The sequence below is a fragment of the Bos indicus genome, chromosome 23 (assembly GCF_029378745.1).
Source record: "Bos indicus isolate NIAB-ARS_2022 breed Sahiwal x Tharparkar chromosome 23, NIAB-ARS_B.indTharparkar_mat_pri_1.0, whole genome shotgun sequence".
NCBI lineage: Eukaryota > Metazoa > Chordata > Mammalia > Artiodactyla > Bovidae > Bos > Bos indicus.
In genome coordinates this window covers 46,945,788-47,189,580 of record NC_091782.1, presented here as the reverse complement: position 1 = coordinate 47,189,580, position 243,793 = coordinate 46,945,788, and the positions used below count along the sequence as shown (strand labels likewise).

Sequence of the window (243,793 nt, the reverse complement as noted above, 5' to 3'; positions counted from 1 at the left end):
TTTAAATGCCTAGACAGAAACCTAGTAAGAAATATGCAAAAATAATAAGAAACCTGCAAAACACTAGTGAAAGATATAAAAATAACTTTGAACAAACTAAGTAGAAAAGCACCATAATCTTGAGTAGGGAAACTTAACATCATAAAGATGTTATTTCTCTCTAAATTAGTTTTATAAATTTAATGCAATCTCAATAAAAATTTCCTCAGGTTTTTTCTTCTGGAACTAGACAAGTTGATTATAAAGTTTATATGGAAGAATAAACAGCCAAGAATAGCCAGGAAATATTTGGAAAGAATATTTAATGCATAGCTAATCCTATTAGAGTTAGCAAAACATTTAACATCCTCTAAATTAAAACAGTGAGGTATTGGCTCAGGAAAAGACTTATAAACTAGTGGATCAGAATAGAACGCCAAAAAATATACATAAGGAAAATTTAGTATATGACAAAAGAGGCATTGAAATCAGAAGGAAAAACTGAATAGTATTGGGGCAAATGAACTTCAGTAAAGAAAAAGAAAAAAATTAGATCTTTTTCTCATAATGTATTCCAGGAGAAATTATAAATATATTCGAAATCTAAATGAAAATTAAGCAACAAAAAAGAAAAATACTAGAAGGAAAAATGGGTAAATCTTTTAAAGCCCAAAGTGGAAACTTCTAACTAAAAAATCTAGACAATAAAAGAAATTTGATAACTTTGCAAACAACAAAATAAGTCACAAGATAATTGTTGTTCCGTGGGTAAGTCATGTCCGACTCATGACCCCATGGACTGCAGCACACCAGGCTTCCCTGTCCTTCACTATCTCCCGGAGTTTGCTCAAATTCATTTCCATTGGGTTGGTGATGCTATCTAACCATTCTCGCTTAGAGGATTCCATGGACACAGGAGCCTGGCAGGCTACAGTCCAAGGGGTTGCAAAGAGTTAACAGTTCAGTTTAGTCGCTCAGTCGTGTCTGACTCTTTGCAACCCCATGGACTGCAGCATGCCAGGCCTCCCTGTCCATCACCAACTCCTGGAGTAATTACAAATGGGGAAAATTTTCAGCTTATATCACCAGGTACTTACTTAACCCACGTCTCCTGTGTCTCCTGCATCGCAGGTGGATTCTTTACCTGCGGAGCCATCGGGGAAGCCCTTAATATAATAAAGATTTCCTAAAAATTGAAAAGGAAAAGATCTACAACCTGACTTTTAAAAAAATTAGCAAAGGTATGAATAGAGAATTCTCAGAAAAGGTATATGAATAGCCCTCATTCACAATAAGAGCTGCTGCTGCTGCTAAGTCACTTCAGTTGTGTCCGACTCTGGGCCACCCCATAGACAGCAGCCCACCAGGCTCCCCTGTCCCTGGGATTCTCCAGGCAAGAACACTGGAATGGGTTGCCATTTCCTTCTCCAATGCATGAAAGTGAAAAGGGAAAGTGAAGTCGCTCAGTCGTGTCCGACTCTAGCAACCCCATGGACTGCAGCCTACCAAGCTCCTCCGTCCATGGGATTTTCCAGGCAAAAGTACTGGAGTGGGGTGCCATTGCCTTCTCCCACAATAAGAGCAATGCATGTCAAAACTACTGGGATTTCATCTCTCATCAATCAGATTGAAAAAAAACTCCCAAGTTTGACAATGTAAATTTTGCAAGGCTATATAAAAATGGGCACTTTCATACACTGCAAGTGCGGACCCCAAATGGTACAATTTCTATGAAATGAAATTAGCATTATCTAGCAAAATTGCATATGTATGTACTCTTTGATCCAGCAATCATATGTCTAGGAGTCTCTCTCAAATATTCAATTGCAAATATATGAAGACATATGCAGAAAGCTTTTCACATGACCTTATTTGTTACAGCAAAAGGCTGGAACAACCCAAATGTTTCTCAGTAGAGAGTCAGTTAAATAAGCTATGGTGTATCCATGAAGTGAAGTACTATGAAGTGTAAAAAGAAATGGAAAGACAACCCCCACTTCCTATGATGGAGTAGTTAGCAGAAAACTGTCTCTTCCATTGAGAACAACTGAAAAAGCTGGGAACAATTAAAATTGATCTGTTTGAAATTTTCAGAGAGTCACTACAAGAGCCTGAGTTGAAGGATCAAGACACCAGAGAGAGGAATTCCACGGCAGTCCAGTTTAGGGCTCTGTGCTTCCACCGAAAGCTGCACGGGTTCAATTCCTGGTCGGGGAACTAAGATTTCCTTTATGGTGCGCGGCAAGACACCAGAGGGAAGGGAGGCTCACTGAAGTGGGCCTCGCTTCCTGAAAGCTGCTTTTCTCGTCTTGGCATCTCGTAACTCTTGGCGCTGAGAAAGAGGCTGAGAGGTTCATGGAAGCATCACCACTCCCAGCAGCCTTATCGGTCTGAGGAAATAAAACCTGGAGCGCGGGGCTCCCACGTCAGCCAGGATTCCAGAAGCAAAGGTTCCAGAGAGAAAGGGAGGCACAGAGAAAGGAGCCTGACATTTGGTGGTTTTCCCTTTGAAGTCCTTGGTGAATCTTAGTCACATAAAGTGAAAGGCTGAGATGCCAAGAAAAGCAGCTGGAAAACAGAATGGAATTTTTGGCAGTCTTATGTTGTTGTGGAGATAAAAATTGGAAACCAGGAACTGACCAGGAGGCTGCACTCCATAAATGCTGTAGGCTCTCAGCTGGGGTCCTAAGGGGGCTGCCTGAGCATCAACCAAGCCTCACTGCAATTCAGCCTTGAATCACCTTAGTTCCTGGCTGAACTGAGAAAAGCTGCCCGCCAGACCAGAGAGTGAACCTTCTCCAAAGTAAGATAACTTCATCCAGAGCTTTCTCTCAGGCACAGGGGTAAGCATCCCACCCAGAATTGCCAGGATCCCAGGCATAGGGCCAAGGGAGAAAAGCGAAAGAGACATAAACTCACAGGTGTCCCAGATTATTGCCCTTACCAGACACAGATTTAAAAATAATTGTAATTAATGTCGTCGAGAAAATAAATGAAAAAACCAAAGACTAGAGAGCTGGAATCAATATTTTCAAAGAAGCAAATAGAAGTTCTAGAATTGAAAAATATAAAATAATCAAAATTGGAACTAAAAAGTGGTATTTAACAGCAGACTGGACACAGCTGAAGAGAGGACTAGTGAGCCAGAGAGGGTGCAGTAGAAAACAGCCCGACTAAAGGACAAAAAAACAAAAAAGATGGAAACACAGAAAAGTGTACGAGACATGTGACACGGTCTGTCATATGAGATGTTCTAGCAAGTGGAATCTGAGTCCCAAAAGGGAAGAAAGAGAGTGTAGCAGAAGCAGTATTTGAAGAGATAATAACCAAGGAAATTTCCCAAAAGGGATAAAGAAATTTGAGTCACAGGATCAAAAATTACTAAGAACCCCAAGCAGGATCAAGGCACCAAATCTTACACTTTGGCACAACATAATCGAATTAATCTGAGCAATCTCTGCGAGACAGTGGAGGGCAGAGGAGCGCTGCAGTCCATGGGGTCACAAGCAGCTGGACACGGCTGAACAACAATCGAATCTGAAGAGAAATCGTCAAAGTACGTACAGAAAAAAGACGCTTTACTTTTTAAGCCTAAAAGCTACTTCTCAGCAGAAATTATGGAAACCAAGTGATGAAATGACAGCTTTAAAAAACTAAAAGGAGATAACAGGCAGTTTAGAATTCCATATTTGGTGAAAATATCCTTCTAAAGAGGAGGCAAAATGAAGATATTTCCAGAAAAAAAAAAAGCTGAGGGTATAGATTCCTACATTTCGCAGGTAGACATATTAGAAGAAATAGTAAGTGGAGTTTTCATGTTTTGCATCATGAGTGTGGTAGATTCTCCTAATGCACTGAGGTACGTGATTCTTTTAATTTACTAATTTCTTGTGTAGACTCGTTGCATCTGTTGCATTCATTTAGACTACATTTCTTTTTTTCTTTTTGGTATTAAGATTATGTAAGATGAATTAGAAATGCATCTTTGTAGTCTGGAACATTCTAGAATAGTTTACTCACCCAAGGATTATTTATATCTTTTTTGATAAGACTCTTTAAAATCCCCCTGAATCTAGTGTCATATTTTGGGGGTTGTACTTTGTAACTTTTTCAGTTTTTTTTCCCCAAAGGATTAGTTTTCATGCAGGTTTCTACCTCTTCCTGATTTTGATGATTTAAATTTTCCAGGAACTGTCCTACTTCATCCAGATTTTCAGACACATGAACAGAATTGCATATAGTAGTCTTTCCTCTAGACCGTGCTCATTTCCCTGTTCATATCTCATATTACAGATTCATGTTTCTTTTTTTCTCTTTTCTTTCCTGTACACAGTTGCCAGGGATTTGTCTTTTTGATGGACCTTTAAAAGGAAAAATCTTGATTTTCCTTATTAATTCTACTTTTTTTGTTGTCTAATTTATTACTTTTGCTTTTATCTCTACCGATTCTTTTTTTCTGACTTCATTTTGGCTTATTTTGTATTCTTAAAATTTTTGAGTGAAGATTAGTTTAGTTCCTTAATTCAGATTACTTTTTTTTTTGAGGTTCTTTATTTAAATGTGAATTTGAAGATAGATGTCCTCTCAAGAGAACTGAAAACATCATTTCCAAATTCCAACTGGGTACTGTATGAATTGTTATCTCTTATTTAAGGAATCAGTCTGAGAGATTTCACATGAAAATATGAAGTTAGATATACAAGAGAGAAAAGAAGATTGTCGTTAGCTTTGTAAATTAGAAAGCTGTGTCTTTATGAAAACATTAAGCAATGTGAATGACCATGTTTCTCTTCTTTTATTCCTACTTGAACCAAGGATTATCCAAATTCCCATTTCCTAAAGTTGCTATTCAAAACAGGAACACCTTTTTTGTTCCTTTTTGAACAAGGAACATCTTTCCTTTAAAAATATCATCCTCTTTACCCCAAGTCTTGATTATTAATATTACTTGACAGATCTCATTCCTTTTTGACCAACCAGTTCTCCAAGTTCAACCAACTTTGTTCAGAAACATTTACAGTTTTTTACAGTGTGGAAAAGCGATTCATTTCCATTGAAGAGAGCCTTTTCACAATTCCCGAAATGAAATTTGAGCTTACACAAAGAGAGCCTCAGACAGAAAGGGTAATTTTTCATAAACTATTGAAAATGGGATGCAGAGTGGATGCTCGTCTGTGACCTTAGCCTTGTGGCCCCCACCACGGAACTGAAGGGCTATTCTTCGCTGTTCTGTGGCTCAGCCTCATGCATGAATACTTGTGTACGACAGAGGCACCCAGCAGGGCGATTCTTCACTGGTTTGAATTGTTTGTAGTCTCTTTTGTGTGTATAATTCAGAACTTAAACATCCATCTCAGTGCATTTGTTTGTACGTTACTCGAGCTTCACACTGGGGCTTTAAGACGTTCCTGTGTACTATTTCTCTGTGAAATGCCTGTTTAGCATGGATGAGAAGGCAGTAGTGGAGTGGAGAATATGACCTGAGGTCCCGAGAACATGCCCGAAGAACCCAGAACGCCCGTGAGAATCTGGGGGGGAGAATGAGACGCTGAATGAAGAGTGGGAAGTTGGGGCAGCAGCATCAGGACAATGCCCAGGACAGAGCCTGCGTGTAGGAACCGGACAGATTCATGGGTGATGGGCAACGAGGATGAATTAAGAAGGAACGTGGTGGTCGTGCCCCTGGCAGGAGAGACACAGCGTGAGAAAGCTGGGAAGGTACGGGAGGGCTGGTGCGTGCAGAGGGGCTCTTCACGAACGCCCGAAGCAAGTGTGGGCAGGATGCAGGGACTGAGGTTCCGGGCAAGGAGGGCCTTGAACGTCCCCCAGGAAGGCACTGGAGCACCCCCAGGGGTGACCCGATCACATTGGGACTGATGGAGGGAAAGGGAGCACCGGGGCGGCCCTCGCAGTGACGTCACTGGTACCATGGTAACTGATATCAAGGGACTAGCCGCAAGGATGATGGAAAGTGGACGAATTTGTGATAGAGGCAACATTCTGTTACTCTCGGTCACTGGTTGGATATGGGGCCTGAAGGAACAGAATGACTCGTGATAAGCAGGCTTCACCAACCAGGTGGCTGATGATGTCATTTGCTGAGACGGACCACAGCCACCAAGGTCGTCTGCAGAATGTGAGCAGAGCGCTGATGCATTCTGGAAGGCGTGAGAAAGGTGGAGACCGCCCGAGAACCACGCGGGACGTCTCAGAGCCCCGAGCTGAGTGCCCGGTGCTGTATCGCAGGCTTCCATGAGCTATCTGTTTCACACGTGGGAGTGTATTTATCTCAGTCCTAACCGCCTAGTTGATACCTCCCTTAAAGAAGATGTGTTCCATATTTACAATGGACTATTACTCAGTCATAGAAAGAAACGGAACTGGGTCATTTGTAGAGACGTGGACGGCCCTCGAGTCTGTCACACAGAGTGAAGTAAGCCAGAAAGAGAAAAACAATAACATTGTACATTTAGGCATATATGTGGGATCTAGAAAAACGGTACAAATGAACCTATTTGTTGGGCAGGAATAGCGACTCAGATGTAGACAACAGACGCGTGATTTTTAATAAGGGGTCCCGGCTGGTGTGGCTGAGTGGGCTCATCCTGTGATGTTCTCCCTGCCCTGCTCGCCTTGGCTGGGCCTGGGCCCCAGCCTGGGGTGAGGACTGGATTTTTCCCATTGCCCCCTCTTCCAGCACTGATTCACGGGGAGGGCTTTGCTCTCATCACCCCTGCTTGGTCCATCACCCTGGGGGCTGACCCTTCTTGTTACCTGTACAACTCTTGCTCCTAATATGTAGCAAAAGGCCACTTGGAGGATTTATTTACACACCACTGCGTGTTATTGAGTTGAAGGAAGCTTAGCAGTCCATTCAGCCCGGCTTAACTGCTTTTTAAGATGAGCAAGACAGATACTTAAAATGGATAGCCAACAAGGACCTACAAGTACAGCACAGGGAACGCTGCTCCACGTTATGAGGCAGCCTGGACGGGAGGGGAGTTTGGGGGAGAATGGGTACACGTATATGTATGACTGAGTCCCTCTGCTGTTCACTTGAAACTCTCACACTGTTGTTAATCAGCTATTCCTCAATAAAAAATAAAAAGTTTAAAAAATTACACACACATACACACACAAGATGAGTAACTCAGGGTAAGAGGAAAATCAAGAGAGAGACAAGAAAGGCCCGAGTAAAGATGCTTCCTGAGCTGAGTGCTATGAGGTCTGTTAGGGAGTCTTGCCTTTGACCCTGAAAATCCGGGGGTGGTAGCTGGGAGAGAAACACTCATGGTTGCAAAGTCTACAAAGTTCCGAAGACTCATTCAGTAAATGCTTGGTGGCTTATAGCCATGCCAGGCACTATTTTTGCCTCTGAGATCACAACAGTGGGCGAGACAGAAGAATTTCTTTTCTCACGAGATCACAGGTTAGGTGGAAGCAGGCAGACTATAAAAGGCAAAAAGTATAAGAGCTATTAATTAGGGTTCAGAGAGGATTAAGCGAAGTGAATGTGCTCGAAGGTGGCCTGGAGGTGACCTTGAGGTCGGAGTGACAATGGGGAGCCTGATCTTGACCATCTGGGAGGGGAGCCCCGGGGCAGGGGGGCAGCTGGAGCAAAGGAATGACTTCGTCTTGTTTGGGGAACAAAACAGAGGCCTCCGTGGTTGGGACGTGGGGGGATCAGGGCCAGCAGGGTCTGAGCTGAGGTCAGAGGTCAGCAGCGATCACAGTGGGCTTTGCAAGTCAAGGTTGGAGTCACAGCGCAGAGAGGAGGCCTGGAGGGCCCTGGGCAGGCGGCTTCCAGGATGTGAGTCAGGTTTTCAAAAGGTCGCCTTCTGTGTGGTCTCTGCACTGTGGATGCGCCCGTGTGAAACGGTGAGCCCGTTCAGAGAGAGACAACTGTGGCTCCGATTAGGCTGACAAGCCGGGGTGAGACCCTGAGCTGAGAAGAGACAGACGGGCAGGGAATCCGGTGTTGTCTCGGTAACGGGGTGACCGGCTTGGGGTCTCCCTCCTGGAGGTGCCCCCATCATCCTGCCGCTCCCCTGGTGGTATTGCCTGTGATCGCTCCTCTCTGTCAAGCGGCTGTCTGATTTCTTCACCGTATAATCACTGCTTTCCCCTTGCAACTCACATGCAGTCTGTGAGCAGACTCGAGGCGCTATCTCTGCCACGGGCACGCAGCAGTCACAAGGTGGAAGGAAGTTCTTCCCTCCTGTGGGAACGTGAGGAACGAGGGGTTTGAGCTCCATCCACCCGGAACTGGGACTGCCCGCCTCTGAGTTGTGAGCTTGCAGGTGTCACAGGGGGATGGGTTAGGGCTGAGGGAGAGCCCAGTCAGGGGCTTGGATGTTTCCAGGCAGGGATGACGCAACTTGCATCCGTGAAGTGATAAGGTGACCACCATGCCTATGGTTTTCCCAGTGGTCGTGTATGGTTGTGAGAGTTGGACTATAACGAAAGCTGAGCACCGAAGAATTGATGCTTTTGAACTGTGGTATTGAAGAAGACTCTTGAGAGTCCCTTGGACTGCAAGGAGAGCCAACCAATCCATCCTAAGGGAGATCAGTCCTGAATATTCATTGGAAGGACTGATGTTGAAGCTGAAACTCCAATACTCTGACCACCTGATGCGAAGAACTGACTCATTTGAAAAGACCCTGATGCTGGGAAAGATTGAGGGCAGGAGAAGGGGACAACAGAGGATGAGATGGTTGGATGGCATCACCAACTCAATGCACATGAGTTTGAGTAAACTCTGGGAGTTGGTGATGGACAGGAAGGCCTGGCGTGTTGCAGTCCATGGGGTCACAAAGAATCGGACACGACTGAGCAACTGAACTGAACTGAACTGAACTGAACTGAATGCCTCCTGCAAGAAACATGAATGGGTTCTAATCCTTAATTTTATCTTTAAGAGTTAACTATTTGATACCTGTCCGAGACCACATTTCAGGAAAGGGCTTTAGTTCCCCAAGGGGAGACTGACAGCAGGAAAAAGGGATATACACACTGGTTTCATACCCAAGCCTGGAAGAAGCTGCAACAGGAAGATTGATCTGGGGTGTGAGAAACAGCCAAGAAGAGAGCTTGCCCAGCCCAGCCCCCTAGCGTCGGGCGTCTATAGACGAAAATCAGTGATGAGCCCAGCAGGACAGGCCCCATCCATCCTACTGGGAGCATCTTGACCCCACAGAGGAAGAGGCAGTATTGATGCTTTTGTACACACCCCATAAGCATCCAAGCTACTACATGCTCAGAATATTATACGTGAACACGTGTGATCTTAAAGATATTAAGTAAAAACAAAAGACACAGGGAATCAGTTCAGTTCAGTTCAGTCGCTCAGTTGTGTCCGACTCTTTGCGACCCCATGAACTGCAGCACACCAGGCCTCCCTGTCCATCACTAACCCCCGGAGTTCACTCAAACTCACGTCCAGCGAGTCGGTGATGCCATCCAGCCATCTCATCCTCTGTTGTCCCCTTGTCCTCCTGCCCCTAATCCCTCCCAGCATCAGAGTCTTTTCCAATGAGTCAACTCTTTGCATGAGGTGGCCAAGTACTGGAATTTCAGCTTTAGCATTATTCCTTCCAAAGAATACCAAGGGCTGATCTCCTTTAGAATGGACTGGTTGGATCTCCTTGCAGTCCAAGCCTCTTGATGAAAGTGAAAGAGGAGAGTGAAAAGGTTGGCTTAAAGCTCAACATACAGAAAACAAAGATCATGGCATCTGGTCCCATCATTTCATGGGAAATAGATAGGGAAACCGTGGAGACCATGTCAGACTTTATTTTTTTGGGCTCCAAAATCACTGCAGATGGTGACTGCAGCCATGAAATTAAAATATGCTTCTCCTTGGAAGGAAAGTTATGACCAACCTAGATAGCATATTGAAAAGCAGAGACATTACTTTGCCAACAAAGGTCCATCTAGTCAAGGCAATGGTTTTTCCAGTAGTCATGTATTGATGTGAGAGTTGGACTGCGAAGAAAGCTGAGCGCCGAAGAATTGATGATTTGAACTGACAGGGAATACTTAAGGTCAAAAGGATGAGATGAAGAGAGAAGTTAGAACCCAGATATTCAAGCTTTAGATTACTAAATAGTTACTGACCCTGGTTTCTGCATTTGTCTTTGAACTCCTTGGCAGTAAAGGCAAAGTGAAAACATCAGGTAGTTACAAAAATCTCATTTCCATGAGAAAAACCTTGTCTGTTACTCAGGAGAAACAAAACACACCCCAGCGTTTAAATATGAATACGTCTGCCGATAATTCGCTTACTGGTAATAAAACTTTTATTCCATTTAGCCTCTTGTCAGTTTTTTCTGTAATTGATTTTTACTTGTAGGAGCCACGGTTAAAACATCTGTAAATACTGGGAAGTGCTCAAGATCTGCATATCAGGACAGGGAAGTAACAGGAACGTGGAGTTGTTTTGAGAGACCACATGGGGTGATGTAACATTACAGTTATCCAAAACCATAGATTCTGAGTCCAGGGACTGAGGGCTTGGTCCAGTTACACCAACTCCACATGGGAGTGCACTGGAGCTGGGCCCATGGGGCGCTATGAAACACAGATTCTAACCTCAGGAACCAGCAACAGAGAAATCACTAGACATCCAACAGCAACAAAAAAAGGCACTGCGGAAAATGATGGGAAATTACTTATACAACATGAGACAATACAAGAGTAACTTGTGGACACTCTCAATCCTGCCCTTTGGAGAGATTTCAGGTCTTACTATCTTTAAGGATTCTGCTAAGTCCTTTCGTTTCAAAGGGCTCCTCCAAATGTGGGATTAGTGGGGAGTACTTGGAGACTGGATTCATTCACTCGGTCAGTCAACACACATGACTTGAGCTCCTTGTGTGAGCCTGGTCACGAGATGGAGAAGGTGAACTCAAGACGCTCTCCAGTCTGAAATGTACAAGAGCACAGGGAGATGTGGAGGCAGAGGAGTCCCAGTACAGCGGCGTGTTTGCAGAGCACTTAGGAATTATTTTCAATGCTTATTTCCATGTTGTCGAGCAAGGTCTGCTTAGGAACCCCGGTTTTACGTGGCACAATCTGTCAGAAAAGCCGAATTGTACTCTTGGGCCATCTTTCCCCACCAGACCACAAGGGGGTGCTGTGTGAGGCCACCCTGAGGGGTTCCAAGAGAACTCTGCTTTAGAGCCACAAAATGCAGGACCCTCACGTGAGAAATTTTGCCACCATCTTAGGAGGTGCCCACATGAAGGCATTGCTCTCTGGGGTGAGGGGGTGCTGGCCAGTCGCCCTGGGGGGACATAAAGGACTCTTGAGGGACTCCTTCCAACCACAGCAGCGGCCTGGGACCCTCACTTGTACACCTGTTCTGGGGAACTTTGCTCCAGAAAACTTTTCTCCCCGTGGCAGGCCCGGACAGGCCCCCTTCTTAACGCTCCTTGCATTCCTTTTGTTTCTTGCTTATTGATTTTTCCTTTTGCAAACAGCATAGGGGTACCCGCTACTCAAGGAAAACCTTCTTTTGTCAAATCTCAGGCCCTTTCTAGTGTTGACTGGCTGTCTAGACAGAGAGGTAAAAATAATTGCCCTAGGGCAAGGACAACCTCGACTTCATCGTCCATTCACATTTCTTCATCCTCCTAAAAGTACACCTGCATCGTCTTTTGTCTTGGTGTTTTGACACTGGGCACGACCCAGGCAGCTGGCCCGTTCACAACCATCCTCTTTAGAGAATTCACCGCTTTTTAATAGGGATTTAGGGCCCTAAATCACAAAGGGTGACCCTGTCAGGCTCCCTGGGTCATAAAGGAGACTCGTAAACGGTTCTTGGACGATACGCAGGGGAGGGCTGGCTGCTCCTGGGAGTCTCACAGTATCCTGACTGCCCAGCCGGCCAGAGAAAATTACGGGTATGTTTTCACTGAACATCATTTCTTGCTGACGCTTGTCTGCCTGGAAAATTATCTGTGAGGAGACGGACTAAGGTGCCCTTTCTGTTAGCTCAGTTTTCTTAATGATAGTTGTTGGGAGGTGGCTTAGACCATGAGAGCTTTGCGTTGTTTTCCCCACTCCCCTGGCCCCCCAGCTACAAAGGAATTTTAGAGGCTGGTAATAGTCAGCTCTGAGATAAAAGTCAGTGTGTACTCGGGGTTTTTAGTTACCCCTCTTTAGAGACCTTTCCCCACCCCAAATGTTGGCCTCTACTCATTAAATCCCTTTCAAGATTGTTTTTCTTTTTTTTTTTTCAGCCACAAAATAAACCTGTGCCTACTTGTCGGGGACCTGGGAAGAAGGAAGGTGGGCCTAACATGTCCTCCTCCTGGTGCAGTTTTCGTGTGATTTTTTTTTTTTTTAATTATTTATTATTTTTGACAGTGCTGGGTCTTCATTGCTGGGCGTGGGCTTTCTGCAGTTGCTTTAGGCAGGCTTCTCATTCCCGTGGCTTCTCTTGTTGCAGAGCATGGGCTCTGGGGCTCGAGGGCTTCAGTGGTGGCGACACAGGGCTCAGTTGCTTCCTGTCATGTTGGGACCTCCCCGGACCAGGTGTGCCCTGCCCGGCAAGGCGGATTCTTAACCACTGGACCGCCAGAGGCGTCACTCTCTCGCCTTAGATTTTTCCCCAGCAGCCCCGTGTCCCATGCCCGGTGGGGACGGTGCAGTAAGCGTGGAGTTCACGCAGGCCGGTTCCATGGAGAAGCCGAGACCGTGGTGCTTCCTAGGTCAGAAAGGATCCACACCCAAGGAGATGCCACAGGAGGAACCCGCAGCCCGGCTCCCGCTCCATCAGATTCCCATCCAGCTCTTCCCGGACCGTGCGGACTCCCCTCTGGCAGACCTGGAATCTGTCCACATCTACCTCCACTCCTCCTTTTAAATCCAGGCTGCCTTTGCCTTTTGCCTGGAATGGACAAAAGAGCTTCCAAACTGAGCTGGTCAGATCCACAAGCAACAAGGCCCCTCCTCTTGTCCCGTACTTCAGAGGGCTGTTTTCAAAACAGAGCGCGTATTTGTCCGTATCATTATTGGCCCCTTTTCAAGAAGCCTTCCCATGTATTAAACACCTCTTAATCTACGACTGGATTGCTCTTCCAGTCTATGCTGTGTTTTATATTTCTTTCCCTTTCTTGTGTCCAATCTTCAAAGTCCTTTTATTTTGAAAACATCTCATATGACATATATACTATTGATACCAGGTATAAAATAGGTCCCTAAGGAGAACAGACTGTAGGGCACAGGGAACTCTACTTAATGCTCTGGGGTGACCTGAGTGGGGAGGAAGCCAAAGAGGGAGGGGGTACATGTGTGTGGATGGCTGATTCATTTTGTGATACAGTGAAACTAACACATCTCATTCGCACGCCTCTCAGCCTTTTGAGGGGGGAGTAAAACAAAGACGAACTACCTGAATATCCTTGGCCAGGTTTTCGTAAGTGTGGAGAGAAAAAAACTCATCTTAGGGTCAAAAAAGTTTAGGTTAACAGTAGACAAGACAGGTTTCTCTATTGCGAGACTCCGTTGAGGCTTTATTCTGCTCCTGAGTTTCGCTATGTGCTCAGTGGTGTTTTCCAAAACGACAAGGCCACAGCGTGTCTACTAACAATTTATTTCTCAAGCTATCTCCAGAGCCTAGACTATCAAGGAGCCTCAAATAGATTTTTAGAATACCCATTTCGTATTTGCTCTGCTGTCCCTTTGCTTTTTTTTTTTTTAAACTCAATTCTTATTCTGTATTGGGGCATAGTTGATTTACAAGGTTGTGTTAGCTTCAGGTGTATAACGAAGTGACTCAGTTATGCATATAGAGATAGCCTGTCTTATCAGGTTCTTTTCCTGCAGAGGCCATTCCAGAGCGTTGAGTGAGAGTCTTTTTTGGCTCTTGGTCTCTCCCCAGCCCTCTTTCTGCCCCCATCTCCCCTCCTCTCTCCACTCTCCTCCTTTCACGGTCTTCACTGTCTTTCTCATCTCTTTTGTCTCCTCTCCACCTCTTCTCCCGCTCGCTCCCCTTTCTCTGGTCTGAAAGGGTGTGAGCTTAGTGTGAAGCCCCGTCCCTGTGCGGTGGAGCCCCCCACGCCTCTGCCCTGCCCTCCCCTCCTGCCAGCCTCAGCCGGCTCCCCCCCACCCCCTGCCTCCGCCCTCCATCCATCCTGCCAGCCCTTCCTTTGCCCTCAGTCTCCTTCGCCCCAGTGAGGCTGTCTCCCCATCCTGGATCCCTCTGATGCTCTCTCTCCCTGAGTCCCGAGTCTTTGCCTGAAGCTTTCAGCTGAACATTGGTCCATCCCCTGCCTCGACTTGTGTAAGAGGCATATTTACTTTTTGTTCTCAAACAAAGAACAGCAGAGAGCAGGGTTCCCCTTCCCTCCTGCCCCTTGGGTGCCCAGCGTGCTGCTGAGCAGAGACCCTGGCTGTGAGACTGGGGTTGCTGCTTGGGCAGGGGCACCTGCCATGTGATTGATGGACGGGGCGGGCCTGTCTGCTCTGCTCGGCCAGGCAGGAAACGTTCAATGAATAAACCAATCCTTCTTTCTCACGTCCTCTGGTGAACGGCAGTGTTTCTTTCATCATAACTCTGCAAACACTGGGAAGAATGTAGATGTGATTTATGGGGAATCATCTGAAGACCAGACCGCCTTTCACTGACTGGGGAGGAGGAAACCACGTCTGTCCCCAGGTGGGTCATGAACTAGCCCTGATGGACTGTTTACAAAGCTGGGCTTTCCGACTGGCCCTTCTTTTGCAGGCCCTCCAGGGTTTCTGTGAGTCAGTGAACGATAATATTGATTTGAAATAATATCAATTCTATTAATATCAGCATTAATATTGATTTGAAAACAATGAAACGTTAGAGTCAGTTGGGAAATATTTTTACCTCTTTTCAAAATCAACTTTATTCCTGCATGACTCACATACAATAAAATGTACCCACTTAAGTGTATATTATGCAAATATTGGGGCTTCCCAGGTGGCGCTAGTGGTAAAGAATCTGCCTGCCAATGCAGGAGACGCAAGAGACTTGGGTACTATCCCTGGGTCAGGAAGATTCACTGGAGAAGGGACTAGCACCCCCACTCCAGTATTCTCGTCTGTAAAATCCCATGGACCGAGGAGTCTGGCAGGCTACAGTCCATGGGGTGCAAAGAGTCAGACATGACTGAGAGACTGCACACATGCAAATATTTACGTTCACATAATTACCCTAGGAATCGAGATGTAAATACAGTACTGTCCACTGTGATAGCCACTCACCACTTGTGGCTATTTAAATTAAAAGTAACTAAAATGAAAAGCAGTTCCTCGGTTCATCACATTTCAAAATCTTAATGGCAACATGTGACATTATTGGCCACTGTATTGGACAGTGAAGAGTACAAATGCACACATATCTGATATAAAACATATATATATATATATACACATATATATATATATATTATTGAGATAAAACACATCCATCACACCCAAAAGTTCCTTTGTGCTCATTTCCAGATAACTCCTAACTCCCAACTCTGATTTCAGGAAATCACAGATTTGAGCTGCTACTACACATTAGACCTGTGTTTTCTAGAGCTCCATATTTATATGTAGTCTTTATTTACCTGGCTTTTTCTCAGCATAATGATTGTAAGGTTGATCCATTCTTGCTGTAAGATCTGTAATTAGTTCTCTCCTTTTTATTTTTTAAAATTAGTTAATTAATTTTGAGGGCTACACCTTGCAGTTCGTAGAACTTCCCCAACCGGAGATCCAAACCACACCCAGTGCCGTGGAAGCATAGAGCCTTAACCCCTGCACCGCCAGGGAAGCCCTCATTCCATTCTTTTTACTGCTAAACAGGGTTCCACTGTGTGCAGAGACCACAGTTTATTTATCCACTCACCTGTCGATGCCGTCTGGATTGCTTCCATTTTGGGATTAGGCTAAATAAAGCAGTTAATTTTGTGGACATTTATTTTCTTTTTCAAAAAAAGTTTTAAATGAAGGACAGTTGATTTACAATGTTGTGTTAGTTTCAGGTGTACGGCAAAGGAATTCTTTTTTTCAGGTTCTTTTCGGGTTATTACAAGATATTAATAACCTGTGCCATACAGTAGGTCCTTGTTAATGGACATAGATTTTCATTTCACTTGCCTAAATACCTTTGGAATGGCTGGGTTATATGGTAAGTGTATACTTAACTTTGTAAGAGATTGCCAGACTGTATTCCAAAATGGCTTTACCATTTTACACTCCTACAGCAATGGAGGGGAGTTCCAGAGAGCTCCAGTGGTTACCGTTTTCTGTTTTGTTGCTGTTGTTCAGTCACTAAGTCCTGTCTGACTCTGTGACCCCATGAATTGCAGCACGCCAGGCTTTCCTGTCCTTCACTATTTTTCATTTGTTTGTTCTATTAAGTACTAAAAGAGAGTGTCTCCAGCACTGTAACTATTTTCTGTTTCTCCTTTCGGTGCTCTGTTTTTGCTTCACCATATGTTGAACCTTTGTGACTAGCTGCATTTGCATTGAGGAACATTTTGTCTTCTTTCTGAACTGATCTTCTCATGATGATGAAGCCCTGTTTGCCCAAGTTCTGAATTCTGCTTTGTCTGCTGAGAAAGCCATGCCAGCTTTTCTTTTTAAAAATTAGAATGTGCATGCTTTTAACTTATCTGTGTATTTTCACTTAAATCAGGCATCTTTTAAATAGCATATAATTTAATCTTGCAGGGGGGTGGGGTAGGAGGGAGGTGAGATATATGTATGCATAGAGCTGATTCACATTGTACAGCAGAGACTAACACAACATTGTAAAGCAATTATACTCCAATAATGAAATAAATAATATATATGTTAATAATCTTACAATAAAATAAATTAAATATAATTAATTGATAAAATAAATACAGTTAGTTTATTTAAATTAAATATAATTTAAATTTTTATTTAAAAATATAATTTAAAATTTAATTTAAAAATAATTTGAATGATTTAATTATTTAAATTGAATAATAACATTAAATAACAAATAATTTTAATAAAATAAAATATAAATTTAGTATTTCTTAAAAAAATCTAGTTTGAGAATCTCTGACTTGTAATTGGAGTGTTCAGACCATTTGTATAAAACAGATAATAACCAACAAAGAATAAACTGTGTTCATTCCAAGTGTGCAGTTTGAGGAGTTTCAACATGTGTGTACCCGTGAAGCCATCGCAACTGAGAAGATGGGCATTTTCGTCTTTCCCCGGTTTCCTTGAGCTCCTTGGTAACTCACATCTCTTCCCTGACAACTGCTGATCTGCTTTCCGCCATTGTAGTTTGCATTTTGCAGAATTCTGTATAAATGTGCGCTGGGTGTGCTCTTTCTTCTTGTGCGAGTCAACAGGACTCTGAAGTTCACTCATGTTGTTTTTTGTTTCACCTGTTTCTTTGCTCCTTTGTGTGTCTGTGTAGTATTCCACTGTGTGGATTTTTAACAGTGTTTATTCATTCACGTAGACATTTGGATTGTTTCTAGCTTTGGGCTATTACAAATAGAGCTACTATGAACATGCTTTTCGTATCAACCTATGGTTTTGTTTTTCTTGGGTAAATACCTAGGAAATTAATTCCTAGGTCCTATGGTGACATGTGGAGAAGGCAATGGCACCCTACTCCAGTACTCTTACCTGGAAAATCCAATGGATGGAGGAGCCTGCTGGGCTACAGTCCATGGGGTCGCTGAGAGTCGGACACGACTGAGAGACTTCACTTTCACTTTTCACTCTTATGCATTGGAGAAGGAAATGGCAACCCACTCCAGTGTTCTTGCCTTGAGAATCCCAGGGACAGGGGAGCCTGGTGGGCTGCCATCTATGGGGTCGCACAGAGTCGGACACGACTAAAGCAACTTAGCAGCAGCATCATGGTAAAGAATCTGCCTTCTTTACCATGTAAAGCCATGCAGGAGAACTGGGCTTGATCCCTGGGTTGGGAAGATCCCCTGAAGGAGGTCATGGCAACCCACTCCAAGATTCTTCCCTGGAGAATCCCAAGGACAGAAGGGTTCAGCGGGCTATAGTCCATGGGGTCACAAAGAGTCGGACACGACTAAGCGACTAACACTTCCACTTTTCTTTTCATGGTGTCATGGGGCTTCCCTGGAGGCTCAGTTCGATCCCCGGGTCGGGAAGCTCCTCTGGAAGAGGAAATGGCAACTCACTCCAGTATTCTTCTCACGGACAGAGGAGCCTGGCAGGCTATGGCCCATGGGCTTGGAAAGAATCAGACACATGACTGAAGTGAATGAGCATGCACACATTCATGGTTTTCATATACTAATTAAACTAAATTTAATTAATACATTTAATTTTTTTTTAAACTGCCAATCTATTTTTCAAGTGTTTGCACTCTCAGTAGCAGAGTATGAGCTCTGTTTGTTCAAATTCCTTGTCAACAGTTGGTATGGCTTATCTTTTTACTTTAATAATTCTATTTGGTGGGTTTGTATTTCACTTACTTATTGTATATTCATGTCTTTTTTCTTTTTTGGCTAGCTGCTTGGCTTGTGAGCTCTTACTTCCTGATCAGGGATTGAACCTGCGCCCCCTACAGAGGAAGCTTGGCACACTAACCACTGGACTGCTAGGCAAGTCCCTCACATGCCTTCTTTTGTGAGATTTCTGTTCAAAATTTTTGCCCAGTTAAAAAATTTAGTTATTTGTATCCTTATTCTAATACATATCTTGGGTTGAGGTGGTACAAATATTTTGTTGCTGTTTGTGGTTTGACCTTTTGTTTTCTTAATGGTCTTCTCAGAAAAGTTTTAAATTGTGATGAAGTCCAATTTACCAATTTTTATGATTTATGTTTTTTGTTCCACTTAAGGAACTCTTGTCTACCTAAGATCACAGAGATTTTTCTCCTGTCGTTTTCTTCTAGAAGTACTGAAGCTTCATGTTCAGGTCTATTATCCATCTGAGCATTTGAGTTAATTTCTGTGTAGAGTGTAAGGTAAATATTCTGCTTTTTCCATGGAGAGATATAGTTTTTCCAGCACCAATTTTTTTTTTTCAAGAAGACTTTCCATTTCCCAATAAGTGCCTTGACACTTTCTTTGGAAATGTTTATAGATGTGGGAAAAGAGTATATTAAAGGTATATTCAAATAGTTTATCTGTAACTCTCAGTAGGATAGCAGAATGAAACTGGGCCAAGCATTAAAGATAATTTATGTGGTTATGAATCTATTTTCACCAAATATAGTTTTCTTTTAAATATTTCTTGATGCCTATTCAAGAATGCATTGAGCAATTCTCTTTGATTCTAAAATGACATGAATAGTAACATTCACATTATGACAGCAGATACTATCCCACCTACCATTTAAAAATTCAGGCTTCCTGGTGAAGAGAAGCCTTTTTCCAGATATTTGGGTTTGGTAATGCTCACAAGTTCCAGAATTTCCTTCAAATGCAATACACCCTGAAGTGACACAAAATGAACAAATAGCTCTCAATTTTACTCAAAAATCCAGATCTATAGTATTAATAAACTCACCATAATTTAACTTTCTATGTTAGGAGTGCCAAAATAAGCTAACATTTAACTGTGTGACAAAGAAAGAAATGGAAAAAGAAAACCCAAGGTCTATGAAAACAGACATCCAAAATTTTAATGATTTAAAAATAGCCTCTACATACAGTATGGGAAAGAGATTAATACACATTGAACATTTTGGTCTTGAAAACATGAAATGTCACCTCTTAGCATAGAACAAGTCATCTAAGAAATACACATGATACAATGAAATCTACCAGGACACTTTTTCAAACTCATTGCTGATTTTCAGCAACCCCCTTCCTCCGCACACACTTGCTTGTCCTACAGCAATCTGACTTCTTTTGGCAGAATAGAACGTTGAGAACTACAACAGTGGTTGTTCTGAAAAGCACCTCCTGGGTAAGTTTCACTGATTTTTATTTTTTTCTTTAATCCCACTTAGATCATATATCCTTCTCTCCTAAATCCTTTCCTGTTCCAATAATTTGGTTGTCTAAAACAAGCAAGCTTAATTAAGTCAAGGCACATATTGCAAATCAAACATTTTCCAATTGACTGGAATGGGATCATTAAATAAAAACTGGGCTGATAAACCATAAATAACTTGCTTCTTGACTTGGTGACATGTGAATACATTTACCCATTGGGTTGGAAGGGTTTCATCTGCCCCCTGATGAATCCGATGGCTTGTGATGTGTTTGTGCTATGCCAACCCCAGCATGTACCGGAGGACAGACTGTGGAATGGATGCTGTGCTGAGTCGGGGGACAGTTAATGAGCTGTACATGGGGTCAATGGACAGACAGAGCTGTAAAGCCTAGATGGGCTCCAGACAGCTGCTCTGAGCGCCGGGTCTGCATGTGCACATTTTAGGGAGGGTACAGTCAAGCCACAACTTCTCTTAGGAATAAGATGCGGCCTGGTGACTCTAACCTTTAGGTGATTGAGCAACCGGTACCAGGGATTCCCTCAGGTACCAGGGACAGCAGCACCTAAGAGAATGATGAGAGTCAGAAAGGCCTCCACTTACAACTCAAGTGGAACTGTCCTCCTTTTGTGGATGATCATTGTCCAATGTGTCTTTAGGAATTCCTGCTGCAAACAATATGCTTTTTTGCAAATCTGAAAACATCCTTTGGAAAATCTCATGGCCAGATTATTAATAAATGCCGATGATCAAAAAGCCCTGGGGATGGACTTCCTGGGTGGCCCAGGGGTTAAAGACTCTGAACTCCCAATGCAGGGGGCCTGGGTTCTATCCCTGGTCTGGTAACTAAGATCCCACATGCCACCTGGTGGGGCCATAAAAGAAAATCTTTGGGGAACACATGGTCTCCTTTTATTGGGACAGCGTCCTCTCTGTGTTGAAACAACCCAGTGCTAATCAGGACACGGCCTCAAAACACACGTGTCTCTCCTCTGGCACCTAATGCGTCAGAGTTTGGGTTAAGATTTATCAATACTTTCTGAAACTTTCTAAGAGGGTTTTTTTTCAACCAGAAGTGAGGCATCTTGCAATAACGTGCCCGATACGGCCAATTTTGGAAGGGCTTTCAAAAAGGAAAACAAGGTGTTAACCCGCCTCTTTATGGAAGGTGAACACTTGCAAATACACTGTACTCTGTGTCTCAGACTTGGGAGTGACAAGCTCGGAACAATCACGAGTATATGCAGAGCAATATTACAACCAGCTGGTAGGTTTTTCTAAAAAGAAAATGCAGCATTGGGAGGTGCTTCCTAAGGTGCTTCTTAACCCATGATTCTTAATGGAATGTATCAGACAAACATCTACAAACGAACATGAACATGTAGTCATACACACGTGGATAAGATTCTGTACAGTTTGTGTCTCAGATGCTTATACGTGTACATAAGAACAACACAGGGGGGAAAAATGCTGCCTATCACCGCCCCCCCCGGAGTTCCCTGAATTTCTGAATGCCATCTAACCCATGAAATGTTAAAGTCTTTCACTTTTATACAAAATATCTACAAAAATAGATAAGATTTACAAAAACCAGAGAGTATTTTCCAGTTTTCCTCAGTAACCCAAGGCAATGCTCCCTTTCCTGCGTCTCCATTCAGAACGTGGCCATCTCCAGTAGAGAGCGCTTGAAGAGCTGTGCGTTCCTGGACAGGTCGGTCACCTGATGGACCATCTCCTGCAGGGCGGGGGTACTGGGGTAGTGGAGCGCGGCCGTCTTGGTGGCCAAAACTATAGTCTTGAGCTGCTCGCACAGCTGGTTGCTGGAGTTCATCACTTTGTTGCGAACGTCCTGGGCGGCCACCTGCCGGGTCAGCGTGTCTCCGATGAACACCAGTTTGTGGGCGCTGAGAATGACAAACTTGCTGTGGGCCACGAAGATCCTCGGGGGCTGTGCCGAGCTGAGGCAGCTGAAGAGCGCGTCGATGGCGTTGAGCAGGGAGATGTAATGGGTCTCGCACTGGTCATAGTAGAAGCACAGCAGCTGCCGGTCCTGCGCGCTCACGCCGCTGCTGGTGGTCGGGAGGCTCTGGGACGGCTTCCACTTGGAGATGTCGTTCTCCACGGGCTTTGTGATTTCTTGTTCCAGTAGCTGGAACTGACTCAGCTGCAGGGGAGAAAAAAAGCCCGACTTAGTTAAGGACAAGGCAGTGTGTGCCGAAGTGGAAACTAACCAGGGCTTGTAGCTGTAAGACAGGGATCTCACGTCAGGTGGTTTTTTAGATGCCAGGCCTTATCAGGTTGCCTGGCTTGCCTGAGCTGTAAAATGCAGAGGTTGGGAAAGAGGATGGCAATGGCACCCCACTCCAGTACTCTTGCCTGGAAAATCCCATGGACGGAGGACCGTGGTAGGCTGCAGTCCATGGGGTCGCAAAGAGTCGGACACGACTGAGCGACTTCATTTTCACTTTTCACTTTCATGCACTGGAGAAGGAAATAGCAACCCACTCCAGTGTTCTTGCCTGGAGAATCCCAGGGGTGGGGGAGCCTGGCGGGCTGCCGTCTATGGGGTCGCACAGAGTCGGACACGACTGAAGCGACTTAGCAGCAGCAGCAGCAAGGAATCCTCCAGCTCTGACTTCTGCGACTGGACACGATTGGTCTCTTCTGTCCTCAGAGGGGCAGGCAGGGTAGGGTTTCAACCCAGCTCCTTTGGACAGCAAAGAGATCAAACCAGTCAATCCTGAAGGAAATCAACCCTGACTATTCATTGGAAAGACTGATGCTGAAGTGGAAGCTCCAATACTTTGTAAACCTGATGCCAAGAGCCAACTCAATGGAAAAGACCCTGATGCTGAGAAAGATTGAAGACAGGAGGAGAAAGGGGCAACAGACAATCAGATGGTTGCAGTCAAATGTTCTACCACTGAGCTATACACCCTGATGAGATGGTTGGATGGCCTCACCGACTCAATGGACATGAGTTTGAGCAAACTCCGGGAGATAGTGAAGGATAAGGAAGCCTGGCATGCTGCAGTCCTTGGAACTGCAAAGAGTCAGACACGACTGAGCAACTGAATAACAACAGTTACCTATGTCTTTACGAAGGTTAAATGAGTTAACATTTGCAAAGTGCTTAGAATAATGTTTGGTATTATGTAGGCTCTAGGTAAATGTTTATTGAGTGGTGGCCAGGGAAAAGCAAATCCTTTTGTGAAGTCAGCCACTGATGTTGTTTGCTCCTTCTAGAGGAAAGCCTCGACTTTGTCCCTTTAATAGAAGATAGTCCATGACCCTTTTCTATTTTGCCTACTCTTTCTGTCCAGGTTTATAAATGTCATTATCCAGCAACACAGGGATGACTAATGCATATAAAAAAGGCTTCCCAGGTGACTCAGTGGTAAAGAATCTGCCTGCCAATGCAGGAGACTTGAGTTCGATCCCTGGGTCAGGAAAATTTGCTGGAGAAGGAAATGGCAACCTGCTCCGGTATTCTTGCTGGAGAATCCCATGGACAGAGGCGCCTGGTGGGCTACAGTCCATCGCGTCACAAAGAGTAGAACACGACTTAGCGACTAAACAAGAAAACAACAAATGCATACAAATACACATGCACTGTGGAAGAGATCTTCTCTAAAGGGATCTGAACACTGATTGGGCTCGTAACACCTAGACCCTCAACGCTGTCTAAAGGAAGGGACCTCACCCCGGATCAGACTCAGTGTTAACTTTCTCCCTTCTCTCCTTGCTCCTAGATGGTGTATCATTTAAAATGCAATGATAATAATTTCCAGCTATTGCACCAAGTGTCAGGAGAGACTGTCTTTGGCATGCAAGGACTATCCATCACTGGAGTTTAGGAGTCAGTCAATCTTCTGCCCTCAAATAGGGTTGAGTCTGAGCATGGCTAACCTCACCCAGCTTCTCCCTTGAGAAATGCACAGTGAGCTTTCCTTTTCCTTAGACTCTGTTTTCTTCTTAGGAATTACTATGATTTCCAACAAGTCCCCTAAAGCCCTGCAGTCTTAACTTGGCCGAATGCCAAAGCAAACATACACAGTGTGATGCTTCAGCGTAGTCAGCTTATGCTTTTCCAAGTATGTTCATAAACATATCATCTCATTAGATGGAGGGGAGGGGATTTTCTCATTTTATAGAGAAATAATTGATGTTTGGGGAGATTAAGTGACTTAACTAAGGTCACACAGTTGGTTGGTGAGGAAGCACAGATGGGAACTCTGGTTCCCTGAGTTCTGTGTGCTATTTCATGTCACTGGACACCATTTCAGTTCATCTTAAAAGGCCTAGAAATCCTCGATCCATTTCTCGCTATTTTTATGCCCTTACATTAGCAATACCCATTATTATTTGCCACACTCATGCCCAACTTTTGAATGAAAGTGCCTTGCCTGAAGCCCTTAGTAAATGGACTTGGATATATTTCAAAAACAGTGAATCCTGCCCTCCAACCCTTAGACTGGACCAAGAATAGCCAAGCCATGGGCTTGTGTGGGAGAGACAGAGAGAGAGAGGGGAGAGAAGGAGACAGACGGACAGATAGATATGGCTCAGACTTTCATTTGGGGGGAATTTTATAAACCACAGAAGGAGTTATTAGCTTAGGAAGCCGAGATGAAAACCTATCTACAGAAAAGACTTTGAGTGGCCATTTATGGGTTCTGTAAAAGTTCCAGGGAAGCCAAATGAGTGGAAAAGCAGAGGAAACTGGCAGAAAACAGAGGCAAAGGAAGTCAATATAGAGAGAAGCAAAGGAAGTACAGAAAGGAGAGGGAACGTACAGTCTTAGATCTTTCAGATGTGGCTCTATCTGTTTCATTTTCTGTTCTTGAGTTCTCCCGTTAAGGCTTTACTATAAAACCCATTTGCTTGGGCCAGTTTGAGTGGGTCTTGCTCCTTGGGACCAACTGCCTTAACCCAAACAGTCCTAGTGTGTTAGATGTACAGTCTTGGCCTGGAAAGCTGCTATTTGAACAGAGGAAAGCTGCTATTTGAACAGAGTGCAGGTACACGCAGCTGGATTAGCAAGGCCACAAAACCTTCTTTATGTTCTTATACCCTATTTATGCTAAAGTGTACTGGAAGGATCAAAATCACGATCTTTTGAAGTCACACCTTTCGTATTAAATGGGAAGTCTTTTCAACACGAAATAGTTTTTGTTCCGATTGGACGTACCTGGTGATGTTCCAGCTGCATCTTATTCTGTTTGATGATATTTTCTTTTTCCAAGAGCTCTTTCTGTTGCCTCTCGAACTCCTCCTTCCCCTATTATTTTTCAACATAAAGAAAACATTACATCACCACTATGATTCACTTATGCTAACAGCTTCATTGACAAACACGCAAATACTCTGCTCCTTTCCACAGCTTTGGAAACGTCCTGCACGCCCAGCTAGGCCCTGTGAACCCCAGCTCTCATCCGGACTTCCAGAGTCACTGTGTAGATCAGAAGTGAAAACTAAGATCCATTTCCATATGGGGCGCCACACTCTGCGCTCCACTTTACCATTTTTGTAGGATTACCCATGACCCCCACTCCCCCCAACCTCCTTAAGCAGTACTTTTTCTCAGGGTTCTTTTCTAATAGATTATTTGCAAACCCATAAACCTCCTGCTCAGTTGCTTCAGTCGTGTCTGACTCTCTGTGACCCTACGGACTGTAGCCCACCAGGCTCCTCTGTCCATGGGATTCTCAAGATGTGAATACTGGAGTGGGTTGCTACGCCCTCCTCCGTGGGATCTTCCCAACCCAGGGATCGAACCTGCGTCTCTTACGTCTCCTGCATTGCAGGCAGGTTCTTTACCACTAGCGCCACCCGGAAAGTCCCAACGTGAAAGGGTCATCTGCTCAGTTGACCCCACGGACTGTAGCCCGCCAGGCTCCTAAGTCCAGGGAATTCTCAAGGCAAGAATACTGGAGTGGGTGGCCATTCCCTTCTTCAGGGAATCTTCCCCACCCAAGGGTAGAACTCAGGTCTCTCGCATTGCAGGCAGATTCTTTACCTTCTCAGCCACCAGGGAAGCCCCTGCAGGTCTAAATGTGGCCACATTACATTTCTGGAAAGTGAAAGTGAAGTTGCTCAGACGTGTCCGACTCTTTGCGACCCCATGGACTGTAGCCTACCAGGCTCCTCTGTCCATGGGATTTTCCAGGCAATAGTACTGGAGTGGATTGCCATTTCCTTCTCCAGGGGATCTTCCCAACCCAGGGATTGAATCCCAGTCTCCCGCATTGTAGACAGACGCTTTACCCTCTGAGCCACCAGGGAAGTCCTAGTCTCTTCAAATTATCTGCAGCTCTACACCAAATTAGTATTTTCTAAAATGCAGAGTTGGTCAACCAGCCGGGTAAGTGGCTTTTGTTGTTGTTGTTTGTTTGTTATCTTTTGGCCCAGCCACATGGCATGTGGGATCTTAATTCCCTGACCAGGGGCTGGAGCTGTGCCCGCTGCATTGGAAGTGCAAAGACGTAACCCCGGGACTGCCGGGGATGTCCCTGGGGAGATGTGTAATGCCTCCATCTACTCGCCCCACACTGCTCTTCAGCACAAGGCGTGGTGGCTCTGCTCTCTCCTCCCCCTGCTGCACACGATGGAGCGGTGCTCAATAATCCTCGGGACAATCCACGGCTGTCGGTCAAATGAAAAGAATGGCGGAATGAGATAGTAAGCCCAATTCTAAATAACGGATCTTGTAGAATGTTTTAATTCCCCGAAGGGAAAGGGCAAGCTGTCATGATCCTGAGTCAATCTGGTAGAACTGTCACTTGTAGGAGGCAGACTGTGATGGCCTGATTTCCCATAAGCAGGTTAACTTCTAGATCAATTGGCAAATGCCCAGTGGTCTTCAAAGCAAGTCTACGGTGGGGTTAAGTTTCTCTGTGAGTAATTACACCCCCCCACACACACAGAGTACAGAGCTGAAGGGAACTTAGGAAATTTTCTAGTGCAGAGGTTTTTGAATCTTTTTTTCTAAAACAGTGAAGCACCCACTCCTCCTAACTTTTCTTCAAATTAAATATCCTGCAGAACCATATTGTGAAATGTGAATATAAGTGGAGCTGGCTTCAAGGGCCCACTGCCCTACTTGGGGCTTCCCTGGTGGCTCAGCAGTAAAGAATCTGCCTTCCATGCCAGAGCCACGGAAGACGGGTTCGATCTCTGGGTTGCGAAGATCCTCTGGAGGAGGGCATGGCAACCCACTCCTGTATTCTTGCCTGGAGAATCCCATGGACAGAGGAGGCTGGCAGGCGATAGTCCATAGGGTCACAGAGAGTTGGACACGACTGAAGCAACTTAGCACTATCCTACTTGGGTCAGGGGTGGCTGGTCTCTTCCTGCTTGCCTGAGGCGTATCGATCAGATCTAATTCAACTCTGTGCTTCATTCATTTTGCAAATGAGGAATTCAGGTGAGTTTACATAAGCTGGTGACACAGTGTCCTGGAAAAGTCTAGAGGACTCTGGACCCTCAGACCAGCGTTCTTCCTACTGGACAACACCACCTCCAGCTTGTGAACCACTAACCGTGCTCCTGAACCTTTAATCGTGGTCTCCACTTCAGTGGTCTAGTCTACATCTTACAGGTGTGAGCCCCAGGCCCCTGCATGTAAATATAGGTGCCTCAGGGGTCTGGAATCTTTACCTGCAGGTGAACATAGTCATAGTCATCCATCCAGCTCCTTTCAGAGCCATCGCTGCTGCTACAGTCAGGGGGCTGCTCCTTGCCCAGGCTGGGGGGCAGTGGCTTGTTGAGGGCGGGGGCCTTGTGGTCCCCGGGGGGCAGTAGCTGCCCCGGGGAGCCGGTGGGCGGGTACTCGGTGGAGTTCGTGATGCTCTCCGGCCCGCCCTTCCCGGGGCCGGGTCTGAAGAGGGCCTCGGCGTTGGTGCTGATGGTTGTGGTGAGCTGCTTGGCGTCGTCCGGCACAGTCTTGGCCACCATCACGAAGCGGTCCAGGCTGTCCCACTTGTTGTGGGGCTTGTGGACGGCCAGCACGTTCAGGGACCAGCCGCACTCACTCAGCTCGTGGCTGGTCTGGCCCAGGATCTGGTGGGAGTCCTCCAGCCTCTGGAGCTCGCGCTTCACCTTGTGGTGGGGGACGAGCTCGGGGAGGCAGGCGGCATTCGCCGCGGCGCCCTGCGCGAAGTGCAGGTAGTCCCTGAGGGCCAGCTCCACCCTGTCCACGGCGGCGCGGACCCCGTTGACGTGCCGCTCCATGTAGCCGTAGCTCCGCCAGTCGGTGGTGACCAGGGCCATCAGGCTGGAGACGGCCCCGTCCAGGGCTTGCTGCAGCCGGAGCAGCCGCTCGAGGGCCGCGTCAGGGTCCAGGAAGAGCCTTCTGTCCTGCGCCGGGGAGGTGGACAGCGAGGACTCCTTGGAGGTGGTGGAGGACGTGGACATGGTGCTCCGCGTGCTGCCCGTGCTGGAGAAGGACAGCCGGTTGATGCCGTCCACCACGTCCACCGGGCCCTTGGCTTCCGGCGGCTGGTGCAGCGGCACGTCGTACACCCCGTCCCTCTCTTCCGGGCTGGCCTTCTCGCTGGTCTCTGCTGGCGCTTCCAGAAACTGGATGCCCCGGGGGATGTCGTAGGCATCATTGTTCTGGGAGCCCACGGGTGGGCCCAGCTGGGGGGCCGGCTGGGTCAGGGACGTGCCCCCGTGTCTCCGCGGGGCCAGCTCGGCAGCTCCGGGGGCGTCGCCGTTGTACTTAGGGTGCAGGTCCGTCCCCAGGGGCTTGGCGCCCGTTGGGGGGATGTCATAGACGCCCTCGGGCCTGCCCGCTTGTCTCATGGGAGGCGGAAAGTCGTACTCTTTCTCCCGGAGCCCGGCCTCGTCTCTGTAGCCAGAGGGTGGAGTGGAGTATCCCTGGGAGGCAAGTGGACAAGGACGCTGTTATCTGCGGAGCTGGTCTAAGCGGCAGTGCAGAAACCACGCGGCACGTCCCCACGAGGGCCAGCGGTGCTCCCGAGTGCCGCCCCCTCCCCTCTCCTCCGCGCACCAGGCGTCTCCTGAGGCTGTGCAGGGCTCTCGCCCCACCCTCTGTCGAGGGCGCCCTCCCCTGGACGCCCCGCTGCCCTGTGTGGACCCTCCTGTCTCAGCTGCTCTCGGGGTTCCTGGCCCACGTGTCAGGAGACCGGAGGTCTCCTCCCGGACCTCCCAGCGAGGTGATGCTCAATCAGCTGCTGAAAGGTCCTGAGACGCAGTTCCCTCTTATGTGGAATCAGGATAACTGTACTTCCTGTGCAGGCCTAGCCCACACTGACTCCAAACCTGTATGCCTGTACACGGCCTGAGTCATCTGTGATGTCCTGTATAAACATGAGCCACGTAACATATAGGCTTCCCTCCTCACTCAGTCCCTAAAGAATCTGCTTGAGGTGCTGGAGACCTGGGTTCAATCCCTGGGTCGGAAAGATCCCCTGGAGGAGGGCATGGCAACCCACTCCAGTATTCCTGCCTGGAGAATCCCATGGACAGAGGAGCTTGGCGGGCTACAGTCCATGGGATTGAAAACAGTCAGACATGACTAGGCGACTACACCACCACCATAGGACATATATGAGTTGCTTGCCAAACAGAATCGATTGCTTTTCCTTCCTACTGGCTCACCTTATTGACTACCCATTTTCTTACGGGGAAGGGGGTTAAATATGGAATCCCCACAATTGTCTTTGTTGTCTCTTCTTCCCCCCTGGCTCCCCTTCCCTCCCTGTTCTTGCACACAAAGACAAGTTTTTCCTCTTTGGATTATCTCAGCGTGTGCACACTCACACACACACACACACACACATGCACGCGCTTGTGGCAGCTTCTGCAGTAGCTCACTTACCCCTTTGCTAGGAGGGATGTCATAGACCCCTTGAGGCTTTATCTCTCCCACAGGGACAGAAAACACGGGAACCTTCACAGAGGACGGCGGGATGTCATACACCTGGGGAGAAACACCTGAGTCAGCCATCATGGAAATACTTGTCATTTTTATGTTTTTTTTTTTTTTTCAATTTACGCATCTATTTTTGCCCGTGCTAAGTCTTTCTTGCTGTGTGGCTTTTCTCTAGTGATGGCGCAAGGAGGCTGCTCTCTGGTTGCAGTGTGGGGGCTTCGCGTTTTGGGGGCTTTTTCTGTTGCAGAGCCCCGGCTCTAGAGCACAGGCTTGGTTATGGCTCACGGGCTGAGTTGCTCTGTGGCACATGGGATCTTCTGGGACCAGGGATCGAACCCAAGTCTCCTGCACTGGGAGGTGGTTTCTTTACGACTCAGCCACCAAGAAAAGTCCTACTTGTTATTTTGTTATGTACTAAGCTTTTAATGATGGACGTGTTTACCAGGTTATGTATTCCCTTGCTCTTTGGCTGAATTCTATGTAATAAAAATTGATGGAATTTTTCAATTTTGGGTTCTTTGACTTAGATTGAGTATAAAAATGATCTTAGGTGAAAAAAATCTGCACTGTGTGTACTTTATTATTTTTTAATTTAACTTAATGGTTTGTGGCTACACTGCATAGCATGAGGGGATCTTGGTTCCCTGAGTAGGGATCCAACCTGTGCCCCCTAACCTCTGGATCTCCAGGGAATTCCCAACACTGTCTGTACTTTAAAGTGTATTTTAAACTTTACGCTCCCTGAGAAAACGATAAGCAACAAAAGCTTTGTGAGATCAAAGCCTCAGATTCCTTAATAACACAAATCCAGAAAACAAGTAATCCTGGCCCCTGAATAGACAACCTAAGTAAAGCTTCACATGAAATGTGCAGATTTTGTGAACTTCCCTTTCCTCTGGAGCCCAGAAGGAAAGCTGCCCCGAGGTGGCCCCTCCCCGGTGACGACCACGTTCTTGGTACGCACCCCGTGAGCCGTCTGGAAAGGAGGGACATCATAGACGTCCTTTTGGTATCTGGTCGGGTACTCGTACACATAGCCGTGGCTTGTCCTCACCGGCGTGATCACCTGTGGATGGGGAGACACGAGTAAACTTCCAAACCGAGTCCTGAGGGCATCGCAAAGCCTCTTGATCAGACGCTCCGCCCCCATCTCTCCCCTACTAGGAAGAAAAAAGGAAGAGGGAGGAGACCAAAGGAAGGAGACGAGGAGACACCAAGCCAGTCAACTTTCAAGTCCCTCTTGAATCCCAGTGAAGAACCAGTCCTTGAAATCTCTCTGCCTTCCTCATGGTAATAAAATCACCTTAGAGTTGGTCAGACCAAGTCCTGATTCCCAAAAGGTACTTGAAGAGAACGAGTTCATTTGCTTCAGTTGTGGCCGACTCTTTGCGACCCTGTGGACTGTGGCCCACCAGACTCCTCTGTGCATGGGATTCTCCTGGCAAGAATACTAGGGTCAGTTTCCATGTCCTCCTCCAGGGGATTTTCCTGACCCAGGAATTGAACCTGCATCTTCTGCATTGCAGGAGTATTCTTTGCCCACTGAGCCACCTCAGAAGCCCACTTGAAGGGAGAATTGTGTTTAAATTATGAAAGTCCTAGATCAACCCTCTGGAGCACAGCATAATGAAAAGAAAAGAAAAGGAAAAAAAAGGGCTCTGAAACCATTTGTAAAGTGAATAATGTAAATAGAGTTGAGCCACTTAAAATTCCTCTCATACCTTCCCCCGGAAGCCTCTTCATCTGACGTGATTATGATTATAACTAAAATTCCATAGGCATGAATTCCATAGGTTTATGAAGCTAAAGCTTGCACAGCACTGTCCTGAGAAGGCTCCAGAAGCTTTCATGCTAAAGAATGAAATGCATGAAACATTGAGTCCTGGAGCCGACCAGGAAGAGAGTTCAGGTCTAATCATTTTCCCATTTCCACCAGGGGAGCAAACGTCCAGACGGTGCCCACGACCAAGTGACGTCAGACGTCAGACATGCTCATCGCAGCCCAGCATCTGGAACAAATGTCAATGAAACAAACCTCACCAGCCAGGCTCGTATTTTCAGATCTACACGCCCCACTGTGTCCTAAGCCCGGGTAGAGAAATGACTGGAACTTAAGCTCCTTTGAAAGTATATTTAATCCCCCCCAGAGCTTCTAAATGACCAGGGTCTTGTGTCTGCCTCACCTCTGTGGGGTGACGTGCTAACAGCACCCAGCTCCATGACATTTGTGAGAACAGACATCGCAGATTAGGAAGAGCTGGTTGTTTCCTGAGAAACCATCATCTTTTATCCTTTCTCTAATGTGAAAACTCTGGCGTCAGGCTGCCTACAAAAGTATGCGAAAAATGCTCATATCCGTCTTACCCTGAAATGGGTGGAACTCAGCCAAAAGCGCCAGTGCCCTTCTCCCTGGGGGCTCTAAATGCCTGGGTTCAATTTGCTCCTTAAATCCCTGGTGCTTGTAGCTGATTATGTCTTGCAAGGAAGGTAAAAGAGATTAGTATGCAGCCACCAGCCCAGCCCATCTCTCCACTGCCTCAGCTTTAAAAAAGGAGTCTCTTGCTTTAAGGTTTGCTGGCACAAAGCATACAGAACCATTTCACAAAGTGGCTACTGTATCCTGCAGAGCAAGTCTTCCTTTTTAAAGCAGGATGCTGGTCACTCAAGAAAGATACACTGTGTTCCCCATGCCCTTAGATGATTTTTTTTTTTTTTTTCTTCACTCACTATTGTCCAGGAGAGACATGAAGTACCTTCTCTTCCTCTATCTCATCAGCTCCTCTATTTATAGCTCTCTGTTTTGGCTCTGTAATAGAACCTACTCACAACCCTGCTTTTGTTCAGTCTACAAGCTTCTAAGAGTGGATTCTATCCAAGGCTGCCAAGTTAGTAATAATGCTAATGGAAAATCAAGGCTGGTTATGCTGAAGGCCAGCCGAAGGGTTTCATCTTTAGTTTGAAAAACGGAGGGGGGCTGGGAGATAGATGGGGTGGTGCTGGTATCAAAAATAGCCCTTGGTACATGTAAACAGGAGGCGCCGTCTCAGGAAGGCGGGTCCCCGGCAAGGCTCTGCCTTGCCTGTGCGGACGGTCCCTGGCAGAGAGCATCTGAGCTCCCCAGTATTTAACGCCTCACTTCCTGACAAATGTCACTGAACTCCTGCGTGCTCCCTCTTTCTCATTTAGAGGATGCCTGTGGTCATCTATTTTTTTTAAACTTTGCATTCCAAACCAGTCATTTTCCTTGTTTATGGATTAAAAGAAACAGATGGTGAAAACCACAAGGGGGAAAAGCCAACAAAATACAGCCTCCCTCGACATGACCATCCAATTCACATCAGTTCTCAAATGGCACGGAGCGGGGACCTGGGCCGTGCATCTGGTCAGACGTGGGTGGGGCATAGCGTGAGGTCCCTTGTGCCGCCTGGAAGGACCAGGAGCTGGACGCCTTCCCCTTCTGGACTGTCTCCTCCTCGCCCCACTGCTTGGGTCACTTTGATGCCAATTGCGTGTTCTCTCCTCAGAGCAAAGTGCTGACTGTTCTGTACCTTACAAAGTATCCAGTTTTGTGGTTTAAAAGGCCAGTTTCTTTCTGCTTGACAAAGTCCACTAAAACCTTTCTCCTCTCCCAGGATCACTAAACCTCAGCCTCCGAGGTACACCAAGGTCTGGCTCAGGGGAACGTACATTTGGGGCGAAATCTCCTGGATGTTTGCACGGCAGGCAAGGCACGGATGCCACTGCTCCACACCAAGGGTGTCTTAGAAACTAATTTTCTCAATGAGATCAGGTCAGGCTTTTCATTTCCTTTCTCCCTCCGTTTGTTTTTCTTTCCTGCATTCCTTTCGTTCTGCGTACTTATTTATAGTTACAAGGGCTTAGCCTTAGGAATTACCAAAGTGACCTCTTAATTCCTTAGTGATGCCACAAAGAGGGGGCAAACTGTGGGCTTCCCAAGGCTCTGTGACCAGCTGCACCTGAAACTGTCTTCTTGGTTCCCCTGCAGAGGGTTTTCTGTCTAGGCAAGAAATCCACCCTTCCTGGGATGCTTGTATACCTGTCATTCGTGTCAACTAGCGGAAGAGTCTGGAGATGGATCTCTGAGAAGAGCTATGGAGCAAAGGGCAGATTGTAGACATGTAGAAAGGGGACAGTCCATGGAATAAATCTCTGAGGCTGCATCCCAGAAGGGGAGGATCAAAAATTTGGGAACTGGGGTTATGTTAACTCACTAATTTTTTTTTTTCAGGTTTTAAAAAATTTATTGGAAGACAATTGCTTTTCCATGTTGTGTTGCTTACCATGCTGCTGCTGCTGCTAAGTCACTTCAGTCGTGTCCAACTCTGTGCGACCCCAGAGATGGCAGCCCACCAGGCTCCCCCATCCCTGGGATTCTCCAGGCAAGAACACTGGAGTGGGTTGCCATTTCCTTCTCCAGTGCATGAAAGTGAAAATGAAAGTGAAGTCACTCAGTTGTGTCCGACTCCTAGCAACCCCATGGACTGCAGCCTACCAGGCTCCTCCATCCACGGGATTTGCCAGGCAAGAGTACTGGAGTGGGGTGCCATTGCCTTCTCCGGTTGCTTACCATATGACCCAGCAATCTCACTACTGGGGATATACTCTGAGAAGACCATAATTGAAAAAGACACATGTACCCCAATGTTCATTGCAGCACCACTGATAATAGCCAGGGCATGGAACCAACCTAGATGTCCATCAACAGGTGAATGGATAAAGAAGTCATGGTACATATATACAATGGAATATTACTGAGCCATAAAAAAGAATGCATTTGAGTCAGTTCTGGTGCGGTGGATGACTCTAGAGCCTGTTATAGAGGGAAGTAAGGCAGAAAGAGAAAAACAAATATTGTATATTATTAATGTACATATAATGAAATCTACTAATTTTGCTTGTAGAAAAAGCAAGAAAATGCTCAGGGCTTACCCTGTCCCATACTTTACTTTGTGTCATTTTGTGCTTCAGATTCTGGGCAGCATGAGCTCTTTAGAGATGCTATTAAGACTTCCACGTCTCATAATTTTGAGACCTGTGCATGCTGAAATTTGAAAGATGAGATGTCTGTGTCTAGGGTGGCAGTGAGAGCTAGGGGACACTGATTGGCCACAATCTGCCCCCTCTTTGTGGCATCACTCGCACAGCACCAGGTGTGCGAGTCACTGGCCCAGGACGGAGCCCTGGGTCTGTCACCCGGGTCTCTGCATTCCATTGGCCTGGGTTTGCACCTGGAGCAGGGCCCTGGCCTGATGCTGAGCTGCCTGTGTGCTGAGCAGGTCGGGGGAAGGGAGAGACAAGCTGAGATCCTGTGCTGGGAGCACAGAATTCCTCCCCTTCTGAGAGGTGGCAGCCAGTCCTCAGCTCCAGCCAACTGCCATCTTGAAAAAAAATATTCCCTGGGTTGCCAGATCTTTCCAATTTTCACGAGAAGCCAGAAATCTGGGTTTTTATGTGATATCTGATTTTCAAAATTGGTTCAACTATTTCAAACAGCATCTTGGCCAACGACACATGTCTCTGGCCCCCAGGTGCCAGCCTAACTTTCATCTGTGTATTTCTTCCTCGCCCACCCCCTCAGTCTGAGGGCAGAACCCAAAAGCTCTGCACCAGTTCTGTGCTTTGGCGAGGCGGACGCACTCCACTTTTTACAGGCACCCCCTGTGCCACACCTCTGTGCTTTCACCCATGCTGTGTCTGTACAAGATGCTCGACTTTCTTTCCTCCTGTGCAAATTTTATTCAATTTGGGGGGCCAACCTGAGTGCCCCTCTCCCACAAAGCCCTTCCCAGACAGATACATCTCCCTCCTTGGAACTGACTGCGTGTGTACTTACATCTCTAACAGTGCTTATCCCTGGAGGTTTGACTCTTTCAGACTATCTCATCTCTTTTCTTCTCATTGTGGACACAGAGATAGGGCCAAGAAAGTGCCTTGAACATAGTAGATCTTGGATAAACGTATGGACTGAATATAGCTTCCCTCTTAGCTGAGTTGGTAAAGAATCTGCCTGCAATGCTGGAGACCTGGGTTTGATTCCTGGGTCGGGAAGATCTCCTGGAGAAGAAAATGGCAATCCACTCCAGTATTCTTGCCTGGGAAATCCGATGGACAGAGGAGCCTGGTGGGCTACAGTCCATGGGGTTGCAAAAGTCGGACACGACTGAGCGACTAAACCACCACCACCATGGAATGAATATAGTCACGAACTAAAGAAAACTCGAGGCTTTTCTTAAGCAAAGGGATGTGGCTCTGCAGAGGGGAATTACAGAGGATGAGGCTGGTTTCCAGTTAGGTCAGCTCTAGGATGAGTGGGACCCGTGGGAGGAGGGGCATGTCTTATCAGCCATGCAGGGCAGTGCTGGGCAAGTGGGGTGGCCAACAAAGCAGGGGAGTCTTGGGTAGAGGTGAGCAATGGGAAACCACGGAGGCATTTTATCACCTGCGCCACTCTTTGGTGGTTTCCTTCTCCCCAGCCTAGAGCCTGCATGTGACCCAAACACCTGCATTCTTCTCAGCTGCAAGCCAGAAACATATAGGGGAGCTTTGCAAAAAGAAATGAAAACAAACTCTGCCTTCTGCCTTTGCATCAGAAAGAAGATACAGTAGAAAGGAACAGGGGTCATGCTTTCTCTAGTTCTGAAAACAGGGGACAGGCCCATGTCACATGAAACCTTGGACCGAAGGCCAAGGTCACAGTGGGTCTCTGGCCCATTGAAAGGATCAGGTCTGACGAGGGCAGTGATTGAGAACATAGGCTGGACGCAGGCAGAGCTGGGTGTGGACCCTGGTTATGCCGCCTAGCAGCCATGACGTGGCCAAGGCATTTGCCCGTTCTAAGCCTGTTCCCTCACTGTTGTTTAGTCGCTAAATCGTGTCTGACTCTTTTGTGACCTCACGGACTGTAGCCCGCCGGGCTCCTCTGTCCATGAGATTTCCCATGCAAGAATATTGGAGTGGGTTGCCATTTCCTTCTCCAGGGGATCTTCCTGATTCACGGATCGAACCCATGGCTCCTGAATTGCAGGCAGATTCTTTACCACCTGAGCCACCAGGGAAGCTTGCTTCCTTATTAGTAACACATAAATGATAATACTTAGAGGCTATTAGGAGTATTAAGTGACATCAAGTACATAGGATATCTGGTATAGAATAAAATTGTAAGCCTCAGCTATCTTTATCATAATTATTACCTAGGTTATACAGATTTTACTTCTGGACTTAAACTGGGCACTAGGTAATTCAGATCAACCATCCCAATGAAGACAGCTTTAAAAAAGTGAGGAGATAATATGAAAAATCCTCTTGAGGGTATCAAAAGTTAAAAGATAGTAAAGAATTACCAGGTCAAAATAGAAAAGCAGAGAAGGGGCAACTTCCCTGGTGGTCTAGTGGTTAAGAATCTGCCTCGCAATGCCAGGGGTGCAGGTTCGATCCCTGGTTGGGGAACTAAGAGCCCCCATGCTGTGGAGCCACTGAGCCTGCCTGCCACAGTGAAAAGGTCCCACATGACGTGATGAAGATCTCACGTGCCACAACTAAGTTCTGGCGCAGCCAAATACATTTTAAAAAGAAGACAAAGAAAAGGGAAATGGAGAAGAAATTCACAAAGAGAAGCCTGAATTTTGAGGTTGCTTTCTTCTGGGCATTTGCTGACCTAGAACAGGTATGAGAGGCTACAGTGTGCTTTTTCAGCTTCTATGGGTGAGCGGACTTGAGGGCTCATCAAGGTAGAAAGCACGAAAACCACCCTCCAGTTTGGGTTGGGACCTTAATGGCTGCATGGGAAAGTAAGGATTAACTGGAAGAGAACCTACTCTTGTACAGGCCTGAGCTAGGTTTTAAGTCATCACGGTGGGGAAGAACATCTCAAAGCCTGAAATTAGATTTATGTGCACTTGTGAGGCTGGCAGAGAGAAGTGAAATCCTCTCTGCAAGTACAGAACGTCTTTATAGGCCTTCAATTATTTCTACCAATATTTAAAAAAAACACAGTGTCCAACACACAATCAAAGATAACCAGGAACGCAGGAGACAAGGCAAGAGAAGCAAGAACAAAACAGCCAATTCCTGCTTCCTTCCTAATAGGATGAGGATGTCTGATCACAAATCTCAAAGCCACTTGCTTTCAAAACGTTACATGACTAAACAGGAGAAAACCAAATGTAATCGTCCTAAGATCTAAGTCCTGTAGAAAGACACTGACCTTCGCAAATGTATAAAGCGTTCTCGAAGGCGTCTATGAGGCAGTGGAAATTTCAAACTAACGAAGGACATGACAAAGGACTTTGGCCCTGGTGATCATGAGCGGATTTACTTGGATTACTGTTTTACTTTGGTCGTATCAGTGTTGCCATTGTCACAGTTATCACCACAACAGCACAAGACACGCCAGTAGGAAACCCCAGGAGAAAGCGTGCTTTGTAATCTGAGAGATACAGAGATTTATCCAAGAGAAAGACAGCAAAGAACCTAATGCAAGAGACTACTGAGTTTCTCCTCGGTGGATTTCTTTTCAGTGGGCTGGGTTTGTCAAGAGGCTCTCACGGAGAAGTGGGGGTGCATATGCATGAGGAATGTTTAGAAGCAAAACACTTCCTTTCCAGACAACTTCTGTTCACAGGGCATCACTTGTACCAAGGTCTCAGTGAGTCTCCTTGGAGGCACTGCTTCCCATGGACATCCACTGAACCTTCTTAAAGCAGAGCTGGTGGGCGTTGGAGGGGGGGTGCGCAGGGAGGTGCACAGCAGAGCAGAGGCCCTGTGGTTAGGAGAGCTTCAGCAAGACGCTGCCCATTCATGGGGCACCGAGCAAAGTGGGGAGGAAGCTGGCTGAGGTGTGAAAGAAAGCAGATCCTGCCTGCCCTCAACCCGGCGAAAGCCCGTTATTAGGGTCTCAGGCCCTCTCACGTTCTGCACTCCCTTGCCCCAGCCCTATGGCTCATGTACTTATCACAAATTCTCATCTCCCTCTGCCAACCAACTCATGCTCCTGTTTTGACTCTTTCCCTCCTTCCCCGCTCCCAGCAACCGGAAGGAAGAACAAAAACAGAAAAAAGGATGCAGAAAAGCCCTCCTTTTTGAGAGAAAGCATTGGGTGGAGTGAATGAGAGCCTAGGCCGGGATGCGGAGGAGCACAGGAACTTCAGCACCATCGGTCCTGTTCTTGTAGCTTTTATTAACTTTTCTTTTTGATGTGGACCATTTTAAAACTAATTAAAAATGTTATTTATTTTTGGCTGTGCTGGGTGTTTGCTGCTTCGTGCAGGCTTTGCTCTAGTTGGGGAGGGAAGGGGCGGCTGTCTAGTCGGGGTGCGAAGGCTTCTCATTCTAGTGGCTTCTCTCGTGCAGCGAGGGCTCACGGGTGTGCAGCGCAGGCTTTAGTAACTGCAGCACGTGGGCTCAGGAGTGGCGGCTCCCGGGCTCAAGAGCTGTGGTGCCCCGGCTTAGGTGCTCTGCAGCATGTGGGATCTTCCCCGACCAGGGATCGAACCCATGTCTCTTGCATTGGCAGGCGGATCCTTCACCACTGAGCCACCAGGAAAGCCCTGATGTGGACCATTTATAAAAAGTCTTTGTTGGTTTTGTTACAGTACTGCTTCTGTTTTATGTTTTGTGTTTTTGGCCACAAGGCATATGGGATCTTAGCTTCTCCTCCAGGGATCACACCCACACCCCCTGCACTGGAAGGAAAAGTCTTATAACCACTGGATCGGCTCCAGGGAAGTCCCCTAATGTTTTATTATTGTTATTGCTATTATTATTCATGGTTCTACAGTTGATGTATGTATTTATCAAAAATTACAAAATCGCAAAAACAGGATTTTTTAAAGTTTTAACAAAATTTTTAAAAATAATAAGAAATTCCACTTGGGGTAGGAAGGAGTCTTCTGTAACTGAATCTCTGTGTTCCATGATTTAATTCCGTGTCCCTCTCTACAATCCAAAGCAACATTAGGAATGGTCTGAATTCCATAATCCTTTGCTTCTGATACCCAGATAACGCTTCCCCAGTGGCATTAGTGGTAAAGAACACGCCTACCAATGCCGGAGAAGGCGACGGCACCCCACTCCAGTCCTCTTGCCTGGAAAATCCCATGGACGGAGGAGCCTGGTAGGCTGCAGTCCATGGGGTTGCTAAGAGTTGGGCATGACTGAGTGACTTCACTTTCACTTTTCACTTTCACTTTTCACTTTCACTTTTCACTTTCATGCACTGGAGAAGGAAATAGCATCCCACTCCAGTGTTCTTGCCTGGAGAATCCCAGGGATGGGGGAGCCTGGTGGGCTGCCGTCTCTGGGGTCACACAGAGTCGGACACGACTGAAGTGACTTAGCAGCAGCAGCAGCCAATGCAGGAGATGTAAGAGATATGGGTTTGGTCCCTGGGTTGGGAAAATCCCCTGGAGGAGGGCATGGCAACCCACTCCAGTATTTTTTCCTGGAGAATCCCATGGACAGAAGAGCTGGGGGGGCTTCAGTCCATAGGTTTGCAAAGAGTCGGACACGAATGAAACGACTTAACATGCACAGCGCCTCAGTAATGGAGCAGTGGAGCTGACCCTTGAAACCAGCAGAGCAGGAATGTGTGTGACCAGCTCCTGGTGCTCTGCCCTAAGGCCTCGTCAAGAACTGGGCAACCCAGGTGGTGCTCAGGAAATGTAACGGGTGACTGATGAGAAGCGAAAAAATGCCATAGTGGCTACACACGTATTCATCACCTTGACACTAACAGCAGCAAAGACCGTCTGAATTCAAAAGCAGGCCTCACCGATTAGCAGTCATCTTTTTGCATTTTCCTAGATATATGTAGAAAGTAAAATTAGATGGCTTCCTGTCTATCTTTGGGGTTCCTTGGTGGCTCAGAGGGTAAAGCGTCTGCCTATTATGCGGGAGACCTGGGTTCGATCCCTGGGTTGGGAAGATCCCCTGGAGAAGGAAATGACAACCCACTCCAGTACTCTTGCCTGGAGAATCCCATGGAGGGAGGAGCCTGGTAGGCTACAGTCCATGGGGTCGCAGAGTCGGACACGACTGAGCGTGTCCATCTTTAATCCCTTGACACCGTGTTTTATTTATATTGTCTCTGGGACTTGTGCATTAACAAGGGTATTTTGATTTCAAAAACTGCCTATTGGAAAGGACTTATTTCACCTAAATGCCCTTAAAAAGCATTAACAGAGCCACCACAGTATTTATTCCATCTTATAATAACCTCTTTGTCTTAAAGCCCATGGACGGTGTGACCCGTTCCCTTTAAAGAAAGCCCCAGGAAAAGCAACATCAGTATTATCAGTGCCCGCTCACGAGAGCTTGGATCCCATTTTCAGAAACTGCAAAGTTACAGGGGTTTGTCTGTTTAAAGTACAAGATGACTCCTTGCTTTTCTCCAACTGGAGGAAATGTCACAAGTTGCCGACGCTGAAATTATTAATTCTCTATAAATTCTCTCTGCTCCGCTTGGGTGTAGCAGTGAGCTCATTTATTTACTCGCATAGCAACAATATAATGAAAACTGAGTCTGGCCTTAGAAATACACCCTCCTGGGCTGTGTCCATGGTTAACCCTTCCTAATGCTTCTCCCATGTGCATCGAGAGCTCTCCCCCTGTATTTGGGGAGGTGATCGACTTTCCTTCAAGGACATTTGGATGTCTGGTTTTAGGCTAGAATGAAACCTTTTGCTAGCCACGTGACAATCACGGCCAGGTCCTTTTTCCAAATGGGAAAAAAGTCACCGAAACTCAGAGGTGGAACTGCGCTCTTGGGTCCTGCTCCTTTGACATGGCGTTTGGACGGCAAACAACTCTGTGCAAACAGTGGCCCGATTGTTAGACCCCCAGCACGTCTCCCTGCTGCTTTCAGGAAGTGCTTTGTGAGTCAAGTGCTAAAGCAGTATTTAGTTATGGAGTGACCAAGTGCCAGAGAGCAGCTAGGAGCATTGAAACGTGAAAGAACACGATGGGAAATGACGTCCGGCTTTTCCAAGTGTTTGAGGTCTTCTTCTGGACGGGGCTGAATACAGCCCATGACAGAGCTGGGCACAACAGAGCCATTTTTTTAAAAAAATATATCCCGAGGCCCGAAATGTTCTTTGAGAGAAAACTATAAAAGGCGCAAGCATGTTGGTTCTTTTCTTGTCCAAATAAATTCAACAAAACGTGAAGCACGAAATCTAGATTTTTGACTTGGATTTTTCAGAGAGGTGCTCACAGACTGCCTGAAAGGGATGTGATGATGGGAAGAGGGAAGGGCGAGAATTTCCACACGCAGATGCCTCTGGGTACCATTTCCTCCTAAATAGGATGCGGGAAGATGCTGTGACTTAACTGGGAGAAAAGGGTGATGGCAGGCAGAGGCGGCTCACATGGCAGAACCTGGAGGCGGATCTGAAAGGTGCTGACCCAGAGCTGTGGCAGGGCTGTCGCTTCGAGAGGCACCAGACCCATCAAGGGCCCCTGCCGAGCCCGGAGGATTAAACGGAAAATGGGCAGAATGTGACTCCCAGGATGACACTCCCTGAGCTCTTGATAACAAGGCAGGCATGAGATGCTCCTGGGAAGTGTGCTCTGTATGGGACTAACTCCACTGCCCGCTGGCTCCCCATTCTGCCCCCCACCCCCGTGCTGCTGTCTACTCCTTGCTCTTTAAGACACGGTTCTGCCTTTTAAGGGAGACTGGTTTCCAGATGAGAAGGTGGGTGGGATCCTAAAGGAAGGGTGTAAGAAGGACGAGCCCAAACGGAGGGGTCAACTGAAACTGACATCAACGCCCTGCTGTCTTTTCTTCTTTCTTAAGACTCTTAAGGCCAGGTTGTGTAATTAAACTTTTTAAGAGACTCTGGGAAAAGAATCAGATGAGGATATCTGGGTCATAAAATTTTAGCTAAGACCATTAAGCGACAACCCAACCCTACTCCCCATTTCACAGTCGAAGGGACTCAAGTTCAGAGGTTATTCAGCTGGGTGATGACAGGGGCGCGCCCCCACCCCCCCCACCCCACCAGGCCAGTGAACAAATTCGACATTACCTCTCTAACTTTGGGCTTCCCAGGTGGCTCAGTGGTCAAGAATCCGCCTGCCAATGCAGGAAACGTGGGTTCTATCCCTGGATCTGGAAGATCCCCTGGAGGAGGAATTGGCAACCCACTCCAGTATTCTTGTCTGGGAAATCTCCATGGACAGAGGAGCCTGGTGGGCTACAGTCCATGGGGGTCGCAAAAGAGTCGGACACGACTTAGCTATTAAACAGCAACAACATCACCTCTCTAACTTCACAAATAAATACTCCTAAAAGAAAGTTACTTCCTTATTCAAGAAGCGAAACTTGAGATCTGGGGAGCTTATGTTTGGGGGGTGCCCCTTTCACTGGCAAGCAGGTTCTGGGAGAATTGACTGCATCTGCTTAAATGAATTTATCCACTTGGAGTGATTTAAAGTCATTAGAAAAGATGGTGTTTCCAATGGCAGAGAAAGCCATCATGGCAGTGTTCTCGGCAGTACCAGGGTCTTTACAGCATCCTGATGACCTGCTCAGAGCTTCTAAGGGTCAGCCTGCCCTGGAGCAGTAGATCCTGGGTCCTTGACTCCAACTCCCTCAGCCTCCAGGCCATGCTCTGGATCCGAGGTGGCAGCCTTTGGAAGTGACTTTCATTTTTTCTGGCCAACAGGATGCTTTTTAGCACCCAGGGCTCTGGTGAGCTGGAATTGCTCAGGAGTGTTTAAATATGCCTCTCACTTTAGGGCTTGGCAGCATCAGCCATTAGCTGGGATGTGAAAGTCATTAGCTTCAGAGTCAGACAGACGTGGGCTCAAATATGAATCCAACATCTTCCTAGAACTACATCCATCAGCGAGGTCATGTCTCAGGCCTCAGAGCCCACCCCTGGAAAGTGGAGGCGGTGAGGAACGCCTTAGGAGGCCACTGGGGGGACTACATGAGATTATGTACGTAACATCCCTAACATGCAACCAAGCTCTGAGGGATCCCCGGGTTACCCCCACTTTAGATCTAAAATGATCTTTAAAACAATGAATAACTTAGTAACATGCTCAAGGTTAATTGGTGGTAAATGTGAAAACAAAAAACTGTTGTAAGAAATAGCTGGTTTAAGTGTGCCCTGCTCTAAGGAAACCGAGCACTATAAAAATGATTCAAATAAACCAGATGTGAGTATGACCTTGCTAAGGGATTCTTTGTTCCAAAAGTTAATATACTGTGGGATCCCTTTAAGGGGAGACTCCTTGTGCTCTTCACACATTGCTAGAGTCACAACTTTGAAGGAAGACATACTATCCTGAGTCACACCTGTGCAGTGAGTCACACCTGTGCAGTGAGTCACACCTGTGCAGTGAGTCACATTTAGATAGGAGCAGCCTGCCTCTCTGGATGGGGGCCTGGACCATGAGGTTTATGGCACAGCTATTCAGAACCAAGTGCATTTCTTTCTTTCTTTTTCTCCTATTTTTTGGCCACCCCTGTGCAGCATGCAGAATTTTAGCTCCCCACCAAGGATCAAACCTGTGCCCCCTGCGATGGAAGAGCAGAGTCTTAACCACTGGACTGCCAGGAAAGTCGCCCGGGGGCATTTCTGACTACACCTACCTCTGTGAGCACAATGTACTCAAACTAGTTTGCCTTTAAAGATGTGTTCAACCAATAGTGTCTCAATTTTACCATCAAATCTCCAAAATTTATATATTCTTTCCTCTCCCTCACAAATAGAGCATTGTCTACCGGCCCAGACAATACACTACCTATGATGCTGACCCGTTCTCTCCGATAAGCACAGTCACATAGCATGAAGTCATTCTAGAAGGACGGGACACTACCTCTGTTTGCTTTGGTATGAGTCTGTAAGAAGTGACTAAATCATTCCTAGAAATATGCATTATCTCTGAGCTTTGTAACCAGTTGCAACGGCGTTTGAAGGCTTTGGCACTGACCAAACAAAAGAGACCTTTGTTTGAAGGTGTTACAATTTGCTCACCCCACTGGCGTGGGTGAGCTGACAGTGAAGAAATACTTTTCATTTTTAAAGTGATGTCACAGAGTCCTTGAAATGCTCAAGGACCTCCAATTTTGTGTAAGATTTAAATTAAAAAAAAATCATTTGGTTGCATCAGATCTTAGTTGGGGCGTATGGGATGTAGTTCCCTGCTAGGGATCTAACCTGAGCCCCCTGCATTAGCAATGCAGAGCCTTAATCATTGGACCACCAGGGAAGTCCCTAAAGATTTAAATTTTATCTTGACTTTGAAGGTAGAGATTTTAGGTGAAAGTCCAATTTTCTACATACCCCAAAGAGCCACGTATTGAGGGAAAAATTCATTAAATTAGAGCTATCTAGAAATGCACAATTCTGGAACAGGGTCATATTTTATTGAATTTATAAGTGGAGAAACTGAAGGTACCCTCTACCTTGTCAAACTCTGATTCTCCCCAATATTATTCAGGGTGTGTATGTACGGTTTTGTGTGTGTGTGTGTTTCCATGTGTCTGTCTAGGAAGTGAACAAAGGAAAGTGAGGTGGAGTCAGAGTTTATATTCGCTAATTCCTTTAATCTATTTTTACTTGTTGGTAGACGAGTCATACTGCTAATAAGCAGCTAGCTGGCTGGTATCTGAGTGCTGTCCTGGACAACCAGATTTCACAATGCTTCACATCCCAGTAAGGGAAGTCCTCTGCCCCCTAACCAAAGGCTTCGGGGGTGTGTGTAATTTATGATGACTCAGCGTCTAAGAAGGCACAAACATTGTAGCTTCAACTATTTATGGTTCTTATATTACCTTTCAAGGAATGGGCCTGGAAGACCTGGCTAAAGTGTTTGAATCATTTCCTGCCAATACTGGGCTACGTCTCATTTTGTAAGGTAGGAAGCAGTCTTTATAAGGATGATGTCATGGGGTTTAGATAAATCTTAAAGGTTACTTGAGTTTTCTGTGTGCTACCCGGAAGCAGAACGTGCCCCAGCCTAGTCTATCATACACAGTATAAAGGTGGGCTGTTTCAGTGCGCCTGTGAGCTGTGGTGGTAGTGGTCAAGAACTCGCCTGCCAATACAGGAGATGTAAGAGACTTGGGTTTGATCCCTGGGTCAGGAAGATCCCCTGGAGGAGGGCATGGCAACCCACTCCAGTATTCTTGCCTGGAGAATCCCATGGACAGAGGATCCTGGCTGGGCTACAGTCCATGGGGTTGGTCTCAAAGAGTCGGACATGACTGAAGCGACTTAGCACAGAGGCATGAGCTCCCTTAAGATTAGGTGAAATTTACAACATATTTTGGGAACCTTGAGAAGGGAGAAATTGCTGGGGTGCAGAGAAAGCTTCCCAGAGGAGATGAACATTGAAATAGGTTTTAGAGTATGAACAGAAGTTCACGGGTAGCACAGAGAAGGGAAGGCGGTAAACAGTAGCATATGCAAAGGAGGCTCTGTTCCTCAGTAGGAACAGTTTGATTCTCCTCTTTCGAGACTATACGAGTGTTAACTTATCCTGTTGTCTAAATTCTCCAAAATGCATACAAGTTATGCCTTCAGAAAAGCTGAATGTGACCTCAGTCATGCTTCGGATGCTCACTGGTTGTGAACAGATAGTTATGATTACAGAAGACAGATGGTGACATTCTCCAAGACCCTCCTGGGGGAAAAGGACCGTGTATTATCTGACATGTGTTGTAACAGACTAACGCGCTGGACGCAGGATCTGACTTGTGTGTGCTGGTGAAGGGGTGATAAGATCAGAGCCACTTTTCAGCTTATTTAAAGGTCAACTTGAATTAAATGCCTCCTTCCTTGCTTCTGCCTGTGCATTCTCTCATTGGCTTTATTGACGTGCTGATGGTTTGCTAGGAGCTTGGCCTACCGCAGTACAGAGGCAACCACGCCAGCCTGGGTGGGAGGGCAGTCTGGGGGAGGATGGATACATGCATACGTATGGCTGAGTCCCATCACCGTTCACCTGAGACTATCACAGCATTGTTAATCAGTTATACCCCCATACAAAATAAAAAGTTTAAAAAATAAAAGAGAGCCAGCCGTGGCCTCTGCCTGCCTTAATGGAATTTATAATTTAGCCCAAAACTGATTTGAGAAAGATGCATAGGAAATCTAAATCCACCAGTTAGAATAAAAGCCATATGTTCAAAGGATCAGAGAAACACACATAATTCCCTGTGAAGATCAGGCACGAAATGGGTGAACTCAGGTGGCAGGTTTTGAGCTCTGAGGCAGAGAAATCTACCTCTTAGACCTTTGTTGACCTTGTGCTTTTAAAGTGTGGGTCTAAACCATCCCCTCTAAACCACAGAGCCCCAAAAAGGACAATTTTGCCTTGAAAAAATCGAGGACACTTTTAAAAAATATAATTCAGCTTTTCAAAAGCTTGGACTATGAGTAACTCATTTAATTTAGAAATGCCTGTGAGTTCTTGGCAATCACAGAGCATATTTAGAAGTCTTTGCAAAGTGAGAAGAATCTAACCTACAGATTGCTTTCACATGTAATGAAATGGTTATGACATCTAAATGTAACAATTAATGAAGTTGACACTGTGTTGTTTCTGGCACATTTGTCTAAATGTTTACTAATTTCTATTAATTTCGATTTTGCAGTTTTCGTATTTTGGAGCCAAACTTTTTTATTCAGTGCTCCAAGGTTCCCGTAGACACTGGGCATTCTGCCCACAGTGCCTAATGGATATAGCGGCCCTGCACACAAAACCCAGAGTGAAAGCGACCAGTGAAATTAAATCAAGGTGTCAATGTATATGGTTTCCAGATAATTTGGGGAGTTCTTTCCACTCTGTGCAAAATTTCTGGAGAACCAAAGAAAGAGCCACACAGTCAATGGGAACAGCATATACACTAGCAATAAAGCATTTGCATATTCAGTGCAGAGTATAAAACACAGAGATGATCTGAGAAAGGAAAGAAAAACGCCAGGGAGAGGCACTGGTTTTTTAAGGCCCTGCTCTGCAAATCCCTTGCCCTGGCCCTCTCCATGCTGTCTGTCATTTCGTTCTCACAGCAGCCCTAGCAGAGCCTTATGATTATTCCCATTTGACAGATGAGGAAACTAAAGTCTAAAGAAGTTCGGTCACTTGTCAAGAGATTTACAGCTATGGAGAAACAGAACCAGGAGTTGACCTCCCCCAGAGCCCAGGCTCTTTTCACAACGCTCATGCTGTTTTCTTTCAGGAAAGGGTGGGGATGATATGATTTTCTTTCCTTCTCTAACCACTGATTTAATAAGTGACGAATGTCATTTTCTGTGGATGGGATGCAGGAAGCAGGGTGGGGGCTGGAGTTTCCCAGAGAGCAAGGCTGAATTGATACAAGGCAGAATTCACCTTTTTTTTTTTTTTCCTGAATGATTCATTAGTAGAAAAAACTGTGGTGGATAAAACTTCTGAAGCCCACAGGCTGTAGCAGCGTCAAGGGAATCTTAACTGTGGAAAGTCCCAAATCACAGGTTGGAACACATCCAGCCTCCTTCGTGGCCCTGTCACAGCTTGTCTCTAAGTGCAGTCCTGGACCACCTTCCTCTGCTATCCCAGCAGCTTCCTAAAATTCCCAGCTTCCCTGGGGCCTGGGAACCTGCATTTCAACGCACCTTCCCTCTCTTCCTTGCTGAGAGGTAAATTTTAAACCACACTTCAGTGGTTTCAGATTTTAGAACTACACTTAGGTGGTTCAGAGCCAGATTCCACTGCCTCTTCTTTCTCTCCTTTAAGAGATTGCAAGGACTAGAGCGTAATTCACCAGGAATGGCCAGTTCTGGGTTCACCACCATTTTGCAGCCAGGAAATTAAAAGAGAAAACTGGATTTGGGGCTATTTAGTTAAGTCAGGAAATGAGAACTATCCAATGAGAACTCAAAACAAACAAACAAAACCCCTGCAGGGGGTTTATCCTTCCATGTACCCAGATAAATTCTTGGGGCCTTGGCTGACGTCATCAGTGTGATTCTCACCCAGTGAGAAGCTCCTGAGTCAGAGGAGATTTTTTTTTTTTTAACAAGCACAAAAAAACGTTTTGCTTTATTCTTCTAAATCCCAAAGTGACAAAGATACTATCAATTAGCTTCAGGGTAGCATGTAAGTATCCCAGTATTTTTCTCACACTGAAAATTTGAAGGAAGAATGAGCATTTGTTTTTTCTACTAGGTTCAAAAATTGAAGAAAAATCTGTGGCCAAAGCTCAGACCAGATGGGCGTATATGTTTTTAACAAAATAAGTTAAAGAAAGAGTTAATGTGTGTGTGCTACGGAAAAAAAAAAATTATACCTCTTTACCTCATGTGTCAGGAATTAATTCAATGTTTTTAAATTTTTCCACAAAAGATTATCTTCTCACTTTAACGTGAGAAAGCTGAGTGTAAGCAAAACTGTATTTCATGTTTCATCCTCTGAAATAATCAATCATAAAGTTACTTTTCAACTCGACACAGTAACAGACCATCACAGACAAGGATTCGGTAACTGAAGGAGATGCTGATGAAGTTTTTAAAAAATTACTTTATTATTCTTATTTATTTTTATTTTCTGTCTGTGCTACACAGCATATGGGGTCTGAGTTCCCTGACCAGGGATTGGCCCCCTGCACTGGAAGGAGCACCACTGGACTGTCAGGGAAGTCCTGATGGGAGCTTTTAAAGCAGCTGTTGGCACTCAGAAGATTAAAATGACCTGTTAGCAGTCCGCTCTCTCCACTGCAACGAAGGGAAGAAAGGAGGGAAGAAAAAAGGGGCAAGAGAGAGAGAAAGAGCAGGAGGCGTGGAGGGAGGGAGAGGAAAGGCAAGAAGAGCACAAGCCCACTTCCGTGGGGTACGAGCAAGTGGTCCGGTGGGCAGCATGGAGGTGGCAGCCCAGAGCCAGCGGCACTAAGGCGACTCGAGGTGAGGCCAGGGGTCTCACCGGGTGTATGGCAGAGACGAGCCCGGGCTATGCCTCCTGCCTCCCCACGAGAACAGCCTCAGATCTGGATGGCTCGAAGCTCCACCCTCGGGGGTCCACCTGCCCCTGCACTCTGTAAACCTCCCCCAGGTCTGCAGCATCCTCCACGAAGGGCTGGCAGAGCACGTGCCCTTCCAGAATCCTCCTACGGAATCACCTGCCTCTTGCTTAACCATTGATTTCAGAATTAAAAAAAAAAACAAGTGCCCAAGGGTAACCTCAGCACCCTGACCTCCATCCAAGGGAAAGTGCATCAAAGTCTCTCCCCTTTAAGTGGACAGAGGGTTCCGGAGTCGAGCTGCGGAACAGTTACAAAACGGGAAGAAGTCCCAAGTTTCAGACTTTTCAGGCTTGGGTTTCAGGCTAAAAAGGTTTGAGTCTGAAAATGAAAACACGTCACCTTCCTGCCAAAATAAACTGTGATGGATGCTTGGACCCCACCACCTTTCGGCCAAGCGTTTCCTGTCCTGCCACACCACCCCCACCTGCCTCACACCAGCTCCGATGAGGGAGGGCTATTTTTAAGATGCCACAGCCAGGACCAAGAATGAGAGAAGTTATTTATTTATAGTTACACCTTTCGAGCATTCTTTCTCTCCCCTATCTCCAGGAGATACAGGCCTGGCTTGACTCTCCCTTTGAATCTAAAATCTCTGGGATAAGAAGGACTATGAAAGGTCACAGATGTCATCCATGACCTCTAGACTGGGATCGTCATCCTGGACAATATACAAGTTGGAAAACTGTTCACTCCTTGAGGAATTCATCCTACACCAGGCTCAAGAACACCTGTGCTCTTGAGCAGCATTTTGTAAAACACACATTTCTTATGAAAGGTGACTTGAAAATACATTCGTGGCTTTGTAATTTAAAAGACTGCAACAGTAAATCCCCCTACTTTTTTTTTCCCCGACAGAGGATTCCATTATCATGCAAATAGATATTCCATTATCTACTTGGGATTATAAACTCAGACTCTTGCATTGGGTTTTTCGAGGCAGGGCGTATGTAATGTACACATCACGTCCTCCGTATCAACAAGCTCTTTCTGGTGTCTAGCTGCATCCTTTCATTCATGACTCAGTGATCTTTTCTCATTCTGTTAAGTGAGCCCCTTCTTAATACCAGACCTCACAGGACCCATTGCAGATCCTTGGAATTTGCCAGTAAACCAAACAGAAACGCCCTCCCTTGTAATGTGCATAGAAGTTTCATCTTCCAGTTGGCTCCTACCCCCAGCCACCTCCACACACACACACACACACAAGTTCACGGCCATTATTTTCTTCACAGCCGTTTTCCCACCTGACATTTGGTGTTGGCTGATGTCTCTCCCTACAGTTTAAGTATTGTGGGGGCCACATTCACTCTTGGTATTACATCACGGTATCACAAGCATCGAAAATATGCTTAAAATTCATTCAATGGTCTACTTATCTCAAATTCTTACAGCATTTGGAATTACAGAGAGTGCTGAAGAGGTCCTTTTTTTTTTTTTAAGATTTTTTGATGTGGACCATTTTTAAAGTCTTCATTGAATTTGCTACAATCTTGCTTCTGTTTCACTTTTTTTTTTTTTCTTATCTGAGAGGCATGTGGGAATCTTAGTTCCCTGACCAGGGACAGAACCTGCATGCAACGCTTGCATTGGAAGGTGAAGCCTTAACCACTGGACAACCAGGGAAGTCCCCTCACCTTTTTTTTTTTTTAGTATGATGCCTTCTTAAATACCCTAGCTCCACTATTTTCACCCACCACTTCAGGCATTACTATAGGAACTACTATTAGGACAGGAGGCTGGCTCTTCTCTGAATTCACTAGTCTATGTGTTAAGTGAGTCGACCTTGAGGCTGATAGCTCTCCAGAACACAGTGGTTGGCATCACCCACTTCCCCTTCCTTGCAGCCTCTATTTCTCATGGGTTCTTTGTGCAGCCAGGTGTGTGGCGTCATGGCTGGTGGGGTCATGATTCAGCTTTTAGTGAAAGGAAAGTCCTTGCTGCCTCACTGTGCTTGTGCAAAGTACGGTGCCTTGTACTACTCAAGGGAGAAAGAGAAAGACTGGAAACTGTGGAGTGCAGAGCCCACGTGTAAAAGCAGGTCTATCAGAAAGATGGAAACACTTGACGATGCGGGATAACCTGGCACAACTTGGGAACTCGTAAGGGCTATGGATCAACAGTACTTGGCATGGGGTGGGTGTTCAAGAAGGTTTTACTGACCAACGAATGGAAAAATGATGCCCCCCCCCCCCAAAAAAAATGTGCAAGCTAGAGTATTCACATGTTCTTACTTCTTGGAAGATTTACTTACTTCTTCGACGGGTTTCTTGGAAGCTCCAAGTTCTTATTTTAGGAGCACACACACACATACTTTGATTGCATTGGAAAAAATTAAGAACAGAAATCCAGCTGTTGTTCACTCACCTTTTTACTTAGGTGGGGACCGTTAGCGCCCCCAGCGCCTCTCTGCCCTGAGGGTGGCACTTGATATACATCTTGTTCCTGGGTCCCATGGCCGGTGGGGACTTGGTAAATTCCCTGATTTTGGTAGGAAGGAGGCACTTGGTAGATGGTGTCTCGAGGGGCGCCCTGTGGGTTTGGTATTTGATAGAGCTTCTGTTGGCCAAACGGCGGCGCCCCCAGTCCCGAAGTGGGCAGGTCCTGATTGGAGGAGGTCTCCTGCACCGGGCCAATCAGAAGCTTCACCCGGTTGCCGGGGACAATGCCCTGCCGGCCGTGTAAGGAGCAGAGCCACCATCCCTCCAGTCCTCCTGTGTTCTGCTCGATGACAGTCAGGATGTCTCCCTTACGGAAAGCCAGCTCCTCGGCACACTCCGGGACATTGTCGTACAAGGCTCGGGCCATAAGATTCTAGGTAGGAAAGAAAAGAGGGGGAACGCAGGTTAGTAGATGAACTGAGTCCCTGAAACACCTGGGCCCGTGCTCTTATGGAGAGGCAAACTTCCTGGAAAGAGGAGGATCTGAACAATAAGCTGTAAGGAGAAAAACAGATGGTGCAGACAAAAGACAGATCCATACGTACTGTGTCTGCCACCAATGACATCAGACCGCCTCCTCGGAAAAGCTCCGAACACCACCGAGTGCTGTGTTCCAGCAGCAGAGGCTGTGCCAAGGGAATTATAAGGAGCTCGGTGAAGGAGCTGGAGAGCAGTTCACTCTACAAAGCATTTTTCTTCCTTGCTTCAACCCAGCTGAAGGAAGAAAAATATATTCCAAGATATTCAAATGGACTACAACAGACATTTCGTTTTTGTTTTTTTTTTTAAGTATATTGGAGGTAAAGAGAGTCAAAGAACACCTCCCCCCACCCCCCACCCCAGCCAAACAGCACAAATGGCGTTTATATCCACTGTTAAAATGGAAACAGAAGTATGCTGATCTCTGCCTTGGTAGGCCTTAACAATTCTTACTCTCAGTTGATCAAGAGGTCCTTGGATACAGGGAGACTCTACAAGCGGGGGATGTTTCCACGATAATCCCGTGCGGAGTGCAGTGACGGTGGTCCACACCTCCAGACCCGAGCACGTGGAGCTCCAAAGAGGCTGCCCCACGTGGGCAGGTAGAGGCCGCCCCGTCCTCTCTGGTGCTTTATTCCCACCTTTCCTGAGGGCCCCTCCTCACCCCGCCACTTTATTTGCTCCTCCTTGAATCTCACCATTCACATCGGAAAGGCTCTGCCCTCCCCTTTCATGGGCCCCAGACACTTTCTCTCTTTGTGTGAAGGCCCGTCTGCCACAGTACTGAGCAGACAGCCAAAGTAGGCATTCGGCGGGGAGCGGGTAGGCAGTACATGCCGACGTTCTTGGAAGCCTTTCAAAGGCTCGGCGATTTCATTTCTTGGCATCAGTCACGTCTCAGGGCATGAGGGTAGCCTTCCCCACCCAGATGCCGGCTCCTTCCCAGCACACACAGAGCCCTGGAACGTTGCAAATTCATCTCCAGCCATCGGAAAACTCAAAGTGGTCTCTTCAGTGCTTCACTAGACAGTCGGGATGCCCTCGATGTTGGGGTGATGACGATCGGCTGTGGGAGAAAAGACTGCCGATTGGATGGAGTGTGCTCTGATGACACACCCGTGGAATTTGGGGCTGTTGTTGCTTGGATTTCTGCCCCTGTGTTTTCTTCTCTAAAAATGTGGATTTGCTCTTTCAGCCTCCTGCTTTTCAGCCCTTCATCACTGACATGCACTCACCATCTCCCCCTGTATTAGGCCCCATAAACACAGGTCCTGCGCCGTGGGCTGTGCTATGTGAGGGGTCTGTCCCCTGCTCAGTGGTTGGGGAGGTTCCTACTTTTATTCTGTTAACCAAGCTCCTCTGAGTACAGTGCAACGGCTTAACCTGAGGGAAGGAGATGAAGCCCTGGAACTCAGTGCCCAGGAAGCCTGGTAATGCTCTTTAAGAATAAGACTGAAGTCCTTGTTCTTGACAGTTTTTTGATCCAGGAAGCCTATGATGTAGACAGGCGGGCAGAAAAGGGAAGTTAAAGGATACTGAGGGGTTTGTGTTCAGGTGAAAGTTGTACTTGGTATTTATATTCTAGGAAGCTTTGGGTTCCTTCTAACAAAAGTTCACACACATAAAAATAAAACACGCAGCACCGTAACCTGACGTGAGGAGCCATTTTAGGATGAGTCCTAATCTTAAAATTTCTACGTTTCTCTTCTCCCATCTTGTGGGTGATCTGTCCTTGAAAGAAAACTCATTGAGTTGAAGAAGACAAGACTCTTCCTCTGTACCTAAATGATGGGAAGGAAATTCAGTCTGTTCAGTTCAGTTCAGTCTCAGTCATGTCTGACTCTTTGTGACCCCATGGACCACAGCATGCCAGGCCTCCCTGTCCATCACCAACTCCCAGAGTTTACTCAGACTCATGTCCATTGAGTCGATGATGCCATTCAACCATCTCATCCTCTGTCTTCCCCTTCTCCTCTGAACTTCAATCTTTTCCAGCATCAGGGTCTTTTCGAATGAGTCAACTCTTCGCATCAGGTGGCCAAAGCTTCAACATCAGTCCTTCCAATGAACATTCAGGACTGATTTCCTTTAGGATGGACTGGATGGATCTCCTTGCTGTCCAAGGGACTCTGAAGAGTCTTTTCCAACACCACAGTTCAAAAGCATCAATTCTTCAGCACTCAGCTTTCTTTATAGTCCAGCTCTCACATCCATACATGACTCCACCAAAACTGTCCTGAAGTGACAGAGCAGGGAGACAGCTGACCACTCTGGACTCTGTCCCCTTCTCCAGGGCCCATTCAAGGACTGGGAATGGCTGGCAAGGAGGCCCTAATGCCTCCTGACATCAGGAGTGACGGGGCTGGGACCAGATCTATGGGAGTTGAGGGTCCAGAGCTTGATACTGGTGATCAAGAAGGGAAAGAAAAGAAACAGAACAGGGACTTCCCAGTGGTCCAGTGGATAAGACTCGACCTTCCAATGCAGGCGGCCTGGTTTCCATCTCTGACTGGGCAACTAAGGTCCCCTATGTTGCTCGTGGCCAAAAACTAAAAACAAAAACAGAGAATACCAGAAGGGTGAAAGACCACAAACCTCATCAGCATACACGAGCTCCAGGCATCTGGAGTTGGGTCACAGCTGTGGAGCTCTGGGAGGCACTGAAGCGGAGCCATGGACCACAACCAGCTCGAGGCGGATAGCAATCCCTGCACGAAAGCTAGTCTTGATGTTCTGTCTCTTGCCCCCGTGACCCTCCACCACCACCAGCTAAGCAGCACGTTCAGGTTTCCAGACAGGTCGCCAGAGCCGCTTCTCGTGGAAAACCCAGGGAGCCGCTTGTGGACGCACCGTGGGTGTCTTCGGACTAGCTCCTCCTCGTGCCCACAGAGACTGGGATTCAGGGAGTCCAGTGAAGCTGCTAGAGAGGCACCCACTGCCAGCCTGGTGCCTCAACACTGAGAGTTATTCTCAGCCTCGGCGAAACGGGAATAAGTAATTTAATACCTGCACGAGCTACAGGGAGCCAGCAGTCTCCCACACAGAGGGGTTACAGCTCCTTCAGAGGACCTTCAGAGGACACCTGGACCCGGCCTCCCTGTCCCACAGGTGAGGAAACGCATCCGGGGAAGGGGACAGTCTATCATCTGCCTGAGGCCACACCGGTGGAGTCAGAGATCGGAACAGAACTGTGGTCTCTTGGCCCAGTTCTCCTTCCAGGACTCCAGGCCACCTTAGCCTAGTTCATATTGTCCTCCAAACTGGGCTCCACTCCATTTTACAGTAAAGCTCTGAAGACGACGGTTCTTTTTGTCATGTCTAGGGAATAAGTCAATTCTTGGGGTTTGGGGGTCTTGGCTGTGTGACTTGGGCAGATTATTCCCCACAGCCTCTGCACCTGTAAAATGAGAATGAGGATAACATCCCTATGTCATGGATTTGCAGTGAGGATGAAATGAGTTCATTCAAGTCAAGTACTTGAACATCGTGGGAGCCTTGGGAAGCGATGATGACTGTTTAATGCATGATGGTGCTTTGATGGTGAGCCTCCTAGTAGGTTACCTCCTCAGTTCACAATCAAGGGTTGGTCTCAGTCTAATGATGCTATTATATATACTTCTTTATACATCTGATGTTTCTCTTGCTCACAATTACACTTCAAGAGAACTGTATGTTGAAGCAGTATTTCTCTGAATTAAGAATGAGTTCTGGTCACTGCAACCTCTTGTTGAGTATTTGCCTACAAACAACAAAAGTGAAATCATTGGTTGATTCAAGAGACTTCCTGAGACAAAGTAAAATAATAATAATAAAAGTTTCCCAGGAGACTCAGTGGTAAAGAACCTGCCTGCCAATGCAGGAGACATGGGTTTAATCCCTGGGTCAGGAAGATCCCCTGGAGAAGGAAATGGTATTCCATTCCAGCATTCTTGCCTGGAAAACCCCACAGACAGAAGAGTCTGGTGGGTTACAGTCCACAGGGTCTCAAAGAGTCAGACACGACTTAGCGACTAAACAACAATGGTATTTCTGGAAAAATTTTATGAGGTTCCAGAAGAGTACCACCCATCAAAAAATGTGGAAAAACATGGGCAAAGAGGAGCTTGACTTTTGAAAACACTTGATATGTTGAGGCAAGAATTTAGTAAGAAGATAATAGCAAAATTAACTTCAACCAGAATAGGAACCATCTCATTCAAAAGTGCACAGGCAACTCACAGACAGGCAGGTAAAGAGTTAATTTCCCTGGCGAGGACAAGCTGGAGGGACCCCTTCTCTCAGTGGTTCCTTAAGGCCACAAAGTCAGAAGGTATCTCTGCATATCTCACAAAAACCCAGGCAAGACAGTTTGCCTGGTCAAGACCTACTGCTTCGCCCACTCTCCCTGGGATATTTATCTCCAGGGCAGGAAAGGTCAACACAGAAACACATCAGGGAAAGATAAGAGAGCTATGTAATTCTATATCCAGCTGGATGGTTGGCCTCCAGAGGCTGGCAGTTAGAAACGCAGCTAGAGCTTGGCAAAGCACCAACATAGTCGGGGCACAGAACTCGAAAGCCAGAAGAACATCAAACAATTACAGTCCAACTTGTTCACTTTACAAAGGAGAAAAACGAGGCCCCAGAAGTTAATGATTTGCCAAGTCACCTGGCAAGACGGTCAGAGAGCTGAGCTAAGAAGTCGGGCCTCTTGTCTCCAGCTCGAGAATTAGGATGGTATTTAATAAAGTCAGAGGCATGTGCTACAAAAGCTGTGGTTCTAATTAGGATGGGAAATCTACATTTAGAGTCATAAATCCTATTTGAAGGACTCTAATCGTCTCAGCCTGTGGCGCTGACCCCACCCTGGTCTTACTTGAAACTGTCCTGGGCTTCTGTGCTCCCCATCCTGGTTCTCCTTCTTCCCTTGAGCTCAAAACCAGTCATTTTCCTTCTCTTCCACAGGCCATTAAAAAAATTTTTTTAAGGTTTATTATTAATTTATTTAGCCACATAAATTTATTTAGCAGTGCGGCATGCAGGATCTTAGTTCCCTGACCAGGGGTTGAACCTGTACCCCGTGCAGAGGAAGTGCAGAGCCTTACCCCTCGACTGCCAGGCAAGCCCCTATTTTTTTCCGCCTATCATTTTAGTGGTCATGTTCCAAAAGGATCTCTCTTCTTTCTGAGCTCGCTCTCTACAGGACATCTCATTCATGCTGATGGCATTTAAACACCCAGGTGACACTCAGATCCACAGCTCCAGATATTCAGATCCAGCTCGATATTCCCTCTGCTCTCCAGTCCTGTACTTCCCATGGTCTAGTGAGTATCTTCACCTCACACCCAAGTGCCAAACCCCCCTTCTCCTGGTCTCTCTCAGTGAACAGCAGGCACATAGCTGCCCAAGACTGGAGCCTCAGAGGTTTGCTGAGTCACTCCACAACCCGAACCCCAATCAGCTGGGACCTGCTCGTCCTCCTCACTGCTGCTCCCCGCTCAGGCCACCAGCGACTTATTTTTGGTGGGAAGGGAAGAGAGGGCAGGTATGGCAACTGCTTCCCAACTGGTTTTCCTGCATTCAACTTCTTCCCACCTCCAAACTCATCTTCCACATCACCAGAAGAGTTCTCTTCCCAAAGTTGTTTCCCTTTCTAGTTCTTGGTGATAGCATTTCTTGAGATCAAACCAGTCAATCCTAAAGGAAACCAACCCTGAATACTTACTGGAAGGACTGGTGCTAAAGCTGAAGCTCCAATACTTTGGCCATCTGATTCAAAGAGCCAAGTCATTGGAAAAGACCCTGATGGTGGGAAAGATTGAAGGCAGGAGGAGAAGGGGACGACAGAGGATGAGATGGTTGGTTGGCATCATTGACTCAATGGACATAAGCTTGAGCAAACTCCAGGAGATAACGGAGGACAGGGGAGCCTGGCCTGCTGCAGTCCATGGGGTCAGAAAGAATCAGACATGACTCAGTGACTGAACAACAGACTTGTACCATCCCATTCAAGACCAAACTCCTTAAGTTCAGGGAGGCTGTTCTTCCTTGGGCATTTTCAGAACCAGTGTCTAAAGCAAAATACACACTCATTGTGTTTGCTAACTTGAAATGGACTCTCATTCTGGTTCTCTACAGAGAGGGTGAAATGGTTTTCTAGACATGTCTGCGAGGTATGCGGTGGAGATTTTCAAATGGACGTGGGGAGATGAACTAACAGGACCGGAAAGATAAACGGTGCGTCCAAGTCACTAAGCCTCAGGGCCAGAGAACGTGGGAGGCGGCCGGCAGGAAAGCGCCCGCCCCACCCTCTTAAAACAGGATGGGGTGCCTGCGTCTACTGCAGAAGCAAACAGGAAGGCCAAGAGGAGCCAGCCGTCCCCATCTGGTTAAGTACAATGGTCTCTGTGAGAGAGCCTTTCTCTCCCTTCAGTGCAGCAACCTACGTCTGGCGGTAGGTGACTGAGCACCATTCACGCTTGGCCAGAATGCTTGGCTTCTGTGATCCCCAGGTTCCCAGGCTGTGCCTGAGGACTGGGAAGAAGATGCCCAGCGGCGTTACAGCAAGTACATGGAGCTCCGGACCACACTGGGTTTCCAGACCCGCTCTTGCCTGCCCTGCTACCAAAACGTCAAGAGAGCGCATTACTCCTACTGCCAGGGAAGTGATCTTCCAAATATGGGGAGGTGTGACTTATAATTTCCATGACCATTTATGCCGTTCTCTGAAGAGAAGTGAGACACAATGGCTGGCGTGTCAGCCTCCCTTCCCTCCCCCTACCCTGCCTGGACGGATAGCATCATCAATGGCCCAGCTTCCTCTTATTATTTGGCTTCATTCTATATTTACCACGCAGGAGCTCCTGCCAAGGCCTCAGGCCGCCACATTCGCAACAACATGACTTTCCTGTGCCCAACCCCGCCCCCACCCCAAACTTTAGCCCTGGACTCCGGCAGGGACATGCATACAGAACAAAGGAGGAAACGGCCATGGTCAAGGAAATTGGTCCCCAAGGAAGTAGCTGGGGGATGAGCGTGAGCGAGGTCGGTCTCGGGACACACGGGAGAAGAGCAAGACGATCTGGTGTCTTTAGTCTGCCGACAAAAATCAGCTTAGGTCTTTTCCATTACAGTTTATTATGAGATTTTGAATATGGTGTCTTGTAATAACCTATAATGGAAAAGAATTTTAAAAAGAATACAGATACACACACTTATGTGTGTGTGTGTCCATGGGATTCTCCAGGCAAGAATACTGGAGTGGGTAGCCATTCCCTTCTCCAGGGGATCTTCCTGACCAACCCAGGTCTCCAGCATTGCAGGCATATTCTTTACCACCTGAGCCACCAGGGAAGCCCTGTATGATACAGCCTCCCGGTGGTGCTAGTGGTAAAGAACTTGTCTGCCAGCAGGAGACTCAGGAGTTGCCGGTTTGACCCCTGGGTTGGGAAGATCCCCTGGAGGAGGAAAGGGCAACCCACTCCAGAATCCATGCCTGGAGAATTCCATGGACAGAGGAGCCTGGCAGACTACAGTCCATAGGGTTGCAAAAAGTCGGACACGACTGAAGCAAGTTAGCATGCACACAAGCATGTATATATGTGTATGTATATATATATATCTCCAAATCACTTTGCTGTAGAGCTGAAACCTAACGCAATGTTGTAAATCAACTCTACTTCAGTCAAAAAAAAAAATCAGCTCCAGTCTGAGAGCCATCAAACCACTTTGGCTTCCTCCTGCTCTCATCTTTAGGATATAGTGGGACGTGAAATTTCCCCAAAGAAGGACACAGTCACGGTCCAAAACCCTGGATATCTGCAAGTGTCTGGGTTTTGATTCTTGGAATACTTGGTTTAGACCTGGATTCTTTCATCAGATGACATCTGGAATGTTGAATTTTTTAAAGAGCTGAATCCTCTGGAGATTAAGTAGTAGATACAAAGCTTTCAGGTTTAGGAGTCAAAAGACATGATGCAGAGCGCATCTAAGGTTTTTTTCTCAGCAATGTTTTTCCATTGCGACCTGACACACATTAGGTGCCCTGAACCAGCTGCAGAAGGGCAGTGTGACATCCCGCAAGGTGTCTAGGAATACTAGTCCCCAGTCGTGTTTCCTGACCTCTGGGGACAGTGTCCACCAAAGGTCCCTATGCACCGGGACCAAATTTCAGCCAATGATTTACATATCCTGGAAAGTGCTTCTGAAGCCCTATGATGATCACAAAGCTCACACCAGTGTCTTGGACTCTCTCTGAATATTCATGTCTCTCTGAATATTCATTGGCCCAAGTTCTCGCATCCTCTAAGATGTTAATTCCTGAATGGAAGGTGCTTTTAAAAAATGTGGCCTCGGGCACTCGTCTCCCAAAGGTGCTCTTTGACCTGCAGTGACCGGTGCGGCTGTGCCCCGGGCATGGTGGCCCGGGAGGTGCCCAGGTTTGGTTCCTTCCACGTTGGCCTGTTCCAGTTTGGTGAGGGATGGTTCAGAACCCAGCATGACTTTGTGGTTCACAGACCAGAGGGGCATTAGTTCTTGAGAGCCAGTGAGAAGACAGATCTGACACTCACTGCAAACCTGAATATTTTTAATTAATTTATTAATTTTTGGCTTCCCTGGCTCTTTGTTGCTGCACGTGGGCTTTCTCTAGTTGCGGAGAGCGGGGGCTACTCTTGGTTGCCGTGCTGGGGCTTCTCATTGTGGCGGCTTCTTTGGTTTCGGGGCACAGGTTCTGGGTGCATGGACTTCAGCAGTTGCAGCGTGCAGGCTCAGTAGCTGTAGCTCTCAGGCTTAGCTGTTCCGAGGCCTGTGGAATCTTCCCAGACCAGGGATCGAACCTGTGTTCTCTGCATTGGTGGGTGGATTCTTATCCACTGTGCCACCAGGGAAATCCCAACAAATCTGGGTGTTTGGATGTCAGAAGAATTCTTCTATGTAACTAGATTTTGTACCATGATATGGAGAACAGAGTTGAGATTAAAGAAGTGGTTCTCCAAGTGCTGGCTTTCTGCCTGCCCTAGAACGAATGCTACATATTCACCCCTGATTTTTGAGGTTGATGCAGGACAGAAATATCCACACGCTGGGACCTGTTTATCAAGAAACCAACGGTGGCTGGGAGCAAACCCTCTGCTTCAAATAAGAAAAATGGCAAACAGGTTGTTGGGTGGTGTGGGTGTGTGTGCAAGTAAGTGTGTGACTTCATAGCCAACTTCTATTACTTCTTGGCTGGCTGTAGGGGATGGATTTGATTGCTGACATTAATTGAGAAACATAAATCAGCTTTTGCTCACAAGTTTGATGATATACATGTGTCTTTATGAGCTCAATTCTCTGCTCTTTTGTGGTTTGGGGATTTTTCTCGGGCAGCTCCTGAGGGTCTGAAAGAAGGTGGGAGAACACCCAGGTTTCTGTAGGTACTCAGAACCAGTAGTCACCCATGGCTTGACCAGACCCACCAGGCTAGAATTTTAGACTAAGAAGGGATCCCAGAGATCATTCTAGCCCAAGCTTCTTGTTTTACAGCCCAGAGGGTCTCCTATTAGATAAGCAGCAGAGCAGATCTAGTGTCTGGTTCCCCTCTTAATCTCGGATTTTTTTTTCCTGCTGGACTAGGGTGTGCTTCCTGAGAACCTTCTCCACCTTAGAATTGAGTACCATTGCTGTTAAGCCTCAGAATCTGTAAGCATTTGTCCCAGGTTGCCTGGTTTTGATAGATTTAAGCATAGTGTATTGGCAAAGGATCAAAACCACGGGGCAGGCACAAATGCTTTTCAGGGTCTGTCCCTAGATAAATCTGACAGGCGCCATATAATGATGATGGCCTGACACCCACTCACCCAAAAGATAGGTTTTATTAAAAGCAAAACAACCATCTGGATTTCAGCCAACATTACAGTATTGGCACCGAATGACTTCTATTTGCCTGTCTAGACAAATCCCTCTAACATTCAGGTACTTGGGGAAGTGAAATGAAAATTAAGTCATAAAGGAGTAGGAGACTCTAGTCCACAAATATTACAATATAATTCCCCCCAACTGTATTATTTCCCAACAGTCAAAACACACAAGTTGTAACATCTAATAAAGCATATTTGAAAGAAGGGAAAGATCTTCCTATTTGCACATGCCCATCTATCTTATCTTCCTGCATCAATGTATGCTATCCCCAAGGTATGAAGTTATATCTAAATCCATGAATGCGTATATGTACACATGCTACCAACCTTTGCCTCCCAGCCAGAACACAGCTGATACAACTTGGGTGGCACCCCTCACTGGAACTCTTAGATGACTCCTGACCTAGGTTTGATGCCTGATTGTTATTCTCCTACTTAATTTCTGAAGTCCTCAAAGAGTTTAAAAAAAAATGGATTTGTATACTTGGCTGAGCGGTTATATACAATCACATACTGTCAGCACTGCATTTGCAGAGTTGTCTCAAGAAAGAATCTTTAGATGCTGGGAAGCTAATCTTAGCTTCTCAGTTAGAAGAGAAAGGAGAGATGGCAGGAGCAAACGGAGGCGAAGAAGACCTCCAAATGAAACTGATGAAGCTGTTCAGTGGCCAGGGAAACAGACAAGCTCCTACGTGTATAAAGGATGCACTGGTTTATGAAAATAAAATAGTTTTCTTCAGAGTCCATTACTCATGAAGCATGCATTTAGAATGCATGGGCCTGGAAGAAAGCTATTGTACGCATTTTAATGTTATATATTGTATCTACAATAGGAAGATTATTAGGAAAAGGAAGCCAACAGAAGACTTCAGAGAGCTCGGCTGGCCTTAGAGATGGTCTGATGGTTTTACACATGACCTTATGAGGCCCCATGCTTCTTAGTACCTTGTGGTATTCCCTTGAACAAAGCGGGGCTAAGTACGTAAGAGGAAGCTTCCTTTTGGTTACGAACTGTTACATGAAGCCCAACTTCAGTCATGATAAAATGATGGCAAACCGATCTATGCTTGTATTTTTGTGCTTCTATCACATAAAACCATTGAGGCAATTATTTTTAAGCAGAAGGAGGTCGGGGAGATTGCAGCAGTGATTTTTCACCAGTGGGGATTTTGTTCCCCAGGTGATACGTGGCCACGTTCAGAGACATTTTTGGTCATCACATTGTGTGCGCGCGTGTGTGGATGTTACTGGTAGCTAGTGGTCAGAGGCCAAGGATGCTGCAATGCACAGAACAGTCCCCACAAGAAGGAATTATCCACCCTAAATGTCAGTAGGGCTGAGGGGGGGAAACCCTGACAGAAGGATGCATGCGACATTACTAAATCGATAGAGTCTAATCTCGGTCCTCATCTTGTCAGACTAATGACAATGAATCACTGCCTTTTGTGCCTCTGTTTCCCCATTTGCAAAATGGGGATAATGAACACGTTCTTTATAATAACATCAAGAGGAGTCATGAAATTATATATGCAAAACACTCTGATTTCTTCAGAAGAAAGGGTCTCTATAAAATCAAAGCACAGTTATGATTACTGCACTATTATGAGCTCATGAAATTGCATCTTAAGAACTGTACTCCTCCTTCTCAAAAAAAAGAAAAAAATTCCTCCAGGGAAAGAAAAACCAGAATGATCTCATCGTGATTACACCTGCCACACCAAAAAACAGACACAGTTCAGAGAAGCTAAATTCTTTCCCTCCAGCAACGAAGTAAGCTGCGTCTGTAATTAAGATCTTAATAAGGGAGGGCGGGAGGCTGGATGCAGATGCCGCAGGCTCTGAAGCGCAGAGCCATCCTGCCAGGTTTCAACAAGAACAATGGAAACACAGCCCCGCTCACTGCTTCATGCTCTCTCAGGAGTCCTCTGCACGGTCCGTATTTCAAAGGGTCTTGCCTTCATTTTTTCACTTCCACAAGGAGAAAGAAAAGGACCCTCTTATTTACAAGTAAATGTGTGTGTGCTCAGTCGCCAAGTCGTGCTGACTCTTCGTGACCCCAAGGACTGCAGCACTCCAGGCTTCCCTGTCCCTCACCATCTCCTGGAGTAAAATGTGATGTTGTAGATATTATTTAGAAGTAAATTATGAAAGGTGTGCCAGAATCCACTTTAGAAAAAAAAGCCCCTAGGCAATTTTCTGATAAAAAGCTGGAAAAAGTCAGATAGAAAGCTGACCTAAGGCAAAAGGGATAATGCCCTGGACAGCCGATTGATCTTGGGAGCAGCCTGTGTTTAGTGTCCCTAACCACCACGTGTAAACTTCCCAAGATGGTCCCTGTTTCAAATAGCCTTCCCGCGGTTAGACCATCTGTCCCATGTTGGGGTCTGTGAAACATGGATACATACCCACAGAAGGGAAATATATTTTAAACTAAAAGTAAAAGATAGACATCTAAGTATGTATCTTGTTAATGGATCTGCCTTGGTTGAATTTAGGATATAGGAGAAAAAAAGACAGGTACTGATAAGAGTCTTGGATTTAGTCAACGGACATGTTCTCTCATTGGCAAGGAATCGAGATCTGTTCCAAGGGCATCCAGGCCTCTGTGGGACTGTCGAGCCGTCCAACTTCACCGTGGACGCCCTGGGCTAACTGTGTCTTTATCATCCCTTTCCCAGTGCACTTAGCAGCTCTGAGTGGGAAAGGATGGAGAATCAGAGAAGAACACGGAAGGTCTATCCCAGAGGAGCACTCAAGGGAAAAGGGACTGGTTTTCTGCCAGTGTTGTTTTGATGGCCCTGAAGCAGTGCTGCTCGTCTCAGCCACATTTCCTGCTGACTCTAAGTCACGCCATGAATGACGAGCAACAACAAGCAAACAAACAAAAAACCAGTGACAGCAACAGACTCGTTGACAGATCACTGGCACGTCCTGTGAGGAGGCTGCAGAGCCTAGAAGTCCACTTCCCTGCCTCCGCAGTGTGCTGGCTGGGCTGGCTAAGGCTACTCGGGGGCCGAGAGAGAGAAGTCCAGCTCATTCTTTCAGTAGAGTACAGAGCCTGGGAACAGAGAAGCCTGAGGCCTGAGTCAGCCCCATCTTCTGTGGGAGTGAGGTGCTGAGTTCCGGGTAACACGCCGACTACCACAAGTCAGTGAGACTATGGCTAATTCACACAAGGGACAGCACTGGGTTTCCACATAACTAGAAGTTAGGAAAAATGCTGTCTAAATACACATTGCTTTACTTAAATAGAAAGATCTGGTTCAAATCTTAGCTGTATATGCTGTTTGGTGATCACAACTTAGAGTTTCTCAAATAATCCCCTCTCCCCAACACACACAACAAAGGGTAAAGGAAGGAATTAAACTTAAATTCAGAAGATGCTATTAAGCATTTTTGTGCCGAGCTTGCACTTTTACATATTCAGGGTTGCTCAATTTTTACTTCTGGTAAGTATAAACATCAACATTCCACATAAGGAACAACTTTGTAACATCTTATAACTATTACCTTGACATATTAGAAATACCAGGAGGAATTCTCATCTGCAATGTACATACCAAGATCTACAAAGAAATAAGATGTCTCCAAATCAGTAAACCCAGCCTTTGAATAGATCATGAACCACCTACCTAAATACCATTTGAAAGTGAAGTCTCTCAGTCGTGTCCGAATCTTTGTGATCCCATGGACTGTAGCCCACCAGGCTCCTCCGTCCATGGGATTCTCCAGGCAAGAGTACTGGAGTGGGTTGCCATTTCCTTCTCCAGGGGATCTTTCCGACCCAGGGATCGAACCCAGGTCTCCCGCATTGCAGGCAGACACTTTAACCTCTGAGCCACCAGGGAAGCCCTAAATACCATTTAGCACAATTCATGTACTAAATTAATTGGGGAAGAGGCTGAGAGAAGGGACTAGTCATTTTTTTCTTTGTTTTAAAAAAGAATAAACTGGAATTTAGTGGTCCATGATGTGTGTGTGTGTGTTCTCAGCTGCTCAGTCGTGTCTGATTCTTTGTGGCCCCATGGACTGTAGTCCACCAGGCTCCTCTGTGCATGGGATTTCCCAGGCAAGAATAATGTAGTGGGTTGCCATTTCCTACCCCAGGAAATCTTCCTGACCCAGGGATCAAACCCTGGTCCCTTGTGTCTCCTGCATTGGCAGGCAAATTCTTTACCATTGAGCTACCTGGGAATCCCAGTCCATGATGAGACCTAAGCATATGTACACTCCACTGGCAGCTTTATTGGGTTGGCCCTAAAGTTCATTATATATGGAAGATATATGGAAAAACCCAAATGAACTTTTGGCCAACCCAATATTATCTCTATGACTAGTTGCCCCTCCCCAACCCCCACTTCAACCATGAAAAAATCACAGTCACATTCTATCACTGCTTATACTTCCTGGGCAATCTGTTCCACCTTCCTCAAAGTGCATGCCTGAATTCACCTAGGTCACACTGTCTGCCTTTTGAAAGAACTGCTCTTTCCAGTGCAAAGTGGAAAAGGTTACCAACGAAGCATTTATATTAAAATGAAAATTCCTCAGGAAGACAGTAATGAGTGAGAGTGAAAAAGCTGGCTTAAAACTCAACATTCAAAAACCTAAGATCAAGGCATCCGGTACCATCACTTCATGGCAAATAGAACGGGAAACAATGACAGACTTTATTTTCTTGGGTTCCAAAATCACTGCAGATGGTGACTGCAGCCATGAAATTAAAAGACACTTGCTCTTTGGAAGAAAAGCTAGGACCAACCTAGATAGCATATTACAAAGCAGAGACACTACTTCGCCGACAAAGGTCCGTCTAGTCAAAGCTATGATTCTTCCAGTAGTCATGTATGGATGTGAGAGTTGGACTACAAAGAAAGCTGAGTGCCAAAGAATTGATGCTTTTGAACTGTGGTGTTGGAGAAGACTCTTGAGAGTCCCTTGGACTGCAAGGAGATCCAACCAGTCCATCCTAGAGAAAATCAGTCCTGAATATTCATTGGAAGGACTGATGCTGAAGCTGAAACTCCAATCCTTTGGCCACCTGATGCGAAGAACTGATTCACTGAAAAAGACTCTGATGCTGGGAAAGATTGAAGGCAGGAAGAGAAGAGGGTGACAGAGGAGATGGTTGAATGGCATCACTGACTCGATGGACATGAGTTTGAGCAAGCTCTGGGAGTTGGTGATGGACAAGGAAGCCTGGCATGTTGCAGTCCATGAGGTGGTAAAGAGTCAGAAATGACTGAGTGACTGAACTGAACTGTAATGTTCCCCAGGCATGTGGAGTCCTCCTTTACTAGTAAGAAATCCCGCAGGGAGATAACTGGAATGTTCAAAGTAAATAAGATGGAGGTGGGGTTGTTGACAAAGTATAAACGGTTTTTTTTTTTTTTTTTTTTTTTAGGGGGACCCCTTTTCCATGCCCACGTTCTTTGCAATCATCCATTGCCTAGGTAACTGGTAGCTATTTTCTGCATTTTAAATTGAAAAGAGAGTATTTCTTCCCAGTGGCCCCATTTTGTTTATCTTGGCAAGGAGGCTTGGTAATTAAGTCTATACGTTACTGGAGGGCTGGGATACCAAGGGCTGGGATTTCAAACTAATTTGTTTAGGTTCCTTTCTAGCGCTAAAGTGATCTAAAAACAGATCATCAGCATCTCTAACTTTATACCTCTGTCACTCTGACCCCAGAAGGATAAGAGATGTGCTTTATCCCGGGCCCTACTCACCTCCTGTATCAAATCCACCTTTGATTCTTTAGTCATGACTTTTCTCTTTTTTTCAGTAATATTTTTGTTATGGAAAAACAATTCTAGTGAAGGTTTTCTCTTACATTTTAACCTATATAGTGCGTCTATCAATATACCTATATATGAGTGTATTCTGAATATTTTATGTATCTTATAAATGCATCATAACATAGCTGCCATTTTTAAATGCCTACTATGTGCTAGAAACTGATGATTTTCAAATATTATACCCTTACAACTATCTAATGAGACAGGTATTATTACTCCCATTTTATAAATGAGGAAATGGAGGCTTGCCTAATTTTATACTGTTAAAAAGCAACAAAAGTGAGATTTAAAACAAAATCTATCTTCTTTCCAATAGGCCATATGGGGAAAACTCTTTTAATAGCTATTTGTGTATTTCATGTAATCCAACATTCAATTCAATGTTTGCTGAGTACCTACTATGAGCAAGGGCCGATAACCACAGGAATATCAAATCTTATTAATAACAATGAAGATACCAAAGCACTAATATATTAGCAAGTGGGGACACAGGTGTGTTGGTACACCCCTATGTCTGGCATTTGCATTTCTACAAGACACAGCCAGGCCCGTGGAATATTTAATAGTACTCGATTATCTTAACATAGGAAATAGGGTTTCGACATAATCCAAGTTTTGAGTCCACGCATCCTTTCAACATCTGTTGGGCATCTACTTATATAAGGAGGGCTGGGGCCTGCTAGAATTGTCTCTTTCCAGTGGAGCCATGGTAAACACCTCCCCATGGAAAATATCTCGCTTCAGCTTTACAACAATCCACGAGGCCAGATCAACCCTAGTTTGGTGGTGGTGGTGCGCATTCCCTCAGCCTATCCGACTCTTTGCAACTCTATGCACTGTAGCCTGCCAGGCTCCTCTGTCCATGGTGATTTCCCAGGCAAGAATACTGGAGTGGGTTGCCATTTCCTCCTCCAGGGATCTTCCCGACCCAGGGATTGAACCTGAATCTCCTGCATTTCAGGCAGATTCTTTACTGCTGAGCCACCCTACAGATAAGAAAGCTGAGGCTCACAGAGCTTAACTTACCCAAGGTTACAGAGCATCGAGTCACAGGAAACAGAAATGCCTTTCAACAGAAATGCCTTTCACCAGACCCCACGCTCTACCTTGCCTCTACTGCAAGAACACCTAAGACCAAGTCCCCGTCCAGGCCACAACACACAGCAGATCCTGGATCATACTTTTTATTCAAGGACTTGCCTACCAATCTGCCTCTACACACAGATAAAGGGTGAGTCTCTCATATCAAGTGGGGCTTACCTGAAGCTGGAAAGCCCCAGTGGGCAGCCTTGGTGAGTTCCAGGTATCATTTAGATAGTAATTTTATTGAAAGGGGTTAATGAGTAAGGCAGTGCTAACAGAGTAGGGCAGAGGTGAAAAACAGAAAGCCTATTGTAGAGATGATAGGAGATAAAGGTTTAGGCTTCTGATTGTTGTATAGAGTGGATGGATGAGGAGACTTGACTTCTAGCAAGTACCGACGAACCAAGTCACACAAGCACAAAGAGACAGGAGCCAATGAATGGGAGCAGCAAGGGATCACGATTTTCACAGCAGACTCAGAAGAGGGGAGGAAGACAGGGGTACAGAGAGCGCTTTAAGTATGTCACGTCTGTGTGGGTGGGGGGAGGCCAGCCCGGAGCAGTCTGGTACTGGAGAAGTATAATGGATGCTTGAATGAAAAAAATGAGAGACGATGAGGTCATTAAGGGCACAAAAGGGGAGGGAATTGGCAAAGAGGCTTGAAAAGTAGAGAGGAAGTTTCTTTAGAAGTGGGGGGCAGGGGTGCAGACAGGAAGCCGCTGATGAGTTCTTAGAAGAGGACCCATGTACACCCCAGCAAAGAAGGGGCGCTTACGGAATCTGTTACGTGCATCTTGCACACTTGGTGCTCTCAGAACACCTTCAGTCTCGTAAAGACTTTGGTCTTCAAGTAGGTAAGTCATTTAGCTCTGAAAATGGGCTTGCTCAATCAGTGAAACAATACATAAGAAAACGGTTAATTTTTTTCAAAGCATCTTTTGTTGCTTTGAAAGCTCAGATGGGATTTAAAAAAGAGGCAGGGGCAGGGTATGCAATACACCATTCAGAAGCGTATAAAACATTTTAAATCAAAATGGCAAAGCCAGGAAAGAATCAGGAATTACATACAGACTAAGTAAATATGCTGACTAAATGGAAGACACTCGGATCACATCTTCTCCAGCCACTCTGAGAAAATAAAAACATTTCCAAAGTCCCCTGGAAAGCTCTTCTTTAGTGCGCACTTCCTGCTTTCCCTAACCTACCTGACCCATGTTCAGTCAGAACCCAAGAATCTGGACTTCAGAATGTAGTTTTCTTATTTGTAGTTTAAGCTTCATCTGTAATTTTCTTCAATCAAAACATTCAAGAATGAATTTGTTGAATGGCAGACTAGATAAATAATTTAGAGTTTCAGTGTAGGCACACAGGATACAGAAATTTGGCCAAGCCACAAAAGCTGCTCAGCTATTAGAGATCAAACAGGCCAGGCCTGTGGGGCACTTACCAGGCCTGGGCCTGCACAAAGTGGGCGGGGCCTCTGCTCAAACACAGCTGTGCATCCACCTCTCAATTACCCTCCTGGCAGAAAGTAGCAACAACCCACCCTCAGACCCTCAGGAGGGAGGCCTTCACTGAGCAGGCCACGGCCACTGAGGCATTGCCCCCTCACCCACCTCCAGTATTTCAGCACATGCTGTGTATATTCAAAGGAGCTTGGGGAAAATTCTTAATAAATGAAGCCCCCATAATTTACTGATTAGAGAACTCCAGAGGGCATCCTTTAAAGACCAATGGAACCTTGGTGCATATGAGAGTAACTGTTCCCTTCCTGTGAACAAATTAAAACACACAGAATGTAACCAAAAGAGACGATATAGGCTGGCTCCCCGCAAAATTCACCAAAGTAATAGCTTCTAATAGCTTGCATTCCACGGTGCTCAAGATGACTGTAAACGCATAGCTGGCTGACTTGGAACTGTGTGTAAGTTCAAAATGGGTGGAGGCTTGGTTGTTGTCTAGTTATGATCCCCGAAGTAGCCAAACCAGATAATCTGGTTAAAAAAAAAATCTTATAGTGACTGGATTATAAATCTCTCAGTGAGCATTTTTAAGTCTTGACTGAGCTAAATTTATTTTGTTTAGAGCAACAGAGTATCTAAAAGCTAATTCCCAATTCCAGGGTTTTACAATCTAATAATTATCTGGTTTTACTACCTAAGTGGCTTCAATGAAGTAACTGCCAGACATTCATTTCACTTTGCTTTGTAGAGGCACTGTCTTAAAAAAAAAAAAAAAAAAAACCTATTCTGCAGGGATACTTTGAATGACATAGAATCTTGAGCTACATGGGAGAGGGAAAAGCAGTCACACAGGACATTTTAGGAAGTCACAGATAGTTCTTTCTTTAATAGTTGCTTAAAGTCACAAGCTCTGGGGCCAGATCACCTTGGTTCAAATTCCAGCTCTGCTACTTTCCAGCTGCGTGGTTTGGGATAAATTACCTAGCCTCCCTGAGCCACAATTTCCATATCTGAAAATGAATATAAAGTATTAACACTACCTCATGGAGTTAATTGGGAAAGCTAAATATGACAATCCTGTATTGTCATGGTGAGTCTTAAAAACTGTTATTTATCATTCCTCTACCTTTGTGCCATCTCCTCTACTTATAATAACAAAATCTTCTCCTGAAACAGTCCATTATTAACTAGAGAGAAAATAGGCTTTATAAGAAAGGGAAAGTAGATTGCTTCAGCTATTGGTTCCGTTTATAGTCACCACAAGGTGTCAATCTGTCATTTGGTTAGCTGGGGAAGTCAGAAGTTTTGCTGGTGAAGATGCCCACAAGCTAATAAAAATCATATCTTTACAGCATTTGGCAGGGTGTTTGATGCTGGGAAGACCCAGCAGAGAGGCAGGGTTTCCCCATGAATGCCAACCACAGCTCACATCATTAGCTGCCATGATGTTTTCTTTCCACAAAATAAAACTAAACATGATGAGGTCACTGAATAAAAGAGACTTTAGACTTTTTGTCACTTTCCAGGTTGCAGTACTCTGTGTTAAAAACAGCCATTTATGCTTTCCAATAATAAATGCAGGAACACATTTTCTCTCCCACAGCACCCCCCGCCCACCGCCCTCCCCCCCCAAGGCTTTTACGAATCTAAAGACATTTAGAGTAGGAAGAGGAGGGCAAAGATTCACTGAAGGCTAAATAATATCTGGGGACTTAACATTAGTGATAGACTATCATTGTTCTAAATAAAGAAACTGCGTAAATACCAGTGAACCATATCAAGAATGAGAGCTTTCCTGCCAGGTAGAAGGATCTGCCTCCGGTTGTATCCTAACGTCAAAAATACTAAGAATCTTCAGGATTATCCAGCTCTCTGATTTTTCCTATTGAGGCAGAAAATGGAAAGCTGATAGTTGTGATAACTGATACCCCTGCCTTCAGAGGGTTCTAACCTTTTCAAGGAGAACTATAACTCATGCATCACAATAGATACTTTCAACAGTTAGATTTAGAGCTATTGAACATGATTTATAGCTTTTGAATAAAAGGCTTATCATGGAGGTTAGCCAGTGGCTATCAGCCAGGACTGAGGATTTACAGCCTCACATTTAAAAAAGGATGAGCCAGAAGCTAGATATTCAGAAAGAAGGCAAAGCAATCCTGCAGGTTAGACAGGTAATTCAAATTGCCAATCCCCAAGCATAAACACCTTGCCAAAACGCATTTCAATAGCGGAATGTTTGTTTAAATCTGCTAATGTAACAATAATGCTCAGTCTCTTTCTCAGTCCTGTGGGACTCATTGCGACCCTTTGGACTGCAGCCCTCCAGGCTCCTCTGTCCATGGGATCTTCCCAACCCAGTGATTGACCCTGCGTCTCTAGGACTTGTCTATTCCAGAACAGAAGTTAAGTGTTCATCCTCCAAGGAAAATTCACTTTCAATTCCTTGCAGTCAGCTCTGAATAGGGGTCTCTGGAAGCTGCTAGCCTGGTTAGAAGGAGGCAATTTAGATAAAATAGTATATTCTAAATAAGCTATAATCCTTTTGCCAGCAATAAACACACAAATGCATGGGAAAACAGGCTGCTGAGCGTCCCAGCACTCAAAATTTTGAGTTTCGGAGACAATAAACTGGCTGGAGCCTTCAGACCCTCTGTCCATTCAAACGCCATGAAAGTGTTTCCAAGAAATAGCATATACTCAGTTGGTTCTGAATCCAACATCCTTTATGGGTATCAAAATCCTCCATCATCAGCTGCATAATAGTACCTGGAGACTTTAACTTCTCCCACTAAAATTATATATGGCAAACTGCTTCCCAAAGCGAACGCTTTAATGCAAAGGATGAAAACTGCTTGAAAATAGCCAGCCTGAGAGACTGAGCACTTTTGATTCTTCTCTTACTACGGCTCCGGGGGGTGGGGGCAGTGGAGGCTAGGCCCCGGGAGCCGGGAGTCCTGAGCCCAGGCGAGCTCCCCTTGGAGTTAGACGCTCTCCGGTCTGCAGTGACTGCCATACCCCGGCGCCAAGACCTAGACTGACGCCGGGAACTTGCAGCGGGGGTGGATTGGGCGCGCTGCGAGCTCCCGGCGTAGGTCTCAGAGGCTGGATCTCTGCCTGCCTGCTTGTCTGGCAACCCGGTGACCCATCTCAGAACCCCTCTGGGGGCACAGCAGAGGAGTTGTCACAGTGGTGGACACACACAAATACAGAGAAACCTTCTGCAGAAGTCACTCTCTTACCTTATACTTCATCTTGGCAGCGGTAAACTGAGCCGTTTTCCTGCACTAGTGAGACTGCATTAAGCACCGGCGAGCCCGCCCCTCCATCGAGCGCTGGGCTTAAACGCAAGCGAGGACCGCCGAGCTTCGGGCCGCTTGTCCACGCCGCGCCGACCTCCGGCGCCGTTCAGCCCGCCCAGCCTCTGAGCTCACTGTTTTCGTCCGGGCCGGCAGAGCACGGAGCTCGTTTGCATACCGCCTCGCCATTGGCTCGCGGGCCAAGGTAACGCGGACGCCCCGCTCACCCCGAAATCCTGGAAACTGACAAAGAACTTGCAATGCGACCATTTATTTTTACATTGTCGGAGAGGGTGGAAAAGAAACTCCGGAACCTTACCAAACCTTATACTTCATCTACCCCGAACCTCTACCAAAACCCTGGGAAGAGGAGATGAACTATTTTGAATTTTTTTTAGTTTAATCCAAATTTTAAAGAAATGGAATTCACAAAGCAGTCTGACAGCCGTGCGTCCTGTGACCTAGCAACTCCTTCATAAATCCATTTCATTCCAAAGCCATTCACCTCACAAGCTCTACATGAAACGAACTCAGGGAACAAAAGGTTTTCTGTCTCCGGGGGCCCCTTTTTACTAACTACCCCTGCTGATATCTCTCTCTCTCCCTTTCTCTCCTCCCTCCCCTTCCTTTTGTGGCTGTTTGCTTTTTGTGTGTTTGTTCTTTTCAGTGTTCAAAGTACTTGCAGTGTCAGTCTGCAAGGCGACAGAATACAATTCTCCCTCAGTGAAAGGGAATTCTGAAGCTGGGCACCAGGGATTCCCTGGTTGGCTTCTCACCGGGGCCTCCGGGAGCTGAGGGGTCAGCCGCATTCAGAGACCTCCTCTGGCTTTGCAGAGGATAAAGCTTAGCTGTGACCTCTCGGATGGGGCTGGCCAGTGTGCCCGCCCCATACATCATCACTGTTCACCAAGTACTGCGTTCTTTGATGGCTGGCATTTCTATTTCCAGCTTTGAACACTGCAGTTTTTCCTTCTGACCTCTCTCCTGAAGATGACCCATTAACCCACCAACACTTATTATCTGGGGAACAACGACAAAAAAAATGCCTGCTGTTTGAGAAGGCTGGTTAAAAAGACCAGTCTTCTCTCACTGACGCACGGAACATTTGGTTCAGCTTCATGCTTACGCACGGAACATTTGGTTCAGCTTCATGCTTTCTATAGAGAGAAAGATCACCCAGGAGAGGACAGAAATGGCCACCTTCAGCAACTCTTCTGAGGCGGTGGATCGGTGAGGGGAAAATTCCTTTTCATGGGACCTCAGGATTGAGACTTGGTGAATACAGACAATGGCTGTCCCTGAAAGGGATGGACTCCAACCAGACTACATGACTCTGATGGAAAAACTCAACCCTTTAGTTTTTTTTTTTTTTTTCCTGACCAGGTTGGATCAGAATCAGTTTGATTTTTTTCCTCCCCAATTCCCAGTGGATTAAAATTCTACTTTTATGAGCTAAGCAAAAAAGTACAGGAGAGGAGCTGTCCTACAAAAGGGGTTTCCGGACATAGGGCTCACAGCTCAGACCACAGTTTAAATAAGGCACCTATTCCCTGGACAGGACCCACCCACCCCTGACCCGGCCCAGGTGGTCATGACAAGGTTGACTCACTGTTTTGACCTTCACTAGGCCTCTTTCCCTCATTTAGCTTTAGAGGGAAAGTGAGCCTGAGTGATTTTGCAAGGTCCTTCTGAACACACATTAAGCATGCGACATATGACGCTGCCACGGACAGAGGAGCCTGGTGGGCTATACAGCCCATGAGGTCATAACGAGTCAGACACGATTGAGAGACTAAACAACACCGTACTATCAACACACAGCAGGGACCTTCCTAACAGTCCTACAGACATGGAACAGTCGCTAGCTTGCCGGAAATGTTTCTTCTGGTGTCTGCCTGGATATGTCACAGGCCTTCTCATCTGTAAGATGACGAGTCTTTGGCCTCCAGGAGATCTAGATAACATTCCTCTGGCTTCCTCAGCAGTGAAGCTGAGTCACCTTTTTTGTTTGGTGAGCATCATTGAAGAGTGAACACGCTCTCACCTCATTTTAATGCTTTCAAACCGTTTCCCAAAGCATAGCTAGGGCTTTTTCATTCTCTGGGTAAAAAGCTTAACTCACCCCAAGTGGCTCTCCTGCTTTCCTACTTCTGTCCTATACAGAATATACCTGAAAACCTACCTGAAGTTCATTTCAAGGTGGTCTGTGTCACTGTCTTGTTAGTTACATACACATAAAAAAGCACAAAGGTGTTACAGTCCGGTAAACATGTTAGAATCTCAACAAATCTCTAACTTGCTAATTTTGGTGTTCTGAAATGTAAAATAGAGAATAATACCAACCTGCTATGGCTATAATGAGGATTAAATGATATCATGTGGATAAAAGTGAATAGTATTTGGCACATAGTAAAAACATTAGTTTTACTCTGAAATTAAAAGATGCTTGCTCCTTGGAAGAAACACTGTGACAAACCTGCTGCTGCTTCTGTTAAGTCACTTCAGTCATGTCCAACTCTGTGCGACCCCATGGACTGCAGCCCACCAGGCTCCCGCCCCTGGGATTCTCCAGGCAAGAACACTGGAGTGGGCTGCCATTTCCTTCTCCAATGAATGAAAGTGAAAAGTGAAAGGGAAGTTGCTCAGTCATGTCCAACTTTTCGCCACCCCATGGACTGCAGCCTACCAGGCTCCTCCGTCCATGGGATTTTCCAGGCAAGAGTACTGGAGTAGGGTGCCATTGCCTTCTCCGGTGACAAACCTAGAGAGCGTATTAAAAAACAGAGACATCACTTTGCCTACCAAGTTCTGTCTAGTCAAAGCTATGGTTTTTCCAGTAGTCATGTATGGATGTCAGAATTGGACCATAAAGAAGGCTGAGTGCCGAAGAACTGATACTTTCAAACTGTGGTGTTGGAGAAGACTCTTGAGAGTCCCTTGGACTGCAAGGAGATCCAACCAGTCCATCCTAAAGGAGATCAGTCCTGAATATTCATTGGAAGGACTGATGCTGAAGCTGAAACTACAATCCTTTGGCCACCTGATGCGAAGAACTGACTCATTGAAAAAGACTCTGATGCTGGGAAAGATTGAAGGCATGAGGAAAAGGGGGCGACAGAGGATGAGATGGTTGGATGGCATCACTGACTCAATGGCATGAATTTGAGCAAACTCCAGGAGACAGTGAAAAAGAGGGAAGCCTGGCATGCTGCAGTCCACAGGGTTGCAAAGAGTCAGACATGACTTAGCGACTGAACAATAACAACAAAACCTTAGGAAATGGTTGCTTTTTAGTATTATTTCCATTATTATTCTTTTAATATTAAATTTATTTTGTATTATTTTATGACTCTATCATATAACATTGTAACATCATATATCATTATAATATCACTATTCATGTTATATGATATACATACATTTAAAATGATTAATTATAACTATTATCACTGTTAGACTATTATCGATATTGTTAAGTGTGGTGGGCACTCAGAAGAAGCTGGAGGAATGTCCCCATCTCTGTGGCACCCCATCCCTGGGCAGCTTTCTAATTTAACAAACATCAATTCAGCACCTGCCGCATGCCAGGGGCTGTTCTGGGAAGGGAGGATACAGCAGTCTAGATAAAGATCTTACTCTCATAGAGCTCACAGTCTGGTAGGACTGGAGGACAATAGTTCAAAGAATATATTATACAATTTTGAAGTGGTGGATGCCATGAAGAAAAATATTGAGCAGGGAAAAACCACTAGAAGGTGGTTTCTAGCAGGTTCCACCCTCATAGACCAGGGTGGGTGAGGGGTATCTCATGTTAGAGATAATGGTCATGCAAGCCCCTCTAGGGAGTTGACATGGAAGCAGGAACCTGAATACTATACAGGATCTGCTCTGATATCTGGGGAAAGAACGTTCCGGACAGACGCTGTGACCTACAGAAAGGGTCTGAGGTACTAGTGAGCTCGGCGCGTTCAAGAGCAAGCAGGTCAGTATGCTCAGAGAGGAGGACCCACAGGAGGGATGGAGAGAGGGTGGTGGCAGGGTTTGGATTTTTTCCTGAGTGTGACAGGAAGTCACCGGAGTGTCCTGAGCCAGGAAGCAAAGGATCTAGTCCTCTCTGTTTTCACCCTTGGTTTGTGTAAATACTCATGGACAGCAGACTACTGAAATATTGAGCCTTTTCTTCATGCAACTTACATAGTGCTGAAACTGTTACTTTGTTAGCATCATCTGCTGTTTCCTTCACAACCCTTTGGAGAAACACAAATTCTCTCAACTAAAGCAGAAACAGCCCCCTCCCCATCTACTAAGAGAGCTTTTGGATGCAGAAATAACTGTTTAAACTGTGCTGTATAAACACTGGCGATTGGTTTATGCAGCCACCCTCATGCTCCCTTGGATGGCTTCCCAAAGTGGTCCAGGCCCCCGGGCCTTGGACACTAACCTGTCTCTCAGCCTGTCGGTCTTGCCACCTGCCTGCCACCTCTGCCAAGGGCTCTGCCCACCCCCCACCAACCCCCCACCCACCAGAAGCTCGTGCAGGCCGGAATGAAGGAAATGACACAGAGGCCGTCCAAACCATTTTCCAGCTGCCACTGGGCACTGGCGTGGATGCAACCAGAAGTCAGAGAGGATGCTGGAGGGAAGAGGTTCTTCCGTCTATACTTGGGAGGAGCTCATGTGGCTTCTCTCTAAGAGTGAAAGGCAAAGTCAGAGCCCGTGAGGGCAGGAAGCAAGCTAGTGAGTCACCCCGTCTAGCCTGGGGAAAGGAAGATGAAGCTGCCGCTCTGGGGGCGCCCTGCTCGAGGGGGATCCTAACCACAGTCAGTGCTTTAGGTCAGTCTTCTGTATCTCCTGTCTGATTTATTCCAGCCACAACTTTCAGTTTCCTTGCCTGAAATCTCTCTCCGCTTCGGTCTATATTCCACATAGCCACTTGCTTAATTTCTAGAATACAGAGTCGATCACGTTACTACTATATTTAAAAGCCTTTAAAAATACTCCAGTGCCTTAAAAATAGAATCCACACGCATCGGCATGGACTATGATCTGAGCCCAGCCTCCCTTTCTGGCCTCATCCCCCATTGACATCCTCCACACGTTGGGACAGAGTAGGGGAGGGGGGCAGATTCACTGAATCTGAGCCGCTTGTACTGTCCTGACTTTACACAGACAGTTCCCTCCGCCCAGAATGTCCTCCCTTGCCTCTTCTGCTCTCCAACCCAGTCCCAACACTAACTCTTTTGTCCCGCGTCGTCTACACCCCCACCCTGCCCACCTCGCCTTTTCAGATCGAATTCCTCCCTGCTTTTACTATGGCCCTATTGTGCCTGGACCATGGCCCTAGCAGAAGGCTCCTCCACGCTGTGTCCTGATGACTGGGTGATGTCTGGGTCCCCCGCTCCCAGGTGACCTGAGTTCCCTGCAGGCTCATACCTTACAGGAGCTGAAATGCCTTCTGAATGAATAAGAAGACCAAGGCTTCTTAGGAGAATGTTGCCGACTTCAGGTTCTGCCTGTTGTTTAGGAGGAAAGGGAGGGAAAGGACTGCTCTTTCCACTTATTACATGCAGAGCTTCAGACCAGCTCAAGGCCTGCTCCCTGTCCTGGCTCTTGGATGCAGAGCAGTTGGATAACTACAGCTTTTTATATGACCTATGAGCTAAGAATAGCTTTTATACTTTTAAATGATTAGAATAAAATCTAAATAAGGATGATATTTCATAAGACATGAAACAATTACATGAAATTCAAATTGCCGTGCCTATAAATAAAGTTTTATTGGAACAGACACACCTGTTTGCTTACACATTGACTTTCAGCTGCAATAGCAGACTTGAGTAAGTGTGAGCAGAGGTGGTGAAAAGGGCAAAGCTAAAAAGGGAAAAATATATTATCTGGCCCTCCAGAGAAAAAGTTTGATGACCCATGCTCTAGAACAGTGCAAGATACACTCATCCCAGAGTTCAGATTAATGTAGAGATTCTTCCACATCTCCTGAGACACAATCTAGAAATACTCACTCTAGAGCCATGTTTTATCATTTCTAGTTTGATACCAGGTTTTTTTTTTTTTTGAGAGTCTACATTATGCCAGAGTTATTTCAAAAAAATAATTGGCTGCAGCAACTTTTAAATTCCATAAGTCTCCAGAAACTTCTCATTGGGTCATTGGGAATTTTCTGCCTCAGCCCACTGACCCCAGCTCATTCAGGGGTCGGTACCTGGAAACTGTCCCAGGTTCTAGGCCCGGTCCTGGGCAAGTCACAAACATTATTTCACTTAATATTCACCTAAGAAGCCCTAATGAGGTGGGTCACAATATTCTAGGTTTACATGTAACAGAACGGAGACTTGGAGAGCTTGTTCAACTTACACAAAGGTCCAGGCAGGTAGGGGCAGGTCTGGCATGTGAACCCGGGCTTTCTGGCTCCTGGGTTTGGGTGCTACATGCTACCAGGAACCCTCTGTGCGCTTTGCTTATCTGAGTCCCATTTGTGAGTTCAGTAAATTAGCATCTCCATCCTAGTGGGACTCAGCCTAACTGAGGAACAAGTACAGTTCTCCAGTTGTGAATAGGGCTACTAGTGTGCAGGAAAACACACACATCTTACTAACTCGTACTTTAAGTCTGTGTGTGTGAGTGTGCGTGTGTGTGTGTGTGTGTATGTGGTCCCTCTTGCCCAGACTGCCTTCCTTTCATCCTCTGCTTACCTAAATCCTGTCTTCTTTCCAGTTTCCACCCCATCTTCCTCATGGAACCTTTCCTACAAAGGCTCTCCTTTGTTGATCCCCCCAATTCCCAGTGTCTCTCATCACCTAGGGTCTGGGTCAGTGCTTCTCAAATCTGACCTCCCTTAAAAGCCAGTTGCGATATTTCCGTATTTACGTCAACAAAAGAAATTTGCAAGGCGTCCTAGCATACCCTCTTGACGTTTAGTAATTGCAATAAAGCATGAAATGCCGCAATGGTTAAGTGCCATCATGCATAATGCAGGGTGTCATCTGGAAAGAAACTTGGAGAAACTGGCAGCTTAAGACCCAAATGGGAAACCCAAGGAATCGTTAGTAGTTAAAAACAAATCACAGCATCCTTTGTTTTCAAAATGACCAGTGCACCTTTGAAGCGCAAAGTCAAGTCTGTGCAGCAGCACCGAGCCCAGCCCTTTGCAGGACACTTGACTCAGCTTTCTATTCATGTGAAAGGAAAAGAAATGTGGAAACTTCATCCTTGAGGGGAAAAAAAACAGCTGTGGATGCTTTGGCTTCTCCCCTCTAAGTTGGATTCCACAGGCCTGATGGGAGACCTTGGTACCTACACGTGAACAGAGATCCTCAGAGGATTCTACACACAGCCTTGTGCGTGGGGCATATCATTTAGTGCTCAGTTACTGCCGGGTCCTGTTTCACCCTTGAGAATGCCTTCTCCACAGTGAGATTTTTAAGCAGCTTGTAGAAAAGGATGACTTTCTGCAGCTGTGTAGGTCACTGCATCACATTCTATGTCTTCTCAAGGCCCTATGTCTTGTCCGCGCACCAAGCCTTCACTGATGTCAGTCTGGAAAAAAATAAGCTACTGTTCAGCAGGCAGGGGCAAGAACACTTCCCACTCTAAGCAGTCACTGCCCCTCCCTCCCTTTTTTGTCTGGTTAGGGCTTCCCAGGTGGCTCAGTGGTCAAGGATCTGGATTATTCTGACCCAGGGGTCGAACTTGTGTCTCCTGCATTGGCAGGAGGATTCTTTACCACCGAGCCATCTTGGAAGCCCTAGGCCCCTCTGAGTCCTTGATAAATCTTCCAAGAATACATGTAGCACACTACGCTACACTACACAGTATGCTACACTACACAGTATGCTATCACTAACATGCTACAAAGACCCTTGTAAATGGGTGATGGTTAATACCTTGACTTGATTTTTGAAAAACGTGTGCAACTGCAAAATTTCTATACATACAGAATACTGCTATTATAACTTGGGAATAGTTAATTACTATCTTTCCCCTGGCAAAGAACTAAAAAAAAAAAAGTAACAGAATAAATTATATGTTAAGTAAATCCACTTAACTCTAGTGAAATATGACAAGAATTTGTGAGGCTCCATCTTAACATTTAGTGTGTTCTTTATACGAAAGGGTTTGGGGGAGTTAACTCAGGAGTGAAATGATAAGCAAAGTTAGAAACACATAATAAAGATTTAGGTTTATTTATCGTCGTAAATGTGCAAAGGCTTAGATTTCTACTATTTGTATGTATCCAGCTGGGCAGAGGAATGAAGTTCAGTGGGACAGAAGGAGTTTTTCACAGTAAAATTGTGCAGACTCCTGCCAAGGGCTCCCTCCTGTTTTCCCCAGCCTTGAGGTGTTCTGTTCGTGCACGCTTTAGTTTGTCCAAATAAACGATTTGTTATATGAAACTGTCATGGAAATCTCTTCTGCTGGTAGAAGTTTGGACTGTGGGCTTTTACGTAGGTCAAGGTGATCTGCCAAGACCAAATAAACAGACGTGCTGTGACTGGACGGAGGATGGCCGCTGCTCTTTCTGAAGGCAGGATCCAGCACTGTGATACTGCTCCATGGTGTGTATTCACCTGTTCTTGTTTAGTCACTCAGTCGTGTCCCACCCTTTGCAGACTCACGGACTGTAGCCCACCAGGCTCCTCTGTCCGTGGGATTCTCCAGGCAAGAATACTGGAGTGGGTTGCCATTCCTTCTCCAGGGGATCTTCTTGACCCCAGGATTGAACCTGAGTCTCCTACATTGACAGATTATTTACCACTGAGCCACCGGGAAAGCCTAAGAAGGGACAGAGGCCCCATGGTTCCTTCTTGGTAACTTCTGTTCTTCCTTTGTATATTCTTAAATTTGAAAAGACTTCCTGACCCCTCCTTGCATCCGTAGCATCACTGTCTCTGTGCCCGGACATGAGAACACGGCGTGTTGTGCTAGAGCTCTGGCTGGCCCTTCTTACTCTCCCCGCATTGCTCCCGTCCAGGTGCAATGGGCAGAGGCTTGTGGACGGCCTGCCCTACATTCTCGGATGGGGCTGGATGCTCTGTTTCCGGTCGACTCCTGAGCTTTACCATTCTCTGGATGCATGCACGGGTGACTAAAAGTCACCCTTCCCATCTGGCATCCAGCGAGGTTCAGGGTGGAGGTGGGCGGAGAAGAATGGAGGGAACAGGGAAATGAGGGGGTTGGCACAGTGTTTCAAGCACAGAACAGTCACTTAACTGGAGGCCCCGGATAGATCATTTCAGCAGAGGCCAGAGAATGTCCAGCAGGCCCCGTCCCCAGGCATCTGACCCATCTGAGCAGACCCTGTCGGCCGCCAGCTGGCGCTGAGGAGCGGGGCCCAAGGAATCTGAGCAATGCAGGGCCTGGGGTCGGTGGGGGGTGGGGAGGAGGAGGGTTGGGGGGGGGATGGAGGAATGCGCTGTTGAATCCAAGCTTTTGAAGAGTTTGATTCATTTTAGAGAGCAAACAAAGCGCTCCAGCTATCAGCGATCTTTTATTTTGTCTGCTGGAAGAATGCCTCTCCAGCGTGGGCTGGAGACTGGGCGGTGGTGGAGACACCGGCGTCCACCCTCGACGGGCTGGGCGAGTGTGGCCGGCACACTCTTTCCTGGCCACTGAGGCTGGAAAGAAACAGCAAGCAGCTCTCTTCTCCGTCAGGAAAGCCAGGAGGAGCCCAGTGAACTGGCATGTGCAGGACCTAAAGGTTCACTCACAGCCCTGAGGTTTACAGATGCTAAGTAGCCGTTCCCTTAGCTTAAGTCCTGGCACCCTGAGATTTAGATCAGAAGGTATAGACAAGGGAGGGGAGATTGCGAGGGTTTTCAACTTTGATGGCCTATGATTCTCACAATTCAGGCTCTAACCAGCCTGGGAAGCTCCTGGTCTTCGGAAGGGTGGAGGGTTGGGAGAAGCAGTCAGGCCGTGGCCCTCCTGTCCATAGAAGCTGGAGGCCATGTGCTCCCTACCTTTAGATTTTCCCATCTCAAGGTTGCTCTCTGTCTTCAAAAGCCAAACCCCATGCAGTCAGGTCACCAGGAAATGAAATCCTCCCACTTTACCTGACTTGAAGGCTTCCCTAGTGGCTCAGATGGTAAAGCGTCTGCCCGTAATACAGGATAGCTGGGTTTGATCCCTGGGTTGGGAAGATCCCCTGGAGAAGGCAATGGCAACCCACTCCAGCACCCTTGCCTGGAAAATCCCATGGGTGGAGGAGCCTGGTGGGCTACAGTCCATGGGGTCGAAAAGAGTCGGACACGACTGAGTGACGTCACAGTACCTGACAGCTCTGTGCTTTCCATCCTCCTCGTCAAAGAGGGGAGGACTCAGCCAGGACTCAGGTCCCCACGTCCCTGTGCTCCCATTCCCACCCCTGGTCTTTCAAATCCCCTTCTCTACAAGGATGTTCGCGCCTCACAGATCCACGGTTCCTTGTTCAAAAACCTGGAGGCCAGGCGAGCTGTGGAATTCTGAGTATTTCAGTTTTTCAGGACTGATTTCACGTCTATTCGGCATGCAACAAAACTCCCAGTGGGACCTGGCCAGCACACTGCACGCAGATTCATTCATATTCCGGCAGGTGTGTGAATGTTCGTATCGAGGTGGGTAAACGAGCAATATGTATCACGTTGAGCCAATCCAGGCAGGTTTTGCTGCCAAACAAGTCATGAAAGAATGCTGAATTTTTATACTTATAATCGTGGGTGAACAAACCTGGACCACCGACACATTCCCCAGCTTCTTAGACTCTCCTAGGCCGTCTCTCCTGCCCCCGACTCCACGCACGCGCTCTGCTCTCTCTGTCGCTTGCTGCCACCAGACACTGAACCGCCCAGTCCCGGGCCCCTCCCCCTGGCCTCTGCCTCTGACACCCTCTCCACCCATCTGCATCCAGGCCGGTGTACCCCACGCACATGCTCCCTACTGTAAAATCGCGGCCTTTTCCATTCTCAAGCCATCAGGCCACACTTAAAAATACATTACTGGAAAGACGGAAGGAAAAAGACTCAGGAAATACAAGTCTTGCTTGTTGTTACTATCACGTTGTTCAGTCTGTAAGTTGTGTCTGGCTCTTTGCAACCCCATGGGCCGCAGCACACCAGGCTTCCCTGTCCATCACTATCTCTCAGTTCCTGTCCATTGAGTCGCAGATGCCATCCAACCATCTCATCCTCTGCCACCCTCTTCTCCTTTTGCCTTCAGTCTTTCCCAACATCAGGGTCTTTTCCAATGAGTCATGTGTTTGCATCAGGTGGCCAGAGTATTGGAGCTTCAGTATCAGCCAGTTCAATGAATTTTTAGGTTGATTTCCTTAAGGATTGACCGGTTGGATCTCCTTGATGTCCAAGGGACTCTCAAGAGTCTTCTCCAGCACCACAGTTGGAAAGCATCAGTTCTTCAGCGCTCAGCCTTCTTTATGGTCCAATTCTCTTATTATTACAAATGACTCCTAATGGCTGTCAGACTGTGAAGGGCTCACTCTCAGCTTCACTCTTGCTGTGGGCCTGGGTGCTGTGTGGACTGGGTCTGCAGATGGCGTGGCATGAGGTACTCACCCTCCTTTGCCCAAGTTGGGGGCTTTCCTTGGGCATCTGCATCCCTCTGCTCCTGACCTTCTCCTCCACCAGCTGTCTTGAATGGTCCCCTCCTTCAGCCTCCACGGCAGTGGGCTCTTCCTACTCTTCTCTCACTGACGGGTACAGTTGGCAACCTGGTCCTTGGTATACAGGGTTCTGATCCATGGATTCAACCAATCGCAGATGGTGTAGATTTTTCTATCCAGCACGGGTTGAATCTGTGGATGTGGAGCCCGTGGACAGAGCATCCTCGGATTCTGGTATCCACGGGAGATTCTGGTGTCCATCCTGTTGGGGATACCAAGGGAACCTGCATTTGCATCTTCTTTTTCAAGCAGACTTTCCCCAAGGGTGCATCCTTTAGGTCTTTTTCTTCTGTATTTTCTCCTTTATCTGTCTTATCTTCTCCAATGACTTCTACTCTCGTTTCTGCGTTGATGACAATCACATGCCCTGGCCCGTGTTCTGAATTCCAAACTCTCATTTCCTCCTGCACCCAAGTATTCCAGAGGCTTCTTATCAATTCCTCTTATTCACATATTGTGACGGTTCATTTTGTTTTTTAATTTTTTTGTAAATTGGAGGATAGTTGCTTTACAATATTGTGTTGGTTTTTGCCACTGATCAACATGAAGCAGCCATAGGTGTACATTTGTCCCCTCCCTCTTGAACCCTCCTCCCACCTTCCACTCCATCCCACCCCTCTAGACTGTCACAGAGCACCGGGTTTCAGCTCCCTGAGTGTGACGATTCGTTTTCCGTGTTAACCTGGCTAGGCCACAGTATCCAGTTATTTGGTCAAATTCTAACCTAGATGTGTTGTGAAGATACGTTTTAGATGGGAATGACATTTAAATCAGTAGACTTTGAGTAAAGCAGTTAAGGCTCTATCATGTGGTTGGACCTACCTAATCAGTTGAAGGCCTTAAGAGAAAAAAGACCAGTGTCCCCTGGGAAGCAGGAATGTTCTTCCAGACGGCCTTTGGACTGAGCTGCACTGTCAGCTCTTCTCTGGGGTCTACAGCCTGCCAGCCTGCCCTGCAGAGTTTGGACTGGTCAACCTTTACAGTCATGTGAGAAATTCCTTAATCAGTCTCTCTCTGTGCACGCACGTGCGCGCGCACGCACACACACACACACACACACACACACACACATCCTGTTGGTCTACTGGTTCTGTTTCTTGGGAGAACCATGGCTATATACCCAAGAAGCAAAGATATTTGAAGTGGAGGCATGATGGGAACTCTGATCCTGTTGCCTGCGTCTCTGCGTGCAGCCACGCCTGAACTCCGATCTTAACCTGAATGCTCAAGCAATAAATACACTTTTCTGCTTAACCTAGTTGGGGCTGAGCTTTTTTCACTTGCAACTACAGTGTCCTGACTAACCCTCTGCCAGAGAGTATTCTCCTGAAGGGCACAGACGATACCTTATGCATTTGGCCCCCACGTGGCACTGCATTTACAATCTTCTCAGTCTGCGTGTTGCATTAATCCCCAACTTGCCCTTGAGCTACCAGCTACCTTTTGATATTGTGTCTGAATGAGAGAAGAGAGACAGAAATGACAGAAAGGAGCATTTTCCCTTGGTTCCTAAGAAGGCAGAAATAAAAAGGAGACTTATGTATTAGGAAAATTCCACTGGGAATTTGGTGACCCAAATGAGAAGCAGATCTACCCTTTTCTTTCAGATTCATTGATTTAGATACACAGATTCAACAGTGGAAGGAAAAGCAAGGCGGAATTTTATTGTTAAGTGCGGGGTAGCAGTGTCTTGTGTACCTGGAGATCCATATAAATGTTTATATTACATTTCCTTTGCCAATTAACTTGTACTTGTTAATCACGGCTGAGATCTTATTCATCCGTCCACCAGGACTTAACTAATTGCCCAACAGAATGCCAGGCTCGATGGAAATTACAAAGATGTATAAACACTCACACGCTGCTCTCACTTCTTAAATACCTATTACGGTAGCTGCCAAGGGGACTTCATGAAGATAAACTTGTGTAGAAAAAAAAATCACACCGTAAAGTTATGTAAGTTTCTATTTTAAAATCATCTGGTTCTAATTTACTAAATTTAATGCTTTAGAGTCAATGCCAAAGTGCTACATTTGATTTATGGAAATACTTCAGCACATTTTTCCATTGCACTCTTGTACAATATATTTACCGCCCTTTTGTTATGGTTAGAAAGATTATGGACCTTAGAAAAAGCCCTCTTTACGAGCTTGCTGATATTTTATTATAAAATGCCGTAAGACAGAGTAAGAAGTCTAGTAAACAATAATACTCACTTAGGAGCATTCCACATGGTTTAGCTCTCTCTCTTTTTTTTTTTTTTGGTATATACGTATATAAATTTAACAGAGAGGTCCATCTGGAAAATGGATGCTTAAAAACTTTCACTTTATGCCAAACCACTTCTTTTCATGGCAGACAAATACTTTGGGATGGGGGAGAGAAATTTAAATAGCAGTCATATTACGCTATGCTGCTAGCAAAATAATAACAATGTTAATACCAAAGGATAAAAAGATGCCAGAGACGCAGACTTCCATTATCCCAAAGGGGGAACCTGCAAAATATCCCAGTGAAGTGGAATATAAGAACACGGACATCTGTACCTCTGTGTGGCTTTCCAGGCCCTGGGCTCGACCGACTTACCTGGCACCGTAGTTTGGCGACTACCCTATGGCATTTTACAGAAAAACCAAGGCCTCGTGCCAAGCCTATTCATTGAAACCTCCCAGATGTGCTGTGGTTTAGCCAACAAAGTCCGCCCTGAACTTTCAAAGTGGTATTTAGGCCCGTGCATACTCATTTTGCTTCTGCTGCACCTCGGTTTTGCTCAGCTTACAAAACGAGAGGTTTTTCACTTCACACCCACATAAAATAAGATGTTGGCCTAGGAATTTCCCCTGCGCCTTGCAGCGCTGTGCTTCTTTCAAACAAAGAAACCTCATCTTCTTCAGAGTTTAGACAGCTCTTAACAATGAGCAATTGCAAAGACCAGGCCAGTTGACGTGTTTTTATTCCAACAGACCATCTTCACGGCAGGTCAGAGGAGCCAGGATACAGGTATTCAGAAAGGTATGGGAAAGAGTGCTGTGTGACCACCGGGCTCCAGGGCCCCGGATGACTACACCCTGCATCCGTCGCATCAAGACGAGGCCAGGGTATCATCAGAGCGGACTTGTCTGCTCTGCCCTGTTCTGCCTGGATTTGCTTTCCCAACTCCTCTGCCCTGGAGACCAGTCTTCCCACCTCCCTTTGAGAACACTGTAATAAGAAATGAAATTAAAAAGGCAACGACCACATAGTAAAGACAATACTATGATCTCTTACTCCTTCTAGGTTCTTCTTTGGAATGTCTCTTTTTGCATCTCTGCAAGTTCATCCAACTCCTCCCTCATCCCCACCTTCTCCCTGAAACGTCCTCCAATCTCTACGGATGAGTCCTTTTCATGAATTCATGCAGGCTCACCTCCGGGCCACCTCCTGGAACACTGGCGTCCTGGCGCCACTGTGTATGACTTGCGACCCTCTAACTGTGCCTTGTGTGTGGCGAGTGACCCTCATTTGCACAACGGCCGGTCTTGGAAGCAGGCAATCCCTTATCTGACCCAGGCAACTTACTGAGACACAATTCACATACTCACAGCTCACCATTTTAGAATGGACTATTTGGTGGCTTTTAGTATATTCGCAGAATTATACCACCATCATCACTATCCCACTCCAGAACATTTCCATCACCCTGAAAAGACGCTCCACGTCCATCAGCAGGCATTCTCCACCCCTCCTCCTCCCCACCCCAAATCCCTGACGACCATAACCACCGTTCCAGTTTCTTTGTAGCAGTAACAATTGATCCCTGACTTTATGCCTTTCTTTCTAGGTGCAATTCCAAAGGCTAACACAAAAAGAGACGAGCTATGCAGTTTTTTGTACGCATCGAGAAAGACGGTGTCAGTTGTATGAACTGAGTACTTGTGAGAGAATATAGAATGACGACAACCAATAAATGGTAATTCAATTTATAAAGGAAAAGCAAAAGTTGGGGGGTATTGGGAAGTGAAGTCTTTAGAGAGAGAGGAGAAGCAAGTTCTCCCGGAGATAGGGAGACTGTTGTTTGTATTTACCATAAAGAGGTCTTACCACGCGCCTGACACAGTTAATATGTATGTGTATTCTCAGATGCTCAGTCGTGTCTGGCTCTTTGCGACCCCATGGGCTTGTAGCCCACAAGGCTCCTCTGTCCATGGGGTTTTTTGGCAAGGATACTGTAGTGGATTGCCACCTCAGTGCATCATCTAATCTCTGTAACAACCAATCAGATAGGGGTTAGGAATCCCATACCAGATATGAGGAACCTGGTCCTCAGAGAGGTAAATGCCTTGCCCAGGGTCACACAGCAAGGGTTTCATTAAGAGTCAGCAGGTTTCAAATCTCATGGATAGGGCTGAGGACAAAGTGCTGAGTACCTACAATGACATTCATTCAGTTTTTTAAATTAATCACCCAATAAGTCAGTCAGTCACTCAACAAACATGTATTGAGTCCTATTGAAAGTTAAGTTTGACTGAAAATGATAGAAAAACCCTAGAGGGGTGGGCTTAAGAAAGGTAGAAGTTAGTTCTCTTCTTGTTTATTAGAAGTCTAGAGGAAAGCAATCCAGGGCTGTTTGAGGGCTTCATAAAGTCTGCAAAGATTTAAGTTCCTCCTATTGTGTGCTTTGCTATCCTCAATACGATGTCCAAGGCAGCTCAGATTCAAGCCATCACAGCCTCTTTCCCGCCAGCAAGAAGAGAGGGGTGAAAAAAAAGGTGCCTCTTCCCTGAAAGGTGCCCAAGGACCCTTTGCGGATATTCTATCAGCCAGAATCGGTCACATGGCCACAGTTAACTGCAAGGGAAGCTGGGAAATGTAGTCTTTATTCTGGGGAAGAGGAGAATGGGCATCAGAGGATGACAGTGTCAGCCACTAGTACCTACTAGGCAAACAGTGTAACTGTGCACAGTACCTGTGTGACAACTGCTGAATGTACACACATCAGGCTTTGTCCGCCTGTCAGGATAGCCCTCTGCTTATGGCAGGTACTCATAACGGGCCAGGAGGCTACATACGACACGACCCCCCTGCTGCGTGGAGGTTGTGCTCTGTCTGCTGGGGTGGGCTTCCTCCCAGCCTCTGCTGCTGGTCTGCCCTCCTGGTACATGCTGACACAAGTGTAGAGGCCCTTGTGAAGGGGCTCCTGCCAGGACCTGGTCTTTCCCAGTCTTCTCCAACCCACAGAGGTGTCTGGACCACGGGCCCTCCCTCTTCCCGTGACTCCGCTGGAAGAGGTGCACATATGGATGCGTATGGCCAGAGCAGAGCCAGACCCCCGCCCTTGCGTATGATTGAGAGAGTAGGAGGGAGGGAAGAGCTGCGACAGGGAGGAGAAAGGGTCCCTTCTGCTCCTTCTGCCAACTGGCCATTGTCCTTAGAGGTCAAAGACAGTGCAACATCATAACACTGGTGAGATGTTGGCTCTGGATGAGTTAGAGCCCCATGACAAGCATGGTAGCCGAAGCCTGCATTGAACTTGACACGCCATGAAGATGAGACAGTCGTGCGCTAGCCTTGCCGGAATCCCCACTTTTCACCCTCTATTAGTTCCTCCTTGGGGTGGCTTCCAGAATCTCTGCTTTTCCTCTGCATCACAGATGGGGAAGCATCCCTGGGCATCCTTAACCACCAAAGAGGACAGAGATAATGTGGTACCCAGAATCCATTCCAAATCTACAAGGAAGCTTTAGCTGACGGTCCTGCCACCCACCCACTCCCACATGCTTCATCCAGTCCTTCCTCCCCAGATCCCAGAAAGACACGTTAGCTGAGTCCAGTGACAGTCTTTGAGCCTGACTACAATTGTTCCCTTGGGATAAAGGGATAAAGGTGTTGGCGAAACACGCTGAGATTCCGAAAGTAGGCACAGCAACATCCTCCCATTCCTCCAAGCATTGAGGCTTCTTTAAACTTCACCCTCTGCCCCAGTTTCAAAGTTCTCATTTGCAAATCAATTTAACAAGGCCCCAGGTGGAACTCCCTAACAGTATTAAAATGGTTCTTCTGACTAGATTGGGGAATGAAACCACACACCTGCAAATTCCTTACTACCTTTAATTGTAATCTTTAACTGCCAGTCAGTGCACCATATTTTAATTTCTGTAGGTATTGTGCCTGGATTTTCCACCTGTGGAGACAGAATTTTGCTCCTATAACGGGGCTTAAGAAGACAATGGAGTATGGGATAAGGCACTGTTTGAGTTTTAAAGAAATATAACATTTGATGGAAAGAATAAACGTAATCCTATTAAAAAAATTAAAGCCCTATAAAAACTGGTGGCCTATTATTTCTTTCTCTGGCTCTTAAGTCTCTCAACATGGAAATGTCAGTTCAAGCATAACTAATATGGCTTATATTTCAGGGAAGATAAAGGTCTCGGGGAACAATAAGGATGTTACGTGGTGGTGGTTGCTTTGTTTAAATCACCTTCCTGGGTCTCTTGTCTTCTAGTCATGGGACACCTATGATGGGGACATCTCAGGGGGGTTGGTATTAAACGGAGAGCAGGAGGATCTTGGAGGCTGGGCAGTCAAGTAAGGAGCTCACACCCACAGGGTAGAGGAAAACACCAGCCTTGCAGTGGAGAAGTTGTGTCCGGAAGCACCAGCTCTCATGGTTCTCTCTCCCCTTTAATGTGGGCAGGGTGCATATTAGGATCCTGGTGGCTCAGACGGTAAAGAATCTGCCTGCAATGCAGGAGACCCTGGGTTTGATCCCTGGGTCGGAAAGATCCCCTGGAGAAGAAATGGCAACCCACTCCAGTATTCTTGCCCGGAGGACTCCATGGACAGAGGAGTCTGATGGACTGCAGTCCATGGGGTCGCAAAGAGTCGGGCAGACTGAGTGACTAACACTTAACACTTTGGTGGGAAAATGCTGAGCCTGCTCGTCTGCTGTGGAAGTGACCTACTCAGGCTTCCCCCATCGGATCCAGGTCCCCCACTGATGGGATTGTTTCCAGTGACCCACGGAAGTCTCAGAGACACGCTGGAGAGTTAGGAACGGAGCTAAAAGGGGAAAATAAAACGGGGGCTTGGTATGGTTTTGCTGAAGAATGTGGTTCTTTCTCGGTGTTTCTACAGAGAAGTAACTCTCATACTCAGTTGCCTCAGAGTCTGTCCAATTTTTCTGTGCGTGCATCCCAGGGTGTGTTTGCTGCAGGCTCTGTGTTGTTATACACCTCAGCCTGAGTCTGTGTGAGTGCGTGTGTGCGTGTGTGCGTGTGTGTGGAGTGGAGGGTGAAGGGCAGAATTCTCCCCTTGCTTCCCGCTTTTACCTCCCCACGAACCCGCGTGCTCTGCTCTGCCCTGGTGTGAGGCTGTGTTATCTGACCTGTGAGTCACGGGCTGAACTGTGTGAGTTACAGCCTGATTCTCAGGCCTGGGTGTGGCAGTTCCACCCCCACTAGATCCTCAGATCTGTCTTTGGACTCTTAGCTGCGGCACTGGAAGCCTCTCCAGAAACAATGGCGCTCTCACTTTCTACCAGCCTGAGTGTGTTATGAACTTCTTGGCCCTCGCGCCGCTGAGAATATAGACGAATATAAAAGTTGAAAAAGGGCTCTGGAGGGTCTAAGGAGGTGCCACTCAAGTGAGAGAGCAGCAGGTTCCCACGGAAATATCAAAACCGGCTCTGCTGTTCCCCACCTCACGGTAATTCATTTATCTCTGTTCACTTTGTAAACCGTGTGCTGACATGCCTCTCTATGAACCCGAGGGGGCCCTTCCTTCCCTTTAAATGGAGCAGAACAAATTAACACATGCACACAAGCAGCCCCCACGCCTCCGTACACACACACACACACACACAGATACACACTAAAACACGATTCAGTGCAGATGGCGCTAAAGACCCTGGAAGTTATGGTTGACCTTTCCCAGGCCTCCTGGAAGCACCCACTTCCATGGTCAAAGAAACACCCCGGCGATCAGAAAGGAGCTGCTAGGAAGTCGACATCTTTGTTCCATGTCCCTTACTCTATCTGATTCTACAGAGCCCTCTGCACAGGCAAAGCGTTGCTATCTTAATGTGCAAAGTCAGAAATGGAGAGAAGTCAGAGAGAAACGCGTTCCTGGCCTGGCGTAGTTCTATTTGCCCTGAAAAAGTTCTGCCTCTCAAGTGCATGGCTTGTTTTGTGTGTAAATTGGTTTTGTATCCTGGGGTCCAACATATCCGTTAAAACAAAAAGAAGAAATAAAAATTAAACAGAGAGCAACAATACGAATGTACCTCCCACCCCCCTCTATTTCAACACAGAAATCATTTTTTTGGAAAATTGAGCTTGAGCAAGATGTTTTTGATGCTTCCTGATGGTCGCCTAGGAACAAAACATTATTGTCTGAGGCAACTGTAGGGACAGAAGAATGTCTAAGTTTGTCTTAACAATCTAAGATTTTTGCAAACAGCCAAGCCCTAAGGAGGCCAAGACATATCTCACAAGAACCTCTAGGACAAGGATCAGATTATGGTCCAAAGAAAATGCAGAGACCTCAGTCCTAATAGGTTCTCAAGGCAGCATCCTATGTTGGTTTTGCTGCGTTCACACGTGCACTTAACTCAAAAACACTTGTCAAATCAAACGGAGTTTTAATTCTTGTTAATAATAATAATAAAGTTCCACCTTGCAGGATTGTAAGGGAAGGAAAAGACATAAGGAAATTAAACAAAGCCTCCTCAGTTGTGAGCATCTGGCCTTCTCAGTCAAGGTTACTGGGAGTAAGTGTCATGTAGCAGTCAGTATTTCTGAAGGGAAAATGTGATCAGAGCCTCTGTCTCATTCTTCACTTTTATTTCCTCCTCTTTGAAAAGCTGTATGTCTCCAGGAATGTGGCAGGAGAATTTATGCCTTTTCTTTTTCCTGCACAACCCCATTTGATTGTGAATTAAATCCTGAACTTTTCGGTTTCACATATTTAAAGTGTTCAAAATGAATTTCTGCTCTTCCATTCTTTCATGTATAATTGTATGTGTGGGAAACCATTATCTCTAAATCTGTAAGAAGATATAAAGACTATGAACAAAGTTCATTGCTTTCTTCTGAACACAGTAGGCAGCAAGACAGCTAGGCCTCTAGGGCATGTGTGACGGCAGCACCATCCAAAGGGCTTCGCACACACAGTAAACTAGACCCACACCTGCCCTCTAAGATGGTGATGATTCAGGTGGTGACGCGACAGCCACACAGACCAGCCAGTGAACACCGGAGAAAGAACTACATCCATGTGATCATCCTGTTGGGAATCGTGTGTCTGTGTGTGTTATTTGGAGCTACTGATTAATATCACAGCATCGTCAACTAGATGGCAAAAGCATGGGGTTAAGGTTGTTAGATGAAATACAGAATAAGCTCCAATTGAAGTTCAGATAAATAAGAATAATTTTTTTTTTAGTATATCTCATGAGATATTTGGGACGTTTTTCTACAAGAAAATATCTGTTGATCTGAAATTCAAATTTAGCTGGGAGTCCCCTATTTTTACTTCCTAAAGCTGACAACCTTACCTGCAGAGAAATAGTGTTACTGCCCTGACAGCCATCTGGAACAAGAGGAGAAATGCCAAAGATGATCATAGCTTATTTTGAATTAGAAGATGCTCACAATATACCTAATTTCTCTCCCTCTATGAAGAAAGCACCTCTTCCCTTCTACATTCTGGATCCTATCTTAGAGCTCAACTGGGTAGAATGTCATTGGTATGTGTTATCTAAGAGTGACTAATTGAGATTTTTCCCTGACGCTGGAGCTTTAACAAGTGGCATTTCAGTTCAACAAATATTTATTAAGCACATACAGCTTTGCAGAAGAGTATGCTAGTCTGAGTCCCTTTTCTCCAGAGTTTAGAATTCAAAGGGGGAGACTAACATGCCTAGGGTGGATGCTAATTAAACTATATATTTGATAATTCAATATATGTTTTACATATTTAATTTAATAATTAATTTAAACTTAATTTAAATTTAATAATTACATTGAAAGGTACAAATAAAGAGCTCTAGAATCACACAGAGAGACAGATAAGTTTTGTAAGCATGGGAAAATGAGAGAAGAGTTCACACAGGAAAGAGTGGGTGTGACTTCCCTGGAGGTCCAGTGGTTAAAACTCCATGCTCCCAATGCATGGGGCATGGGTTTGATTCCTGGTTAAGGAACTAAGATCTCGCATGCTGCATAGCCAGCTAACAGTTGGACAGAAAATTCTAAGAGGAACCACTAAAGAGACAGAAATAAGAATGTGTGGTCAAGGAGAGTATTCTACCAGGAGGGAATGATTTATTTGCTTGTTTGTTCAGTAGGTGTTTACTGAACACCCATGCACACGTCAATGCAGAACCGTAATTGTGTAAAGAGCTATGAAGAAGAGCCAAGTGGTGCCATGATACAGTGAGGGAGGTGGGACAGGATTTTATGAGGGAGGCAATGATTGAGCTGAGCTCTGAAGGGAGAACAGACTGAAGCAGGGACCGGGAGGAGGAGGACATTGAGGAAACTGAAATGGTATGTGCACAGGTCCTGTGGCAGAAGTAAGCAGGAAGCCTTCAAAGAACTGAAAGGAAGCCAGTGTATGTGGAGCCCAGAAAATGTGGTTGAGAGGCAGGATACAGCTGGATCCATGCAAGGCCTTTTGGGATCTGTTAACTAATTCCATCTTGATCTGCAGAGCAAAAACGAGCCATTCTACGCGTATATGTAGGAATGCAACATAATTAGCTTTGAGTTTGAAAGAATCACCCTGACTGTGCTGGTGAGAAGATTGGAGAGGAACCAGACAGCTGTGAGGAGACCAGTAAGAAGGTAACTTCAGTAATCTGAGCAAGAACCGAGGGACACCTGTATTCTCCATCTTCCCTGATGATTTTTTTTCCACTATATTTTCAGAGGGATCTGGGAAGAGCATCACTACGCCTCTGATCACACCACAGAGCATCGGGGTCTTGATGACCAGCCAAGTGAGAGGAATTTCATAACTCACTGTGTGTGGTTATTGCTGAAGGTGGTCTCAGACCTGTTCAACAGAGTGCCCAGGGCTGTCCCGAGCCTCAGGAGTGGCGGGACGCAGCGGACTGACACGCCTGCTGGCCTTGGGAGTTTGGAACCTCCTTTCTTACACCAAGCAGCTGATAAAACACAGCCCCACTGCTCTAGCAGTGTCTTCCTGTGGCGTCCTTCAGGGAGCTAACGTTTTCCCTCTCCCATCGGTCCCTTCCCTGCCAGGTGTATTGGTGGCTGAGGGCAGAATGGTTCTATAACTCTTGGCAAACTCTTGGAACCTCTCCACCTCCTCTAAAACCACAGGAGCACCTCTGCTCCTGTTGGCTGCACTCACCAAACAATTGCCAGGAAGAGTAGCTGGCATCTGTTTCAGGGTGTTCTTTGATATTTAATTTTAACATGATGTATATAATTGTTCCATGGGGTCACAAAGAGTCGGACACGACCGAGCAACTGCTGCTGCTGCTAAGTCACTTCAGTCGTGTCCGACTCTGTGCGACCCCAACTGAACAATATATAATTGCTATAAACTGTGGATTCAAAAGGGCCTTTGCAGGAGCCTTGGAGGATTAATGATTATGAGTGGATTTAGATGAATTACACGTTGTGCAGACCCGGAATGGCCCCATGTGGATGGCATATTTGCTGAATGGGGATGGCTTATTTGCTGACTGGTCCACTTGCACGCACCTTCCAACTTTGCTGCAGGCTGAACCTCCCTTTGAGTAGCAGTGGTCAACCTCTGTGTATGTGGGACAGGAGTTCATGGATGCCAGGAAACAAGGCAAAATTTCGAAGTATAATGGGTCATGTTGTCTCTTAGATGCCGGGGAAAATGCAAAGGATGGCCACTGGACTCCTGGCTCCAGACCAATCCTCTTTCAAGGGGCCATAAACCACATAGATCTTAGTAGACCCTGCAAATGAGGCAGGCCAGACTTTTTCCCCTCTACCACTGTGGACATAATAGGTGGGATGACCCTCTGTGGTGGGCTGTCCTGTGTGTTACAGGATGTTGAGTGGCATCTCTGGCCTCTACACGTTGGATGTCAGAACATCCCTCTCTCCAGTTCTGACAACCAAAAATGTCTCTAGACATTGACAAATACCCACTGAGGGGGCAGACTGACCCTGGTAGAGAACCTCTGGTGGATTCCATGTTCCTCATTTATCTAATAAAGCAGGACCTGGGCAGGGACTAATGCTTCCTGAAGGTCCACGATTCCAGGGGATGACATGGAACAGCCCTAGGGTCTCTGGACTCCTGATCTGGCTCAGTCTCCTGAACAGACCAATTTTCTCAACTGTGCTTTTTTCTGTCACTCTCCCTCCTCTAGACACTGCTCTTTACTCTTCCCTTCTGTTCTAGTTTCTCCATTTTTTGGGTCCTCTAGCTCTTGAGGTCTGCCGGGAAGCACTAAGAGATTTGCAAGGTTAAGTTCCAAGTCAACAGAAGAGCTGGTGTCAGGCACAGCTCTCAACAGGATGAGAACTGAGGCTTTTCATTTCTGCCTTCCCCCAGCGTACAGAGCGCTAGGCACAATGTAGATGCTTGGTGGGTGTGCGCTTTCATTGAGGAGCATAAAGGTTATCTTTTCAATCCCTCGTCTAGTGTTCTAGTGATTAGTCAGTCTCTGGAGGCAGGAGGAGAAGGGGATGACAGAGGATGAGATGGTTGGATGGCATCACCAACTCAATGGACATGAGTCTGAGCAAGCTCTGGGAGATAGTGAAGGATGGGGAAGCCTGGCGTGCTGCAGTCCATGAGGTTGCAAAGAGTCGGACGTGACTGAGCGACTGAACAACAACAACAGAGATATGTCCTGTGCCCATCTGTTGCTTTTAAAATGGAATCTTACAGCCTTTATTCACACTGAGATATAAATAACTGATAATAACCACAAATAAGAAGTTTCGGTAGAGCTGGCATATCCTGAAAGAGACAAAGGCCAGCTGGAAGAGGCTCTGTGGCAGCTGCGTAACTGGTAGCACTTCTGTAGCACCTAAGAATGGGCCTTTTTCTACATGAATCATCGAAAACCAAAGTCCACAGTGAGTGCAGATGAACTCAAACTTTACCCCAGCATCTTGTAGCACACACAGCAATTTCCTGGCATAACTGCATGTTTACAAGACTGGGACCATTCAGCTGTGAAATGCTCGGAGGCCAGCACGTGCCCGCCAGCAAGGCTCAGGGGCTTCGTCCAGCCCTCCACGGCCTGCACATCAGCATTTTGTCACAAGAGAACAAGATGAGAGCGGAGCTCCAGCACCCCGATGGGTTTTGCTGTAGAAGGTGTGAATGCTCTTCTCTGAACTTTGCTTACTTAAGGATTTAACGCGTTTGCTATCAAGAATTTGAAGGGAAGTGGTTTTGTGGGTTTGAATACATTTTTTACATTTAACTTTTGGGTCACTCGTTTATTGGTCTAAAGCCCCATTTTTTAATTTTTTTTTTTTTTTTTTTGCTATTTGATCAGCAGTGAAAGCCAGCTTGCCATCTACACCCTTTCCCTGGCATCTGAACCAAAGGTCGCAGGTTCTGAAACATCCAAAGCCATGCAAGTGGTGACAGCCCATGTGTGACGGTGCCCACACTCCCCCGCTAGAGAGCACGTGAAGCTGAGTGAGGCCACGACACCCTCCGAAGGGGTGACGTCGATCTGAGTGGAAGGGCACAAAGTCATCAATTGATCCGGGTTGATTGTGACTCAAAGCACAATAAGGCTGCTGAGTGTCTGGGAGAAAGGTTATTTATGACTTCATAGGCTTCTGGCATTGCAGGTGTTCCTCTGTCGTAAGAGGAGCTGCAATGTGAAGCCAGAAAATGCACCCATCATGGTTTCCTGCTGGCACCCTGGTGCTGCTGCTGTTTTTCCTGGGGGTCCCAGGAGTCTCTTTGTGCAGGACTGCAGGGGACCTGGAAACATGACCCAGCTCTGGGCAGTTCATGCGATGGACCTGGATGTGGCTTCTAGGTTAAGAGGGACACAAGCGTGACCTTTGTGCTCCTCCAAGTGGGTGTCCCTGCCTCTCTTCACCCAGTGACCCCGGGTCAGCTGAGAAGGCTTGTAAAATAAGGCCCTCTGGCAGAATGAGGGCGTCTCCCCTCGCCTGGCTCTGACAGCCTTGCAGGGAGAACTGTGTCTGTCAGCGAAGGTGTTCCCGGGCAGCACTCCCCACCTAGAACCTGGGTATTCAGAAGCATTTTCCAGTTAATCTAAGCTTAAAGGCCTTCTGCCTTCAAAGGCCACCTTGAAAGGACAAAAATGGTGAATTCCAAGTTTTTTTTAAAGGCAAGTCATTGTTTAGATTTCTATTCATTATGTGATCATATCCTTGAAAAGAGCAGGGCCCTAAGAAACTTGATGTAAAAGGTGGATTTTGAAAGTATTAGTCCTCTTCCCTAAAGTCAGGCACCAAAGGGGTGTCTCCGCAAATGATTTTATGAGCATGTATAGTCATCCAATCTTAGAGCTCTAGGCATGCGGTATTATTAACAAAGTTGACGGCTTATACAGTGGAGTTCTGTTGTGTGCTCTTATTCAAAGCAAAAAAATGACACTTTGCAAAAATAATGCACAAACTTGCGAAGTCTGAAACATACTCTCTCCCTTTCACTGGAGTTAGAAAAACAAGTCAGATCTTTAGCATATTGTTTTAAGATAGACTAACGAACTATTGGGGATTTCCAGGTGGCTCAGGGGTAAAGAATCCGCCCGTCAATGCAGGAGACGCAGGAGACACAGGTTTGATCCCTGGATCAGAAAGATCCTCTTCAGGAGGAAAAGGTAACCCACTCCAGTATCCTTGCCTGGGAAATCCCATGGAGAGAGGAGCCTGGAGGGCTACAGTCTGTGGGGTCTCAGAGAGTTGGATTATGACTGAGCAACTGAGTATGCACGATGAAATATTAATGTCAGCAACTAGCCATCTTTACATCAAGGATGAAGGCATTGAGAATCACATCAATAAGATTGGAACCACGAGGGATAAGAGCAGTTGGTGGACTGGACGGTATGGTGTTAGCAGTTCAGTGACTGCCGCTTTACAGCAAACACACACACACACACCATATTTATCTTGATTTTCATCAGCTTAGTCATTTTTCAGTTTATTCATTCGTTCAACTTACAGAGTCCTTTTTATTTGCCATGTGTCAGATAAGGCATTAGAAATCCAGGGATGAATCCACTGTAGTCATTGCCCTCAAGGAGCAGTTAAACTGCGTCCTGTCTTTTACAAACTGCACCCAGTTTATAATTTTAATTTTCCTAGTTAAAAATGGAGACATACTACCTGTCAGGTATGACTATCTTTGTGGGAACAACTGGAGAGATGACAGGAACACAAGTGATAGAAAATCCAGGATGTACGGTGGTTGTTCATAACCTACACCTTGTTTTTAACCTCATTTTCTCTGCTTCCCCCTATTCTTGCTCCACTAAAATCCCAAAGGGGTGAAGCCTGGGCAGTGAAAGATCATGCAGGCCCAGTGGTGAAGCTTGCAGACCACCACACAATTGTTGCTGGGATATGTTAGACTCTTGTCTTATCCTGAGGATGTCTTTGGAAATGATCTTCTTGGAAGAAACCTCCACCTTAACCACCTCCCAAATTTCTCAACTTCATCTGACTTTGAAACATCATCTTTTTAAAGAAATAGACAAAACAAAAGCCTCAAGTATTCTTGAATATTCCCCAGTGTGGAAGTTGGGTGCAGGACATGTGTCCAGACTAGATTTACACAGGGCTGTGGTTTGCTGAGGCCTTTTGTCTTGCAGTCCCCTGGCCTGGTTCTATTTGCTGCGAGTGACTGGTAAAGAAGTTCCTACTTTCAGACGGCCCGAAAAGGGCAAGAGGAAATTAAGAAGTAACTTTCAAACCGAAAGCGCCAAAGAGGCTTTGCTTTCAAGATTTACTTTCTTTGGCACTTTGAAAAATTCTGGCGGCTCTCTTGGTGACAGGTTTGTGGCAACATTCTCCTGGCCTGGGTAAATGTTTGCTCTTTTTTTTTCCCCTTCCAGATTGTGCAATTATGGGTCTCAATTCCCTCCCTGCCCCGAGGTGGAAATATGCCACCTGCCCTCTGAGTGTAGAAGAAGGAACACAGGGACTCTGTTTGCTTCCCGGATTCTCCGCTTGAAACAAGTTTAGGAATTTATGTGTGGTTGGAATGGGGAGTTTTGACGATTCTGGAACCTGCATACCACCTCACATTTCCAATTTGGCTTCAATTGTTATCCCAGGATAGGGCTGTTAGAGGAAAGCATTCCCATCTAGAGAGCCCAGAAAACTGAAATAGAAAACTCTTAGGTAAAAACATAATATAGATTTGCTGAAAGGCTAAAATAAGTGAATGCCCAGAAAATATGTTCGTGGAGGAGCAGGGTAGAGAGATAGTCCTGGACTCTTCAGACAGGTGTGGTTTCTTATGTCATGACATCTGCTTTTTGTGAAGGTCACAGATAAAGTCAGGTGACATTTTAACATACAGAATTATGCTACACATTATTTATTACACATAATTAATTTACACATTAATGTGCAAACTGTGGGCCTTGAGTAAAATTAGATCGAAATGGTCCTATAGTAATTAAGTTATTCCATTTTTTCCCATGGTATTTCTATGAAATCTAGGATAGCCGATGTGTTAGCAGAAAATCTAAAGGAAATGAACACTAAGTCCGTGGCTGATTTTTAATTCTCACGATTTCATGATATGCATAACAATTGCATTTTTGGTTTTGTTTGAGTCCATTTCAAACCTATTATGCATATTTTCCATGTTGGGTGTATGTGTTCTGGGTAAACTATCATTTAAAAGTTTAAAATTATCTAGATCAAATAACCAGGTGGGATTTTGTAGCTTTCTGGGGGTAAGCTGGGGTGGATGGGGGTGGTTCTGATTAAATGTAAAACAGTTCAAAGAAGTTCAAGAGTCTGGCCTGCACGATTAATAGTCTGCAGTAGATATTACAAATCCAGACAGACTAAAGGCAAAATGCCTTCCCCTCATAGACAGACTGTATTCTAACCTCCAAGGACTCTGCTTATGTAGTCACTCTCTCAGTTCAACTGTCTCTGCCAGCCCAGACTTCATTGCGTTAGAGAGCAGTGGAAAAACCCCCTCCCAGGAATGACTGTATCAAATTCACCACGTGTTTAATCTGTCTGGCATGCCGAGGGCCCTCTCGAGTCGTAGAGAATGTGGGGCGAGGAGAGCCTTCTTGGGCTGCAGCGCTTGCGCTCGGAAAGTGAAAGCAAGTTGTTATTTTCTCCTCCTCAGCTCACATTCCTGGCCTTGGATGGCATGAGGTCATCGTTTGGTTGGAATGGAAGAGTGTGTGTTAAGGTCACACATGGATAGGTGTCATTTTTGTCTGGGACACCGACCCAGGGAGTGTGTAACCTCTTGAGGGACGGAGTCCCATCGTTTATAAAAGTTCATGAGTCCTAACTAAAATTTTAATTCACAGTTCGTTAAGCCTAAACCTTTACAATCCTAAATCAAGATGGCGGACGGTTTTGTTTTCCTCACAGTTAATTCCTGTAGAGCATCTCCCAGTCTTTCTGGGCTCAGGTTCAGACTTACCCGCTTACTAGCTGTGTGACCTGAGCAAATTCCTTACCTCTTCTAGGTCTCAGTTTGGGACACTGTGAGGTTTTTTTCCCCCCAGTTTTTTATTCTTTTCTCTTTTGGTAGTCACAGTATTCAATGCATTGCTTAGAAACGCGTGCGTGCTAAGTCACTTCAGTCGTGCTGGACTCTTTGCAACCCTATTCTTAGCAACGGAAGACTCAGTTAATATTTGTGAAGTGAGTGAATAAGTATATGAATGAACAAGTCAACGAATAAACCAATTAATTGGGGAAAAAGCAGGGCCTCTAACAGTACCTTTCTTCTAGGGCTGTTATAAAGATGGAACAAGACTACTTCTGTAAACAACTTAAAGCACTGCCAAGTACACAGGAAGCACTCCTTTAATTATTATTACGATTAAATTCCATATCCTGACGTTTCACTGTTTTTGCTACTCCCTTAGGCATCCTTTTTCCCCCTGAGCCCCAGAGCCCGCTAACAGAATTCTCAAGACATCCCCTTTATCAATAGTTGTTCACTGAATACCTCTATGGGTAGGGTACCTGCTCTGAGAATCTAAAAAGATAACTATTCACACAGTCTGGACTTTCCACATGCTAAGATGAAAAATGCAGTCAAAGTTCAGCGGGGAGACCGTGAGAATAAATTGAGTGACAGTTGAAGAAGCTGAAAGACAGGGATGTACTTAACCCCAGAATGTCATCACGGAATCAAGGATAATTAATCTTTGGTTATTTCATATGTATGATTTTGGAATGAGTAGAGATATTAAGAGTATATAAGAAGACCTCTTTGGTACCCACTAGAGACTTATTTTGAAGCTGAAGCTCCAATACTTTGGCCACCTGATGTGAAGAGCTGACTCACTGGAAAAGACCCTGATGCTGGGAAAGATTAAGGGCAGGAGGAGAAGGCAGGGGTTGACAGAGGAGGAGATGGTTGGATGGCATCACTGACTCAATGGATATGAGTTTGAGCAAATTCTGGGAGATAGTAAAGGACAGGGAAGCCCGGCGTGCTTCAGTCCATGGGGTTGGAAAGAGTCTGACACGACTTAGCAACTGAAGAGCAATAACAATAAAGTACTAGAAGAACTAGAAGAACAAGTTGTGCCCAGAGGGTGGAACTCAATTGCAGATCTTAAGTGGGAAAATTAAGCAGCAAGAAGAGAGGAGGAGAGAGTGATGGTCGTTTATTCAGGGAGAGGGCAGGGAGTGACAGCTCTGTGCATTCTGGATCCAATGGGAAGAGAACCAGAAGAAGTGAGAGAGGAGCATGTGGACGGTGGACGGTGGAGACGAAGGAGGGTCTGCTCCAGGCCTTGTGATGGGGGGTGGAGGGACTCTGTGCCCAGCACAGGCTACTGAAGTGGGAAGGGACTCGCTTGGGCTGGTAGTCCACACCTCCCCCTTCTGATGGGCAGCAAAGGCCTTCAGGTGATTGGACTAGAAGGTGCGGCCTCACTAAGGGATGCTCCAGAGATGAAAAACCAGGAAGCTCCATGGAGCCACAGTGCCCAGGGTCCAGTGGGCTCAGAGGTCTCTGCTGTGGGAGCCGGCTGTCAACTCTAACAACAATCCTGGAGTGGAGTCTATGAGCTCAAGGGAAGAAATGGTCGCCTGAAAATTGAATCTCCAGCCAAGTTGTCCTTAGAGTATGAAAACAGCTGAAAGCTATCATCAAGGTTTCAAAAGCTCAAGAAATACAGTCTCAGTGGGTTCTTTTGGCAAGTAAAAACTGTCTTAAAAAACAATCCAGCCACAAATAAGTGAGATACAGACATCTCACTTATGTGTATACACACACACACAGACACACAATGGAATATTATTCAGCCATAAAAAGAATGAAATAATGCCATTTGCAGCTACATGGATAGATCTAGAGATCATACTAAGCGAAGTAAGTCAGAAAAAGCAAGACAAATGCCATATGAAAGTGAAAGTTGCTCAGTTGTGTCTGACTCTTTGCGACCCCATTAGTCCATGGAATTCTCCAAGCCAGAATACTGGAGTGAGTAGCCTTTCCCTTCTCCAGGGGATCTTCCCAACCCAGGGATTGAACCCAGGTCTCCCACATTGCAGGCAGATTCTTTACCAGCTGAGCCACAAGGGAAGCCCAAGAACACTGGAATGGGTAGCCTATCCCTTATCCAGGGGATCTTCCCAACCCAGGAATTGAAGCGGGGTCTCCTGCAATGCAGGTGGATTGTTTACCAACTGAGCTATCAGGGAAGCAAATGCCATATGATGCCGCTTACATGTGGAGTCTAAAATACGACACAAATAAACATATTTGTCAAAAACAGACTCACAGACATAGAGAACAGACTTGTGGCTGCAAAGGCAGGTACGGTGGTGGCTGGGGCGGTTAGCAGGTGCAAACCAGTATATACAGGATGGATAAACAAGGCCCTACCGCACAGCACAGGGAACCATGTTCAATATCCTGTGATAAACTATCATGGAAGAGGATATGAAAAATAACATACATGAATAGCTGAGGCACTCAGCTGTACAGCAGACATTAACACAATGCTTTAAATCAACTACACTTTGATTGAAAAAGTCAAATTTTTAAAAAACGAGTTAAAGAATTCAGGAACCGAGAGGCTGTGGATTCATTTAAAATGGAAGTGAGCAAATAACTATAGGAAGTATGGCTGAGGAAGAGAACTTAAAGGTCATATGTAAATATTACAGTTAATCAAATTGGGGATGGGAAGAACAAGGGTAGGAGAAAACTATACGTTAACCAACTTCCTCATCTTTCCTGTTAGGAAGTTAGTGCACGCCATTTAATGTTGAAAGAGACAGTTTAAAAATAACAGTAATTCCAGCTCTTAAAATTTTGCCCAAAGATTTTCTTAATTTAGGGAGATTTAAGAACCAGTCTTTCTCGTGGTGAAGAAACATTTATTTGAAATGCATCGGTTTCTTCAGGTTTCAGTGTCTTTCTCGTGAGAAAGTTAAATATAACTTTTGTCATTTAAAACTGCATAGGTGTAATCTTTTTTCTTTTGTGAATTTCAGCAGGGAATCATGGGATTCATTCATCTTGGGCTGTTTTGTTGAAGAACTTCAGTACAGAGTCAGGCTTTATACCTGGTCTGTGTTCATGAAGACTGTCTGGAAGAATACTCACCAAAGATCAGTAATAGTTATTTCTGCATGGTGAGGTTTGGGGTGATTTTTAAATGTTAGTTTTTTTCTAAATGTAAGGGCTTCCCTCGTGGCTCAGTGGTAAAGACTACACCTGCCAGTGCAGGAGACGTGGGTTTGCTTTCTGGTCTAGGAAGATCTCACATGCCATGGAGCAACTAAGCCCGCGCGCCACAACCACTGAGCCCGTGTGCCGCGCCACAGCCACTGAAGCTCGCGTCCCTAGAGCCTGTGCTCCACAACAAAAGAACCCTCTGCAATGAGAAGCCCGTGCACCAAAACTAGCGAGTAGCCCCTGCTCGCCGTACCGAGAGAAAAGCCCATGCAGCAGTGAGACCCAGCGCAGCCAACAACAGATGTAAAAACTGTTTCCAAAAAAAATTTCTCTATCACTTGAATTTTTGGAGAGTACACGTTGGGCTTTAACCTATTCTTTCCGTGAATCTACATTTGGAGTTTTCAATTTTAGTTTTCCAGAATGTGTGGATGGAAACACTTTTCTCTAAGAATTCTATCCCGGGATAACAATTGAATAGATGCATGCTTTATTCTTAACCAGTAACACTGATGGGAAAGTCCTAGAAACAAAAGTTGGTCATGTTTTACAGAACAAGAGGCAATTCTTTTGTAGCGGTTGGGAGAGAGGTGTCATGGGTACAGATGAAATATGTTTATTAAAGAATGGCCTAAACCAGCAGTTTTCAACTGGGGGTGATGGTGCACCCCTCCCACCCTCCCCACCCCCACCTCAGGGGAGATTTGATTATTTCTTCTGGGGACATTTTTGTCGCGACTAGGGTGGGGAAAGTGCTACTGGCATCTAGTGGGTGGGGGCCAAGGATGTCGCTAACATATTAAACACACAGACAGCACCGACAATAAAGAACTCTCTGGCCCCAAATGTTAACAGTGCCAGTTTGAGAAACCCTGCCCTAAAGTCTTAGAAAAGTAGCTACTATAGAGACAACTAATTCACTCACAAGAGTGAGTCTGGAGGCAGAGGATTCTATTTTGGAGATAAAAGAAGTTGAGTTTAGTCTCTCTGGCCACTAGGGCTTTTAGCCAAATACGTCTTTAAAAACAAAGTTTCTGCTTTTTATTGGTCTCTAAGCAGCAGCAACAATTAGTCTTCAGCTATGGGATTGATTCATTTGTCACTGAGAAATGAAAAACTGCCAGTGAAATCAGTGGTCTAACCAAGGGCAGATGTAATTTCCAGTAGTACCTTGACTGAGTACAGTGGTACTCTTGATGAGGATGAAACAGGAGAGTGAAAAAACCGGCTTGAAATTCAACATTAAAACCCCAGGATCATGTCATCCAGTCTTCACAGTAAATAGAAGGGAAAAAGTGAAAGCAGTGACAGATTTTATTGTCTTGGGCTCCAAAATGACTGCAGACAGTGACTGCAGCCATGAAATTAAAAGACGCTTGCTCCTTGGAAGGAAAGCTGTGACAAACATATTTAAAAGCAGAGGCATCATTTTGCCAAAAAAGGTCCATATAGTCAAAGCTATGGTTCTTCCAGTAGTCATGGGCAGATATGAGAGTTGGACCATAAAGAAGGCTGAGCGCCAAAGAATTGATGCTTTCTAACTGTGGTGCTGGAGAAAACTCTAGAGAGCTCCTTGGACCACAGGGAGATCAAACCAGTCAATCCTAAAGGAAATCACCCTGAATATTCATTGGAAGGACTGATGCTGAAATTGAAGCTCTAGTATTTTGGCCACCAGATGCAAAGAATTGACTCATTGGAAAAGACCCTGATGCTGGGAAAGACTGAAGGCAAAAATAAGGGGGCAATGGAGAATGAGGTGGTTAGAGAGCATCACTGACTTAATGGACGTGAATGTAAACAAATTCCAGGAGACAGTGGGGGACAGAGAAGCCTGGCGTGTGCAGTCCATGGGATCACAAAGAGTTGAACACAGCTTAGTGACTGAACAGCCTTGACTGAGCTGGCCTCTGATCTCATTCCTACAAGTCCAACCAGACCATCTGAAGTCTCTGAGAAGCCAGGTGATGGCCCAGATCAGTTGCATTAAGCAGGAAGTTAGTACAGGAAGATTGGACCATCTTGGTATATAAGCATGTATGGAATGAACCACCTTCCTCTCACTCACAGTAAGAACCATCCATTACTGTGGATCAAGAGCATCAGAGGTGGGAGCGGAGGTAGCTTCCATGGAGAAGCAATTTTGCTTTCAGCCTAGCAGTTTCTACAGCATTCACACCAAAGAAAATCTGCTTGTGCTGGCATTACCTGTCATAATTATAAACAGCCCTCCTATGAAAATCTCAGCATCTGTAGCCGCTGCCTGCAGCGGCTCTTTCTGAAGTCAGTATCCCTTGATGTCAATTATTTTATTTCAGGCACAGTCATTCCTCTGGCAGTGCTTCCTGAATACGTGTCTTTTCAAGAAAACTAAAGCTGGAAATAGCTTGTGACATGCCATCCGACTCTATCAGGGCAAGAACAAATGACTCTCGAGTTTATTAGATGCCAGATGAGCTGATGAGCTGAATTCTTGGGCCGAAACTTTGATAAGGTCTGACGCCTCTGCAAAAATAAGAAGCTACCACTTCCTTGGTGGCAGGGGTGTAGTTTCCCAAACATTTTATTAATAATAATGCCTTGATACTTCTCCTTTGACTTGACTCTAATGTATATATTTTTAAAATGTAGAACTGGCTTTGTGTGCGCGTGTGCTCAGTCACTTCAGTCGTGTTCTCCTCTTTGCGACCCTATGCATTGTATCCTGCCAGGCTCCTCTGTCCAACAGGATTCTCCAGGCAAGAATACTGGAGTGGGTTGCCATTCTCTTCTCCAGCAGATCTTCCCAACTCAGGGATCCAAGCTGGTTCTCCTGCATTGCGGGCAGATTCTTTACAATCTGAGCCACCAGGGAAAACCCATTATGGCTTTATGGTAGCAGAGAATCTTTTGGTACTGGAGGTCAAGTTGGGCATCGAGGGCTGTTAGAGGTACTGGCTTTCAGTGAAGTATGCTGATTGCTGCATATATTATTAATTTACAACAGAGATCTTGGGGTGGGGAGAGTATGGGGGTGTGTAGATGTAACACTAATGAGCTAGTGTGAAAAAATAAAGCTATTATAGTGTCTAATGAGATATGGATCTTATCTGGGGGAGAAGAATTGCCTTTCTTCTATATTCCATAAACTAATTATATTTGAATATTATATCTAAGGCTTATAATAAGGTTTATTTCTAAGCACATGCCATAACAATAGATTGGATTGAAGTAGAGAGGTGTAAAAAGGGAAACGATTGACCCCTGAGCTTTCTCCCAACAACGCTTTTGACCACAGCAGGCGGGTCTCAGCAGGTCTGAGGTTGGAACTTTTGCATACAATTTTTAGGAACAAGTTATATTACATGTGGGAGAATCTTAGAACTTACTTAGTTTTAAAATAAAGCCCTTCCTCCCGTGATGGTTCCTCCCATACTTGGAAAGTATGAAAACCACTAGGCTAGTGTTCTCTAGTCATATTTCAGAGAAGAAGCTTAAGAAGAATCCTAGGGCTCAGTGTAAGTCTCTTGTTCATGCGTGGACACATTCTTTAGCACTTTTATCTAGACAGACCCCATGTGGTCAACCAGTCTTTTGCAGACCAGACTTTCCTCATGCAAGCTGCAATGTAATTGCAAATTACTGCAAAATGATAATTCCTTGACAGGGACTTAGGTATTTCCTGTGTCTCTCAGCACACATTTCAAAAGCACTTCAAAGATTGTTATTTCTGGCTGTGGATAAATCTGTGCATTTTGTGTTGCTTTTCACTAGATTTTCTAAGGGATCAATGTTCCTGATTTTATCCTTAATTTGGATTCATTTATCATCATCTTCCGGAGAATGCAATGGCAACCCACTTCAGTACTCTTGCCTGGAAAATCCCATGGGTGGAGGAGCCTGGTAGGCTGCAGTCCATGGGGTCGCTAAGAGTCGGACATGACTGAGCAACTTCACTTTCACTTTTCACTTTCATGCATTGGAGAAGAAAATGTCAACCCACTCCAGTGTTCCTGCCTGGAGAATCCCATGGATGGAGGAGCCTGGTAGGCTGCAGTCCATGGGGTCGCTAAGAGTTGGACATGACTGAGCAACTTCACTTTCACTTTTCACTTTCATGCATTGGAGAAGGAAATGGCAACCCACTCCAGTGTTCTTGCCTGGAGAATCCCAGGAACGGGGGAGCCTGGTGGGCTGCCGTCTATGGGGTCGCACAGAGTGGGACACAACTGAAGCGACTTAGCAGCAGCAGCAGCAGCAGCGGCATCTTCTATGGCCTGACTCTCCAAGAAGTGTTAATTTAACACTAAAGGTCAAACCAGTCTATCTTAAAGGAAACCAGCCCTGAATAACCATTAGAAGGGCTGATGTTGAAGCTGAAGCTCCAATCCTTTGGAGCATTTGTAATGTTTGGAACCTTAGGTATTTTATATTACCAATAATAGAGATTTCAGTTATCACATTATTGGGTTGGCTATAAATACTCATTATGGAAAAACCCAAATGAAATTTTTTGCCAACCCAAAACATTTGAATAGCACCACACTGTGCATGGATCATTTTCACAGGCAGGCTATTTTGCCATTTGATTTTCTATTGGGTACAAGGAATCAGGGGAGGAGGTAGAATAATACTCATTGTCTCCATCAGCCCTGGTGTGTGTACTCAGCTCACACACCTGCCCTGGGATGAGGCAGTCAGATCCTCACCTCTATTCGAGTCCCTTTCCCTGGCCACTGGGGAGAAAGGCAGTCTTAACACGACATCTTTGAACCATTCTTGTGAGCCTTTGGAGGATGCAGAAGTAAGCATATTTTGAAGTATTCTATATATTGATCTTACAATTTAACTCTCAACTGAAAAGCTTATTTTTCCAATTTCTCAATTATTCTAGGGCAGCTTTCAGAAGCTCCCACATACTCATGACATGAGCGGATATGTCAGTCTCCTAATGCCAATTACGGTGCATTTATTCTTTCTCTGTGACTTGTCTGCTGGCTGGGACACCCCCTTTTCAGAGCAGAACATGTGTGTATCAGGAATAAGTGAGGTATTAGAGAAAATGAACTTGAATTCATGTTTGGAGAGATATTTGGCTTCAGCCTTTGAAAAATTTGATGCAAAACTCCTGAGTTGACAATATACCCTTCCTTCTGGTTATTATTTGGCTTTCTCCACAAGTTTTCTGGTAGGGATGGCATGAAATGCCAGCATTCTGTTTCTTATGAGAATAGTTCCTCAAGATGAACCAACAGAGTGGCTCCAGACTAGGACAGAGTTTCCCTCAAGGCCTGAGAACTAGGTGGGTATCACACCCACATAACTGCTTAGTCTGGTCCATTGCATTTTGAATAGATTAGGTATTCTAGGGGATACCCTAAGCACACCAGCATTTTGGTTGATGGACACAGATCAACCCTGGACACCCCTGGACACAGATAAGAGTAAGTTTCTGGGATCCCAAAGCAGAGCATGAAGCTCCTAGAAGGACCAGCCTGTGTGATGCCGCCTAGCCCTGGCTCCATTGCCTTTCCCACATCGTCTTCATCTGATCGCTACAGGTTGTACATCAGTCTCTTCCGTGTGATCGAGCTGAATCAGTTCCTGAAAGTCTGATTAGCTCTGGCACAAAGAGAAAATTTATTTTTTTATTTATTTTGACTTCTAGGAGCAAATCTTGGAATGTGGTGATACGAGGCAAGTGGTTTAACTGCCTGGCTGGTTTCCCCTTATTAGCAGCTCTGTTTCCTTGACCTCTAGCTGAAACAGACTTCTAATGAAAAAATACAAAAGAAGGTATTAATATTTTCTGGAAAATTCATAACAGTGTAATTAGTTGCTATTCTGTTTGCTGTAACAAGATAGAAAATGAAAACTGATCTTCAATTAATTTACATCAAATTAATTTCTGATTTGGAAACTACAAGGTTGTGATTTTAATATTGGATGTCTATCAATCAAGGTAAACAATAAAGTCAGTAGACTTATAAAAGGCATCCATTTGTTAACACAAGAGGACTAAAAGAGCAGCTATATAAAATAAGACTGAATTAGAGTTGTTGACTTTTAATGACAATAAAGGATATTCCAGTGTTTGGCAAAAAAAGGATTACGTTTATTTTTATTTCATCTTAGTTCCTTACCTAGTTTCAGAGGTATTTAAATCTGACTGAAATTAAGAGGAGGAATTTTACTTATTTATAAGAAAGTTCAATAAGGTTGAACATTGAAATCAGAGTTTGTGAACTTAAAGAAAGGGCCCAAATTCTTAAGATTCCTTATCGTGCAAAAGTGCTGTTCTCTTTTAGTTTGAAACTGTTTAATGCGAGCCCAGGAGTCTGGATTTAACTGTATTCAGTGAATCTAACCCATACTGGGCAGATTCACAAACTGGTATCTGATGAGGCTTTTGGGCTTGGGGAGAAGTTTGGTGATAGCGTTGCAGGATATGCGTTCTGGAAGCCCTGCCCCCAGAGTTCTGCTCTGTGCTCCGTCTGGTTAGGCCATGGGGCATTCTCGTTGCTGGGAACAACCTGAACAACTGATTTCTGACCTTCTCTGAAGCCTTAGGCTATTTAGAGAGCTGGGGAGAGCTTTGGGAAGAAGACTGAGAGACCGTCCTGCTTGTTTCGGTTTGTTGTTATTCCCAGGGATACATTCGTATTATGACGACATATTATCATGATCGCTTATCACTGGTGTGTGCCAGGCCAAATATGGAGGTGACACTCAGGACAAATAAGTAGACTTTCCCCGCCAAGGATGTTCCTGAGAATAACCTCTTTACTTCCTCAGCTGCAAGCCTGGAGTAAGCCGTAAAAAATAAACAAACACACCCTATTCATAAACAAGGAGAAAATGAGGTAAGAGGTAAGAGGTGTGCCACGAGGCTCCTTCTTGCCTTCTGTCAACTTCAATTAACAAGCAAAGCTCCAGTGCTCATTACCCTGAGGTTACAACCTAGTAGATAGTTATTTCGCTGCTCTTAAGGGGAAGCCATAATTACAGCGTCACCAAATGCAGAGTACGGGCTTTCTCTCCCTCCCCCTTCAAAAGTGCCAGGGAGGCCAACATATCTTCACGCTGTTCTAATTAAAAACTCTCCAGTGATCTTTCCATCCCCCGGAATTTCCTACCCTCCCAAGAATAATAGCAACAAGTTTTCTCCCTAAAATAAGCAAGCAGACACTTTCAGGACAGTTGGAGACCTTGAACTGTCTTAGCCAGTTTATCAGCCTCCAGGAAAGTCTTGAGCACTTCACTTCGTTCTGAGCTGCAGCAGCCCTTGCAGTGTCAAGCCTATGTTTCACAAGCTGAAACGCCTGGAGGTTAAGTGGCTACAGATATATATTAGCGCTACTCATTTATTCATAAGCTGAGTGCCTACCATGGTGACTGGGCTTTCCTGGTGGCTAAGACAGTAAAGAATCCACCAGCAATTCGAGAGACCTAGGTTCAATTCCTGGGTGGGGAAGATCCCTTGGAGAAGGGAGTGGCAACCCGTATTCTTGCCTGGAGAATTCCATGGACAGAGGAGCCTGGCGGGCGACAGTCCATGGGGTCGCAAAGAGTCAGACACGATTGAGAGACTGACACACACATATCATGATGATTGGTTTTGGAAACATGAAGATGAAAAGAACATTGCTCTTGCCTCCGAAAGGTTTTCCATCTAGCTGGACAGACAAACCTAAAGAGATACTTAGGAATCCAAAAAAGGCAGTAGATTTAAGAGAATCGTTTGAGGATTTCAGGGAAGGCTTCTAGGAGTAGGTAATACCTTGGCTGAATATTGGTGAAAAGAGAAAATATGAATTAGATGACAGAAGGGAATTGGGGCTAGGGGGGTGGGAGAGAGCCTTCTGAGCCAGGTGATGGCAGAGGCCAAGACAAGCTGTTGAGCAAACAGCAACTGAGCAGTGCTCATGGCTGACACATTCCTAAGACGGCGGAATCCTTGACTGACACCTTTTATGCACTGTGGAGTCACCGGCAGGGCAGGAAGGCCGGCGTGGGCCATGCGGGCCCGTCTGGGGTTGCGGTGTGATCTGGTGGCAGAGCTGGATCTGAATCTTAACAATTAGCAGATGAAATCCAAGCTCTTGGGCTTCTGGGGGGAAAGCTAGTCCCCCAAGAGAAGGGCCCATAGGTGGCTGCAGAAAAAGGGGCCCAGTGCGGAGAGAGGGTCAACACACCCTAGACCAGTAAGAAGTCACGGTAGAAAGTCATCTGATTTCTTTCCAGCCCTGTTTTATGTCCACCCTTACTTCTGTGTTTGGAAGGAAAAAGGCAGAGTCAGGACACTTTGACACCGGTCACGTTATGACTGGATCTGGAGCTTCATTCATCAGGGAAGTTGTAGGTCATCTGTTCCAGTGCTTTAATTTTCCCTCCATCTTCCTTCCCTCCTCCCCAACCTCACTGAGCCAGTCTTTCCAGCTGTCCTTGGAAGGAAATAATAAACACGCATATAGTTCAAGTATGACAATACCATACAGAGCTGCGTCTGAGCCACTGCTGCTCTGTAAACCAGGCTCGTGTATCGTAAAACCACAACGAGCATCCCTGCCCTTAAAGCCTGTTTCCGTCTGGTTCTCATATTGAGACACTTCGCCACTCTCATCTTAGGTGGCCCCACCGCAGAAGGCAGCTGTCTTAGCAAAGGGCGGCCCAGGGAAGACCTGGAGAGCCGGGTCAGGACCCGCTCCCCACCTGCTTTGTCCATCGGCCCTGAGCTGGGCACTCAGCTCACCTCCCGCTCTCCAAGCTGAAGACACAGCCTCCCCACATCACCCCTTCTGAGAATGCAAAGAGCCAGATCTGGACACGCCCTCCATTCTCACCTCTGTCTACACTGGTCACAATCTGTGACTCCTCCCACCTGCCCAAGCCCCGTGGAAGGAAGTAGGGAGGGGGATGGTGGGTAGGGGGCGGGAGAGTGGGGAGCAGTGGGGTAGAAGGATCTCAGGGGTGGCTGATGTGACATGACCTTTTAACACTCAGCACTTCCCAAAGCTATGAGTATTTTCTCAACATGTGCTCAGTCGCTCAGTTGTGTCTGACTCTGCGACCCCACGAGCTGTGGCCATCCAGGATCCTCTGTCCCCGGGATTCTCCAGGCAAGCATACTAGGGCGGTTTGTCATTTCCTCCTCCAAGGAATCTTCCTGACCCAGGGATCAAACACACATCCACCCACATCTCCTGCACCACAGGCAGATTCTTTACCCCTGAACCACAGGGGAAGTCCCATGGAAGGAATTGGGGGCAGGGGTGATGATACGACGTGACCTTTTAACATTCAGCACTTCCCAAAGCTTTTTCAATAAATGAAACAAAATGATCACCTCCTACTTTTCAGATTTCTTGCTACAGTTGAACTCAGGTTGACCTAGATGTGTCTCTGTAGTTCGTAATTTTTTATGTTTATTTTTAATGGATGCACTGTACACCATGTGGGATCTTAGTTCCCCCACCAGGAATCAAACCCATGCCTCCTGCATTAGAAGCACGAAGTCTTAACCAGGGGACCACCAGGGAAATCCCTGCAATGTTTTAAATTAAGGTAGGATGTGTGATGAAGCTGAGGCTCCAGTATTTTGGCCACCTGATGCAAACGGCCGACTCGCTGGAAAAGTCCCTGATCCTGGGAAAGATTGATGGCAGAAGGAAAAGAGGGCGTCGAAGGATGAGACGGCTGGATGACATCATTGATGCAATGGACGTGAACCTGGGCAAACTTTGGGAGATGGTGCGGGTCAGGGAGGCCTGGCATGTTGCAGTCCATGGGGTCACAAAGAGTCGGATAAGACTAGAAGACCGAACATCAACAACAAGGATGTGTGAGCACCAGGTGGAAAACGAGGTGGAAACCGTCTGATGAGGTGGTGTTTACCTCAAGCTCATGAACTGGGGAAATTCTGCTTTTCACCAATGGCAGAAGGTATGTTTCCTTCCTCCCTCCCAACCCCGGGCTGGATCTTTGCCTCCTCCTTGCACTGGCCTTGGCTCCCACAGACCCTCGAGATGTGTGATATAGGTGTAAGAGCCCCAGGAAAGAGGCCTTGGGGAGGGTTCTCCAAGTGAAGGAGAGAAAAGCTGTGCCTGGGAGCTGCAGTTGGGAGCGCTGTTTCTTTCTTCCTGGCCTCAGCCTATTCGCGCTTCATTTCACATTCTGCAGCATGCAAAGGAGACCACTGTTGATCCACACAGATACTGGATTGCTATGCTGCTTATCTGGTCTTCATAACTGTCTGCTTCATTTTCATTTCTCTTCCCTCCCGGTTTGCTTAATCGCTTCTCTCTTGACCCTGAAGTTGTTGGTCTGTCCAAGCCAGCAGGCTGACTCCCACAGCCGTGGGGCCTGGGGAATGAATGGATCAGTCACACAGGGCTCTTTGTTTTCCAGTCTTCCTTATTAACAGATCATCAAAAGGACGATTGGCCTTGTGCTGGGGTATGGAAAGATAGCCCTGTTGCTTAATTGGTGCCTAATTTAACTCAGTCAAGGATGTGGTTTCTTGACAAGGTGAAGTTTTGTTGAAAGGGGTATCTGAGACGATAATGTTGTACGTCAAAGAGCCATATGATTACCTATTTACCTTTCCTTACATGAGTGTATTTTATAATAGCTATACTCTTGAAAATAGGTATTGATGTTAAAATTTTATTTTATTTTTATTTATTAAAATTTTTTATCAGAGTTTAGTTGCTTTGTAATGTTGTGTTAGTTTCTATGGTGATATATGTATTATACAGCAAAGTGCATCAGCTCTCTGTTTACATATATGCCCTCTTTTTTGGATTTCCTTCCCATTTGCTGCTGCTAAGTCGCGTCAGTCGTGTCCAACTCTGTGCGACCCCATAGACGGCAGCCCACCATGCTCCCCGGTCCCTGGGATTCTCCAGGCAAGAACACTGGAGTGGGTTGCCATTTCCTTCTCCAATGCAGGAAAGTGAAAAAAGTGAAGTCGCTCAGTCGTGTCCGACTCTTCGCGACCCCATGGACTGCAGCCCACCAGGCTCTCCACCCATGGGATTTTCCAGGCAAGAGTGCTGGAGTCGGGTGCCAGTGCCTTCTCCGTCCTTCCCATTTAGGTCACCACAAGCAGCTGAGTAGGGCTCCCTGAGCTATACAGTAGGTTCTCCCTGGTTCTCTGTTTTGTACGCACTATCAACAGTGGACACGTATCAGTAGTCTGCATAGTGTCAGCAGTGTATATATGAAGCTGAAATTTAAAAAAAATTATGGTAACTACTGGTGCAGAGGTGTTATTTAAGACTCTGGTGAAATGAAAAAGTTGTTCGTAAGTGAATATTCTCCTTTCATTTAGTTTCTATAAAGATAAGTGCACCAAAGGTGAAAGTTAGTCACACAGTCCTATCAGACTCTTTGTGACCCCATGGCTGCAGTCCGCCAGGCTCCTCTGTCCATGGGATTCTTCAGGCGTGAATACTAGAGTGGGTTGCCACTTCCTTCTCCAGGGGCTCTTCCTGAACCAGGGATCTAACCTGAGTCTCCTGCACTGCAGGCAGATTCGCTACCAGCTGAGCTAGTTGGGAAGCCCAGTACACCAAAGGTTGAATTAAAGCAGGGGCAGGCTGCACAGTGCCACGTGTCACACAGAGCCCCCGAGGCTGAGGCGTGCATACTCATCTCTGTCTGCTCACTTGGACTGCCCTTGACGTGTGGTCCCCGCTGGGTGCCAACCCGAGGCTCCTTTTCCTGCTGGCAAGTTCCATTCTGCCAGTGACTCAGTATGACGTCACTGGCATCAACGTTATCAAGGCGGGAAGGGTTCTAGGGCTTGTTGGTACAACTGCAGGCAGGATCAACACCCCGTGATCGATAGAGTACGTGTCAGCAGTTCTCAGCACGTAGTTCAGTATGGAGTTGTTCCCTGGAAAACAACTGTCCCTCTTGGACACACTGACCCCCCCACGGATGTGACTCCCACGTCCAATTAGAAATCTGCATCCAACAGCTCTGACCCCTTGTGCTGGGTCTGTTCCTTCTTTAGTAGCATTTTCTCAAGTGGGGCCCAGAGAGCACTTGCCTGCACTAATGGCCAATGACACTTCCATATCCAAATGTGCTTCCTCTCTGCGTAATAATTACTTTCACTTTAAAGTGCCCTTATCTTGACATCATCTCGGGAAGATCCCCTAGAGAAGGAAATGGCAACCCACTCCAGTATTTCTGCCTGGAGAATCCCATGGACAGAGGAACCTTGCGGGTTATAGTTCATGGGGTCGCAAAGAGTCGGACACGACTGAAGCTACTTAGCACAGCACATTCTTATCTTGACATCACTTCAAGACAAGTCTTCAGATACTGATGGATACATCTTGAATATATTCGTGGATGTGACATGAATTCAAAATTTTAATCAATGAACTAGGTTTGGAAATGGGAGACATCTTTCGGCCATGAGAGTTAAGTGTATAAACAAAGAAATGAATTATAAGTATAATAATAATAAAAAAACAACCCTGCCGATAACAAAGAAATGGAAATTACCTGGAGAGAAAACCAGCCTTGACTAAGGGAAATGTCTAAATTATAGACTTTTAAAGTGCATTTCAGTTATTATTATTTATATGCTAATTGAAATTCATTCTATTCTGGCCTGCGTTATTAGGAGTGTGTGTGTGTGTGTGTGTGTGTGTGCTGGGTCCTCCCTCCTTCTCTAAAATGTAAGTTCCTTGTTGTTTAGGCTTTGCAACCACTTGGACTGTGGCCTGCCAGGCTTCTCTGTCCATGGATTTTTCAGGCAAGAAAACCACTGGAATGGGTCTGCCATTCCTTTCCCCAGGGGATCTTCCTGACTCAGGGATGGAACCCATGTCTCCTCCCTTGCAGGCAGATTCTTTACAGCTGAGCCACCAGGGAAGCCCTGAAAGCTCCTTCGGGTAAGGATTTGTTCAGCCCCCGGGACCTCTCTGTCCATGACCGCTGCTATTTCTGCTACTATTGCTTCTGGCCCACTTACCCCAAATCAGTGCTCAAAATCCTGCCAACTCACACCTCACCAGGCATCTTTTAACTTCAAGCTCCTTTTAGAGGCATTGGCACCACCGCTGTGATACTTTTGCTTTAGGGCACCTACGGTCTGAGAGAGGAACAGGAGGGTTTTGTCTTCTCTCTCTCTCTTTACTCAGAAGAACAGAGTAGTAACATCTGCCAGGGTCTTGAGGGGGAGCGGAGCCAAACAGTGGTATATGCAGTATAATAACACAGGGTGTACGCTCAGTGTGCGTGTGACAGGCTCCCGAGGGGGAACGGAGCCAAACAGTGGTATACGCAGTATAGTAACTCAGTGTGTGCATGCAGCGTGTATGTGATGGAAAGCATGAATCCAAAGGAATTTGAAATGAACATAATGGAGTAATGAGGATGAATAGTTCCATTAAGTCTAGTCGAGGAATATCTAGTTATAGGATCCGGAAAAAAAAAACAAAACACCCCGATGATGATGGGAAATGAGGCCAGGGTCATGGCAGGGTCTCCAGTGCAGCTGAGCCTGTGTATCAGCACCCTAAGAGAACAGCCAGACGCGCCCGGGCGTGAAGCTACAAGTTAATCATTTTCATTTGCAATGTGGGGCGGTGGCAAAACGTGGGGAGGAAATGTCACGCCACGTGGATGTCTATGGGGAAAGCCACTGTCGCCCTGAGCACCTGCTCTCACCCCTTACACACGGGGGCTTCTGCTTAAGCAGCTCAGAACTCACAGGGAGTGAGACTCCAGGGCAGTCTTGTAGGTCAAATGTAAACACACCCCAGAAGGGCCGCTTAAGTAGAAAGTGGGCGATGGGGAAGAGTACAGTCTTTATTGGATGAAAGGTCAGCATTCACGGGTAAGAAGAAAGAGACGGTGTCTGGGGGTGGGGAAGTGATGGAAGAAGACATTCCAAAGTATGCTGCCCGGCCAGGCTCAGGAACGGGTTTCAATTAGCAAAGAAAAGAAGCCAGCACCTCTTGCTTTCTGAAGCCCAGGGGCAGGGGCTGGGAAAGAGGCCCAGGTGAGCGCGTGAGAGATGGGCTTGGCCAGGAGCATGAAGTAGTCCACGGGGGCGAGGGGCTTTTTGCTGAGCCCTGAAAGACCCAAGGAGCTTAGGACATTCCAAAAAAAAATCCAACTGGACTTTTGCTCACTTTTGCTTAAGGCTTCCCTGGTGGCTCAGACGGTAAAGCGTCTGCCTGCATGGCGGGAGACCTGCATTTGATCCCTGGGTCAGGAAGATGCCCTGGGGAAGGAAATGGCAACCCACTTCAGCACTCTTGCCTGGAAAATTTCATGGATGGAGGAGTCTGGTGGGCTACAGTCTATGGGGCCAGAAAGAGTCAGACATGACTGAGCGACGTCACTTTGTTTCTCTCTTTTGCTCACAGCCATTCATAATCATCTTAGTTTGCTGCGAAAGGTCTGTGGGGATTGGCACCTTTCTCCCAGAATGAGAGTGGTTTGAGGGGCAATTCTGATTCTACAGCTGATGCTAAATCCACGCCAGGGCAACAGGGACTTTCTCCAGCGACCTGCAGTAATCATGAATAACAGCTACGTGGGCTGGTTCTCCTCTGTTGGCTTCCCCACCCATTCAGGTTCCCTCTCCTCCCCTTTCGGCCCAGCTTCGCACCCTGGGAGGCTGACCGCGAGGGCTGCCTCCCCTCCGCTGGCTGGCTCCTCAGCAGGTTCAGAGGTTGGAAGGAGAGAGAGAGACCCCAGCGTTTCTGCCCCGCCCCCTCCTCATTCTGTATCTTTGGCAGCCGCCCCACGTCTCTCTCCAGCCTGAGCTTTCACTGGATCCTGGTATCACCTCTGCTGCCCTTGCCCTTCCAGACTAGACTGGGAATGCCTTCCCACCGTTGCCAGTCTCTGGGAGCCACGACTCTGGTTTGCTCGCTTAGCCCTGCCCACACCTCCGGCTCAACACCTTGACCAAACCCTGAACTGCGAACACTAACTCTGCTGAGTGCTATCGTGTGCCAGGCTCCATTCTCAGTCCTCTGTGCACACTGACCCACTTCAGCCTTCCCAACTTTATTCACGAGGCCAAGGCACAGAAAGGTTAAGACGTTTGCCCAAGGCTGCCCAGTAAGTGGCAGAGTCAAGTCCGGACCCAGGTATCTGAACTCTAGGCTCCCGAGTACTTAACCACTGATTCATCCTAGCTCTTTCCCCAGCTTGAGTCACTTCCTTGGAGCACAGCTAAAAAAATGAGAGCATTAGACTCAAAGAACTCTAAAAATACATGCCTCAGAGATTCATATACTAGAGCTTACTCATAGGAAAATCTCTCAGATCACAATTCACTCTTGTTTTATGCCTAATTATGACTGGCTATCAAATTTCCCATCACACTGGTTCTCAGCCTTGGTCATACAAGAGCATCATCTGGGGGGTTTTAATCCGTCCCTATGCCCAGGCCATGCCCTAGGCCAAATGCTTCCACAACGCTGCAGATGGAGCCCAGGCATGGATAATTTCTTAAGCTCCCAGGAGATTTCAGCATGCCGCCAAAATCTGAGAACCACTGTCCTAAGCCACAGCAGCAGTTACTGGAAGGCAGGGCTATGAGTGGGCAGGTCCTATGACACAAACAAGGAGTAGCCGCTGGCAGCGGTCCAAGTGGAGGATGGAGAGGAGCCACGGAGGGTTTGCAAAGGAACCAACGACAAATAAAAAATAAAGGAAGATCTGGGTTCATTTAGTGCAAACTGCTCCTAGGTCTGAAGACATTGTTTTCTTGCTATTACATTCTAGTCATGGTCCGGAGTCACTTTAGAAGGTAGAGTTATCGTCCACATACTTTGTATAATGAAGCAAAGGGACAGGTATACCTTTCAGAAAACTTTTAACCCCAAAGATTACATCAGTGAAGTTATTCCTAAACAAAGTATCTGGAAGATATACTTAAAATACAATATTTTGGATTGATCTGTAGATGCCAAATAAAGAACGAATTGCTATTTGACAACAAACATTTATCAAAATACACTTGCTGACCTTCAGCAGAAGCTTAGCTCACCTGCTCTTGATTTGTGGTCACGGTTGACAGTTTGACATTTTTTGGTCCTAACGTGGTGTTTGGCCTTGGTGGAAACAGAGGCTGCTGCCAGCGGCCCGTCCTCCTGGAGATGGTCGGCACAGGGAAAATGCAGGCTTCGTGGGTCTAAATGTTGGATGCGGTCTCCTAGTTGTTATTGTTGGTTGTTCCTTTTGGACTGGGGTTGGAATATTCCACCAGTCTATTCCTGACGGCAGACCAAACAACGTTTATTCCTTTCTTATGTTTCTCGTGGCTGGTCTTCTTGTTTGCATGCTTGCCTACACAAAACTGATGTGGGATGTGGTGATGGTTTGCACGCTGCCGAGCGGCTGGCTCTGGTCCACTTGCTGCGCCCCGATGGCTTGCTTCTCCCCGCCTCCCCAAGCCGCCCGCCCCGAGCTCAGAAGCAGGGCCACTGACCCAGGGGAGATTCGACAGTGGCCATTCCACGTGCAAAGAGGACGCTCTTCTCCCTTCACTGCCTCACCCCTGTATCTCTGCTCCCACTAATGCCTCCCTGGCACCCCCTTGCTCTCAAAGGGCCCTGGTGCTCTTTTTTTTTTTTAAATTAGATCACTATGAAAAAACAGATCCAGCCCAGTACACTAGGGGAACTTTGGGGTGTGGCTCCTGGGGACTGTCTTACAGGGACAGCCTTGCACAGACAGGCCCTGCTGAAGGTCTCATCCTGGGCGCTGGTGACGTTTGGGGCCATGTCGTCCTGGGGGGCGGTCCTGTGCATTGTAGGATGGTTCCCAACATCCCTGGCCTCTTCCCACTGGTACCAGTGGTATCTCTTCCTCCAAGCTGTGACAGTGAAAAATGTCTCCAGACATTGCCTGGGGTAGGGGTGGGGGACTAACATCCCTGGTTGAGAACCACATATGTAGACCCCAAACATCAACTTCCACTGGATGCTGGGGTCAAGGACTGCAGTCTGGACAAGTTTTGCGCCAGCACTTGGCTGTGAGGTGTGCAGGCTGCCGTCCTCTATCAAAAGCCTCGTCGTGGGGATGAGCAGTGACTCCTGCTGCTTATGGACCCCCCGGCTGATGGGCAACTTTCCAGCAGTCAGAGGTGTCCCAAGGTGAAATGAGTGGCTTCCGGCTGGCTTCCAGGAAGACCCTGGTCTTCCCTTCCAGAATAGGCTGGTATCTTCTCTTTGCTCTTCCAGAAGCATCTTCACTCTTCTCCCCCTTTCTCTGTGGCCCAGACTCTCACTTGCAGGGACTCCAGGGATAGGCTTCCTTGCCCTCTGGCTTTTAGTTGGAGGGAAGAAGCAGGTGAGGTCAGGCTGTTGATTCCTCATGTTCCCTCATCCTGCAGGGTCACTGAGGGCTGGCTGTGCCCCCTTCAGCATGCTCGGCCTCCTTGGGCCCATGGATGGTGGGGGGGGGCCTCTCTGCACCAGCTCCAGCGGCTGCACCAACCTGTGGTTTTGCTCTGCCCAGCCCCCGATCATAGCATCAAATCCTCTGAGTTCCTGTTAAAGTAGGACAATCCAGGTATATCGTATATTTCTTGCTGGGACCTTGTGTAGTACACAAAGTTGTGGGGATTTTATATATGTATATATTTAAATTATATTTTTAACTGGAATATAATTACTTTATAATATTACAATGGCTTCTGCCATACACCAACAGGGACTTTATATTGAGGGTCCATGGATCTTCAAGGCCTCTTCTGAGCCCCAGATCTAGGAGGCTATGGTAGGCACAGGTGAGTATTTCAGTAGTCGCTTGAACACTACTTTGAGGAGAATAACTCTTTTATCTTGGTTGAGAGATAATGCATATTTATTTGTAAGTGTCTATATTTGTGTCATCATCATGGAGGAAAGACAGGCATATTCAGAATGCCAAGCACTAGCATTGCAGACAGTATCGGTCGTTGGATCAAGAACCACTCCAACAAGCCCTTCTTTCTCTCTTAGAATCCTGGCTGTTATCACCCTCCTTGGAGTGGCCATGTCCTTCAAGAGACCCTGGGCTGTTTCTCAGCCCTGGGTTGTGAGTACTGATTTACTTCACTCTTCCTGCTAAGATGAGCTTTGGCATGGGTGTGTGATGCACTCGGGATTAGTAGAAAAGGGAGTTCTTCAGAGTGGCTACTAGTGAAGTTTCCTCAATCATAAAAAGACACACAAGTAAAGGATCTTCCCTTTATCCCACCTCTGGACACTGTGAGGGCTGTGATATCCAGAGCTGCAGCAGCCTTCTTGCCACCAGGAGGAAAGTGGAGCTCAAAGATGAAGGGATCTTGGTCCTTGATGCCATCTTCAAGTCAATGAATTGACCAAACTTAAATCTACTCTTCTTCCAGAGTTATACCATGAGACATGGTAGACGTTCTTATTGTTTCAGCTACTTCTACCTGTCATTTCTGGTACTTGGCCAGGAGCCCAAAGTACTCTCATAGGCTGCTGTCCGGTGTGCACCTCATTTAATCCAGTAATGAACTGCAGGGATTAAAAATGTCATGCTAAGCCTCGAAGCAGCATTTGCTCACTCTCTCCTTGAAAATCTTAAATTCTGGCTTCTGTGTTTGCGTGCTCTCCAGGGTTTTCCTTGGCCCCACTGGCTGCCCCATTTCCCTCTTTCTGGGATTCTACTCTTCTTGTGGGGACTCTCTTTTTTCCAGCGATAGTCACCTATCTCATCACCACGCAGGCACAGATGGCTCCATAAGTAAATCTCCTGACTGCCCCCCTGTCGTTCAGTCCTGTGTATACAACTGCCTGCTCGACCTGCCCCTTGGCTAGCTGATAGACCACCCCAACTTCACACATCCCAAACAAGTCCTTGGGGTGTCCCCCCACCCCCTCAAACTTCCCCCGGCTTCTATATCTCAGTCAATGGCATCCTCTTTTCGCACAGGCCAAAATATCGGAGTCATCCTTTCCTCCTTTCTCACCCCACAACATGGAAGCCGAGCATGCTCAGTAGCTCAGTTGTGCCCCTTTACGATCCCATGGACTGTGGCCCTCCAGACTCCTCTGTCCATGGGATTTCCCAGGTAAAAATACTGGAGTGGGTTGCCATTTCCTCCTCCAGGGGATCCTCCCGACCTAGGGATCAAACCCACATCTCCTGCATTGGTAGGCAGATTCCTCGCCACTGAGCCACCTGGGAAGCCCACGGAAACCATACCCTACATCTACTTGTTTAACAAATGTTCTATTTATTTCTTATCTCTTTCACCACTGCTAGTCTGAGCCACAATCTCTCTGTCCTGCACCACAGCGACAGCTTCTGGTTCTTCCTGCTTCTCTGGCCATCCTACCATCAGCCGTCAGCACATGAGCCTCAGGGATTTTTCCTAAAATAAGTCAGATCTCGTTATTTCCCTGCTCAAACACCCCCTAGTTTCCCATCTCACTTAGAATACACTCAAAAGTCACTATGCTGGCCTACAGGGCCCCAGTGGGTTTGGTCTCTAGAAGCCCCTCCCGCCATCTCTTTACTGCAACCCTTCCAGCCTCATGCAATTTCCTTGAACGTGTTTTCTTTCCCTCAAGCACAAGTCTACCTTATGACCTTTGCACTGACCACTCCCCACGTCTGGAATGTTCTACCAACAAGCCTCATGCCACATCACTATATATATTTTTTTATTGAAGTAGAGATGATTTACAATATTATATTGGTTTCAGGTATACACCATAGTGATTCAACAATTTTTACAGATTATGCTCATATACAAAATATGGGCTGTCTTCCCTGCTAAAAAGATATCCTTTTAGCTTATTTATTTTATCCTTTAGCTTACTTATATTTATTTATGTTTTAGAAGTTTGTGCCTCTGAGTCCCCCGCTCCTATCTCGCCTCTCCCCACTCCCCTCTGCCATTTGTAACCACCACTGTATTCTCTATAACAGACACTTTTCACTTTCTTCAGGTCTCCACTGAACTACCAGCCGTCTCAGAAAGAACTTCCTTTAATCCTCTACCAAACTAGCATTTCTTTTCATTCTGTCTCTTTACCCTGCTTTATTTTTTATCCTTATAAAGCCCCACTCCTTGATAATCGATTGCATATGTGTTTCTTTGCATTATTACCTGTCTCTCTGACTTGAATATAATCTCTGTGGGACCAGGATTTTGTTTTGTTTGCTGCTGTGTTCCTGCATTTTAAACAATACCTGGCCGTGTAGATTTGCTGAATGAATGAGTGACTCCGCTCCAGTATTCCTTGGTTGTATAGCGGGGAGCTTACATGGGATCTCAGGTTACAGAGAGGGAAAAAAGGCAGCTAGGATTCGGACCCAAACCTGTACTCTTTTGGTCCAGGGCTCTTTCTATTACTTTATACTGTCACCTACCTGCATAAGTTAATGATTATTTTCCTTCAAAGGTAATTTGTGATTTTATAGGGAGCAAAGTCACCTAGCACAGAAATGGGTTTCCAATCGGGCAGTTTGCGTCAACAAGCCAGGACGGAGACCGTGTGTGTGTGGGTGTTTGCTGGGTGACAAGGGGTGCCAAGAGTCTTCCTGGACTTGGATATCGTATCACACCACAAAACCAATCCAGCATGTAGCCTGGACTGTTGTTTACCCTATAGCCAGTAGATGCCTTTTAATGAAGGAGTCAGCTTTCTAAGGATTTTAATGAGCAATGAGAGAAAATGAAATGCAACATCCAAATTGCAGGATGGGGAGTCTGTGTTCAGGATTAAGGTCGGGTCTTTAAAGACCAAACCTCCTTCCAGAAAATTCAGTTCAGTCTGAGACATTCAAATCATATGAGAAACATACCTGAAGGTGTTGACCAAGTAGCCTAGTTTAAGTTGGATCAGCTGATAATAAAATCTACCCTTTATTGAGTGCCTACTATGTTCCAGATGCTGTTTATTTATGATAAAATCAACACCCGTTGTTAACATTTATTTGTGGCTTATTACGTGACGAGACTACATAGTTTTAAGTGTTTAACAAGTTCACCTGACCCTCGTGAGAACACTTTTAAGGAAGGTGCTAGTATTTTCTGCATTTTGCTAATTAGAAAACTGAATTCTAGAGGACTGCTCAGCAGTAAGTGGTCAAACTGGGATTTGAACACAGGCAGTTTGACCTAGAGGCTGTGCTATACTAAACGGCATAGATGCGCTCTCTCATTTAATGATCACAACTCTAGGAAATAGATACTATCACCTCCTCTTAATAGTTCCTGTCTTGAATTGCTGTAAAAGGATACAGGGGCTTAAGCCTTTAGTGAGTGCCTTTAAGATATCCGTCTTGAAGAAATTGGTCAAGACTAACTCCCTTACGGTTTGTGATTGAGAAATCACAATACAGTTCTCTAAACACTGAGAAACATTAAAACATTGCTGAGAAAATGAAAGAAGACCTAAAGAAGAGGAGACATATAATGCGTTCATGGATCAAAACATTCAATAGTGGTAAGATGTCAATTCTCCCTAAATTGATTTATACATTCAGCATCATATCCATCAAAAGAGCTGTTTGGTTTTTTTTTTTTAGAAATTGAAAAACTGATTATAAACCTCATACAGAAGTACAAAGGACCTAGAACAGCAAAAACAAAATAAAACAAACAGTAGTTTAAAAATGAAAAAATGATAAACGAACAAAGTTGAAGAACTAATGCAACTTGACTTCAAAACTTATAAGCTACACTAATCAAGACAGTGGGTTTTGGCTTAAAGGTAGACAAATAGATTAATGGAAAAAATTCATATACAAACAACTGATTTTTGATAAAAGTGCAAAAAAAATTGAGTGGGGAAACAGTCTTTCCAACAAATGGTACTGGTACAATTGGATAGCCATATAAAAGAATGAAATTCAATCCATAACTTCTATCATATAAATATTAACTCAAAATGGATCAAAGAAAAATGTAAAACCAAAAACATAAACTTCTGGAAGGTATTGTAGGATAAACTGTTTGTGGCCTTGGGCTAGGTAAAGATTCCTTAGATATCGCATCAAAAGCACAATCCATAAGAGAACAAACTAATAAATATGATTTCATCAAAATTTAAAATGTCTGCTCTTCCAAAGACAATGTTAACAGAATGGAAAGACAAATCAGAGACTGGAAGAAAATGTTCACTCCAGAAAACAATCATTTCCAGAATTGACAAGAAACTCTCAAAACTCAATAATAAGAAAACCTTAAAAATTGACAAACTATATGAATGGACATTTGATTAAAGAAGACGCATTGATGACAAGTAAACACAAGAACAGACATTCAGCATTATTAGTGATTAGGGAAATGCTAAGTAAAACCATGGTAAGATACCACTACAACTATCTGAATGGCTAAAATTAAAAGCAGAGTACATCATGAGAAACGCTGGGTTGGATGAATTGCAAGCTGGAATCAAGATTGCCAGGAGAAATATCAGTAACCTCAGATATGCAGATGACACCACCCTTATGGCAGAAAGTGAAGAAAAATTAAAGAGCCTTCTGATGAAAGTGAAACAGGAGAGTGAAAAAGTTGGCTCAAAGCTCAAAATTCAGAAAACTAAGATCATGGCATCTGGTCCCATCACTTCATGGCAAATAGATGGGGAAACAGCGGAAATAGTTGCTGACTTTATTTTGGGGGGCTCCAAAATCACTACAGATGGTGATTGCAGCCATGAAATTAAAAGACGCTTACTCCTTAGAAGGAAAGTTATGACCAATCTAGAAAGCATATTCAAAAGCAGAGACATTACTTTGCCAACAAAGGTTCGTCTAGTCAAGGCTATGGTTTTTCCTGTGGTCATGTATGGATGTGAGAGTTGGACAATAAAGAAAGCTGAGCACCAAAGAATTGATGCTTTTGAACTGTGGGTGTTGGAGAAGACTCTTGAGAGTCCCTTGGACTGCAAGGAGATCCAACCAGTCCATCCTAAAGGAGATCAGTCCTGGGTGTTCATTGGAAGGACTGATGTTGAAGCTGAAACTCCAGTACTTTGGCCACCTGATGCGAAGAGCTGACTCATTTGAAAAGACCCTGATGCTGGGAAAAATTGAAGGTGGGAGAAGGGGACGACACAGGATGAGATGGTTGGATGGCATCACTGACTCAATGGACATGAGTTTGGGTAAACTCCAAGAGTTGGTGATAGACAGGAAGGCCTGGCGTGCTGCAGGCCATGGGGTTGCAAAGAGTTGGACACGACTGAGCAACTGAACTGAACCGAACTGAAAATTAAAAGAGAAATCTGACCATACCAAGTGTCAGCAAGCATATGGAGGAACTGGAACTCTCGTATACTGTTGACGGGAATGTAAAATGGTACAACTGCTTTGGAACCAGTTTGTCAGTTTCTTAGAAAGCTGGGCATTAGACCTACCACATGACCTATTCATTCATTCCTAGGCATTTATTTAACCAAAAGAAAAGAGAACATCTATCCATGCAGAGACTTTTCATTTTCCTCAGTAGAAGGATTCAGAAAGAAGGTATGTACTATAGGCTTCATTTATTAATATATTAATTTCTAGGAATTGAAAATGCAGTGGCAGAAAGGAGATCAATGGTTTCCTGGGACAGGCGTAGAAAGGGGCAGAAGGTGGGATTAAAAAGAAACAAGAAAAAATTAGGGAGCAGGTGATGAATATGTTCATTATCTTGGTCGTAGTAATGGTTTTACAGGTGTACATGTATGTCAACACTACGAAAATTTACAGTTTAAATATGTGCAATTTATTGTATTCCAAGTATACTTCAATAAAGCTACTTAAATAAACCCAAGTAGTTAAATCTGTAGACATAGGTTTATATGTGTGTGACAAGCTGGCATGACGTCACAGAGTATACAAACCCTCTCCCTAGACACACAAGGAGATGGGCAGATAGACACAAACGTGCACATATCAATAAGAACACCTAGAGACTAGAAACAATACCCTTGAGTCCTCAGGCTGTGTTCTTTATCCCCTCTGTCTCTGCCCTTCATTGTTGTTCATCACTCAGTCGTGTCTGACTCTTTGTGACCCCATGGATTGCAGCACACCAGGCTTCCCTGTCCTTCACTATCTCCCAGAGTTTGTTCAAACTCATGTCCATTGAATTGGTGAGGCCATCCGACCACCTCATCCTCTGTCGCCCCCTTCTCCTGCTTTCAATCTTTCCCAGCATCAGGGTCTTTTCCAACGAGTCGGTTCTTTGCATCAGGTGGCCAAAGTCTTGGAGCTTCAGCTTCAGCATTAGTCCTTCCAATGAATATTCAGAGTTGACTGTCCTTTATGTACTGTCCTATAAACTCCTGAGGTTCTGTGGTAGAGCTTTCTGAGCTTATTTTCACTTAAAAAGGATTGTGTGAACACTGAAGCCTTCAGTGTACAAGATTTCAGACAAAGTTGTTGGAAGGAGAGTGGAGAAGGACCTACCTGTATAGCAGAAGGGAGAAGGGACAGGGCTAACTAGGATGCTAACCCATCACCTGGCAGGTTAGAGGTGGCACTTACCCTTTCAGCTTCTGGAAGCTGAATTTTATAATGAGCTGTCATTGTATTTATCACCTAACAATTGCTGCAATTGAATAAGGTGTGAAGAAAAGCTGGAAAACATTAGTTGTCAATGACCATGGTATCTTTGATGAAGCTGTCTATGGTAGGGTCCCAGATGTAATTGAAAATCAGCCCACAGCCTGTTAAAATGGTTTAGGTTCTTTATGTCCCTTCATTCTATGTACTGCTTCTGGCTTATAATATGGCAATTGTTTTGTCAGATCACGAAAAGCAGTCATATTATTAAAACATCTTGATCTTGACTTTATATATATGATTCAGTCAAAACTGAATAAGGCTGGTCAGCTGCAGTTTGAGAAGAGCATAGAACAAGCCTGAGCTGTTGCTGAGTAATATTACTTCCTGCCCAGGTGCACCCCATAAAGCGATGTTTACCTCGAAGTATATACCATGGTCTAAGGTCTGTTAGCTTCATAAAACTGACTTTGTTGGCATGCTTAAGGTGGAACCGGCTCACAGCATCAGTTAGAGTAGTTTAAAGTAAATGCAACTGGCAAGTCGACCAGAAAGGTGTGAGACAGCTCTGCCAGGAGGCTTGCTACATGAAGAACCACATTATGACAAGGTTGAGTGGTGTCCAAAGAGTCATAAATGTTACTGACAAAGGTTTGAGGCACTTTGGCCAAAGTAGGGATGGTCTCATTAAGAGAGCCATACTGCCATGTTCAACACTCCCATGACTGTGTCTTCCCTAGATGGTTTCACGTTGTCGGGCTCTGCCATCTGGAGGGCTTCTGTGACCCCCTGACTCTTTTAACTGCTTCCTTGGCCACCCAGCTCCTGTTTACACAGCCTTCATCCAAACAACCACTCCGTTTTCTACCCATGAACCTACAATCAAATATATACCCTCCTTGTTACTGTACCCCTAGATCTGTGGGGCTGAAGTCTGCGACACTCCCATATACTTCTATTTGGCTTACTTCCACAGTGGGCTATTTATATCCATCCTGCTTTTGCCATTTTGTATGCATTTGATCTATGCATTTTAATAGTTCCACTCTGAAAGCAACCTTATTTCCAAGTTCTCTAAAGACTCTTAACCAGCCAGCCTCCATCTCTCCTACTTCCCCGACTGACCCTTGTTTTGAGTTCAAGCTTTGCCATAGATTAACCTGAGTTCAATGAATCCATTCATCTTGCTGTCTTAATAAGATGTCACTCTATTTCCCCAACTTACAAGAAAAAACTTTTTTTGAAGAAGGGGGGGGGTTTTCCTGGTGGTTAAGATTCTGAGCTCCCTGTTCCCACTGCAGGGGGGCAGGGTTCCATCCCTGGTCAGGGAACTAAGATCTCCTATGCCTGTGCGGTGCAGCTGAAAAAAGAAAAGAAGAAAGAAGGGGTGCAGTGGGCATGGAAAGAAGAGAATGAGGTAGAAAGGTGGGATAAAGGCACATGTAATTAAATTCTGTACTATTTTTAATATCTAATCTGTAAACATGAAAATGTGATTGTCCTTTGGCTAAAAATATAATTTGCCACTGCTATACGTCTATTCTATTATTACTGTTACTTGATTTTATGTGATAATGTTTGGATTAGATCAGCACCTTAATTTCCAGCCAAGTGGCAGTTATTCTTTTTATTTCTTTTCCCTGTCTTGTTGTTATGGTGGTGGAGGGGAGACCTCAGAATGTTAACTAGTTTGACAAAGATTCTTAAACCTAAGAGAACTAACGTTCAGCCTGTCCTCAATGTCATATCTCCAGATGAAAAAGTTAAAATCCAGGCAAAAAAAATCCAGATGTAGAACCTTCATGATGATCAAGTCAGGGTGTAAAAAAATAGATACATAACTGAATGTTCAGTAGACATTGATGGAGACAGTCAGAGATGTGGCCAAGGTTTCTCCAGGCAACTTTCAGAACCTGACAAGGAGACCAGCCTTCCCTGGCCCACTTTCTCATTCTTTATCAGGTATTTTTGGGAAACCTCTGTTTTTTTCTCACATTCGATTTCAACTGTGAGGAGGACGTCCGGGAGTCTTTTTCGCAGGACAGTGTGATGGTTGGGACTGGGGCTGACACCATCCAGACTTTCTCTCTATATAATCTCTGTCTCCACCCTTTAAGCTCTCTTGGTAGAATCGAGCACAAAACACAAGCCCTAATAGGTGACTCTGGCCTCTGAATAAAGCATTACAGGGTATTCTGTTTCTATTTTTCTTGACTTTCCGCAAAGTAATTTCATATCCCTTGGGAGCCAAGAGGCATTTCCTGTAATTAGGGTTTGCTACTGGCACTTGCTCCCTGAAACACTCATCTGTCCAGCTCCCAGGCTGAGAACTGTGCCGGAATTGTGGGTTCAGAGCAGGGGTGGTCATAGTCCTTCTCACCCTGGAGTTCTGGATAGAAAGTTCTAGAAACAATGCTCCAACTGTATCTTGAGATTTTTATGAGCCCTTTTATACACTAATTGAAAGCAACAGGAATGGGCAGGAGCCTCTTGGCCAGACTGAACTGCTGCTGATTAGCTGTGTGATGAGCTGTGTGTAACTTATGCTCTTTGGGTCTCTGTTGCCTCAACTGAAAAAAAACCAAGTAACAAAAAACTTGAAGGGATGGGAAGCAAGGGGCATTTGAGGACTCTCTGAGGCAAACACTATTATCATCTTCGAGCTTCTTAGTTCTCAGCTAGTAGCCTGCTGGCGGAAGTGATTACTCCATGTTCCTGGCCTGCTCCCTAGAAAGTCCCCCACCCTCTCTCTCTTAGCCATACTGCTGGAAGGGGAGGACCCTGAGATGGTGGGGCCACATAATGGAAAGCCAGATTCCTGAGGACAGCTGCCCAAGAGAGTCATGGACTCTCACAGGAGTGAGGACTGAACTGTACTGGGCTGGCCCCCCAAGATGACAGGATGTACTTGTTACTGCAGCTCACAGCAGGACTACTCTGACTAGCATGACCTTCCAGCTCTAAAATGCTACATCTAATAAACAGCAGTCATGTATGGATGTGAGAGTCGGACCATAAAGAAGGCTGAGTGCCGAAGAATTGATGCTTTGAACTGTGGTGTTGGAGAAGACTCTCTTGAGAGGTCCTTAGACTGCAAGGAGATCAAACCAGTCAATCCTAAAGGAAATCAGTCCTGAATATTCACTGGAAGGACTGATGCTGAAGATGAAGCTCAAATACTTTGGCCACCTGATGCGAAGAACTAACTCATTGGAAAAGACCCTGATGCTGGGAGGCAGGAGGAGAAGGGGGCGACAGAGGATGAGATGGTTGGATGGCATCACCAACTCGATGGACATGAATTTCAGCAGGCTTTGGGAGCTGGTGATGGACAAGGAAGCCTGGCGTGCTGCAGTCCACGGGTTCACAGAGAGTCGGACATGACTGAGTAACTGAACTGAACTGAATAAATGGCAAGTACAGATCAGAGATAGAGATTTGAACAGAGGAAGGAAGCTGGATATAAGTCTGCTGTTTACTTGGATGTCTTTCTCAAAGATGTTTCTCTCAAAGAGATGGTAAAAAGTCAGAAGGATCTGTGGGTAATGCTTAAAGGGCGGCATATGTGTGATTCTTTATGGTGTAATTGTGACTCTGTGTGTGTTACCGAGCCCTGGTCAAACCCAGAGAAATACTTTTAAAAAGAGAATATAGGACAATTGTGGGAAAATTATAACAGAAACCTCCATCAATAAGAGAACTCAGAATAGGCCTAAGGACGAAAAGCTCGCTGATTCCCACACTCGTCATGTTTGTGGGGAGATGGTGAGTGTAGAGTCACCTCTGACTTCTCAGTGGCTGTGATGTTTTTCTTGTGCTGCTTCTAGAATTTTTTTTTTTTGTCACGTGGAAAGTGATCAGGTCTAGGTGGCTACTGATCATTTTGAGGGGAAGAGCTGCTCTTTCCATGTTTTTAGTTTAATCCTTTTCCAGAACAGATTCCCACTAGAAACCGTTTTCATCCCAACTTAATTTTACTGAGTGAAAGTACCATTTTCAAGAAACCCCCAAGGCTTCATACTTTAGAATAAATGAGGCCTCTCCATGGGAAAAGAAAGCCAGAAGATGCTGGGAAAGCACGTGGCCCCATGTCAAACTGGACCTAGGTCTGATGTCTCTTTGACAGTGTCGCTTCTTTGGGGCTTTGTGATCCACAATCGAACATAGTCAGCCCTCAGCGTTCCCACCAAGGGGAGCTCAACCTGACTTGATTTAGATGAGACAGTTCAACCTCTGTCCAGGTGTGTTTCTTTGCAGGCTCAGCAACCCTTACCCATGCACGACACTTCATCCTGGAATACGCTTCCCATTTTCCAGACAAGCTCAGGGGATCTGAGTCTCCTGATACAATCTCTGTCTGCACTAAATTGCCCCGTAGTAGTGATTTATACCCCAATAAAACTACGTATTGAAATGGAGAGTTGGTTTGATTGTACACCAACATAATTTATGCATGTTTTACTTTTGGAATAAACTTGGTATTTATGCAAGGGGGCGAGGTCTTTGTGACGGGAGGTGTATTTCCACATCGACAGAGCTGGTGACAGTGAAGAACAGCAGAAAGAAACGTCCCCAGACATCTTTAGATCACCCCAGAATCTAAGAGATGTCCTCCTTCAAGTTAGGAGAGGAATCGTCTCTTTTCCATTTGCTGAAAGAAAGGGAAGGCAGCTAATTCTTTTCGGAGGCCTTCTTTGCATGAAACATAGTGCTAGCCGCTCTGAGTACATATTTTTTATTTAAATCTTTCAACAGTCTGACGTAAGTTGGCATTATTCTCCTCACTTTGCAGAGGAGGAATCGGAGGTGGAGAGGGGGTAAGAAATGTTAGTAAAGAGTGGGGTAGAGATTTGAATCCTATCTTTTTGGCTCCAGAGAGCATCCTTTCCCCACTAAGCCACTCTGTCACCATCCTGCTGGGCTTTCTCTATGTGTGCAGAATTGGGTTCCATGTTTTAGGGTTCAGAATTAGTCACCTTTTAACCTACTGAAGACAATTAACCTTCAGTTAAACCTCCTTTTAACCAGGAGAAGGCAATGGAAACCCACTCCAGTACACTTGCCTGGAAAATCCCATGGACGGAAGAGCCTGGTAGGCTGCAGTCCATGGGGTCGCAGAGTCGGACACGACTGAAGCGACTTAGCAGCAACCTACTGAGAGCTATGATGAGAAATTTCTTAAGAAGATGACGGTGAATCCTTCCATCCGCTTAGGGGACATCCATTTATGTGTGTCGCTGTGGACACTGCAGAGCACTAACCGGGGGCCCCACTTGAGACCGAGCAATCATCCTGTCAGCACCTGGAAACTCGGCCACTGGCAGCTCCCGGATGAGTCCCCCTTAGACCGTCCTCAACAGAAGACAGCATCTCAGGCTGGTCTCAGGGACATCATGCCTCCTACCTGGGGCAGTCCACTCCCTGCAGCTGGTCCACCCATTGGCTTCGGTTTCGGACCCTCGGAAGGGCCACCCCAGAGGGTCTGTGCGCTTAGCCGGGGCCTTTACTGTGACTGCGCTGAGGTCAGTCCTCTCTCCACCTAATCCTGCTTCCTTCACTGCTTGTACATATTCCTGAGACGGCTCCCCATCACCCCCTGCATGCCATTCTCCGTCTTTCCAGAGTTTGCTTCTCTGGGAACTCAACCTGTGAGGCTGTCAAACCAAATTTTCCCTGTGGATTCGTGTTCCGTGTGTTTAGTCAGTGTTCTGGGCTTGCGTCCCTTTCCAAATTTGTATGTTGAGGTCCCCTCCCACGTCTCAGAATGTGACTTGGCCTGGAGATAAGTCTCTGAAGAGGTGATGAAGGGTCAGTCAGGTCACCAGAGCGGATGCTGCTCCAGCAGGACTGGTGTCCTTGTGAGAAGAGATGAGCACACAGGCATGCGGAGAGGAGGCCACGTAGGACTCAGAGAAAAGACGGCCGCCTACAGGCCAAGGAGAGAGGCCTCAGGAGAAACCAGACTGTTGCCAGCTTGAATTTGGGCTTCCTGCCTCCAGAATCGCCAGAACATACATTTCTGTGAAGTCACCGGGGCTGGAGGGCTCCATAGTGACAGCCCCTGTGGACTGATAAAGGCAGATTTCGAGGTACTTCATTTCTGTCCCTCTTCTTTCATCTTTCCTCTCAAGGAACAACTCAGAAATCTGAACAACTTAAAGTGTCTTTTTAGATGGGAGGAGGTAAGGTAATAATTCCCAGTAGACAGCTTTCGTATTCTCTAAAATATATCAAAAAAATCATATTTTTAAAGAGGTGAAAAAATAGTATGTGAACTACCCCAACCTCAACGTATTTTCCTTTTTAGGACACTTATCACAAGCCTGTAAATCCACCGTCTGACAACTAGTTTGGACCGGGGGTGAACTTATATTTAATGGGAAAAAAGGACACCATTTTCAAGTTCTGTCAGTCAGCGCTTTTCTGGCCTCTGTGAAGCACAGACTCAGTCTGGCTTTCTTCTTTAGAGAAACCCTAACAGACCTTGTCCAACTTCCAGCTTCCTGCCTTCATACAAAGGGGAAGAGTCAGGGACACCAGAGAAAAAGCTTTGCAGTTTAAAGGGTTTTTTCCTTCAGTTTTTTCCAAGCCAGCCTTTCACTCTCCCCCAGCAGTGTGTTGGGGAATATTTAACTCCCGGCTTTCTAAATGCAAAACAACATGAAGCAGTTTCTGCCGACTTCTGTGCTGTAAATACCCCCACCATGGCTGACATCAAGAGATTAGGGAAGAGTGTGAAGTAGGTCTGGGGGCTTGACCAGCTGCCCCCACACACACTGACTCCAGCTGGATGCAGAAGAAGGCTGCTTGCTGGCCTCTCTGCAGCCCTCAGCTGGCCCTCCAGGTGGGAGTTGCATTCTCCACTTTCTTTTTTTTTGTTGTTTTAATAAATATATATTGATTTATTTGAAAACGCCGGGTCTTAGTTGCGGCAGGCAGGAGCTGGTTCCCTGACTGGGGATAGAACCCGGGCCCCTGCACTGGGAGCGCAGAGTCTTAGCCACTGGACTACCAGGGAAGTCCCTCCACTTTCTCCTCACACTGATATCTGTACTGATGTTTGCCTCAGGGCCTGCCGGTGTTTGCTGAGCTCTTTGGTAAGTGCTTCCTTTCAGGAGTGTTTATGGATTTAGCACAGGTCTCCCCAAACAAACTTTTTTGGGCCACGCGCTCATGGGTTCTCCACCGTCACTCTTGGAGCCAGAAAACCGCAGCCTGAGGGGTCTCAGGAGATCAGCCACGTCAGCATAAGCCTGATTCCCAAAGGTTCGTCATCTCTCCAGCCTTTCCTGACACTCTGCTTCTCCCATCTTCCCCCTTTGGTGGTTTAGTTTAGCTGCATAGACTTTATTTCATCTGTGCTACAGGACTCCAGGTCTCACTGATTGTTGGGTGTGCTCAGTAGCTCAGTCGTGTCCAACTCGTTGCCACCCTGTGGACTGTAGCCCACCAGGCTCCTCTATGCATGGGGATTCTCCAGGCAGAAAGACTGGAGGGGGTTGCCATTTCCTACTCCAGGGGATCTCCCAACTCAGGGATCGAACCTGTGTCTCTCGTGTTTCCCATATTGGCAGGTGAGTTCTTTACCACTAGCGCCACCTGGGAAGCGGCCCCCACCCCCTCGCCAGGTCTGATTGGAGGGCTTGCCAAATGCAACTCTAAGCAACTTACATACATAATCGTCAAGAGAACCCCTTGAGGTAGATACTATTCTCACCCCCATTTTATAGATGAATAAACTGAGGCAAAGACAGGTTAAATAACTTGATCAAAGTCCCACTTCCCATCAGTGGCGGTGCTGGGATTCAAATCGGGCAGTCTGATTTCACGGCCGTTTGTGCAGCCGGCACACTGTCTCGCCTTCTCCCCGAAGAGCAGCAGGAATATATCCTTAGGAAGCCCTGACAGCCGGGAATAAATGTTCCTTTTTAATAGGTGACACTGAGAGCTGCCAAATATTTACATCCTACATAGTCTTCTGTCATGTAAGTGTGTGTGTGTGTGTGTGTGTGTGTATGGAATATTTTAAATAAATTTCAGTGATGAGAAAAAAAAATCACTCCAAAGTTGTGAAATTAATGATCTCAAAGGACTCTTGGACTCTGAATGTAGATAAGCAAATTGAGGATTCCGGGTGGTAGGAATGTCTGGTTTTCAAGGTGAGGGTACCAAAAGTTGAGAAGCAACCTGTATTTGAAATACCCCAGAGCTAATATTCACTGCAGGGACTGAAATGAAGTGAAATACGCCTTGCTTTGGAGAAGGCTATCTTCCTTTCTTCCCTCCTCTTCTTTCTCCCTTTCTTTCTTATTTCCTTCCTCTGCTTTTGTCTTACTTTAGGAAAACTGCCTGAGCAGGTAGAAAAAAATGAGAGGAGGTGATGTTTATTTCACTCTTCATTAAGAAATTAATTCACATTGAATGCCTCGAGGAATCACAAACGTAATTTGCTCCAGTTTGAATTCAGACTTGGGTGGAGGCCTCCAAGTGTCCAATTCTGTCACAGATTTTTGTCATAGAACCCTAGGACTAGGGAAGATTTTTAATAGGCCTTTAACTTTCAAACAGTACAGTGATATGACAGCCTAGCTGGTCGAATAAAAGAAATCCTTTTGTTACTTAAAATATTTTAAGAAGGTATTTGTCATTTTGTTTAACTGACAGCCATTTACGTGTATATGGACTCCCATGGCTACCTGGAGTTTTCTTGTGTTGATGGTTAGTTGTTACGTGATAGAGACAACAGATTACTGATCCTAACCCATAGAGGAATTAACTTTTTTCCCATTGAGCACAAGTTACTTTATGTACACTTTCTCATTTCATCCTCAAGACAGTCCTTCTATCACCATTTTATAAACTTGAAAACAGATTCAAAAGTCTCAAGTTAGTGGAGTGAGGCTTAAATCCAGGTCTGCCTCCAAGGGTACCACGCAAGAGCACGCTGCCTGCCTCCACTAGAAGTCAATTAATAGGCGAAATTACACGTCGATTCTTTTGCTTAGTTTCCATAAGACCTTAGCAAGCCTTGGTTCAAAAGAAGGATGGACTCTTTTAACCCTAACCTCCACCCTAGGCCAACATGTTTTCTTATGGAACAGCTGAATGAAAAAGGATTGGTTTAGGACTAGCAGACAGAGAGAGGAGACACCAGAGGACTGGCTAATTGGTAACCCAGGTCAGGGGTCCCCCACCTTCAGGATCTAATGCCTGATGATCTGAGGTGGAGCTGATTTAAAGATAATAGAAATAAAGTGCACAATAAATAAATAATGTCCTTGAATCACCCTGACGCCGTCCCCATCCCCCACCTCCAGTCCATGGAAAAATTGTTTTCCATGAGACCGGTGCCCGGTGCCAAAAACGTTGGGGGCCAACGACCCAGGTGATCAGCTTCTGATCAGTTCAGAAGTGTAAGCTCCAGACTTGCTAGGGCACTACTACACAAGGTGGAATATTCGACCTCTGTCCCAAGAGATTCTTCCCCTGAGATTTCTGAATGGAAGAGGAGTTTCCGTGGGTATCAGCACATCCGTGTAAAAAGATTCACCTAACAGAGCAAAATCTGGGGGCCTAACATAAACCTTCCATTTCAAGCGTTAGTTGCAATCCTGGGTGGGAAATGGAATACCATTTCTATTACTGTTTCAAATGCATTTGTCTGAGTCGGACCACACATAATACGTGGTTTTTTCAATAGTACTCACCCTTGCCCACATTTTCCCAGGTGCCTCTCTGTCTCTTACGCCAAAGAATGCTGGAGCTCTGGGTCTTGAAAAGGATGATCCCAGTGTTTTAGTTGGCTGATCAGATTCTTCGTTTTCATAGCTCTACTTAGAGAACACACTGTGTTCTCATGCTGGTATATGATATTAGGGAGCTCACAGCTTCCTGGGCCTGAAAAGAGAAGTTAAAAAAAGAGTGGGTAAACTCTGGCAGAGGCCAAGATGCTTTTCATCACTTATGGGTGGCATCACAGGAGCTGGAAATCTTGTTAATAGAATCCAAAGTCTCAGCAATAGAGTTGTCTCATTAATGGAACCCATCGTTCATTCATGCAGCCAAGGGTAATATTTATGGAAAATATGGTAAATATATTTTTTATTATGCATGAGCTGAAACCTTAGAGATGCACAAAGTATGGTCCTGTTCTCAAAGAGCTCACAGTCTAGGAGGGCAAACAGAATAATCCGGCCCTATAAAATGTTACAGCAATTCTGGCAGAATGCAAAGCGGGTGTGGTAAGGGCACCAAGGAGGGAAAAAGTAAACGTTGGCTGGAGTCTTGTGCGATGGGTAGATGTTAGCCAGGTGTTTCTTACTGGGGTAAAATGGTAGAATGAGTGATCCTTCATTGTCTGTAACCTACAGCTTTCTCTGCCATTGATTTCCCTTGTTTCTCGGCACCTCGACCTCCCTGCTTCACTTACTGCTGCTGCTGCTGTTCAGTTGCTCAGTCGTGTCCGACCCTTTGTGACCTTGTGGACTGCAGCCCGCCAGGCTCCTCTGTCCATGGAATTCTCCAGGCAAGAATACTGGACTGGGTTGCCATTTCCTTCTCCAGGGGATCTCCCGACCCAGGGTTTGAACCTGTGTCTTCTGCTTGGCAGGCGGATTCTTTACCACTGAGCCACCTGAGACGCCCCCATTCCCCTTTAAACTAATCCAACCTGCTGTTCCTTTGATGATCTTGAAATGTGCCTGGCTTCACTTTTTGGCATCAACTTATGAAGGTCCCTGAAGCCATATGCTTTTCTTGTTTCTCCAAAATGAGGAGAACTGGTACTTTGGCGATGAGCCTTTTAAACAGCTCAGATACAAAGCCCGGAATTTGATTTTTTGCAAAAAAAAAAAAAAATTGCCTGGGCTTTTGGTTGGTTAGTACTGGCCAGTTTTTCACTTCCCGTTCATCATGTCTCAGCCATAAGGTTCAGTTTTGGTATGAGATATGTGTGTATCTTTATAGACTGTAGTTGAAATATATATTTTTAGAAAAACTCTGGATACTTAAACCATGTGGGGCATTTGGAAGTCTTTTAGAGAATCAGGAATCTGAATCTTTGTAAAAGGAAAGTGTTTTTCCCATCAAGAATGAAAAATCAAAACTAAATGGATGTTTTAAACTGTGGAGCATAAAAATAAGGATTGTGTCTAAGACATTGTAGAAGCTTGGTGAACTGTGTAACGAACCTATCAGCGGCCTCAAGGCAGAGAAGTCTTCCTAGCAGTCTTCCTAGTCTTCCTTCCTTACCCTCCCTTTCCAACTGGAGGGAAACAGGGAGCTGGGCGCCTCTCACTTCTCTTAGGATGGGAACGTCATCCTGTAGTTTGTTTGATAAACACAGTATTTGTAATTTCGGTTAAGAGGAAGAAGACTTCCCTCTGGGGCACTCGCAGTGGCCAGGCAGGAGGACACAGGCCCGTAACTCGCAGACTCTGCCTGCACCATCCATGTTGCTCAAGGATCTCAGTCTGGACAGTGGAGAGAATCAGCTGTGAAAGGGTCCACGTCTCACTGAGGTCTTCGCCCCCAGAGGCATTTCAACTGCCTGAGGTGTCTGAGCTTAAAGGTGACCATTCAGAGCTGATCTGTCTATGGGGATCCTATAAACTGCAGCACCATGGATAGAATGTATATAGAGAGATTCCAATAATTCTTTATTGTGAAATATGACACATGCGGAAAACTGTACAAAACAATGTAGAGCTTAATAAATTATCATAAATGTAACCACACCCGGGTCAAGATATAGAACACTGCCAGGACCCCAGAAAGGACTGTCCAGTGCCTTTGCTAATGCAACTTTCTTTTCCTTTAAAGGCAGGACATATCACACAGTATGTGTTTATGTTGGTTTCTTCCACTAGGCATTACGGATGTGAAATTCATTGATGCTGCGGCCTACAGCTGTAGCCTGTAGATTTCATTGCTGTATAGTATTCCACCTTGTGGGTATCCTTCCATTTTAATGCTGATGGACAACTGAGTTGTTGCTGGTGTTAGACCATTATCAAGAATTTATGCTAGGTAGATCTTTATCTATTTCTTCTGTGCATATACCCAGGAATGGAACTGCTGGATGATGGATATGCATATCTTCAATTTTAATGGAAAATATCAACGTTTTTTTAATGGAAAATATCAACCAAATTGGTACAACCACTTTGTTTTCCAAAGTGGTTGTACCAATTTACATTCTTACTGGCAGGGTATGAGAGTCTCCATTGCTTCTAACAAAGTTTGGTACTTGTTTTTTAGTTTTAATCATGCTGTATTAGGAGTATTTTTCATATGATACTAAAAAGTTTCTCCACCCCTGCCCGTCACCCTGATTATTTTGCATCTGAAGATACTAAAGTGATTCTAGTAACTTGGAGTTCTGAGTTGACTACTAATAATATCAGTAGATGCACATTAAGAGAAGATATGTGGCCGTGGAAGATTCACAGTAATAAAAATCCCAATAAACAGAATTGACCCATACAGCATTTAAAAATAACACCCAGATTAGAAAACTGACATAGGGATTGAATCAATACACCAGCTGGTGTTGACCTCTCATCCTTTCATAGGGGTATGTGTGTCCCAAGGGCACGCCTACCCCTTGTGGCTGGGTGCAAGTCGCTGACTTACCCAGCTGGGGCCAGTCAGGACCACCTTAGAGGAGGAAGGTCAGCTGAGGAGCCTGTCAGCTTACAGCTCGTTAGGGGTCACATCTGGCAGTGTCTGCTCCTCCAGCAGGCAGTAGAGACCACATGCTCTGGTCAACAGAGAGCAAGGGGCACGTGCAATGCTCTTCTGCAGAAATAGCACAGCCCGCTCACTGCCCACTGGCTTCTCTACCGACCTGGCCTCTGAGCTTCCCCCCGACTTCACCCTCCTCATGCAGATCTCCTCAGTCTCCTTGCCCCTTTGTCCTGCTATTGCAGCCTCCTGGGCAAAGCCTAGGTCTGGATCAACGCAGTTGTTTACTTTCTCTACATCAATCTCCCGGCTGTTGAAGCATGGCTGGAAAAACCTCACACCCTGCAGATGGTGCCTCTATAAACTTTGGTCACCGATGCCATCTGGACCCTGGTTACTGTCAGGCAGCCCTTCTCTCTTCCCCTGCTCAGCTCGCCGCCCTGTGTACCATTTTCCTAAAGCAATGATACTGGACCTTCCTTAATGATGTGCTGGGCCGCTACTCAGGACAGAGCTGACTACTGTCCGTCATGCACAAGGCTCTTTCGAACTGTCTCTACCTTCCTCAAATCTCCGGTTCCACTTCCTGTCTGTCTCCTGAGCCCCAACCCCAGCCTCCACTGTCGGTCTCCCCAGGCAGTCTCTCCTCCTGCTTCGTGAAGAAAGCTGGGCCGTCTGAAGCCACTCCCTTGACTTCCATCCTTCATATTTGTGTATCATTCTGCATGCACAATCATCCCTTCTCCCCTCTACCTCCTTGCGACAATACAGGAAGTGTCTCCCCTCCCGCTAAGGCTAATCCCTCTCCCTGGCCATGGAGCCACCCTCTCTAACCTCCCCATTTCTCTGTGCACTGACTGTCCCCAGACTTCTTCCCAGCAGGGGTCAAACAGGTTCACGACTGTCCCTTAAGGATCTGGTATCAGGGACTTCCTTGGCTTGACCGGGACCTTCATCTGAAGAGGGCAGGAAGCAGCGCTGTGGGTTGAATTGCATTCCCTCTGCCCCGATTCCCCAATTCATATGTTGAAGTCCTACCTCCTAGTATCTCAGAACGTGACCTTATTGGGGAACAGGCCTCTTTCATTAGATAAGACTCTTTCATAGAGATAATTCATCAGAAGGAGGTCATATTCTCTTTGGAGCTCAGTGTCCCCATTTTGGGACATAATGGGTGGTTGGACAGTCCTTTTTGTGGGGTGAAGTTCCAAAATCTGTGGGAACAGAGGTGGTGGGAGGGGTGAGGGAGTTTAGAAGAGAAGACTCTACTGAGCTCTCCATCTCTCCTCTGACCAAAGCAGGTCCAGTTTTAACTGTTTTGTATTTGGGAACTTTGGGTGGTATTTGGCTTGAAACGTGTTTCATTGTTTAAAACATAAAATTAAAAAATTCAAAGCTACTGGCTTAGGTGTTATTTCAGATCCTTTCCAACTGCAATAGCCTATGATTATAAGGTTTTACAAGTTAACACATATGGGTTTGATGAACATATAATGCAGATTTTTCTCAAAAAAGCCTGATTTAATATATTTTATTTCTTTTCAGTAAAGGAAACTTGTTAAAAGGACTTATGAAAGCAATTTAACTTTCAAGCCTTTTAAAGATGTTCATATAGAACAGTTTCAAACTAGAAAAGCAATTTTTTTGGGACCATATGTTGGGATTTGGGGTTTAAAAATATGCCCATTGTCCACATGAGGCTATCAGACCCATGAGCAAGCAGTTGCACATAAATAGGGCCTTCAGATGATGAGCTCTTGAGAAGAATACCTGTGTCTGCTCCATCTGTATTTCCCCAGGACCTAGCTTAGTATCTAGTACACTGCATGCTACGCGCATGCGTGCTCAGTCACGTCCAACTCTTTGCGACCCTGTGGACTGTAGCCTACCAGGCTCCTCTAACCATGGAATTTTCTAGGGAAGAATATGAAGTGGGTTGCCATTTCCTACTCCAGAGGATCTTCCCGACCCACATCTCTTGCATCTCCTGCATTGGCAGTCAGGTTCTTTACCACTGTGCCACCTGGGAAGCCCCATCTGGTACCCAGTAGATGCTTAATAAATGCTTGTTGAATGAAAACATATGATGACGTAGACGCTTTCCCTGGAGCTTGGTGACAGGAAAGAAGAACTTTCTAAAGGAAGGGGTGGGTGGATTGGAAGCCAGAGGAGGGGCAGTGTTCCCGGCCCGGGCCTAGGTGAACATGCAGGACTTCTGCATGCAGGATGGCTATTCCTGTGGGCTGGGATATCCGCAGTTAAGGAAGGCAGCCTTCACAGCGTGCCTCGGACAGTCTAAGTTCCTGGTTTCCTGGCAACTTATTTCATTTCCCACACTGAGGCCAGTGGACCACGGAGTCTATATCTTCCCCGTTTCTTCTTGGATGTGTCTTTAGTCAGGTATCTGACCCTTATATTTAAGATCCTTGATGGGAAGGGGCCTGGGTAGCTGCTAAGATAAGCCAGGTTCTCCAGCTTTCCTCCTCTTCTATTTGGCCATCCACGACTGGGAATGCGGTAGGAAGACAAGTGGCCTGAAATCAGGAGACCCAGCCTCTGGTCCCAGGTGTGTGACTGTGGGCAGCTCAGTCATTTCTAGGCCCTGGTTTCCTAATGTGTGAGCTGAAGGGCTCAGACAAAACGGTGTCCTCAATTCTACATCTTGTTAGATGTAGGACTGAATACATGTCACTTGGATATGTAATTGGTGAGATACCAGAAAAGGTGCTATTAACCAAAGACAGTCTCTTCCTGTCTCTTTCTGTTTCTGACTCCCTGTCTGTCTCTGACCCTGTCACACTGCGCGATGTTTCCACTTTGCTTGAGCCTTTGATGTAAGACCTTGAAGGTGATAGTGAAAATGCGGTGCTATTTAATGAAAAGGCACAGAAGCCGGACATTTATCAGTTGTTGTTATTGTTGAGTTGCTAAGTCATGTCCAACTCTTTTGCAACCCCATGGACTATAGCCTGCCAGGCTCCTCTGTCCATGGAATTCTCCAGGCAAGAATCTTGGAGTGGGTTGCCATTTCCTCCTCCAGGGGATCTTCCTGACCTAGGGATTGAACTGGTGTCTCCTGCATTGGCAGGCGGATTCTTTACCACTGAGCCACCTGGGAAGCCCCAAGCAGCCATCAGTAGAGACATCATAAGTTGAATGCATTTATCTGGTCCCCCTTTCATCACCTGGGCAGTGTCCTGATGGCTCAAGGCTTGGCCTGAGTCAGATGTATGGGCAAAGGTGTCAGAAAGACCCTCGTCAGGGGGCCAGGTAATGCTCCCTAGAGGAGGACACCAAGAGGGGGAGGAGCAGAGCCCAAGGGCTGAAACCAGCTGCGTCCCCCTTATGGCTTGAGGACAGCTCTAGGCCCTGACTGGTCAGCCAGCTGAGCACGCTGGCTCTTCACTGTCCGGCCACTGCCAGTATCTGAAGCAGAGGCCTCTTGAAATTGCACACTTCCCGACTTGTCTTCCTTAGTAATTTCATGTCCCTAGGCTGCAGAGCCTTGTCAGCTGATGATAGAGTCCTTCTATCATGTTCAGATTTACACAGTTTATTTTGGTAACTAAGACGGAAAGACAGAATTAATTATACCTTACATGAAACAGTCCATCAGCCACACCTGCTTGTGGAGCAAAAAGTCAGATGTTTTGTTGCTCTTTGCCAGAAAGATCAGTCTTCTCTTGATTCCCATTTGGGATTCTAAGCAGGTTATCTATAAAAAATTTTTCTTAAGTATGGTGTATATATATATATAGAGAGAGAGAGAGAGAGAGAGTATACACACAATGGCACCCCACTCCAGTACTCTTGCCTGGAAAATCCCATGGATGGAGGAGCCTGGTGGGCTACAGTTCATGGGGTGGCTAAGAGTCGGACACGACTGAGCGACTTCACTTTCCCTTTTCACTTTCATGCATTGGAGAAGGAAATGGCAACCCACTCCAGGGTTCTTGCCTGGAGAATCCCAGAGACGGGGGAGCCTGGTGGGCTGCCGTCTATGGGGTCGCACAGAGTTGTACACGACTGAAGTGACTTAGCAGCAGCAGCAGCATACACACACGTATATATTTCCATTTGTGTAAAAACAATAAATAAGTACCACCAGTCTCTTTCTGCCTGTGCCAAAGAAGAATTTGCTGAGGATTGAATATCCTAATGCACTGGACGTACTTGAATTTGACAAAACAGTCAAATTGGTGATTTGGCTCAATTTAGCCAGTTTAAATATAGTTAGTATATAGACTTGCAGATGACTTTGGTTCTTTCAGAGTCATCCCTGGAGGGGACTGATTATTACGTGAATTGGAAATGCTCAGGTATGTTTCAAAGGTGTATGAGACAAGCCTTTCCTTTGTTTTCACTCGGGAAGACTCAGTGAAGAGGGTGAGATGAGAAAAGCTGTTAGTTCATCTGTGTGCACATCTAAATGTGGAGGCATAGCAACTAAACAATTCATGTTTAAAAATTTTCTGTAAACAGCAAGATGCTCCAAACTACAGCCAAAACCCCAACCAAGAAAGAAGGGAACGACAATGCTCAGGAAATAAATGAGGATGGAAGTCAGAGTTCTAAGTCCTTTAAGCCTTTTTGCACTTAGGTAATGTCTTGCTGAGCACATGGCCCTGGTTCTTTTCCTGGCCTTTGCCAGCAAACTTTTAGGAACCTCCTGGCAGAAGAGAAGACACAATTCGCTGCACCTTCCACTCCCGTAGAGTTCTCAGTTGCTGACTATTTATAGGGACTTTCAACTGCCTCCTTCTCCCATCTGGTATTAATTTTTATTTCTTCTTCTTTTCTAGGTTCTGACTCATCTCCGCCCAGACCGACAGGTTTCCTGGAGGCCTTGCTTCCCCAGACGTGGGGCTCCACCCAGGTAACTCCACTGGCTACTGTCCACCAGCAAAGGAAGGGCTGGGTCCCCAGTCTCAGAGAACCAGGCCATGATCGCTTAGTTATCCAAGTCAGAAGTAGAAAGCTTTCCTTAGCACTTCCTTGATTTCCACTCCCCACATCTAATCACTAAGGGATCCTCCTCACTCCCGAGGCCCTCTGGCTTCCTCTCCTCCAACTCTCCATCTCAGCTGCCACTATCTTAGCTCATAGTGTCTCTCCTGGACTGTTGAACAGTCTTCACATTGCAACCTCAAAACAATGGGGAAGACTTCGAAAAGTTTTAGCTGGAAAGTAACTTGATCACATTCTGTTGTCATGGAAAATCACACTGAATCTAATGGATGAACTGGAAAGGCAGCTGGAATGGTGACAGAGAGAAATCCAATGCAGAGCTCTGCTGGGGTCTAGACGAGAAATTAGGAGGGCCTGGGTTAAGCCCAAGGAGAGGCAAGGAGGTGGGTGTTCAGCATGTAAAATGGATAGAGCATGGTGATGGATTGGAATTAGAAGGTGAAGGATAGGGGGTGTTTATCATGGTCTCCCACGGTACTGCTAGGAGCTTAGGAGATTGGGTGGATGACAGTGTCATTATGGAAAGAAGCAATTAAGTCTGTGAGAAAACGATGAATTTAAGGTAATGTGTTAAGTTCCAGTTTCATGTGGGGAATGTCATGTGGAGAAGGAATCCATGAGCAGTAACATACAAGTCTGGGATTCAGAGAGCGGTTAATGTTGAAGATAGGCTTTGAGTCTGGGCTTAGAGCTGATAAAGTCATGGAATGTGTAACACTAATGAACAGAGATTGTAAAGTCAAAAAGGAAGACGATGTGTCCCCTGGGGAACACCACTGAGGGGAAGGGGCTGGAGAGGTAGGAGGAAATTCAGAGAGCAAGAGAGCAAAGAATTTTACATTAGATTATTGGCATTCTTGGTGGTGGTGGCTTAGCCGCTAGGTCATGCCCAACTCTTGCGACCCATGGACTGTAGCCCTCCAGGCTCCTCTGTCCATGGGATTTCCCAGGCAAGAATACTGGAGTGGGTTGCCATTTCCCTCTCCAGGGGATCTTCTCGACCCAGGGATTGAATCAGTGCCTCCTGCATTACAGGTGGATTCTTTACCAACTATAAAGCCCCGTGGATGTTCTTAAGAAAACACAGTGATAGGGACAGAAGACAAATGACATCTGCGTTGAACAGTGAGTGAGAGTTGAGACACTTCAGACGGTGAATCTAGATTTCTCTTTCTAGAAACTTTACCATAGAAACAAGAGGAGAAGTGGGACACAGAACCTGACCACATGCAGGGTCACTGTTGGGGGAGCATGTAGCAGTGGCCTGTACACAAGAGAACCGAAAGGCACGCCTGCGATGCTGAATTTCATGTGTCACCTTGACTGGGCCACAGAGTGTCCATATATTCAGCTAAACACTATTCTAGGTGTTCCCACATGAATATTTGTGGATGAGATTAACATTTAAATAATTTATTTTGATAAAGGGAATATTTCAGGTTGAAACAAAGAGACAGAACACTAGCTCAAAGCCATATGAAGCACACACTTCTGTAGCTAAGGTCAATACAAAAAAAAATCTAAAAACCAGTATCACTATGATTTTGGTTCATAACTCTACTCTTGATTCTTTTACAGTGTCTAAAAGACAAAAACTGAAAAAGTAATTATAAATCTACACTAGTGGATATATAACATCAGTTCAGTTCAGGCATTCAGTCATGTCCAACTCTTTGTGACCCCATGGACTGCAGCACGCCAGGCTTCCCTGTCCATCACCAACTCCCAGAGCTTGCTCAAACTCATGTCCCTTGAGTCAGTGATGCCATCCAACCATCTCATCCTCTGTCATCCCCTTCTCCTCCTGCCTTCAATCTTTCCCAGCATTAGGGTCTTTTCCAATGAGTCAGTTCTTCTGTGGCCAAAGTACTGGAGTTTCAGCTTCAGCATAATTTGTAACACAAATAACATACATCGGGGAATGTATTTAAAGTAAACTAAAAGATTTAAATAAGTAGACAGAGTAAAGCAGATTGCTCTCCCTAATGTAGGTGCTCCCTATCCAATCAGATGAAGGTCTGAGCAGAGCAAAAAGACTGACTCTTCCCGAGGATGAGAGAATCCCTCCTTCCTGAATGTCTTTGAACTGGGATATTGGTGTTTTCCTGCTTTTTGACTGAAGACACTGGCTCTTCCTGGGCCTCTCAGCTTTTGGAAAACTTCAGACTCCACCCTCAGTCTTTCTCATTCTCAGGCCATCAGACTTGGACTGGAACTAAATCGCTGGCTCTCCTGGGTCTCCAGCTTGCCTACCCACCCTGCAGATTCTTAGGACCTGCCCATCTCTATAATCACATGAGCTACTTCCTTATAATAAAACATATATATGTGTGTGTGTGTGTGTGTGTGTGTTCATGTTACTGTGTCTGTTTCTATGGAGAACCCTGACTAACACAACATACAATGGAAAATAAAAGGGGGACAAAAGGAAAATAAAGGAAGGGAGAGTGAAGGTCAGGTGTGGAGTGGATGAGGTCCGTGAGAGCCTACGTGCTTCAAAACTGCAGGGAGAGGGCGGGTGACCGCTTAGCTGTCTGTAATCTCTGATGGCATTGATGACTCACTCCTGTTATGTAATTAGAATTCGCCTTCAGACGTTGCTGTCTTGGAGGCTCTTGTCTCATAGAAGCGAGACTTCCTCGATCAGCTTGTTTTCTTGTTCCTTAGGAGCTGTTGCTAGCATAAGGTCATACTTAGAAAATTGAACCCTCAATAAGATTACTCAGAGTCTTGGCTGCTTTCTCCCTGGCCATTTGGTCTTTAGGTTGAAAAAAAGAAACAGCTCACTTTCCTAAAGTGACATCACACGTCACTTTGAAATAAATATGCTCTATAGGCCAGGCTGAAATCTATGGTCTTCTTTTTTTTTTAACTCATGAAAGAGAAATTTTTGTTTTTAAAAATGTTAGAAAAATTTTTTTATTCTAAAAGTCTTCTCTGATAACCCAGTTATTAGGAAACTACCTGCTGAGCAGAAACAGTAGCAGAGGTGAGGATCTGGCCTCTTTATACCTGACTCATTTTTGCCACAGTGATAGGATAACCTCAGAAACCGCTAGTGTGATTTAAATGAGAGATTTATTGGGCATTCAGAACCCGTTTCATGTCTGTTCTACTTTTGTAAATTCTTTTGTTATACGATTCAAGTGACTAAGATAAATCATGTCATTTGTGGCTGTAGCCAATGCCATTTGGAATATCTGCTCAGTCGCTCTGCTCACTCAGAGTGGTAGGTTCCAGATTTCGGTTTGGACAACAACATGCTTTATTGTTCACAGCTGCCTGGACCTGGGGTGGGTGGCTGACCCAAGTTCAACGTCCTTCACGCGCCCACTGAGTCACTCATGCAGTCCCTCTCCAAGTGCGAGCTTGGGAGCAGGGCTGCCTGTCTGCTTTGGGGTCCTCGTCCTTACGATGATGACCACCTCCCTTCCTTTCTCACTGCCCCACCCGCCACGGGGCTGAGTTGAACTGTATTTTATTACTTGCAGCCAAAGGAGTCTTAATTTATTTAGTTAAACTATAAAAATATTCCCTACTTGAGTTGAAATAAGAATTTCAACAGTTACAGCTGGGAACGCTGCAATGGGGGAGCCCAGTTCTCCAGTTAAATAACCACCCATACTCTCTAACCCCTTTCTCATCCCCAGAAAGCCTCAGGGACGAGCCACAGCCAGCACTGCCGCACCCTTGGAGGGAGCGTGGCCACTGCAGTGTGTGTGACAGCATTACACGTGCACATCCCTGTTGACCCAGCAGGAGCATGTGCAGGAATTTGTGAGACAGATAAACTTGTATAGTGCAGGGAAAATGGCATGCAGATAAAACTGTTGTTCAGTTGCTAAACTGTGTCTGACTCTTTGTGATCCCATGCATTCTTGCCTTGAGAACCCCATGAACAGAATGAAAAGGCAAAAAGACAAAATTGCACAGGTTCAAAAAAGACATAGTAGAAAGTCACTTGGTAAGGCACTGTTGGTAAGAGCAAAATATCAGAAACAATCTACATTTCTATTAATATGCTGTTGCTGCTGCTAAGTCGCTTCAGTCGTGTCCGACTCTGTGAGACCCCATAGATGGCAGCCCACCAGGCTCCAATAAATTATACACATGCACCCAACTGGAGTACTACGGTGCTATAAAAAGGAGTGAATGCAGTGCTTCTGTATGGAAAGGCTGCTAAGTGAAGAGAGCACGGGGCAGGACAGCAGGTTTTGTAGGCCATCACTGGGGCATAAGGACAGCCATTCAAATTTCCTTACACATACATTGAAAAAAATTCTGGCAAGTGAAACAGATAAATTAATACCAGCAGTTTACTTGTGTCTATGAATGTGTAGGTGGCAGGGAGTTGTGGGTGGGAAGCCTAGATCTTAATAGGAAGGAGACTATGCCTCTTATGAGACTTTTAAACAATGTTATACTGGGCTTCCCTGGTGGCTCAGATGGTAAAGAATCTGCCTGTCATGCAGGAGACCTGGGTTTGATCCCTGGGTTGGGAAGATCCCCTGGAGAAGGGCATGGCAACCTACTTGGTATTCTTGCCTGGAAAATCCTCTTGGACAGAGGAGCTTGGTGGGCTACAGTCCTTGGAGTTTCAAAGAGTCGGACATGACTGAGCAAATTTATATATATATATATTGAGACTTTATATATATATATATATGTATATATAGACAGAGAGAGAAAGAAAGAGACTTCTCTGGTGGCTCAGACGGTAAAGCATCTGCCTACAATTTGGGAGACTGGGATTCAATCCCTGGGTTGGGAAAATCTCCTGGAGAAGGAAATGGTAACCCACTCCAGTATTTGTCCGTGGAGAATCCCATGGATGGAGGAGCCTGGTGGGCTACAGTCCATGGGGTTGGAAAGAGTCAAACACGACTGAGTGACTTCACTTTCTTTGTATATATATATATATACACACACAGTGTGTTGTCAACTATTTTAAAAAAAGAGAGTGAGAAAAGGGAAGGAAGGAAGGAAGAGAGGAAGGAAGGAAGGGAAGGAGGGAGGGAAGGAGGAAATCTACAGCCTGTCTTCTGAACTGTCCATCGCATTGGTGGCACCACCACGAATAAGGTTTGTCTTTCTGAAAAAGGTGGGTGCACAGAAGAGCAATGAGAGACAGTAGCTATGCTGGATCGGGGCCACAGGAGAGGACTGGATCTTTCTTGAAGCTGCAGCTCACTGAATGAAAGCCAGAGCCACCAGCAGCCACAGTTTGATCAGAGAAGGGCAACCACCGCACTCATGAGATGCCGAACCCTGCAGGCAGTGCGGGCAGACAGCCGGGCGTGTTACATCACAGAGGCTGATTTCAGAGTGTGGTGAACCCAGTGGGGCTTTTAGGGCAGACACACAATTGCTTGCAAACAAGTAGCAGGTACAGTGAGCAGCGTTTTGTGTTTCTCTGCAGGTTTTCTCTTTGGTGTCTCGAGGGAGCTGGGAGAAACCCAGGTCTGAAATTCAAACCTGCCTCGGCCAAGATGCTCCCTTAAAGTAGACCTGAACCTAGGGGCTCTTCTGGCTTTATTTGCCGATTTCTAATGGGAACCCAGCCCTCCAGATATTATTCTTATTCGGGTGTGCTAATATTTTTTGCTGGAAACACTTCATACCAAGGTGGCTTGGACTCCTTCCCTTTGCCAGACTGTTTGAAAGCTCAAGTGAGCAGACATCCAACTTCCGGGCTGATCCAGGTTTTTAATGATCAAGCCAGGGCAGGCAAAGATTCCAGGAAAACTCTCCCGGGAAGGCCAAAGATTTCTGAAAGTATCTGTGGACAAACAGATGCAATATTATTGGGCTAATTCCCATAATTCAGCTAAAGTGATGGAAGCACTTTGCGGACGACTGGCAGGTAGCCTGACCGTGGCCTGGGTCCCGGCACCTAAGACCTGAATTGGGGGAACCTACCAGCCCTTCAGATGCTCTCTCACTGCAGAGGAGCAGGTAAAGTCAATGGGCATCCAGTGGGGACTAGATTTTTGGACACAGTATTGCCAGGTAGGGGCTTCCTGGGTGGCTCAATAGTAAAGAATCTGCCTGCCAATGCAGGAGACACGGGTTCGATCCCTGGGTGGGGTAGATCATCTGGAGGAGGAGCAGGCAACCCACTCCAGTATTCTTTCCTGGGAAATCCCATGGACAGAGGAGACTGGTGGGCTACATGGGGTTGTAAAAGAATCGGACGTGGGTTAATTAAACAGCAACAGACACCTGGTTGAGCCTCCAGGGATGTGAGAGGGACCCCAGAGGCTTTTACTCTCTCTCAACCCTTTTCCTCTCTTTTCCTCTTTCCTCTTCACCCCTCCCCAACAGCTCACCAGAAATCATGGCCTAAAGCAGCAAGATGGCCACTCATCATCTCTTCCCTTTCAATCCCTCCTTACTCATCAGTAAGCAGAAGGTAGAGACACTGCTGGTACAATGAGCACGTGTCAAGACATGAAATAAAAGCAGGTGACTTAGTTGGGTGCAGTCTTTCCACCATTAGGGTAAGAATGGAATATGCAAATTGTGTAATTTTGTTGATTAGCATACATGTTAAATGCTCTTCTATTTGCATTTAAAACAGGCACTGCACAATATTGAAATGAAAGGGGTAGAATTTATGCTAACAATTTAAAATTTAAATTCTCCTTGACTCAGAGTGGCATTCAAAAGCGGCATTTTAAAAATAAAAACATGACAAGTGGAGAGAGACTGTGGAAGAAAGGAGAAGCTTTTCTTTTAGTGCCTCTAATGACACCTCTTCCCCTGCTTTTTAAAAAAGGGCTCCCACATTTTCATTTCGCCCAGGCCCTACCTGTACACTTTTCTTCCTACAGTGACGGTGGACGGCCTTCTGGCTGTAGAATCCATCCGTCTGTGCGCACAGGCAGTGCCCAGAGTCTGAAGTCCCCCAGCAGCAGCACTGAACCAGTGACGATGGAGGAGGAGATAGAATCATCCCAGCTCCTGTGTTCCCCACCAGCCCTGGCCTGGAGCAGCCCCCCATGGGTTTGATCCCCGTCACCCTCTATCTGGCTTGGCTCCTGACAGTGTATCTTTCCTTGCCCTTCACCTCCAAGGTCCCACTTCCTCACTCCTTCTAGTTTTCCTGGGGAGATTTCTGCAATGATCACTTCCATTCAACCTGAAACATCCTGTCCATATCTGAAAATCTGGGCCCCAGCCAGCTGAAGCTTCTGAGGGTCTGTGATCTGTCTCTTACAAGGCCAGTGTTTTTGGCAATTAGGATGTGGGGTAGGAACCCCAACACTACTGTTGTTCAGTCGTGAAGTTTTGTCTACCTCTTTGCGACCCCAACACTGCGGACCTTCCCACAGCGCTCTTCCGGAAACACTGAGTATTAAGGTTTACACTGAAATTTTTTTTTTTTTACACTGAAATTTTTTAAGCAGCAATCTTTCCGTGCAGGTCAGAGGGAACCTGGAGAGTCCTTTGGAGAGTGGGCTCCATTGGGAGTCGCTCTATTGTAAGCAGTGCTGTTCTTGGCAGGTCTGGGCCAAGCCCCCAGGCAGAGAAGACCCAATGAATGACCTGGACCTCAGGGAAATGTGTTCTGTTTACCTAACGAGACTTGATATCACAGTGTCCCCAGCTCTGCTTGCTTGGCTGAGGGAAAGGAGAAAAAGAACTTACAAACAGCGGGCTTTGTCTTTTTAAATTAGTCATAGTTGGGGCTTCCCTGGTGGCGCAGAGGTTAAGAATCTACCTGCCATTCCAGGAGACTCGGGTTCCATCCCTGGTCTGGGAAGCAGCTAGTTCTCCCAGTTGTGAAACAAGGATACTAGTGCCTGCCTTAGAGATACCAATGTGCTAGGCCTCAGCGCAGCTAGCTCCCATTCTGGAGCCCAGGAGCCGTGACTGCGGAAGTGCTTGTGCTCTTAAGCCTGTGCTCTGCAGCAAGAGAAGCCGTGGCAGTGAGAAGCCTGCACCCCGCAACCGGAGAGGAGCCCCGCTGGCCGCAACCAGAGAAAAGCCCGCCCAGCAACGAAGACCCAGCACGACCCAAAATAATATATACATACATACATACATACATAAATTTAAATAAATAAATAAAGCTGTAGCTTTGTTTATTTTAAATAAATAAATATATTTAAAAAAAATTAGTCATAATGTATTCTGTAAAAATCAGGCCAGTGCCAAAGCAAACATTTGTATCATCTTTTTCCATTCATCCAGGTATGTGGTTACCTATCCTGAGCAATCTTGGGAAGTCTTTTCACCTTCTCTGCCGGGAAAATTTTTCTCCATGCTTCAAAACACAACACAATATCTACAGACTGTTTCACAGTCCATGTCAGTACTTGTCTGTATTTATAGTTGAGGGCTTCCCAGGTGGCTCAGTGGTAAAGAACCCACCTGCTTATGCCGGAGACGTGGGTTTGATCCCTGGATAGGGAAAGATCCTCTGGAGGAGGGCATGGCAACCCACTCCAGTACTCTTACCTGGAAAATCCCATGGACGGAGGAGCCCGGCGGGCTACAGTCCATGGGTGGCAAAAAGCAGGACACGACTGTGTGAACGACTGACTAAGCACGATGCTGAGCACTCCACACGCAGTATGGCCTTCCCGCTTCACGACAGCCACTGGTACCTATAAGGCGGGCACTAGTGCCCTTGTTTCACAACTGGGGAAACTGAGGCCAAGGAAGGTTAGGTAAGATCTTGCCTAAGATCGCACAGCTGCCCAAGCTGTACAACAGAGCCCGTGTTGTTTGCCACAGAGTAAACGAAGTTGGTGAGTAGGTATTTTCCAAGGTTGTCAGGAAAAGAGCTTGTTAGAAGGCAGACTTGTCTGTGCAATGGCCTCTTAATTAAATAGAAGAGCAAAATTCCTTACATTAAAAAAGAAGCCTTTTTCATCTCCCAACTCTCCTTGGAACCAGCTTTCATTTTAACCAGTGTTTCCCAAGTCTGTTGAGCTCTGGTATGGGAAGGTCTTGTTGCACAGGTATTTAGTTCTGCTGCAGATTTAACAGCAATAGGGAAAGCAAGCACAGCTGCAGAGCCAGGCTCCCCACAGCTCACGATTACAGCTTGCTGGGGGCCTCCACCAAAACTGCATTGTGGGTTTATGACATTTAAGAAATTCTTGAGGGTGGTACTGATATATCAATTACGGGCACTGGTATTTTGGCCCCGTGGGGCAGACAAGGAAAGGGGATTTTATTTTGTTATGAGAAACACTTTCTTGCTTATATTTAACTTTTATTATTCACAAAGGATTTCAAAGCATTACCACGGAGTATGAACACTATGCTTGAGTCATCTGGACATACTGGACTTTCACAACCGAATGGGTGGTGTTTCACAGTGTATTTCTTTTCAGTTCATCTTGGATTCATTAAAAAAAAAATATCACGGATGTTCACCAGACTTCCTGCCCCCCATCTACCTCCAGCCTTGCTTACTGTGGATGTCGGAGCTTTCCGACACGGGGGGCTTTCCAAGGCTTTGGTCAAGGCCGAGGACTTGCCTGGGACCCACTGATCCTTCTCCTGGGGTGTCTGGCTTCCTCGCCCACTCAGGAGCCAAAGGCCCCATAGTGCAGGCAGTCCGGACCTGGAGTTGTCATTTATAGCCACCCAAACTTCGAGGATGACCAAGTTATGAAAGCATGTGAAATGGACTCAGAGAGGAGGAAAAGTTTTGAGAATCATTAAAAAGAGAAAGGGGGAGGGTTGTGGAGTGGTAAAAGTGATAAACTGATGGTTAGAGGGACTTGGGTATGAAGTAGGATGATCACATTATTTATTATCCAAATTGGGACTCTCTTTGGGGTGAGGACTTCCCTTGTGGCTCACATGGTAAACATCCACCTGCAATGTAAGAGACCTGGGTTTGATCCCTGGGTTGGGTAGATTCCCTTCTCCAGAGGAATCTACCCACCTCAGTATTCTTGCCTGGAGAATCCCACGGACAGAGGAGTCTGGTGGGCTACAGTCCATGGGGTCGCAAAGATATTACTGCTGAAAACTTTACTGGGACAGTAGGCATTCCTGGTGAGACATGGGCACCAGAGTGCCAGGACACTAACTAGCTGTCTAAACTTCAGTGGAAGGTAGACACCACTAGCATTTTGTGCCAAGAAGTTGGGGGTGCTAAAGGCCCTGCAATGAGCCAGAGACATTTGCGTAATGAAGAGTCATCCTATCCCACAAGTTAGAAGCACCCCCACGGAGGAACACTGCATAAAAGAATGGGCTTTTAATTATGACCTGTAAAGAACTGTTGCCTTCCTTCTACAAGTGTATTAGAGAACCACTGGAGAGAGACAACTATGAAGTGTTGTTTTTTAGAAATGACTATGAAAGCTTTTATCACTGCTATACACTTAAGAGCCTCAGCTCTACGCTTTCTGAAATTTTAGGGAGAGTGAGCCTATAATTTCAAGATACCTTAAATAGCAAAATTTGAACCTTCCAAGTGCCATTCTTCATAAATCTATTTAGAATCAAGCTTAAAAATCACCACCAGCAAATCATTTTAGTAGCCTATATGGCAACTGAACTTTCTTCTATTTAATTCTTCAGCACTGCTTTATTATAAGACATAGATGGCAAAAAATAATAATCTATTTGTATTGTAAGCTGAAAAGAATGAGAATCATAGAGTAGATCTGCAGCAATCTCTTCTGAGGATGGCAAGAAAAATAGACATTTCAACTGTGCTTTTAGATTTGCAATCAGGTTGATGGAAACAAATATCCCCAGGTCATTCACCTTAAAACCTAAATAAAGAAACAAACAGTCAGCCAACCAGAGGTATAGAATTGGTATAGAATTTAAAGACTCAAGAGACAGTTTTCTATAACAGGTTAACCTGGGGTATCCTCTAATGCACATTAATGAAGTCTCCTTTAGGTACAGTTAGGAAGGTTCCCTGGTGGAGGAAATGGTGACCCACTCCAGTATTTTTGCTTAGAGAATCCCATGGACAGAGGAGCCTGGTGGGCTACAGTCCCTGGGGTCGCAAAAAGTCAGACACGACTGAGCGACTGATACTAATACTATTAACAGGGTTCGAGGTCTTCCCCGGAGAAGGCAATGGCACCCTACTCCAGTACTTTTGCCTAGAAAATCCCATGGACGGAGGAGCCTGGTAGGCTGCAGTCCATGGGGTCGCTACGAGTCGGACACAACTGAGAGACTTCACTTTCACTTTTTACTTTCATGCATTGGAGAAGGCAATGGCAACCCACTCCAGTGTTCTTGCCTGGAGAATCCCAGGGATGGGGAAGCCTGGTTGGCTGCCGTCTGTGGGGTCACACAGAGTCGGACACGACTGAAGCGACTTAGCAGCAGCAGAGGTCTTCCCAGGTGGCGCTAGTGATAAAGAACCCAGCGGCCAATGCAGGAGACGTAAGAGACACAGGTTTCATCCCTTGGTAGGAAAGACCCCCCCTAGAGGAGGAAATGGCAACCCACTCCAGTATTCTTGCCTGGGAAGTTCCATGGACAGAGGAGCCTGGCAGGCTACAGTCCATGGGGCCGCAATGGCACCCTACTCCAGTACTTTTGCCTGGAAAATCCCATGGATGGAGGAGCCTGGTAGGCTGCAGTCCATGGGGTCGCTAAGAGTCGGACATGACTGAGCGACTTCACTTTCACTTTTCACTTTCATGCATTGGAGGAGGAAATGGCAACCCACTCCAGTGTTCTTGCCTGGAGAATCCCAGGGACGGCGGGGCCTGGTGGGCTGCGGTCTATGGGGTTGCACAGAGTCGGACACGACTGAAGCGACTTAGCAGCAGCAGCAGCAGGGCACACACAAGGGGGCTCAGACCATGCTGCAGTGCTTCCCATGGTGCCAGAGCATCAGGCAGAACTTCTGCATGGAGCCACTTAGGTCTGATAGACCCTGAAAAAAAGGCAGGAGGAGAGGCGACACCAGAAGTCCCCGAGTAACCATCCCTACCCCTGTCTAAAGCACACAAAGTATTTTGTGGGGCGGTTTCCTTTTTCTCTCAATGTTTACAGAATTGTTGAATGATGGTGTTCATTTACTTATGAGATGATTGACATCGTCCCTCAAGACAGGAAAACAACTTGGGCTAACTCTAGAATGCAGGTATGCAGCCCACAGGGCGGTCCTGGGTCTCTGCTTTGCCTTCTATGGTAAACTTGGACTTCTCCTGGGTTTGGTTTTGGTCATCTCAGCTAGGCGTGTGTGGCGAATACACTTTTCACCAGTCTTCCCATGGAATGGTTGACTCAGCTCTGCAGTCTCAGTGGCCTCGGGGGGAGCTGGCCAGGGCGCCCCCTCTGTAAGATGCCTCCTGAAAGGGAAGAGGTCACTGACGACCCACAGAGGAGGCTGTGGCCGTAAATATTTCAGAATTTGGTTTCCTTAACATCTTCAATAATGGAAAACATTTGCTTGTTTAAGACTCTTAAGTCCTCTCCGGCCTTTGGATTCAGTCTCCAATGGCGAGGTACAAGCATGATGTCATGGTCAGGAGGAATGCAGAGCCCAGAAAGCCTCGCCTGGGTCACAGAGAGGTGCTAAGCTCTTGAGAGGGCCCTAAGACAAATAAACAGATGCGGCCTAGCACATGTCAAAGGCCTGTGCAAGGGCAAACATCTTTATGCCTTTGGTCCTGGGAAGAGAGACCCGGGCTGGGATTAGAATTTACAGCTGACAAGCTGCTGATGAGGCAGTTACGGCCGTTTAGTGCATGAATGGCCACTCTGGGGACAGAGGGCTTAGCACGCCAGGCTGCAAATCTCAGAGCGAAGTGGGGGCGAACCCCGTTTCCTGGGATAACGGTACTCACCCCACAACCTGCCCCCCAGGGCCTTTTCTTTGCTTTCCTTTGATTTACAGCCCTCCCTGCAGCTCTGTAGAGCTCTGACACATGTGGCAACTCAGCATCAGTGGAATTCCTAAGACCAGGGGAAGAATCTCCTTCTCAGCTATAAACATCACTCTGAAATTCTTCTCCTCTGTAATGTTTCAAGAGCGCATGGAACATGCATGGCTTGCCCCCTGCAGCGTCCCCGTCCTCCAAGCACTCCAAGTGTGCTGATAGCTGGCCTCTCTGATCCCCACACGCCAGCCAGCTTTCCTGCAGTGCTTCTCAGATGGAGCAGTTTTGTCCCATGGGGGATGTTTGGTAAGGTCTAGAGACTTTTTGTTTGTTTTTTTGGCTACACCAAGCAGCATATAGGAGATAGAACCCATGACTCCTGCAATGGAAGCTCGGAGTTGTAACCATATGACCACTGGGCAAGTCCCTAGAGATATTTTTGATGATGACAACTGGATGAGAAGGGTTACCAGCATGCAGCCATGAAATTAAAAGATGCTTGCTCCTTGGAAGGAAAACTATGACAAACCTAGACAGCATGTTAAAAAGCAGAGACATCACTTTGCTGACAAAGGTCTGTATAGTCAAAGCTATGGTCTTTCCAGTAGTCACATATAGATGTGAGAGTTGGTCGATAAAGAAGGCCAAGTGCCCAAGAATTGATACTTTTGAATAGTGATGCTGGAGAAGACTCTTGAGAGTTCCTTGAACGGTAAGGGGATCAAACCAGTCAATCCTAAAGGAAATCAACCCTGAATATTCATTTGAAGGACCGATGCAGAAGCTGAAGCTCCAGTATTTTGGCCGCCTGATGCAAAGAGCCAACTCACTGGAAAAGACTGAGGGCAGGAGGAGAAGGGGCCAACAAAGGATGAGATGGTTGGATGGCATCATGGACTCAATGGACATGAGTTTGAGCAGACTCAGGGAGATGGTAGAGGACAGAAGGGCCTGGTGTGCAGTCCATGGGGTTGCAAAGAGGTGGACACAAGTGAGCACTGAACAACAATGACAGAGGATAGATGCCGGAGACGCTTCTGAACACCCTACAATGCACAGGACAACCCCTCCACCCATCCGAAAACAAAGAAAGGTCCAGTCCAAAATGTCAGTGGTGCCAAGGCTGAGAAATCCAGTGCTGGGGTAAGGGTAGATCACGTCTGCGAAGGTCAAGAAAGTCGTTCTCTAAACTTGCCCTGTCTGATGGAGCTTTCTGAGATAATGCAAATGTTTGGTGCTTGTGCTGTCCAGCACTTGAAATGTGGTCAGTGTGACTAAGGAACTGAATTTTTACTTACAATTTTTTAAAATTAATTAAGTTTTGGCTGTGCTGGGTCTTCGTTGCTGCATGGGCTTTTCTCTGGTTGTGACCGGTGGGGACTACTCTCTCGTCGTGGCCTCAGGCTTCTCCCTGCAGTGGCTTCTCTTGTTGCAGAGCATAGGCTCTAGGGTGGGCGGGCTTCGGTAGTTGGGACACAGGAGCTCGGTAGTTGCAGCTTGTGGGCTCTAGAGCACAGGCTCAGTAGCTTAGTTGCTTCGAGGGAAGTGGGATCTTCCTGGATCAGGGACTGGACTGCATTAGCTGGTGGACTCTCCACCACTGAACTACCAGGGAAGCCCTTTAGAAATTTTTAAAATTTTTATTTATATTTACTTTTAATTAATTAAATATTAGTCATCCCATGCAGCGAGTGACTTCTATTTTAGACAGTGCCGGTCTACATCATGGGAGTTTAGAAGCCCTGGAATAGCCTGCCCTGGCTGGTTCTCTACTCTACCGGATTATAATTAAACTTCCACAGTTAGACACTCCTTCTTTTGCTAAGACTTTGACCCCTATTGATATGATATTATCCTGGGACGGAGATGACCTTTAGCTTATCAAACACTGATGCTAATATGACTAATGGATCTGAAAGATGTCTGGGGGTGGGGCCCTGAAATGAAGGAGAGGGCACCAGGAGATGGGGGACTTTGTAGAGGAAATGGGAGGGGTTGGTGACAGGCTAGAGGTAGCAGAGGCCACCTGTGCCTGCTTTACTCAAACTCTGCTGAGAACAGAAGTCAAATACAGTCATCTGTTAATATCTGGAGGGGATTGTGGTTCTAGGATCCTCCACAGATACCGAAATTCACGGATGCTCAAGGCCCTTATATGAAATGATGTACTACAGCTGGCCTGTAGAAAGGTGGAGGAGGATGCCAGGGAAACTGGAACTGGGTTGTGGAGGGGGCGGAACCCGCAGAAGCAGAGCCCATGGAAGCAAAAACCAGAGATGGAACCACTGTACTCACAATTTCCATTCAGATATATTTACCGTCTGCAAAAACGAGAGCCAAAGGCAAGCGGAAAAGACCAAGTATGTCACAGAGCCGAGCCCGTTTCCTGTTCTTTCTCTGCCTTTGGCTCTTAGGCCAAGTCTCCAAACCACTGAGATGTTAGGGTGCCCTCTCTCTGATGTGGCCCAAATGGTGGTGGTGATTTAGTCACTAAGCGGTCACTCTTTGTGAACCCATGGTGGGTAGCCCGCCAGGCTCCTCTGTCCATGGGATTCCCCAGGCAAGAATACTGGAGTGGCTTGCAATTTTCTTCTCTGGGGGAATCTTCCTGACCCAGGGATTGAACCCGCATCTCCTACATTGGCAGGTGGATTCTTTACCACTGAGCCACAGGGAAGCCCCATGTAGCCCAAATAGAAGCAGTAATAAACCACAGAACATAAAATGGTTTTTCCCTTTGATCTGACTATGAAATTTGGAGTTCAGTTCAGTCACTCTACCTCTTCCGACTGCATGGACTGCAGTACGCCAGGCCTCCCTATCCATCACCAACTCCCAGAGTTTGCTCAAACTCATGTCCATCAAGTTGGTGATGCCATCCAACCATCTCATCCTCTGTCGTCCCCTTCTCCTCCCACCTTTAATCCTTCCCAGCATCAGGGTCTTTTCCAATGAGTCACCTCTTCGTATCATGTGGCCAAAATTTTGGAGTTTCAGCTTCAGCATCAGTCCTTCCAACGAATATTCAGGGCTGATTTCCTTTAGGATGGACTGGTTGGATCTCCTTGCTGTCCAAGGGACTCTCAAGAGTCTTCTCCAACACCACAGTTCAAAAGCTTCAATTCTTCGGTGCTCAGCTTTCTTTATAGTCCAACTCTCACATCCATACATGACCACTGGAAAAACCATAGCCTTGACTAGACGAACCTTTGTTGGCAAAGTAATGTCTTTGCTTTTTAAATGCTGTCTAGGTTGGTCATAACTTTTCTTCCAAGGAGCAATCGTCTTTTAATTTCATGGCTCCAGTCACCATCTGCAGTGATTTTGGAGCCAAAACATAGAGTCTGTCACTGTTTCCACTGTTTCCACTCTTTCCCCATTTATTTCCCATGAAGTGATGGGACCGGATGCCATGATCTTCGTTTTCTGAATGTTGAGCTTTAAGCCAACTTTTCCACTCTCCTCTTTCACTTTCATCAAGAGGCTCTTTAGTTCCTCTTCACTTTCTGCCATAAGGGTGGTGTCATCTGTGTATCTAAGGTTATTGATATTCCCCCCAGCAATCTTGATTCCAGCTTGTGCTTCATCTAGCCTGGCATTTTGCATGATGTACTCTGTATATAAGTTAAATAAGCAGGGTGACAATATGCAACTGTGACGTACTCCTTTCCTGATCTGGAGACAGTCTGTTGTTCCATGTCCAGTTCTAACTGTTGCTTCCTGACCTGCATATAGGTTTCTCAAGAGGTAGGTCAGGTGGTCTGGTATTCCCATCTCTTTTAGAATTTTCCACAGTTTGTTGTGATCAACACACTCAAAGGCTTTGGCATAGTCAATAAAGCAGAAGCAGATATTTTTCTGGAACTCTCTTGCTTTTTCAATGATCCAACAAATGTTGGCAATTGGATCTCTGGTTCCTCTGCCTTTTCTAAATCCAGCTTGAACATCTGGAAGTTTATGGTTCACATACTGTTGAAGCCTGGCTTGGAGAATTTTGAGCATTACTTTACTAGCATGTGAGATGAGTGCAATTGTGCAGTAGTTTGAACATTCTTTGGCATTGCCTTCCTTTGGGATCGGAATGAAAACTGACCTTTTCCAGGCCTGTGTTCACTGCTGCTCATCAAACTGTATTGTTGTGATTTCTGCTGGTTCCCCAAGCCAGTGAGTGCCTCCTCCTTAACACAGATCTGCTTTCGGGTCTGAGTTGTAGGGACTGTAGTCTATGTAATCCATTGAAAAGCCAGCTTACTGTATAAGCTTTCCTTGATGAAATATTGTGTACTCAACTTTCAAGACCTCTAGTGATGGAAGTCACCAGCCTCATTGGTAAACTATATCTACCCATGTTTCTTGAGATGGGAAAAGACTGAAAACGAAATCAAACCAAACACAAATCCTCTCTTCTTAAATATCCTATAGGCTCACACTGGAGCAGCAGGTAGCATAGACTCTGGTCATTCCCAAGGGGCACAACGGAGATTGAACAGAAATAGCAAGTCCATCAAAATTATCGCAGGAACTGGCAACTGTGATATAAGCATAGCAAAAATGATGAGAATTCTTCTGCCTAGAAAGATGCAACAGAGAAATACAGGAGAGAAGACAGAATTTTGAACTTTTTCACAAATCACTAGTTTGTCTGAACATGACACAGGTGAGGAAGTGCCCAGGGGAAGGTAGGTAAATTTAGCACAGTGTAAAGAACTATTTCTGTCTCAGTCCATCGAGATTCAGTTCAGTTCAGTTCAGTTGCTCAGTCATGTCCGACTCTTTGCGACCCCGTGAATCACAGCACACCAGGCTTCCCTGTCCATCACCAACTCCCGGAGTTCACTCAGACTCACGTCCATCGAGTTGGTGATGCCATCCAGCCATCTCATCCTCTGTCGTCCCCTTCTCCTACTGCCCCCAATCCCTCCCAGCATCAGAGTCTTTTCCAATGAGTCAACTCTTCACGTGAGGTGGCCAAAGTACTGGAGTTTCAGCTTCAGCATCATTGCCTCCAAAGAAACCCCAGGGCTGATCTCCTTCAGAATGGACTGGTTGGATCTCTTTATAACCCAATACTATGGACTGGGGGCTACACAGCAGAAATTTATTTTTCCACAGTTCTGCAGGCTGGGAAGTCCAAAATCAAGGCACCAGCAGATGCGGTGTCTGCTGAGGGCTTGCTTTCTGGTTTACAGACATTCTATCCCCATGTCCTCCTGTAGAGGAAGGGACAAGAGAGCTTCGGGGTCTCTTTTCTACGGGTGTTAATCCCATCCTCGAAGACTCATGACATAACAGCCTTCCGAAGGCCTCACCTCCAAACATCAGCACACTGGGGATTAGGTTTTAATATATGAACTTTGCGGGGGACATAGACCTGCAGTCTATAGCATTCTGCCCCTGACCCTCTGAAATCCGTATCCATCCTGCATACAAAATTTCTTCATTCCATCCCAGATACCTCTCAAAGTCTTATTTCAGCAACAGTTCAAAAGTCTACAGTCCCAGGTCTCATCTTAATATCATCTAAATCAGAAATGGGCAAGACTCAAGGCATGAGTCATCCTGTGGCGAATTCCTCCCCAGTTGTGAATCTCTGAAACCAGACAAGCTGTGTTGCTTCTCAGACACACAGGTAGGACAGGCAGAGGCTCGACCTCCCATCCTGATGGAGAAACAGGAAAGAAGAAAGGGATGTCAGGTCCCAGCTCCGTCTAAAACCGAACAAGGCAAACAGCGTTGAAACTTAAGACTTGAGCACACTCTGGTTCAACGCTCCCCCTTCCAGGCCAGCTAGGGTGGCAGTGTCGCCCCCTGCCATGTGTCTGTGGGACAGCGCCTTGGTGGCTCTCTGCTAGGGCTCCATCTGTGTCCGGACTACAGTTCTCTGCCAGGCTCTGCCCCATGACGGCTCTGTGCGGGGACCTTCTGTCTCTCCCAGCAGGCCCTGTCCATGCCACGGTTCCCCTGGATGCAGCCCAAACCAAGGGAATCTCTCTGCAGGGATCCCACACCTGGAGGCACTCCACGGGCATTTTGCCTCACCTGACCCAGAAAGGTGCCCTCCCCTCCTCCTCACCCCTGCCGCTTTGAAATCACTCTGCTCCCTAGGCCCTTGCACTCTGGGCCTGTGATAGGAGTGGTATGTTTGATGACTTCTAAGTTGCCTTCAGGGTCATCCTTCCGTAGTCTTGAGGAATAGCGATTGGCCTCAGATGGCTGATCCACACTCATTTCCTAGTAAACAGTCGCCTGGCGATCGTCTTCATTTTTTTGCCATATGGACAGGCTGAGAATCTTCCAAATCTTGAAATTCTGCTTTCCTTTTGCTTAACAATTCCATCTTTAAGTTTTTTCTCTCCTCTCAAATTTTACTATATGCAGTAGGGAGTGGACAAGCTGTACCTTCTACACTTTGCTTAGAATAGCTTCAGCTATGCATCTGATTTCATCACTCACTAGTTTCACTTTCTGCAAAACACTAAAACACAAACACAGTTCAGCCAAGTTCTTTGGCACTTTATAACAGGGATGGCCTTTTCTCTAGTTTTCAGTAACACATTCCTCATTTTCATCTAAGACCGCTCAGAATGACCTTTTCTGTCCATATTTCTACCAACATTCTGCTCATGATTAGTTAGGTATTATTTAAGAAGACTAAGGCTGTCTCTACAGTTCTCCTTTCTTTCAGAACTCTCACCAGAATCACTCTTATTATTGTTTTAATTGCTAAGTCACGTCCAACTCTTTGGGACCCCATGGACCTGGTCCATTTATCGCCATGTAGGATTTTTCTAGCATGTACCTCAAAATTCTCCCAGCCCCTGTCCATTATCCTCATTACGCAATGCCTCCACATCTTAAGCTCTAGTATTCTTGGGCTTCCCTGGTGGCTCATATGGTAATCTGCCTGCAATATAGGAGACCTGGGTTCAGTCCCTGGGTTGGGAAGATCCCTTGGAAAAGGGAATGGATACCCACTCCAGTATTCTGGCCTGGAGAATTCCACAGACAGAGGAGCCTGGCAGGCTATGGTTCATGGGGTCGCAAAGGGTCGGACATGACTGAGCAACTTTCACACGTACACACACAACATTTTAAAATATTTGCTACAGCAGCATCCGACTTCTCAGTAGCACTTTCTGTCTTAGTCTGTACAGGTTGCTATAACAAAAATACCATAGGCTGGGTGGCTTATAAGCAAATATCTATTTCAAATGGCTCCGCATGCATGCTGAGTCACTTCAGTCGTGTTCGACTCTGCAATCCCATGGACTGTAGCCCGCCAGGCTCCTCTGTCTGTAGGATTTTCCAGACAAGAATACTGGAGTGGGTTGCCATGCCCTCTTCCAAAGTATCTCCCTGACCCGGGAATCGAACCCATGTTTCACATCTCCTGCATTGGCAGGCGGCTTCGTTACCTCTAGTGCCACCATGGAAGAACTTCATATAGCCCTGGAGGCTGGTAATTCCAAGGTCAGGGCATCAGCAGATTTGTTGTCTAGTGGGAACCCTCTTCCTGGTTCATAGACAGCATCCTTTTGCTGTGTCCTCACAAGGCATAAGGCACAACCTTATGCTGTCCTTAAAGGAGCACTAACCCCATTCCTGAGGGCCCCACCTTCACGACCCAATCACCTCTCAAAGGTTCCACTTCCTAAACCATCAAGCTGAGGGTTAAGTTTCAACATATGAATGGCGGAGCCACAAAGCATTCATTCTATGGCGATTATTTAATACAGTGTAGCAGTGAGGCAGGATGATTTAAGAGCCTTTTATCTCCATGCTGAAGGCTGCAGAAATAAAGAGCTCAACGATGTTTAAATGGAAAATGACGGTTCCATAATGAATGCTTGACTGGAGGAAACGAGGGTGTTTAAAGCTGATCTCCTGAGATAAGCAGAGAGGGGCTCCACCTCCTTCCCATAAGGACCCCTGAGCCGTTCTCTGAAAAGGGACACTAGACCAGTCTCACCACAAATCTTTGGGTTTATCTCATTCAGCCACTCTTGCTGTGGAACAGAGGTGAGCTAATCTCCTAAGTGAGTTTGCCATTTACCCACATTTGACACAAGTAGTTTATCCACATTAGTGTTAAAACAGGCTAAGAAACACAGACCTCCCTGGGAAGAAGTGGTAGCGGCCCCGTGGCAGCAGCAAGCCCAGGCCTATGGGGTGGGGGCTGGAGTTCAGATGCACTAAGAGCTGTTTTTACACTGATCCACTCTAAGTCTTTGAGTGCAATGGCTGATTATTGGGTCAACAAACATGAAAAGCTTTGTCACTGGCCCAAGTTTGAACCAGAAGCAACATGTCTTTCACGAGCATTTAAGGATGAAAGATCTAAGATTAAAACAGAAAATCTTGGTCACCGTGAGCACCATTTGAGGGTCTTTGTTCACATGGGTTTTGCCCTGACAGAAAAAGTAAAGCAAGAAGATCTATGAAATGTCCTTGATCTTTTTCTCAGCCCAGGGTTGTAAACCCTGAGCTACCTTCATGCTTCCAATACAGGAGCTGTAGGGTAGGGTTTCCAATGGGACTTTCAGCTTTTAGCTTAGTAAAATGATGACACTCATATATGGCGGTGCAGTGAACAAAGGTTCAGGGAACATTTGACTGAGTGCACATTTGACCATATCATCCTTATTCTTAGACCCTTAAGACTCATCAGAGGCTCTCTATTACCTGCAGGATGGGGGCGGGGGTCTCCTGGTTAGTACCTATGACTCTCGCCTTTGCTTCCACCCCCCTGAGGTTCTTCCAGTTCTTCAAACACTTCATGCTTTCTTGTAATCCCACCCCTTAGCATGCACTGTTAGCTCACAGTCATATGCACCTTCCCTGCGAAACCAACCTCGACAGCCCTTGAATTAGCTTCTCCTTTGTAGATGGTGACTGCAGCCATGAAATTAAAAGATGCTTACTCCTTGGAAGGAAAGTTATGACCAACCTAGATAGCATATTCAAAAGCAGAGACATTACTTTGCCAACAAAGTTCTGTCTAGTCAAGGCTATGGTTTTTCCTGTGGTCATGTATGGATGTGAGATTTGGACTGTGAAGAAGGCTGAGCGCTGAAGAATTGATGCTTTTGAACTGTGGTGTTGGAGAAGACTCTTGAGAGTCCCTTGGACAGCAAGGAGATCCAACCAGTCCATTCTGAAGGAGATCAGCCCTGGGATTTCTTTGGAAGGAATGATGCTAAAGCTGAAACTCCAGTACTTTGGCCACCTCATGCAAAGAGTTGACTCACTGGAAAAGACTCTGATGATGGGAAGGATTGGGGGCAAGAGGAGAAGGGGACGACAGGATGAGATGGCTGGATGGCATCACTGACTGGATGGACATGAGTCTGAGTGAACTCTGGGAGTTGGTGATGGACAGGGAGGCCTGGTGTCCTGTGATTCATGGGGTCGCAAAGAGTCGGACACGACTGAGCGACTTATCTGATCTGATCTTGCACTCTGTGCTACATTTCATTATATCATCCATCGAGTCCTATTGAAATTACTTCCCGAGTCAACTGTGAGCTTCCTGAAGCCAGGGCTGGGGGCTAGGTTGCAGTGGTCCCTACACTTTCCCAACACCTAATCCAATGCCAGGCACGAAAGGAGTAGCAGGTCCATAAATGCTCAATGAGGGAACAAGTGATTTCAATTAACTGTGCATGATGGAGAGCATTTTGATAAAGGTGCATCCCACATTTTCTCTTTGGCAGAATACTATGAGACTGCCTTGCTATCAGCTCCACATAAGGAATAGTCCTAAACCCCATGGTTTCCCTTAAGACAAAAAGAAAGTAAGAAGAGAAATCGTTCATACACTTTGGGAAAAGAACAAGGAAGAAGGGAAGGAAGGAAGGTAGGAAGGTCCTTGGCTTCTGAAAGTCTACCTCAGGTGCAAGAGAAGAGATTATTTATATTCTGCTCGGAGACTTGACCCATGAACATAAAGAAGAAAGTGACTGAAATTTATTACTTTACATTCATAAGATGAAAAGGAGTCTTTCAGCTCCTCATTGGTCAATAGCCACAAGTTATATTTCAACCATAAACCTTTTCTAAAGAGGCCCAGAAGTGTAGGTAGGAGCTGCATTAGACAATGGAAACCAAGTCGCACCTATCGTGAGGTGCCTGATTAATTAGTCTGTTGCCAAATAGCTCCGCTTTTCATTTTTTGGAAATGAATAAGCTGCATTATTCACCTCCGCTGGACTTATTGTGCCTCAGGGGGACTGAGGCGCCTCTTGAAAAGGGCCACTCCTTGTCCTCCCCACCTCGCTGTGCAAAAACAAAGCCTCTCGGAGAAGGAGGAGCCAGGACAAGCCGCCCTCCCAGGACGCGGGGACGACATCAGGGGAGTGACCGGTGCAGAGGCGGGGAGGGCCGCACCGCCCGGGGAGGCTTGCCCGCGTGGTGGAGAAGGCTGTCTCTGCTTGCATGTCTCTGAGACGGCTCATCAGGTGTGGCTGGATTTGGGACTGCCAGCAGCTGTGTTTAGGGGTGCATTTGTCTTATCTACCCACATCCTTTGAGGATTTCAGGGCAGGCCATTTTTATCTCTCTTAATGAATGCTCTGGCGGTTTCTGAACACGGGGCTGTGTCTGCATGCCCCGAGGAGTGTTTATTTTCACCGCTGTTGAGATTGACTAGGACACGTATTCACGAACTCCTTTTGGATGTCTTTTTTTCTCTGACCATCCCTCCAGTTCAGACCTGAACAGGAAGACAACTGCAGAGAGAAAAGTTTCTGCCCGGAAGTTGGGGTTTCCTGGTTTTCTCCTTTTTTTTTTTTCACGCCTTAACAGCTCATCAGTCACCTCAGCACACTATTTGTAGTCCTTAAACAGTTTGCAAATCTGTCCCCTAGGTTGGCTAAATAAATATGTCATATCAGTTAAAAATCAGGTTATACAAATTCACTTAGTGGAATAGGGAAATAAGATATATAGAGTGGAAAAATCAGGTTACAAAAAACAGTTTGAGTAAATGATTACATATGTTCACATATATGATCTTGAAAAAAAAAATCTAATAGTATACACACAAAAACAGTCATGCTTATTCCTGAACTGGAATTAAGGAGTTTCAGAATTCTGGCAGTTTGTTTTATTTCATACACATTTAAAGTTTTTTCCAATGAGCTTGCATTAACTTGCATAATCTGGAAAATAATAGAAAAATTTAAGGAAATGAAATGTATGCATGCTAATAGGGGAAAACAAGGCTTCCTTCTCCCCTCTCTTCCTGTCATCATGACCATGGTTCATTGCTCATTGTTTCCCTTATCTACAAAAATTTCTTTGCATGTTACCCTCTCTTTAATCTTCCACCTTTATTCACTTTCTTTCAGAAAGGTCTTTCTGTAAAGGAAATCTGACCAAGTAACTCCTCTAAATGCTCCAGGGTTTCCTGTAGGATGAGTGAGTGAGTGAAAGTCGCTCAATCGTGTCCAACTCTTTGCAACCCCAGGGCCTATACAGTCCATGGAATTCTCCAGGCCAGAATACTGGAGTGGGTAGTCTTTGCCTTCTGTGGGAGATCTTCCCAACCCAGGGATTGAACCCTGCTCTCCCACACTGCAGGCAGATTCTTTACCAGCTGAGCCACAAGGGAAGCCCAAGAATACTGAAGTGGGTATCCTATCCCTTCTCCAGGGGATCTTCCAGGCCCAGGAATTGAACTGGGGTCTCCTGCACTGCAGGTGGGTTTTTTTTTTTTTTTTTTACCAACTGAGCTATTAGGGAAGCCCTCCTATAGAATAAGGAAGTTCAAAACCCTCAGGCTGATGGCTGAAATGCTTCAGAACCTCAGCAGCATCTGAGGTTCAATGCCAACTCCTGGGTTTCCAATCCTGGTCAGCAGTCACCGGAAGGGAGGCTGAATCTCTCCTGCTTTGAACGCAGCATCCCCTTCTCCTTCTCGCCTCTCCCTGCCCTCACCCACCTCCTTTATCTCTGAGCCAACCCTCAAGAGTCAACCCCAGCATCACCTCTCACAGGAAGGCTTTCTCGCCTGGAGTTAGGGGTCTTTTTTTGTTCATATCTCTATACAAGCACTTACATCTCATAATTATTACTTTGGGTGTCTGTTTTCCACACCTGAAGGGAAGGAGGATCCTCTGTCCAACTCTACTCAGCTCTCAGAGCAGTGTCAGGCACCAGTAGGTGCTTAATAGACATTAAAGATAGACTATACCCTTGGCTGGTGTGGACAGGATATGAGCGTGTGAGGGAATCAGTTCTACCGATTTACTGCTGTGACTGTAGAAACTATTAATTCTTCATTAACCAAGTTTAGCCTTTCTCTTTCCTCAGAGGATAGTAATGTCCTCGAAAATGGTAAGGTAATCAACTGTGCCAGCATTTATCCACTTTATACACTTGGGGTGTGAGGAGATGTGCTTTATAGACACATTTCAATACACTTCCCCTCTGCAGCAAGGTAAGTCTGGATAAGTGAAGGTTACCTGGGGCTATGGGTTGAATTGTGTCCCTCTTGACCACCTGACCTGCCTCTTGAGAAACCTGTATGCAGGTCAGGAAGCAACAGTTAGAACTGGACATGGCACAACAGACTGGTTCCAAATAGGAAAAGGAGTATGTCAAGGCTGTATATTGTCACCCTGCTTATTTAACTTATGTGCAGAGTACATCATGAGAAATGCTGGGCTGGAAGAAGCACAAGCTGGAATCAAGATTTCCAGGAGAAATATCAATAACCTCAGATATGCAGATGACACCACCCTTATGGCAGAAAGTGAAGAGGAACTAAAAAGCCTCTTGATGAAAGTGAAAGAGGAGAGTGAAAAAGTTGGCTTAAAGCTCAACATTCAGAAAACTAAGATCATGGCATCTGGTCCCATCACTTCATGGCAAATAGATGGGGAAACAGTGGAAACAGTGTCAGACTTTATTTTGGGGGGCTCCAAAATCACTGCAGATGGTGACTGCAGCCATGAAATTAAAAGACACTTACTCCTTGGAAGAAAAGTTATGACCCACCTAGATAGCATATTCAAAAGCAGAGACATTACTTTGCCAACGAAGGTCCATCTAGTCAAGGCTATGGTTTTTCCAGTGGTCATGTATGGTGGTGAGAGTTGGACTATAAAGAAAGCTGAGTGCAGAAGAATTGATGCTTTTGAACTGTAGTGTTGGAGAAGACTCTTGAGAGTCCCTTGGACAGCAAGGAGATCCAACCAGTCCATCCTAAAGGAGATCAGTCCTGGGTGTTCACTGGAAGGACTGATGTTGAAGCTGAAACTCCAATACTTTGGCCACCTGATGCGAAGAGCTGACTCATTGGAAAAGACCCCGATGATGGGAAAGATTGAGGGCAGGAGGAGAAGGGGATGACAGAGGATGAGATGGTTGGATGGCATCACCAACTCGATGGACAAGGGTTTGGGTGGACTCCAGAAGTTGGTGATGGACGGGGAAGCCTGGTGTGCTGCGGTTCATAGGGTCGCAAAGAGTCGGACATGACTGAGCGACTGAACTGAACTGAACTGAATTTATATGTTGAAGTCCTAGCTCCCCGTGCCTCAGAGTGTGACCTTATTTGGAAATAAGCTTTTTGCTGATGTAATTAGGTAAGTTAAAATGAAGTCATTAGTCATTCCCAATCCAATATGACTGATGTCCTTACAGAAGGGGGAATTTGGACACACACAGAGGGAGAACACCATGAGAAGATGAGGGTGGGGCTGGGGGTGGTGCTTCTACAAACCAAGAAACGCTAAGAATTACCGGAAAACCACCAGAAGTTAGAGGAGAGGCACAGATTTTGTGGCTCAGATGGTAAAGAAGCTGCATGAAATGCAGGAGACCTGGGTTCAATCCCTGGATTGGGAAGATCCCCTGGAGAAGGAAATGGCAATCTACTCCAGTATTCTTGCCTGGAGAGCCCCATGGACAGAGGAGCCTGGCGGGGTACAGTCAGCAGAGTCAGACACCACTGAGCAACTTTTACTCACTCTCACAGATTTTCTTCAGAGCTCTCAGAAAGAACCAACCCGTTGACACCTTGATGTCAGACTTTAAGCCTCCAGAATTGTGAGATAATAAATTGCTGTTGTTTAAGCAACTCAGTTTGTGGTACTTTTTTACAGCAATCCTAGCAAATGAATACACTCAGGGACCCTTGAGTGCACTGTCAGAAAGAAGCACTGTATCCTAAACCTCATCTATTGAATGAATGCTCATTTAGGTCCCAGCGTCCGGCGTGATTATGGCTTGTTTTGCAAATGGAAAAGGGAAGGACCCATTCCAGCTCTTTTGAAAATTTCATTATGGATGTTATTTCTTCTCTCCTAAACTTTTCAATATTTTCAACTGAGAAAACCAACCTATCTGAATTTAAGTACATGTAGAAATAAATTCAAGAGTTGAAGGATAGACTGAAAAATAAGTTCCCTGCTTACTCTCAGCTACTCAACTCCCTTCCCCAGAGCCTGCCTCTTTTATGTCTGTGCATACTTATATTTCATTTTTTACACTAATGATCTTATACTATAAACATCATTCTGGCTGTACCTTGATTTGATGGCTGAGTTTTCTTTGCTGGAGAGGATTCTTTATTAGAATATACACACATCCCTCATTCTTTTTGTGGACTGCATTTTGTTTCCTGGATGGATATTTTCTGCCTGTTCTAATATAAGAAGAACAGAAACTTCTCAGCCAGCTTTTCTTAATCAAAACAAGAAGAAAACATTTCCAAAGTTCTCTTTGCAGCCTGGACTGAGCCTGCCCACAGCTCTTATCCTATTAAAGAGATGGATCCTTTGTCACAAGGGGTTGTTAGACGTGCTTTAAAGCCTATGGTTTAAAGCTGGCTTTCCTTATGTTTTACACAGGTATCTCCAAAGCACAGCAGCTTATGTTTGGGGTAGGACTGACCCGTCTTGGCTCACTAGAGCTTGTTTCAACAAGTTTTTCTTCTCCAGTGGGCTCTGATAGAAATGACCAATTAGTTACACGTTGGGCCAGATGAAATGTGAGACCACATGCATTAGTCAAAACCTTTGAGTAATGTATCCATTACCTTCCTGGGGCTCAAGGGCCATCATTCACTTCCCAGATGCTACTGCCCTGGGATTTCAGGACTCACCTGACTTCTCTCTGCCTGTATTTCTCGACTCTTTCCTACATTTTCACAGAGACAATGGTAAATGCTTCTGGTTCAACAAGATTCTGTTTGCATTCATCATCTAATTTCCTAAAGTAAGTTAATAAAACCATTCAGCTGTACTATAACTACATGATACTTTATATGTTAGATAATTAGGAAATTGGATAAGATAATGATGTTAAGATATTTTGGGGGCTTCCCTGGTGGCTCAGTGGTAAAGAATCTGCCTACCAATGCAGAAGACACGGGTTCAATCCTGGGTGGGGAAGGTCCCCTGGAGTAGGAAATGGCAACCCCTCCTAATATTCTTGCCTAGAAAAGCCCGGGGACCAGGACCAGGACCTCGTAGCCGCTGGCAGGCTAGTCCATGGGGTCACAAAGAGTCGGATACAACTTAGCAACTGAACAGCAACAAGAGATTTTTCAGGCAATGGAAAATAACCAGCACACGAGTTTAATGCTTGGGAGAAGGGAACTTGAGGGGAGCCCCGCTGTTGGAAACAAAGCCCTAGAAGTCTATGCAGGTGTGTGGGATGCTTGCTCATGATTTCATGGCCGAGAGCTGGACTGTACACGTGTCAGGCAGAACCATCCAAGCCTTACCAAACCTCTGCTGCCATGAGGGTGAAACCGAAACAAATATAATAAAGGTTGAGCAGTTCTGGGAGGTAAATATGTGAATATTTAAACTTAAATTAACAAAAATTAAATGAAATTTAAAATTCAGTTCCTCAGTCATGTTCAAGTGTTTAACAGCTGCTACTATATTGCGTGGTGCAGACATAGAGTATTTTCCTCGAAGCAGGATGTTTTATTGCTGATCCCAAGTCTCTATGATGCAAAATTCACAATGTCCAGTAGTCAATCATAGATCAGTAGATGTGCAAACACACAAACTAAGATTGTGTAATCCACAGTAGACAATAAAAGAAGTAAGAAAAAAACCCACCTGATTTTAAAGTGGACCAAGTGTTGAACTTAGAAGGTAAAAAATCCAAAACATATGTGTTTTACAATATATACTCAAAAAATTAAAATTAAAAATATACTTATTAATTTAAAAAAATGTCCTAATGAATGAATATGTAAGGATCTTAGTAGAGAAATATGTATCAGAAAAAGAGTCATGTGGAAATTCTAAAACTGTGGTATACCTGAAATGAGTCCCTCACTGGACAGCCTTAAAGTGAAGATGGAAGAAGACTCAGTGAAGCTGGGAACAGGTCAGTAGAAATCATCAAAGAGAGAAAAAAGATTAAGGAAGAATGAACAGAGGGTCAGGGACCTGTAGAAGAGTATCAGACAAACAGTGTAACACATGTGTGATTCGTGTCCCAGAAAAAATAGAGAGCGAGAATGGAAAAAAAAAATATCTGAAGTAACAGCGGTCAAGCATTCCAGATTTTTAAAAAATTACTTACAAATCCAAGAAGCTCAAGAATAAAGATAAAGAAAATCCTACATTGGAACATCAAAGTTGAACTACTCAACACGGAACAGAAAGACAAAAATTTTGAAAGCAGGTAGAAAAAAAAAGACAAATTATATACAGGGGAGCTAAGTTTAAAATGACTGCTAATTTTTCATCAGAAACAATAGAGGCTAGAAGACCATAAAGCAACATTCTTTAGGTATCGGATGAAAAATCCTGCCCATCCAGAGTCCTATATGAAACAAAAATATTCTTCAAAATATAAAGACATTCTTAAATAAACAACATCTGAGAAAATTCATTACCAGCAGACTATGGTAAAGGATGTCCTTCAGTCCAAAGGGAAATAATACTAGATGGAAACCACAGAAAGAATGAAAGAAGAGAAATGAAAAATAATTGAATACATAAATTATGGTATATTCATACAGTGGATTAATACTTAGTAATAAAGAGCAGAACTATTGATAAATACAGTAACACGGATTAAGTTGACAAAAAGAAGCCATGGACAAAAGACTTTATGCTATATGATTGCATGTACATGACATTCTAACAGGAAACACTAATCTATAGAGATACAAGTAAAATCTATGGTGTCTTGGGGGTGGGGCGTAGGAGAATGACATGAAACAGTGGGGCAGCCCTTTCTGGGGAGGGAGATGGGACTTCTCCATGGCTTGATTAGGGTCGTGGGTGTGTACACTGGTCAAAATCATCCATCTCTTCACTGAAATATGTGAATTTTACAGCAGATAAATGAACAAGGTGGGTTAAAGTTTTAAGCTACCTTCTCAGCAAGGTTTTCCCCTCTGTTTAAAGCTGCGGCCCACTAATACTTATTTTTAGTTTTCTCCCACATATATATATGGGGACATATATGATATCGGAGAAGGCAGTGGCACCCCACTCCAGCACTCTTGCCTGGAAAATCCCATGGACGGAGGAGCCTGGTGGGCTGCAGTCCATGGGTTCGCTAAGAGTCAGACACGACTGAACGACTTCACTTTCACTTTTCACTTCATGCATTGGAGAAGGAAATGGCAACCCACTCCAATGTTCTTGCCTGGAGAATCCCAGGGATGGGGGAGCCTGGTGGGCTGCCGTCTATGGGGTTGCACAGAGTCGGACACAACTGAAGTGACTTAGCATAGCATATATATGATATATATGATAAATATGGGACCATATATATATCATGGTCCCATATTTATCAGGACTCTTGCCTGGAAAATCCCATGGATGGAGGAGCCTGGTGGGCTACAGTCCATGGGGTCGCTAAGAGTCAGACACGACTGGAGCGACTTAGCAGCAGCAGCGGCAGCACACTGTATATTCTGTTTGTGTTGTTTTATCCTCCCTTCTAGAACGTAACTTCCATGTGGGCACAGACGTCTGTCCACTTACTTCTTTTCTGTCAACAGTGCTGAGAACACCACTTGGCACATTTGCTGTTGTTCAGTCGCCCTGTCGTGTCTGACTCTTTGTGACCCCTCGGACTGCAGAGCCAGCCCTCTCTTCTCTCACCCTCTCCCAAAGTTTGCCCAGGTTCATGTCCACTGCATTGGTGATGCCATCCAGCCTTCTCACATTATACACAATGTAATAAATGTTGAATGAATGGATGGATGGATGGATAAATGAGTGAATGAATTGACTTCCTTTACTGTTATCAAATGTAAAATTGAGTAGATGGGCTAAAATAAAGATACACTGAAATATTATGAAGCTCAGGACACTATATTTTAGTCTAACTCCAAGTTAAAAGGCAAGACACCTGAGTAAAACAGTAACCTGGACTAAACATGTGAACAGTTGGCACAGCACATGAGACACTTCACCCAGGCTCTCAGGTGAACTATGGATGCTTACAGTAAATATTTCCTCGGCTTTTTTTTTTTTTTTTTTTTTGTACTTTACCCACTAGAAAATAGAGGTATAACTTGGGAGTTAGGAAAATAACAGGGGGAAGTGGAGCTGCAGTTGGCAAGCGATAGATACAGATGAGTGGGCTGCTATTGATCTTCCTGAGATCTACCACCCGAAGCCCCTTTTTGTTCTTTTAGAAAATCAGTAAGAATAAACTCTCTTAAAACTGTGGACTTTGTGCCACCTGGGCCTGACATATCTCTGGCTATAAAAAGTACTGATAAGTACTTGTGGGGGGCATAATACTAGAATATGAGAGTGGCCTCAGTTCTCAAGAGGTAGGCGCCTCATTTAGCGTCAAAGTCCAGACAACTGAGAAAAACCCACCAGGTCCACCATATGGGAAGCTCCGCCCTACTGAAGACATTCAAGGTAGACTCATTCAAGGAAGAAGAACATTTGGAAGGGGCCTGGGGTGAAATATCCAACAGCATCGTTCACACTCCTGTCCTAAGAGTCACGCCTGTTCAACGTGAAGAGCGAACTGGATTCCAAGCTTCAACTAAGGGCATGTTTATTCCAGGTCACAGCTGATAAAATGAGATTCCAACACCCAGAACCATCTGGATGGTTCTGAAGTATGCGCCCTCATCGGTACCTCCTCCAAGGCAAACGGCCACCTCACGGTGACTTGTCCCACAGGGACTGAATTCTAAGGGTTACTGTCCCCTGAGGTCCCCTCCCACCTGCCATCCTGGTTATAGCTTCTCCAGCTCCAAAGTTCAGAAAGCAGGTACCTTTGTGTATTTTTGAGTCTTCTCTTCCTTTTCATCCTTCTTTCTTCTCTGACACCAGTCCCCCACCCCCATTAGAGAATATTTAAAGAAACAAGATTAAGACTCAGGGATGGGGGAGAGGAGGGGAGAACTCATACTTCTCATTCCATGACCTTCTGACTGTCAGAGTTACAAATGCTAGGAGTCAGCTCTTCCAACGGAAACAAAAGGAATCTGGGAGGTTCTTGTGAAAGTACTTGCTGTTCAGTCACTTGGTCATGTCTGACTCTTTGCGGCCCCATGGTCTGCAGCACGCCAGGCTTCCCTGTCCTTCACCATCTCCTGGAGTTTGCTCAAACTCGTGTCCATTGAGTAAAAGTAGAGAAGACATCAGAAAAGAAAGGCACAGTGTGAAAGATCTTGTGTGGGACAGGGTGGTTGGAAAGGGGGCCTGGAAAGAGGGACCAGAAATCCGCCCTCCCCCACGTAGGGAATATCTAAGATTTACCAGGGAGTTGCTGGGAGTCGGGGATGGGAGATGCGGAAGATGTGCTGATCAGTGCTTTGAACCAAATGGAGAAAAGTTGGTTGGGGTAACAAGACACCACGACATTTATGACTTATTTCAACAGTATATCGTCTGGGACACTGTGTGAGGGGATTTTGGGGTTTCAGCTTATACTTGTGATGTTACCTTGCTTATCTCCATGTATAGGACAGAGGTGGAGGAGATGGAAAAGTGAACCCTGAGGTAGCAGGTGTGAGTGTGTGTGTGTGTGTGCACTGCACTTGAACCAACTTTAGCTCTGCATGAGGAATCAGAGCTGCCTCTCCCCGCCATCACGGCTTCATTTCCAGGGAACCTCAGACTGCCCAACCACACTAAGAGCGCCCTGAGTCCCGTGCCCTGCCCCAAGTCTCCCAGCAGCCTTTCTGGAGGAGAGAGGATCTTCTTTTCAACCCCAAGAACACTTGTAGAGTGTTCAAAGTACACAACATCACGAGCTGGTTGTAAATACCAGTATCTAGAAGTCAGCAAAGCGGTGCTGGTGAAAGGTATCTTAGGCCGAGATCAAAAGGCCGGGTCAGTGTGACAGAAGAGGGTGTTAACAACTCTCAAGCCTGCCTGCTGCTCAAGCCCTGCAGCCCACCGGCCTTCTGCTGTTCCTTAAACACCACTCTGCTCCTCATTCTCTTTGCCCCAAGGCTCCGACTCCTGGACCCCCTAGGTCCCAGCTCCTGAGACCTCTCTATCTGAAGGGTCTCTTATGCCACACTACCCACTTTCGCTTCTTGATGGCACTTGGCACTCTCTGGTTACAGCCTAGTGTCTCTATTTGCTTTCTGGGCTTCCTTGTGTCCCCACCACTGGGACACAAGCTCCACGAGAACAGAGAGCTTGTCCATCCTCTTCCGTACCAAGGACAGTCTGGCTCATAGAAGTTCTCAGTAAGCACTCGTCGAATGAATAAACACGCCCCTGGATGTAGGGTCTGTATCTTGTATGTTACATAGAAGGCAATTTTCTGCAGTAGGTGCTGATTCAGCAGTCTCTTACACAGTGATGAGAAGAAAGTGAAAGTGTTAGTCGCTCAATAGTGTCCAACTCTTTGGGACCCCATGGACTGTAGCCCACCAAGTTCCTCTGTCCATGGAATTCTCCAGGCAAGAGAATGGAATGGGTTGCCATTTCCTTCTCCGGAGGATCTTCCCTATCCCAGGGATCAAATCAGTGTCTCCTGCCTTGCAGGCAGATTCTTTACCATCTGAGCCACCCGGGGAAGCCAAATACAATGAAGAGGATGGTCCTTACCAGATCAGAGAACAGTGATAGGTGTTAGAGACCCACCCCAAAGAGCAATGCTCTTTAAGGAGGAAGCAGATATCTGTGGTTCACTTTTGCTGTGTGGTCAGGAGAAGGCTCAGAGGCCCCCAGGTGAGTTCAAAGGCCCCCTCTGTTTGCTGGGTGGAAAAATTCTTATTATGAGGCACACACTAGAATTCGCAGGTACGGAGGGCTTGGCTCTGTCTTGGATTTATCTCCAGACTTTCCCTCCAAGACTGGCATGGACTCTTCCTGGGGAGGAGGGGAGGTTAGGGCTGGGGAGGGGAGGTTAGCGCTGGGGAGCGGATCCAGGCTGGTTGTTGACTGAGCAGTCCCACTGCCCCCCACCCCTACCCCCGCACCCAGCCCGCTCAGCTTTTCAAGGCTCCCTGACTGCCTTTGATCACTCAACCAGTAACTGCTGCGGGCAGCAGCCTGAGTCTGTGTTCAGAGCCTCACGCAGAGAGGCTGTGAAAACCTTTTCTCTCTGTGGAGCCCGGACAGCCAGCTTCAGTCCAGGGCTACTGAGTCAGGGCTGACAGGAAGCTGAGTTATGCAGGGTCAGCCAAACTTCCCTGTTGCCTCCACTCACATCAGCCTTTCCAGGCCCCAGCCCCTTCCCCTCTGCCCTTCATGACTCCACATTTAGGAAAAGGGGAGCCAGCCCGCGCTGCCCAGCCCCCAACCCATCTCTCCACCGATACAGCAGTACCAGGAGGTGAAGTGGGGTGAAGAGGGGCAGTAGTGGGGGTGTGTGCTGTGGGAGGTGGGGGCGGTGAAGACTGGAGGCCCAACCATGTCTTTCCCTCTTTATGAGCTACAACTTGGGGCAAGTCACTTCTCTCCCAGCTCAATTTCTTTCCTTGCAAATCTGTGCTAAAAATCCTCAATCTCTACAGCTCAGAGTATCTCTACATTCAAAAGAGCTGATGGGCAGTGTACAGAGTCTGACCCAACCTTCTAAACTGAGATGTTCATCATTCACAGTTCTTCAGGAGCTAGTCTGGGCAATGAAAAACTAATTTACAATTGGCTCTTAATGGCCAATTAAGGGCATCCCGGCAGCTCGGCCAGTAAAGAATTTGCCTGCAAAGCAAGAGACCTGGGTTTGATCCCTGGGTCGGGAAGACTCCCCTGGAGAAGGGAATGGCAACCCACTCCAGTATTCTTGCCTGGAGAATCCCATGGACAGAGGGGCCTGGCAGGCTACAATCCATGGGGGTCACAAGGAGTCGGACATGACTGAGCAACTAACACACACATTTAATGGCCAAACGTGACTTCAAGGGTTACACCATCTGGGTAACATATTTCTTTTCTGTCTGGTCTCTTCCGGTACATCCAACCTCAAGAAGAAAGCATTTAAGGTGAGGATTTCAGGTGTCAGGCTGACCTCTAGAGGCAATGCCTTGAGGGAGAAGAGGCTTTGAAACACTCAGATCAGTTTTGACAGTTGTCCTTTTGACTCCTACACAAAGCCGCCTGCCCCCATCCACCCTTCCCAATCCCACAGCCACCAGAGGCTCCATATAATCTGGACACGCCACAGCTGGTTGAGACGCCATGTCACTGTTACACTGCTAGCTCTTTTGCAGCTCTTGCCTCATCAAAACTATGTTTTTTCCTCTTGGTTCAGTTTTTCTTTTAAATACCCGGATTACAAGTTGCGAAGACCAGGCCGACGTGGGCAGCCCCAAACAGAAGAAGTCTTATCATCTGGCTTTGGCAACTTCCTGTCCTCTGTGCCTCACTGCTGGAGCAGAAATAGAGACTCACAGACTCTCAGAGGAGATGGGAAGTCAGAAGGCCGCAGGCCCACCCGTCCTCAATGTCACCAGCCAGCGAACAGGCTTACTGAGCACCCGCTCTGTACAAGAGGCTGTAGTCGGGGCTGGGGGGCCTATGAACAAGATGCTGAGCAAGACCTCTCCATCACTCGCCCTGAGGGAGGGAGGTGGGCAAGGAGACAGCGGGTTGGGCTGCTTGGGTAAACAGAATGGAGGTGTATGCTTGGGGGCTTATGGAGAGGAAGGGATGTCGGCCAGGCCTGGGAGAATCAGAAGAGGTTTTGGGGGAGAGGAGGAGTCCTGAAGGAAGATGAGAGGGAGCCGGCAGATGATCACAGAGCTGAGTGAAAAGACGTTCTGGGGGGAGCTGACGGCACGTGCAGAGCAGAGAGGCCAGGAAGGAAAAGAGGTGGGAAGGGAGCGGGGGAAACCGAGGGGGCAGACTGAAGGGCTGAGGAGGCCCAGGGCCGGGGCATGTGGCTGAGCTCCAGGTCAGGGGGACGGGAGACTGGGAGCTGGAAGCCCAAGCTGGGTCGGGAGGGGCCTCCGCCTTGAGAGGAGTCAGGGCTTCCCCCCGCATACAACAAGGCGGGACTCCGAAGGCTTTTAACAGCGCAGTGGTTAGGGAACGATAGATAAACTGTTCGGTGGGCCCCTGGCAGACAGCAGAGGCAGGCCAGCTTGTTGGCACCGCGTCCACAGCTGCCGTCTACAAGCACACGGCCCGGCCGGCCCTCCACGGCTCGCACTCCACCTGCAGTGCTCGCCACAGGGCTCCCCTTATCCCGCCGTGTCCCGGGTTTCCTCTCCTGCAGTGTTAACACGCCCGGGCCCTTCTGCTCCCTCTCACTGGACACAGGACAGCTTATCCCCAGAAGTCTGGGGCTTGGGGACCCCAGCCTTCCCCCCTCTTATCTCTTCTCCAGAGAAGTGAGTCGTCTACACCGCAGCCATCCAAGGGCAGATAGAGCAGAGGAAGCCTCTCCAGGTAGGCAGCACAGACGTTTACACCGAGCCCAGCCTGCTGTGCCTTAGAACAATCAGAGTTTGGCCTCTGTTTCATGGATCCGAGCTCGCCTCTTCACTCTCGCCTGTTCCCCAGGAACACGCTCTTGTTTATATTGCTTTGTTTCATTCTGCTCAGCTTCTTCTGGCAGCTTCCTTCTCTGAAGCTAGGTCAGTGTTAATTTGGGTGTCTTAATGCCACCCCTCCTCCCAGGCGACATGGCGCAATGGTTGGAGTTTGAATGCTCGCTCAGTTCATTATTAACTGTCTTCAGGTAAGTGACTTAACCTGTCTGAGCTTCAGTTTCCCATCTGTGTAAGGCTGACACTGTCTATTCCTCAGAACTGTGGGGAGTTTAACTAATTTATTAACAGGTAATGTCCTTGGTGGGCTTCCCTGGTAGCTCAGTTGGTAAAGAATCCACCTGCCATGCAGGAGACCCAGGTTCGATCCCTGGATTGGGAAGATCCCCCAGTAGGCACGTGAGAACTGAGAGCTATTAATCATAAAAATAATGGTAATATTAATGATGACGATCCCGTTCTTCTACCCACAGCCCTGGCTCTCCTGACTTAGAATCTCTATTTTCCCATCTGTTAAGTGAGGATGAGTGTAGTTACTTAGTAGAGTGATTGGGGGATCCGAGGTGATAAAAATGGGTGGAACACATGGTAGGCTCTTGGAACGCGGGTGTTTCTCTGCCTTCTCGCCCTCCAGGGGGTCCCTTCCACTTTTAGCTGTCACATTCATTACTAGGCCCTTTCCCCCCATCTTGAGATGCTCCTGGCAGGGGTCTCAAGCACCTTCTTGGCAAACAGCCTCTGAGATGAGGTTCCACGTTTGGGTTGCCCAAGATCAAAGAGTCATTTTTTCCATCCCTTGTTTCTCTCTTGTTCTCTCTTATGTGCCTGTTATTGGTTAAATTGTGTCCTTTACTCTCTCCTCTAAAAAAGATACCTTGTGGTCCTAATGCCCAGCACCTGTGAATGTGGCATTATTTGGAAATAGGTTCTTTGCAGGCTTAAGTTATGATGAGGTCTCCAGGGTGAGCTCTAGTCCAATATGGCTGTGGGCCGGATGAGCAGAGAAGAGAAGTTGTGTGCAGCCTGAGACCCGTGGGGAGGAGGCAACAGTGTGAAGATGGAAGGAGACTGGAGTCTTGTCACCAGAGCCAAGGAACATCTGGGAACATGCCAGAAACTGGGAGAGGCAAGCAGGGCTCCTCCCCTAGAGGCTCTGGAGACCACATGACCTCACCACCTTGACTTGAGACTTGCAGTCTCCAGGACTGTGGGACTGGTGACTCAGATGGTAAAGAATCTGCCTGCCATGCAGGAGTCCTGGGTTCGATCCCGGGTTGGGAGGACCCCCTGGAGAAGGAGATGGCAACCCACTCCAGTATTCTTGTCTGAAGAATTCCATAGGCAGAGGAGCCTGGTGGGCTACAGACCACGGGGTCTCAAAGAGTTGGACCTGACTGAACAACTTTCACTCACTCACTCACTCCGGGACGGTGAGAGAACACGTTTCGTCATTTTAAGCCAACCGGTTTGGTACTGTGTTATGCAGCTCTAGAAAAGTAACACCCTGGCTCCATTACTAGTTTGGGTCCACGTGACTGAGATTCTTTTATTTGTGAAAGAAATGCTTGTACAGCCTTCAGTTCAGTTCAGTCGCTCAGTTGTGTCTGACTCTTTGAGACCCCATGGACCACAGCACGCCAGGCCTCCCTGTCCATCACCAACTCCCAGAGTTTACCAAACTCATGTCCATTGAGTCCGTGATGCCATTCAACCATCTCATCCTCTGTCGTCCCCTCCTCCTCCTGCCTTCAATCCTTCCCAGCATCAGGGTCTTTTCAAATGAGTCAGCGCTTCGCATCAGGTGGCCAAAGGATTGGAGTTTCAACTCCAACATCAGTCCTTAAACTATATCCTCCAAATGAAGGATATATTATGCAATTATGTATAAATAAAATGGATCAAATGGAGTGAGATTAGGCTGATCAAGAAGAGGAAAGAAAAAACTGCTTAAGACCCCAAACACTGCCTTGTTGTTCAGTTGCTAAGTCGTGTCAGACTCTTTGTGACCCCCTGGACTGCAGCACACTAGGCTTCCCTGTCTTTCACTATCTCCCGGAGTTTGCTCAGATTCACGTCCAAAAAAGACTACCTTACTGATGGGTAGAAGAAAGCAACTTCCTGTAAGAGTTGGAAAGGTCTTAGGTGTGTGTCCGGGTGGGAAGAGGTCTAGGAGGTCATGATTCGGATGTCTCTGGGGAGCTGGCATTTTTGTGCTGATTTGATTTAAGAGTTCAGCTTACAAAGGGATCAGGTGTACAGATTAAAAATTAGCCACAAGGTACAACTTTACTCCTGGCTTAAGAGAAGACTAAAACAATCAGCTGTGTCTGAACTTGCAGGCCAGCCTGAGAGGCTGTGGTTTGAACAAAACCGAGTTGGCCTGAGTATGAATTACAGGAAGAAAGGAAGGAAGAAAATGAGCTCTAAGGCTATTTATGCCTTTCCTATGGAACACACTGAAGAAAAGATCGAGTCGCATGTCACAGACCCAGCTGGAAAATGTGGGGCCAGATGGGGCCGAAGGGGTGTGAGTCACCAGCTCCTGACTTTCAGGAGCTCTGTATTTCAGACCTCTCAACCCAGCAAAAGCTCTTCATGATTCCAGTGGACCACACCACCCACCCCGCTGCCTCCGTCCTTGGTTCTCAGATTGCTTCAAGCTTCAGCCAAATACGTGTAGGTCTTAAACATTAGAATGGATGATCATGGCCTTGGACTCACACAGCCTGGTGTTTCAGGGCAAAATAGTACTTAGAGCTCAGCTGCGTGGGGGTGGAGGAGGAAAACGGGGTGCACGCTGTTGAAGGCATGATCAGATGTGATGGGGGCAGGTAAATGCCTACCACTGGCCAATCAGAACTCTCCATTGTCCTGGCTACAGTCCTGGCTTAGGAATGGGCACAAGACACACGTCAACCCGAGGAGGGTCAATCCAGGGACTCTTACACAAGCTATCGGCAATGAGATGCAGTCAGCCGGGTTGTTGAGAGAAGGCAGTGTGTGTCTGAAACTGCTAGGCGCATCCTGTTACCATGTTGGAAGAGCCAGCTTGAGTGAGTTCAGGGAGAGAGAGAGAGACTCAGTCCTGACGAGACTGAGCTTCTTGTATCCAGCTGCCACCAAAGCTCTTTTCTGTGGCAAGAGCCAATACCTGAATCCATCCTTTTATTTTCCTCAGCTGTGAGCGGTTAGGTTTCCTTTACTGGCAACCTCAAGAATTCTGGCTAATACACAGACCTCAGCAAGACACAACAGGTCCACAGCAAATACCAGGAAGCTACACAGAAGCCAGACCAAAGGTTCTGTCTGTCAGCCTGCAGCATATTGCACCTGAGGGCTTGTAAAACAGAGCAGATGTATACAAAGGCGTGGTTACAAGAGTATTTTAAAGTATCTTAACACACAAAATGAGGGTAGTGTTTCTTTACATCCGTCTGGAATTAGGGAATAAAGAGAAAGTTAAAAAACAAAAACACGGTAGTCTGGATCCTGCAGTAAGATGGCATCATCACCACCGACACCAACACCATCATCCCATCCCAAAGCCAAGAAGGGACAGTCCCGCTGGCCAGACCTGGAAAGTAGCATAGATCAGAGCCTAGACAAAACAGGGACTGTCCCCGTTTTAAAACTGGAAGTCCTACATTCTCAGGACTTCCTTAGCCCTTGGACAGTCAGTCACACCAAGGGGAGTACTAGATTTTTATAGTCATAGCAGCTCCTGCGGGGGTGGGAGGGTGTCAAGTGATCTCTTCTGCTTCAGGCATCAGAGTTCCTCTGCTGTTAGTTTTAAAAGTTGGAGATTCATGGGGGGTAGGGAAACCTGTTCTCTGAGGGACCTCCTTCAAGAATTCCATGATTTTATTTAATTTTTGTTAATTGGCTCTTATAGACCAGTGGTCGCCACAACGGGCTGATCATAAGAGTCACCTGGGGGAACTTGCAATCCGTGTTCTTGGCTACGACACCCAAAGCCACACCCAAAGGTTCCAACTCAGATGGAGTTGGGTGGATTGGAGGTCTGTAGTTTAAAAAAATCTTTGCAACTGACATGTAAATTATTCACAAATGTTGACATGTAAAATGTCATTAATAATCACTTTCCACACACCTCACCAAGGGCTAAGGGGTACAAACTTTCCAGGCATCAGGGGGGCTTGTGAAAACACAGCTTGCTGGGCCTCACACTCATGGTTTCTTCTGCAGGGCTGGGCTGACAGGGAATCTTCATTTGCCTTCAGCTACCTTCCATAGCATCTTTGCAGACTGTAAGCTCAGTTGAGGGTTTAGTCCGATCTCCTTAATCTTTGTCATCATTATAACTCTCTCATCTCCCCCTAGGACAGCACCCTTGGATCAATGTCTTATTGGCCTCAACAACAGTGACTTTTCTACCAACTTTCTAAAGCATATCGTGCCCTGCACCCCTTCGCGTGTCAGAGAGGTCTCGGCTGGCTAGCTCAGGAATACTGATGGTATCTGGGGACCTCAGCTGAGGACACAGGCGGGAACAACAGGATTTCCTGCTCTCAGCTTTAGGGGCTTTGTGCTGAATACAATAAAGTGTGCTGCCTCTCCCAGGGCCTCCAGTCACACTCACTGGACTCTCAAAGACTCCATTCTATAATGCTGGTTGATTTACTTTTCACCCATTACTCCTTCTCCTCATATTTAAGTTTTTAAATTGACTTGCTGAGACATTGTTTGGTCGCCCAGTCGTGTCCGACTCTTTGCGACCCCATGGACTGTAGCCCACCAGGCTCCTCTGCCCATGGGATTTCCCAGGCAAGAATGCTGGAGTGGGTTGCTATTGCCTTCTCCAAGGGAGTCTTCCCAACCCAGGGATTGGAACCCATGTCTCCTGCACTGGCAAGCGGATTCTATAGCTTTTCATTTCTGTGGGTAAACTTGTCATTACCCGCCCTGGAAGCCTCAGAATGAATGATTCCAGTGCCTGCTCGGGCCGTGCAGGGCTCCTAATCATCCTGCATCCGCTGGCCTGTTGGTTCTCTGTTGGTGCCTGTGTGCTGGTGAGCACCTTGGCACTGTCTTCCCACACATCTTCATTGGTGCAAGAACTGTTTCGTGGACTACAAAGATCTATGCGTGGCTGCAACCCGACCTAGACCCAGACACGCCCCCAAACAAAGAGAGAAGAGAAAGACTCTCCATTTGGAGAATCAAGTTACTTTAGGAGGAAAACGGGTATTTCTCCTGTAGATGTGTGTGTGTGTGTGCGTGTATAAAATCTAAATGTGACCCTGGTACACGGCAGGAAGAAGTTAGTCTGAACAACAGCAGAGGACCTATTAAAGGAATACTTAAAGGAGACTGCGTAGGAAAAAAATAAAGTGCGAATGAATGGTGCTATGCGGCCTTTCTTCCCCTTTCGTCTTTCTCTTTTTCTGTCTCCCTCTTTTGCGTGTTCTGCCTCGTGCTCCTCTTCTGCAAGTCAAGCCTTTCACTAGCACGCTTGGGCCCAGCTACAAGCAACCAGAGCCACAGTCAATACTTTGACCTCCATATTCTATGAGTTTCACTTATTTTTTCCAGGTTCCATTATTTATTCCTCAAATTATAATATTAAACAATCCCAGTCACATTGTTCTTTCACTTTAGTTCCCTTCTCAGCTTGCTTTTCTCACTGGAGGATAGGATTTGTGTAGGTGTAAAAATCTGGCCCTGGGTTGACTATAGTCATCCAGGAAATACCCACCTACACGTGTGGGATAAGTCATAAGCCACCATGCCCAGAGGTGAATCTCTTATTAGGTGGCAATATATTAGGAATTGAATGTTAAAGAATGAAAAAAAAATACAAAAAGGTAAAATGATTGTCTGAGGAGGCCTTACAAATAGCTGAAAAAAGAAGAGAAGTGAAAAGCAAAGGAGAAAAGGAAAGGTATACCCATTTGAAGGTAGAGTTCCAAAGAATAGCAAGGAGAGATAAGAAAGCCTTCCTCAGTGATCAATGCAAAGAAATAGCGAAAACAATAGAATAGGAAAGACTAGAGATCTCTTCAAGAAAATTAGAGATACCAAGGGAATATTTCATGCAAAAATTGGCAAAATAAATGACAGAAATGGTATGGACCTAACAGAAGCAGAAGATATCAAGAAGAGATGGCAAGAATACACAGAAGAACTATACAAAAAAGATCTTCAGGACCCAGATAACCACAATGGTGTGATCACTCACCTAGAGCCAGACATCCTGGAATGTGAAGTCAAGTGGGCCTTAGGAAGCATCACTATGAACAAAGTTAGTAGAGGTGATGGAATTCCAGTTGAGCTATTTCAAATCCTAAAAGATGATGCTATGAAAGTGATTCACTCAATATGCCAGCAAATTTGGAAAACTTAGCAGTGGCCACAATACTGGAAAAGGTCAATTTTCATTCCAGTTCCAAAGAAAGGCAATGCCAAAGAATATTCAAACTATCGCATAATTGCACTCATCTCACACACTAGCAAAGTAATGCTCAAAATTCTCCAAGCCAGATTTCAATAGTACGTGAAATGTGAACTTCCGGATGTTCAAGCTGGATTTAGAAAAGGCACAAGAACCAGAAATCAAATTGCCAACATCCATTGAAAAAGCAAGAGATCATTGAAAAAGCAAGAGAATTATAGAAAAACATCTACTTCTGCTTTATTGACTACGCCAAAGACTTTGACTGTGTAGATCACAACAAACTGGGAAATTCTTCAAGAGATGGGAATACCAGACCAGCTGACCTGCCTCTTGAGAAATCTGTATGCAGGTTAAGAAGCAACAGTTAGAAGCAGGTCAAGAAGCAAGCACAGACTGGTTCTAAATTGGGAAAGGAGTACGTCAAGGCTGTATATTCTCACCCTGCTTATTTAACTTATATGCAGAGTACATGGGCTGGATGCAGCACAAGCTGGAATCAGGATTGCCTAGAGAAATATCAATAACCTCAGTCACGCAGATGACACCACACTTACGGCAGAAAGCGAAGAAGAACTAAAGAGCCTCTTGATGAAAGTGAAAGAGGAGAGTGAAAAAGCTGGCTTAAAACTCAACGTTCAAAAAACGTGTTTGAGCAAGCTCCGGGAGTTGGTGATGGACAGGGAAGCCTGGCATGCTGCAGTCCACGGGGTCGCAAAGAGTTCGACACTACTGAGCGACTGAACTGAACTGATATTAGGAATTGAATGTTAAAGGAATAGATCTTTATTGACCATTTGCCATGTGGAAATTTTACATGCGGCTCTGTGGGGGACAAAATGGCCAGGAAGTTTACAAAAATTTCATTTATTGGAAGAGGCACATGTGTAACAATGAACTATGCTATATGTCAAAATAAATTATTGCTCCTAGGCTCTTCATTTCATCATACTGTACGGCCATACTGCAATCCCCAGAGATAACGCATACTTTTAACTTAAATTTCTTTCCTTGTAAAGTTTCTCTTTTAGAATTGAACTATTGAGGCAATATTCAAAGTACTCTGTTAGCCGTGTCCCATTTCTAAATCTTTTTTTTTTTTAAATTAAAGGATCCCTCTCGATGGGATTCCCTCTCAATTGCAGTCAAGGGCTACAATTCGATACAAGGATTTATTTGATTCAGCTTAATAAGACTGGGCCACAGTTGTCTAAAGCACCTTCGCATCTGGCCAACGAATGCATCTACTACCCACTCCATGGACATAGCCAAAGACATGAAAACCTGGTGAAAGCTGAGCTGGAGTTGGAGTTGTTTAGTTTCTAAGTCATGTCTGACTCTTTTTCGACCCCATGGACTGTGGCCCAACATACTCTTTTGTCCATGGCAGGAATACTGGAGTGGGTTGCCATTCCTTTTCCAGGGGATCATCCCAATCCAGGGATCGAACCCATGTCTCCTGCATTGGCAGGCAGATTCTTTACCAAAGTTCCCTGACCAGGGATAGAACCCACGTCACCTGCATTGGAAGTGCAATTTTAACCAATGGACCACCAGGGTAGTCCCACCAGCATTCTAAACCTAATAATATTTTTTTTTTTCCACTTAATAATTATGGCTAAAAACTTTTTCAGGGCTTCCTAAGTATAAAGCACTGTTGTAAGCAGTACTACTTACTATATACTTACTTACTGCTTCAGTTCAGTTCAGTCGTTCAGTTGTGTCCGACTCTCTGTGACCCCATGAATTGCAGCACACCATCATCAACACCTGGAGTCCATCCAGACTCACGTCCATCGAGTCATTGATGCCATCCAGCCATGTCATCCTCTGTCGTCCCTTCTCCTCCCACCTTCAATCTTTCCCAGCATCAGGGTCTTTTCCAATGAGTCAACTCTTTGCATGAGGTGGCCAAAGTATTGGAGTTTCAGCTTTAGCATCATTCCTTCCAATGAACACCCAGGACTGATCTCCTTTAGGATGGACTGGTTGGATCTCCTTGCAGTCCAAGGGACTCTCAAGAGTCTTCTCCAACACCACAGTTCAAAAGCATCAATTCTTTGGTGCTCAGCTTTCTTCGCAGTCCAACTCTCATATCCATACATGACCACAGGAAAAACCATAGCCTTGACTAGACAGACCTTTGTCGGCAAAGTAATGTCTCTGCTTTTGAATATGCTATCTAGGTTGGTCATAACTTTCCTTCCAAGGAGTAAGCGTCTTTTAATTTCATGGCTGCAGTCACCATTTGCAGTGATTTTGGAGCCCCCAAAAATAAAGTCTGACACTGTTTCCACTGTTTCCCCATCTATTTGCCATGAAGTGATGGGACCAGATGCCATGATCTTAGTTTTCTGAATGTTGAGCTTTAAGCCAACTTTTTCACTCTCCTCTTTCACTTTCATCAAGAGGCTTTTTAGTTCCTCTTCACTTTCTGCCATAAGGGTGGTGTCATCTGCATACCTGATGTTATTGATATTTTTCCTGGCAATCTTGATTCCAGCTTGTGCTTCTTCCAGTCAAGCATTTCTCATGATGTACTCTGCATGTAAGTTAAATGAGCAGGGTGACAATATACAGCTTTGACGTACTCCTTTTCCTATTTGGAACCAGTCTGTTGTTCCATGTACAGTTCTAATTGTTGCTTCCTGACCTGCATACAGGTTTCTCAAGAGGCAGGTCAGGTGGTCTGGTATTCCCATCTCTTTCAGAATTTTCCACAGTTTATTGTGATCCACACAATCAAAGGCTTTGGCATAGTCAATAAAGCAGAAATAGATGTTTTTCTGGAACTCTCTTGCTTTTTCTATGATGCAGCAGATGTTGGCAATTTGATCTCTGGTTCCTCTGTCTTTTCTAAAACCAGCTTGAACATCTGGAAGTTCATGGGCCATGTATTGCTGAAGCCTACCTTACTATAATTCTGGAGCCTCCACAGGGGTTAGAAGCAAGGGCTCTGGAACCAGCCTGCCTGGGTCCAAATCCCAGCTGTGTCGTGTGCCCGCTATGTGACCAGTAGGTAAATATACAGTAAGCAGTAGGTATATGTTGTGCTAACTCAGTGGTGTCCAAGTCTTTGCAACCTTATGGATGGTAGCCCACCGGACTCCTCTGTCCATGGGATTCTCCAGGCAAGAATACTGAAATGGATATATGTTACTTCATCTAATTTCACAATAATCCAACAAGATGACGTACAAAAAAGAGTTAACATAGCAGGCCTGAGGTTGCTATCCTTAAAAAGACTTGCTTGCAAGGCTGACCATTAGCAGCATCTTAGAACTTGGATTTCAAGAGGGTTCCTATCATTCCGAGGAGAATTATTCCCTGCCCCTAACTGTATAAACATGGGGTTTATGCTGCTGCCTCCTGGGAATCTTGACTTTTGATATGTCACACAGAGGGTGCCCAAGCAACCAGTGCTCAGTCAACACTCTGGCCCTGAGTCTCCAATGAGCTTCCCAGTAGACAGCACTTCACACCTCCCATTACTCGTTGCAGGAAGATTTAAGCATGTCCTATGTGACTCCGCTGAGAGATGAACCTTGGCAGTTTTTGCCTGGTTTCCTCTGGGCTTTGCCCTATTTGTTTTCCTTTTGCTGAGGTTGATTTGTATGCATTTGATGCAATAGCTGGGCTTCCTAGGTGGTGCTAGTGATAAAGAATCTGCCTGCCAATGCAGGAGACTCGGGTTGGATCTTTGGGTCAGGCAGATCCCCTGGAAGAGGGCACGGCAACCCATTCCAGTATTGGTGCCCGGAGAATCCCATGGATAGGTGTAACAGATCTTAGTATGGTTATATGCTGAGTCCTATAAGTCCTCCTAGTGAGACATCAAACCCACGGGTGGGCTTGGGGGCCCTGACACAGGTGTGTGATTATCACTACTTGAATTTTGAAGGCGACGAAGCTGGTTCATGGAGAGCTTACGTAACCACCCTAAGGTCACACAGCGGGCACATGACCCAGCTGGGATTTGGACCCAGGCAGGCTGGTTTCAGAGCCCCTGCTTCTAACCCCTGTGGAGGCTCCAGAATTACAATAATAATGCCTCCTTCCCTGGGAGATTGTGAGTTAAAGGGGGGAGTGTTTGCTCAGAATATACTAAATGCTCAATAAAACTACTGTTGTTTTATTACGCATCAGCCACCCATCCTTTCCACGTGCTCATCAGGAAATCTACCATACATTTCCTGCAGCTCAGTGACAAGTGGAACGTCTTCAAGAAGCCGAAACATCTAGGAGGAAGGAAAAGGGAGGGGAATGATATGGAACTCATCCCACTATCTTTAACATTGTTAAGGCAATGGCACCCCACTCCAGTACTCTTGCCTGGAAAATCCCATGGACGGAGGAGCCTGGTAGGCTGCAGTCCATGGGGTCGCTAAGAGTTGGACACGACTGAGCGACTTCACTTTCACTTTTCACTTTCATGCATTGGAGAAGGAAATGGCAACCCACTCCAGGGCTCTTGCCTGGAGAATCCCAGGGACGGGGGAGCCTGGTGGGCTGCCGTCTATGGGGTCGCACAGAGTCGAACACGACTGAAGCGACTTAGCAGCAGCAGCATTATAACATTTTTTCCTGACAGCTAACTGGAACCTCGACTCTTTCCTTTTTCTTCACCTCTTCCGTGGTCTCCTCATGGCCACTGGAGACTGGTCACTGTGGTATCGGTGATGGAGTCAGTACAGCAGGCTGAGTGTTCAGAAGAACTGGGGTAGAAGCTGGACAGGAAGGGGTGATTTCATCCCCTTTCATTATGGTGACCACAGTTTCTATTACTTGTTCTCTAAACGGAACACATTGTCTAAAAACAGAATACTTAACATTCTGTTTGCTGAAATGATTTCCCAATCACCTTTACTCCTTCCTACTTTTCAAACCTTTTAATGAATGCAGAAACATCCTGTTTCTTTTCACTGAGGAAACTAGATGATCCCAGCATTCCACAAACACTCTTGCACTTCTTTCAAAGGAAAACAACCTGCATGTTTTTCTGGCCATGCCACACAGAACTTCCCATCCCAGGGATCGAACCCGTGCCCCTTGCACTGGAAGTGTGAAGTCTTAACCATGGGACCACCAGGGAAGTCCAAAGAAAAGCAACTTTCTTCTAAATGCCTGTTTTCTATGTGTCAAAACAAACGTGTGGCAAGTTGCTATGATGCTTCAGTTGATGGGTCAAGATGCTCTAGTTAGAGATGGGGCTGGGTAAGCAGAGTACATATAGATACAGTAGAATTTAGAGGGTAAAGGAAGCTGTCCTTGTTTTAAAACCTCATCTCCATCTACTCCCTCAAACCCCTCTTCCTAGAGAAGCAAGTTTCTCATTTCATAGCAAGGAATATGACTTAAAATGGAGCTAGCAGGAGAGTAACGGCTTGACATCCCACCAGTTAAAATCAATGAGATCAAATCTTTCCCAACAAGCACACTTTGATAAAAGTCAAATTGGAAGGAGCCCATGGATATTAGGCATATGGAAAGAGGACTTGGTCAAAACAAGCGCCAGAAAAAGGAAATGGAATTTAAGAAGAAAAACTGGTGGTACTCAAGGATCACTTCATAAATACGGTAGATTTTTCTACAGGAAAGCTTGGCTCTTCAAGGCTAGCACTTTATAAGCAATAAGGGAAAGATGGGAATAAAATGAAAAGCCTCCCATCTTTAAATAAATGCATTTTCCTCTAAGAAAAATCAGTGTCTTCACACCAAAGGCATCTATGCTGTAAGGATCCACTGCAAGGAGCTGCTTAGTCATTAGATGAACGTCTTTATGCAAATACCTTATTTGAAAGACTGGGGTTTCAGTTTTAGCAGTTGTCAAATGATCACTTGCCTGACTTCACATAAGTCACTCATATCACCTTGGTCTCCTCAGTTTCATTTTCTGTAGAGTGGAGGATATAATAACACTCCCCAGGACTGCTGTGAACATTAAATAAGTTGATGCGGGTCAATGTTCTGATGGGATTGTAAGTTAGCGCCTTAATGCTGGCTTCCCCGGTGGCTCAGTGGTAAAGAATCCGCCTGCCAGTGCAGGAGGAACAGGTTTAATCCCTGGGTAGGGGAGATCCCTTGGAGAAGGAAAAGGCAACCTGCTTTAGTATTCTTGCCTGGAGAATCCCATGAACAGCAGAGCTTGGTGGGCTACAGTCCATGGGATTGCAAAGGGTCAGCCATGATGGCACACATCTAAATGTTTGTTCGCTATTAACGTTTTGATCCAGTGGTGTTAACTAGCACCAAGATTAAAGAGGAAAATCAAAAACATGAAACAGAACCCTAGTTTTCACCATGTTGGATGTCAAGACAGGAGGGTTACTTCAAGAGGAGAAACTTACAGAGCTAAAGGTAAGGGGTGTTGCAATAAACTCACGGCGTGACTGGTCAGAATGTCAGCCGTTCTCTACTGCAGCCACCTTAATTCTTCCTCCTGGGTTTGTCTGGCTGAAATCACACACACAGTGGTCTAAACAGGCGATGGCATCAATTAAGATTTAGGTCAGAGCCTCTGAAGTAACCAGTGATTTAGGTTCTGGGATTAAGGAAGACAAAGTCTTACCAATGGCTGGATAAGAATAACATTCCTCTCTACTGTGATCATCCTACAGCAAGGAAATGTTTGACATTCAGGCAGTATGATGTGCCTGCTAAAGGTATTAGATGGTTGAACTTTTGAAAAACACAGCGGAGCAAATATGTTTTATCAATCTCTCCCATTGGTAAGAATCTTGGCGAAAGCAGATTGGACTCATTCCCCTGTGTAGTTCACTCTAAAATGGATCCTTATTCTAAAGGACTCACCCTGCCCTGCTATATTCCCATCTGTCTGCCTGGAGTCCCCTCTCCCACCACCATCATTCAAACACCCTGTGTTTTCTTCCCAAATGCTGAGGACCATCCTTAGGCTCAGAGAAAGCTACACATTAGCAAATCTCTCAGCTTTTCTTCTAAGGAACTTAGTTTTCAGTGGAAATTTTTGTAATGTTTCTGTCTGATTTTTTTTTTTTAACTCTTTCCTGAAGACCAAGCTCCTCAGCTCTGTCCTTGGCAATGTGATTCTAAGGGTGAATAATAATACCCTTTGGGACCAACTAATTGCCATAGGTACTTCAATTTAGCTACGAGCTGTTTTGGCACCTTCCAAACAGCATCCCTTGCAAATTAATCCTGCCGAACTATGAAATGTCTGGCTTTCCTGTCTGAACAATCAGAGATATACATGACAGGATCTTGGCTCTCACAGGGCTGTGTGATCAGGGGTAACAAGCACAAGTCTCAGTGTTTCAGGGCTGCTGCGGCTTAGTCATGTCAGTCGTGTCTGACTCTTTGCGACCCCACGAACCGTAGCCCTCAGGCTACTCTGTGCATGGGATTCTCCAGGCAAGAATACTAGAGTGGGTTGCCATGCCCCCCTCCAGGGGATCTTCTCAACCCAGGGATCGAACCTGGGTCTCCTGCATAGCAGGCAGATTCTTTACCACTAAGCCACCAGGGAAGCCCCAGTGTTTCAGGGACACATTGCATTTCTTTTTTGGGAGACGGTGATAAGGTGTTTGCCAAGGTCACTTTGTTCAGTGACCAAGAGGCTGCTTAGAACTTACTGGGGAGAATAAGACAGCTGCTTCTCCTATCTCCCCTGGGCCCGGGTGGCCGTTTGCAAATTGAGAATGAGAGAGAAGGAAAGAAGGATAACCAGAAATCCAAACAGATGGGGGAAGGCATTGAACTTAAGAGGCAAACGATGATGATTTAACTTACAGATAAAAATATTTAATCTATCAACTATATTTATTCCTGTGAGTCCTCATTAACACAGAAAATCAAGAGTTGTCTATGCTTTAAAGGTAATACAGGGACTTGGCTGGTGGACCAGTTGTTAGGACTCTGAGCTTTCACTGCTGAGGGTGCAGGTTCAATCCCTGGTCAGGGAGCTAAGATCTTGCAAGCTCTAATGTATGACCAAAAATAAAATACAAGTTTTTTTTCTGTTTATTAATGATGAGGAAACTATTCTAATACTTGGGTACCTTACAAACCAACACAAATGAAACAAATGATCCCAATAATTTTCTGACTTTCAACTCACTTGAAAAAAAGATCCATGCTGGTGGGGACCATTGTAGGGACTCCGTTAATATTTGCTGATACGCAGGTTGGTCAACATGATCACAAAGGAAAGCTAACTTAAAAAAATCCTTCCTAAATTTCCTTTTGATACTTGTGCCTCTGTAATCCGGATTATCACCTAGGTAATGAGATGTATACCATTTTGACTTTCTTTACAGAGATTGAGCTGAATTTAATTGGATTGACTCATTCACCCTAGAAGACTTCTCTCTCTAAATATATATCTCCATACTCTCCTCTTATGGAACGCTCTTTTCTTGTCAAATCCCACTCATTCTTTAGATTCCTTCTTTGAAAAAGCTTATTCTGTCTCCCCCTCTTCCTCTTATCAGCTAATAAATATCGAGCATTAAATGTGTCAAATAACTGCTTTAGGGATTTGGTGTATGTTGATTTATGGAACACTCAAAACCGAGTATTGACTCATAACTTTCAAAACCACCCAGTGAGGTAGGACTGTTATTACCTCCTTGCTGCAGATAAGAAATTGAGAAACAGAAAGATAAAGTAACTTGCTCAGGAGCACACAGCGGCTGGCTGGTGGAGGAGGGCTTCCCACCCAGGTGGCTGGCTCCAGAGCTGCCCTCTTAAGCACTCTACCAGTTGCTCCGGCCAGCCCAGTAACACTAACCCTGACACTAGCTATTGACCTCAACATCTCTGCTCTGCGGACGGACAGAGCGCACTGCCGCCCAGCGTTCCGTTTCTGCTGCACGTTTCCCTCTAGAGACACAGGTGCTGAGAGAACACTGCACTTGCAAGAGCCGTGCTGTGATGGTACAGGCCCACCACCGTGCTTTTAGGGGAAAATGCTTCCCATGGTGATGCTCAGCCGCTGATAGTATCACTTCCTCTAAATGTTTCCACTCCTTATGGGCGAAGCTGTGGGTGGGGAATTTCAGAGCCATGGAAACAGCCAAAAGGTTATGAGAGGTTCACGGACACGGTACCATTCGATGACTATGTGATGAACAGTCCCATATACTCTAAGGAAAAGATGAATCTAAAAATACACTAGTGGGAAGGCTCCGGGGGAGTTTTGTATGAAAAGTGGACTCTTTAGGATCTAGCACAGTGGTTAGAACTCATCATGGCCGTTTGCTGATTTTGGCAAAGGGTGCTTTTGAAAACTAAGTATCACACAGATCCTTGCACTAAGGGTTTCTGCGGTAGGGGAAGTGGACAGTGAGAGTGAAAGCTTCCCTGAACGTGCCCACAATCAGGACAGTTCTCCTTCCAGGAGTCAGTTCTATTTCCTCTTTCCCTCTGTGAATGTGTGCTCAGTCGTTCAGTCGTGTCCGACTCCTTGTGATGCCATGGCCAGTCATTTTTATTTATCCTTTCCTTTCATTTAAGGACCCTTTCCTCCTTTGATTTTTTTTTTCCTTCTGGCTTTTAGGTGCCTAGTTCGTTCACCTGTTACCCCCAGTTAAAACCAGTTTCTAACATAAGGCAAAGCTGCTTCACACCTCTGCTGGTAGGGTTTTGTACATGAGAGAGGGAGAAATTTGGGAGGCATTATGCCTTCCTGCAATCATTCTTGAAACTTCATCTTTGGCAATGACCTAGGACTGTCATTGATAGAGATAATAAGTAGAGATAGAGATGGTAGAGATGATAAGTAGACTGTCACTTGTTTACACAACAGAATGCTCTACAGCCGTGAAAATGAGTCATGAGCATCTATCCACATCCATATGGATAACCCTCCAAAATGACACAGAGTCAGTCTGGAGTCACAGAGTCAGTTACGGAGGAATGTATATGGTATGATTACCTGTGTTTAAGTTCCCAAACAGGCAAAAATAAACTGCATATACACATAAACTGCATATAAATTAATTACATATAAATTGCTTATACATGTGTATATATAGGCACATGAGGCCAGTCTAAAAAGAAAAATAATGGAGTGTAATTAACACAAAACTTAAGACAGCATTTCCCTTCACGTGTTGGGAAGGTGGGCAGTGGGTACACATGTATTTGTTTTCTTACTTCTACTATTATTTAGAACGTACGTGCACATCACATATAGTTCTTTGCAGCATGAGATGTTTCACGTATTTTAAAATTTTTCTCAAGTGAAATGGATCTGGATTAGCAGCCCCCATTTACCATCTTCCTTGGAAAGTGGAGGGAGAGGCTTGGGGAAGAACAGCCGCCAATAGAAATTAAGTAGAAGGGCTGCCCGGGTGGCTCAGTGGTAAAGAATCTGCCTGCCCATGCAGGAGGCATGGGTTCGATCCCTGGTCAGGGAAGATCCCACGTGCCTCGGAGTAGCTAAGCCCACGAGTCACAACTACTGGGCCTGGGCCCTAGGGCCCGGGAGCCACAACTACTGAACCTACGTGCCCTAAGAGCCCGACTCCGAAACAAGAGCAGCCACCACAGTGAGAAACCTGCGCACAGCAACTAGAGAGGAGCCCCCTGCTCTCCGCGACTAGAGAAAAGCCTGCACAGCTATGAAGACTCAGTACAGCCAAATAAAAAAACTTAAAAAAAATTAAATACAGTTGAATTATAGACCTCCTTCCACCACAACTTCTAATCTGAAGTGAACGTGCAAAGGAAAGTGGGCGCGTCGGCACCTCTGCTGAGTTACTCCTGAACGGCCAGCCTCAGTCCTCAGGGCAGGACTCCGCGACCAGGAGCCTGGGGCTGTGCCCATCTCAGGCAGTCTTTCCCCTCACGGCCTGGACATGTGGGAGCCATGGCGGGCACAGTCAAGTTGCTTATTTTAATGACCAAAAAAGCCTGGTGCACACACGAGGCTGACTCAGCCAGCCCCTGCCCAGGACGTCCACCCCTCCTGGCCCTGCAGCTGGGTGGACGGGACACAGCCATGCCGTTGGGGAGCACCTGCTCTCGCAGACCTCTCTCCAAGTCTTCCCTCCATCAGGCCCCACCTGTCGGGGTTTCCTCATCAAGTGTGCTGCCAGTACCAGGAGGGACACGGTCCTTTACTTTAAACTGACCCACTTTTAGGGTGGTGGAGGACGGCCAATTGGATGAAGGTGGTCAAAAAGTACAAATTTCCAGTTATAAATACTTGGGATGTAATGTGGTGTAGTCGCTCAGTCGTGTCCGACTCTGTGACCCCACGGACTGTAGCCTGCCGGGTTCCTCTGTCCATGGGATTCTCCAGGCAAGAGTACTGGAGTGGGGCGCCAGTTCCTTCTCCAGGGGATCTTCCTGAGCCAGGCACTGAACCCTCGTCTCCTGCATTGGCAGGTGGATTCTTTACCGCTGAACCACCAGATAACATACCACATGACAAATATAATTACCATTGTTCTATGTTATACATGGAAGTTTTTAAGGGTATAAACCCTAAGAATTCTTTCTCATCACGAGGAAAAAATATTTTTTTCAATTTCTTTAATGTTGTGTCTATATGAGATGATGGATGTTCTACTATGACAATCACTTCATGATGTATCTAAGTCAAATCATTATGTTGTACACCTTAAATTATTTGTTGCTGTATGTCAACTATATCTCAAAAAAAAACTGGAAGAATACAAAAACAAAAAAAGGAAAATAAATAAAGACGCCTTCTTTTAAAGATATGTAAATTAAAAAATAAAAACCTTTCATGCCACTTCTGCAAATAAAAAGCCAGTGCCACTGTGGTTACTAGAAGACAGAATTGTGCCATTAAATTTTAGCTAGCTACCACTGCCTGCTGATGGCTCACAGCCTGAGGTCTTTGTGGAAAAGGTAAATGGCCACAGTTAGATGGGTCTTCAGATCAGGCCTACATCAAAGGATGAAAAGAGTGAAATGGAAGATCTCTCTCCATGACACAGTGACTAAGTCGAGTGACTCAGTGTGATTAAATGCCACGTCTGATGTCGCCTACCATACCCACTTATTGTGTCCCACACTTTGGAAATTTTGATCAAATGAGTTATGGGAAGGCCAGGAAGCAGAGGGGGAGTGGAGGCGATTCGAGGTGGGAGGTGTCTTCACGTGGTGCGGTTTTGTACAGGAGGTGCTGAGGATAATGGACCCTCCCCGGTTCTGGGGCCTGGGTCTTTTGCCGTGTGAAATCTCACAAGGGGATGAGAAAGGCCCTCCCACACAGGGCCCTTGAATGGGTAGGAAGAGTGCTGGGGGGAGGGAAGAGTGAAAAGAGAAGAGAGGAAAGCCAGAAAGGGCACATGACCAAGTCAGTTGCCACTGTGGGCAATGGGGGCATAAGTCCAGGAGGAAACTTTGAGAAAAGGTAAGATGGTCTTCCTCAGTGATCAATGCAAAGAAATAGATGAAAACAATAGAATGGGAAAGATAGGGATCTCTTCAAGAAAATTAGAGATACCAAGGGAACTAAAGAGCCTCTTGATGAAAGTGAAAGAGGAGAGTGAAAAAGTTGGCTTAAAGCTCAACATTCAGAAAACTGAGATCATGGCATCCGGTCCCATCACTTCATGGCAAATAGATGGGGAAACAGTGGAAACAGTGGCTGACTTTATTTTTGGGGGCTCCAAAATCACTGCAGATGGTGACTGCAGCCATGAAATTAAAAGACGCTTACTCCTTGGAAGGAAAGTTATGACCAACCTAGACAGCATTTTAAAAAGCAGAGACATTATTTTGCCAACAAAGGTCTGTCTAGTCAAGGCTATGGTTTTTCCAGTGGTCATGTATGGATGTGAGAGTTGGACTGTGAAGAGAGCTGAGTGCCAAAGAATTGATGCTTTTGAACTGTGGTGTTGGAGAAGACTCTTGAGAGTCCTTTGGACTGCAAGGAGATCCAACCAGCCTATCCTAAAGGAAATCAATCCTGAATATTCATTGGGAGGACTGATGCTGAAGCTGAAACTCCAATACTTTGGCCACCTGATGTGAAGAAATGACTCACTAGAAAAGACCGTGATGCTAGGAAAGATTGAAGGCTGGAGGAGAAGGGTACGACAGAGGATGAAAAGGTTGGATGGCATCACTGACTCGATGGACATGAGTTTGAGTAACCTCCAGGAGTTGGTGATGGACAGGGAAGCCTGGCGTGCTGCAGTCCATGGGGTCGCAAAGAGTCGGACGCAACTGAGTGACTGAAGTGAAGACAGTCTTAGAGTATTCCACTCTAATGGAGCTGGGTATCTAAAAAGCCTCTTGATGAAAGTGAAAGAGGAGAGTGAAAAAATTGGCTTAAAGCTCAACATTCAGAAAACTAAAATCATGGCATCTGGTCCCATCACTTCATGGCAAATAGATGGGGAAACAGTGGAAACAGTGTCAGACTATTTTTGGGGGCTCCAAAATCACTGCAGATGGTGACTGCAGCCATGAAATTAAAAGACGCTTACTCCTTGGAAGGAAAGTTATGACCCACCTAGATAGCATATTTCAAAAGCAGAGACATTACTTTGCCAACAAAGGTCCGTCTAGTCAAGACTATGGTTTTTCCAGTAGTCATGTATGGATGTGAGAGCTGGACTGTGAAGAAAGCTGAGCACCAAAGAATTGATGCTTTTGAACTATGGTGTCAGAGAAGACTCTTGAGAGTCCCTTGGACTGCAAGGAGATCCAACCAGTACATTCTAAAGATCAGTCCTGGGTGTTCTTTGGAAGGACTGATGCTAAAGCTGAAACTCCAATACTTTGGCCACCTCATGTGAAGAGTTGACTCATTGGAAAAGACTCTGATGCTGGGAGGGATTGGGGGCAGGAGAAGGGGACGACAGAGGATGAGATGGCTGGATGGCATCACTGACTGGATGGACGTGAGTCTGAGTGAACTCCGGGAGTTGGTGATGGACAGGGAGGCCTGGCATGCTGCAATTCATGGGGTTGCAGAGTTGGACATGACTGAGCAACTGAACTGAACTGAACTGTACTAATCTATAGCCCATGAGAGAGTTAATCCCTGGGGCTTTTCATTTGCCTTTGGGCAATGGAAATGGCTCTACTTGGCCTGGAGAGAGCCCTCAGGTCATGAGATAAAGATTCAGGCTGTTAGAAGTCAGCTCAAAGTTGTGCTGAGGCCTGAAGAATGTAGGCAGGACTCTGACTGCTTCTACTACACCCTTTCTCTGCTAGATAGTTAAAAAAAAAATCACATGTAATCCTTACCGCAGCCCTTCACAATAGTGACTAATTTCCCCTTATTTACATATAAAGGAAGAGGCACCAGAAGTTACATAATTTGACCAAAGTCAGTCTGTAATCCTGCACCTCTGCTTATACTTTTCTAGTCTTTTTCCTACCCCCGCCCCCCACCAACTTTTTAAAATATTGAACTAAAACTCACACAACATAAATTAGCCAGTTTAAAGAGAACAATTCAGTGACATTCCATATAGCCACAGTGTGGGGCAGCCACCACCTCTATCTAGTTCCAAACAACTGGATCACCCCGAAAGGAGACCCTGTACCCATGAAGCAGTGGTTCCCCATATTTCCCTGCTCCCAGCCCCCAATCTCCATTCTGTTTCTATTGATTTCCCCATTCTCGGTATTTCCTTTAAATGGAATCATACATTTTGGGATCTAGTTTTCTTTTACTTCAGTTCAGTTGCTTAGTTGTGTCTGACTCTTTGAGACCCCATGGATTGCAGCATGGCATTCTTCCCTGTCCATCACCAACTCCTGGAGCTTGATCAAACTTGTGTCCAGCGACTTGGTGATGCCATCCAACCGTCTCATCCTCTGTCATCCCCTTCTCCTCCAGCCTTCAATCTTTCCCAGCATCAGGTTCTTTTCCAATGAGTCAGTTCTTCACATCAGGTGGCCAAAGTATTGGAGTTTCAGCTTCAGCATCAGTCCTTCCAATGAATATTCAGGACTGATTTCCTTTAGGATTGACTGGTTTGATCTCCTTGCTGTGTTCTTTTACTTAGAACAATGTTTTTGAGGTTCACATATGTTGTAGCATGTATCAGGCCTTCATTCCTTATTGTGGCTGAATAATATTCTATCAAGACTTCCCCGATGGCTCAGCAGTAAATAATCCACATGCAATGCAGGAGACACAGGAGTCACAGGTTCAATTCCTGGGTCAGGAAGATCCCCTGAGGAAGGAAATGTAACCCACTCCAGTATTCCTGCCTGAAAAATCCTATGGACAGAGGAGCCTGGTGGGTTATAGTCCATAGGGTTACAAAGAGTTGGACATGACTGAGCGTGCAGGCCCACACAATATTCTATCCTGTGACTGAATAATATTCTATCTTACGGTTATATAAGAATTTATTTATCCATTCATCTGTTGATGGACTTTTAAGCTATTTCTACTTTTTGGCAATTGTGAATATTGCTGTTATGAACACATGTGCATGTACTGATTTGAGCCCCTGTTTTTAGTTCTTTGGAGTGGAATGTAGGTAGGCGTGGAATTGCTAGGGTATGTCATCATTCTGTGTCTAACTTTTCAAGAAAGTACCTAGTCTTCTTAGAGAGCTCATGCTCCTCTCGCTGTTTAAATGTTAGGATTTCTTGAGGTTCCATCCCAAGCCACCCCCTCTTTTCTCATTTGATGTTCTGTCTCAAAAATATTTCATCCAAACCCACGGCACCAATTAGCATGTATATACTAAGGATCCCCAGACCTTTGCTCTGGGCTCTAGACCAGCATGTCAACGGCCTGGCTGACATCTGCCCATGGATGTGTACAGGGCCCTCCAAAATCCAAGAGAACTCATCCCAGGCCTGGATGTTCATTAACCCTTCTAGTCCCAGCGAGCAGCATCAACATCCATTCGGAAGCCCCAACCAGGACAGCGGGGATCACCTTCAACCTTGCCCCTGGGATCTCCTTTCCTGTCTGCCCCCAAGTCCTGCTGATTGTCCTTCTCGATGCCTCTCTGTCTATTTTGTCTATCTTCTCTCTATTTTGTCTCCACCGTGAATACTCACTAGACACCCTTGTCTTGTCTGGACTCCCACTGATGTTCTTGCTTGGCTGACTTCATCAGCCTTCTAACCGGTCTCCCTCTCTGTGGGTGTGGCCCCTCCCATCCAGTCTCCACACAGCAGCAAAAGGGATTCCTTAAAAACGCACATCAGACGACAACGCTCCAAGTTTCTCCACCAATTTTAGAATGACCAGCATCTTCAGTGCTGCCTCTTTGTCCGGACTCCTGTTGAGCCACTCTACTCTTTCCTCTGGCCACACCTTAATTCAGCCAGACAATTCGGGTCTCCTGCCTGGCACTACCCAATGCTTTGCCTTGTGCAAGCGTTTTCCAGTTCTCCTGGTTCCCGGGTATGGAAACCTCGCTGACTCCCAGACAGATCAGGCTTCCCTGCTATGTGCTCTGGTCCTTATCACACTTGCGTCATGATTAGTCAACATCTGCCTCTCCCCTAGATTGCAAGCTTTTGCTGGGGGGAGGGCAGGGCAATGTCAGTTTTGTTCCATCTTACTGAAGTTTTGACTTAAATGTGGCTTCCACACTGTGAACGCTCACTAGACAGTTGTTCAATAATTTAGTGAACTAGTTCATGAGAAACAGTGGAGCTCTCACATGAAGTGGCTCTCACCCTGCCCTGTCCACCGCTCCCCTCTGCCCCATTCTTAGAACAGGAATATCCAAAAAATAAGCAAACCTGGGAGGAGACAGAAAATTGGAGGAAGACCACTTGGCTGGTTCCCAGGGCTCTGTTGTGGATGATCCTACCTCACACTCACTTCTGGATGGGAAACCAGCTTCTGGGGGGAAGGGAGGGGCTCTCCAAGCAGGAGCTGAAAGGACTGGAGCCCCCCGCCCTCACTTCTGGTCACTAACATGGGGACCAGCCTGCTCACCAACCCTCTGGCAGCTTTAGACAGTGCCTGACCTGTTTAGAAGGGCTTTCCCTCTTTCACGTTGCGTGTGTTCTCATTTCGAAGTATTCATAGATTCAGCAAGATAAAAAGGTGGCCTCCAGTTCTTTAAGAAAGGCAACTGAACGAATGAATTCGTTAAATGAATTAATGTAAACAGAGAAATGCAAGGATGGACCTGTTGGGGTGGCTCAGTGTGGACACGAAGAATACTGTCCTTTGTCTCCAACCCCCTCAGAGAGGATGCTAACAGCCAGTTCGTGGCAGAGTCTAGACACTCACTGAGTGATTCTCAGTCACCACTTCCTGTCCCTCAGTCATTCCCGCAGAGGCTGAACACCACCAGTTATAAGGGACTCAGATCCACCATCAGTTGTAAGTGACAGCCCACACTTAGAGGGTCTGAAATAATTTCAGAAAAGTAAAAGCTCAGGGTCATCGCAGGGGAAACTCTCTGACAGCAGGAAGGGGGAGGAGCCATGACCTTTACACGCAGGAAGCACCCACCCAGGAAGGTTTGAAATGCAGAACCACATCGATTTGAAGCTGCCTGTAAGCCAGTGTCTCCAGGTCAACCTGCAGGAGACCAGGAGCCACTCATTGCCCCTCGGCGGCATGTGGTATCCCTCCCAGCAGCTGCAGAGGGGGGGGTGCCCACGGTGGGGAGCCCCACCAGCTGTCTGACATCAGCTCAGGAAGTCAGAGTCTGAGCGAGCCTGCTGCCCGCCCCTCCCCTTAGGCCACAGCAAGAGTTGGGGAACTCACCCAGGGCGGAACCGCGGTGGTGGGGCCCTCGGGGCTCCCTGGTGTCCTCACCCTCCCTTTGGATGGGCGGGCTAGAGGTGGCAGCTCAATCTTGTCTCATGGCTGTGCTTCTTTCTAGCTGCGGCCACCAGACCGGCTTTTGAAGGCAGCTGTGAGCACGGCCCCACGGAGCGACCCCATGTGTAGACAGCAAGTGGCGAGCCTCTGTGTGTTTTTCCTTCCGGTTGCTGAGAAGTGATGTTGTCTCAGTTCATTTCCTTTCTGTGCGCCTTTTTTTTTTTTTTCTCTCTCTTCTCTGTCAGACCTCCTGATTCACTGAGTTGGCTGTATAGCGACAGGTGAACCATCTAGTTCTGATCTACACTGTTCGCTGTTTTGAGAAAGAGAGGTGGTCTTTAGGTTATTGGTGCCATGAAATTCTGTGGAATATCCTTTCTAAGTGGCACAAAGACCTTTTTAGGCTGCACTGAGGCAAAAATTAGGCTATTTAAGACCTATTAATTTAGGATTTTTCAGTTTTATCAGCTCAATATGTTCTGTTGTTCAGTTGCTAAGTCATGTCCAACTATTTGTGACCCCATGGACTGCAGCACACCAGGCTTCCCTGTCCTTCACTATCTTCTGGAGTTTGCTCAAACTCACGTCCATTGGGTCGGTGATGCTATCCAACCATTTTATCCTCTGCCGTCCCCTTCTCCTTCTGCCTTCAGTCTTTCCCATCATCTGGGTCTTTTCCAGTTAGTTGACTCTCCGCATCATGTGGCCAAAGTATTGGAGCTTCGCTTCAGCACCTTCCAATGAATATTCAGATTTGATTACCTTTAGGATTGACTGGTTTAATTTCCCTGCAGTCCAAGGGACTCTCAAGAGTCTTCTCCAACACCACAGTTGAAAGCATCAATTCATCAATATGTTCTAAAGAGTTCTATTATAAATTGACCTGAAACATCCTTTCACTGGACAAGTATTTTATTGAACCTATACTCTGTGCCGGGGGCTAGGTACCCAAACAGACCATTCCTATTTACAATGTGATACAGAAGCCCCCAGGTGGCTCAGCGGTAAAGAATCTGCTTGCAGGAGAATCTTTGGCAGGAGATGCGGGTTCAACCCCTGGGTTGGAAAGATTCCCCTGGAGAAGGAAATGACAACCCAGTCCAGTATTCTTGCCTGGAAGATCCCATGAACAGAGGAGCCTGGCAGGCTACAGTCCCTGGAGTGGCAAGAGTCTGACACAGTTGAGTGACTGAGCACACAGAAGTCTAGACTACCTGATGATGTGAAAGGGAATCTGAAAGTATTTCATCCCAAATCCGGGTCTTCTTCCACCTGGGCATCTGAGTAATAGACAAGGGGACGTGCTCTGAGACTGACAACCTGGGTTTGAATCTTGGCTTTACTCTTCAAACACTTTTGATTTTTCTGTGCCTTGACCCCCTCATCTGTAAACTGGAAATAATCAAAGGACTGCTGTGAGAATTGAAGGAGTTAGTATACACAGAGTACTCAAGGAGCACCCGGCATAATAAATAAGTAAGCAGCGTTATGTGTGCTTACCATTATTAATTAGTGGAAAATTATATGTAAGTTCAGTCCTTTACTTTTTTCCTTTTTTGCCCCACTTCCCACCCCTTGCCGGTGCCTAGCAGATGACTTGGTGGCATAGAGGATTGAGAGCAGAGAGGGAGATGGTTTGAATAATCGATACCCTGAAATGATCATGGTGTCTGTTGTTTCAGCTCCGTCTCGGAGGTAAGGACAGGTCTGTCCTTGACCTTCCCCTCATCTTCACACTCTGCTCCTGTTGTCTGGTACACTCTTGTGACTTCTGTTTTGTTGTTGTTTTGTCTCAATTTTCCTGTACTACTTCTCTGAAACTCAGATCCATGTCATTTATTTTTAAACGTAGAGCTGGCCTGAATCAGGCTAAGGAGGCCTCTGCCCATAAGCAGATGCTATGTTTAAACAGAGAAATACTCAGCTCAACGCCTTATCCAACTGGGACTTAGAAATACAGCAACAAGAAAGTCTCTATTAATCTTTATACATATACATATCAGCATTAATTTTTACCCATTTTAGCGGCATTCATGGTATAAATATCATTAAGCTACTCCATTTTTTTCCCTCTCTCTCTCCTTAAAAAAATATTCTTGAGTATGTGCTATATATTGGGACCTGCTCCAGATCTGAGGTAGAATTATTCTACACTTATTATTGTATGTGTAGAGTTTTCATAACAAATCAATAGAGGAAGACAAGAAGCAGAGACAGCAAATAATTTTTTCAAAATGCTTCTCCATGCATTTCCCATATCATTAAAGTACCTTATCAATAAATAGTATTTTCTGTAGTAGATGTCCATACCATATAAATTCAAATGCTAAATCTTAGGAAAATGCTTTACAGTTATATAATATATAACCCGAAGATTAACGCCATTGAGTTGTTTCTGTAAGTTAATGACACCTTAGCTATACTAAGACAAAACTAAGCTTGGGCGTCTTTTAAATAAAGTCCTTAAATTTGGTGATTTGACTATCCTTAACTCTGTTATTTCATCTGCATCCACATGGTTTCTTTTCCCACTCTGAGCTGCCTGCACCCCCACTGCTGAGCTCTGCAGGACACAGAGAAGTCACATCTGTCAAGGCAAACTAGGGAGCTCCAACTTTGTCCAAAGACAGATCAGCTTTGTTTTAGAAAAACATGCTAAATACTTTTCCTACTTGGAAAGATAGAAGTTTTCTATGTCTGTTTTCCTACTTACAGTCTTAGACTGTCTTCTTCTTTTTTTCATTTGTTTTCCTCTGTTCTGATTAGTGGCAGATTATGCCACATGTCAAAATTTTGACAAACCACAGATGGCTGTGAAAAAAAAACAAACAAGTGTTATTTCTAATCATTGTATCCAGTGAAGACTGTGTTTACATTTTCCTCTTGATGTAAACAGTCCTCTTGGCTGCTTTAATTAGCTTCTTCGTGCCATCCTGGCTGAAATCTCAGCGCCATAGAATGGTTTATAACTATCTGTTAGGCAGTAGCCAACCTCCCGGCAACTGTTTTGAATCTGTCATGGATGTCTGGTCCAAGGAGGATGAAAAGTTTAAAAAAATCTATGGTCAAGATGTGTCTGAGTGTGTGTGTGTGTGTGTGTGTGTGTGTGTATTTATGATTCCATTGGCTTGACTCATTTCCCTCCACGACTGAACACAGTATTAGCCATGGGGAGTCAGCTGCCCACTGAGGAATTTAAATGAACATGCTCAGGAGTTGGTTTGGCAGGTTTTATGAGCAGAGTTGTCTAGTATTAGAATGTATGCCTCCTCCCTTCTTGGGACTGGGGGCTGGTCTTGTGGTTTTAATTTTCAGATGAAGAAATCAGACCTCAGAAGGATCCAGCTCATTTGTCCATGCAGTAACTGTGCTGGATCTGCAAACTCCCCCGAGTGCCCCTGCACCTGGCTGACACATCGGTTCACGAGACATAGGGCCTGTCCTCAGAAAACTCATAGCAGACTGGGGATATTAGTGAGATCGCTATTCTCATTAATTGGTTCACTCAGAATATTAAAAGCATTTATGGAACAAGTGCTATGATAAATAAAAAATGAATGAAAATCCACTCCTTCCCTAAGAGAAATTTCAATTTAGTAGGTATAATGTACTCACTCCAGTATTCTTGCTTGGAAGACCCCATGGACAGAGCAGCCTGGTGGGCTACAGTCTATGCGGTCACAAAGATTCAGACACCTTCCTTCACTTTTAGGTATGACAAAATGAACCTTATTCACCTTCCTCTTTTGTTCTCTTGGTGCTTCAGTTCAGTTCAGTCACTCAGTCGTGTCCAACTCTTTGCAACCCCATGAATCGCAGCACGCCAGGCCTCCCTGTCCATCACCAACTCCCGGAGTTCACTCAGACTCACGTCCATCCAGTCAGTGATCCAGCCATCTCATCCTCTGTCGTCCCCTTCTCCTCCTGCCCCCAATCCCTCCCAGCATCAGAGTCTTTTCCAATGAGTCAACTCTTTGCATGAGGTGGCCAAAGTACTGGAGTTTCAGCTTTAGCATCATTCCTTCCAAAGAAATCCCAGGGCTGATCTCCTTCAGAATGGACTGGTTGGATCTCCTTGCAGTCCAAGGGACTCTCAAGAGTCTTCTCCAACACCACAGTTCAAAAGCATCAAATCTTCAGCGCTCAGCCTTCTTCACAGTTCAACTCTCACATCCATACATGACCACTGGAAAAACCATAGCTTTGACTAGACGGACCTTTGCTGGCAAAGTAATGTCTCTGCTTTTCAATATGCTATCTAGGTTGGTCATAATTTTCCTTCCAAGGAGTAAGCGTCTTTTAATTTCATGGCTGCAGTCACCATCTGCAGTGATTTTGGAGCCCCTCAAAATAAAGTCTGACACTGTTTCCACTGTTTCCCCATCTTGGTGCTTACAACTCTCCTTTTCTCTCTCCTGTAACAGGACATTTTTGTCTTCCATCTCTTCTACTCTGCCGGTCCATCAGCCGAGTCCTGGTGTGTTGCACTCTTACATGACCAGAACCCCACAGAAAGCTATTTCAACAATCCGTTAATGTTGATTTCCTTGTTTTTGTTCTTCTGGGTGTTCATCCACTTCCAGCCCCAGGTGAAAGTTCAATCTACTTACTTGCTCTCATGCTTCAGAGCTACCCAAACTCGCTGGGGCAAGTTAACAAAGACCATATTGTTTCTGGCAAATTCTCCCCCAATAACCTCAACCGAGGCCCTTCTACAGCTCACGAACCTTCCTACTCATCTCCTCCTGACTATCTGTCACATCTTCTTCCCAAGCTTTCCTTACTCTCCAGAGCTCTGAGCCCCGCCCTCAGCTCATGCCTTGTTGGGGTGAGATGTCGCTGTGAGCTCTCTCATTATCCCTCATGATCTCTGCAGAGCCTCACTCCTTCACCCATCCAGCTTCTTATCCTCTGCTCATTCTTCCATCCTTTGAATTCTGCTTTCAAACATTCCTATTGGATTAATAAAAATGTTTATCATTAGGAGGAAAATGATATTTTCAGAGATGAAACCATTCTTCCGGCTCACAGAACAGTTGTTTGAAGAAACATAGGTCCCACGAAGAACAAAAGGAAGGAAGACTGAATTCTTTTTAAGAGAGAACTGATGACAAACATAGAAGATTCTGATTTATTGGAGGCATTCATTGTGTTTAAGCATCTGGCAAACACCAACTTTTCTCTACAACTGACAACTTAGTCACCTACTCCTCTACTAGATGATAACCACCTTGGACTTTCCAAAAAAAAAAAAATTTAGGAAAATCTTGATAGTGCTGATTTTGCAATAATTTTTAAATTAATTTTAAAAGCATATAACTAGGACTTCCCTGGCAGTGCAATGGATAAGGGGCTTCCCTGGTGGCTCAGATGGTAAGGAATCTACCTGCAGTGCAGGAGACCTGGGTTCTATAGCAGGTTGGGAAGATCGCCTGGAGGAGGGCATGGCAACCCACTCTAGTATTCTTGCCTGGAGAATCCCATGGACAGAGGAGCCTGGGGGAAGGAATCCACCTGCCAATGCAGGGCTTAGTTGCTGGTCTGGGAGGATTCCACATGCTGAGGAGCAGCTAAGCCCAATGCACCACAACTACTGAAGCCCATGTGCTTAGAGCCTGTGCTCCACAACAAGAGAAGCCATCGCAACGAGAAGGCAGCACATTGCAAAGGGAAGCCCATGACCGCAATGAAGAGTGGCCCCTGTTCTCTTCAACTAGAGAAAGCCCACACAGCCATGAAAACACAGTGTAGCTAAAATTAAAAAAAAAAAAACAAACAAAAATTAAAAAATGACTGAAATTAGGGCTGATGGTTGAAAGCATTTTAGTTTTTCCTGCAATGTTAGCTTTTTTTACAAATCAATGTAAAATATGCAACTAATACATTGATATTGTAAAAAACTAACATTGCAGGTAAAACTAAAATGCTTTCTGACCATCAGCCCTCATTTCAGTTTCCTCCTCGGCTTTGCCCACGGGGAACCCTTGCTATCTGTTCAGTATGTGTTCTTCCAAGACATTTGTGTGCCAGGCGTTTGTGTGAATATACGTAACCACTCTCAGGTTGCAACGTGCACACGTGCAACCTCACCCTTGAGCGTGCTCTTCTGCACAAACAGAACACAAGACTGAAACCATCACATTAAGCTCGGTTTCTGAAGGAACTGTACAAACTGCTGTTCTGGTTTCACATGAAATAGGACTTTGAAAACAACATCTTATTCATGAGAATATACGGAATAAAATTACTCTGCTGTCTTCAATGCCTGAAGAGATTAGACTGCTCTTCTATCCGACTTTGGGTCATTGGTTTTCTAAGTACACAGAAAGCTGGGTTTATGTCCAACTGGTGTGCCCCTGAGTAGAGATTCCCAGATCAGACACCAAAGGTTGATCAGTCATTTGATTAAGTGATTTTTCTGGATTTTTCTTTCTGCCTACACAATCACTTAACCAAAAAATCAAGTCCAATCATGCAACTCCCGAGGCAGGTCTGCCGCCCTGATCATGGCCCAGTCCCAGGGAGGGACTGCTGTGTGTTAAAATCATTTATGGACAGTTTTTTGTCTACAATGGCTGGTTCTTTTTCTTTCCTTTTCCTTGAACATTTCCTTCTTCTGACTCTAGAGCAGCCTCTATGTCATGTCCCATACCGAGACAACCCTACTCTGAAGACTTAGAAATATTTTTTACTTATTCCTGGTGCTTAAAACACTAGCATGTCTGTTTGTTTTCCCCTTTAGTTTTTACATAATTATTTTACTCTAAGACAATAGAAATTCTGAGAAGAAATCCAACTCATTCCTCTTCTATCTTTACCACCACTTTTCATATCTTATCAGCAGAAGCCTTGTGCCTGCAGTCTCATAGGGACCCTAACACTTACTGCCTTCCTAATACTGTCCTTCTTATGGGGCCTCCTGCCTCTGATGCTCAGCTTTCCTGAAAGTCGTCTACCCTGCATGCCTTCGCTCCCACATGGTCCAAGCCCTTCCTCCTCACTGCCTTCCTGCCACCCTGCCCTCTGCATGCAGTAAGTCCCTGCGACCGTCGCCCATGGCATCCTAGAGGGTGAAGCCAAAATGTGACTTGCCTCTGCTGCATTCCCAGCGGCCCGTCACCTCTCTCCTCTCAGACCCTCTAGCAGGGGGACCCTGTCCATCTCGGTTCACCTCCTTCACGGTTCAGCACACCTCCTCTGCCTATTGCTGCCGACGTCTCACCCCTGGACCTCACATATTTTCACTCTACTTCTCTCTGGATGGATTCCTCTACTCCCATGTGGATCTGGGGCAAGCCTTCTCCTCCTGACTCTCCATGAATGTGGTGGGGCAGCTAAGCCCATGTGCTGCAATGAAAACCCTGTGCAGCCGAAAAACCCCAAACACAGCAAACAACAACAACAACAAAAAAAAAAAAAACAAGAAAAAATACCTCCACCAACTCCCTGTTGCTTACAAAATAAAATGAAATGATTTGGTTGGTGAGTCAAGACCCATGCGCTCTTCTCAGATTCTCTCCTGTTATCCTCACCCAGAGTCGCGCTCACTGCTCACTCTTCCCTCTAGATCACATCTCCTCATGACTTGGGGCTTGTAAAGCCTGCCCGCCACCCAGAATGCTCTTCCTCCTTCTCTTTTCGTCAACGTCCTTCAGGACTGCTGCCCCCCTGGACAGAGAATCTTTCCCCCATTCACTGCCCCTAAAACTACTATTATTGTGCTCATCACATAGGATCACCATAGTGCGCCTGCCTCCTTGGACTTCCAGGCTCCGGATGGTGAGGAACTGTGGCTTATTCATTTTGGAGACCAAACCAAACATTTTGCAAAGTGGTCTGTAGCGGTCCTGCATCAAAATCACCCACCAGGTGGTTAAATATAGATCCCCGGGCCCCATCCTGGAATTGCTGAGTCAGTTTCTCTGGAGAAGGGAACCCTCCCAGGTAATTCTTATGCACATGGGCATTTGGGGACAGGCTTACAACATCCAACAAGTATCTGATGAATAAAGATGTGATGAAAAGAGCTAAGATGCCTACTCCTGAAATCTGTTCTATTTCCTTCATTCCTCTGCGGTGTATTTTGGCTGGAGGCATGTCCAGGGAATTTGGCTCAGCCACGGATCAAAATGACCTAATGGGAACAGCGTTGCATTATTTTCTAATCAGGTCATGCAAAGCACCTATTGTCCTGTCCAAATGCCAAATTAGGTTTAGGGCCATTCAAAGCCCTGAAGATGGTTGGTCCTGATAAGGATGGAGAAATTCTTGCTCAAGTGAGAACTGGTATTGCGGGCGTGTTCTGCATTTTTAACTCACCAAAGCCAAGTTCCTTTGCTTAAGTGGGTCACAAGAACCTTCCAAGGAGTCTCACTGTCTCATTTGCTGTACTTATCACCAGCATTGGTAACTCTAATACCAGTTCATAGTCCTCCCTTGTAGACATCGGGTAGGTTGTGAATGAGCCTAAGAGTTTTTAGACTTCAGGTGAGGCTGATGGATTGTGAAATCACAGAGTCTTCTTTTAAATTTTTTCAGTAGATTTTGAGCTCTCTCAACATGACCTTGAGCTCTGCCATAATGCACTATACCAGGCCTAACAAAGACTAAAATATATACATTATCTATATGAGGCATACACAAAGTACCCTCAAGAAATGTTTGCTGAACTATTTACCAAATAAATCTTACTAAAAGTATACAAAATAATTTCTTTATAACACAAGGAACATATACTCATTTTTGAACACAGAAGAAGAAAACAATTCAAAAAGGCAACATAACCGTGTTACACTGGAATGTGTTATTCTTTTAAATCTACATATATATGTCCATTCTGAAGGAGATCAGCCCTGGGATTTCTTTGGAAGGAATGATGCTAAAGCTGAAACTCCAGTACTTTGGCCACCTCATGCGAAGAGTTGACTCATTGGAAAAGACTCTGATGCTGGGAGGGTCTGGGGGCAGGAGGAGAAGGGGACGACAGAGGATGAGATGGCTGGATGGACATGAGTCTGAGTGAACTCCGGGAGTTGGTGATGGACAGGGAGGCCTGGTGTGCTGCAATTCATGGGGTCACAAAGAGTCGGACACAACTGAGCGACTGATCTGATCTGATGTTTTCCCATATATATGTAGAGCAATATTATAGTTTATTAGTTTATTACTGTTGCTGTAACAAATTACCACAAAATCAATTGCTTAAGACAAAAACACATTTATTATCTTGTAGTTCTGGAGGTTAGAAGTTCAACACAGGTCTCCTGGGCTAACTATCATGTTGGCAGGGCTGCATTCTTTTGGAAGGTTTAGGGGACAATCTGTTTCCTTGCCTTTTTCTGCTTCTAGAAGTTGCCCATATTCCTTGGCTCCTGGCCCCTTCTTCCATCTTCAAAGCCAGTAACGTTGAATCTCTGTAACTGTTCTATAGTTACCTCTCCCCTGATTTCAGCTGGGGAAAGTTCTCCTATTTGTTTTTAAGGACTCTTGTGACTAGCTTAGACTCTCGTGGATAATACAGGAGTCCGATTCAAGGTCCTTAACTTTATCAGACTCACAAAATCCCTTTTGCCATGTAAAGTAATATAGGGCTTCCTGGATGGCTCAGTGGTAAAGAATCTGCCTGCCAAAGCAGGAGACATGAGTTTGACCCCTGGGTCAGGAAGATCCCTTGGAGGAGGAAATGGCAACCCACTCCAATATTGTTGCCTGGGCAATACCACGGACAGAGGAGCCTGGTGGGCTACAGTCCATAGGGTTGCAGAGAATTGGGCATGACCTGGTGACTAAACAACAATAACAACAAAGGAACATTTTCTTGGGTCCCTAGAATTAGGACAGGGACATGTTGGGGGCCATTCACACATAGAGAATGAACATCTAATATTCAAGGAGGTTACCCAAGATCACAAAGTTTGTAAATATTAAACTTAGTACTTAAATTTTTTCAGATGGCAAGAGTTTGACACAATCAGATTTTCAGTGAATGAAGATGTGTGATAAAGGCATGTAAGGCAGAACAGCAAAGAGCCTGCATACACGTGGAACGAGCCTCCCAGGAACTGGCACTTCGTCCTCAGCCTACAGACGCCAGGATCTCACTGACACCTGGCCACAGCTGCCCACAGCACCGCAGGAGGCCACTGCCTGTTTCTGGGCCTCTCTTGACACTTCTCATGCCCTGTTGAGCTTCCCCCGATGCCCTGCTCAGCTTCTTAATCTTAAATTCTACTGATTCATGGCTTTAGCCCACTGCCTTCTCTCCATGAGTCTCTGGGTTTTTGAACCCTTCTGTCACTTGTAATTCTCTCTGTGTGTCACCTTCCTGCTTCCTAAGAGAAAGTCTCTGATGGAGTCCGTTGGTCACTACAGGGCCCTGGACAGCCCTGTCCCATTGAGGGCTCCCTATGGCTGCTGGTCAGCTTATGGATGGCCACCTTCAAAACTGCCCCCTCCTATTTCCATCAGCCACGATGACAGGGTCAAACATGATAATTTGTACATATGTAAGGAGTCACCTCAGGTCCCTTCTTTCAGAAGAAGGCTGGAGCAACTGGTCACCGAGAGACTTTTCTCCAAAGCCAAGGCTGGAATGTCTTCCTTATGGACCCCTGGGTACACTGAATGGATGCTGGGTACATGGAATGAATCTCGCTGAATAAAAGCGTGTAAGCAGGGGCTGAACAAGGGGAAGAGAACAGTGCCCAGAATTAATACTGAATATGGACATTTCAAAAACGATTTGGGTAATTGCTTTCAGTTCTTTAAGGTCCTAATTGCTGATCTTCAACAAAGAGGCCACACAGGCTTATGAAAGTTCTAAAATTATATCATATTTATCAGTCACCGGGACCTCAAGTTGCTCCTACAAACCACACAGGGCCTTGTGAAATAAGGCTTTGGAAAGGGGACCCTGAAGTTTCTAAATTTTCACCCTTTTGTTTCTCCATCTGCATTTGCTCTGAAAGGGGAAAGTGACCTCATTAATCTGGAAAGAATGAGTCGAAACAAGTTTCAGAAGGAGAAAACTTCTCTTGGGCATGCTGAAGCCTGCCTCCAACACCCCCCTTCCTCATGGAAGAATGCTGCCGTGGAAGTCTCAACGGATAGTTTCCACAAAAATGTGTGCTGTGGTCACAGCTCAGAGATGCCAACACAAATCTCAAACACGGCCACCTCCTGACGGAGAACACAGTCTAGGCTGCCCTTTAGTCTGGACCTCGGTAACCCGGGACAGAAACTGATTTCAAACGTCAATGAATTACACCTGAGGAAATGGCCATCTGATAGAGGTCTTAGCATAAATATTTTCCCCTGGTGACAGGCCTTGGGATGTCGCCATGTTACACATTAGCAGGGCTACTTCTATGTGGTTTGCTCTTTTTTCTCTCCTCTTGTGCTTTTAGAGAGAAGGCCAGTGGCATGTTGTCACCTCAATTTTCTGTACCCCATAATAATTCATTGAATTCATTCGTCTTTACTCTGAAACACACAACATTCTTCACACAGGCAATCAAAACATTTTTTTTTTTTTTTTTTTTTTGAGCAATTACCACTGTGTTAGGATCTGGGGATAAACCAGTGAATAAATATATACTCAATATATTGTGTATATTGAATGCTTTGTCTACAAATAATGTAAAGATAGAACTTAAATTGGCTTGAATAATAATAAATACTTGTTACCTCCCCAAGCAAGAAGTCTGGGGGTAGATCAAGAAACATCTTCATGTCAGTTTTATTCTCAGGTGGTTGGTTCCCTCATAATTGCAAAGTGGCTGCAATAGCTCTAGGTAGTACCTTCTCAACCACATCCAAATGCAAATAAGTATATAAATAAATAAAGCCAAAATGAAATTACCCCCACTTTGGGTCCCACTCCCCAGCAGATGTGCCCTCAAGCCTTGGGAGGCAGAACTGCATCTCAAGCCTGTTCCTCAGCTGATCAAGCAGCATGACAAATGAGATGGGTATCATTTGCTTAGACTAGTCAAATATTGCCTCTGGGGATTAGGAGAGGGCTCAGTCTTTGCTGAAGCACAAGGTTGCCCCATACACAAAGAAAATTCAGTTCTGTTAGCAGCAAGAAAGGATTAACTATTGGACAAGAAACCAAAAAGTCAGCCTTAGTGTGGAACTTCTAGATGACACATGAGGGACAGGAGAAACATTCCTCAACATACACATTTTTTGTAGGGAGTCCAAAAGACAGAGGTTCCAATATCCACCTTGCTACTGAGCAATTACAAGATCTTGGGTTAATCTCTTGGAACCTCAGTTTCTGCAGATGTAAAATGGGAAATCGTACCTATCTCATTGGGTTGCTCTGGGATCAAATACGTTAGCATTTGCAAAATACCTAGCACTCTGCCAGGCCCATAGGGATTGCCCAGTGAATGTCATTTCTTTCCCCAAAGTCCTCAGGTTGCTCAAATCTAAATGGCTGGGTAACTGACAAGTCAGTCAGCTTGTATTCTGATTGATAAGCACTGGGATATGAGGATTTACAGAGGCTTCCAGGTGGAGGTGTCACTATCACAGTTACTAGGAATCATTCAGTTCAGTTCAGTTCAGTCGCTCAGTCATGTCCAACTCTTTGTCACCCCATACAGCATGCCAGGCCTCCCTGTCCATCACCAACTCCCAGAGTCCACCCAAACCCATGTCCATTGTGTCAGTGATGCCATCCAACCATCTCATCCTTTGTTGTCCTCTTCTCCTCCTGCCCTCAATCTTTCCCAGCATCAGGGTCTCTTCCAGTGAGTCAGTTCTTTGCATCAGGTGGCCAAAGTATTGGAGTTTCAGCTTCAGCATCAGTCTTTCCAATGAATATTCAGGACTGATCTCCTTTAGGATGGACTGGCTGGATCTCCTTGCAGTCCAAAGGACTCTCAAGAGTCTTCTCCAACACCACAGTTCAAAAGCATTAACGCTTCGTTGCTCAGCTTTCCCCCAAATGCTTTCGATACATCCAGTGGGTCCTTTCCATCTTTTCTCCCTATTGCTCTATCTTTCTATAGCATTGCTACTATCATCCATCTGTTGGATGTGGGGAGTGAATGAAAGGAACCAGGGTTAAGCCCAAAGGTTTGGGCTCTGGCAAGTGGTCATTTTAAAAGATGAAGAAGGCTACGGGGGACATGGTGGGGTGGGACAGAGAGTTAGATCTAGGGCAGGTTAAGTTCTGGTGGTGGTGGTGGTTTAGTTGCTAAGTCGTATCTGACTCTTTTGTGATCCTATTGGGGTGGAGCAGGGGTAGCCCATCAGGCTCCTCTGTCCATGGGATTGCCCAGGCAAGAATACCGGAGTGGGTGGCCATTTTCTTCTCCAGAAGATCTTCCTGACCCAGAGATTGAACCCATGTCCTGCATTGCTGGTGGATTCTCTACTGACTGAGCCACCAGAGAAGCCCAGGTTAAGTTCTACAAGGTTCTTACGCCCTGAGTGTAGCCGCTGAGAAGCAAGTAGGATATACGAAGGCGGATGCCAGGGAGAGGTCTGGAGATAGACCTTTGGGTGTCACAGGCATGGAGGGTGACTGGAGGGTGACATTTGAACACTAGTGAGATCACCAAGGGCATGTGCTCAAAAAGGGAAACGAACTGACACGTGAGCGTTGGGTGTGTGAAGTGGAGAGGCTCGGAGAGGCCAGTTCCCAGCAGGGGAGACTCAGGAGGACTGACCTGAAAGGGAAGAGACCTCTATTAACGCGTGGTGTCCTGAAAGACCACCCAGGAGCACCCAGGGTGGTGTAAAGTAGGTCATCTGCTGAAAGGGAAGTCCAACAGGGGCCAGGAACTGCCCGCTGGAGTCAGGGATGCGGGCGCCCACAGTGGCCTTGACAAAGCAGTTTCAGCCGTGAGTGGGAGGGAAGGGGAAGAGAAGTTGGAGGCTTCAGGGCAGATGACTTCTTCAAGAGCTTGACTGTGAATCAGAAGAACGGGGTGAGAATGCAAAGAGGGTAGAGGGATGAGGGAGACTTTTTTTGGTTGTTGTTAAGACAGGAGATCTAATGTGCTTCAATAGTTGACAAGCTAACAGGGAGATTTTATGACATGAGGGGAGAGGAGTGACTTGTTGGAGGAAGGTCTTGAAGAAAATGAAGGGATGGGATTGAAGAAGTAGTGGGGGGTGATGGCTTCTGTCAAGAGTGTGTTAAACTTCTCTGCGGCATCGCTGCCTCGGCCTTCATGTTGTTTAGCCAAGTAGCCTGCGGGGGCCTTAAACGGACACATACAAGCCCATGCCCGAAAGAGCAGCCTGCAGAGTCACGAGCAAAATCTGAGTTCCTGATCTGACTTCCCCAGCGACCCTGTGATCAGCAGGTTCCCCTGTCTCCCAGGGCCTTCCCCTTACACACCCCGTAGATAAGACCCCGTGGTGCTCACCAAAACCACACTCATTTTGGTTTGAGTTGACCAATCTGGCTTTTGCCTGGGAACCCCAAGGCCCCATCACTCTCTCGGCCATACCCCACCGTGACCTCCCTTTGTGGCCCCTGGCGCCATGCCCTGTGCTTCCTCCAGGATCCATAGTAATGAACAAGCTTCACTGTTTCCTGTGGTCTTTTGTTGAACCTCAGTCACCATCCTGCACTCTGCGCTTCCCTTAACAAATGTTAACAAAGTTGGTAACAGCTTCTCATGAAGAAGGAAGGGCAGGCGACAGGTATGGGGGTGTGAGTGGGTGCATGACCTCTGCTGACCCTTGTATTTCTTCTGTGAAATGGAAAATAAGGTCATCAGCCAAGACTGAAGTCTGGGGAGGAGGTGATGGAGGTTTAAGGAGACAGGACAGGATGTGAGATAGTCAACTTGAAGAGTGAATGGATTAGGGAAATTGAATCCTCACTGATTACCGCATGTTGACTGCTATATCTATTTTTGAGCCCTGGGATCTCTCCTGAAAGGAGAAGGAAATGGCAACCCACTCCAGTGTTCTTGCCTGGAGAATCCCCATGGACAGAGGAGCCTAGCGGGCTACAGTCCATTGGGTCACGTTGGACACGGCTGAAGCGATTTAGCATGCATCTGCCATGAACTCCAAACTCATAAATCCAGCCACATACTGATCACTATTCCCTGGCTCTCTCATGGGAAGATTAAAGCCTTCTCTCCCTGCCCACCTCCAGCCAGCCCTCCTGTCCTCCCCAGTTCAGGGGCTCCCCTGCACAGCCCCAGCCTCCAAAGCAGAATAATAAAAGTATTTGAGTAGTTCATGAACCAGCATAGGACAATCTCTCTTATTTCCTGAGATTGAGAACACTGGAAGAGAATCACATTTTGGAAGGACCGTTATCAGTTCAGTCTGAACACGATCTGTGAGCAATCTGGGAGTGGTGAGTAGTTCAGCTGATACACACTGGGCTACTCAGTTGTGGTCCTTATTTGTGTTTTAATGTAAAATGAGTTTCAGGTCCTTCTTGAGAGGAGATTTTGGTTGGGAAACTGCGGACAGTTCTGTGCTCGGAGCTGGGGGCAGAGGTTGGGGAGTAGAATGGGGAAGGGAAAGGGGAAGGAGGCAGCCCAAGGGCGCTCAACTTCACTTCCTTCCGGGATCTGTGTGCAGAGCCAGGAGGCAACCGCCCCTGGCCTTCCTGAGCCCCAGGGCTCTCGAAATGTTCAACGAAGAAGAAAAATAAATAAATAATCTGGCTTTACAACTTTGCATGATCTGTGCTTGATTAGATTCTCATGCGAACTGGGCATCTGGATGGTTACCTTAAAGTATGCATTTCTTTAAAAAGAAAACTTCTATTTGCATTTTAACCACTTTCCTTTGGTGTCGTTGCTGGGCTGGGTTCAGCCATCTGCAAACCAGAAAAGGTTTCATGGGCACAGGGAAGCTATAGGGTAGGGCAGGGAGAATTGTGCATTTGAGTTTCAACTTCACAGAAACAGGGAGATGACCAAAGTGGAAGGAAGGAAAGTCATCACTTACTGAGTGCCACTTGGGTGCCCAGGTCTGCATGGACATGTCTCAGGGAGGTTCTCTCGGGGGCTCCTCATTTCCTCTGGTTCTCCTCCAAATCTCTGGTATCAAAGATGAGCCCAGATGGTGAATACACCTCTTGCCAAGTCATTGACATGAGTATTAGTAACAACTAATATTTACCAAGCACATAATGCATGCTTGGTACCAGGTGCTTCACAGGGATTCCTTCATTTAGTACTCTCAACACCTTAGGAGAGGCTTCTCATCCATATGCTCACATCCAGACAAAATAACTGAACCCTCGAGATGCTGACTTGTCCAGAATCAACGGTGCTGTGATTCAAAGTCAGGTTCCTGAGATCATACATTTATTAATAGTTGTTATGGGATATCACCTTTTACTGAGACAGGAAAGGTATAACATGACACCTGCTCTCAGTAGAACTTGCCCCTATATTTATGTTTGATGTCTGCAAGGCCCTTAATTTTTGCTTCCTTTTTCTCCCTAAAGGCATTCTCTCTTCACTTAAGGTACCTATAGCCCTTCTTTTGGGCTTCCGGGTGGCACTAGTGGTAAAGAAACTACCTGCCAATGCGGGAGATGTAAGAGACACGGGTTTGATCCCTGGGTTGGGAAGACCCCCTAGAGGAGGGCAGGCAACCCACTCCATATTCTTCCCTGGAGAATCCCATGGACAGAGGAGCCTGGCAGGCTGCAGACCATAGTGTCACAAAAGAGATGGACGTGACTGAATGGCTGAGCGAGCACGCACGCAGCCCTCCTGTATTCTGTATCTCCCTACACTACATATATTCCTTTCCTCTTGAGCCTCCATCCCACCTCTCTACGTCATCACAGAGCACCAGGCTGAGCTCCCTGTGTTGTGCCTTTTTGTTTTTATGGTTTTCGGATATCTTGGGCTGGTAACTCAGAGAAGGCAATGGCAACCCACTCCAGTACTCCTGCCTGGAACATCCCATGGACGGAGGAGCCTGGTAGGCTGCAGTCCAGGGTGTCTCGAAGAGTCGGACACAACTGAGTGGCTTCACTTTCACTTTTCACTTTCATGCATTGGAGAAGGAAATGGCAACCCACTCCAGTGTTCTTGCCTGGAGAATCCCAGGGACGGGGAGCCTGGTGGGCTGCCATCTATGGGGTCGCACAGAGTCGGACATGACTGAAGCAACTTAGCAGCAGCAGCAGGGCTGGTAACTGGTTGGAATATCTAGGTTAAGAACCTCCTCTCAAGGTTTCCTGCTTATCTGGAGAAGGTGTGCTCCAGAACCAATCACAGGAAGTGTGTTCTCTGGGTGATGTGAGTTATAGAACAGGTGTCCTGGCCTCATTAGCTTCAGGAGCTGTGATTCTGAGACTCTGAGCCTACTCTGCCTGAGATTTCATTCATTCACCAAGAAAGCATGGCTACCTCGATTGGCACCAGGGATGCTCTGATAACCAAGACAGACATTGTTCTGTCTTGGTGATCACAATGCAAAATGGGAGACAGACATTAAATTAAAAACTTCAGTGAAAAGTGGGTAGATCTCATCTCTCGTTGGTCCTTTTCCTTCCTTCCTTCCTTCCTCTACTGACATTGTAATTTTTCTCCCATCCTTTTGCTCCAAGGCTGCCAGATACCGTGTATCTAGAACCATCCTTCCACCCTTTTGCCAGTATCCCATCTTGGACTTTCCTATCTCACTTCTGCCTAGTGGGTGATTATTTGGTCCAGCTCACTGCCAGCCAGAAATTCCATGGCTTGTGGCCCATTTTTCCTCTGCCATTAGCCTTTTGGTCATTCCAAACACACAGGATTAGGAAAAGTGTCAAGAACAGAGACCAGCTGATAATCAGGGTCAGAGTGTCCATTAGTTAATTCACTTATTCATTCAGCAAGCATTGCATAGTTGGTATCTTCCAGGAATTGAGATATGAAAAACAAAAACACAGTTTCTGCAGAGTTAAATATATATATATATATCTCCAAAGGCAAGGACCCCATCTATCTTCTTCATGACTCTGTCCCTAGTATTTAACTCCTTAGCACAAGGTGGGAACTCAATAAATGCTTGTGACTAAAACAATGAATTCGTATTTTGGCTGAAAAGACAGATATATAAAGGATGGTAATAAAGTGGGATGATCATTTATTCAATAAATGTTGATTGACTATCTCCTAAGTGCTGAATATCTCCTAATATGACAAAGAAGACAGATGCAGTCCTTGGCCTTTTGAGTCTTACAGTTAAAAATTTGCATCATAAGTATTAGAGTTGTGATAAATAATGTGAAGAAGTCCAAGGTGAGTATTGTTGATGAGTACTGTTTTATCATTTATTTTATTTTTTATTTACATATTTATTTTATTTATTTGGCTGTGTCGGGTCTTAGTTGCAGCACGCGGGATCTTTAGTTGGGGTGTGAGAACTCTTAGAGGCAGCAGGTGGGATCTCTAGTTCCCTGACCAGGGATCAAACCTGGGGCCCCTGCTTTGGGAACATGGAGTCTCAGCCACTGGACCACCAAGGAAGTCTCTGACATGACTACCATTAATGTGTGTTATTATTCACTAATGCCTAAGGAAGACAGGCCAGCGTCACCCCTTAGATTTAAATATTTCCACATACTTACTTGCATAACCTCTGAGCAAGGCTAAGAGTCCCTGGCTGGAACTCTTCACTTTCCCACTATTTCCTAGTCTTTTCTTAACTCGTTCACTCACCACCTGCTTCACAGACGCAGAGTCTGAGCGCCAGCTCTCTGCATAAGTGAAATATGATGGAACTTGGGGACAGAGAGGAAGGGAGCTTGAAGAGTAGCTTAACTGAGTTAATTGATCTTTATAAGTGTCCTGGGCCAGAGGGAAACAAGTAATCCCATAATGAGCCTTAGCATCTTAGCAACTCACAATATAACAGGGCTCACACCCACTTGGGCATATGAATCTTCTTTACAGAAGAGTATGAGATATAAAAGCCACAGAAAATTGCCTGGAAAAAAAATGCATTAATTGGATTCTTGGCAAAAGACTGAAAAATGTCCCAGGCCGATGGAGCAAGTTATTTTTAGACAGTTTTGTCCTAAAATATGTTGATGTCTCTGTGAAGAGTTCATAACACATGCTAAAAACTTCTTTGGCCTGATCCTTATTTTAAAAAAATCTCCATTTTTCCTTTTTATTACATAATAAAATTAAAAAGCCGTCCCCCAGTGCCGTCTCTTGGAGACAATCCTTGGCTGAGATGCCTTTTTTCTGCTTCCATCTTTATGATTACCTTCACATTAGCTCCCTTCCTTCTTGTTTTTCTTTCGGGGTATGCCCTACTTTTGTAACCTAAAGACATTAATAGCAATTTAATTGTTTATACCACCATTCACATAGTATTTCAGTTGTCCCCGTTTTTAACCCATGAGCTCAACCTTATGACTCAGCAGACTGCTGACATTTCAGCCCTCTGCTCTTTTTCTAATGAAAAAGTTGAGAACCAACACTTTATATGGCATTGCAAGGGTAGGATTAAAGTCACTGGTAGTTACAGAGATCTGACTTTGTGATAAGAGGCTGGCCAGTGATTAGAAGACTTCACCTACTTGGTCTTAAAGTGGAATTAGTCCAGATGGTGCCAATGGGAATTAAGGGCTGCATGGTCCTGGAGCAAACACAATGGCTGTCTTATGGATGCTCTTAATCTCAGAGGTAAATGAGGGACATAGGGCTTTCCGAGGCCTGGCCACACATTCCATGGTGATTATAGTACCAAATACTCATGATTCAAAGTGACTGGTTATCAGATACTAGAAACATCGTCTAAATCATTAAAAGATTTCAAGTCAGCGTGATGGTCCCATGGATTGAAACTAGTGAGTTTTAAAGTCATTTATATTTCCGAGGTTGTATCTACAGAAGTTTTCAACAGTCTTGGTCATATATATCACTGAAAGGAAAGACAAATTTACTTCTTTTAGAAAGCACAGCATGTGTGTGTATATATATATGTATATATACGTATATACACAGCATGTCTGTTTATTTTGCTTACAGAAACTCTAGTGTGTATTGTTATTGTTGTTTAGTTGCTAAGTCATGCCAGACTCTTTTGTGACCCCACAGACTGTAGCCCTCCAGGCTCCTCTGTCCATGGGATTTTCCAGGCAAGACTACGGGAGTGGGATGCCATTTCCTTCTCCAGGGCATCTTCCTGATCCAGGAATCGAACCTGTGTCTCCTGCATTGACAGGCAAGTTCTTTACCACTAAGCCACCAGGGAAGTCCTTCTACTGTGTCCATCCTAGACAAATTTCAGGGACTCTATAAAGACAGGCATAGAGTTAGAGTGTTTCCTTCTTTATGTTTTTGGAAACTTAGAATTTGACATCAGAGTTAAAGTAGATTCTCAGTATACAGACTGCATTAAAATCCAGAGGCCCTCGGTACTGACATGATCCTGCCTTTTGAATTATTCCCTATACGATTAATTGTCTGATGACAGGAACAATCAGTTTCCAGTCTTGAGGTGTAAGCTCAAATCTCTGATGAAATGCACATTGTCTGACTGAAACATTCTTTATATTTCTATCACTCGTTTCAACTTTAATGCAAATAAAGATTCTGAGAGATTGTGACCTAGAGAAAAGAAGTGAACTGGGGTTACTGGGTTGCCATGGGGTAATAATGAGGAAAGATTCGCTGAGGGTGGAAATGAATCAATGCTGTTGTTGTCGTTGCTCAGTGGCTAAGTTGTGTCAGACTCTTCACAACCCCATGGACTGCAGCACGCCAGACTTCTCTGTCTTTCACTATCTGCTGGAGTTTGCCCAAACTCATGTCCATTGAATCAATCCTGACTTTGCTTAATTCAAGTCGAGCATGGGATAGCCTTGCTCTCAGTCATGAATCTAGTGCAATTCCTTCAAAAGGAGGAGCTTCCAAACTGTGCCGTAGCTAGGATGAGAATCTGAGACCAGCGCCCATTTCTGGAGGCCCCATCTGTGGGCATCACCAGTTCATGTTAGTGTGGGCAAATCGAAATGACTCCTTTTCAGAAATCTTAGGTCTTTGCATCCATCACTTATTCTTCATGGCTAACTTTCTTGCTTTTGGTTGTAGATTTAACTCTCGAGGAGGAGTGATGCAAAAACTTCCTGTCGAGTCATAGAGTTTGCATGTAGAGTTTTCGTTTCTTGTGATGTCTCTGTCTGGCTTTGCTGTCAGGGTAATGCCGGCTTTAGTACAGTAAGTTGGACAGTGTCCCCTTATGTTTTCTTTTTCGGGAAAATTTATGAAGGATAGGTCTTCTTTTTTAAACATTTGGTAGAATCTACCGGTTACACCACTGGACCTGGGCTTCTCCTTCTGAAATGTTTTTTGATAACTACCTGGTAGAGAAAAAGGAAGTAGATTAGTGGTTGTTTGATAGCCATCAGCTTGTGGCTGATTGCCTAGTAACTGCTAAGGGGCTGAGGGGGACAAAAATATGCTAAAATCAGCTTGTGGTAATGGTTGCACAACTGTCAGAATACACTAAAAACACTGAACTGTTCCCTTCGAGTCAGTGAACTCTATGGTATGTGAATTATATTTTAGCAAAGCTATTTTAAAAACAAGTATTGATTCTGTTCATCATTTCTACTGCTTCTCTTTTCAGTATATTATTAATTTCTGCTTTTTTTCTTTCTTTTAAATTTCATTAGGTTTGTCCTTCTTTCCTAGCGTAAGATGTAAATTTAATTCACTCATTTTTAATTGGTTTACTTAAAGTTATATATTAACCTTCGACAACATTCTAGCTACCTTTAACAATTTCTTAAAGTAATACTTCTATTCTGTCACAAATATTTTATAACTGTCATATATTTCTATGCCTCTAAAATTACAACTTCCAAATACATAAAATATATGAATATGTTGCAAAGTCTATTATGATTTCTGGTTTTCCCCATGAGTTATTTAGGAGCACATGTAAAAGTTTTTTAAAGTGTTTTTAAAAGTGTTTGTATTTATTACCTTTTGATGGATTTTTATTTTTACTATTATGTAATACTCAGCAGGACTTCCCTGGTGGCTCAGATGGTAAAGCGTCTGTCTACAATGTGGGAGACGCAGGTTCGACCCCTGGGTCGGGAAGATCCTCTGGAGAAGGAAGTGGCAACCAAATTTATTTTTATCTGGTCGCTAAGAGTCGGACACGACTGAGTGACTTCACTTTGACTTTTCACTTTCATGCACTGGAGAAGGAAATGGCAACCCACTCCAGCGTTCTTGCCTGGAGAATCCCAGGGACGGTGGAGCCTGATGGGCTGCCGTCTATGGGGTCGCACAGAGTCGGACACGACTGAAGCGACTTAGAAGTAGCAGCAGCAGCAGCAGTGTTGTGCCTGAAATTCTGTTTTGCCTTATACTGATATTGTTATTCAAAATTTCTTTGGTTATCAATTGACTGATATCACTTTTCCCGTAATTTTTGACCTTCTGAGTGATTGTGTTTTCGATTTTGCTTAGGGTTTCTTCAAACAGCAAGTAGTTGGGTTACAAAAAATCAGTCTGTTAATCTCTGTCATTTATTAGACAAATTTATTCCATTTTCATTGCTATAATCACTGGTACATTTGAACTTATTTCTACCACTTTTTTTTTTTTTTTTTTACTATTTTTATTGGATTTAAATATATGTATATGTATCTTCATTCTTCCATGTTCTTTTTGGACAAAGTTGTGGTTTTGTTATTGTTATTGTTGTCATTGTTCTCTTAAATACTATCCATGCATCTTTTTTCTCTAGTATGTTGGTTTGGAAGTATTTATATTATTTTAACTTTATTACTTCTATTATTTTACTACCATCTCCAATCTTTGACTATAATATTTTTACTGAAGTCTACATTTAGTCAAGAAATTTTGGAATCTTACAAACTTCGTGGGCATATTTAACTACTCATTAAACAACCACTTCCTGGAGATTTTAAACTTTGCCACAAAATTTCTAAAATAGCTTTTAAAATAGTTGATTAAATTAATCAACCCATTTTGTTAATATTTTGTCTACCACTATTTCTTGAATCCCATGCCCTCCCTCTGGGTCCATTTTTTAGACCTTAAATACATTCTTTAATATTTGTATTCATAAGCATCGATTGATGGTAAACTCTCCTGTTCTTTCTTCATGAATCTAAAGCCACCTTTATTTCTCTTCTTTTTTTTTTTTTTAATGATAGCTTGTCTGGTATGAAAGTTTAGACTGAGATAATTTCACTTAGCATTTTAAGAATATTATTCTTTTATCTCCTGGTATCTACTGTTGCTGTCAATTTGTCAGTCCTTTGTAAGTAATCTACCTTTTCACACTAGTCATTGTAAGATTTTTCCCCCTCCCTTTGTTCTCAGTGATTTGTAGTCTCACTACATTTGTTACTTTGTAGTAATTAATATTTATTTATCCCTCTGGGTCCTTACACTTAATTTTTACTCTGAGGACTCATGTCTTTCTTCAGTTTTGGGAAAACATTAGCAAATCTCTCCTAAATATTGCTTTTCTACCTTTCTGGGAAATTCTACTAAATAAATTAGACATTTCCATTTACCCTGTAAGATATTTAACTGTTTTGTCATATTTCTCTTTGCCTTTATGTGATGCAGTCTAGTAAAATCCTCAGGGTTATCTTCCAGTTCCCTGGTTCTGTACAGTCTAGTTGTTAAACAAAACATCTTCACGTCTAAATTTTTTACACTGTCTCTTTTAGATCCATCAGTTTTGTCTCACTTCTTTCTGATTTTGCTTGCCAATTCTATGTTCTATTTTTAGTTATTATTAAAGATGTTATTCTTTCACTGTGTCCTTTATCATCCTGAAAGTCTCTGTCTGGCTGCTCTTGTACTTTAATTTTGTTTGGCTAAATGTATATCCTTTTTATTGATTTATATTGGCTCTCTGTCTTAGCCTTCTATTCTTTGGTTTTGGTATCATGGTTTCTGGGCTCATTTTGGGAAGGAATTTTTTCTTTTTGTTTTTTCCCTTCTCTGCTTATCCTTCTCTCTCTAGTTTTTACAATTGCCTCCATTTGGCTTCTTGGGGCTTGCTGACCGAAGAAGTCTTATGATACAGGTTCAGGGCTCATATACCTCAAGGATTATGGCTTCAAGTATTAAGGTTTATGGCCAGTTCCTGGAGATGAGAATGTTTTTATGCTCTATCAATTCAAAGAGGCAATATTCCCAGGCAACAATTAGCAGAGCTTTTCTCAGCCTTTACTATTATTATTACTATAATTTTTTTTAATAAAGGGAAGTTCCCCCCAGTCTCCAGCTTTAGTCCTGTTGCCACTTTGTATAGAGTAATTTTAATTACCATAATTGCAGATGAGCAAAATTCCCAGAAATGTTTGCTCGTTTCCTGCCCCAGGAAGCAGGTCCAGATCTCTGTGCCACGTGCTACCGCTGACCTTGCTTTTCTGGCCTGCATACCTGGTCCATGCAGGTGTCTATTGTGTTCTGGGCCTGCTTACATCGATTTGACTTTTTTAATTATACTTTGCCTACCATTGTGCTTATTTGAAGGGGAAGGGCTTGAGTATATGAGCATGCACTTACTATTATACTATTAACGATGATGTGTAGTTCTGGGGTGGGTGGGCTTCAGTAGCTGCATCTCACAGGCTCTAAAGCAGAGGCTCAGTAGTCGTGGCACAGGGGCTTGTTGCTCCATGGCACGTGGAACCTTCCTGGACCAGGGATTGAACCCATATCCCTTGCATTGGCAGGCAGATTTTTAACCACTGTGCCACCAGGGAAGTCCATCAACACTTTCTTAATGCTTTCTTAAACTCTGGAGCAGTTTTGTCCAACAGCAATAAAATGCAAGCCACATATATGCTTTTACATTTTCTAGCAGCTACACTAAAAATATGTTTAAAAAAATGGGTAAAATGAAATCTCATGATATATTTTACTTAGCTCAATATTATCATTTTTAAATAAAATCAACAAAAAGTTATTAATACAGGATCTTTATTCTTTTCACACCAATTCTTTGAAATCTAGTGTGTATTTTATACTTAACAGCACCTCTCAGTTCAGAGGAGCCATGTTTCAAATGCTCAACAGCCACATATGGCTAGTGGCTGCCACAATGGAAGGTGCAAATTTACGGTATTTATAAGATAACGATAATTCTAATATCACCACTACTACTTCGGACTTTTTAAACTTTTTTTTTGTTCCAAGAATTTCATCGAGTAATTAAGAACACAGCAAGATTTAGATGCCCTCAAAAGCTGTCTGGTCCTCTACAGTACACTTGTCATCACAGTGCTGGTATATTTGGAAACCTGTTCTTATTTGCTTTTTCTGAATCGAGGGAAGACAGTGAAAAGTCTTGTGTGGACAAATTTACAACGGAAATAAGACCATCTTTCCACCTTGAAAAACTGGCTTATGAAAAATCGAAGTTTTGTTTTTTCTGAGACAGGAAATGAGAATATATAGTGTTTTGAAATGGTCGTTACATTAATTACCTAATGAATTAAGAAGTTAAACTCCATTTACTCCCCCAAAGCACTTGAAGGTGCTAGGAAGAGTTAGAAGAGTAAAGTATGACGGAGTTTTATGAGTTTATATGGATTTTTTTTGGTTAAGATTAATTTTCAATTCCCCCCAGGCAAAGGATATTTGGCTTTTCTGAGAGGTGTCTCTAGTGGTAAAGAACCCACCTGCCAATGCAGGAGACATAACAGACCTTGGTTCTATCTCTGGGTTGGGAAGATCCCCTGGAGGAGGGCATGGCAACCCACTCTAGCATTCTTGCCTGGAGAATCCCATGGACAGAGGAGCCTGGCGGGCTACAGTCCATGCGGTTGCAAAGAGTTGGACATGACTGAGTGACTAACTAGCATATGGAAAAGCAGAGACATTACTTTGCCAACAAAGGTCCGTCTAGTCAAGGCTATGGTTTTTCCAGTGGTCATATATGGATGTGAGAGCTGGACTGTGAAGAAAGCTGAGCGCCAAAGAATTGATGCTTTTGAACTGTGGTGTTGGAGAAGACTCTTGAGAGTCCCTTGGACTGCAAGGAGATCCAACCAGTACATTCTAAAGGAGATCAGTCCTGGGTGTTCTTTGGAAGGAATGATGCTAAAGCTGAAACTCCAGTACTTTGACCACCTCATGCGAAGAGTTGACTCATTGGAAAAGACTCTGATGCTGGGAGGGATTGGGGGCAGGAGGAGAAGGGGACGACAGAGGAGGAGATGGCTGGATGGCATCACTGACTCCATGGATGCGAGTCTGAGTGAACTCCGGGAGTTGGTGATGGACAGAGAGGCCTGGCGTGCTGTGATTCACGGGGTTGCAAAGAGTCGGACACGACTGAGCGACTGAACTGAACTGAACTGAGCTGAGTGACTAAGCACACACACACACGATGCTTTTGATAGGCTGTTTACAGTCTGACATTCCAGGTATTTCGGGCAGCAAGGCAGGTCTGACCTCCTTGCCCCAGTGGGGGCATTAACAAACCTTGCTATTTCTCCGGGAAAGTAATCCTTTCAAAGTACTTGGTTATGTTGTTAGATTACTTGGTTTCCAAAGCATGGGACTACCTTCTCTTAAGATCTCGAAATCACACTTTATAGAATTGTTTGTTTTTACAGCTTAGAAACATCAATAGTTGATCAACTTCCTGATTTTATGGCCGATTTTTAGACACACTCATTTGTCACATCTTTTGAAACTCCTTCCTTGACGGGGAGTGGTTTTCCCCAGGAATTCCCAAGCATGTCATATTTAATGAGCACAATACCAGTAATTACATTGGTACACAGCTCTTTTCTCTCTGGAATCTCTAAATAGTTTCCAGATTGGTGCGGGGGGTGGGGGGTGGGGTTGGTTTTCAAAAGCTCCTTGTGGAGGAAGAAGGGGAAGGAATTAGTTCCCAGTCAAGATAGTTAGGGAGTGAGGCTCCGGACAGGATTGAATCGTTCCCTGAGTCTCTCAGTCCGTCTGTCCTATAACATTTCCGTCCTGACTGGAGGTTCCACTGAGCTGAAATGCACCTATTTGGAGAAGACTCCTCTTCTGCTGGCTGGGGACCCATCGTGCTGTCATCACAGCTGGACATGACAGGTTCCAGGAATCCAGAATCTGTGCTCAGCATGATGGGAAGCATTTTTATGTCCAAGCGTCAGGAATGTGTTACCTCCCACATTAGGAAGAAGCAGTACTGCCCCACCCCCAGCTCTTCTCAGTTACCAGGATCTACTGCTCCCTGCGGCATTTAACATATCTTACGGCTCAGACGGTAAAAGCATCTGTCTGCAATGCAGGAGACCGGGGTTCGATCCTTGGGTTGGGAAGATCCCCTGGAGAAGGAAATGGCAGCCCACTCCAGTATTCTTGCCTGGAAAATCCCATGGATGGCAGAGCCTGGTGGGCTACTGTTCATGGGGTCGCAAAGAGTCGGACGTGACTGAGCAATTTCACTTCACTTTACCTCAAAGGAATACTAAATGCCATATGGCAGTCCAACCTAAAGGAAATCAGTCCTGAATATTCATGGAAAAGACTGATGCTGAAGCTGAAACTCCAATACTTTGGCCACCTGATGCGTAGAACTGACTCGTTGGAAGAGACCCTGATGTTGGGAAAGATTGAAAGCAGGAGGAGAGGGGATGGCAGAGGATGAAATGGTTGGATGGCGTCACTGACTGTATGTACATGAGTCTGAGTAAGCCCCGGGAGTTGGTGATGGGCAGGGAAGCCTGGCGTGCTGCAGTCCATGGGGTCGCAAAGAGTAGGATATGAGTGAGCCCCCGAACTGGCTGAAGCGTGTTACACACTTGTTCATTCTCTGCCTCTGTGCACGAGCATGTAACCTCCATGAGATCCTAAGCTTTGTCTGTTTTGTTCACAGGTGTGTTTCCTGCCCAGGCACTTGGTAGGAGCTCAGTAAACCTTTATTGAATGAAAGGATGCATTGACATGCTGGAATGCGGTCTTCTTTCAAATAGTGACGTGGGGTTAGGGGAGGCCAGACTGAGGTCATAGCGCGGTGGTCTGAGCTGTGCGATCCTGAGCAAGCTCCCTGGCTTTCAGGCGTCTTGTGTATGAAACAGAGCAGCAACATGTACCTTATAGGCTGACTGAGGATTTGATGATGTCAAATGCTCAACCAAGCCCAGAACCTGGCCTGCAGTAAGCACTCAACAAAGCGTGGCTATATGGAAAAAAACGCATTACTATTCCAGTGAGTCCTGACCTGGGAAGTTGTTAGAACTCAGAACCCTCCCTTCAACCACAGAGTTTAAGCCTCAGGGCTACGTCACACTCCTTCATGGATCAGGGCAAAGGCCTGGGCCTGTCACGGGTCCCACGGTCTCTAGGGCAGCAGAACACGCTTAGGGATTTTCCCGTATTGACACAGTCTTCAAGAATAACCTTGTTCCACATAACAGGGGCCATAGGCCGGGTCGTACCTTGCCCAGTGGGGACAGGTGCTGAGAAGGCGTGGGAGCATGTGATAACCAACAGCACGTGGCTTTCAATAGACAGAAGGGTAAAAATTTGATTCAGCTCGCCCTGGCTGGCTTTGCTAAAAGGCGCTTTGCCCTTATTTGAACAGGGTGAGAAGTGGGTGGGTGGGCAGCAGAGAGAAAGTCTGGGACGGGGTCCTTCCTACACTCCCATAGCTGGTAGCTGGTGCTGAAATAGTAGAGTCAGAGTGGTAACAGCGACTCACAGCCCAGCCCCTCATCGTCAGAAAGAGAGATACCTGGGCACTCCTGCTGCTACTCCTCCCAGACCCTCCTGGAGGAGGCGTACCTCTGAAAAGCAAGTGAGTGTTAAGTGCATACTCTTATCTGCTTCTCCAAGCACAGAGAGAACATTCTAAGGTTCATTTAAATTAAGTGGCATTGCAAGAATGCAATATTCAGCCGATAAGCATTCCAGAAAGCTCCAGGAGTGGGCAGATGTGGGATCACTTCAAAACCAGCTAACAATATAATGTAATAAACGAGACAAAGATATGACAAGCCCACTTCGGAGCTGTTTGCAGTTCCGCATGTGAGCTATTGTTATCCTGACTGATGCTCAGGCTTTGTTTTTCAGGTTAAGAAAAGGGAGGTAAAAGGATTTCAGAGGCAGGGTGTGCAAATAAAGATTCCTATTAAAACACATATGTGCATGCATGGGTGTGCGTGTACCCATACACACATGCATGTGCACGCACACGCTTGCACATACCCTGCCTTTGCAAGGTTCTCATCCTCTCTGACTCCTGCACAGAAAGTGGCTTTAGGGAACCCTGACCCTACAGACTCTGCCCACTCCCAGCTCCCCTCAGCTGACCCCTGCACAGGAATGCTAGGAATGCCTTCCCATGTACCCACATCACGGGCTCCAATCCCAGGGCCTGGAGAATTCTTCCCTAGGCACTGCTTGGTGATCCACATTCTACTGCCTCTAAATGTCTGTGACAGTTTGAGCTATCCGGTTTTTATCACTGGAAATTTGTTTCTGTAACTAGAAGAGTGGGATAAACCAGTCCCTCCACTCTACTCCCCACCCCGCTCACCAACCCCAACAAAGTAGGAGCTGTGTCGAGTGGTCCTTGCCCAGAGGGTCGTAAATCCTCACGCTCCTTCTTCCTCTGATGGAAGGTCTCTGAGAGGCCTCCCGAGGACAGGGACAGGACCCAAGGATTAGAAAAGCAGCATTTCAGAGCTTCCGCAGGGCTTCCTGCAGCCGGCTAGGATTAGCTGGTCCTGACAGATCCAGGGTTTCTGGACCAGGGGTCCCAGAGAGGCTGAGGGTGAGTGGGGCTGGGGATGGGAGGATGAGTGGCCCTTGACACTGTCCACAGCATTCATGCACGAATTCCACGGGATAGAATTCCCCTGTGTTCGTGCTGAATGCTTATGCTGTCCTCAGAAAGCACGTTTGTTCCTGGATGTGATAGTACATCACATGAGTTTAAAAAGCAACAGTCATTTCTGGAAGTTGTGAGTGTGCGCGGTGTGTGTGCAATCAGAAGCCCCCCTTCTCCGGCCCACGTTCGAGACTCCCAAGGAGACTGTACTTCAAAGCCTCTCCCAGACCCCAGGCAGTCAGAAAATTCACTGAGCTCCTAGTACAAGTCACGCTCTATGTAAATGAATCAGTCCGCACCCTCTGGAGGTCACAGGCTGCCAGGAAGGCAGGGGAGACAAAGGCAGAGGTGCCCAGTGAGGGGGGTGCCGCGGGCAAGGCTGATGGCTCCAACTTAGATGAATAACATGATTGCAACACGGATGTAAAAGCTAATTCTAGAAAAAAATTCCTCTCTCCTGGAGTATAAACAATTTCCTGTAACTATTTTATTGAGAAATCTAATCTCATGAGTGTTTTTTTTTTTTTGTCCTTTTCCCGACTAGTTTGTTTTTCTGGGTTTGGCATGTGTGTGTGTGTGTGTGTGTGTAACTGTCACTGAGGTTGCCATATACACAGGGCCCGCTCAGGGGAAACTTGGCAGAGCCTGACCTGAGCCCCAGGTCCTGTCTACCCCTCCCTAAGCCCTTTCGGTGCCACCACACCCTTACACACACACACTACACCACACACTTCAAATGCCACACCACACCACACACACACAGCCCTACACACATCCCACCACACGCACACACATCCCGACACATTCCATACACACACACCACACCCCACACACCCCCAAATACCACAACACACACCCCACAGCCCTACACACATTCCACCACACACACACATACACACAAACATCCCAACACATTTCATACACACACACCACACCCCACACACCCCCAAATACCACACCCACACACACACACCACAGACCGACACACATCTCTACGCATACGATATAAACACACCACATAAACTCCCCAAATACTACACCACACACACACACACACCTCACCTGCACACATGGGCACCCCACACCCCACACCACTGCAGGGCAGTGACCTGGGCTCCCCGGGTGCCTGCGGTCCTCCAGCCCGTGATCGCAGGGACAGGGGACATGGGCCGCTGCTTCTCCCCTGGGACACTTTGTGGTTGAGAGCAGCCCCTGGGGTTTCTGGGATCCGCTCTTATTCCTCTTCATACCTTTATTCAAAGTTGACTAGGAACTTAATGATCCTTAAGGTTCACTTGGAAAGTACATAGGAAGTCAGTTTTTTTTTTTTTCCACTTTTCCTAAAGGGTTAAGATCACGGCAGGAAGGAGCTGACCATCAGTCCCATGGACTGGGCTGGGTTGCCCGTGTACCTTTCCCAGTCTCTCCGTCGCTCCCCTTCCTCAGCTACGTGGGGAGTCAGCTTGGAGGTGGTTTCCTCGCCCGCGCTCTGAGCCCACCTTTCTTAGGCTGTTCTCCCCCTGCCCGGCATCTTGCACTCTGTCCTTTAACCTCCTGAAAATGCCCTCCTGGTTTGACTCACCTTTGCCCCCTGACCTGAAAGAATAACCCCTTTCTGGTCACCCCCTCCACCTGATGCCTGGAGTCCAACCCCTTCCTGAAAGCATTGTTCGAATTCCACCTTCTTCATGAAGCCTGCCCTAGTCACCTGTGCCTGAATGGCTCACCTCTCAGCTTGGGAAGGACTCTCTGTCCTCAAGCGGGGCTGACCTCATTCATTTATTTGACAAATATTTGATGAACAGCTAGTAAGCACTGAATAAACACTACACTCCGTGTGGCAGATACAGTGATGGATGAAGCACAGAGCTTTCTGCCCTGCTGTTGGTCCCCAGACACTCAGAGGTTCATTGTACGGGAAGACTGGGTCTAACCATTATTTCCACCCCCCAGAAGGTACTAAGAATTCAGTCCAATCTACTGAACTGATTAACCAATGAAGTCATTATTTCTTTCATGCAATGCCATACAGAATTTGAGTCAACACTATAAATGACCCTTCTCAATAACCAAAGCTGAATGTGGAAAGAAGAGGAATACATTTCCTTCTTATGAAAAACAACATGTGATTGTTTTCTGTCTCAAAGGCAGAATCCTGGTTTTATCAAACACATCTCAGAGAAACACCCCAGCCCTCAAGCCAGACAGCAGTTGTAAACATCTCCCCTTTACGCTCAGAGGCTGTGGAATCTCAGAGCCTGAGCTGTGAAATGCCAGCCCTCTTCTCCCACCCCAGGATGGAAACCGAGCCCTCAGGGTATTCGTCTTTAGACTCTCTGGGTGATTATGACTGGTGCAGGACAGGGACTTAGCTCAGCCCACAAACCAGGAGCAGGGAGGTTGGAAAAAGACAGATGGGACTCAGAGAAGAGGGAACACAATTGCTCAGTGACCCAGGATCCTAGTATGACACATTGCTAGTATGATCCTAGGTCAGACACATTGCTTCATTACTGACCTTGTTCTTTGACACATAGATTCTCCTGTGTACACTGCGTCTTTTTCTAACCAATTCCTCCTTCCTACCAGCACAGCTCATACTAGAGGATGGCAAATCGCACCTATACCAGTGTTTTTCTCCAGCTTAAGACCTCGTCAACACTCTTGATGCCTTTTAGGAAAACACATGACATCAGCTGCTTCCTTCCTGATATCCACACGACATTAAAGGAACACCGAAGTTTTGTTTATAAAAACACACAGATGATTAGGTAACTGATGAGACCTATATTCTCACCATACTTTCTTACAGACTCAAAAATTTCAGCCCTAGTTGTAATCTTGCTTAAGCTTTGTGGTTTATTGGACAACCTGGTGAAACTTCACACTTACCTGAGGGTTGCGTGTGCATTTTAAGGTGTCAGGGCATAAGGAGTTCTGTGCTGAGGTGAAGGAAGTCACATGGAATAGGCTTCCTGTCTTAAATTAGCATTAGACATAGGCTTCTGGGGGACCCCCTGACGTCAGATGACCACAGTGCTGGAGCAAGAGCGGTCACAAACCCGTGATGGCTAGGGAGGAAGCCCAACAATGCTCTGGTCTAGCTGAGATTGTTAACGCCCCGGCTGGGGAAGAACTGCGTCCCCTTTCTGCAGCCCTGAGCTGGGCAAATCTGTGGGTTTCTGAGAAACCCCAGTTTGTAGGGCTAGATATTAATAATAAAAGACTGTCTTGAACAGGTCTACACTTACACTGAGTGATGAGCCACCATGAGAGCCCTGGTAACTGATCATAGGTCTGACTGAGCCAAACCACAGGAATCTTATGGTTTTCTGTGCTCACGTCCACTGGCATTGGGGCTTGGCTGGAGGAAGGTGTCAGTCAGTTTCTTCTGCACCACATATTCCTTCTCCTCCCAATATCAGCAAGAGCTGGGCTATGGACTAGATGTTTGTGTGTCTCTGAATTGGTATGTTGACTCCCTAATCCCCAAGGTGATGGTATTGGGTTGGTCTACCCAGTATGTGGAGGTGGGACCTAAAGAGGTGGTTTGGTTTAGCTGACATCCTGAGGGTGGAACCCCTATGGTGGGATTAGTGCCCTTATGAGAAGAGACTACTTCTCCATCATCTGAGGACACAGCAAGAAGGCAGCCCTCTGCAAGCCAGGAAGAGAGCCCAGCTGCTGCTGCTGCTGCTGCTAAGTCGCTTCAGTCGTGTCCGACTCTGTGCGACCCCATAAATGGCAGCCCACCAGGCTCCCCCGTCCCTGGGATTCTCCAGGCAAGAATACTGGAGTGGGTTGCCATTTCCTTCCCCAATGCATGAAAGTGAAAAGTGAAAGTGAAGTCACTCAGTTGTGTCCGACTCTGTGCAACCTCATGGACTGCAGCCTACCAGGCTCCTACATCCATGGGATTTTCCAGGCAAGAGTACTGGAGTGGGTTTCCATTGCCTTCTCCGAAGAGAGCCCTACTAGATACCAAACACTCCAGCAACTTGATCTTGAACTTATAAACGTCTGCTGTTTAAGGTGCCCAAGCTATGGTATTTTCTTATAGTAGCCCAAGCTGACCAAGACAAGCTGTCTATTTTTGAAAAGAAAATGGCTCAAACCCACCTCTTTCAAGCACACTACTCTCCTTTTCTCTTTGTGTGTTAGTCGCTCAGTCGTATCCAACTCTTTGCA

The 243,793-nt window shown here is 45.8% G+C and overlaps 1 protein-coding gene across 5 annotated transcripts; it reads right to left on the bottom strand.

Moving 5' to 3' along the window:
• Positions 1-19,579: 19,579 nt before the first annotated feature.
• NEDD9 (neural precursor cell expressed, developmentally down-regulated 9) lies at positions 19,580-209,972 on the bottom strand. 5 transcript variants are annotated; one of them, XM_070778402.1, is made up of 9 exons: positions 209,759-209,972; positions 140,996-141,185; positions 55,362-56,505; positions 52,213-52,659; positions 30,781-30,882; positions 29,763-29,864; positions 27,578-28,798; positions 25,110-25,199; positions 19,580-22,082 (listed from the first exon to the last, which is right to left on the bottom strand). In XM_070778402.1, exons 4-9 carry the CDS (start codon positions 52,651-52,653, stop codon positions 21,573-21,575), a joined length of 2,466 nt encoding a protein of 821 aa, XP_070634503.1. In that variant the 5' UTR covers positions 52,654-52,659; positions 55,362-56,505; positions 140,996-141,185; positions 209,759-209,972; the 3' UTR covers positions 19,580-21,572. The 5 variants fall into 5 exon arrangements, with proteins under 5 accessions (XP_070634503.1, XP_019841501.2, XP_070634502.1 ...); XM_019985942.2 differs by lacking the exon at positions 55,362-56,505; XM_070778401.1 differs by lacking the exons at positions 55,362-56,505; positions 140,996-141,185; positions 209,759-209,972 and adding an exon at positions 74,231-75,778.
• Positions 209,973-243,793: the final 33,821 nt, after the last annotated feature.

Coding starts and splice junctions, on each gene's coding strand:
- NEDD9 (XM_070778400.1), bottom strand. CDS start 52,852: ATGTCATTGGTGGCAGACACA. Junction 29,865..30,780: donor CTTTCCAGACGGCTCACGGG/GTGCGTACCAAG, acceptor GTTTCTCCCCAG/GTGTATGACATCCCGCCGTC. Junction 22,083..25,109: donor TGCAGCTGGAACATCACCAG/GTACGTCCAATC, acceptor TCTCCCCTGCAG/CTGAGTCAGTTCCAGCTACT.